The 288,358-nt window shown below is 40.5% G+C and overlaps 3 protein-coding genes, 3 long non-coding RNA genes and 1 pseudogene across 15 annotated transcripts; 3 read left to right on the plus strand and 4 right to left on the minus strand.

Moving 5' to 3' along the window:
- Positions 1–1,989: 1,989 nt before the first annotated feature.
- REL (REL proto-oncogene, NF-kB subunit) lies at positions 1,990–40,643 on the minus strand. 2 transcript variants are annotated; one of them, XM_013996137.3, is made up of 10 exons: positions 40,251–40,643; positions 30,242–30,384; positions 27,757–27,905; positions 21,467–21,558; positions 10,564–10,704; positions 9,184–9,288; positions 8,867–9,079; positions 7,590–7,658; positions 7,092–7,163; positions 1,990–5,691 (listed from the first exon to the last, which is right to left on the minus strand). In XM_013996137.3, exons 1-10 carry the CDS (start codon positions 40,258–40,260, stop codon positions 4,946–4,948), a joined length of 1,740 nt encoding a protein of 579 aa, XP_013851591.1. In that variant the 5' UTR covers positions 40,261–40,643; the 3' UTR covers positions 1,990–4,945. The 2 variants fall into 2 exon arrangements, with proteins under 2 accessions (XP_013851591.1, XP_005662584.1); XM_005662527.4 differs by having other exon boundaries at positions 1,990–5,718.
- LOC146404777 (uncharacterized) lies at positions 8,966–17,758 on the plus strand. The gene is made up of 2 exons (XR_014841887.1): positions 8,966–9,117; positions 14,697–17,758. It is a non-coding gene; the product is annotated as an uncharacterized LOC146404777 (long non-coding RNA).
- On the plus strand, positions 40,259–168,735 carry LOC146404778 (uncharacterized). The gene is made up of 4 exons (XM_085020123.1): positions 40,259–40,410; positions 40,702–40,873; positions 42,918–42,986; positions 165,443–168,735. The coding sequence occupies exons 1-4, from the start codon at positions 40,259–40,261 to the stop codon at positions 165,578–165,580; spliced, it is 531 nt and encodes a 176-aa protein (XP_084876249.1). The 3' UTR covers positions 165,581–168,735.
- Positions 115,008–153,906, minus strand: PAPOLG (poly(A) polymerase gamma). 8 transcript variants are annotated; one of them, XM_085019159.1, is made up of 24 exons: positions 153,655–153,906; positions 151,523–151,684; positions 150,353–150,402; positions 150,160–150,254; positions 150,014–150,065; positions 145,277–145,358; positions 144,363–144,472; positions 142,981–143,034; positions 141,076–141,187; positions 137,423–137,512; positions 133,905–134,043; positions 132,917–132,989; positions 132,010–132,130; positions 131,581–131,665; positions 131,245–131,298; positions 127,338–127,457; positions 126,801–126,910; positions 124,968–125,089; positions 124,551–124,726; positions 124,055–124,143; positions 123,754–123,974; positions 123,092–123,157; positions 122,305–122,361; positions 115,008–119,904 (listed from the first exon to the last, which is right to left on the minus strand). In XM_085019159.1, the coding sequence occupies exons 11-24, from the start codon at positions 134,021–134,023 to the stop codon at positions 119,806–119,808; spliced, it is 1,512 nt and encodes a 503-aa protein (XP_084875285.1). In that variant the 5' UTR covers positions 134,024–134,043; positions 137,423–137,512; positions 141,076–141,187; positions 142,981–143,034; positions 144,363–144,472; positions 145,277–145,358; positions 150,014–150,065; positions 150,160–150,254; positions 150,353–150,402; positions 151,523–151,684; positions 153,655–153,906; the 3' UTR covers positions 115,008–119,805. The 8 variants fall into 8 exon arrangements, 4 of the variants coding, with proteins under 4 accessions (XP_084875285.1, XP_084875284.1, XP_013851592.1 ...); XM_085019158.1 differs by having other exon boundaries at positions 149,999–150,065; XR_014841884.1 differs by lacking the exons at positions 150,160–150,254; positions 150,353–150,402 and having other exon boundaries at positions 115,008–116,899; positions 118,323–119,904; positions 149,999–150,065.
- Positions 168,736–202,326: 33,591 nt separating the features above from the next.
- On the minus strand, positions 202,327–253,055 carry LOC102167754 (uncharacterized). Of its 2 annotated transcripts, XR_014841893.1 has the most exons (6): positions 252,240–253,055; positions 247,521–247,794; positions 222,387–222,661; positions 220,452–221,526; positions 220,228–220,348; positions 202,327–202,797 (listed from the first exon to the last, which is right to left on the minus strand). It is a non-coding gene; the product is annotated as an uncharacterized LOC102167754 (long non-coding RNA). The 2 variants fall into 2 exon arrangements; XR_002342706.2 differs by lacking the exon at positions 222,387–222,661.
- Positions 233,674–249,542, plus strand: LOC110260007 (uncharacterized). Its single transcript, XR_002342705.2, has 3 exons — positions 233,674–233,757; positions 240,485–240,609; positions 247,225–249,542. It is a non-coding gene; the product is annotated as an uncharacterized LOC110260007 (long non-coding RNA).
- Positions 243,488–243,743, minus strand: LOC146404779 (translation machinery-associated protein 7 pseudogene; annotated as a pseudogene).
- Positions 253,056–288,358: the final 35,303 nt, after the last annotated feature.

Genomic DNA, 288,358 nt, shown 5'->3' on the forward strand with positions numbered 1-288,358 from the left:
ACGCCAAGTACAAAGGGTCCGAGGCAGGAGTGTATGTGGTCGTTCTAAAGAAGAGCACTGAGGCCAGAGTGCCCAGAGCTGAATGAGACAGGGACATGGTGGTGGATGAGGGTAGGAGAGGGAGTGTGGTCTGCTAATTTTAAGGACTTTGGTCTTTAAGTGAGATGGGGAGCCACTGGATGGTTTTGAGTAGATGAATATGAGTTGTTTTAAAAATAATCACTCTGGCTGCTTTAAGGAGAACAAACTACCTGAGCACAAGGATGTAAAGACTGTTTTTGGAGGCTATAGCTTCAATCAAGGCAAGAGATGATGGTGGCTTAGAACAGGATGTTAATAATAGAGGTCAAATGAGGTGGTCTGCTTTGGCTGTATTTTGAAGGGAGGGCTTACCAGATTTGCTGATAGACTGGATATGGTAGGTGAAAGAAAAAAAAATCAAAGATGGCTCCATTATTTTGGACCTGAGCAACTAGAAACATGCCATTGTCATTTATCAAGTTGAGGAAGGCTGAAGAATAAGCCAGTTTGGGAGGGAAGATCAGGAACTCAGCTATGGATGTGTTGAGTTTGAGCTTTAACTAGATTTCTATGTAGAGAGGTCAAATAATCTGTTTTACACACATGCATAAGCTCCAACTCTGGAGTTCAGGGGATGAGTCTAAGCTAAAGGTTAAAATTTGGGAGCTGACAGCATGAAACTGGATGAGGTACATACATCACAGTGAGTTTGGACACAAAAGAAAGAGGAAAGGTCCAAGGAAATCTCTTCCCCTTAAAAACATGGATGTAAAGCTAAAATCGTAGGCAATTTTAAAGGTAGGGATTTATATAGCCCAAAGTGTAGAGAACTCCCATACCTTGAGAGCTTACTTCCAATTTAGCATTTTATTTTCTAATGATTTTCATGTTTTCCATTATAGCTGCTTTACAGTGTTCTGTCAATTTTCTACTATACAGCAAAGTGACCCAGTCACACACATATATATATACATTCTTTTTTTCACATGATGCTCCATCATAAGTGACTAGACATAGTTCCCAGTGCTATACAGCAGGATCTCATCACTTACCCATTAAAAGGCAACAGTTTGTATCTATTAATCCCAGATTCCCAATCCACCCCACTCCCTCCCCCCTCCCCCTTGGCAACCATAAGTCTGTTCTCCAAGGCCATGAGTTTCATTTGGAAAGGTTCATTTGTGCCTTGTATTAGATTCTAGATATAAGTGATATCACCTGGTATTTGTCTTTCTGTTTCTTACTTACTTCACTTAGTATGAAAGTCTCTAGTTCCATCCATATTGCTGCAAATGGCATTATTTTGTTCTTTTTTATGGCTGAGTAGTATTCCAGTGTGTATATATACATCTTCTTAATCCATTCATCTATCGATGGATATTTAGGTTGTTTCCATGTCTTGGCTATTGTGAATAGTGCTGCAACGAACATGAGTGCATGTGCCTTTTTCAAGGAAAGTTTTGTCTGGATCTATGCCCAAGAGTGGGATTGCTGGGTCATGTGGTAGTTCTGTATGTAGTTTTCTGAGGTACCTCCATAATGTTTCCATAGTAGTTGTACCAATTTACATTTCCACCAACAGTGCAGGAGGGTTCCATTTTCTCCACACCCTTTCCAGCATATGTTATTTGTGGACTTATTAACGATAGCCATTCTGACTGGTGTGAGGTGGTACCTCATAGTAATTTTGATTTGCATTTCTCTAATAATCAGGGATGATGAAGATTTTTTAATGTGCTTATTGGCCATCTGTATATCTTCTTTGGAGAAATATCTATTCAGGTTTTTCCCATTTTTCAATTGGGGTGTTGGCTTTTTTTGCCATTGAGTTATATAAATTGTTTGTATATTTTAGAGATTAAGCCCTTGTCAGCTGCATTGTTTGAAAATATTTTCTCCCATTCCACAGGTTGCTTTTTTTTTTTTTAATGGTTTCCTTTGCTTGTCAGTTTTATTAGGTCCCACTGGTTTATTTTTGCTTTAATTTCTGTTGCCTTGGGAGACTGACCTGAGAAAACATTTGTAAGGTTGATGTTAGAGAATGTTTTGCCTATGTCCTCTTCTAGGCGTTTGATGATGTCTTAGTTCAAGTCTTTAAGCCATTCTGAGTTTATTTTTGTGCATGACGTGATCCAATTTCATTGATTTACATGTAGCTGTCCAGTTTTCCCAGCACCACTTGCTGAAAAGACAGTCTTTTTCCCATTTTACATTTTTGCCCCCTTTGTCAAAGATTAATTGACCATAGGTGTCTGGTTTTACTTCTAGGATCTCTATTCTGTTCCATTGGTCTGTCTGTTTTGGTGCCAGTACCACTGTCCTGATTACTGTGGCTTTGTAATATTGCCTGAAGTCTGGGAGAGTTATGTCTCTTGCTTGGTTTTTGTTCCTCAGGATTGCTTTGGCAATTCTGGGTCTTTTATGATTCCATATAAATTTTTGGATTGTTCTAGTTCTGCGAAAAATGTCGTGGGTAATTTGATAGGGATTGCATTGAATCTGTAGATTGTTTTGGGTAGTATGGCCATTTTAATGATATTAATTCTTACAATCCAGGAGCATGGAATATCGTTCCATTTCCTTGAATCCTCTTTAATTTCTTTGATTAATGTTCTATAGTTCTCAGCATGTAAGTCTTTGACCTCCTTGGTCAGGTTTATTCCCAGGTATTTAATTTTTGGGGGTGTGATTTTAAAAGCTATTGTATTTTTGTATTCCTTTTCTAATATTTCATTGTTAGTATACAGAAATGCCACTGATTTCTGAATATTAATCTTGTGCTACTTTGCTGAATTTGTTGATCAGTTCAAGCAGTTTTTGTGTGGAGTCCTTAGGGTTTTCTATATGTAGTATCACGTCATCTGCATACAGTGATAATTTTACTTCTCCTCTTCCAATTTGGATATCTTTTATTTCTTTTGTTTGTCTGGTTGTTGTGACCAGGACTTCCAATACTATGTTGAATAAAGTGGTGAGAGTGGGCATCCTTGTTTCAGATTTTAGTGGAAAAAGGCTTTCAGCTTTTCTCCATTGAGTATTTGCTGTGGATTTGTCATAAATGGCTTTTATTATATCAAGGTATGTTCCCTCTCAATTTGGCATTTTAAAGAAATTTTTATTTACATGTAAATCTAGGAAACTCCAAGAAGCCTCAGAAAACCCCTTAGGGGTCACCTTGGCCCATGGGCCTCAAAAATAATAAGGAATTAATTTTTCCAATGGCATAGCCATTACAGGTTTTACCTTCAATTTGCTTAAAAGCAAATATGAATTAATTCACTTAACTAAGAATATATTAATACATCATAAAAGAAGTATAAAAGAGTGCTCAGGGGAGTTCCCATAATGGCTCAGTGGTAACTAATCTGACTAGTATCCATGGGGACACAGGTTTGATCCCTCGCCTTGCTTAGTGGGTTAAGGATCCTGCATTGCTGTGCCTGTGGTATAGGCCAGCAGCTGCAGCTTTGATTCAACCCCTAGCATGGGAACTTCCATATGCCCTAAAAAGCAAAAAACAAACAAACAAACAAAAAAACCTCCCCAAAAATAAATAAAAATTAAAATTAAAAAACCAAAAAAGTGTACCTGGAAAAACATTATAGCCTTGCTATAATGTTCTCAGTCTGTCTTGCGAAAAAGTGACAGGACTCTCAAGACAATTCCCACCACACACAGAATGAGATCACATGTCTTCAAAAGGAAAAAAAAAAAAAATAATAAAAGAAGAAATAGTAAAGCCCTTTTAAATTTCTATTTTGGAAAATTTTCCTTTTGTGACTGTTTCCAACTTTGTATTCTGCATACCAAGAGTATATACAGGTTTAAAGGGGGGGTTTTTTGGCCATACTCATAGCACACGGAAGTTCCCAGGCCAGAGACGGAACCCGAGCCATAGCAGTGACAATGCTGAGTCCTTAACCACTAGGCCACCAGGAAATTCCCAGTTTAATTGTATGTAGGATTCCACAATGCATCACAGCCTAGGAGTTCGGTCTGTGTGGATTTATCTACTTTTGAAGCAAAAGTCTTCTGTAAATGCTGGACAAATTTTTCTAGCTCTTCCTGAAAGTGGGAAATGAGTTCATCTCCCTTTTTAAGCTGCAGCTTCAAGCACTGAGAATTCATCTTTCATTTTATCTCGACAAATTCTCTGCCAGCAAAACAAGAAGCTCCCAAGCCAAGACTGCCTGTTAGAGCAATCCATCCTCTACATACCTAAAGTTATAATTACAGTTGACCCTTGAACAACACAGGGGTTGGGGCACTGAGCCTCTGTACAGTGGAAAATCCATGTTTAACTTTAAAACTCTACAGATGGCCTCCTGTCTCTGCAATTCTGCATCCATGAATTCAGCCCGTCTCAAATCGTGTAGTACTGCAGTACTTGAACAGTAAAAAAAAAATCTGTGTACTGCACAATGGACCACACAGTTCAAACATGTGTTGTTCAAGATACTATTCCCTCTGATAAATATGTTTTTGAACTATCATCCCTAAAACATAACCAAAAAACTCCCTTGTGTCACAGTTGTAGTCAGAGAAATATAAAATTTTGCATCTACATAGATAAAATCAAAATGGTGACAACCTTTAAAGAGATTGAATTCTTTTTTTAGAAGTTTCCTTTATTTTGTTTTTTATTTTTAAAATTTTTATGGCCGCACCCACGGCATATGGAAGTTCCCAGGCTAGGGGTCGAACTGGCGCTCAAGCTGCCAGCCCATGCCCCAGCAAAGTGAGATCCAAACCACGTCTGCAACCTACATGGAAGCTTGTGGCAATACCAAATCCTTAACCCACTGAGCAAGGCCTGGGATTGAACCTGCATCATCATGGACACTGGTCAGGTTCATTTTCACTGAGCCACAATGGGAACTCCAAGAGATTTAATTAATTCACCATTTAAATCTTACAAGTTAACCTAAAAAAACTCAAATGCAAATGAGTCACTCAATTGTTCATTCTGCGTAGTGCCAATACCTGAATACTGACTATTTTGAACAAAACCATGACTGTTTGGATTAGTACTGTTTGATGGTCCTGACTCGTTTATCATACTGTTATCTGCACAATTAAAGTCAGATCCCTCAAATGCCTCTGACTGGGAAACAAAAGCAGTAGTACTGGAGCTGGTGACTGTTGACATACTGGAAGACGACATCTGATGGAGCTGTCTCAAGTCTCTTGGGTCTAACACTGAATTACAGGAAGGGTTTTCAAGATTCACGCTCACAAGTCTCGGATTATCAGTCTCCCTCATGCTGTCGTTACTGGGCGTTATCATGTTCACAGGACAATGAGGCAGCATGCTGGCATCAGAAATACCATATAAGTCAGCTGGTGACACAGACGATGCTTCCATTCTGCCTATGTCATTTGTATTATTATAAATGCAAGCATTAGAAGTATTCAGATCATTCATAACAGGCATTTCCAGGAATGGCGTGATAACATGTGAATTAGAGGAAAGGGTCCCTGGTGAGAAACCACTCAGTGAATTTGTATTGACTGAGCGTGAGGTGGGGCGGGCCACTGATGACCAGCTTGAAGAAGGCTGAGGTACCATTGTGGGTATGGTTGAAGCAGGATGTGACAATGCACTTGAGATGGATGAGGAATAGTAGGATTCTGCTTGACTTGAAACTGGCCTGGATGTTTCTGTCAAAACTGCACCATGAGAAAACAAGTTTGATTCTGTGGGAGATGAAATGTATTTTTACAAAACTGAAATGAACGAAATTATTAAAAGTATTATTTCTAAATTAAAATTACATAAACACACTAAAAATTTTTCAAGGAAATTAATGTAACATTTCAAATAAAAATGGTAACTATTACAGGAGTCCAGAATTGACTTCTCTAATGCTTATTGTTTCACAAATACCTATAAAATGATTTTGGTTATTTTGGCATAGAAAATTTCATTCCAGTTAATTGTGAAAATATAATTTCCAAGGTCCTATAAAGGTATTTTGGGAGTTCCTGTCGTGGCGCATTGGAAACGAATCTGACTAGGAACCGTGAGGTTGCAGGTTCGATCCCTGGCCTCTCTCAGTGGGTTAAGGATCTGGCGCTGTCATGAGCTGTGGTGTAGGTCACAGATGCGGCTCAGATCCTGTGTTGCTGCAGCTATGGTGTAGGCTGGCAGCTGTAGCTCCGATGAGACCCCTAGCCTGGAAACCTCCATATGCCACAAGTGTGGCCGTAAAAAGCAAAAAAAAAAAAAAAGGTATTTTTGAACTGTGAAAGATAAATATCAGAATTTCAGTTAATGGGTCTCCAAAGAGTAAAAGTCATTTCATATTCTCCAGTTTTAGGAGAACAACTGAGGGACGGAGGAAACATTCATTATCGTGATTGAAAAATCCACATAAATTTCTAAGCTATAGTAAGATATAACTCACTCTAAGGCACTACAAAATTCCCAGACAGAAAAAAAATGAATGAATTATCATTAACATTGTAAAACTATACTTTAATAAAACTTTAAATAAAAAATGGAGTCTGTATTTATTTACATGTTATATGACTGCTGTGCATATTAAACTAAGAAAAAGTACTGATTTAAGAATATAAAAAAGAAGAAAAGATTTCTAATTAACCCTAGCAGAATGATCTAAATCAGAAATTGGCAACCTGTTTTTGTGCAAAGGGCTGGATAGTAAATATTTTAGGCATGGTGGGCCATAGAGTCTCTGTGGAACTACTCAACTCTGCTGCTCTGGTATAAGAAAATCATCCATAGACGATATTCAATCAGATGGACTGTGTTATAGTAAAACCTTACAAATAAATAAAGATAGGCACCTGGCAAGATCTAAACCATTTCTTCCATGACACACTGTAATTAGTAAAATCCCAAACAATAAATCCCCCAAATTTAATTGTAGTTGCCAACAGGACACTTTCAGAAGCTGAGATCTATTCAATCAATATTCTGAGCATGAAAAAAAAAATACATGAGTAGATAGACTATATCAAAGAGGTGGTTTTCATTCTTCAGAATGAAATTCCAATATCCTGTGCAAAGCACTGATCTCAAGAAATTCTGTATAGGGAATAAATACCTTTTTTGATGAATCTTCCTTCTCCCATTGTTCCTAGGGGATTAGGTCTAGGTCTTTCAGGAAAATTAACTCCTGCAATAAAATTTTTCCATTATCATAAATGCAGTTTGGGAGTTCTCATCATGGCTCAGTGGTTAACGAACCCGATGAGTATCCATGAGGATGAGGGTTCGATCCTTGACCTTGCTTAGTGGGTTAAGGATCCCACATTGCTGGGAGCTATGGTGTGGGTCACAGCTGTGGCTCAGATGTGGCATTGCTGTGGCTGTGGTGTAGGATGGCGGCTACAGCTCCAATTAGACCCTTAGCCTGGGAACTTCCATATGCCGCTTGTGCAGCCCTAAAGAGCAAAAAAAATTACAAATGCAGTTTGAAAAATAACAGTTATCAGTTAAAATATGAAAAACTACATAAAGAAAAAGAAACCCCAAAAAACAAACAAACAAAAAAACCCTCCTCAAACTTATTTAAATACAAATCAATCCAAAATGTTCTTACCACAATCCTGCCACAGTTTCTGGAAAAGTAGAGTTGTTTTTTGTTTCTTTGCTTTATTGCCATATGTATCTGGTTAGAAAGAAACCAGGAAAGCATGTGAATCATCATGGGATTATGCTTCCTCTCTTTTAATAAATATATAGATGTTTTAGTTCTATATAGAAAGTACGTTAAATAAATGTTCATAAAATGGGTTTATAAGTGTCACAAAGTATGTCCCAAGTCAGTAATAAAGGATTTTTTCTCTTAGTAAAAAAACAGTCTAGGAGTTCCCATCATGGCTCAGTGGTAATGAACATGACTAGTATCTATGAGGACGAGGGTTCAGTCCCTGGGCCCTCTCAGTGGGTTAAGGATCTGGTGTTGCTGTGGGCTGTGGTCTAGGTCACAGATGTGGCTGATATCCTGTGTCGCTGCAGCTGTGGCGCAGGCCAGCGGATACAGCTCCTAGCCTGGGAACTTCCATATGCTGGGGGTGCAGCCCTAAAAAGACCAAAAAAAAAGTCTGTAATAGTCATTTAATTTTCTTGTAACACCTATGAGTCACCAGTGTCAATTAAGGCAGTAAGGGCAGATAAGGACCAAAATGGAGACCACTTTTTTTTGGCCACACCTGTGGCATGTGGAAGTTCCCAGGCCAGGGATCTAACCTGATAACACTGGATCCTTGACCCAATGTGCCACCAGGGAATTCCAGAGACCACTTTCTGAGTGACAAGTTTGCCATCTATCCAGAGGACACAGTAAGGACCAAAATAGAATCTCAAATATAAAATAAATTTTGATAAACAGTTTAGATACTTTGAAATTATTCCAGGTTCCTTTTCTAAGAAAGAGATTCACAGAGCAAAAAAGAACAGTCAAAAATCAACCAAAAACTTTCAGGAAAAGAACCATAAATTATGAATAAGCATAACTGTATTCAAATATATCTTACAAGAAAATGTTATTAGTAGGACTAACTTTAAGAAATACATAAAACAGGAATTCCTGTTGTGCTCAGCGGAAATGAATCTGACTATCATCCATGAGGATGAGGGTTCGATCCCTGGCCTCAGTCAGTGGGTTAAGGATCTGGCGCTGCTGTGAGCTGTGGTGTAGGTCGCAGATGTGGCTTGGATCTGGAGTTGCTGTGGCTGTAGTGTAGGCTGGCAGCTACAGCTTCAATTTGACCCCTAGCCTGGGAACCTCCATATGCCATGGGTGCCACCCTGAAAAGACAAAGACAAAAAAAAAAGAAAAGACATATATAAAACCTTAACATGAAAAAGCCATACCTTTTTCATCTGGCAGATATCTAAAATCCATAGATTCACTAACTTCCTGGTCAGAAGGTCTCCGTAACTGCATTTTTACTGTTACTGGTTCTATTATAGCTTTGCAATATGGTGGAGTCTTGAAAACGATGGCTACTTGGCGGTGTACATCGGCTTGTGAAAAGATACCTTTTGCCTCCCAATCATTCAACACAAACCGAACTTCTATGTCATCTAGGGAATACAAAAGCAAATAACAATGGGAAAACAAGGTAAGATCTATTAATCTAAAATATATTCCGAATTTAATGAAACAAAAAAGAAACAAAAAAAAATACCTTTCTGTACTTTGTCACAGAGTAGAAATATTTCATCTCCTCCTCTGACACTTCCACAGTTCTTATTTACACGACAAATCCTTAATTCCGCAGTATTTGGAGCACCTACATATAAAGGTTTTTTTTTTTTAAATGGGTTGCCATGTTAGTAGTATGTTTTATTCCTTTTTGATGGACAGTTTTAGGAAAAAAATTTATAGGATAGACAAATGCATTAGTGTATAAATAAAGGACACTAAATACCTTAATCATCCACATCTACTTCTTTCTTTTCCTAAGGGCATTGCCCAAACTGCTTTAGAGCCTTATGACTTCATTTCTAGGCAATGACATGTCCTCTAATTAAATCTCTGTGCTTCCGGGAGTTCTCTTATGGCCCAGTGTGTTAAGGGGCCAACGCTGTCACTGCTGTGGCATGGGTGTGATCCCTGACCCAGGAACTTCTGTATGCTATAGATGCGACCAAAAAAAAAAAAAAAAAAAAAAAAAAAATCTGCTTGCTTCTAAATCCTGATTCTTCCTATCCATCCTATACGCAGTCACCAGATTAATTTTTTAAAATTATGACCACAACCCTATGGAAATGCAACTCTCATGCTTCCCATAATCTGGTCAATATTTTTCCAAAAACTTCCTGGTATTCAAAGCTCTCCGTGATGAAGATACTCTGATCTACCTATACAGCCCTCTGTCCCAGACACTATCCTTCTAACATGCAAAACAGGTGAAGTTATACATCATTGGTGGGTGCATATATAAGAGATACACACAGACACAAAGATAAAACATTTGAGGGCAATTTCATAATCTTTTAAAACTTTAAATATCCATATCCTTTGATTTAGCCTTTGCCAGTATTTCTACTTCTGCAAATTGATGCTAGAGAGATTTGCACAAGATATGCACATATAGGATATTTATTGCAATACAATTTTTTAAAGCAAAAAGAAGAAAGTGAGAAGGAAACAACCCAAATGTCTTGTAGTAGGGTCATGATTTAGTAAAATTATGATACAGCCGTATAAGGAAATATGTAGCTACTGAAAAGAATAAGATACCTCAAAGGAAAAGAAGTTCAAGGTATGTTGCTAAGAGGAAAAAAAAAAAAAGTAAAAAAAACCAATGACGATTTTTCAAAAAGTTGCCAAAAACATACTGCTTGTATGATGATGATCACAAGGTATTTGCATATGCATGATGAAGAAAGTGGTAAAACATCTTGGAGGATGAGATTATAGGAGATTTACTCTCCTTGTTATCAACATCAGTAATGTTTGAACTTCTCCTATAATGAATACATTATTTTTCTAATTACCAAAATACTTTAAAAATCATTTTTAAAAAGCTAAGGCTGCATATACAAAAAAATAAATTACTTACGGTTATCATAAATTGGATTAGAGACAACAGGAGGTAGAGCACTTGTCAAATTACCATGTTCATCAGGGAGGAAAACTTGAAAACATAATCTCACCACATTGAGGTCACAGTCTTCAATATCAAGCAGCTGTTGTTCAGGAACTGAATAGTACATTAAAAAAAAAAATACAGAATAGTCACACAGAACTAAAATCCTGCTAAACCCCTCTCCCTGCCCAATATAGGCAATAACCCTCAGCAGCATCTGAATCTGTACTAATGAAAACAGAAAGGTACACAATTGCCTTTTATCTTTTTCATTATGTGGTCACTACTAAACATAGTTCATTAAGTTACAGCCATGGTCAGGAAGTAACTATCCCAGTCACCTGGAATTTAGTGCAGAATCTAAAATTGACATAAATCAAATTTTTACAAAATGGTTGCCAGTTACATACAACAGAGAGTAGGCATTCATTCATTAATTTAACAAATATGTATTTAGTCAACTCACATGTTAAGGACTCTGTAAATTATCTCCAAAATCTGCATAAAAATTACTCTATTTTCCAGATGAGGAACTGATTTTAAAGAAATTAAATTACTTGTCCAAAGTGTCATACCTAAGAAGTGCTATAGCAGGAATTCAAATTCAGGCCATTGAATTGAGAACCTTTGCTCTTAAAAGTTTATTAGAAAATTTTACATAAATTTTGCATAAAAATGACATATACAGGAAAATCTAAATAAAATTTAGATCAATATTTTAGGGATTAAATACTAACAGGGATACTAGGTGAGGTAAGGCAGATAGTTTCCTTAAGAAATTTTATGGGCAAACTAGGTTTACGTATTTAAAAAAACCAAAAACCTATAGTAGGGAAATTTTACAGTTTTGAAAACTTTTTTAAAAAACTTTTTCTTTTTTTTTTTAAATGTGTGGAAGTTGCCAGGCCAGGGATCTAACCCTTGCCACAGCAGTGACCCAGGCCACAGCAGTGATAACACTGGATCCTTAACCTGCTGAGCCACCAGAGAACTCCCTAAAAACATTCTTTATAACAGAATATAATATAACGACAGTTAGATAAATTGCTATTTAAAAGAAATCTAGGAGTGTCTGTCACGGCTCTGCAGAAACAAATCTGACTAGTATCCACGAGGACTCAGGTCCTATCCCTGGCCTTGCTCAGTGGGTTAAGGACCTGGCGTTGCCATGAGCTGTGGTCTAGGTCGCAGACGTGGCTCGGATCTGGCGCTGCTGTGGCGTAGACAGGGCGGCTATAACTCTGATTTGACCCCCAGCCTCGGAACTTCCATATGCCGCTGGTGCAGCCCTAAAAAGACAAAAAAAATAAAAAAGAAAGAAAGAAACTAGTTTCAAAGGAAAATATTACTGGCTTTTCAAAAAATATAATTCTTTCAATCAACCATAACTAACATAGCCATATTTTTAAAAACATGAAATACACACATTAAATTATATGAAAATTTTTATTTTTCAGAAAGTACTGAAATTTGAAATACTAAATTTAAAACATATAAAACTCAAATTCTTTAGTTTTATATTTAGCAATAAGTAATAAAAAATAACAATATAATTTTGATTATTTTTATTTAAACTACACTCAGTTGCTATCACAACATAAAAAATTATCCCATTATCATCATTCTTAAGCCTAGCATTTGAAAGAGCCTACAAAAACATATTTGTACAAAAGGTCAACTGTCATGAAACAAACACCTGTACCACAGCAGCATCCTCTACTGGCACAAGGAGGTAGGCAATGAGAGATCTACCTCTTCAAAATCATTTTTTTAAACAGCAATATAAATTATTATAAATTTATATAATTTATAAATTTATAATTTATAACTACATAAATTTTATATAAATGTATATAAATTTCAAGATGGTCATGTTTCTCAATTCCAAAGATGAGAGTAATCAATACGCACAAAAATAAATTAGTTAAGTGCTCTGACAAGTTTAAAAACAGACCTATGTGAATGGATAAACGAATTGTGACAGATATACAATAAAAAAGAACTATGGATATGAACACAAATGTGCATGTATATCAAAAATATTATGTGAGCAAAAGGAACCATACAGAAAATATATGCTTTATACTTTCATTTACATGAAATTCTAGAAAAGACTAATTGATGGCAACAGAAAGCAAACAGCTGCCTGAGGCCAGAGCAAGGAGAGGGAATTGACTGGAAAGTGGACCAAGGAAATTTTCTAAGTAGTAGTGGTGGTAGTGGAAATATTCCTTATCTGACTGCGGTCGTGTTACATTTATCTGGGTGGATCCTACTATATAATCAAGTCTTTAAGAAAAATTTATTTAAAGCCTTTTAAACAGCACATAAAAGAAGAATAAACTGGTTAATAAACCAAGAATGGGAATGGAGATATATTTTTTATAAATCACAGTATCACAGAAACCCAGAGAGGTTAAGTTCAGAATAAGCAGCTTCTTTTTTCCAGATAGAGCTTGTCAATTTTGTGAGAAGTGGCTAAGAGGACGAGGACATGAACTCTCAAAAGACAAGAGACAAAAAATAAAGCAGTTCAGGGTCTGCCAAGTATGGGGGATCTGATAAATGCTCAGTGCTGTGGTTGGAGCTGTACCCTAGAAGTAAGGGTGAACTAGATGGAAAGATGCCAGACCTCACAAGGATGAAAGCCAAGCTTTAAATACCCTAAATTATTTACTAATAAATGATCTGGGACTGCTAGTGTAACTAGCCACCTACTACAAGAAAGTCTTCCAAAGGGAGGTCACACCCTCTACCTAAACAACCTTTCATATAGCATGACTAGTACTCTATTTTAAATAAGCAGGTATAGAGTAGACAAAGTAACTTTTTTTAAAAAAAGAAAAACAACAGACTATGGAAACAGACCACAAAGGCTCCAAATAATTAAGTTCCCAGATACATGATTTAAAATAACTATACTTAAGGAGTTAAAAGATAATATTGAGAGTTTAGTGGAGTAATTAAAACTATTAGGAAAGGAACTAAACAAAATTCTAGAACTGATAATACAATAAACTGAAATTTAAAATACCAAATTTATCAACTGTTTTAGGAAAATACTTTGTGTCTTGTCTTTCTATAGCCAAAGACTAAAATCTATTTACCAATTTTTTTATGGCATGTGCAAGTTCCTGGGCCAGGGGTTGAACCCATGTCACAGTGGCAACCCAAGCCACTGCAGTGACAATGCCAGATCCTTAACCCACTGTACCACAGTGGGAACTCCCTATTTACCAATATTTTATACTGAAAGTTTTTGAAGTGTTGATTTATATTAAATCCATTTGAAATGTGATTTTTTTTAATATGGCAAGAGGTAGGGAATTCAACTTAAATAACCATTTTTCCCAGCTTCATTTCCTCTCTTTCTCTTGATCTGACATGCTACCACTGTCATATACTTAACTCTCATGCTGTCTTAGATCCATTTCTGGGCTCTCAATTTTACTCCATTGATCAGTCTATTTATTGTTACCCCAACACTACTTAATTAGTACTTCTTCATAATAAACCCTAATATCTTGTAGGTATCTCTTCACAGTAAATCTTAATATCGTATAAGGTCAGCTTTTCATCATTTTTCCTCTTCTATAAAGTATCCTTTTCCTGCTTAGCATCATCTATTATGTTTACTGAAAAATCTTGTGAGGAATTTGTATAGAATTTCACTGAATGTCAATTTAGGAAAACATGTTATCTTTATTTTTCAAATTATTTTTAATTCAAGTATGGTTGCTTTACAACGTTGTGTTAGTTTCAGGTATACAGCAAAGTGATTCAGTTATATATATATATCTACTCTTTTTCAAATTATTTTCCCATATAGGCTTTCACATAATATTGAGTTGAACTTTACTGAACACATATACCTATCTATTTAGGTATTCTCTATTATCTCATAACAAAATAATTTTATAGTTTCCCCAAAAGAAATCTTGATAATTTCTTAGATCTGTTGCTATGTATTTTATATTTTCTGACAATATTTCCTTTAATTATTTGCTATTGATGTACAGAAATACAATTGACTTTTGTGTGTCAATTTTTAAGTTTTCACTATAATAGCTTCCAATAATTAGTTTTATTTTCTCATTTTACATCAGGTCTCTGTGCACTGGCTACAGTCTCCACTACAATGCTGAATAGAAATGGCAAGAGTGCACATCTGTTTCTCATTCTTAATGCTAATGAGTGCTAAAGATGTATCCTCCACTTAGGGTAATGCTTGCTGTAGGCTACTTAATATATACATATCATTCTATATCACGAAATGCCATATTTTATTGTGCAATGTGAGAAAATGATAGGTGCAGAATCTAGCCAGAAAACATGTGAGACAAACCTAATTCTCTTAAATTTCTCTTAAACTAGTTTAAAATTTCCCTTTATACTTGATCAAAAGGATTCACACAAGGTAACAATTATTCTCCTTAATCTATCTTTAGAAATAAATGTCACTTCTTAGCCATAAGAACAATGTATATGCAGTAAAAATTTCATTTTTATCAAAAAGATATTGTCATGATTTATTTCTTTTGGAAGTAGAAATTAAAATTTTAAAATCAATTATAGCACCTACTAGCTCTGGGATGTGCGACTTTTCCAAAATTCTAATTACTGTCAAATATCACTGAAATTTAAAAAGTAATTAAGAGAGCAAAAATATACAGTATATGGGTTAACAATTTTAAGAGCTATGTCTCATTTAAGAAAAAAAGGTTTAGAAGTTCCCGTTGTGACGCAGCAGGACTGAATCTCACTAGGAACCAGGAGGTTGTGGGTTCGATCCCTGGTCTCACTCAGTGGGTTAAGGATCCGGCATTGCCGTGAGCTGTGGTGTAGTTTTCAGACGCGGCTCAGATCCCAAGTTGCTGTGGCTGTAGCATAGGCTGGCACCTGTAGCTCCGATTCGACCCCTAGCCTGGGAACCTCCATATACCACAGGTGCGGCCCTCAAAAAACAAAAAACAAAAGAAAAAAGTTTAGTTATATTTATGTTACTTAAAATGCAAAATTATAATAAAAGCTAACATTTAAGCACTTGTGTACCAGGCAAAAGGTAAATGGCCACAGAGGTCTATAATTAATTTACTTATTCTTTCGGCATTTTTATTGAGCTTCTAATATGCGCTACACATTAAAACAAATGCCAGACAGAGTTATGAAAAGACAGTGCTGGCTCTTAGTGAGATTAAAGTCTGGATGAGAAACAGATACATCAACTAAATTATATCATGTAACATGAAAAATGTTGTAATGGGAGTATGTTCAAAGAATACTGAAGGCACAAAAGAAGGGCCCCAAGTTCTGCATAGGGTAATAAAGAAGGCTTTCTAAAACGACTGCAATGAAGTCATGCTTTTTTAAGCTTTAAGTTGTGAGGGAAGGCTCTTATTTTCTTTTTCTTTTTTCTTCCTTTCTTTTTTTTCTTTTTAGGGCCGAATCCAAGGCCTATGGAAGTTCCCAGGCTAGGGATTGAATCAGAGCTACAGCTGCTGGCATACACTACAGCTATAGCAATGTGGGATCCAAGCTGCATCTGTGAACTACACCACAGCTCACGGCAATGCCAGATCCTTAACCCAGTAATCAAGACCAGGGATTGAACCCGCATCCTCATGGATCCTAGTCAGGTGTGTTAATCACTGAGCCACGAAGAGAACTCTGAAAGGCTCTTATTTTCTTGTATTAAATCAGACTTTAGAGAGAAGAACCTATTAGAGACTGCTTGTCTTTTTAAACTGTATTGCCTTTTAGACCACCAACATAAAATAATTCCCCCAAACTCAACTGCAAAACAGTCTTTATGCTCTCATAGCAACTCAATGCCCTCTGTACATGGAAAAATAGTAAAGTGACTAATAAAACAGAATTTCAAATTCCTTATAAAAATCTTATGAATTTTAATCACTGAATATTAGAATTCCTTATATATCACTAGACACATAGCTAGAAAATAATTTAAAAATTTCCCCTGCTTTTGAAGAGTCCCCGGTGAAGTCTGCCATTTTTTTTGGTGCCAGCTAAATGGACACTGTTAAAATTTGATATTGGAGTCCTTAATTAAATTCCTCAATTTAGACTGTAGCATATATTAGGTGATTTGAATATGTATTTTACATGAAGCCTCAAGTTTAATACTAGACTGCTGTATGTCCATGCTTGCAAGAGACAGTTCCTGTTTTAAAGAACTAATGGCAAGAAATATAAGGACTTACCTTATAACATACTAGATACGTGCAAAGTAAAATAATTTTTTCTTTTTTTTATGGCCACACCTGAGGCACATGGAAGTTTCCGGGCTAGGGGTCGAATTGGAGCTGCAGCTGTCAGCCTACACCACAGCAATGGCAACGCCAGATCTGAGCCACATCTGAGACCTACGCTGCAGCTTTCGGCAATGCCAGATCCTTAACCCACTGAGTGAGGCCAGCGATTGAACCTGCATCCTCACAGACAGCATCCTCACAGACACTATGTTAGGTTCTTAACCCACTGAGCCACAACAGGAACTCCTAAAAATAACTTTTAATAGTCTTTATATTTTCATACATTTGACTTTAGAGAACACTGTCGTAACAAGATAAACAGATTCTAAAGACTAGAATTTGTAGATCTTACTCTGCTAAACATTTCCAATTCCACTGTTTCTAATATAAGTATATAACATATACTATATAATACAAAAACAAATTGAGCTAGTCCCTTTTAATTCTTTACCAGTAGAATTCTCCTATGTTAAGTGATACATCTATTTAAAAAGTATTGGTTCAACTCTGACAAATATCTAAGTGGTAGAATTTATTAGTATTCTGAAAATAATATAAACAATGTAGAAAGAACAATTCTATAGCTGAGATCAGATTATTTTAATTAGTTTTTAGAGTTTAGAGGTTTGTTTTTTTTCCAGGGGAATTGATGTTGCATGTTTTGCTTAGTATTAGAAATGCACATTTTAGGTTTTATTTCAATATTCTAGGAAAACAATAAAACAATTATTCTACTATGAAAACCATATCAGAATAGAAAATGAGGCCTACTTTAACCATCCTATTTAAGTTTATAACCTGTCCCCTAACTACAGATTCCTGGCTCATTACTACATTGCTGTTTTTTTCCCTTGGCACTTTTCGTTGTCTAATAAATTATACACCAGTCTGGTTAACTGTTGGTCTCTTTCCACTAGAATACAAGCTCTTCAAAGGCAGGAATTTCTGTCTTTTCTCTCCACTGACTTATCCTGAGCACCTAGAACAACCTAGGACTATAGGTATAAAATAAGGTAAAAATCTGTTGAAGGAATGAATTCATACATATTTAAGATGGGTAAACTACTGTATACAGGGAGAAAACACATTACCTCAAGGTACTTAGTTGTGAAGATTGGTATCTAGTATAACAGTAATACGAATATACTCTTTAGGTGTCAAAGTGAAATATAAACAAGTTCCATCAGAGACCATGTCTACAATAAACATGAAATTCATCTCAGGAAACAACTGCTGAAGAATTAAATTACATAATAGTTGTCACACAGCTTTTAATGATCAATAGCTGAGTGAATGATATAATTAGGATACAACTTTGGGCTTGAGAGAACTGAAAAGGCTTTCAGGGCATTTGAGGTAGGAGAGGAACTTGAATATTTTCGGTAAACAAGTACAAACAAGGCATGATCATTCATTTGCTCATTTATTTTTTTCAACAAATTTTAATTAAGCCTCTTCAATGTATGTGACACTGGTCCAGGTGCCAGAGATGCACAGAAGACAGTCTCTACTTTTCAGTCTTGCAATTTAGTGAGAAAGAAACATGTAAATAAATTTATACCAAACCACATTAGAGTATGTACAGAACTTGGGGAAAACAGATTAAATACTTCACTCTGAGATGGTCACAGAAAGCTTGAAAGAAGTGCTCCTTAAACTTGAGGGATGAGCAAAAAGAATTCACCAGGCAGACTAAGGCATTCCATGCAAGGAGCTACGTATATAAAGGCATAGTAGCAAGAAAAAATATGGCTAATAATTCAGAATGGCAACAAGTTCAGATGGCATGTGTGTTTGAGGGAGGAAGAACAGGAATTTGAGGCAGCAGATGATAGCTAGATATGGCGCTGGAATGGAAAATAAGGATCAGATTAGGAAGGGCTTTAAAAATGCCATGCTTGAGAAACTGAATCTAGTAACTATATCAGAGTTTCTCAAAGTGTTGTCAATGGATCCGCTGCATTAGAAATATCTAGAGTAGACATTTTCAAATTGTAGTTTGGGACCCACTGTCATAAAATTAATTTGTGGGCTGCATAAAGCATTTTCTAAGAAAGAAAGAAAGAAAGAGAGGAAGGAAGAAAAAAGGAATAGAGTGGAGAGCGCATTGCACATACTAAGAGTTTACGACCCACTGTCATAAAATTAATTGACTGGGTTGGACATGCATCTTCTTTAAAAAAAAAAAAAAAAACCAGAAAGGAATGGAATAGAGAGTATGTTACATGTTAAAAAAACAAAACTAAACAAAACACAAATACTGCGAAAGGCCAACAGGAAGGATTGGTCTTTCCTCAGACCAGTATTCAACCAGGCAGCATAGCTAAGACCATGTGCCTGAGAGCCCCAGGCTACCTGTGTTCAAATCCTAGTGCCACCAAGTATTATTTCCTTAGGACAATTTCCAAAAGTGGAAAATTTCTGGATTAAGAGTACGGTCATTTAAAACTTTTGATTCATTACTAAAGTAAAAGGCCAACTTTTTTTTTTCGGGGGGGGGGGGCGGGCAGTACCTGCAGCATATGGGAGTTCCCAGGCTAGGGGTGAATCACAGCTACAGCTGCCAGCCTACACCACAACCACAGCAATGTGGGATCCAAGCCGAGTCTGCGACCTACGCCACAGCTGACGGCAATGCCAGATCCTTAACCCACTAAGCAAGGCCAGGGATCGAACCTGCAACCTCATGGATCCTAGTCGAGTTTGTTAACTGCTGAGCCATGAACGGAACTCCCAGAAGGCCAACTTTTAATTAGACCATCAAGTCTAGATGTAATATGAAACAGGGATAAAGTAGTATAAAACAAGACTGTAAATAATAGCTACCACTTATTAAGAATTTTTTGTATGTCAAGGAGTAAATATTGAGCACTTTATGTACACTATCTTATTTAATCATCCAACAACACTGCTTTACAGAAGAGATAAACCAAAGCTTTGGTAACATAACTTTGCCAGTCATGTAGCATATACAAATGGCAGAGCTGGAATTCAAATCTACATCTCCTAACTCTGGTGGGAAAGCATTAAAAAGGAGGAGGCAGGAGTAAGAAGGCAGATGGGCCATCTGTGGAAGTTCGGGGCTTTAGCGGTTTTCATTTTTACCAATCCAGAATGAGGCATGAGATTAATAACATACACTCATACAGCACTTTGAATAGTTCCTAGTACATAAGTGCTTTACATATTTTACTTCATTTAATTCTTATAACCTATGAAGTAGGTACTATTATTAGCTCTGTTTTATAAATAAGGAACTGAAGGCAGAGAAAATTTAAGGAAATTATCATATTAAGAGCTCAAAGTATCTACTCAATGGAGTTTCCCCCTCCCCATGGAGTTTTTTTAGTAAACTGAAAATAACTTAAATGTTTATTAATAGATGATTAGATAAACAAATTACAGTCTATCCAAACCATAGAGTACCATTAAAAAGTAAGCCAGATATATAAGAACTAACATGGAAAGATGTTTAAGATATATTCCTGAGTGAAAAGAAAGGAGTAGTAGATTAGGAAGTAAAACATGATTCCAATTGTATAAAGAAGCATGTACACATATGACACATGTATAAAGGAAATTCTAGAAAATTTTACATCAAATTTAAGAGTAGACTTTTATGGTAAGACTAAAGGAATAGAAAGGGACTTTTGCTTTTAGTATGATACTAAATATGAAAAATAAAGACCCAGTGAAAAGAGATGCAGATCTGATAATTCATAAAAACAGTACTTGTCTGCGAGCATATTAAACTATCACCATATCCCTTAAATTATCTTCATACATCCAGGAAAAACACAAACCAACAATGTAAGACTCTCTTACATATGACAAAGAAATCTATTCTTTGGAAATTGTATAACTGTTCAGTACTTGAATTATGCATATTTAAGAAGCTACAGATGACTTTACAATGGCGACTACTGTAGTACAGGATGTTAGCATATGGCTTGGGAGTCATTTTTCTATTCAAAAAATATAGCCCTCACCTATTCTGCAGCCACTGTGGCACAATTACCAAGTGCTACACCAGATAGTGCCTCCCCAACAAAATCCAATGAACAGTAGATATTTAGCTGTGTACACAAATACACCACGAAAATATATCATATAGCTTCTACTATATATTTCACACTGGAATTAATTTAGGTTACACTGTTGAATATGCCCTTGAGATAAATGTACTCCAATACCTTATAACCACAGTGCCTACTCAACATTCAGAGAGGGGAGTGTATATTGTCTGTGGAGTGGTGAAAAGATGGCCACATTCACAAAGAATCAGAATATTTTTGAGATGGTTTTCTTAGAAAAAAAATGACACTCTTTGCTGATAGTAGAAAGCTCTGTCTGAATGAGAATTCTTTTAAAACTGAAACATTTTAAATACACTTCATTCCTCTGACACAAGACACGTATGTAAGTGAACAGAGAACTTAAGACAGCTTTTAAAACACAGTTTCAATGGCACATTGTCAATCAACTATACTTTAATTTAAATATGTAATAAAAAAACCCCACAGGTTCAAGATACAAATAGAAATCACTTAATACAAATAAGTCAATACTCAAATAATAGAAACAATTGTATCAAACATACTTACCATTGAAAGGATTGATTCCTGCCCGTATTCTTGAAATAATAGCTTCTTTTACTTCTTTTTTTTTTACACATCGAATACCCAAATTTTGAAAACTAGAAAGAAAACACAACTTTCAAATTGCTGTACAGCTAGACACAAGGACACATAAATGAGGTTTTACTAAAGAATACTGCCTAAAACAAGCATAGATCCAACACTGAAGAGTCATTGTACTGTTAGATGGGGTATTAAAAGCATGAAATACATTTCCAATTGCTATGGTAAAGATGTGAGGATAAAAAATGGGGTTATATTTCTAAGGGAACTGTTAAAAGAAAATTAGCATATACTGTATCACTTTATTTATTTATTTATTTGTCTTTTTGCATTTTCTAGGGCTGCTTCCCGTGGCATACGGAGGTTCCTAGGCTAAGGGTCTAATCGGAGCTGTAGCCGCCAGCCTATGCCAGAGCCACAGCAACGTGCGATCCGAGCCGCGTCTACAACCTACACCACAGCTCACGGCAACACCGGATCCTTAACCCGCTGAGCAAAGGCAGGGACCAAACCTGCAACCTCATGGTTCCTAGTTGGATTCGTTAACCATTGCGCCACAATGGGAACTCCAGCCAATACTGTATCATTTTTACATATAGTGTTTTTACAGTTATATCTTACTAACATGCGTAATCTAACATAGCAAAGCAGACAAAGATTAATAGGAAATAATAGGAAAGTGACACCAAAAAGCTAAAATTCACCTCCCAAATTCAAAATCAAATCAATAAAATCTGTACATTTGGTAATGTAAAGCAAAAGTTGTGAAAAAAAAAAAAACTGCCCACAGGCTGACACCTAAAGGTATAGTTTTGCTGAACTCATAAAAGTATTGACTACACTTTTAAAAAATGTGCATAGACTACCAACATTTAAAAATCAGCTAACTGTATATAAACATCTGGACTTCCAGCTTCTCTTGGACATTTTAAAGGTCTGGCAACAATAAACTGGCACAGAAGCACCTGGCTGGAGCTGAGCACCTGCAGCCCTGTTTACACAGGGCTCTCCAGTTTACTAGTCGTTGCTAGTCCCCTTACACTTGAGTCTTTCCACTCCACGAACATCTAGCTTTTGACTTCACATGACTTCACTGCTAGTAGCACAGGCATATGTCTTAAGCCATACCACATGAAGTTATAATAATCATCATAAGAAAGCATCTAAATATATATTTTTTCATTAGAGAGATATTTAATACTAACAATAATATTTAACAACATTTTCAAAATGTCATTATGGAAAATTTCTCAACAGCTACAAATATTACTAATTTGCATCTATGCAGTATAGATGATGGTGGTGGGAACTCCCCTACCACCACCAGTCATACTTGTTCCCACATGGAAAAACCATGACATCATTAAAGTTGGGTGGGTGTGAATAAGGAAGCAAAACTTGATTATAATAACATTACTATTTGTTCAAACCTCACATGGCCCTTTGCAACAGGAGGCCGCTTGCCCTATGTGCCCCTTCCATGCTTTGGTGTCTTATGTTTATGCTCTTCATATTCACCACACTCCTGATTTTGTTAGCACCTAAAATACCTTCAATATTTCCTCCTCCTGCCTCTAATAATTAAAAAATAGGAGAGTTCCCATTGTGGTGCAGTGGTTAAGGAATCTGACTAGGAACCATGAGGTTGCAGGTTCGATCCCTGGCCTTGCTCAGTGGGTTAAGGATCTGATGTTGCTGTGGCTGTGGTATAGGCCGGCGGCTACAGCTCTGATTAGACCCCTAGCCTGGGAACCTCCATGTGTCATGGGTTCTGCCCTAAGAAGACAAAAGACAAAAAAAAAAAAAATTAGACAAAGATCTTCCCTCTGGCCAGATGCAGCCCTAGAAAAGATGAGAAAAAAAAAAAAATCTTGAACACATAATCCTTTTTTGAAATCCTGAAACCATAATCCTCTTTCTCAAAAGTATTCTACTCTTTTGAAAGATTTTTCAGGTGGTTCTCACTTTTTTTTTGACAAAAGATTTTACTTTAAAGAACTCTTCATTTTAATATATTTATACACTAATTGATTGCTTCACCTGAATAATCATATTTGACTGCAATTCATACAATGAAATTGTGACATGAGAAATCCAAGGATCACAGAGATTAGAGATTATGTGAATCAATTTTTCATTCATTCAGACTCATTCCACAAATTCTGGGGTTCCTACTATGCACGAACAGCTCTAGTAAGTAATGGGAATATACACTCCCTCTTCTTATGGAACTTAGAGTCTAGAGCAGTGGTTGGCAAACTATAGTCCACAGACTAAATCTTGACCACCACCTGTTTTGTAAATAAAGTTTTACTGGAACACAAACTCTTTTGTTTGCATGTTATCTATGGGTGCTTTCATGCCACAACGGCAGAGTTCACTAGTTGCAACAGAGACCACAGGGCCTACAAAGCCTAAAATATTTACTATCTGGACTTTTATAGAAAATGTTTATGTTGCTCTCTAATCAAGGGAAACAGTTGTTAAGTAATCACACACAAAAATGCTAAACCAAAGCCCTGACAGGTGTCATAAAGGAGATACACATGATGTCACAGAAGCCTAGGATGGGAGAGGTGATCAACTACGTGACAGTTACGAAAGTCACTGAGAGAGGTGAAGAGATTCAAGACCTATTTAGGAGGTACGTGTTAGTGAATTCTATGTGTGCATGTCTGTGAGGGGGTTGTTAAGGATGACACCTATGTTTGGGACATTTATAGCAACCAGTAAAATAAGGTACATTAGAAGACCAATTTTGAGATGAAAGAGGTTATGATCAGGGTAACATCATGGTTTGGGGGGATACTCTATTTGAGGTGCTTTTGAGATATTTAAGTGAGTATGCCAAAAAAGGGGAGTTGCAGAGTACCCCTTGTGACTCAGCAGAAATGAATGTGACTAGCATCCATGGGGACACAGGTTCAATCCGGGCCTTGCTCAGTGGGTTAGGGATCTGGCACTGCCATGAGCTGTGGTGTAGGTCACAGATGTGGCTCGGATCCAGTGTTGCTGTGGCTCTGGCTTAGGCCAGCAGATACAGCTCTGATTTGATCCCTAGCCTGGGAACCTCCATATGGCACTGGTGAGGGCTTAAAAAAGACCAAAAGGGGGGGGGGGGTTCCCTTGGTGGCTTAGTGAGTTAAGGATCTGGAGTTGTCACTGCTGTGGCTTGGGTTTGATCCCTGGCCTGGGAACTTCTGCATGCTGTGGGTGCAAGCTAAAAAAAAAAAAAAAAAAAAAAAAAAATCAAACTTATTACCATTTCTCACTGAAAGGAACCATCAGAGATCCTTAAAAAACAAACACAAACACACACACACACAAAAAACAACTGATGATTTCAAGGCTGGGGCAAGAAAAGTACACTTCAGTCTTAAACACTGCTGTGTCAGAAAGTAAAGAACTGCTCAAAGAAAGAGGGGAAATATCAAAAGGAGAGAGCAAACAGTTTAAAGGGGCTTGCATTGGTCAAATTTGGGTCAATTTGAAAATCTAAATAATAATGCTGATAATGCAGTAGGATTCAATCACAATAAATTGAATATAAGAATCCATGAGTCTAGAACAGTACTTTGAGGTAGGAGAAGATGGGAAAGTTTTTCCTTTACAACAAAATGCTAATTAATATCACCAATGGAAAAACACTGATAATCACATCTTCTGAAACATTATTTTGAGAATAACACGACAGTTCCAACAGGCATTGCTGGACATAATTACAGTAGTCCAAAAATTTAAAAGTTTGAGAAGGAAGAGCCAGACAAGTAAGAAGTAAAACAGGAGAGTTTGTTTTCATAAAATCAGAAATCAAAGAATAAAAATGTTTCAAGAGAGGAGTAATATACAATGTAAAATGCTATTGGGAGGTCAAATAATATAAACAGGAATTATTTCTTGCCAAGTTTGTGTAACTAAATATTTTATGTTTTGTGTTGTAAGTAAAAGAAGAATGTTTTTAAAGAATATTTTCTATGGAGTTCCTGTCATGGCTCAGCGATTAATGAACCCAACTAGAATCCATGAGGACGCAGGTTCGATCCCTGGCCTCACTAAGTGGGTTAAGGATCCTGTGTTGCCTTGAGCTATGGTGTAGATCATAGACGTGGCTCAAATCCCACATTGCTGTGGCTCTGGCATAGACCACTGGCTTCAGCTCCAATTGGACCCCTAGCTTGGGAACCTCCATATGCCACAGGAGTGGCCCTAAAAAACAAACAAACAAACAAAAAAGAATATTTTCTAAAGGTTACTAAAATATTTTCTAAATAGAATTTAAGGAGGCTACTAATTTTTTCCTGTTGAAATGTTTCATTTTTCCTCCAAGGCAATACAAGTTCATTATAAAAAATGAATTATAAAGTAAACACCAGTTAAGAGAACATAAAACCTCACAATTCTTCTACCCAGGGACCAACTACTATCGACATCTTAGTGTTTATACTACCATGAATATGTACACTTTTTTCCCAGGCTAGGGATCAAATCTGAGCTGCAGCTGCTGCCCACAGCCACAGCAACTCAGGATCCAAGCCACATCTGTGACCTACACCACAGTTCTCGGCAACACCGGATCCTTAACCCATTGAGCGAGGCCAGGGACCTAACCTGTGTCCTCATGTATACTGGTTGGGTTCGTTTCTGCTGCGCCACAACAGGAACTCTTGCAATATTATTTTTAAGGCTAAATAGGAATACACTGTATGGATGTGCCAGTTTTATTTAACCAATCCCTTTCTGTTTATTATTTGGCTTTCCTCTTTTTGCCATTACAAAGCCTCAATGAACATCATTATAGCTATATGTCTGAACATGCTTAATTAGAAATTATTTCCTCAGGGAGTTCCTGCTGTGGCTCAGCACAAACACACCGACTAGTATCCATGAGGATGTGGGTTCCATTCCTGACCTTGCTCGGCAGGTTAACGATCCAGCATTTTGCTGTGATCTGTGGTGTAGGTCTCAAATGTGGCTTGGATCTGGCATTGCTCTGGCTGTGGCATAGGCCAGCAGCTGCAGTTCTGATTCAACCCCTAGCTTGAGAACTTCCATTTGCCGCACCTGCGGCCCTATTAAAAAAGAAAGAAAGAAAGAAAAAAGAAGTAATTAGTTCCTCAGGAAAAATTCCTAGAAGCAGAATTGCTAGTTCAAGACACTTCATATTTTTCAGGCTTTTGCTGTGTAATTGTTAAAATGCCTACTAGAAAGATTTTATTAATTTACATTCTCACCAATAGGATGAACAGACCCATCCAGCAGTCTCGCCAACACAAAGTGTTATACAATTTTTAAAATCCTAGAACTGTTTTAATTTTATAAGTGCTCTTTTCAAATAATAATTACAGTTTTCCGGTTGATTTTCTCATATCTGGCAATTTTTTCCTCTTTTTTTTTTTTTTAGGGCCACACCTGCAGCAACCAGGCTAGGGGATGAATCGGAGCTGTAGCTGTCAGCCTATGCCACAGCCAGAGCAATGCTAGATCCAAGCTGTGTCTGCAACCTATACCACAGCTTGTACCAACATGAGATCCTTAACCCACTGAGCAAGGCCAGGGATCAAACCTGCCTCCTCATGGATACTAGCTGGATTCTTAACCCAATGGACCACAATGGGAACGCCGTATCTGGCAATTTTTAAGTTAACTATTACTGAAAAGACATAGCAAAAATTTATAAAAGAATGTCTTTCATGGAGTTCCTGTCATGGCTGAGCAAAACGAATCTGACTAGCATCCATGAGGATGCAGGTTCGATCCCTGGCCCTGTTCAGTGGGTTAAGGATCCGGCGTTGCCGTGAGCTGTGGTGTAGGTTGTAGATGTGGCTCAGACCCTTTGTTGCTGTGGCTGTGGTGTAAGGCCAGCGACTATAGCTCCAATTCGACCCCTAGTCTGGGAACCTCCATATGCTGCAGGTGCAGCCTTAAAAAGACTAAAATAAATAAATAAATAAAAAAGAGTATCTTTAATAAATTGCTCAGACTAAGAAAGAAAACTGCAGCATAAAATAAGTTTATGTTTGCTTTTAGTAACAATAAAGAAGTATACCTGCTACCATCATGGGCCACATCTACTAAAAAAGGAGGAAAGGGTAGTTCTTATAAATGATAAGAAAATTTAAATGTATACTATAGTAAATAGAAGGACAATGAGGAATCAGTTTATTCCGCTAGAAAATAACAGATGTACATGGGTAGGAAACAAGAGCATCCTATGTTTATCCTATTCCTGAAAATGTTTGTGACTGTGTACTTACCACAAAGGTCTGCGTTCTTGTCCAAATTCTGCTTCATAGTAGCCATCTCTGCAGTCTTTTCCTACTAAATCATGAGGATGTGGTTTATATGGGTCATTCTTTGTTACTAATGTAATTCTCACTTTTCCTTTTCCAAAATAGTTCTTAATCTGAAAAGGAGGGAAATCAGATATATGATCCATACATACATCTCATTAAGAACTGATCTACTAAATGAGGGTTCAATTTATATACATTAGTTAGCATTGGATAAATAAAAGTCCAAATGATTATCAAGTGCAGTTTGGAAGAAACTTTGCAGAGAATACCAGTAGAGAAGAATTTACCACTCAGTTTCTTGGCATATTATTCTGTGTCCTAATTTTAATCGGTCATATCACCTCATTCTGCTTATTTTCCTTCTTTTGGGGGAGGGGTCTTTTTTAGGCCTGCATCCATGGCACATGAAGTTCCCAGGCTAGGGGGTCACATCATAGCCATGGCCGCTGGCCTACACCATAGCCACAGCAATGCCAGTCTGAGTCGTGTCTGCGACCTACACCACAGCTCAGGGCAATGCCGGATCCTCAACCCACTGAGCGAGGCCAGGGATTGAACCCGCAACCTCATGGTTCCTAGTCAGATTCGTTTCTGCTGCGTCACAACAGGAACTCCACTAGTCAGGTTCTTTATCTGCTGAGCCGCAATAGGAACTCCCTTATTTTCCTTTTATTTTTTTAAATTAATTATTTATTTATTTATTTTGTCTTTTTGCTATTTTTCGGGCCACTCCCGCGGCATATGGAGGTTCCGAGGCTAGGGGTCTCATCGAAGCTGTAGCCGCCGGCCTATGCCAGAGCCACAGCAATGCGGGATCTGAGCTGTGTCTGCAACCTACACCACAGCTCACGGCAACGCCGGATCGTTAACCCACTGAGCAAGGGTAGGGATCGAACCCACAACCTCATGGTTCCTAGTCGGATTCATTAACCACTGCGCCACGACGGGAACTCCATTTTCCTTTTAAAACAAGTAAAATTATACCAAAATATTATCATGGAGCATGAGGAAATACTAAGATGTTGAGTCACTGAATGCAATGCTCTTATATTCACTGTCATACCATAAACATCCCTTGAATGTATATATTTAAGCCACAATGGAACACATTTAAGCCACCATTATGGTCAAGTATGGTTGTTACTTAATACATGACATTTCATTTCACAAAAATATCTTTTTTTTTTTTTAAATCAGAAAGTGTATCCCAAGTATTCACTGTACCATAGGCAACAAATTAGGCTGTTTTGCAAAATTAAGTTTTCACATAGTAAGTAGATCTATGACACTGAGAATGAAGAGTTAAACATGGGAGAGGAAGGAGGACTCTACACAATGTAGGGAGGAGTTTATCTTTATTCTGGAAGATGGAAAATTTGCAAGCACAAAGCAAGGAATATAAAAACCAGCAAACAAGGGAGCGAGGCAGCTGGGTAAGAATGGGTGGCTTCATAGATAAGTGGGCATTAAAATCTATAATTCTGAATTTAAACCTAATTTGAACAGTAATCAGAAAGTATTTATTGCCTTTCTGAATAAAAGACAAGGTAACGACTTAAAAGTGTAAGGTAGGCTCAAGTGGAACTCAAGCTGCAAAGTTGTTTAGAAACTACTGGAATGGTAAGGATAAAGATCTTAGAAATGGTTAAGAGAATGTACAGAATAAGCTGAATTATGGAGAAGAGTTAAAAATCACTCTTAAAGGAGTAGAAGATTAGCTTTTTTTTTTTTTTTTTCCTAGAGCCACACATGAGGCATATGGAAGTTTCCAGGCTAGGGGTCTAATGAAATGTAGTATATAAACATAAAATATAAATGTAGTATTTCTATAAATATAGTACATTAACAAAGTCATTTTGGATCAAAAACTACTTTCAAAATTTATGTTAATATGAAAAAACTATATTTAAAAAGTGACAATATTTCAAATCAGTCAATGCAATCCAAAGTATCAGGGATAGGCAATAAACGTAAAGAGGAAAAAAGGCAAAAATGCTCTTTTTTCCATAGCCCCTAGATTAGCCAAGTGATTGCAGGAAGAATTCCGAATTTCCAAATACAGGTTTTTAATCTCCAGAACAATCTTGCTCACCACTGGAAGGAAAGAATGCTTTTTCCTCATTAGCTTTTTGTTCCATTAAAGGTGTTGTCATCCAAAAGTTGCCGATGTACTCTAAGCACTGGGAATCACTCTACACAGATTAACACTCAATATATAACAATCTGCAGGGATGAAGACTCTATACTTTATTTAAGAAATGTGCCTAGAGATCTATGCAGTATGGATCAATTACAAAGAAAAAAAGGAGGAAAAGCTGGTGACGATCACTGTGATGAAGCTGGGTCTTTAATGTAACTGCTGTAGTGAAAACATGATGCAGCTGACACACACACACACACACACACACACACACACACACACACGCAGAGGAGAACGATCTGTTACCTGGATAGACGGGTATGTTCGGCTGCTGTCTGTGCTGTGCTCCCCTGGAATGCTGCCTGCTGATCGCCCTTCACATTTGTATCTAAAACGCATTCCCCTCTGTCTGGGTTGTTCCGTAATCTCTATATATGGGTTATACCCACCTAAAAATTTTAAAAGGGAGGAGGGTGAGATTATGATAGAATTAATAATGGATCTTTAACCATCTTGTTTTTTCCAAAAGAGTAGGCTAAAAATTTTCCCCTCTCAATATTAAATGACAAAGTTGAAATGTAATTATTCAAGACTGGGTGGATAATTTATTTGATTTTCTCTCTCATTCGAGTTCCCATACAGTGTAAACACAAGCCATTCAAATCATATTTACTGCTGAGCACTTTATCGTTTAATATCTCTAACTAATGCCAGTGTGAAGTTCTGCGATAACCACTTCAAATATCCACTTCTCACCTGAGACCAAGCAGAAGGGTTTTCCCCAGAATTTTCCCAGAAGGGTCAAGAAGACAGTCTTCAGAAGTGCAATATTATACTCCAAAAAAGACTTTGCCTGACTTTACATTAGATTTATCTTAACAGTGGACTAAAAGACTGTTCATTGAAAATGAAAATGTGGAGTTCCCATCGTGGCGCAGTGGAAACGAATCCGACTAGGAACCATGAGGGTGCGGGTTCGACCCCTGGCCTTGCTCAGTGGGTTAAGGATCTGGCGTTGCCGTGAGCTGTGGTGTAGGTCGCAGATGCAGCTCGGATCCCGAGTGGCTGTGGTTGTGGTGTAGGCGGGCAGCTACAGCCCTGATTAGACCCCTAGCCTGGGAACCTCCATATGCCGCAGGTGTGGCCCTAAAAAGCAAAACAAAACAAATGAACAAACAAACAAAAAAAAAAAAGAAAATGAAAATGTATTTACTTTCTTACAGAAGGAAATGTTATGTTTTTTATATCTCTATGTAAAGGACTTACACATAGTAAAACAAAACAAGTTCCAGAAGGAACTTTAGGCTCAAAAGAATTTTCAATCAGTCCCATCTAAAGAATAAGACACAACAGAGGAAAATAAAATAATTATTTACTTTCTATAACAAATACAATTCAAAATACGGCACCTTTAGAATGAACTAATGATACACACAACATGGATGAATCTCAAAATAAATATGCTAAATGAAAGAAGCCAGACCAAAAGAGCATATATTGGATGATTCCATTCACGTAAAACTCTAGAATATATAAACTAATCTGTAATGAAGAAAACAGATGACTGGTTGCCTAAGAATAGGGGTCTGGAGTGATGAGGAACTTTGGAGGATGGTGAACGTATTAGTTATCTTGATTGTGGTGATAAGTATGTCAAAAGTTATCAAATTGCATACTTTTTTTTTTTTTTTTCCTTTTTCGGCTACACCTGTGGCATATGGAAGTTCCCAGGCCAGGGATCGAATCTGAGCCACAGCTGTGACCTAAGTACACCATACCACAGCTGCAGCAATATTAGATCCTTAACCCACTGTGCTGGGATGGGGATTGATCCTGCACCATTACAGAGAAAATGCTGGATCTTTAACACGCTGCACCACAGCAGGAAATCCTCAAATTGCATACTTTAAACATATGCAATTTATTTTACATTACTTATATGTCAATAAAGCTGTCTAAAACATATGCACCTTTATCTCCCTTACTATCTAAATCATGGAAATTCCAGTTCAATAAAGACACTCAAGTGTGCTTACAAGTGGGGTACCTAGCAACGTGTCTTTATTTCAGGGCTGTAAAGATGTCTTCCACTAAAACCAAACAAAAAACCCTTCCTTGATCAATTTAGTGATTTCTAAATTCCCACAATTAGATATGCACTTCTTTGACAAAAGGTTTATCCTTTGTTAGGATGCAAGCAAATCTTCAGAAAGGGTAACACAGTGGGTCTTATCAGTGTAGTAAAAGGAATAGGCCTTTTGAGTCCTACCCAGCCACATCTTAACATTGAAGACCCAGGAAGTATTATAGCTCTTAAGATTCCCACACTGTAAAATGGGGATAATAATACAATAGCACCTACCACACAAGGTTGTTGCAAAGATTGAAGATAACAAGTATTAAGTTCTTACCAGCTGCCAGGAATACAATGACTAGTCAATAAATGGTCTACTATTATTTCAGATGCTTTCTTGAAAACAACGATTTATAGTAATGCTATGATTGTATAACAACAGTTATTTTCATGGATTTTATAGAACAATGAAGCAAATAACACAATTATTAGACTACATAGAAGGAATAAAATGTTGTTTATGCTAACAAAATTCTGCATAAAATCACAGGAAGAGCAAAACAGTTAGGAATGCCTACCTACGTCAAAAGGAAAAGAAAAAGTTACTGAAGCAAAAGGGTGGGGAGAAAGGAGGGAAAAAGGAGAAAAACAGACATTCTAGGGCAAGGGAAGAGTGCATCCAAAGGTGTCCTGGCACAGGAGAAGAGAGCTGAAGAATCACAACACAGCCCCGGGGGGCTGTAAGGAAAGTGTGCAGTATACTTCTACCTTTCAAAAGAAAGTCACAAGTCAGAGAGTCTATTTGGGGATTTGGAGTTCATTTCTATGGCTGACAGGGAATCAATGGTGGGTTTTATGCAGGCAAGTCACATGATCGGCTTGACAGCTTAGAGTAAGAATTCTGGTGGCAGTGGACAGATTAAAAATAAAAGAGAAAAAAGCAAGACGAACGGTTTAGAGGCTGTTACAGTAACAAGGATTAGGGTATGTCTGAAATTTGGTAATGATAACAGGAATGAAGGATTACTTAAAAGATAAAACTGACAGTCCTCGGTGACTGAATATTAGGGTTAAGCGAAAGTAAAGAATCATGGATAGTTCCATACTTTCTACTTTGGGTTAATAAGTATTATTGGTATCTTTAATTTTATTCTGTTTGGTTTAAACTCCTTGTGCTTGAATTTATTATCTATTTATCTGTGCATTCGAAAGACAAAAATGCAAGGGAAAAACTGACTTTACCCTAATCAAGTTCACAATGCTTATTTCAATTTTATTGAAAAATATAAGGCATGCAGATGAGTATCTCAATTTCACATCCTTATATATCCTTGTATATTTCAAATAATCAAATTCACTTTCAAATATTTCACATCCTTATATATCCTTGCAGGAATATTTAAAAGAAAGTACACAGGCCAGTGGATACAGCTCCAATTTGACCCCTAGCCTAGAACCTCTATATGCTGTGGGTACGGCCCTAAAGAGATTGAAAAAAGAAAAAAAGAAAGTACGTTTTTCCTCTCCATATGAAGTTCAAAATACTCAACAGTATTTTTTTAAGTAATATCTTAAATCACTTACGTGGTTGAACTAAAGGTCAAATGAATCCCTGCCCACTGCTTCTTTAAAGGTGTCTTAGTGGGAAGTTGATATAGAATGACATCACTAATGGTAAGTGGCTAACTTTGGGGGGGAGGAGTGTGAATAAAAAAATGCTAGGCTCATAGTGAGCATTCAAATACTCATTAATTATACAACACTTCCTTAAATTAGGAAGCGAGTTTATGAAAAAAGTGTGTAGACAGGAGCACAGAAAAGCAGCTGTTGAAAGACTAGATAAAACATTTTTAAAAGATTTTTAAATTCTAAAAATGACAAATATTATCATATAACATCAAGGCTTTTAAACACCCTTGAACTCTATTCATCCTATTGTAGAAGCTCTTTATTGGTAAAAAGTCTAATCACCAAGTAACAGGGGTTACTGTAATATTCTCCATTCCCCCAGCTGGAAATAATCTCTTCCTCCTCTAAACTACTGCAGTGTTTTGTTTATGGCAATTATTCTAAATAACTATAAGTTAGAGAAGACTCACTGTTTTATTTCTTAAAAAAAAAAAAAAAACCTGCTTGTTTTATTTCTTCAAACTACTGAAGGCAGGAATTGTGACTTAATCAACAGTGCCTTGCACAGATATTTAATCTGTGGAACGAATGACTGAAAATCTAAAGATCTTTTTCTTCATGTAAATATTAAACACTAAAGGACTAGATTAATAATTATTTGGATTTCTCCTAATTGGTTCTACTACGGAAAAAAACAGTGTTTTGAGGGCACTAAAATCGCTACACCTTCATACTTCTCATATCCAGTCATATTCTAATTTCTTTATCTGTATTTGTGATTTACAAAAACACTTCCTCACTATAAATCATTTATATCTTGCATCTGTAGAGTGTACCAGTCACTTCCTTCCTCAGTACTGTATTCTGAAGTGCCATCCTTCCTGAAGATCAAAGGTTGTGAAATGCTATCATCTATGGGGTGGAAGAAGGTGAAATACAAATCAGGGAACTGTAGAGAAAATGACTACTCTTAGCTAAGACGATTTCCAATCACTACAGTTTTGAAAAATCATAAAAATGTCTTCAAAATCGGTTCCAAACGAGTTGATTACTGTACTTTTCTTCAACCAGTATTATGCAAAGCCGGGATTGATCCCTAAAATTTTAACAGTACTATAAAATGCTAATAAGGATCACAGTAATATTTGAAGTACAGCCAAAATGCCTGCAAGATATGTTTATGATTTTATTTGCACTCAGGCAAGAAAGAGTGCTGAGTTTTTAAGATTTAGAAAAGTACACTGAAAAAATGAGTGCATTGAAGCAAAAGTTAAAAATGGATTATCAACTGTCATCCATAGACACATTATTAACTAAAACCTTACAGCTAGGACCTGGAAGCAGCATCAATTGCACAATGAAAAAATATTAATTATAGTAATTACAACACTGTTTTAAAGCACTTTAATAAACATTTCTCATTTGATCTAAACTTTAATCTTCATAAAAAGAGGACAAGAATTATTATCCCATTTTACAGTTGATAAAACGAAAGTTCAAAATTATATGGAGTTTTAAGAAAAAGAAATTATAAATGACATTAGCAAATACAACAGTTGGGATCCCATGGGGTCGGATTCAAAGAACAACAAGCATAAAAGCAGCTGGGGATAAAGTCATAACAACTGATACGGCAAATAAGCTAAAATAAATGCAACTTAGCTTAAGATAAGGCATCTTGGCAGAAGCAAGTGAGTATTTAGAGTCAATGAAATTCCTGGAACAAAGTTCATACTGAGGGTGTATATCAGAATCACCTAGGTGTTTTTTCAAAATCATACATGCCCTGATCCCACCTGAGATCTGAATAGAAATATAAATCCATCTAAAGCCCAGATGTGTTACTGAAAAACAAACAAAAAAACAAACCTTCCAAGCACTTCTAACACACCCCTGATTAAGAACTACTGCCTTAAAACATAAAGAAATGGAAATAACAGTGTTCATGTCTCAAGAATCAATCCAAAAATTAATGTACAAGGATGGGCCAGGTGATAGATAAACTAGGCAGAGGAATTCTGACTACTTGTAACTCTTTCCCACTCTAAAAAGCTTAGCTAAATGCAAGCAAGAGAGAAAAGCATTATTATTGAGATAGCCTTCAACCATGCTGATTTCTTCAAAATAAATCTTTTACAAAATCAGTATTTTAGCTACTGTCAGTAACATTTCTTAGAAGACAGCATGTCAATGTGTCAACTCAGTAACTACCTGGAGACCGCATCTGCTTCACTGTAGTATTAGATAACAGACTGCCTGAGACCCAAAGGAGCAAACGGGACTAACAATATATGCTTTTCAAATATCACCTCTCACTCACTTTGGACAAAAAGAATATAAGATCTATTCTTCTTTCCTCAAACCAAGGAATCCACATGAATTATGTTGATGACCTTCTTTTCCTTATGACACAGGTGAGTTTTTCCATTTCTTCTCAATAATGATAAAAATTCAGCTACCATTTCCCACATGAACGGAATTGAATCCAATTAACAAAGGGGTAAAGAAAACTCAAGACTGTTCCCATAAGGACAGAAAAAGACTAATACAGATGGTGTAAAAGAAATCAAATGAAGCATAAATTACATCAATCCAATTAGCAAAAGGACACATGGTTTATTACCAAGCAATTTTTATTTTACTTTTTTCTTCACAATGCTTACCATCATTTAAGTGGACGAAGGAGACTGCCTCCAAATATCACTGTGAAATTCTACTCCCCTAGTTTAAATATACACAAAACCATTTCAAATTGTTTAAAAGTTAACAGGTATTCTTATACCTTTTTGAAAGATCTATTTTCTATCTAGCATCTGGTCTTGTCTTTTTATAGGTTTTAAGGTTTCATAAAATTCTAGAATCATCAGGATACTTAAACAACATTAAGTGCCAAGGGTTTCTAATAGCTCCTGTTTCCTAGATGTCTGAGTTTCAAAACAGCTCCAGTAGAGAAGAAAATTAACATTAATGGGCATGCATTACCTCATTTGCTCCTAACAAGATTCTGAAGTAGTTATACCCATTTTTAAATCACAGAGTGATAGAACTGGAAAAACAAAAAAACAAAAACAACCCAATCCAGGTCCATCATGAACTAAAGTCCAGGTTTACTCCAATACATCAGGCTGACTCTCTCAACTGAGTCTTAAGAATCCAAGTAAGGGAATATGCAGATGAGTATTTAATTGATGTATGTACCATAAGATAAATAAAGGATGTAAGAAATTTCAACGAAGAGATTCTACTGCCTTTGGTGTATAGGGTAGGGGAATATAAATCTTGAATATGGGTGAAAAAAGCAGAGAAAACTGTGAAAAAAGTAGAGAAACTATAGTAAAAATAGATGGCAGATCCAAATCATCTGTTTTAATACTACCAGATTTAAAAATCAAATATACAGGATGCCCATTTAAATACAAATTAAATAATTTTTTTTGTGTAAGTATGTCCCATGAAATTATTTGGGTCATATGCCTACAAACACAATCATCTGTAGAAAACACAGATGAAAGAAAGATGGGACAAAAGGAAATTCTGAGTCCCTCAAATTATATTTGAGAAAGATACTACACAAACCTCAGATGTTCCCAATTATGACTCATCATCTGATTCCTCCCTAGTCATTTCACTCACTCATTCCCTTCACTGGCTATCATATATCACTTTAATTCTTTTATACCATGGTTATCTCTACATTTTCATGTGTTGCACTTCTGAAGGAGCCTTCATGTTTATTTTGTCTAGTTTTTTACTTAAAATAAAAATCATTTGCTTTACCTACCAATTCCTGCTTCCAATTCTATCATTAAAGATTAAGTTGAAACATATAGTGATTTTTCCCCCCTTACTCAAGAGAAAACATTCTCTTAAAATTTACACTGCAAAGTTGGTTAAGTGGTGGGTTTATAATTTCTTCATGTACTTCCTATTATGCGGCATCACAGAACCATACTAAAGAAAACTAAATCTAAAATAGATAAGCAACAAGAATGTACTGCATAGCACAGGGAATTACAACCAAAATCTTGTAATAACCTATAATGGAATATAATCTGCAAAAACCAGAATCACTATGCAATTCGTGTGAAACTAACACAATATGGTAAATCAGCTATACTTCAACAAAAAAATGTTTTTAATACTAAATAAAAGTAAATTCTCTCTACCTTAAAACATGTTTTACTAAAGATAGTACTATTTATTAGTAAACAGAGCTGTGCACACACAAGAACACTTGCACTTTCTACTGGAACAATGAGAAGGTTTAAATTCAGAGCAAATAATGGCTAATTTTATTTACATTCAAAAGAACAGAATCATAAATATACAAAAGTAATGACTGTCTATCCATACCTTGGATGTGACTGGGAACATTTTTCTTATAGCCTATCCTAAATTAATTGTGTCAGAAGACTGGAATAAGCAATAAAGACAGCTTAACAGAACCTGAACTATGAACTCCTAAATAATCTGATAATTTAGTTGAACAAAATTTAGAATGAAACATTCAAAGTCCCAGTTATTTATGGTACTTTTATAATTTTGCTTATGAGATTATGATCTGCTACTTTCACGTTAGAGATCACACATTCAACTACACACACCTATTTACATATGACATCCGGTGAGAAATGAAGAAATGGCCTTAAATGCTTGGTAATCAATAAAAATACTTTTTGAGGTTTTATACTACTTTAATACACACTCTCAACTAGACAAGGATGAACTAAGCAAAAGGTTTTCTTGGTCCTCTTTTAGTTAAATTACTGTTAAAAACAGGGATGGTTGTTTATAACCTTTTTCTGTAAGGTCTTTACAAGTCATTAAGGAAAGTACACTCAGACTCCTTTAAAAAATTTTTTGTTTTGCGGTTTTCAAATAATTGAATTACAATTTCAATAACTTCTTACGTTGTGAATAGTGCATTTTGATGCAAGCCCAGTAAAGAAAGAAAAAGATAATTACCCTACAGCTCTCCTTTTCTTTTAATTTCTTCCCCTTCGACTTAGAGAATCAGTACACACAACAGGACAAAACAGTGTCATGAAACAAGTTTAAACGGTATCACATTTTTGAATGATGTAGGTTTTACAATACTCTATGTGAGTGGCTAATTCTTTTCTTTCTTTTGAAATAATTATTACATTCATGCCATATATCATAAAGTTTGGTTAAACTGCCGGAAGCCTGGGGTGTTTTTTGTTTGTTTGTTTTATACCTATAACGCTGGCCATTCTTTAACTTTCATACAAAATCTTTCTGATGATAAATTAACCAAATATTTTCTGTCATCTTTGCACTTTAAATCTAACATGCTTTGAATTTATGAATTTACAAGATTATCTGGAAGTCTGGGGTCACTGAAGTAGATGAAGAGAAAGTTGAAATATTTTAAACTACATTTGTATTCTCACATGAAAACCACAGACAAACTGAAATCAAATGTCATGTGAACCACCCCAATTTCCTTTTCAGCCTACAGCAGCAGCTATGGGTTTGTTCTGCTCAACCCTTTAAAAAAAAGTCCTTTATGCTCTCTACTTCCTCTTCTCTTCTAGTCATCAGCCCTCCGAGGGTCACTGAACCAGGCAGTTGGGAGGATGTGGGTCAAGCATAAACAAGTCTCCCTCTTCAGCCTCCCGGCACCGTGTTAACGCACTTTTAGGCTTCTGAGACTTTGCTCTCGCTGCTCCCTCTGGCGGGAAAGCGCCCCCCGGCCCCCCACCCCGAACCTTGCCCAGACTCCAATAAAAGTCCCACTCGAATTCAGTCTACTTGATTTGCTTGCCTCAGGTTACAAGCCGACCTAAACCATGGCGGGATCTGAGGGGCCCTCCCTCATCCTTGAAGCAGTTTCTTGGTAAACTCGGTTCCCCAAAGAAAGAGATTCACATTAAGTATTAACTATAAATAAATATTTGCTAGTTTATAAGTGATAGAAAGTTCTTTTCATGCTTCATCATATTTTAAAGCACGGAGATGATAAAACAAAACAAAATAAAAAACCGTCTTTCCCCCTTCTTTCCAAAAAGGAAAACAAAACTCGACTTCTGTTTTACAAGTTAGTAGGCACTTCACAGTAAAAATGATCCACTTGGTTGAAGCAACTTTTCCACCTACTACCTATTAAAATACCACTGGTAATTTTTAAAGCCTCACCGCATTTTGCCCAGCTGTCAGCAACAACAGCAATCACCTCTCAGCAACTGATGAGATTAAACTAAAAAGAGCTCTCCTGAGGTCGGAAGGATCCTCCTTCCTGTTCTAAAACGTAAAACCTCCAATTCAATAATAAATCAATTTTTAAATATGAGGATTTCGTCTTCCTTCATTCAGATTCTTCTAACTTCCCTAATCCAAGACCCAAGTCTTTGGGAAGTTCTAAGGTTCCGACGACTACAACGGCATCAAATTACAGAGCTTGACTTTGATTTCACACACAAACCCCGAACTCTGTCACTTTTTCAAAAGCTTGACAGTTTGCCAGCGTCGAGTTTAAAGACACAAAGAGCCACAACCAAAACTGACCCCCCGAAACTCTGAGCAGCAAGACCCTCGGACCCGCTCCTGCCCTCCCGCTGTTAGAGGTAGCCCGCGCGGGAACACACTCACCCGAGGCCATGGCTCTGCTCACCGCGCCGCCCTGCTCCGAGCGTCCGAACCGGAGGCCGCCGCAGTCAGTCAGTCCGGCGGCCGAGGGACCTCTGCCAGCGGGATCCCCAATCCCCTTGACCACCCCCGGGACCTCCTCCTCCTTCCCGCCCTCCTCTGGGTTTGCGGCTCACACCTTCCCACCCGCTTAATTCTCGCGCTCGGGTCACCCGGCGTCGCCAGTCCAGGCTGCGGGAGCCAGGGGCAGGGGGCGGAGCGCAGCAGCAGCAGCAGCAGCGGCAGCCCAGCTCTGGCCGGCCCGAGAGGCAGGCTGCCCGGCGGGAGGGGAATTTCCCCTAGCTGACGTAGGCCCCCTACACCGCCGCCTTCCCCCGGGAGGGGGCGGGACGCCTTGAGACTCGCGCGCGTGCGTCGGCGCTGGGCTGCCCCGTGCCCCGCCCCCTCCCCGGAGCCCCCAAGGGCTTGGGATCCAGTTTGGGAAGCGGGAACGGGGGACCTTCGGGAGCGCAGGGAACGCTGGGACCCGGGAGGTGACTTCCCCCAGCGTGCGAAAGCTGTTGGCTCCTGAGAAATCCCCCTCCTCCAGGATGTTCTTGGGCGCTTGGCTTAAAGTTCAGGAGCAGGTGGGAGGGTGCGGTGACGTCAGGAGGGCCGACCGCCGGCAAGCACTTAGGGGTGGGCCGGGCGCGAAGTGGGGCCGGCCCTCCCGGGCTTGGGGGGGGTTTTCGATGGGTGGTTCCCCTTCTTGCACACGCAAATCTCCGCCCCCGCGCGGGCTGGCGGCACAGCGCCGATGTACCCGAGCGCCCTCGAAGGGAAGTGCGGAAGCCGCGGTAGCCGGTGCGCGGTCGTAATTCATATATTTGCATACGGAGACCCCCGATCTTCTTCCTTTGCCTGTCTAAATTGCGAGGGCTCTGTTAACGTACTTTACAAACTAAAACTTTTTAAGCTCTTAGGGTCCGCAATGTGAGTTCGTTGCCTGATGTTCATTGTGCTCAAGATTAATGTGGACACTGCCTTGGGACTGGACAGAAATAGCCCGAGGAAAGAGGGAATGTAACGTTTAGTATACTAAAGGAATCTAAGTTTACTTTGTTTCCTTACTGTGTAAAGGACCTAAGTGTCAGTTTAGTTGCCTCGTTTGTAATGTATTATTATCCTAATTTGATAGGTGAGGCAATCAGGGTTCAGAGACGTAACTTGTCCTTATTTTAGAATGCTAGTAAAAAGAAAAGCACAATTTAAATTCAGGGTTGTCTGACTCCAAAGCTCCAGGCTCTTTCCACTATCCTTTGCTGCCTAAAATAAATATGGAGGAGTAATGGAAAATAGTCTGCCATACAGGTGCCAAAACTGGGGGATCCGGTTGGGGAAATAATTAAAATCTCCTGCCACTCCCAAAATATCCTCTTCACGAAATAAAGTAGAAAAGAATGAAAGTTTTATTATTGAATAAACATTAAACCATACTGTGATGCGTTAAGACGATTGCAAAGACAAAAAAGAAATCTCACTTTATATAATCAGACAGGTACAATCAATTACAAACTTGTCTTTATCCCAAGGAAAAATAATAGGAAGTTACATCTTGGAGCTAAAAGCCAGGGTTTAAACTTCTACAGAAACAGGGAGATGGGGCAACATCCTCCTTGATGTTCACATTTCCAAGAGATAGCTCCAAGGCCCCAAGAAAGATCTTAAAGGGGCACAAAGCTATAAGAGGCTTGTTTAGCTTGCTTGCTTGCTTTTTTAGGGTCCCACTCACAGCATGTGGAAGTTTCCAGGCTAGGGGTCAAATTGGAGCTGCAGCTGCCAGCCTACTCCGCAGCTGCTCAAGGTACCAGATCCTTAACCCACTGAGGGAGGCCAGGGATCAAACCTGAGTCTCATGGATACTAGTCTGATTCATTATCGCTGAGCCACAAAGGGACAAAGGGAACTCCTTGTTTAGCTTTTCGAAAGTTGTACACACATCTTAGAGAGAAAGGCTGTAGCCAATTAAAAAAAGAGAAATCATTTACAGTTTCTGCTTTGCTAAATGAGAAAGTAGGGGTAATGTTCTCTGTTCTTTTTGGCACCAGGCACATTTTTTAGTTTATTTTTTTCAGGTTTTTTTTACCCATACAGTTTCAAATGTCAAAGCTATATGAATGAACTGAACACAAATGCTTAAAAATCCATTATGAGGATGAGAAACAAATAGGAATGGACAATATTTTGCATATATTTGTTTATATTTCACCTCCAGAAACTGATTTGGTTTAGGTGCTTCTTAACTTAATAGAAGATAATAAAATTTGCTTACAAAGAGTTCTGAGCCAAACAATCTGTTCTAGTTGAAGGACCCCACACTAGTCCTAAAACTACCCCAATCTATGAAGTCACAAGCTGGATCTTATGAGATTTAGTAACACTACAGAATTTTGAATTAGTTTGATTTTTTCAAAGTCTATCACTTATTTAAACCTCCTTACTAATAGGATGACATATTTGTATTTATCTCAAGGGCTATTTTTATTTGTCACACAAATAGGCTATGGATTTATATTATCTCACCTTTTTTAAAGCTTTTAAAAACTACCTTTACTATTTTTAAAACTAGCTGAACCCTTTTTTCAAAGATCTGGTCCACATCTGAAAAGTGAATATATTTTACTTGTGCAGGATAAACTTACTAGGAAAAAAGGAAGAATGCAAGACAAGATGATGGATGGACTAAAAACAACAACAAATGTGAGTAGTGGTTTTTATTTTTTTTAGGACTTATGCTGCAAAAAAAAGTTTATTATTGTAAAGATGACTGGCAGCTAGTTGTTAGGGATTATACTGAGTAGCACATGGTATTCTTCCTCAAGGGTTTGCAGTTCATTCAGTCCAACAAATAGCTACTCTGTTGCAGGTGCTCTTTAGATTGCAGCACAGACAGTAACAAGACAGTCAACTATTGCTCAAAAAACAAACAAACAAACAAAAATCTCTGCCTTAATGCAGATCTTTCTTACAGGAAAGACATCAAGGGTGTTAGCAAATAAGATCATTTACTCTTGTTGGCGTTCCCGTCATGGCTCAGAGGTTAACAACTAGCATCCCAACTAGCATCCATGAGATTCAAACCTTGGGCTTGCTCAATGGGTTAAGGATCTGGTGTTGCCATGAGGTGTGGTGTAGGTCGCAGAAGTGGATCAGATCCCGAGTTGTGGCTGTGGGTGGTGTAGGCTGGCAGCTACAGTTCCGATTCTGAGAACTTCCATATGCCAAGGGTGTGGCCCTAAAAAGACCAAAAAAAAAATCATTTACTCTTATTAAAATATTTTGTTTCTTTATTGCTGTAAAAAAAAAAAAGGATAATGAGATAGAATGGGGCTGAGGGAGAGGGGTGCTCTGAAGAGGAGTCCTGAGAGGTAAGAGACATCCAGAGAATGATTTGGGGAGAGAACATTCCACTTGGAGGAACACCAAGCACCATGTCCTTGAGATGGAAAGATCTTATTTGAGGGATGGAAAGGCCAGTAGGACTATATCAAACTGAATGAGGTTGAAGAGATAAGCAGAGGCCAGATCACGTAGAGCTTTGTCGTCATGGTGAGGGGGATGGATTTTATTCCAGTTGCACACTGGAAGCTATGGGAGAGTCTTAAGCATGTCTTAAGATTTATAATTACATTCCAGATTTTTTTTTTTTCTAACTGATGTGTTAAACTGTTAGGGGCACTCTCCACTAAGGAGGGGCAAGAGTGAGGGCAGAGCAGCGAGAGGCTGTGGCAGTCACCTAAGGGAGAAGCAAATGTGGCTTGAACCAGTGTTTTAACAGAGAAGATGGTGAGAAAAGGTCATGCTCTATAAAATTTGGGTGACAGAGCTAGCTGATGGATTGGAAGCAGGTGGGAGGGGGAAAAAAGGAATCTGGGATAACTCACAGTTTTGGTCCCAGCAACCAGGTGAAAAAGAAGGCTGGTGAGAGAAAGGTCTGAGACGGAAAACCAGGAGTTGTTTTTTATATATATTAAGTTACAGATGCCTGTTAGACATCTGAGTAGGTAGGGTAAATATACAGAACTAAGCTAAGGGGAGAGGTCAAAGGTAGAAATAAAGATGCGTCATACAGCATTTCATTAAAAAAAAAATACAGATAGAGAGAAAAAAAAAAAAAAAAAAGAGCCCTAGAAAGCTCGTAGAAAAGTATCTGTCAGTGAAACAGGAGGAAAACCAAGAGACTGTGGTGTACCAGAGAGTGTTTCAAAAAAGACTGGAAGTTGTCAGCTGTGTTAAGTGATGCTGAGAGACTGCAAAAGATGAGAAAGAAATGACCTTGCCTATGGCAAGATGAAGGTCATTAATGACCTTGATAAAAGCCTTGCCAGTGGAATAATGGGAACAAAAGCTGAACTGGAGGATGTTGAGAAGACAACGATAAAAACGAGTATGGACAATTCTTTGAAGACTTAAAGGAAACAGTTAATGGGTAAATAGCTGGAGTAGGATGTGGAGTTTTTTAGGCTAAGGGCTGTCCCTGCAACCTCATTCTCAACAGGTTAACTCAGTTAAAGTTTATTTATCACTTAAGTCACAGTCCAGTATGAGTTATCTTTCTTCCAAAAGTAATCCAGGGACCTAGAAGCCTTCTATCTTATAGCACCAACATGTGACCTTCAAAGTCACCTTGGAAAAGGAAAGAGAGTAGAAGATCATAAATGGGAGATTTTTATGCACCAGACTTGAAAGTAGAATACATTTCTTCTGCTTACAATCTATTTTTCATGTGGCCTCCACAAGGGGGCTGAGAAATATAATTTGAGAAATGTAGTTTAGTTACATGCCCTGGAAGTAGAGAAGAAATTGGGTATGAGTAAGCACTAGCAGTCTCTGGTACTGAAGTTTTGTTTTGTTTATAGAGGGTGAGATTAAGGTATGTTTTTCAAAGATGAGACTGACACCCTAATGAAGGAGAAATTGGTGATGATAGAGAGGAAGGGAGTAATGAGTAAAGGAGAAAGGATGAAATCTAGAGCAATGTTTATAGGGTTGGCCATAGATTGGAATGGGGACATTTCCTCTGTGGTAACAAGAAGGAAGGCAGAACCTGGTAGACCTGATAGTATAGAGATGAGGTAGTCAGTCAAATTGCCTTTTTTTTTTTTTTTAAGTGAAATATGACGTATGAGGTACTGTTCAGCTGAGAGTGGAAGGCAATGAGAAAGAGTAGCTGAAGATGTTGTCTGTGAAACTGGAACTTTAGAAGATGTGTCTGGCTATACTGAATGACCATTTGAAATTTGTGGTCATAAATATGTCAGGCCATATATGGTTTTTAGCCCATTGATATCCCCTAAACATAGTGGTTTTTAATCCAGGGGTTATCAGTAGTTTTATTTATGAAAAAGAAGACAAAGAATTAGGAAAAATTAGGTCTGAATGGGAATAAGAGGAAGGGATGCCAGATACCTTTCAGCTCACCCATGGGTGATAGCCCCCACTCGCATGATTTTACCTGTGGTCTCAGGACCATTTATCCAGCCCGGATCTATCCTTGGGCTTCAGACCTATATATCTAGTTGTTTGCTAGACACGTCTACTGGGAGACCCTTAGAGATCCCAAACTCAACCAACACACCATCTTCTCTTCCAAGTTTACTCTTACCTCATATTCCTTGTACCACCATCTACCCAGACACAAGTTGGGAGCTATCTTTGACTCTCTCTCTAACCATCCTGCACCTAACCCACACCATCCAGACATCAAGTCCTGCTGATTTTCCAACCCAATGTGAATCCATTTCTTTTCCATCTTAACTGCCATTGTCCTTGTTCGAATCTTCATCACATCTCACCTGAACTTCTGGAATGGACTTCTAACTATTACGCCTGTCTATACTTTTGTCCCCTTTGAAAGCCATTCAAACCTATTCAAACCCCATTGCTGCCTGAGTCCTTTTTTTTCCTTTTCTTTCTTTCTTTCTTTCTTTCTTTCTTTCTTTCTTTCTTTCTTTCTTTCTTTCTTTCTTTCTTTCTTTCTTTCTTTCTTTCGGGCTCCACTTGCAGCATATGAAGTTCCTAGGCTAGGGGGTCGAATTGGAGCTGCAGCTACTGGCCACAGCCACAGCCACAACAACATAGGATCCATGCCATGTCTGTGACTTACACCACAGCTCACGGCAATGCCAGATCCTTAACTCACTAAGTGGGGCCAGGGATCTAACCCACATCCTCATGGATACTGGTCAGATTCATTACTGCTGCACCACAACGGGAATTCCATTCACTTCTGTGATTTAAAGCCCTCCATTTGTCTTAGATACAAACTCTTAGACATGGCTGACAAATTCCTCCATAATCTGGCCTCTGACCCTTTCCTCATCCTTATCTTCTGTACTCCGTGCCTTGCACTTTACACTTCCTCAACCTGCTTTGTAGCTTCTCATATTCCATAATCCATGCTGTTTCTTGTCATCCTGCCCTTGTTCATGCTTTTCCCTTTGTCTGAAATGCTTCTGCCCACAGACATGCCATGTTCATGGATTGACTCAATGTTGTTTAAATGTCAGTTCTCCCCAAGTTAATCTGTAGATTTAATGGATTCTAATTGAAACCCCAGCATATTTTTTTGTGGGAATCGACAAGGTGATTTTTAAATGTATGTAGAAATACCAAAGTCCTAGAATAGCCAAGCCAACATTGAAGAATAAAGCTGGAGAATAGACATTACTATATATCTCAATTTATCATAAAACTACAGAAATTAAGAGTGTGATATTAGCACTTTTTTTTTTTTGGCTTTTTAGGGCCGCACATGCAGCATATGGAGGTTCCCAGGCTAGGGGTCAAATTGGAGCTACAGCTGCTGGCCTACACCACAGCCACAGCAATGAAAGATCCGAGCCATGTTTGTGACCTACACACAGCTCATGGCAACACCAGATCCTTAACCCACTGAGTGAGGCCAGAGATCAAACCCCCAACCTCATGGTTCCTAGTTGGATTTGCTTCTACTGTGCCACAACGGGAACTCCTGCTGTTAGCATAAATTTAGACAAATATAACAAAGCGCTGGATAAGAAAATACAGAAAGAGTCCCCTTTGTGGCTCAGTGGGTTAAGAACTCAACAGAGTATCAGTGAGGATGTAGGTTCCATCCCTGGCCTCTCTCGGGTTAAGTATCTGGCATTGCTGTGAACTGTGGCATAGGTCACAGATGCAATTTGGATCTGGCATTGCTATGGCTGTGTCATAGACCTCAACTGCAGTTCTGAAGCAGCCCCTAGCTTGGGAACTTCCATATGCTGTAGATGCAGCCCTTAAAAAAAAAAAAAAAAAAGCCAAATCCAGAAGCAGACCAATACATATACAGTCATGTGTTGCAACAGTCCTCACTGCAGTTTTGTTAACTGGTGCTGGTACAAATTTGTTGTCTATATGGAAAAAAATGAAATCTGACCTCAAACTTATACCATACCTAAAATATTATTTTAAATGGACCATAGACCTACATGTGAAAAGTAAAATAATAAAACTTCTAGAAGAAAGCATAAAGGAATACCTTTATAACCTTAGGATAGAGAAAGACTTGTTGAACATTACGCAAAAAGTACTAACTAGCAAAGAAAAGATAAATAAATCAGACTTAACTAAAAAAAAAAAAATGCCTCTAAGATAATGAAAAGGCAAGCCACATACTGAAAATGCTTGCAATACATGCATCTGATAAAGAGCTCTGTGGTGTCCATGAAGGTACTCAGTTCAGAGTTCCCTTCTAGAGAGGCTCCACCTCAGCTTTCCAGCCAAGGACACACATTTCATTGGAAGCTCCTGGCCAGTTAGAGGCACAGTGGTGGTACAAAGGCTTGCTGTCTCTGGCCAGCACAGGACTTCCCTATGGGCAGCCTTGCTGTCAGAGCTCCCCATGGGGCTTGCTGAGACTTTCTCAGAGATGTACCCCAATATAATTCTGTTCCCATCCACTTCTTCTTCCTTCCACCTTTCTTTTCAGTGTCATACTGCACCTGATCTCTCCCTATCTAGTCCTTCTTTCTCTCCTCTTTGTCTTTCATGGGTGTTACCACCTCTCCCTCGCCCGCCCCAGTAAATCTCTTGCATTGCTCTTTTCATGTTGGCATCTGCTTCCCAGAGCATATGCTCATATCCATTTTACAAATCAATTAGGAAAAAAAGAGCCCCATTTTTTCAAGTTGGGCAAAAAACTCAAACAGGCACTTTATGAAGGGGAATCGCCAGTTGACATATAAGTGTATAAAAAACATCACTAGTCATCAGGGAAATGTGTATAAAAAACACCATGAAATATTGCTATACTTCATCAGAATAACTAAAAAGGACAATATCAGGTGTGTGAGGATATGGAACAAATGGAATTCTCTTAAATTTTTTTGTGGGGATGTAAATTGGTACAACAATCTTGGAAAACTGCCAGTATTTACTAAACTTAAAATATAAATACCCAATGATCTAGCAGTACTATTCTTGGGTATATTCCAAACAGAAATAAGTGCTTGTATCTACTAAAAGACAGACAGGAATATTTAAGGCCCCTTTATTTGTATTACCCAACAATAGGAAAACAAATACTCATCATCAGAATGAGTAAATAAAAGGCAGCATATTCATAACATCGGTCTCTCCCTAATTATGAAAAAGAACATACTATTGCCATACAACAATATGAGTGAGTCTTACAAACACAACTGAAAAAAATCATAGAGTAGGTACAAATCCATCTATGTCATGTTCAAAAACAGATAACACTAATTATTGTGTTGGAAGGCAACACATTGGATACCTTTAAGGGTGGAAATTGAGAAGAAGTGGCCCTGAGGGACCCTTTTAGCTTGCTCGAAATGTTCCATATCTCGATCTGGGTGGTGAATGACAGGCTCTCTCCTTGACCAAACTCTCCTCGGGTTCCTCCGTGCCCTCTTCTCAACTCAGCCTCACCCTTGGCCTGTAACACTGAAGACTCTCGGCACAGGTGACTTTGCCAACCCTCTCCTGCTAACAGACTTGAATAAATGCAAGCCACGTTTCTAATAGCTTAAGGTCACATCCCTAGGATAACAGCCTTGGCCCCCTTAGGTCTTCCTTGAGAAAACTCAAGGTCACCAAAAGAATTACTCTTTATTCCAGCCAGCACCCAAAGACAGGGCCCCTGTCTCCCGGTCTCTGTGAGAGGGTAGGAGCCAGTTAACAAATCTGGATGGCCTAAGTACGCTGGCCAGCTCCCCTTCCCCCTTTTGTAAATGTCCTCTTTTCTGACACTGCTCATTCCCCTTCTTATCCCCTCCTTCTCCATTGAAAGTGCCCAGTTGCTGCTGCACAAATGAAAGGTGAGGTCAGTTTACCCTGGGCTATCTTCCTTATTTCATTAGTTACTGAGTAGAATCTGACTTTATCACTCCAGTTAGTATCTGGCTTTGTTTATTTTTGACATGGGTTACACAGATTGACAAGTTAATTGAGCTATGTAAGAATATAAAGATTTGTGGAGTTCCCATCGTGGCTCAGTGGAAACGAATCTGACTAGTATCCATGAGGACGCAGGTTCATATCCCTGCCCTCGCTCAGTGGGTTAGGGATCCAGCATTGTGGTGAGCTGTGGTGTAGGTCACAGATGTGGCTCAGATCTGGCATTGCTATGGCTGTGGCTGTGGCTGTGGCGTAGACCAGCAGCTCTGATTCGACCCCTAACCAGGGAATCTTCATATGCTGTGCATGCAGCCCTAAGAAGAAAAAAAAATAAAAAGTAAAAATAAAAAAATAAAGATTTGTCCAGGGCCTAGCAGGACAAGTGCTCTCTGATGGCCTATCGGGTTAAGTGCTCACATGCTCTGGTTGCTGCTGTGTGAGGCAGGTTTGGTTCCTGGTCCAGGAATTTCCACATACTGGCAAAAAAGAAAAAAAATACAAAAAGAAAGAAAGAAAAAAGGAAAAACAAACAAACAAACAAAAAAAAAACCCAAGAGAGAACCTGAAATACACATTGCAACTCTCATTAAAAAAAAAGAAAGAAAGAAAAATAATTTGTCCACTTTATGTATACCTCAATTTTTTTTCAGTATTTGAAAAGATTTTTGTATCTTTTCCCTAGTGGGGCCATAAAACCACCACAGCCCTACCTTAAGGCCTTGCTCACCCCCTCACGCCTCTCCACATCTTAACACACAGTTCTTCTCTTGGTTCATTCCTCCTCATCCTTTAAGACTTGGCTCACAGGAAGCCTTTACAGATTCCCCTGGCCAGATAAGCTGTTTCTTTTCTGTAGTGTAATAACTAGTATATTACCTATCAGTCTGTTTACTATACTGAATTACAATTATGTGCTTATGGGCCTGGCTCTCTTACTAAAATATAAAATCTTTGAAAGCAGAGACTCTTATTCCAGGTGGCTGGCCCATAAAGGATGGTTTTGTTGAATGAATCATCATGTCTAGAGATCAGTAACTTTGTTTCTCAGGCCTGGTTGGGTTTTGAATGTCCTGTCAGTGTCTGGTCTTCAGTGTGTGGTATATCATACACCTTGCATTTCAATAGCTCTTCTGAGTCCACAATTTATTTTGTTCTAAAACATTGTTGTAATTATAATTATTCAGTTTGATGACATGTATCTTCTTTATTCTTTCAACAAGATTTAAGATGTCGAGGCATGCTGTTTAGCATCAAGTGGAATGATTCTCTGCCTCACCAGATCAATGTCCACTTCTTTTTTTTTTTTCTTTTTTTTCTTTTTAGGGCTGTACTTGCGGCATATGGAGGTTCCCAGGCTAGGGGTCAAATTGTAGCTGTAGCTGCCAGCCTACGCCACAGCCACAGCAACTTGGGATCTGAGCTGCATCTGTGAACTATGACCTGTGACCTCCCACAGCTCATGGCAGTGCTGGATCCTTAACTCACTGAGCGAGGCCAAAGACCGAACCGACATCCTCACGGATCCTAGTCAGGTTCATTAACTGCTGAGCCATGACAGGAACTCCTGTCCAGTGTTTTATAACAGATATTTATAACATCCCCTTTACTATCCTGAGGTGAAAGTCATATATATAATCTACTTTTTAAAAAAATTTGGCCATGTCCATGACTTGTAGAAGTTCCCAGGCCAGAAACTGCTGCTGCTATGGTGTGGGTTTGACGGGGTCAAACTAATGCCACAGCAGCGACTTGAGTCACTGCAGTGACAACACCAGATCCTTAACCTACTGTGCTCCCTAATGTACCTTATATGTATGTTTTCAAACAAAAATAATGTCATAATAGAAATATCAAGAAGAAATAAAAAGAAAGCCATTTATAAAAATTGATATTGCCTTTGATATATAAATGCTTGGACATGACTACATTAGAAAACAAAATGTAGTGTTGGTTTTTTTTTTCTTTGTCTTTTTGCCTTTTCTTGGACCACTCCTGTGGCATATGGAGGTTCCCAGGCTAGGGGTCCAATTGGAGCTGTAGCCACCAGCTTACGCCAGAGCCACAGCAATGTGGGATCTGAGCCACGTCTGCGACCTACACCACAGCTCACGGCAACGCCGGATCCTTAACCCACTGAGTGAGGCCAGGGATTGAACCCGCAACGTCACGGTTCCTAGTCGGATTTGTTAACCACTGCGCCATGACGGGAACTCCAAGTTTTTTAATATTTTTACTTATGCATGGAATCACAGGCCACTTGATATTGATATGTGTTGTCTTGGTAAATTGTCATAGTTGTGATTTTTCAACTTTCAGTTTTCTGATAAAACAATCTTCTCCTGATTTATACAGTACAGTCAGCCCTCTGTATCTACAGATTCTGTCTCTATAGATTCAACCAACTGCACATTGAGAATATTTGGGGGAAAAAATTCCAGGAAGTTCCAAAAAGTAAAACTTGAATTTGTTGTGCACTGGCAACTATTTACATAGCATTTACAGTGTATTTTTAGCTATTTACATAGCATTTATGTTGGATTAGGTGTTATAAATAATCTAGAGATGATTTAAAGTGTACAGGGATGGATTTCCCTTGTGTTGCAGCAGGTTAAGAGTTTGGCATTGTTACTGAAGCGGCTCGGGTCTTCCACATGCCATGGGCATGACCAAAAGGAAAAAAAAAAAGCATACAGGGAGGATGTGCTGTAGGTTATCTATAAATACTATGCCATTTTATATGAGACTTGATCATCAGAGGATTTTCACTATCTGTGGGGGTCCTAGAATCGATCCCTTTTGGATACTGAGGGATGACTGTAGTCGCATTACTGGGACACTTGCTTTATGTTAAAACCATGCAAAATGAATTTTGTGTTTCTATGTAAAATGGAGTTGTGCTCTAGGCTTATATTATTCTAATAGACTTTTCATCTATGAAATGTGAATTTCTGGTGGTCATGAGGCTGGAGGACAATTCTTGACCATGCTGGACTGTCCTCTGTGGGGCATCTCGCATTCCTGACCACCCTGCAGTAAATGCCAGTGGTGCTTGGACATTATTGTGATAACCAACAATTTGGCCACAGATTTGCAAAACACCCCCAATGGTTTGGGACAGTGGTTCTTGGGTTTTGGTAGTCAGAAGAATCACTGGGGGAGCTTGTTGGGAATATAGATTCTTTGGCCCCAGTCTCAGAAATTCTGATGCAGTCGGGTAGGAGAAGGGCCCTGCAATCTACATTTTGTATTGACTGCCCCAAGAGTGAAACAGTCTTGAATCATATTTAATGGATGCTGTGAGAAAAGTCAGTTGAATTATTCCTGTCCTGCACATAACTTTGGAAACAACACAGACTTTGGGTTTGAATTGGAGATAATGGTGCACTTCTCTCTCAATACTTCAACATAAGCAGCTTTTTTTTCCCTGTCTTTTTTAGGGCCACACCTGCAGCATATGGAGGTTCCCAGGCTAGGGGTCCCAGCCATGCAGGATTCGAGCTGCATCCGCAACTTACACCATAGCTCATGGCAATGCCAGATCCTTAACCCACTGAGCAAGGCCAGGAATTGAACCCATATCTTCATGGATACTAGTCAGATTCGTTTCTGCTGAGCCATGACGGGAACTGCATAAGCAGCTATTTTTATACTTCTGTAATAACAAGAATGATTCTGTTCGTCAGATTCAATGTGTCTCTCCCTTAGAGAATTTTAGAAGGACATTAGCACGTTGTTTCTCTTGGATACCCCTTTTATCTATGTGGCCTTCCCTCTGTTACACAGTTTACAAAGATATCAATCAATTTAGGCCACAAGATTATTTTATAAGAAATTAAGCCTTATCGAGACCACATGCTAGTCCCAGTTTGACATGCTAATCCCAGTTCGAGCACTACCAGTCAGGACAAATAGTTGCGATAGCCAGATTCAGTAGGAGTGGCTACTCTCCTGTTTACTTAATTGGGTGGAGGTTGAGACCTCTGGAATCCACCTCTATGAATTTAAGATGTTGTAAAAGACAAAAGGAAGGGGAAAAACATCTTCGTAAAGAATGAGGATGTTCCAGGAAGTTCCCTGGTGGCTCAGCAAGTTAAGGATCCTGCATTCTCACTGCTCTGTTGTGGTTTGGGTCAGTCCTGTGGTGCAGGTTCGATGATCCCTGGCCCGGGAACTTCTGCATGTGGTAGGCGCGGCCAAAAAAACAGAAGGATAAGGATCTATAGATGAGTTCTGAGGAGTCCTAGAGCCATTTCCACTTTCTGCAGCATACTGAAGCATTCTTTGAACATGACTGCAGTACTGACAGGAGGCAGTAATACTTAAACAGAGTGGATGTCATTTGGGTAAGTGGAGAGAAGGGAAGGAGAGAAGGGAAGGAGAGAAGGAAAGGAAAGCGGCATGTTGGAAAGGCCGGGACAATTGGAGCAGAGAGTGTGTGGCAGACAGTGCTGGCTGATTTCTTTTTCTTGTTAATTGAATGGGCAGAGTTAAATGCCTGCCCATTCCCAGGCAGAGCCTTTCAGATGGCTGTCTCTCAGCCACGCTTGTTTCTTTTTTTTTGCCTTCCTTCATGCTAATGAGAAGATGTCCTGTCTTCCAGATTCAATTCTAATATCGAGGATGATGTTAGAGGTTAGGATGGAAAAACAAGATCAAAGAACCTATATGATTGGTTGCATGGAGCAGCCTGGAAGTCAGACATTGAGTTGGGAAATGAATTTCTCTTTTTTTGTCATCCGTTGCCTTTGGATGTCTTTGTCAGAGCAGCTAGCATTACGGTAACTAATATGAGTTGTCAGGAAACAGAAAGAAAGAAAGTTAAAATCTGGTAAAGGAGAGTTGGAATGTCAAGAGGAGTAGTTTAGTTTTTGTCTCATAGGCAAAGGAGAAATATTACAAGTTCTTAAACTAGAGGGTGCTGTGACGGGGGCAGTGTTTCAGGAAAATCAGACTGGTAGCATATAAAGCCTCCATTAAGAGGTTATTCCAGGAGTTCCCGTTGTGGCGCAGCAGAAATGAATCTGACTGGGAACCACGAGGTTTCGGGTTCGATCTCTGGCCTCACTGGGTTAAGGATCCAGCGTTGCTGTGAGCTGTGGTTTAGGTCACAGTTGTGGCTCGGATCTGGCATTGCTGTGGCTCCGGCGTAGGCCGGTGGCTACAGCTCCGATTAGGCCCTTAGCCTAGGAACCTCCATATGCCATGAGTACAGCTCTAAAAAGACACACACACACACACACACACACACACACACACACACACACACACACACACGTTATTCCAGTGAAACAAATATGAGCCTGAAACAGACCAGGATATTGAGTGTGGAAATGATGTATAAAAGAAGAGGAAGGAAAACAAGAGATACTACAAAGAGAAGTGTTAGGCCTTGGTGACCAACTGGATATAGGGAATTAAGGAGAACCAGGAATCAAAGCCCAGAGTTCTGACCTGGAAAACTGCTGGTATGGAGAAAATTGCTGTCAAGAAAGTGGAACTATATAGATAAACTTCAAAAATTCATAAATTGTTTGGATCCTGCCATCATCATTTTTGCCCCTTCTCCTCCTATCCAACAAGTAAGAACCTGTAGGTCAGAGGAAACCTATACCACTCACCTATTTTCATTTAAGGAACTGAAACATGACTTTTGTGAACACCCAGAGAAATGAAATCTTAGTACATGAAAGCAGTCATAAAACATTCATTTTCAAAATACTTCTCTTTAATCTTTGTCTTGTGCAGGCCCTATAGTACTATATATGTTACTTTGTATGTATTACACATCCAGCACTGCTTGGAAATATGACGCAGTGTCCAACTTGGTTTCTGTAATGGTAGTAATAATAGCCGATGTTTCACAGACCTGTGATCCAATAAGTGCTTGCACAGATTTAGAATTAGCATTTTTCAGACCTGGTAATAAAGTCATCGTTGCCTTAAAGTCATATGATATTTCTGATATGTCTCAACAGAGGGTAGTTAAATTTTAAGGTTGGGAGGAACCTTGTAGAACTCTTAGTCCGTGCTCTCATTTTACACATGAAAAAACCAAGACATATGAAATTTTAGTACTATGCCCACGTCATTCAGCTACTTAGTTGCTGAGTTGGAACTTGAAACTAAACCTCTGAACTCATGGTTTGGATCTTCTCCCCATATGTCACATTGCATCTCCAGATATGTTCTAAGACATAAAGCGATATGAAATATGTTAGCTAACTAGCAGCCATACTATTACTAATAAAAATGCTAACATGTGGAATGCTTAGCATTTATAGGCTCTCTGTCTTTCAAGAGTCTCATTATCTACTTTTGTACATCAATTGTACCTCAATTAAAAAAAAAAAAAAGACTCTCATGCTCTTTTCCCATAAGTCCTTAGTTCGACACTGTGGGAAAAGTAAAAATCAGTCCTTAAAGTTTTAAAATTAAAGGCATTGACTGTCACATTAATTGTTTATTCCCTACAGCAATCAGTACAGTGCCCTGATTATCATGATGCTCAGTAAATATCTAATGAAATATAAATTGTGATATGTTGCATCACTCCAGTATTGCTATGAGTAACAATATATCATCACTGGGCATTAGATACTATTAAAAAAGAGAGAGACACACACACACAAGGCTATACTCTCCCTTTCCCAAAGATGTAAGTAATCCTGCCTGCAGAGAGGCATAATTGTGATTATATTAAGACAAATACCAAAGTCGTTGATTAAATATCAGAGGCAGGTTGAGCCAACCAGTTAGCAGTTTCTTCAATAACATACAAAGTGCTTAAATTTTTGCTAAAATTTTTATTTAAAAATTACATAAAAAATATATATATAAAACATCAAATATTGGAGAAAAGAAGAAAAATAGCCTATAATTCTGCCTCCCTAATATGATATCACCTGTGTGCGTCTGTGTTTCCTTATAGAACTTTTTCATATGCAGGGTTTGATTTAAATTTGGTAGCCTTTTCTTTCACTTGGTATTTATAATACATTTTTTTCATGTTGCTACACAGTTTTTATTGAGTTCTTTAAGGAAGGAAGTTGACTAGAGAATGGATGTCCTAGCAAATTGGGAATAGTTCCAAGGTTTTTAGGTCTTACTGAGGTTAAAAAAAAGATTTGGTGACCATGGAGTGGGAAAGTTGGAAAAATAGGAAATTATGAGCAGAAGGTTGGACTTTCTAAATTTTGCCTAAGAAGGAAAAGCTTGTATTTTGTTATTCTAAACTGAGACTGAAGATGAGCGTAACTTTCATCCAGTAATAATCTAATGATTCAAAATATTTCATCTAATATTTACAGCAAGCTATCAAAAACTCTAATGAGGTTCAAACTATGTTAAACTGAATTTTGGATATTTCAGGTAGAATCTTTCCATTTTCATAGTAAACATATACACATTTTTATTTAGTACTTACTAAATGTGATAGATCAATATTAGAAATCATAAAATTATACTTCACATTCCTGGGGATATTTTGAATACATTTTTTGCCTTAGACTTTTTTTTAGTAGATGGAAACTGTTACATTTAGAATGAATAAGCACGAGGTCCTACTGTATAGGACAGGGAACTATATTCCATCTTTTGTGATAGAACGTGATGGAAGGTAATGTATATATAGGTATGATTGGGTCACTTTGCTGTACAGCAGAAATGGACACAGTGTTGTAAATCAACTATACTTTAAAAATAAATAAAAATTTTTGGAAGTTTTGTTGAAGTATAATTTATTTACCATGTTGTGGTAACTTCTGCTGTATTGCTTTAGACTTTTGATATGATCCTGGTATATCACTGAAATAGGAGGACAGAATACAATAGATCATGAAATATTCTTCTCTGCTTTGCTGAGCTCAGAATGCTTTCCCTTCGGTCCAATATTATATCATACTTTGTCACCTTGGCCTCATAAAGGATCGCTTGTATCTCAAGTCTCACAGAATCTGTGATAAATGCAGTATCTTTATCTTCTGGTTCTAACCCCTTCCCCTACCGTGACTCCAAGCAACAAATGATAGCAACAAATGCCTTCCCATCTCCTCAGTTGCTTTCCCAGCTGTCTCGTGAACACCCTTGTACCAGAACTTTTTCATACTTCTTTCAAACTTTTTCATACTTCTGCAGCTACAAAATATATTTCACCAACTCATGTTGGAGGAAGTGGATAGTGAAAGTGGCATCTAACTCCATTTTTAACACTTGAGCTTCAGTGAGAAGACCCTGATAATCCACAAGAGAAAGCTCATCCTCTCACCAATGTGGCTGAGGAAAGTGGAAGGATTGGGAAACGTGGAAGGCTAGAGGCAGGTGACCAGTAGGGAAAATAATTGTAACAGTGGAGTGGAGAGAAGATAAGTGCTTGGATTAAGGCAATGGCTTTGGAAACTAGATCATTGGGAGACATAGGTAAAGGGAACTGCTAGTTTTCTGCTTGGAGCAACTGTATCAATCGTGGTGATACTCACTGATCTAGGAATTCCATGGGAGGGGAATTTCTCCCTTTGTATTACATTAAATCCAAATACTTAAAAGATGCCTCATCTATCATTCTTTTTTGTCTTCTTCCTTTTTAGTACAACCTTGATTTTGTTTGGGTAATTTGCTGTGCTAAAATGCCAAGTGGATCTTTTTTTTTTCTTTTTTTTTTTTTTATTTTCCCACTGTACAGCAAGGGGGTCAGGTTATCCTTACATGTATACATTGCAGTTACAGTTTTTTCCCCCACCCTTTCTTCTGTTGCGACATGAGTATCTAGACATAGTTCTCAATGCTATTCAGCAGGATCTCCTTGTAAATCTATTCTAGGTTGTGTCTGATAAGCCCAAGCTCCCGATCCCTCCCACTCCCTCCCCCTCCCATCAGGCAGCCACAAGTCTCTTCTCCAAGTCCATGATTTTCTTTTCTGAGGAGATGTTCATTTGTGCTGGATATTAGATTCCAGTTATAAGTGATATCATATGGTATTTGTCTTTGTCTTTCTGGCTCATTTCACTCAGTATGAGATTCTCTAGTTCCATCCATGTTGCTGCAAATGGCATTATGTCATTCTTTTTTATGGCTGAGTAGTATTCCATTGTGTATATATACCACATCTTCTGAATCCAATCATCTGTCGATGGACATTTGGGTTGTTTCCATGTCCTGGCTATTGTGAATAGTGCTGCAATGAACATGCGGGTGCACGTGTCTCTTTTAAGTAGAGCTTTGTTCGGATAGATGCCCAAGAGTGGGATTGCAGGGTCATATGGAAGTTCTATGTATAGATTTCTAAGGTATCTCCAAACTGTTCTCCATAGTGGCTGTACCAGTTTACATTCCCACCAGCAGTGCAGGAGGGTTCCCTTTTCTCCACAGCCCCTCCAGCACTTGTTATTTGTCGATTTATTAATGATGGCCATTCTGACTGGTGTGAGGTGGTATCTCATGGTAGTTTTGATTTGCATTTCTCTTATAATCAGTGATGTTGAGCATTTTTTCATGTGTTTGTTGGCCATCTGTATATCTTCTTTGGAGAAATGTCTATTCAGGTCTTTTGCCCATTTTTCCATTGATTGATTGGTTTTTTTGCTGTTGAGTTGTATAAGTTGCTTATATATTCTAGAGATTAAGCCCTTGTCAGTTGCATCATTTGAAACGATTTTCTCCCATTCTGTAAGTTGTCTTTTTGTTTTCTTTTGGGTTTCCTTTGCTGTGCAAAAGCTTTTCAGTTTGATGAGGTCCCATGGGTTTATTTTTGCTCTAATTTCTATTGCTTTGGGAGACTGACCTGAGAAAATATTCATGATGTTGATGTCAGAGAGTGTTTTGCCTATGTTCTCTTCTAGGAGTTTGATGGTGTCCTGTCGTATATTTAAGTCTTTCAGCCATTTGGAGTTTATTTTTGTGCATGGTGTGAGGGTGTGTTCTCGTTTCATTGCTTTGCATGCAGCTGTCCAGGTTTCCCAGCAATGCTTGCTGAATAGACTTTCTTTTTCCCATTTGATGTTCTTGCCTCCCTTGTCAAAGATTAATTGACCATAGGTGTCAGGGTTTATTTGCGGATTCTCTATTCTGTTCCATTGGTCTGTCTGTCTGTTTTGATACCAGTACCACACTGTTTTGATGACTGTGGCTTTGTAGTATTTCTTGAAGTCTGGGAGAGTTATGCCTCCTGCTTGGTTTTTGTTTCTCAGGATTGCTTTGGCGATTCTGGGTCTTTTGTTGTTCCATATAAATGTTTGGATTGTTTGTTCTAGTTCTGTGAAAAATGTCATGGGTAATTTGATAGGGATTGCATTGAATCTGTAGATTGCTTTGGGTAGTATGGCCATTTTTACAATATTGATTTTCCCAATCCAGGAACATGGAATATCTTTCCACTTCTTTACATCTTCTTTGATTTCTTTGATTAAAGTTTTATAGTTCTCGGCATATAGGTCCTTTACCTCTTTGGTCAGGTGTATTCCGAGGTATTTGATTTTGTGAGGTACCAAGTGGATCTTTAACTCAATCCTGGTAATCCCATTCTTAAGCCAGAGAGTGGTTTAGGAATGGACAGATGATACATTTCTGGGCAATATAACAGGATGGGAAATCTGCTAGGGAGATTCTGGAATAATTTTTTTTATTCATAATAAAAAGAGACACCCAGGAATGCACTGGATTTTGCTGTGTCTGCGAGTGACAAGTGAACAATAGAAGCCATTTGAAGAACATGAGTTAAAAATAAAGCTGACGTGCTCAAGATGTTATGGCAGAAAGATTTAGAGGGGATCTGAGTTTTTGATGACATGATTAGCTGCTGAATTGGAACCATTCCACCTTAGACACCTTGTTATAATAAATATTCCCTTATTGGTTGATCCAGTTAAGTTGAGTTTCCTCTTGTTTGCAGCCCAAAACAATTTAAGAGCTGTAGAATTGTCCCTAAAAGAAAAAAATCTAGCTAGGCTTGTAATCACTTAGAAATGAGGTCTTTGGGGCTGAATCCTCAATGGTTAAATTAATGACTCAGAGCAGTTCACCCCAAAGAAGATGAACTGACTCTTTGAAGTCTGAGATCTTAGAAAAAGGTCTCCACTAAAAATGTATTTCCTTAAAGTGGGTATTTGATTCTATCAATATTAAGACATAGTATTTTAATTTTCACTTCCTGTATTATGCTTACAGTTAATGTATGCATACTCTTGCTCAAGACAACTGGCAGATTCAAAAATAGAACACAGTGCCTAGGCCAAAATGGAAGTTTACAATTTTGACAAAGCCCTTGACAGAGAGTGCAGGAAATAAAAGTCAACCAAACAGGAAGTAGGCAGAGTAGAACAGAACAGCCGGAAATATTTGGGCTTAGTGCAAGAACTAATCTATCTGCAGAACACAAAAATACCAAACAAAATATGTAGAGCTGAAATCTTTAATTTGTAGACATCATAAGGGGATCATGAAAGGAGGAAAAAAATATAAGGAAGTAAAAGGAAGAGAGAAATAATATCTTTCACTGGAGTAATTATTGCAAAAACCAAAAAATGGGGAGTTCCTACATGGCTCAGTGGAAAAGAATCTGACTAGCATTCATGAGGATGCAGGTTTGATCCCTGGCCTCTATCATTGAATTAAGGATCTGACATTGCTGTGAGCTGTGGTGTAGGTCACAGATGTGGCTCGGTTCTCATGTTGCTGTGGCTGTGGTATAGGCCGGCGTCTATAGCTCTGATTCAACCCCTAGCCTTGGAACCTCCATATGCCAAGGGTGTGGCCCTAAAAAGACCAAGAAAAAAAGAAGAAGAAGAAGAAAAAAAAAAGACCTTGTGTGGATAATGATAGTTTTAAAATCTTTCTGCAAATTCTTTGACCCTTTTCCCATAAAAAGATGAGTTCCGTGGCCTCTCTCTTTGAATCTGGGTCAAACCTTAGTGACAGGTTGACCAGTAAACTGTGGCAGAAGTGACAGTATGTGACCTAGGGCGGGTCGTAAAAGGTGGTGCAGAGTCTATTTACCTGATGTGCTGGGCCTGCATTCAAACTACAAACTACTGTGTAAGAAGCATTAACACCCTGAGACCAACCTGCTACGAGAAAGTGCACGCTAACCCATGCAGACAGACCACAGAGAGAGGCCTTCTGACATGGAGAGGGAAATGCCCAGCCATCCCAAGCTCTCTCCCAGTGTCCACTCTTCCAGCTCTTGCCACTGGATGACGTCACATGCATGAGAGATCCTAAGGCAGAAGAACCCAGTGGAGCTCTTCCTGAATTCTTGACAACACAGAAACCATGAGAGATAATAAAATGATTGTTGTCATTGTAAGCCAGTGAGCTTTCGGGTAGTTTGTTATGCAGCAATAGATAGGCAGAACAATAGATGAAATGATTTAAATGCTACAGCTCTTTAGTAAGTAAGGAAAGAACCTTAGGACCATTAGAAGTCATTATAGCTAATTACTGCCAACAAGCAAGGTGAAGTGGTGGTTTCTAGTCAGAGGATCTGTTTCCAATAATTAAAGCAAATAATTAATTGGTGGGGCCAAGTAGTATTTTTTTTTAAATTGACTCTGAAAGAACTTCATTTCAGTTAATATGAAATATTCAAACATTATGCCAAATTTCTCAAGGGGAACTTATGTAAGTAATTTCCTTTTTTATCACTTTTCCTTCCTATTTTAGAAATTCGTTATCACCAACAAACTATGACAGATATTTGGGGTGATTCCTGACATGTCACAATTTAGCAGCTCATGAAGGTACAAGTCGGGAGGTTTAGGATTTCTGGCACTGGGTTCCAGTTTCCTGACCTCAGGATGTTCTCGCTGTGTAATGTTTGCGTAAGGGAAAGTCCAGGCCATTTTCGGTCTACACAGGAGGTGTAGCTGGTGGGGCTGTATGTGTGAGCTCAGTATCGGTGTGGGAAAGATAGATGTCAGAGAAGTAAAAAGCTTCTTATGGCTCACATTTCTGGTCTTAATTGTTCTTATTCATGGTTTAAAGTATTGAAAGAAAGTGAGTATAAAATAAGATCAACCAAAGCTAATGTAGAAAGTAACATGGAAAATGTGTATGAAATGTCCAGAAGAGACAAATCCATAGAGACGGTATATTAATGGTTGTCTAGGGCTGGAGGGTGTGGGGCCAGAAGGACATGTGGACTAATTGTTAATGGGTACAATGAGTATGAAATTTCTATACAGGGTCCTGAATATATTCTAAAATTGTGGTGATTGCAAAACTGTGAATATACTGAAAGCCATTGAATTTAACACTTTAAGTGGGTGAATTGCATGGTGTGTGAATTATATCTCAAAGCTGTAATAAAAAGGGAAAAAGGTTTACGTAAATGAAAATAGTTAAAAAGCAAGCCTCTTTATAATAATTAAAATGTTTTCACCGATGCTTAGAAATTTCCTTGATTAAACGAGAAAATGACCCTGAGCCTCCTCGTGGGCAGAGTTTAGCAAACTTTTTCTGTAAAAGCCCCGATAGAAAATATTTTAGGTTTTGCAGGCCAAGAGGCACAATTATGAATATTCTATAGATAATAATAATAGAAAACAAATTTCTGCACATTTCAAAATGATGAAATTTAAAATATAGTAATAATTGAGTATTATTTTTTGTAATGCAGGTCTACTCATGAGAAAAATGGAATTCTTTTTTGAGAGACTGCACTTCACTTAATTGAGGTTCAGAGTTCATATTTCTTATCCTCAAATCAATTGCAAATATTCTTCTGAAAAAAAAAAAGTTCTTACCTCTTGAGCCAATGGACCAACTTCCTAAAGGCTAATTAATTATTAGTTTCCTAGGTCTTCTGTAACAAAGTACCACAAATCAGGTAGCTTAAAACAGTAGAACTTATTATCTCACAGTTCTTCAGGCCAGAAATCTGAAATCAACATGTGTAGGGCCATGCTCCCTGTGAGGGTTTTCGGGGAGGATACCTCCTTGCCCTTCTGATCACCCTCTGTACTCCTTGGCCTATGGCAGCATAACTCCAAACTCTCTCATTATCATTATATAGCTGTCTTCCCTTTGTATCTGGTTTTGGGTTTCCTGTCATAAGGACACCCATCCTACCCTAATTGAGTATGACCTCATCTTGGGGAAATACATTTGCGGTGACCTTATTTCAAGGTAAGATCACCTTCAATGGTTCTGTGGGTTAGGACTTGAACATATCTTTGGGGGGCGGGTACACAATTCAATGCACAGCAGCAATGGACTTGGGCAGAGAGCCCTGGAGGATCTTTGGATCAAAAGTATCCTCCTTATCATGTACCTCTTAGAACTGTGATGCTATTGATGAACACCAGATCTGGCTCAGGTCTCATTCTTGGGAACACTTACAAACATGGAGCAAATAGAGAGCACCACCCTTCAAGGTTCTCACAGCTCCAAACCCTTGGACATTTATTTCTTCCTTGTTTTAAGGCCCCTAGATATTAGTCACTTTCATTTAAAAATATGTCACTTACTATTAGAAAAGAGAGCTAGAATTCATTTGGTACTAGAATGAATGGTTCTTACCTATTTTGGACTTCCTGGAAGGTACAGGACACATCTGAAACTTCAGCAAATGGGCAAATTTTTGTCTCTTTAGTTTGTTTCCCCCTTAAAACTTTAAAAAATCTATACCATGGCCTAGATAAGAATTAATGGTGGCTTGTACCAAGGTTGTAGCAGTGATGACGGAGAGAGTTGGATGGATTCATGATCTATTCATAGACAGGCTTGGCAGTATTTAAAAATTCACGTATATAAGAGTGAAAGGAATGTGTCAGGAATGACATTCAGATTTCTAGCATTAGCAACTGGGTGGAGAGTGGTACAGTGGCGTGAAATAGGGAACATTGGGAAAAGCTTGTGGTAGAGAGAGGAAGAGCATGAATTTGGTGTGGCCATGATCGCTCTAAGCAGCTTATGAGATGGCAGGAGAACTGTCCGCTTGGGTCTGAAACGAGATGCACATTTGAGAGTGGTTGCTGTGATTTAAGGGGACCAATGAATACTGCTCTCTACCTTCTGAGTTCAGAAGCAACTGAGAAGTAGACCTCAGGGAACAAACCCCCCCCCCCTTTTTTTTTTTCCATTTCATGGCTGCACGCACGGCATACGGAAGTTCCCAGGCTAGGGGTTGAATTGGAGCTGCAGCTGAGGCCTACATCACAACCACACTGGATCTGAACTGCATCTGTGACCTACACCACAGCTTGAGGCAACACCAGATCCTTAACCTGCTGAGCGAGACCAAGGATAGAATCCACATCTTCATGAATGCTGTGTTGGGTTCTTAACCCACTGAGCCATGACGGGAATCCCAGGGAACGAAATCTTAACCTTTTTTTATGGATTAAACTGGATTGAAAGGTACAGCTTTGATCTGTAAATAAAACTGAGTTTTTGGGGAGTTCCCGTCGTGGCGCAGTGGTTAACGAATCCGACTAGGAACCATGAGGTTGTGGGTTCAGTCCCTGCCCTTGCACAGTGGGTTAACGATCTGGCGTTGCCGTGAGCTGTGGTGTAGGTTGCAGATGCGGCTCGCATCCTGCGTTGCTGTGGCTCTGGCGTAGGCCGGTGGCTATAGCTCCGATTCAACCCCTAGCCTGGGAACCTCCATATGCCGCGGGAGCGGCCCAAGAAATAGCAACAACAACAACAACAACAACAAAAAAGACAAAAAGACAAAAAAAACAAACAAACAAAACAAAACAAAAAAACTGAGTTTTTAATATCTTCCTTCTGAATTTAACCTGTTGTCTCCCACTGTTTATGTCCTTATTTCAGAAACAGAGCCTGTCTCAGTAAGATTGTATCATGTAGGAGAGAGGACTTGGGTACCTGCTGCAGAGGGCACAGGCATGCATCCAGAGAGAAAGAGAGGAGAGGAGAAAGAAGCCTCCCCAGCTGTCAGTGAGTCATCTCCCTGGGGGAAGGACTGAATGTTTCAGCAGGAAACAAATGGTGTACTTAAAGAGGTGATTGAAGGGAATATAGCAAAGGGAATTTTTACAGATATGTGGGTGAGGTTTAGGATACCAAGGGAATGTAGAAGCATCCAGGATCTACATACAAGGAGGTTCTATCTCTAGGGACAAAAGCCAGAAGCTCTTATGGGAATCAAGAAGGGCTGGAGCAGAGGCAGAGGTGCTGCGCAAGAGGAATGTGGCAGAGGAAAGGAGCCGGTGACAAAACTGTGCCCTTGACCACCCAGGGGGAGGAGCGGAGAGAAATATTCCTGCTGACCATCTAAACTCCCTCCCACTGATCAAACCCACAGGAAACCAGAGGTTTATAATGACTGAGGGATGTGGTCTATTAAGCAGTTCACCTGCCCAGGTACACCCTAGAACAGCAAAGGGTGGGAATGTGGACAATCAGAAAATAACTCTTGGGGTTCCTGTCGTGGCTTCAGTGGTTAATGAATCTGACTAGGAACCATGAGGTTTTGGGTTCAGTCCCTGGCCTCGCTCAGTGGGTTAAGGATCCAGCATTGCCGTGAGCTGTGGTGCAGGTCACAAACGCAGCTCGGATCCCACTTTGCTGTGGCTCTGGTGTAGGCCAACAGCTACAGCTCTGATTAGACTCCTAGCTTGGGAACCTCCATATGCCATGGGAGCGGCCCTAGAAATGGCAAAAAGACAAAAAGACAAAAAAAAAAAAAAAAAGGAAAAAAAGAAAATAACTCGTACATGCTTGTTCAGGCTAGAGAGAGGGCACGAAGTGTCACTGTGCTGTCCCGGCAGAGAACTTCACTCAGGTGAGGACTGGAAACCTGCTGTCCTGCTCCTACCTCCAGAATACTAACTTCCACACCTTGCCCCCTCCCATCCACTGCTCCTTGAAGTCCCTCCTTCAACCTTTAGTCTTTGCTCTAGAAAGACAGTTCTCCCATTTCAATAAAATTCTCAATGTCTACTGCACCCCAGGGTGAAAACTCATCACCATCCTCTTTCCTGTCTCACATTTGCTCAGCTATATTGTCCAGAAGGTTTACCAGAAGTTATGCAATGGGATCAAATGACAATATAAACACATGACAATATGATGTTTGACAATGATGCCACACCAATAAAATGGAAGTATCCCAAATAACCTCTTTCATTACAGCATCTCATTGTCTCTAGGATGTGAATTTTCCCCCATGTTTTAACTCTCTACAATTAGGGGTGATATTACAATCTCATCAGCCAGGCAGCTGTTACGACGGAGATGTCCTTGCCTGCCACGTGGATCCAAACTGGCAGAATGGGTGTTGGTAGCTTGGAAGAAAACCCAGCAGACAGAATAGAGTGTTGTTAGTAAATACTTCAACACTAGTGCTCTTGATGATACAGAGGGTGATACCATCTGAGATTAGACAGGGTTACTCCAGGTTAAAAAGTGGTTGGACCACAGAGAGAGAAGGTAGATTGGTGGTTACAGGGGCTACTGGAGAGTGGGAGAAGTGGATTGGGGAGAGACTGCTAATGGATACAGAGTTTCTTTTTGGGGTGATGGGAATCTTCTGGAATAGGAAGTGGTGATGGTTGCACAACTTTGTGAATATGCTAAAAACCATTGAGTTGTGTCCTTTTCAGGGGTTAATTTTATGGTATGTAAATGTTATTTATTTTTAAACATCTGTATTCTGAGTTTGTTTATAGACTCGTGTGAACTATCTCTTGGGGAAAAGGCTAAACTGATATTCAGTAAAATCTCTTTTCCAACTTTGAAACCAAACATGAATCAGGATATTTAGGTTTTGTGTGCATTGGTGGTATAGTGGTGAGCATAGCTGCCTTTGGGTTCTGAATATAAAAAAAAAACTTCTAAGAATACTTATTTTGCTCATATTTTCCTTTTTGATATATGCATGAGAACAACATATGATAAAGATCTATGTCTAAGTAAGTCTAAAAGAGCTTGCTAAGTACAAGATAAACATTTTAAGTGACAAGTATTGTGTCAAACTTTAGTTGGCATTTTCTCCCCCATCTTGGTAGTTTGTTAGACGTTATGAAATACAGCATTACATCCCCAAGGAGGAATAAAAGCTCCCCAATCCAGTCTCTTACTCTTGTAAGGTAAAGGCCCAGACATTCAGGTCCACAGTTATCTTCTACACAGACTCTCATCCTGTTTGACCTCAGCCCAGGGGCCTCATTCAGTGCCTGGAAAGAGTGATGTCCCCTCAGCATTGTGGGCAAAGTCTCTTACATGCTCCACTTTTAGAGTCCAAAAGATTAACAGAACATAGATTATCCTAGCACCAGCACCCCCGCCCAGAAACTTCAAAAACATGAGCAAATCTGCTGGCTCTGTGGCTTTTAGACTAGTTGTATCAGGCCTGATTCTAGGTTGTGAGCTGCAGAAACCAACTCAGCCTGATTTAAGCAAAGAAGGACTGTATTGGTAGTTCTTTGGGCAGTTGGGGGAAATCACATGGAAGCCTGGAAAACCTGGTGTGACCTATGAACTGATCCTGAGAAGACACTGGTGTCAGCGGCTGAACTGTGGACCCAGTCTTGGGGGATTCTCTGCTGGGTCTGCATCTATGTGTCACTGGCTCCTGATTCCAAGTTCAGGGTCGGTGGGTCTCACAGAATAAGCCTTGATCACGTGGCTGCAAGGAAGCTGGGAAAGTAAGTGGCATTTTTTGTTTCTGTAAAAGGAGGTAGAATCCTTGCTCCCCCCAAGACTCTTGAGGGAGAAGAAGTTCAGACGATGGGGCATCTAAAAATCAAGATGAATGTCTATTTCAGTCAAAATAAAGTTCTTGGCACCCCAGAACACACACATAGTAGTGGCACCAGCAAGAGCCCCAGGCAGAGGTCTAGAATATCTGAGAGAAGGAAGGAAGAATGAGATAACGTGATAGAAAAAAATCTTACTGATGTTAGCCTTGTCTGAATGCCTCTCAGTCATCTTTTCTGTAGTTCTTGACCTGTGAACTCTATATGGCATTGGGAGAAGTCGTTCACCAAGTGGCTAATTATGGCCTAGACTTATAATATCATATCTGGAAATTGAAAACTTCCCAGACTCTTGCAAAATTTAGAAATTTTTAATGATGCTCCAGGATTTATTGGAGGTGCCTTTCTTCCCCATTTAAAACCCCTTAATTTCGATTTCCCCTGTGTCCCTGTCAAGCCAAGAATGCTACCACATGTCCTCTTGTGAGCAGTCATTGCAGTGGTGTTCTGGTAAACTGGTTCTCTGGGGGTGGGGTGGGGAAAGAGCCCTGATTGATAGCACTTGTCAATTTCCTTGGTGTAATTACTCCCACTGTGGAAAGTTTACAGCTACCAAATTTGGGGCTTGCAAAATCCTTGAATATTTTACCCTCAGCTTTTATGAGCCCTTATAAGCCATGGCCTCTTGCCTGGAATTTCTCAGGCCTGTAACATCTGCCTCCTAAGGATTGTCCTGGAAGATCACTCATAGTGGATTCCTTGACCAAAGCTGCTATTGAATATCCATGAGGGTGGAGGTCTTTGTTTACTCCTGTACTCCCAGAGCCTAGAGCCATACCTGGCACACAGAAGGTTCTCAGTACACATTTGTTTGTGGTGGTGGTTCTGAGGCTCTTCTCTGGGGCTGCTGAGGACAACCACCTCTGCCAGGTGCTCGGCCACAGAGCACTGCCTTTCTCTTGGGTCAAAGGCAGCAGAGACTTCTGAGTCCTCTTTTTCTGAGGGGTGGCTTATGCCTCTGATCATCTGTTTTGCCTCTCGTTCCTCTTCTCTTTTCAGGAAGACTCAAGCCACATTTTTAATATTTTAGCTTACTTCTTGAATCAGTCATTTCCTTCTTCATCGCATCAACCAGCACCTTCTTTATCACATCAGCCAGCACCATTTGCTATACTGATTAGTGTTTTCCTCTTTATTTCTCTATGCTTTTGAGTTAAGACATTTGCTTTTCTGATACAGTACTTGGATCTATCTTGTGGGGTCCACTCCAGTGAGCCACCTGAAGTCAGGAAGTCTGAAGTCTGCCAGAAATGGCTGTTGACCCAGATCTTGTCCTCCTTGACCTGTCTTCCTGAGGGGTGGTCCTTCAGGAAGGGTGGTGTCCGACTGGACAATGTATAACCCAGATCTGAACTCTTGTCTACCACTGTCCTCTGTGGCTCACCTGCAGCTCATTTCACCTTCCTGTGCCTTCCCTGAGAGGAACTCCCCACCCCCTTCAAAAGTTTCCTGGGTACGTTCCCTCCAGGCACACACCGTGCCTGCATTCTCTTCTACAATGATTGAGCCACCTTGAAACTCACTGTTAATGCTAGTGGCATTCTATGCTCATCCTCCTAGACCTCCCCACTCAGATCTGGCCACAGTTGCATGACTACCTGGTGTAACTGTTGCAGTCTTTAAAGGGTGATTCCCCAGTTAAACTTATCATTGACTCCATATCTGACCTTTTAAGATTCAAGGACTTCCTGGAACTACAAGGTATGGGGTGGCAGGTACCATTTATTCCACTCTGTCCTCTGAAATCTCACCTCCCTCTGTTAGAGTTCTTTGGATCCCAGTAACCCTTTCTGGTCTAGTAATAACCAAAACAAACAAACAGAAGGGTGATTAAGCCTTCCCTGAGAGCATTTAAGTCCAGGCATATCTTCTTTAGCCGTATATATTGGACTAGCCTGGCCTTCACCATCAAAACCTATCTCTGAAGGAAATGCTTCTCTCTACATGGCTGTGGTGGTAAGACCCAGTGCTGGCCAGTTAGACTAGACACTGACTGCAAACAACTAAGGTGTGTCTCTGGCTGATCCAGCGTGGCTCCTTTATTTATCTTTCTTCAGCCAACTGTTTTCACTCTGATTTCAAGATCAAAGTTTTGTTAGAGAAAAAATGACTCATGACTCCTGTTAAAGAATACTCAGGTAGACTTTATTCAGGACCATTGTAGTAGGTGTAGGGACCAGTGGGGTTTTTTAGTAGGGGAGAGAGTGGGCTCAACTTCAGATACAACATGGAAAAGTGGGAATTCATGGCCAAGGAGCAGAGAAGAGGAGTCAGTGGATGGAAAATTACTGAAACATCAGGGGTAAGGGGAAATTTGGGCTAAACCACCCTAATAGGATTCTTGTTGAAGCCAGGTCAATGTAATCAGATACCACCTGGAGGATGAAAGAGGCTGAGGAACCTGATCAGATTAGCACAGGTGAGGGACTTCCTGCTGTGGCTCAATGTAATGAATCTGGCTAGTATACATGAGGTGTGGGTTCAATCCCTGGCCCCGCTTAGTGGGTTGGGGATCCAGTGTCACTGTGAGCTATGGTGCAGGTCACAGAAGTGGCTCTGATTCTACCCCTAGCCTGGGAACTTCCATATGCCATGGATTTGGCTCTAAAAATAAAAAAAGATATCACAGGTGATCAGATATTGAGGGTGGGGGCTAAGCTGATTTATTAGGGTTATTGCTAATGTTGGACAAAGCAGAGATGAACATGGGAGCTTAAAAGTCAGGGCCTACGTGAGAAGAGAGTTCAGAATAGTCTGATTGGAGTTTGGCCAAGGAGAGAATCTTTGTTAGTTTCTAAACCAGTTCTGTTCCTCCTTGATTCCTGGAGACAGTATGTTCCTGTCATTAGGCCTTCTACTATTTCTTCCTAGTCTTTGGTTTACTAATGTTTTCATCAATGTGCAAAACAATGGCCTGACACCTATAAAATAAGGGCCCCTTTTCCTCTATCTGTCCATTGATGAGAAGACACCACCCTCTGTGGCTGAACGTCTTAATCTGCGTCTTTGATCAAAGCTAGAGCCAGGCTTAAATAATAAACCTAAAGAGGACTTTGATCCATGTGATGGAGTTTGAGAGATTCCAGGAGTCTGTAGGTAAAGACATAAAGAATCAGAAGATTAATTCCACTGCAGTTTGCCCCTTGGCTCTAAAACTGGGTTCAGTTCAACGTCACATAAAGAGGAAGAGAATTTGAGGCAGATGACTTAATGAATCTAAAGCTAGAAACACACAACCACTAGCCCAGGCATCAGGTGGTCCTCAGACCAGCAGCATCACCTGGGAACTTGATAGAAAATGCAAATATATAGGGTTTACCCCAGACCTACTGAATCAGATGGTTGGAGCCCAGGAAGCTATTTTAATAAGTTCGCTAGATGATTCTTAGCGAATGTTAGTGTTGGAGAGCCACAGCTCTTGCCCACGTGGAGCTTAGCTCCCTTTACAGGAAGTTTCAGGTGAAACTTAGCTTCCTTTGGGCTGTTCTTGCCTGAGAGAGATAGTAGGAGCAGCAGGAAATTTCCCCAACCACTAACACCTAAAGAATTTGTTCACTGAAGCGCTACAAGTCTCCACTGACAGAGAGACTCATGTAATGCCCATGCTGGGCATATATGCTTAGATCTCTGAGTTGTCAAAGCCTGCACAGCCTGTGTCAGTTGCCAAGGCCTGGGTTTGCCGAGGTCCTGTGACACCAATCTTATTAAACTGCTGTATCTTCAAGGGTCGAGGACCCGGAAAACCTGTGCTTACTAAAGTCTTGACACCTCCTTTCCCTGCCATACCTGAAGCCTACCTCTCTCTGGAGATACCTTTTTTTTTTTTTTTTGGGTCTTTTAAGGCCATACCCACAGCATGTGGAGGTTCCCAGGCTAGGGGTCATTTTGGAGCTGTAACCGCTGGCCTACACCACAGCCATGCCAGATCTGAGCTGAGTCTGACCTACACCACAGCTCACGGCAACGCTGAATCCTTAACCCACTTAGGCAGGGATTGAACCCGCGTCCTCATGGATGCTAGTCAGGGTCATTAATCGCTGAGCCACGATGGAAACTCCATTTTGTTATGTCCCCCCCCCACCCCCCGCTGCCACCCGTGGAGATATCTTAAACCTCCAAATCCTGGTCCTTAAGCTTTTCCTGGTTTCCTTAAGCCACCGCAGTTTGGAAGTGGGGAGGCAACAAACTCTCCTTACCTGAGTTCAGAACCAGCTGAGAAGTAGAACAGGAGGCTGCTAGGGGTCAGTATATCAACTTTATTGCTGATAAAGTTGGATTGGAAAATGCAGCTGGGAGTCCATTGCCCCACTGGGGTTTTTTCACACCTCCCCTCTAAACTGACCCTCTCTACCCCTGCCACGAGCCTCATGGTCCACTGGGGAGATCACCAGACCCAACCGTGTGGTCACTAGAGCTGGTGCAGCTTTTCCCCAACCTTCCCTGTCAGCTCGTTTCCTCGTTCTTTGGAGAAGAGTGGAAAGTTGTGGAGAGACGGGCAGGAGAGGGGCTCCCGTACCATCCCTTCTCAGGGAGGATGTGAGGATGGAGGAACAGGTTTTCCTTGGCAGTGGGAAGAGTATTTGAGGTCATTGGCACCAATGAGAGCCTAGAATGGGAAGAGGAGAAGGTTAGGGCTGAGGCTCATATTTAAGTGTGGTTTCAAGGAGAAAACCCCAGCCAAAGAAACTGAGAGAGAGGCCAGAGAGGGTGAGAAAGAGGACTAGGAGCATGTGGGGCCACAGAGGCTGGGGAAAGAGCATTTTCAGGGAACAGTGATCAGCAGGGTCCAAGCTCTTGAGGAGTCTGGTAAAATGAGGAACAAAAACTGTCACTTAGATTTAGGTACTTGGAACCCATTGGAGACCTTACCAAAGGGTGGGAAAGGGAACTAGCTTCGTGATGGTCACTGGAGAGTGTCCAGGAGAAGATTTTCCTAAGGGGGACAAAGCTGGTTTGAAAATTGATGGAGAAGGACAGCCATCTGTGCTTGTGAGGTTGTGGCAAGGTAAGTAGCCTGTGTACTGCCTTCCCACCACTGCCAGGCCTGGGGTGCAGGGCTCTGTCTGTCTCTCTGGAGCAACTTTTCCTAATTTGAACAAAGATGGAGTGTGAGCCAACAGCAGTCCTGGATCAGAGGATGCTGGTACCCGAGATGGGGAATAAAGGAAAGTATGTCACTTAGTCACCTGTAAAGCTGGGCCCAGAAGCTGAAAGCTTCTGGCTCCAAGTTCAGAGATAGCTCCAGACACCCCTTAGGGCAGAAACAACAAAGGCTCTTCTTTCCTTCCAGAGTTTACCTTATTTTTGAACAGTCTGTAATTATTTTAGCATCAAGTATTTAAATCCTGATCTAGTGAGATGAGCTGGATTCAGTAGTCCTAACTGTCCCTTACCCTTTAGTTCCATACTTTAGAAAAATGGGAGGTCTGTAAAGGTAACAGACCAGCCTCTGATTCTCAGGATGTCAGGATGGGAGAGGGTCTTGCTAGACCAGTTGCAGTCTCTCTCCGCCATCTATGACTTGTCTCAGAGATCATGCTCTCTAAGAGCTGGTCTTTAGACACAGTTTTTACAACCATTATCTTAATGCTTACTTATAATACTTTTTTCAATTAAATTTCCAACTCTGATATCATAGAAATACTACCATCAGTGACTTAGTAATGATAAGCTTCCCCCACCAGTCTTCCACTTCCCTGAAGCATTTGTCGTATGCCCACATATCTGGAAAACCAAAAATAAGTACATTTGGAAGAGTATATTAGGCCATTTGGCTAAAGATCTCATAGATCTCTTAGTATTTGTTTTCTTTTTTTCTTTTTAATATATTTTTTCTGTAATATTAATCGTTTCATAAATAAAAACATATTGCTAAGATACCTTTAATATATATTAAGATTTAAATCTTCTATTGAAGAAAAATAGGATTGATGGTAAAATGTATTTTATATTTGCTCTAGATAATTTAGGTATATAAGTCACTTTTTCGGTTTTTATTGTTTTGTTTGCTTTTTTCTTTTTTTTTTTTTTTTTTGCCACACCACAGCATGCAGAAGTTCCTGGGCCAAGGATCAAACTCACGTTACTGCAGGAACCAGAGCCACTGCAATGACAATGCTGGACTCTTACCCCACTATACCACAAAGGAACTCCTGTAAGTTACAAGTTACTTTTTAAATACCCACCCCCCCCAGAGACACACACCCCAATTCTATCAAACAACCATATCTCAAAACCTAAACTTTGGATAGTATATTTAGGAGTTGGTCAACAATTTCAAGTTGATGACAGTCTACCCATGGTTTTGGCATTCAGAGTAAGTGAAATGACAATATAAAGACTTGTTAGGAGATGATCAGTTAGAGGAGGTAACTGGCCTATACAAGAGAAAGTATGATGAGCAAAAGTGTTATACATGTGGTCGCCAGAAACTTAGAACAGACTGTTTCCTGAGAATGAAGTAGTACAGAAACATTACTCTATCTACCGAATAACATTTATGCCAAACTCTTTGTTTAGCAGATAAAATATTATGCTAGGATATAATAGGCTTCAAAACCACATGGTAACAAGACAGTACAGCAGGGACTTATGAATATAACTTCTAATAAGATTTATGCCTTTGTATGGGGTCCAAGGTGGAGCAGTCTTTGCAAAAGTCAGTTCTAGGGTTAACAAGGTATTGTGGTTCTGCTCTTCTGAGATTTGGGAGGGAGCTGACTAAGTCCTATACTGGACCTGTAGGCCACAGGATCACTTCAAAGAGAAATAACAGGTCTGTGTAGAAGAAGGACACCCATGCCTCCCAGCCCCTGGTTCAGGCATGGCTGAGACATGGGGTTCTTGTACCCAGAGATGAAGAGAGAGGAACCAGGATGGTCTCCTCTGCACAAAATACTCTGTAATATATTAGAATGTTTGTCAGCGGGGATGGGGGAGGGTAGAGGGGAAATGGAATGAAAAGGAAATACATTAATAAAGTAAGAGTGGCCTTTTACCACGCAGTGATGTAATAATAATGACAATGTGCCGTGAACTGAGGACTATTATTAATAGTTCAATAAAAATACACAAGGAATTCCCATTGTGGCTCAGGGGGTTAAGAACCCAAATAGTGTCCATGAGGTTGCGGGTTGGATCCCTGGCCTTGCTCAGTGAGTTAAGGATCGGGCATGCTATAAGCTGTGGTGTAGGTCACAGATGTGGCTCGGATCCTGCATTGCTGTGGCTCGGATCCTGCATTGCTGTGGCATAGGCTGGCAGCTATAGCTCCGATTCAGCTCCTAGCCAGGGAACTTCCATATGCCACAGGTGTGGCCCTAAAAAGAAAAAGAAAAAGAAAAAAAAATATATCATACTTATATAAATAAAATATACCCAAGGATAGTTGTAAAGTAAGTTTCTCAGCTTGCTTCCTTCCTACGTTCGTTCGTTCGTTCCTTCCTTCCTTCCTTCCTTTTCCTCCACTCTTGAGCTGCCCCCTGGCTGTACAAGGAGTCCTCACTGTGAGCCTCTCCCCAGGCAGCATCTCATGCTGGCCACGTCTTCCTCCCTCTTCCTTCTCTCAGTATGACTGTCCTCTGCTTCACTTGCTAGAACTGGGAAGCCCAGCCTTTAGACTCAAACAGGAGGGACCCCCGTGTTGGGCCCTGTACTTGAGAGGGCTGCTCCTGGAGAGCCCTTCTCCATGGGGGTGAAGAGTCCTTAGAGCCAAGGGGAGAGGCTCTTTTGTCCCATCTCCGAGTCCACCTCTCCTTCTAGAGCACATTCTAGGAACCTGAAACCCCAAGGACTCCAGCCATCTGCCAGGCCCATAGATGGTGTTGGTTCTTTTGAGGGCAGACTGTGGCCCTGCTGTGTATCCTGCAAAGATCAAGGTGGCCAGTGGGCAGCTGTTCGTGGAGATCAACAGAGCCCCATAGAGTCTGGGGTGTCCACATGCATTTCCAGGAGGCCACTGTGGTGTGGAATGGAGCCCAGGTGGGAGGAGAAGGAGACTTGGGGCTAGGAGCTGATGCTTCATGGGCCACCACTCCTGGAAAGAATCTGAAGAAGTGGAGAATTCTAATTTTGAACGCAGCCTTCCAGGTCACTGTCAGGGGAGGAGGGTAGAACATACTCTGTCAGTTTATTGGCTTGATTTCTAGCTTTTAAATATTTAAGCACACATCTTGCAGGCCTCCAGGTACACTCTCACCCTGGCATGTGTAAGCCACCATCTTGGATTGGGCTCTGCCTTCTGCTGGACATGGGGCCTTTGATAGGCAAGCCCTAGAGACGCAGGGAAGAGCTGTCCTAATCAGAGCAGGGCAAACACTGCAGCAGGGGAGTGATGCAATGGTGAGGGGCTGCCTCACTGGCCTGTGCCAGCTAGTTCTGCTGGGGAACCACGGTTGTCCATTCTGTGGTCATTCAGGTGTGCAAATAAGGACAGCAAACTGTCCTCCTCTATCAAGCAGTGGGGCAGCAAGTGTCCCTCCTGCTTTCTCCCTGCTCTAAGAAGAGAATACACTGGCGTTTACACTGGCCATAAATAGCTCTTTATTCTTTCTTAACACACAGTGTTGTATGATGAAAATTTTAAATAGAGGAGGCTGTGATACAACCTAAAAGAAGCTCCATTAGTGATGCGACCAGCCAGAGGAGCCTTGGTGAGGGGGAGTGATGAACCTGGGACGGATCAGAGATGAAACAAGGGTAGGAAACCTGCTTCAGGGCCTTGTGGAGGCAGAAAAGATGTAGGGCCAGTCCTGTTCCTGGGGGCCCGGCGTCTGAAGGAGCCCTCTGCCCTTCGTTTGGCTTCTTCTCTCCTCCCCTGTGCTCACCCTCCTCCAGGCCCCTTATTCCTTTCTTTTCTGTGTGTCATGAAGGCATGTTAGGAAGGGACCACAGGTGCGGGCATGGCTAGTCTTTGTTAAATAGAACTTTCAGAAATAAAGGGGAAAACCAAAACTATTTCCCCCTTCAAATAAGTTGTATTTCACTCAGGCCAAAGAACTCTTGGGGATTTCCCCCAGGATCTCTTTTACCAAGGCTGTTTGTTTTGTTTTTCATTTGTGAGTAGGGACTGTTTCATTCATTAAATCAATATTTACTGAGCTTGTGTTAGAAGCAAGCATTGCTCCAGAGGCTGGAGAAATTGGAGTAAACTGAAATGACAAAAATCCTGTCCCCGTGCCTCGAGCATCCTTTAGAGAGAACACACAATAAACAAGACAAATAACAACAACAGTGATTGTGTGCGTGTGTGTGTGTGTGTTTGTGTGTGTGTGTATGTGTGTGTGCGCTGCTTGGCGGTGAGAAGTCCTGGGGAGAAAATAAAGAAGTGTACATACAGTATATGTAGGGTGGTCAGAGAAGGCCTCACCCAGGAGGTGGCATTTAAAGAAAGACCTGGAGGAGGCCAGGAAGAGGCACAAGGGTAGAAGCATTCTCAGCACAGATGAGAGCAAGTGCAAAGGTCAGGGGCAGGCACGCGCCCGGCAAGATGAGGGATCAACAGGGTGGGCCAGTGTGACTGACTCAAAAACAGGATGAGCACAGAAAAAAACTAGATGAGGTCATAAAGGTGTAGGTGTGTGGGTGGGGGATCACAGAGGGCCTTTCTAAGCATGCTGATGTGCTCTGCACAAGATGAGAAGCCAGTGTATGGTTTAAGCCTAGGAGTGACATGATCTGATTTGTATTTTAACAGGATGGCCTGCTGCTGTGTTGAGATTAAGTGTGAAGGGCAAGAGTGAAACCAGTCAGGAGGCTATTGAAATAATTGTAGGAAGAGAAGAAACCACCTTAGACCAAGGTAGAAATAGAGATGGTGAGGAGTGGTGAGATTCTGGATATATTTTGAAAATAGAGTCAAAAAGACTTCTAATGGCTTGGTTGTAGGGTGTGAGGAAGAGAAAGGAGTCAAAAAGAATGTCAAGGTTTTTGACTTAAGCCACTGGAAAAAGGGAGTGGCTATGAATTGAGAGGGAAGGTTTCCAGGGTGCAGGTCAGCGAGGAGATCAGAAATCCAGCTGAGGGGACTTACACTCTAGATCCCTGTTAGATACCCAAGCAGAAAGTCCAAGTAGTCAGGCAGATATATGAATTTGGAATTCGGGTCTGGGGTTGGGGCTGGAGATTAACTTTCAGGGGGTCATTGGTGAAGAGATGGTATTTCAAGCCAAGAGATGATGACGTTTCAAGGTAACAATAGTAGATGAAGTCCACGACCCGGGTGCTGGAATGGTATAGTGTTTACAACTGGGAAGAAGAAGCAAAATAAGCAAGCAAGACAGAAGGGTCAGCCAGTGAGCCAGGAGGAGAATGGGAGGGGTGTGGTGTCTGTCTGTCCTGGAAGCCAGGTGAATAAAGTCAATCAAGGAAGAGGTAGCATTGACCACTACTGACAGAGTAACAGGAGAACATGAGGACTGAACATCCTCCAGAGTCAGAGTCATTGGTGACCAAGTCCTGTCAGTGGAGTGGCAGGGCTGAAAGTCTTGTCGGAAAGGGTTGAGAACAAATGAAGGGAAGAATTGTGGCCAGTGAGTACAAACAATGCTTCAAAGACCATTAGTTGGAAGAAAGAAAGGGAGCTCAAGCCACAGGAGGATGTAGGGTTGAGAGTTTTTAAATATAGAAGAAATAACCACATCTGTACCTTGATGGAGAAGATCTGGTAGAGAGGGAAAAACGGAAGATTCAGGGCTATTGGGCTCTATCTGTTAATGCTAAGAACATCTACATGGTATTGAATGCTTATATATGTTCAGTTCTTATAGATGCTATTCCTTCCTTAAATCAGGAGATATATATTATGGTTCCCATTTTATTAGAGTGGAGATGGAGACTCAGAGGGATTGAGTTCCTCCTGCGGCATATGGAGGTTCCCAGGCTAGGGGACTAATCGGAGCTGTTGACACCAGCCTATGCCAGAGCCACAGCAACGTGGGATCCGAGCTGCGTCTGCGACCTACACCACAGCTCATGGCAACGCCAGAGCCTTGACCCACTGAGCAAGGGCAGGGATCGAACCCGCAACCTCATGGTTCCTAGTCGGATTCGTTAACCACTGCGCCACGACGGGAACTCCTGAGTTCCTTTTCCAGGGTCACCCAGCGAGGACAGAGATCTGAGTCGGAGCCCATTCTGTCTGAGGGAGGCTCAGGCCAGCTTTCTCCTGAGGGCACGGTCTATGCTTCTGGTTGTGGAGCTTCCTGGGCACAAAAGAATTTACTGCTTTACAAGCTTGCCTGAAAGAAGAGTCTGTGTGCTTCTCACTGCCATAATCAGACATTTCAGGCATGGGGAAAGTGAATCATTCTGCTTTCTCGTCTTTCCTAAACCTCGGGACAGGAGACAACAGAGAAGCTGCCTTGGCCTCTGCCAAACCTCTATACATTAGATATCTAGTGAATAATGTTATGTTGTATATTAGAACATACAAAGGGATGGAAATAAAGAATCCTGGTTTTAGTCATGACCGTCACTCTATGGCTGCGTCACTTCTGGCAAGTCAATGAACGTTGAGTCTTAGTGTCTTCGTTAGCAAAAGGGAAATAAAAATGTTTGTCTGCTTCTCCGATGGTTGTGAAAACATCACACTCGATCCCCTCGACCACCAGTACTCCTGCCATATGTGAGATTATAGGCCATTTCCAAAGTGTGTCACATACAATAGGACTGGTGGCTCTAACCTGAGGTGCAGCAGAGCCCTGGGGAGCTTTTGCAAATACTGCCCTCCTGCTGGGATGTGGGCAACTAGAATTCACAAGCATTGCTGACACAAATTTAAATTGGTACAACCACTTTGGCAGCATCTATTGAAGATGAACCAATACCTCCCCATGTTTCTATTCCCAGGCTTATTTATACCCGAGAGAAGTGTGTTCACGGATGCATCAAGAGACATGTATGAGGCTGCTTGCAGCAGTATTTATTATGTGATTGTTCAAATTGCAAACAACTCAAATGCCCATCAACAGTAGAATTAATAAACTGTGGTATATCATATGTAATGGAATACTGAACGTTATTGAAAGTTTGCAAAATATAGCTACACCTCATGGATGAATCTCACAAATATAATGTTCAGTGAAAGGAGCCTGACATGACAGATTTTCCTTGAAACATGAGATATCATAAAATTAGGAAAATCTTAAATCTCTGTGGTGTTATAAACCAGGACAGGAGTTATCTTTGGCGTGAGAGATTAAGTAGAATGAGTAGATATGGGGAGGAAACAAGAAGGGCTTCTGGGTTGCTGGCGATGTTTCTGTGTATGTGTTTTCCTCAGTGATGGTAATATTTAAAAAAAAAATTAATAGTGATTTTTATTTTTTCCATTTTTTTCTATTTTTATTTTTTTTTAGTGATGTAATATAAATAAAACATACATACGTGTTTTGGATAATTTGCTGAGCTGCACATTTATGATATGTGCACTTTTTTTGGTCTACATATTTTACTCCAATTAAGAAACAAAATTGTGGAGTTCCCTTCATGGCTCAGCAGTTAATGAACCCGACTAGGAACCAATGAGGATTCAAGTTTGATCCTTGGCCGTGCTCAGTGGGTTAAGGATCCGGTGTTGCCGTAAGCTGTGGTGTAGGTCGAAGACATGGCTTGGATCCCACGTTGCTGTGGCTCTGGTGTAGGCTGGCAGCTGTAGCGCCACTTGGACCCCTAGCCTGGGAACCTCCATATGCCACAGGTGCGACCCTAAAAAGCAAAAATAAAAAACAAACAAACAAATAACTGCAGCCCAGCTCCCCTCTCAGACCAATTAAGTCAGAATCCCTGGGAGTAAAAACTGTAATTGCAATGTATACATGTAAGGATAACCTGACCCCCTTGCTGTACAGTGGGAAAATAAAAGAAAATTAAAAAAAAAAGAATGAAAAAAATGCAAAAAAAAAAAAAAAGAATAGATTTACAAGGAGATCCTGCTGAATAGCATTGAGAACTTTGTCTAGATACTCATGTTGCAACAGAACAAAGGGTGGGGAAAAAATGTAATTGTAATGTATACATGTAAGGATAACTTGATCCCCTTGCTGTACAGTGGAAAATAAAAAAAATAGTGAATCTTAAAAAAAAAAAAAAAAAAAAAATCCCTGGGAGTGAAGCCCTGGCACGGGCATGTCCTTGAGTGCTTCCTGCCCTCCACCTTTGTTGGTGCCGTTCCCTCCAGGAGGGAAGTCTGTGTCTGGGTGCTGGCCGGTGTGCCTCGGGGCACTGGCAAGGACAGGGCTGTCTGGTGGAGCGAAGCCTGGAGGCCCTTGTGTGCTGATGACTGACAGCAAGAATTGCCTCTGAGGACACGCCTCTGAGGGTGAGAGGAAGCAACCAAGCTTCTGGAACCTGCAGAATCAGCCTCACCTGGGAATGTGTTAAAACTGGAGTTCTTATTGTGGCTCAGCAGGTTAAGAACTCGACTAGTATCCATAAGGATGCAGGTTCTGTCCCTGGCCTCGATCAATGGGTTAAAGGATCCAGCGTTGCCACAAACTGGGCATAGATGTGGCCCTAAAAAAAGACAAGACTAAGACATGCACCCTAGGCTGGCTGAATTAGAAACTCTGGGGAGGGCCTAGTAATCTGCTGTAACAACCCTCCAGGAGATTCTGATGCCTCCTGAAATTGGAGGACTACTGCTCTAAAGGGTAGTAAGAAACCACTTTGGCCAATTTGACAAGCCCTCTGGAGATCTATTCAGGGAATAGGTGTTTTGTTGGATAAGTTTGGTTTTTGCTCTTCCCCTCCCCCAGTCATCTTGCCCCTAATCAAACTTATACCAGTAGTTCTCAATCCTGACCGAAGATTTGAAAAATGTCTCTCCGCAGAGGGGTCCCAGGCATTCAGGTGCTTCTGATATGTGCCAGGGCTGATCAACTCTGTTCTATATTCAGGTACTTTTGTGGTTGAGACAGAGGATTGTTAACACCTGCCCCCAAATTCTTTTGGTTGTTTCCTGCAAGGCCTGTGAAGCAGAACTCAGGCCTTTGTCGACTGCTTGTCCAGATCTAAAGCTGTTTCCTGAGGGCCGACCTGGCCTTGCATGCAGGTAGCTCTGCAGACCACAACAACGCATAATTGAGACGCTACCCTGGCACGCACATGAGCCAGCTCCTCAGCTACACATCAAACGCAAATCCTGCTGCCCATGCTAGATACTGAGTGAGATAATGTAAGTTAAACCCCTTAGTTTGGTGCATGGAGAAAATGTCAACAAATGCTAGCTCTCCTTATCTTCATTATCTGAAGTGTATGGATTTGTTTTCATTTAAACTCACAAAAATCTGCTTGGTTGGCTCATCTTGAATTTTCTGTTCTCTCAACTTTCCTGCAAAGCCCAGCAGAAACCCTTCACATTTATGAGGAATGTTGTAAGCCAGTGATTCTTAAAATGTGGTGGTAGTGAGTGAGGGGTGAAGCGGGGGATACAGTCAGCCGATGAGTATCACCTGGGGAATTCAATAGACGTGCAGGGTCCTATCACCAAAAAAAAATATAAGAAGGAGGAAACTTTGGGAAGTGATGGATATGTTTATGGCATAAATTGTGTGATGGTTCCACAGATGTATATTTAGTTCCAAATTCAGCAAGTATGCATCACAGCTTTTTGTATGTTAGCTATTCTCCATAAAGTGGTTTTTTAAAAAAAGAATGCAGGCTATTGGGCCCCACCCCAGACCTTCTGTATCAGAAACCCAGAAACCCAGGAGGTGCGGCCTAGCCATCTGTGTGTGGTTCTGCCGTTCTCAGTTGAGCGCTGCTGTTCTAAGCCCTAGCCTCTCAAGACTGTTAGAAATGCAGAACCTCGCACCCCAACCCCAGGTCATTGGGATGCACATTAGAGTTTGAAAAGCACTGCTGGGAGCTCCCTCCCTGGATATGGTTAGAATTAGAACACCCAAAGGTGTATTCCTGGATTTCAGCTTCTCAGTTCCCTACAGAAATGCTGTCATAGGATGCTAATTGAATGAAGCATAAGAAACATACCTGGAAGATCTCTCTGTATCTGTGGAAAACAATTTCTACTGCCTTTTATCCCCCTCAGATAAAGATTCATCCTGTTGATTTTCTTAGAGGTTAGGGCAACCATGTACGTCTGCTCTTAAGAAGTTGAAACCCATTATAACTAAGTTGCCACGACTCTTAGATTTTACCCCAAATCTAAGTGATTGGCCCAGTTTAAGTTCTCCCATAGAGCTCTCCTTTCTCTTCCATCATGTGATCTTTGTGTTTTAATTCTTGTTTTGAAAAAATCTATGGTGGCTGTATTTTTTTAATGCTGAGTAGGCTCAGGTAGTGTATGAGATGATAAGAAATTAAGTATCTGTCAGTTGCTTTAGAGAACCTTTGCCTGTTTAAAACATAGGGGCTTCCAAGAATTCAGTTAAAATTCCTTCTGCTCCATGATGCATTCCTGGCCACTCTCTACCACAGCTGTAATTCATATGGCCTCAGATAACATATGTATCACATGTTGCCGGTCTTAGTGCATTAATGTTTTCCCAGTGCTTAAACAGCATGGGAACATAGTCGCTGCTCAAATTATAATGCTTACCACTAGCACTGTTATTGCATTGTTTGTATATACTGTGTGTCATTTCTACTAGACAAGGAGGCTTTTTGGGGTGAGCCTTGTTTATTGCTGGATTCCCAAGTAAGCCTGGTTTATGTTGAACTCCTGGGAAGTTCCATCACATAACATTAATCAGAGTGTATATGAGAAGTGCTTTGAAAAGTAAAATATGATTTATTGCCATTAGTGGAGCATTGGGTCTCAGCCAGTCCTATCCAAAGAAACGAGCAGCACATCCCTTAACTTTAGTCCCAGAAGGCATCAGAAGAAAAAAAAAAAAAAGGAAGTGAGGGATAAATGTCACCAAAGTTGTCAGTGAAACTCAGTTCAGAAGAAACTCTGACCAAAACCAAAGTGGAACCAACTGAAAATGTTAATGGTCATTTTTAGTAAGTCACAAGAATTTGAAGAAAGTCTATTTTAATAAGTAGAACAATTTCATTTTCCATATAGCCTAGGAAATTAAGATCTAGATAGTTTCTTTTACTTGATCTCAGGTCTACTTTGTATCTCTTTTGTAGAAAGCAGTATGGTTTCACCTTTCATAGCTTGTCAAAAAAAAAAAAGAAGCAAAAGGGATAGTTTCTTAGGTATTTGTTTATAAGAGAAAAATACATTAGATGTCATTTGTGGGATTATTAGACAAAGGATTCTAGGGGAAAAAGATTTCAGGCAAGAGAAGAAAATCGAGTAAAGAATCACGTTTGCATGGTGAGCAAAAGCGGGTTCACGGTGAAACTAATGAAGCTTGAGGTTCATGGCCCCTGGCTTAGCCCCAGCCTCTTCCAAAGCCCTGAGAGGGACCCTAGCAATTTTGTAATTTGGTACTAGGGGTCATAAAATAAGCTTCCCAAGTTGTATGGGTTTCTGGCTCTATAAGACTGGAACTGCTCTTGATGAAATGCCTGTTTCTGTAGCGCTTGCTTTTCAGATTCACTTTTTTACAGTCTTTTAGCTTTGACGGGCCAGGTAAGGTGATGCAACAGCTAGAGGATTTGGTAATGAGGAAGGAGATCCTCAGAGAGCTGCTTTGAGGGGAGGTATATCACCACCGCTGAGATCAACGTGAAGAAACATAGACACTAGAATGTTTTTCTTCAAGGGGTGTTGCCAAATATCCTACAATACTCTGTGCAGCCCCCCATAGCAAAGAATTGTCTGGCCCCCCAGGTCAGTAGTGCTGATGGTGAGAGATCTTGTCCTAAAGTGCTATTTCACTGCAGGTCACTGACAGCTTGGATTGTCAAAATGTAGTGATCATCACAGAGTGTAAGGTACCTTCTCAGAAGCAGTTTGCAGTTTCATCTTCCCCATAAACCATTGTTGGGCACATACCTGACTCTTCCTCCTTTAGTAAATTCCTCTCCCCCCACCCCCAACCCAGTGCCCAACACACAGGCAAAGGCTATTAGGACAGTGGTCCTCTCACTAAACAATGGTGAACACCTGGTTCCAGTACTGCTGTGTGAGAAACAAGGAGGCCCTCCTAGAGTGGCCAGTACAGGAGAATCACAGGCGCTTTTTTGTACAAATCCTGATCAAAAGACCAGCTTCCCTAAGATTAAAACAATCAGCTATTTCCCTCGACAGTGTGAATGTCAGGGCAATGCCATGGAAATGTCCACACCTAGAAAACCTTCATCTTGGGACCAAACCTACTAGTGAGCCCTACTAGTTCAGGTCCCAGCGTTGCCAGTGGACTGCCCCCAAATTTCTGACCTCAGCTAGTCCTGCCTTTTGGCCTGCCTTCTAGTCACCTAATTGTGTGTCTGTCTAATTCCCATGGCAGTTCACTTCCCCCAAGGCCCCAAACCATTCTCTCCCTGTTTCCCTTCTGCAGATACCCTTGCTTCATGCTTTCCTGAGGTGAGTAACAAAATAATCATAGCTGCTATCGTTTATGCAGCAGCCACAAGCGCTAGGCTGGTGCAATATGAACGTGTAACCTGCAAATGCATATCGATAACTCTGTTTTGTAGATGATGAAACCAGAGCTTAAAGAGGCCTCTAACTTCTTCCAAGTCACAGTGTAGACACTTCACCTCGGGACTGCCCATCTCCAGGATGAACTACTTATACCTCTGTCTTCTCTCTCCCCTGTAAATATGTCTCTGTCTTGATCCCTGGGTCTCAGAGGAAGAAACATTCTTTCAACCCAGAGTTTCCTTTTCTTTTTCTTTTTTTCATCTTTTGTCTTTTTAGGGCTGAACCCATGGCATATGGAGATTCCCAGGGTAGGGGGTCTAATCAGAGCCACAGCAACACCAGATCTGAGCCATGTCTGTGACCTACACCACAGCAATGGCAATGCCGGATCCTTAACCCACTGAGCGAGTCCAGGGATCGAACCCACAACCTCATGGTTCCTAGTCAGATTTGTTTCTGCTGTGCCACGATGGGAACTCTCCAGAGTTTTCTTTTCCATCTTGACCCTGATTTCCTCCTGTCTCTCACTGCACGTCACTCCTTTACTCTCCCCCTTCTCTTTCTGCAATAGCTCAGCCCCTCCTCCCTACAAATGCATTTGGTCCACCCTGCTTCACTGACACACACACCTGCCTCTTCTGCCCCCTTTGCTTTGCTGTTAATGTGTGACTTTGGCCACCTCTCCTGCTCCCTCATGTAGTCCTTGGCTTGTCCAGTCGCCAGTTTCATGAACAAAGCGTGGTTGCCTCACTCGGCTCTGTGTGTTCTTGGCTCCTTTTTTCTCCCCATGAATGGGCACCATGTCTACCTCCTACACTTTTTTTTTGATAGGCAAGAAATAGGTTTATTAAGATAGGATGCTTGTGAGAGATGAAAGAGGGCAGGCAGGGAAGCTCTGCCCAACTCCTACCTCTTTGTTTCTCAATGCTTGGAAGAGTGCCTTGAATAGCAAGGGTGATGGTGATGACCTCACCTTCAGAACAGGGCAAAAATCATACAAACACTTCCCACGGGCCAGGGAGATGGCTGAAGTAGGGCTCCCAGGGAAATTCCTTTGGGCTGGAGTTCTGTTCAGCAGAATGACGACACACTCTTGCCATTTTTAGAGCAGTGATTGCCAAGTGGAAATACCCTATTTCACCAGAGACTGAGACCCAAAGTCACTAGCTTCATATCTAAATGTCATTCATCTCTTCACTGTAACCGAGGCTCTGAGAAACAGAGACACATGACTGCATGCTAGGGGATTCAATTCCTGTTTTCCCTTCCTGTTTGTCCTCTGCTAAAACAAAAAAAAAAAAAAACAAAAAAAAAGAAATGCCTAAAAGAAACGTCTTGGCATTGTTATCCTGATAATCTTTTATGACTACATCTGTGGAGATAAATGTAATAATAATTGGTTTTTGTGCTGCTGGCATCAAACGCCATCAGTTTTTAAAAGACAGGTAACATCTAGGCACTAAATCTGTATTTGATGACAAAGATCCATTCTCTAGGTAATGCCATTCTCATACCCTCTCCGCTGAAATATCTATTGGAATTTCCATGTGTTGGTATTAGTAGGCTTTTGTCCAACATTTGTCCATCAATCTGTGGGTTCATTCCTTGATTCAACAAATATTTATTAAAGGTGTGCGCTCAGTCTTCAGACAAGATAGACACAACATCTTTCCTCAGGGAACATAGTCTAATATGGCACTTACAGTTCAGTGTGATAGGTGCTGGTTATGAGAAATACAGGGTATAGCTGGAATATTTTCACACTAACCCCAGAATTGAGGGTAGCTGCTCAGGGACAGTTTCCAAGAAAAAGTAATATCTAAGGTAAAACCTGAGTGTGTTGGGTAGAGTTGGAACAAGGGGTTGTCCCAAGAAGAGAGAATAGCCTTCTAGAAGGCTCATGTCAAGGGAGAGAGCATTTTTAGGGAACTGAAAAAGAAGTTGTTCTCAGTAGATCAGAGGAGAGCAGAAGAATGGAGAGAGATAATGATCATCATCACAGCTAATACTTCAGATACTTTATAAAGCGAGTGCCATGATTATCCCATTTTGCAGATGCAGAAACTGAGGTACTGGGAAGGTAAAGCTAGCAGGGTCACCCAGCTAACATGGACTCGATCCCAACACAGCCCGGTATCTGTGCTTTTAACTGCCGCAATACTGCCTCCCATCCTGCCTTGGAGATATTTTCCAAACTTCTTCCCAGCAATGATTTGGAGACCCCAGGAGAAAAGAGTAGATTGAGGCAGTGATTTCATATTTAGTGGGAAGTCTTAAGTGGAAATTTTAGCCAAAGAAATCCTGCCCTCCCCAGTTGACTCCCTTCTAAATCAGATTAAGGTGAAGGTACTGCTCTCCTAAGGGAAATTTTCATTTAAATGGAGGAGGGCCAACAGGTTTTGAGCACCCTAACAAGTAGGGTGAATAGAGGGAGACAATTTGGAGTAGAGGCCCAGCCTGTGGCCCCCCAAAGGAACAAGTAGATAGTACATAAAAACCTACCTACCTAAAAACCATATAATCAAAGGCATCTTTTTGGCCTAGAAGAGTTGGTATGAATCACTAAATTCTTAATTTTCTAGTAGGGAATGATTTAGGCATTTTAGAGCTGGTCATTAGAAGCTTTTCTCCCCCTTCAATTACTAATGACACAAGGGAAAATTACTCAAGTTGCTTCACAGAGTAAGTTGGCTTATTCAGAGGCTGAGTTTTCTTTAATTCAGTGATTGATCTAGAACAGACACCAGCTTCATATCCCTTGCGAGGGAAACCAAAAAGGGTTTAAGCAATAAACTTTGCAAGCAAAAACTGCAAAATGGTGAAGTATGTGGACAGTACACCCAAGCTTGGAGCACGGTGATGTGATTGCTCAAGACCAGGTAACCTCTTATGAACAATAACCCACCGGTTAAATTAAACTTTGAACCGATGAGAAATCTAGCATTTGTTCATGACAAATTTTTCCCAGATTAAAAACATTTCTGTTTGGAGTTCCATTTGGAAGATCTGGGATTGTCCCTGCAGTGGTTTGGGTGCTGCCATGGTGTGGGTTCAGTCCCTGGCCTGGAAACTTCCACATGATGTGGGCGTGGCCAAAAAGAAAAAAGAAAAAGAAAAAAATCCTGTAAATCATCCTTCCTGAATAAAATGCTCACTTTTCCTGTTTTGTCACAGTTGCCCGGTTCCTCCTCAAGAGGTGTAGACAGGGATGGGTAATATTTAAGCTGTTGAGTGTGGCTTAAGTTAAAAGGCCCATTTCCAGGACCTCCTATGGTGAAAAGGATGAGGAATGAGAGTTATTTGCCATGTGTATTTGCAATACTGGTGAAATTGATGGTTTGTGTGTGTATATAATTGGTTGGATTAGAAAAAGAGCTTCGAGGAGTTCCTGTAGTGGCTCAGCAGAAACGAATCTGACTAGCATCCATGAGGATGCTGGTTTGATCCCTGGCCTTGCTCAGTGGGTTAAGGATCAGCTTTGCCATGAGGTGTGGTGTAGGTCACAGACGTGGCTCGGATCTGGCATTGCTGTGGCTTAGGCTGGCAGCCGAAGCTCTGATTCCACGTCTAGCCTGGGAACCTCCATATGCTGCAGGTGTGGGCCCCTCCTCAAAAAAAAAAAAAAAAAAAAAAAAAAAGAGGAGTTTCGGGAGTTCCCTTGTGATGCAGTAGGTTAAGGATCCAGTGTTGTCACTGCAGTAGTTCAGGCCACTTCTGTGGCACAGCTTCGACCCCTGGCCTGGGAACTTCCACATGCCTCAGGTATGGCCAATTAAAAACAAACAGTAAAAAGGAACTTTGGAGAAGCTTATGGCAAGTGATGGCCAGTGTGAATATTGTATTGGTTTAGTTAGTTGCCCGAGTAGAGAGGATCTGTGTTTCACATCCTTGCTTATAGCAGCACCTAGGGAACGTGGAAATAGGATATGGTCTGTCAAATAGTCCTCTCTTCCCAAACCATTCCCCACCCCTTATCAGAAAATGGCCAATAGTTCTACTGGCCCTTTTCATACTGCTTGAAACCTCTTCTTCCACTGGGCCAGATCTGATTTTGCTATTTCTCTCCCCACATACATGGATAGAGAGCTTGGTTAAAAACTTGCTTATTGAATTACTATATAGATAATTTATTCATCTCCTTGAAAATAACACTTTTTTTTTTTTTTTTTTTTTTGCCATTGGAACATGCATCGGCTATCCCTTTCCTTTAGATACATGTTGTGGTCAGAAGCACAACCATCAGCAATGAGCCTTTATCTTTGTTTCTCTCTTGCCATTAGATCTGCTTATTACAGAAGCTAGAAAATATATGATTTGATGCCTCTGCTTTTGGGTCATTAAGAGAGTGATTGAATGGAGGCGGAGAAGAAGGGAGGTGAACAACTAAACAAACCCAACTTTGACTAAGCCTGTGGCTCCAAGAGTATTTGAACCATGAGCATGCCATGGTGGTTCATTCCACAAAACATTTATTCATTCAAACAAATGGAGCTTTAATAAGCCACCACACTTGGAAGACACAAGGCCTGACTCTGAGAGCTCAAATTTAGGACTCACCTCAACGTGGGCTCAGCAAAAGTGTTGAAAAGACCCAAGGCTCATCTACAATTAGCAGCTGCTTCCTCTTTTCACATGCTACAGTAGATGGAGTTATTTTCCTTAGGCTTCAACTGACCTGTATTAATAAACAATTAAGGGGCAGGCTCAACATGACTTTGGCAAGAGAGGATTTATTGAAAGGCTCATATGAAAGAAAGAAGCCTCAACAGCTCAGTCACAGGAGGGACAGATTATCAGTTATGATGGAACCAGGGAAATTATCCCTCCCACAAACCTTTTCTCTGCCAGGATGCCGCCTTCTCTCTCCCTGCACATACAGGTAGTCCCTGGCATGGTGGTGCCACAGCCTCACATTTCCCAGCTTCTATCCCTCTTTTTCTCTGTCTTCTTGACAGGCTCAGCCTCCTACCTGGCCATCAAATGCAGGAGTTCCTCAAAACTCTATCCCAGGTCCTCTTACTTCCTCGCTCAGGGATCTTATTCATGTCCATCCACTGTTTGAATCACCATCTCTACTTAGAGGGTTCCCATATTCTCCAACATAGACCTTGCTCCAGGCTCTAGGACTGTGTAACCAAATGCCTACCTGGCATCTACTCTTGAGTATCTCAAAGGCATCTGAAGTTTTCTCCTTTTTTCTTAGTAACAAAATCCCCATGTTGAAAAGGCTTGAAAAGGCTCGTTTTCCAGCTTCTCTTTGCAGTCAGACAAGAACAATGTGATGTATGAGAAGTAATTACGTTGTGCTTCTAGGGAAAGTCCTTTGCAAAAGGCTGACTCAGCTGGAAGTTTTGCCTTTTTTGCCCTAATGCCTTCCTCCTTCTTCTGTCTAGAATGTGGATGTGATAGCTAGTGCTAGAGCAATTATTTTGAAGATGGAAACGAGCGCTAAAAATGGCAAAGGAAATAGTGGAAGGAGCTGGGGATAGAGATGCCTACTTGCTATCTACAAACAGCTTTCAGGTGAGAAATGATAAATGTCTATCTTACTGAATCTGCTCCTATTAAGGTCTCTGTAATTAGAATCAAGTGCAATCCCTAACATATCATGACCTCTTCCCAGGCCTCTATCCTCATCTGGCACCAGGCCCTGCTCCACCCTTCTCCCTCTTCTCAAGTCATGCTGTCCCCTCTCCCTACACCCACCATGCTCTTTCTTGCCACCCAGTCTTCTCACATGTCACTCCCAAGGCCTAGAGCTCAGCTCAGTCATCACTTCCTCAGAGAAGCCAGCCTTGACCAACTTCACCAGATCAATTTCCCCATCACAGGTTCTCAAAGTACCACCAGCCTCTTCTTTGCAGCAACTGTCCCCATTGTAATTTTGTAGTCAGGTGGGAGGGATTCATATTGACCCTCCCACTAGAGGGGCTGTAAGCTCCATGGAGGCAGAGCTGTGTCCTTTTATTACCATTGTATTTTTTATTCTTAAATGCAGTTGTGTAATAAGTGCTCACGCCCCCAAAAATAAAATGAATTCACCAGAAAAGAGTTATTCAGGTCTATCTGGTTCATATATTTAAAATCCTAGGGTAGCTTTTTAAAAATTTATTTATTTATTTATTTATTTATTTATTTTGCTTTTTAGGGCCACACCTGCAGCATATGGAAGTTCCCAGGCTAGGGATCAAATTGGAGCTGCAGCTGCCAGCCTATGTCACAGCCACAGCAACATGGGATCTGAGCTATGTCTGCGACCTACACCACAGCTCACAGCTACACCGATCCTTAACCCTCTGAGCGAGGCCAGGCATCAAACCCACATCCTCTTGGATCCTAGTGGGGTTCATTAACTGCTGAGCCACAAAGGGACTCCCACTTAGGGTAATATTCTGCTGGTTTAGTTAGGGCCAAGAGCAGGGTCTTTAACAGCATGGCAGCCCCCACTCAAATCATATATGTGAATTAGAGAAAAAAACAATTCCAAAAGAAGGGAAAGGGGATAGGTACATGTAACAACAAATGTCCACCCCTTTGAGGTCATCTTTTGTGCTTACTGTAACCTGATTTTACCTGGAGGGGAAGGTGGAGAGAGGAGGGTTCATGATGTAATTTGGCTCAGGTCTTGCATGCCTGGGAGGGGACCTGGTGCCCAAACTCTTTTATATAATAAGGGGACCACCTTGGTACATTGCTTAGGTCTTGGGGGGTGGGGGCAGATGGTAAGGGCACCTAGGATTGCATCTCTCCTCTTTGTACCAGCAGTGGGTTCACAGCCTAGATCAAGACAATGAAAATGAACATTCTTGGTTTAGCCAGTTAAATGACTTCCATTCAATTCAACAAAAACATCAAATATAAGTGTTCACTTAACTCCAAGCCCTTCCCCTTCTGGCCACTGCTGCTCTCTCTGACTTCCTCCTGTTTCTCAATGCCTGAGCTCAGTCCTGCCTCTGGGACTTGGAACTGCTGCTCCTTCTGCCTGGAACTTTCTGCTCCTAGATCTTGGCTAGGTTGGCTTATGGGGAGGCCGAGCCTGCAGGGTTGCTGTAAATCCTTCTGCAGTTTGTATCCCACACAAAGGTGCTGGACTAGGGGCTGGAATTTAGTTGCAGTGCTGCCCACCAAGCTTTGTGAAGAAATAATTTTTTCCTCAGTGAAGAGCTTGCTGTAACAAATCCAAGAGTCCTTGGGGCTGCATCTGGCTGGAGGGGAGATCTTTGTCTAATTTTTTTTTTTTGTCTTTTGTCTTTTTAGGGCCATACCCATGGCATATGGAGGTTCCCAGGCTAGGGGTCTAATTGGAGCTACAGCTGTCAGTCTATGCTACAGCCACAGCATAGACTGACGGGATCCGAGCCACATCTGCAACCTACACCACAGCTCATGGCAACACTGGATCCTTAACCCACCGAGCGAGGCCAGGGATCGAACCTGCAACCTCATGGTTCCTAGTCAGATTCGTTAACCACTGAGCCATGACAGGAACTCCAAATCTTTTTCTAATTTGTACATGAGTCATGTAAGGCTGGTGATGGCTCATGGCTAAAGGGCCTCCTCATCAGGAAATTTTTTTCTTTACTGGATGGTGACCCTGTGGCTAAGTTGACATTGAAGCCAGAAGAAAACCCTGCACTGACTGAAGGTGAAGGAGAGAGGCTGATCCCGAAAGGGACCTCTGGCTCTGCCGTGTGGTGGTGCGCTTCTGATTTAGCTGCTTCTTCACATCATGTACTTATTGTCCCATAAATATATTCTGAGCTCCTATCTTGTGCTAGGGGAAGGGACAAAGGGTGATCAGGCTCTGCCCTTTGGGAATGGAGAGAGAGAGAGAGAGAGAGAGAGAGAGAGAGAGAGAGAGAGAGAGAGAGAGAGAGAGAGATACAAATCAAATAATCACACTGACAACATTTAGCATTAAACTAAAATGAGCCCTGGAAGGAGAGGTATGTGGGGCTTTGAGAGCTCGTGATAGGAGCACTTGACCTAGGTGGTGGCTGGAGCGTTGGGAAGACATCCAAGGATGCCACTCAGGCTGAGAATGGAGGGACGGATGGGTAGGAGGTGACTGGGCAGGAAAGGATGAGACCTGATCCAGAGAAGGACAGAGAGCCCTGGGCCCAGCTCCAAGAGCAGCTTACTCTAATGCCCAAAGGTATTTCAGACAATGCGTTTTAAGTTTTAGGAATATCCTTATTAAGAGTTCCCGTCATGGCTCAGTGGTTAACGAACCCGACTAGTTAACAACATGTGGACGTGGATTCAATCCCGGGACTCCCTTAGTGGGTTAAGTATCCAGCATTACCATGAGCTGTGGTGCAGGCTGGCAGCGGTAGCTCCAATTTGACCCCTAGCCTGAGAACCTCTGTATGTTGCAAGTGCAGCCCTAAAGAGACAAAAAGACAAAAAAGAAAAAAAAAGAATATCCTTGTTATTCATCACTGAGGTAATATTTGCAGGTCATTCTTGGCAGGTCATCTTTCCAGGGCTGCGGGGAGCAGGACTCAGTGGTGTCCTGGAGCAGACTCCTTTCGTTTGCCAGACACCTCTCTTCCCAATGCCATGCTCAGTGACCCATGTCACTGTGTCACTGGTAACTTGAAATTGGTCATGGTGGGAGTATTAAACCAGAGACACTGGTGAACAAATCAGTGCTTTTTTTTCTCGTGGAGCCAATATTAAACATTTAGTAGCATGCCATTAAGCACGAACCACTTCCCACAGCCCTTGAGAAGTTACCCAATTTCACAGAGCAGCATAAGTTTTCTTGAAAAGGGTGGGTTTATGGTAGAGTGACATGGTAGTCTCTGGACTCTGCCCGTGATGGCTGGAAAAAAAAAATATTGCCGACCCACCAGAGATAGAGTGTGATTTCTGCTACTCACGAATGTTTCCTGGCAATTGACTTTCAAAATGCAGAACCTCAGAGTGCTGGAACCTGAGGGTGATAGAAGTGGTTGGACTGGGCTGATCAGAGTCTGTTACCAGGTCCGGGGCGGTGGGGTGGGGCACAGACGGGCAGATAGTAAGGACACCCAAGACCGCATCCCTCCCCTTTGTACTAGCAGTGGGTTCCCAATCTAGATCAAATACCATTTATATGTCATTCAACCCCCACCCCACTTTCTACGGCTGTAGTGGTGTGGGGAGGGCTTGATTCGATGGTGAGTCTCCTGAGAGCGTGGACTGACTTAGTCGTCCTCATGGCCTCCAGCCCAGTGCTGGGCACACAGGCAAGATCTCCCTAAATGCTGGCTTTCAAACCAATGCACCCCATGAAAGAGAACCCAGACGATTTATACAGCTAGATCCTCTCCTCACCGCAGCCCTCTGTCCTGATGCTTGCCTTGCTGGTAACGTCCATCTGTCCTGCTAAAGTCCACTTGGGAGAGCTCTGGGTAAGCCTTCCCTCATTCTCGGAGACTTGGGGGAGGCCTGCACTGTGCAGGAGATCCCCAGTACCTGTCCTCCCAAGTCCTTCTACCCAGCCCATCTGCTGCGAGTGTCTACATCTCATCCATCCAGCCAGCCCTGGCCCCTGGCACAGTGTTAGGCACAATATATGTGCTCAGTAAAGGTCTAGTGTGTGAATGAGGGGCTGAAGCTGTGCAAACAACTTAAATCTCAGGAAAGATGGAGAAAGCCACCGTTCTGCTTGTCAGGCATGTGAATGGTAGTAGAGTGTGCCTCACCCAAATGTGCCACTTGGACAGAAGGATTATTTTGAACTGCAGGCAGTTGAAAAGAAGCAGATATGAGAAAAGCTCTCTGCCTTCTCCCTATTTGCCTAAAAGCAGGACAGAAGTTTGTGAAGGTGTCCCCTTCTCCCTGTCAGAAAGGACAGAAATTAGGGGAGTTCCCGTCGTGGCGCAGTGGTTAATGAATCCGACTAGGAACCATGAGGTTGCGGGTTCGGTCCCTACCCTTGCTCAGTGGGTTAACGATCCGGCGTTGCCGTGAGCTGTGGTGTAGGTTGCAGACGCGGCTCGGATCCTGCATTGCTGTGCCTCTGGCGTAGGCCGGTGGCTCCAGCTCCGATTCAACCCCTAGCCTGGGAACCTCCATATGCCGCGGGAGCGGCCCAAGAAATAGCAACAACAACAACAACAACAACAACAAAAGACAAAAAGACAAAAAAAAAAAAAAAAAAAGGACAGAAATTAATCACCGGAAATACTTCTATATCCTTAGCTCAGAGACGGCACCAGAGGAATCTATATAACAAACTTTACCAACAAGACTTTATCTTTCATTAGTTCTCCCATATACTTGCCTTCCTACATTTTGCTGTCCTGGAAATTCCAAATCCTTTTCCTTTTCTTGTCACTTCTCAAAGTATGTTGTTCTTTTGGTGAGATGCCACACAAGCCCAAGTTCTAATCACCCCTTGGAGTTACCCATCACTGGTTGCTCCCATGTGGATGTGGGATACAGCTATTAACAAACTTCTGTTTGCTTCTCTCTTGTTAATCTGTCTTTTGTCAGTCTTATTTACATGGCCCAGGGAGAACGCCTAAGAGGGTAGAGGGAAAAAGATTTTTTTCCTCTCCTACATATGGTGCATTATTCTTACATTCTCTCTTTTAATCCTTACAACAACCCCATGAAGTAAATGCTATCTATCATTTCTATTTTGTAAGAAGGAACTGAAGATCAGAGCTGTTGAGTAAATTACCCAAAGTCACACAGCTCAACAGAAGGAGCTCAGACTCAGGTACCAATATGACTCTCTGCCTTTTGCACACAGTGATTTAGGGTAGGATGCAGTTTGCAATCAGAGTACTTACCTGCAGCCACTAAAAACTGTTTGGTCTTGGGGTCCCTTCTTTTTGTTTTTTCTTTTTCTTTTTTGGTCTTTTTTATTTTTTAGGGCCTCACCTGAGGTACATGGAGTTTCCCAAGCTAGGGGTAGAATTGGAGCTGTAGCTGCCGGCCTATGGCATAACCACAGCAACACAGGATCCCAGCCACATCTGCAACCTACACCACAGCTCACGGCAACGCTGGATCCTTAACACTGAGCGAGGCCAAGGATTGAACCTGCACCCTCATGGATGCTAGTCAGATTCCCATTTCTGCTGAGCCACAACAGGAACTCCTCAGGGTCCCTTTTTTTCCTTGCCTCCAATATCACAGCCTTCACTCTTAGAGGCCAGTTTGCTTGCACATTGATTCAGTTTAAGCTTACAGGGCACAGAGGTTTATTTCTGTTGTGTTTTTCACAGTTCTTCAGGGAACATGTTGCCACATTTGTTCCATTCATTCTGAGTTCTTTAGGTTTAAGGAATGGGAACTTGTACCAAGGAGCTGCTGGAGTTGGTAAAAAACTTCTCCTGAAATTCCTGTGTCTTAAAGTGTAGACCCAGGACAACCTGCATCAGAATTACCTAGGGGGTCAGATAAGGTTCAGTTACTCGGCCCTTCCCCATAGAGTAGGTCTCTGAATGGGGACCTGGAACCTGCATATTAACCAGGCACCTCTGGTTAAATTTTTTTTTTTTTTTGGAGCTTTCGAGGACCTGTTTAAAATTTTAAGGTATAATTTACAAAGATAAGTACACATGTCTTAAGTGTATAGCTAGAATTTTTATGTATGAACACACATTTTAACCTGAGTACCTCTATGTAATAATCAGTCAGATCAAAGTAGAGGAGAAAATTTCTAAGTCTTCCCAGAGGTAACTTTTTTTTAAAAAAGAAAATTAATCTTAATAGTGTTTGAAAGGAGGCTAAAGCTGTGGGCTTTCAACTTTAACAAAAATAACAGATAATATTAAGGAAATCACTACTACATAACCCAGAGGTAACTTCTATTCTGAATATCACCCTGGACAACTTTTGCCTGTTCTTGAACCTCTTGATATGGAATCATACAGTATATGCTCTTTTGTGTCTTTCTTTCACTCACATTGTTTTTGCAATTTATCCATGTTATGTGTAGCAATGGTTTGTTCCTTTTTATTGCTGGTAATAGTCCATTGTATGACTGTGTCCTAACTTATCTGTCTATTCTCTTATTGAAGATAGCTTAGATTGTTTCCAGTTTTTGCTAATATTATTAAAGCTGCTATGAACTTTCTTATACTATGTGGTATACTTTCTCATATATATATACACACACACACATACACACTACATAACTTTCTTATACTATGCTCTCTGCTATATACTTTTACTATACTTTCATTTCTCTTGAGTCCTTTACCTAGTAGTGAAACTGCTTTAGGCTTAAGGTCCACTGGCCTACGCCACAGCCACAGCAATGCGGGATCCAAGCTGCGTCTGTGACTTACACCACAGCTCACAGCACTGACGGATCTTTTTTTTTTTTTTAATTATTTTTTATTTATTTACTTATTTATTTTATTACTCAAATGAATTTATCACATCTGTAGTTGTATAATGATCATCACAATCCAATATCACAGGATTTCCATCCCACAACCTAAGCACATCCCCCACCCCCCAAACTCTCTCCTCCAGAGACCACAAGTTTTTCAATGTCTGTGAGTCAGCATTTGTTCTGCAACGAAGTTCAGTCTGTCCTTTTTTCAGATTCTACATGTCAGTGAAAGCATTTGATGTTGGTGTCTCATTGTATGGCTGACTTCACTTAGCATGGTAATTTCTAGATCCATCCATGTTGCTAAAAATGCTGGTATTTTGTTCCTTTTAATGGCTGAGTAATATCCCATTGTGTATAGGTACCACATCTGCTTGATCCACTCCTCTGTTTAGGTTGTTTCCATGTCTTGGCTATTGCAAATAGTGCTGCAGTGAACGTCGGAGTACATGTGTCTTTGCGAGTCATTTTCTCTGGATAGATGCCCAGGAGTAGGATTGCTGGATCAAATGGTAGTTCTATGTTTAGTTTTCTGGGGAATCTCCATACTGTTTTCCACAGTGGTTTCACCATTTGACAATCCCATCAATAGTGTACTAGGGTTCCTTTTTCTCCACACCCTCTCTAGCACTTATTGTGTGTAGACTTTTGGATGATGGCCGTTCTGGCTGGTGTAAGGTGGTACCTCATCGTGGTTTTGATTTGCATTTCTCTAATAATGAGTGATGTTGAACATATTTTCATGTGTTTTATAGGTCATCTGTATGTCTTCTTTGGAGAACTGTCTGTTTAGTTCTTGGTACTGATGGATCCTTAATCCACAGAGCAAGGCCAGGTATCGAACCTGCAACCTCATGGTTCCTAGTCAGATTCGTTAACCACTGAGCCATGACAGGAACTCCTAGGCTTAAGTTTTGACTGCAGGAGGTAGATGGGAATTTATTTACAAACAGGAGCACAAAATGCAGTGCTAGTGCAGGATGTCAGCAATCACTACCTAAAAGGAAGAACGTGCCAGGGCTGAGAACTCAGTTGCTGATTCTAGCTCATGCAGTCTTAACAGGAGAGATTGCCCCCAAGGTGTCTCTTAGGTGGAGAGAAGCAGGAGGGGCAAAGATGTGGGGAAAAAAATCTTAGAAATTACAGTGGTTCATGACCCTGAGATATGCTGATATCCAGTAATGTCATGAGGAGAAGGACCATTAGGAAAAAAAAATATTTGACAAGTCTCCTTAGGGGGTGATAATGAAAACAGCTTGGGGAACACTGATTTAGCTAGACCTAGACATTCTCACATCTCCAAAATCTGAAACCTAGGAAGATCCTCACTCTTTGTGGTCCTGGAGGGTAACTTGGGAATAAACAACACTACCCAGAGGTACCCAAGGAAAATACAGCTAAGCTTCTCTGTGTATGTTGGGAAGGGATGGTGCTTGTAGGTTCAAGGAAAAGAATACTCTGAAAGGACAAGTAAATAATCACAATCTCTAAAGTTTTGTTTTTAGTTTTTTAGGGCCACAGGTCCAGCTAATGGATGTTTCCAGGCTAGGGGTCTAATTGGAGCTACAGCTGACGCCACAGCCACAGCAATGCCAGATCCAAGCCGTGTCTGCGACCTACACCACAGCTCCCAGCAATGCTGGATCCTTAACCCACTGAGCGAGGCCAGGGATAGAATCCACATCTTCCTGGATACTGGTTGGTTCATTTCTGCTGAGCCACAGCGGGAACTCTCACAATCCATTAAGATCTTGCTCTAATCAACACAGTGGCTAACCGGCCCATGAGAGGAAAAGTTTCTTTTATTAGCACCTTTTGTTGAGGAGGAAGTGATGAATGTCTCCCTCGGCCCTGCTGGGTGTCATGTAAGATCAGATCTTGCCTGGAGGAAGCTGTGGAACCACAATACAGCCACCACACTCAGGCTTCCTCGGCCCCTCAGCACCCATTGTTCTCCTTTAAGTCATGCGTGATGTTTCCGCCCCAGAAGGCCTTCCCTTGTGAGCAAATGGAAAGATAGTCAAAAATCTGGAAAGAATGAATGCATCAAAGAGAAAGCAGACACCATGAATCAAACCATGGGGAGATGCACACTGCCCTGACACCAGACAGGAAGAACGGGGCTTGGAGAGAAGCCCTGCAGTTCTCCTTAACCCCTGTTCTCTTCAACCTGGGTTTCTGGGGGGCCATTCACCCCTACTGGCCCCTGAGGCTTATGTGATTAGCTGTGAGAAGGGCCCTTGGGGCGATGTACCCCACCAAAGCCTGGCACTGACTCTGGCCCTGAATTACACACACTGGCAGTGTGATAGGTACACATCTGTAATCTGGGCAGCCTTAGTAGGCTCTTCTTAAGATTTCTGTGCCTCAGTTTCCTCCTCTGTAAAATGGGGGTGATGGTATTGGTCCCTACCTCATAGTGTTGTTATGAGGATGAAACTAGTGAATATATGGGACGTGCCCCAAACAGAGCTTTATAACTCATGGTCTTATGAATGGCCTATACTATTGCTTATGATAACTGATACCCGCCCTCAAGCTGCTCCCACACTAGAAAGGGGACTACTTTCTTACTTTTATTCACCTGAAGGCAAGTACATTTAAATAATTTTTGCCTCTTCTTCTCTGGACTTCAGGCAGGGATATTGCTGCCCCCTTGGGGTTGTCATTTCTTGACTGACCCGTTTTCCCCTCCCCTCTTCTCTCCCACTCAGCAGCCGAGCTCCAGAAGGGGAAGGTGGAGATAACCACTGTCCTTGGGTGGGGGCGGGGTATGCAGCGAAGAGGAAATTTTGATTGAGCCCAATGACTCATGAGTTACTGTACATTTGGCTCAGCAGGGTGAGGTCACAGCACAGACAGGGACCCAAGCTAAGCTCGGCGTGGCCAAGAAATGGAGCTGCTTTCACATGAGGCGTGCTCCAGAGCCATGGTGGTGGTCCTGGGTCATGCACACAACATTCTTTTCCTTTCCAGGTTATTTCGTTAAAAGGGATGTGATGAGCCTAGCTTGTGCAGACACATGTAGGGTCGCTTCTTCTGGTTTGGGGCGTAGCTTTCAAAGGCCCAGCTTATTTGTCCTGCGCCCCATTTCCTAAAGCTCCTTTGACCTTTCTGGAAGGTCACTGGATGATTTATTCTGAACACCACAGGTCGGGCTCCCCAGGAAGCAGGCTCTGCCACAGAGATTTGCCCATACAAAGCTTATAGGGGAATGATCTCAAGGTCAGTTCCTGTTGGGGGAGGAAGGGAAGCAGGATGGACAGAAGAAAAAGGAGAACGTCCATGCTGTCACAACAAAGCCTTCAGCCGATTCCCAAGGAGGTTGGGAGCCGGAATGGCCTTTGACGATTAGAGCCTGGGCAGGCTTTACAGTCCACATTGATCGTGGGATACAGGCTGCTCTGAAAAGGGGCAGAGCAGGTCCTGAGGATGTGGTTGTGAGCTGGGGTAATGAACACCCCGTGCTGAGGGCAGACCTGGGCAACCATGTACCTCAGCCTCCACCGCGCTGAGCGTGGACATTAGACCTTTCTGCCTTTTGCCACTGTTCACATACGCCCCATTTTCTAAGATCTGCAGAGTCCTGTGACTAACGGTACAGGTTTGGGAGTCCGACAGACTCACGTTCCAGTTCTATTTCTGCTGTTCATTTGGTAATATTTATAGAGTACATTTCAGGTGCTGTTCAAGGCACTGAAGGTACAAAAGTGATAACACCCTTCCCTCTGGAGCTTCTGTTCCATGGATGGCAGGAGGACACAGGCCATTATAAAAAGAAAAAAATGATACTAAGTGGACACACACACGTCCACTTAATATCATATATTCTGTATATGTATATACATATATGGAGTTTCCATCGTGGCGCAGTGGTTAACGAATCCGACTAGGAACCATGAGGTTGCGGGTTCGGTCCCTGCCCTTGCTCAGTGGGTTGACGATCCGGCGTTGCCGTGAGCTGTGGTGTAGGTTGCAGACGCGTCTCGGATCCCGCGTTGCTGTGGCTCTGGTGTAGGCTGGTGGCTACAGCTTCGATTCGACCCCTAGCCTGGGAACCTCCATATGCCGCGGGAGCGGCCCAAGAAATAGCAAAAAAAAGACAAAAAAAAAATATGTACATAATATATAAATTATAGATTAGATTTCTATATTGCATAAGTGGTATATAGAATAATTAGTGATGTGGAGCAAGGAAGTAGGGCGTACGGGTCAGGGAATGATGGGAATGGCATTTTCTGCGGAGGTCAGGGAGGCCTTCCTGGGCTGAGAAGGTGACATCCGAGCAGACAGCAGACATGGCGTGTGGCCATGCAGAGATCTGGGGAGTGTGGATCCAGGTGGAGGGGACCTGATAAGGGAGTGTTCTGGGAGCACCAGGAGGCCAGCGTGTGGGTAGGGGAGGAAGAGGGAGGAGGCATAGAGAAGGGGGGTTCAGGAGGAAGCGAGAACCTCAAAGAGGTTTGTTTCTAGGCAGTATCCACAACAGACTAATCCAGGGAAACAGAAGGCAGTTTTCTTAGGCTGGGAGACATGGGGAGGTTGGGGGAGGCAGGTGGCTAGGGGATACAGAGTTTCTTTTTGAAATGTTGGAAGTGTTCTCACATTCCCTGAGATGATGGCCCCACTGAGTCTGGGAATGTGCTGAAAGCCATATGGGTTGTACATTGTAGGCAGCAGGCAAGCCGTGTTGTTTGTAAGTTGCATCTGTAAAAGCGGTTTTTAAAATCAGAGTGGTGACTGACAGGAGACCCATCAGGCAAGGCCATCTGGGGCTTGCAGTAATCCAGGTGACAGGCGCTGGTCAAGGGTTCGGGAAACAGGGGAGTATGTGGTTGGATTTAGAGGCCCTTGGATGGTGGAGCTGACAGGAATGAAGTGTGGTAGGACCACTGGGGGAGGGTGTGAGAAAGAGAAGAGTTCTGACTAGTAGATTGGAATTGCCATTTACTAGGATGAAGAGAACTGTGGGAGCAGCACATCTGGGGGAGGAATCAGGAGTTTGTGATGATGTGACTGTGAGAGGCCTGTGAGAGATGCTGCAGGGCCATGGGAGTTGTGCGTAGACTTCACAGAGCGCTCTGGGCTGGAGAGGAATCCTGGGAATTATCAGCATGTTGATGGATTTTAGTCTCTAGACTGGATGAGACACTAGGAAGGAGTAAAGGCACAAGTCTTGGCCAAGTCTGGACCTCTGAGCCTTAGTTTGCCAAACCTGGACGATCTCCCTTGCCGTGGACAGTAGCTCTGAGATCCTCTGGCAGACTGACTGACTGCTCAGTGTCTTCAGCTGTGTTATTTAACTGCTTTATCCAATTGAGTATGGAGCACTGACTGCAAATCAGCCACTCTGCTGGGAACATCAGCTACCTAAAGATCTAAGGACGTGAAGTTCCTGACGTGGCTCAGTGGTTAATGAACCCGATTAGCATCCATGAGGACGTGGATTTGATCCCTGGCCTCGCTCAGTGGGTTAAGGATCCGGCCTTGCCATGAGCTGTGGTGTAGGTCACAGACTCGGCTCGGATCCTGCATTTCTGTGGCTGTGGTGCAGGCCAGCAGCAACAGCTCTGAGTGGACCTCTAGCCTGGGAACCTCCATATGTCATAGGTGTGGCCCTCAAAAAAAAAAAAAAGAAAGAAAAAAGGATCTAAGGATGTACCTTCCAGTGTTCCAATGGAGAAAACAGAGAACACCATCAGCCTAATGATAATGTGTGGCAACCTTCAAGGCCATGACAGGTGCAGCACTGGACTGGAGGTGGGAGGCATTAATTCAAACAGGAGGAGGCATTTGTGAGGACCTCCCTAAGGATGCAGAGCATGAGCTGGAGCTTGAGAGTTGGAAAGGAATGTGTGGGAAAAGATGAGGGTGGAAGGGAGGGCAACCAGGAAGACTCGACAAGAACAGAACCACAGGAGTTCTCTCTGGCTGAAGCTACGAGTTTGTGGTGATGAGATACAGGCAGCTCAGGCTGGCTTGAGTCAGACTGGAGGAGTTGGCAGAAGACACTCCGTTTAAAAAACCATCACCCATGGGCACATGCTGAGTCATCTGGTTACCGAGAATGGCTTCCCTCTGAACACAGGCCTTGGGGCCTTTTGGTTCCTCTCGCTCTTAAATCCATCAGTCAGCTTATCAGCTTCATTGAGGCTGCCTACCATTTTCCACACATCCAGTCATGACCTTCTAACCACCTCTTGTTCCTCGCTCTAGCTCCATTACCATAGCCCATTACTGGCTAGCATCTTCAACTGATCTGCTTCTTTGGCTTTATACGTCATCATCTTATAAACTCCTAATTCTGCTCATTTCAACAACCTCTTTTCTATTTCAGGGACAATTCCTTAACTGCATACTGGAGAGGCTTCAACTTTTTTTTTTTTTTAATTTTTATTACAAACTTCAGTTGGGCCTTTAATTGTACTAGTCTATTCTTTCATGCATCCTTAGCTAGCTAAGTTTATCATCTTCCACTGTGGCCATGCCAAACTTTTGTTCTTTTCAACTTGCTCTCAGCATAAAAAATGGAAGGGTTTCAGGCACATGCTCCTCAAATTTGCCTTCCCTGCATGAAAACATATCTACTTCTTGAGAGTTATTTATTGCTACATTCAAAGCCTAGTGGCCTAAAATAACAAACATTTATTATCTTACAGTTTGTGAACTCCAGCTGTGGTTTAGTTGGATGCCTCTCCTTCAGTGTCTCTCATAAGACCTTGCAATCAAGCTATTGGCTGGGGCCAAAGGATTCTCTTCTAGGGTCACTGATGTGGGCCTTGCATAGGGTTGCCTTACACAGGGAGCTGATTTCCCCTAAGGGGGTGGTGATATAAGAGCTCAAGATGGAAGCCACAGTCTTTTTATAACCTAATATCATCAGTGGCATATATCCCTTCTCCTGCATTCTTGGTTAGAAGTGAGTCAATAAGTCCAGCTCCCACTTCAGGGGAGGGGATTACACAGCGGCATGACTTCTGGGAGCGGAGACCTCTGGGGGGCATCTAAGAAGCTGCCTGCTACCACCTCTGCCCTCCTCTCCATATTCCTACTCCTGCCTGGGCTAGTTCCTCAGTGTGTGCACATGTTCCCGTCCTCTGCATCTCACTCTGTCCAGTACCACCATTGTTCCATTGGCTCCTTCTCCTCAAACTTAAGGCACCTTCAGAAACCTCCCAAGCTAGAAATAGACCTTCCCTCCACCTTGATCTATGACCCCTGATTCCTCTCTCCTTTCCCTGCTTGCTCTTCTTGAGAATGTGACCTTTATTCCTTGCATTCACTTCCACCTCAACAGCACTGCTCTGCTAAGGTCATCCTAAATGCCAGGTCACTTGGCTACATTTCAGTCCTTGTCTTGGTTGATTTGTGCAGTATTTAGTCCTATTAACTCTCCTCTTCAGCACCTCTTGCCTTATTGATTTCACCTTTTTCAGCCTCTTCTTTCTTTGCTTACCCCTAAATCTAGGCTATCCTGGCTTTGTCCACACTCCTTGAGTCCCTCTGAATCTCCACTTAAGACTCCCAGCACCTCTGTGTCCTGGTAACTGTTGTCAGAGGTGGGAATCTTAGTCTTCCAACTGAGGTGAAGGAAATTACACATTTTTTGACTTTGTTTCAATCAGCTCAGTCTGACAGTGTATCCATATCCTACAGTGCTGGTAGGAAATTGATCTCAGTAAATGTCCCCTCTTCCACCCAGGGCTGTGCCAAGGTCAGCACCTCCTGGAAGGCCCCTGTAGGCAAAGCCATTGGTCTTTGGTTCTGGCTGATAACTGCTGAGATGTTCCCTGGTCTGGCCCCATGATTCCTTCAGGGCCCCTTAATGGCCTTGCTGCTTGGAGCAAAGGAATCCTTGGTAAAGTGAGTGCTTCTGGGCTGGGGTCCAGCCTCTCCAGTTACACCCATCAACTGCCCTTACTGAAGACTTTTCACCTCCCCCGTGAAGTGACACAGAGTGGCATCCAGATCCCAGCCCTCAGGGACCTGCTGATCTTTCCCCTCTTCTCAGCCTCTCTTTGCTCTTGCAGCTCTCAAAGCCCCAGCCCCAGGAACACCATGCACACTGCCGATGTTTGCCTTCTCACCCTGCAAAAACATCTCAGGAAAGGAACCACTACAGGCCTGACCACCTGCTTGGAATGCAGAGGAGGAAAAAAGTACAGCAAATGAAACATACACTAACATACACTGGTAGTGTTGGGAGTTTGGCAGTGGTGTCAGTAAATAGCACCTTCTCCCTCATGAGTTTGTGGGAGACAGATGGAGATTACTACTCGCTTTACTACTGATAACACTGACTGGAGACCATGGCTTTGGGTCTGCTCCAAGTGGCTAACTCTCCAGACCACCTCACTGCAGTCCCAGGGGACCTGCTTTGTGCACTGAGGCGGGGGTGGGGTGGGGGTGGGGGTGGCACGGGTTAGATCTAGATGGAGTGAGGCCCAGGGGCCTGGTTGCGCATGCCTAGTCCCTTCCCCACACTGACCAATCAGATGGGCTGTCCTCTCTGTGTCTCTAGTAGGAGAATCCCTCTCATGAGGCTAGTTCCCCACTGTCAAGTGTCTGTAAAGCCAACCCTGCCAAGCTGTGAAATCTAACCGTCCAGCCAGACCTCTCTCCTGGGCTCCAGACCAGGCACACCTCAGAGATATTGTGGGTTCAGTCCCAGAACACCGCAATAAAGAGAGTTACTTTTTTTTTTAAATTTCCCAGTGCATATAGAAGTTATTTAATACTGTACTATAGTCTATTAAGTGTGCAATAGCATTATGTCTGAAAAACTATATAACTTGATTTAAAAATTTTATTGCTAAAAAATGCTAACCATTATCTGAGCTTCCAGTTCAGAGTTGTAATTTTTTTTGCTGGTGGATGGTTTGAAATATTGTGAGAATTAACAAAATGTGACACAGTGATAGGGAATGAGCAGATGCTGTTGGAAAAATGGAGCCTATCAACTCACTCAATGCAGGGTTGCCACAAAGCTTCACTTTGTAAAAAGTGCAATATCTAAAAGTGTGCCTAATGGGATGTGTCCCACTGTCTCCTGCACATCTCTGTGGGGATGAACTTGAGGCGGTTCAAATTTAACACCGCCAGATCTGAGTTCATGGCCCTCTCACCCCAATACTTCCCCTGTATTCTCAGAATTGATTGATGGTAGGACAATGTCCTCTGGCCCAAGGAAGTGGGAACTATCCTTTAATCTTTCCCCAATCCAGTTTGTAAGCAAATCCCATCCATTCTGCCTCAGCAACCTCATGAAACATGTCTCCTCTCTGCTGCCTTGGTTTCCTCTCTCCCCATGTCTTAGCTAGACCATAGCAGGAACCTCACTGTCTCCCTGCCTTTCTCTATCTCCCATCCACGAGTAGTGGGATTCTAGGCATTGGTGGTTCAGTGGTAGAATTCTCACCTCCTATAGAATTCTCTGTAGGTGGTGGGATTTTGCCTACCTTTCTAGCCTCTTTTTATTTTTAATTTTTTTATTTTTATTTTTTGTTTTGTTTTGGTCTTTTTGTCTTTTTAGGGCTGTACCCATGGCATATGGAGATTCCAAAGCTAGGGGTCCAGTTGAGCTGTAGCGTCCAGCCTACACCACAGCCACAGCAACTCAGATCTGAGCCATGTCTGTGATCTACACCACAGCTCATGGCCACGCTGGATCCTTAACCCACTGAGCAAGGCCAGGGATCGAACCTGCGTCCTCATGGATGCTAGTCGGGTTTGCTAACCACTGAGCCACAATGGGAACTCCTCTAGCCTCTTTTTATGCCTTTTCTCCCAAATGCATCTGATACTCCTTTCACTACAGCATCTTAACTTCCAGAACCTCCATCCTTTGCACATGTAGTTTCTTCTGCATTGCTCTTCACCCTTGCACCTCCCATAACTGTTTGTCTGCCTAGAAAACTAATTGTTCTACAACATTCATTCACTCCTGAGGTTCTTCTTCTCTAATACCAATCCCTGACCAAGGCAGAACCAAGATGTCAGACAACTACTGTCTAGATTGATGGTTCCTTCAGTGCAGATACAAGTTTCATTCTTGTTTGTGTCCTGGTCCCCTAACTCAATGTCTAGTGAATGTTGGGGGCTCCACAGGCATTTATAGAATGAATGGCTTCATGTTATTGTCTCCCACTGGCCCCAACTTAGCCTCTCAAACTGACCTCTCTTTTCTGCCCTCCTTCCCCATCCCCTTCACCTGGTGACCTTGGTGCAGCTAATAGGCTCCGAGCTCACAGGGAATTTAATGGTGCTTTCCCTCCGGTGTGCTCAGCTGGAGGCAGGAAAAGCAGGCATGTCTGCAGGCGGTGAGTGGGCCTTGCTGGAGGAGTGGCTGCTTTGTACATCCTCAGGGCCTCCTGCAAATCAGACTCAATCGCCTTCACTTCCTGTACTCAGGGAGATTAGATACTGCCTAATTGACGCTGTTTTTTTTTCTTCTTTTCTTAATATTTGAAACTACCCAGTACCTGTTGCCATCCTAGTGGGTGGCTTTCAAAAATCCCCTCTTTTCTGGTGTTTGACTTCTTGTGAGTTTCAAGAAACCAATCTATTTGGAAAGAACCTGCACTGAGAAGTTCTTTGAATTGCTGTGAAGCCCTGGCAGGAAGTGACCTGGGATCTAGGTTAGACAGTCTTTTTTCTCTCCCAGGAGAGGTGAGGGTAATGAGGTATAGGTACGCCGCTTATGGGTGTGGCTTTCGATCATTCCTGTAGATTTCTCTCCCCACGTGGCCAGTTTCAGGGTATATAGTCTCACCTGAAATCAGAAGATGCTTGTTTAAGCCGGAGAGCATCTACTGCACGTTGGTGGTACACCTGCCCTGCCTGGTGCTCTGTGAGTCCTGGCTGGCGGAGCTGGCCTGGATAGGCGTTCTCATCTCAGTCTAACCTGTCGTAACCTTTCAGCAGACTGAAGAACAAGCCAGTGAGACTCTGAGAATCACGTGAGTCTCGTATACTTTCTCCAAATAAAACTTCCAGGGAGTATATTCGGAGAGGGCCAGGGCAAGGATCACATCACTGCAGGGGAGGTAGAGCTCTCGTATTTCAGTCCGGCTGGGGAGACAGACACTGGCCTCTTCCCTGACTCTTCAGATGTGTGTTTAGGAGAAGTGGGTGCCCATTCAGGGTCAAGCGCCGGGCATAGTGCCTGATGCGCTGTTTTGCGTCACCCTCTAACACCTCAGAGTTCTTCCCTGAACTTTACTGTGTGCCAGAAGCTCTGGGTTGTCTCTTTTAATCCATTTAAGAACTCTTTGAGGTTATTATAACCACCGCTTTCAGAAGAGAAAACTGAAGCACAAGGGAAATTAAGTAGTTTCCCCGGCTTCTGTCAGTCGGTGCTGGAATCTGAGTTGAGGCAGTCGGCTGCAGAGCCTCTTAACGACTGCTCTCTGTTCTCCGGTGAAAATCGGTTTTGGTAGCCTCACTTTTCACGTTAGTAACCTGGAACCCAAGGTGCCGCATGTAGTAAGAGATGGAGCTGAGATCTCTCTGTTCCAAAGTCTGCAGCAGTCTCTGACCTCATACTGGTCAGATACTGGATACACTAATTTAGGAGTTCCCGTCGTGGCGCAGTGGTTAATGAATCCGACTAGGAACCATGAGGTTGCCGGTTCGGTCCCTGCCCTTGCTCGGTGGGTTAAGGATCCGGCGTTGCCGTGAGCTGTGGTGTAGGTTGCAGACGTGGCTCGGATCCCACGTTGCTGTGGCTCTGGCGTAGGCCAATGGCTACAGCTCCAATTAGACCCCTAGCCGGGGAACCTCCATATGCTGCGGGAGCGGCCCAAGGAAATAGCAAAAAAACAAAAAAACAAACACTAATTTAAAAGGCAAAAATCCTACAAGTCTCCAAAACAAACAAACAAAAGTCATCTCCTCTCTTCCTCAGTCCTGATTTCTGCTCCCTAGAGGCGTTTATTTTCAAGTCTTTAAAACTTTTCTATTGTTTATTTCTCCTTACTCTTTATTTTTCTCCTGTTATTTTAAAATAACACGCTTACACTATTCTAGACTTTGGTTTTAGGTATTTTCTTCTCATTACCACTGAAGGTGAGGATTCCACCTTCTTACACCCTATCCCTGCCTCTTCACCAACCCGTCTCAGGATAGTTACTATTTGGGGCTAGTTCAATATTCTCTGCTTACAATATCATAGCTATAAGAATATTTATAGTTGAGCCATACTGTAGATATATTTTTATATAGGTTTTTGATTTCCCTGAAATTAATAGGCCATTAAAAATTATTCGGTTGGAGTTCCCGCTGCGGTGCAATGTAATCCGTGGTGTCTTGGGACCAGTTGGATGTGGGTTAGGTCCCTGGCCCAGCACAGTGGGTTAAGGATCCGGCTGTAGGGTTACCATAGCTGCAGCTTACGTTGTGACCACAGTGCAGATCTGATCCCTGACTTGGGAACTCCATATGGCAAGGGGTGGCCAAAAAAAGAAAAAAAAATTGTTTGTTCTCAAACTCTGACAGGAGTGTTACTATCCTCTCACGGTCATTAAGCATTATCAAATGAAACTTCATTTCTCTTTTCTTGATGATATTTCTCCTGGATCTCTTTTCTTCCTGCTCTTGGATGGATGGCATGGTATGAATGCGATGCAGCTATTAACCTGGGAGATTAACACTCTGTCCACTCTATTTGTAGAAACTGCCTTTCTTTTGGAATATTTTCACAGCTTCCCTGTGAGGTTTGAAGGGCAAGTGTTTCAGGCTGGAGAAAACAAAGCACAGCATGAGGGGGGCGGCGGGGGGGGGTGGGGGTAGGAGGAGAGAGTATCTGTCAAAGGCACAGGGATGACAGGCAGAGCTGGGCTTTCCTAACTCTTAGCCGAGGGCTCCCTGCAGAAGGCCACAGTGCCCCCTGCAGCCTGGCACAAATGACCGTGCAGCTGCTGGCCTGGGTTACCTCAAAAGTTCCAGACTCCACAGCAGAATGCTGGGTGTCAGGAACCTGAGCCACACCACCACTTTCTTACATGGGAGATACGGTTGAGCACTAGACTTCCTGAGTTGGCCAATAAATAGTTACACAATTTGCAGCTGGTCACATCATCTCTTTAAGCCTCAATTTCCTCATTTGTAAAATAAGGACAACAGTGCTACCTCGTTGTTAAATCTACAGAGATGAAGTGCCATCATGTTTTAAAAGGCACATCCTAAATGCTTCGAAAACGTTAAACACTTATAATTATGGTCTAGAATTCCACAGGTAATAGTATATCTTTACAATTGGACTCCAATTCTCTGGTATTCTTGAGTTCCCAGACCATGTTGGAATAGGAGAGTTGTACACAACGGAATTTTCTAAAGGAGTCATTTATACATTTCACTTGAGCGACTCTTGGTTTGTAAGATATGCTGTCATTCCTCACTCTATCCCCAGTCCACCCTCCAGGGACTGCTGACAACACTTGGCCAGCTGAGGTCAAATGACCAACACTAAAATACCAACCAAATGTTCCAATTCTTGCCCTTTGCTGGTTTGATAAATTATCAACTGATGCAAAGATGTTAAACTTTTGGGTAAAGATTGCATCTGCTTCTCCACACGCTTCACCCTACTGTCTTTTCCAGTACTATCTGCCCTAACAGTCTGCATTCTAGAGCAGATAGACTGATGAAAGATGATCCAGGAGTTCCTGTCGTGGCGCAACGGAAACGAATCCGACTAGGAACCATGAGGTTGCGGGTTCAATTCCTGGCCTTGCTCAGTGGTTTAAGGATCTGGCATTGCTGTGGCTGTGGCGTAAGCTGGCAGCCACAGCTCTGATTAGACCCCTAGCCTGGGAACCTCCATATGCCGAGGGTGCAGCCCTAAAAAGACAAGAGACAAAAAAAAAAAGGAAAGATGATCCAAGTTTGAAATGAACTTTTGGGAAGAGAACTTCTAATGCAATGTAATTCAACTTGTTAGGTCACAGCTCAGGAGAGAGGCTGTGAAATCACCTTAATGAAATCATGGCTTGCACTTAAAATATCAATCTGCAGCACACACAGTAAGGAGAGCATTTTGTGAAACTTGTTTTAACTATATATGCGTGTATATACATATATAAATTATACACACATTCATGTATGTATGTATACACGTGCTGGCTCACAATATAAAATGTTTTAACTAAGCATAACAGTTGAGAAAATTTGAAAAACATATCTTAATGATCTTCACATTGAAAAAAAAAGAAAACGTTGAAAAACATGCCTTCATGATTTTCACTAAGTTTTGTTAGCTTCTGTGTCTGAGCTCCTTCATTAGGCCTCTCTTCTAATCATCTTTAAATTAAAAAGAAAACAAAAAAATCAAAACCAACCAAATAGGACTCATGCATTTTCCTCTTCAGTATTTTCTGGGTGCCCAGAAGAGGATAATATAAAGATACTTTTTCTTTCAGTGTTGAAAATGCTATTGTTTATAGTTAGTTCAATATAAGGTGAAAGGAATGCCAACTTTAAGTAACTGGTAGTCAGCACAAGAACGGTTTTAGACAGAGGGAGTACAGAAGATGCTGTTATCAGTTGCTTTGCAGTTATTTTGCATTTCCAAGATAGTTTATCATAATCTCTTTTTTTAAAAAAATTAAAGTATAGCTATTTACAATTTGTGCTAAGTGTGGTTCAATCCCTGGCTTGGGAACTTTCCATGCCATGGGTATGTCCAAAAAAAAAAAAAAAAAAAGAGAAAGAAAGAAAGAAAATATTGGCTAAAGTTTCCTACTCTCAATTTACAGTCTCACAGGGGAAAGCAAGCAGATAAACTGAATATTAGGCAATTTAGAATAATTGAAATGTTGAAAAGTACAAATAACATGTTAGGAAAGTAGGATGACTGTCTCTGGCCAGGTTATCATGGAATACTTTACCATTAGGCTCAAAATGTCAATAGTCAGAGATTGGCAAGGAAGGGTTTAGAAGTGCATCTTTTTAAAGGATTATTATGTTAAACTTTGGCTGGATCATATGGTTTGAAAGATAGTTTTTAGAACATGAGCTTTAAAAACAACAAATTCTATCTTGCTCTTAATATCTTAATGCATTCAGATCCACAAAGAACCTGTTATGATGTTAATTTACTCTTAGCACATCTCAGCATAGTGTGATAATTGTGTTAAAGTTATGTCCTAGGAGCAGGGAGTTGCCCTTATCAGAGATGTGCTCTCCAGGGATGGTCAGCTGGCACTCCAATCAGTGTACTTCACAAGTGACTACTAGAAGCCCTTGGGGCAGCCATAGCTCAGTCAACACAGCAGGCTTTACTAATTAGCTTAATCAATGTCAAGCACGTTTCCACTGGTGCCATGAGTGGCTTGCTAATAATCTTGATGTAGACACAAGTTCTTGTGAATTCAGTACTAAATTCAATATATGCGGATTGGCTAAAAACAAGTCACTGTTCATTAACAAGAATGTGACCATCTTTGTAGCTTGTACTTCTGTGGATAGTACCACTGATCTGACTGTTAAATGCACCTCTGTGCAGCCATGGGTAGAGAATTCTGGTCACCTGATGTTTCAAAAAATATTTTACTCTATTGGAGCATAGCTGATTTATAATGTGTTAGTATCAGGTGTACAGCAAAGTGATTCAGTTATGCATAGACATATATCCATTCTCTTTCAAATTCTTTGCCCATGTAGGTTATTACAGAATATTGAGTTCTCTGTGCTATACAGTAGGTCCTTATTGACCATCTATTTTACATACAGTATTGTATGTTAATCCCGAACTCCTAATTTATCATCCCCCCTGATGTTCCCCCTCTGGTGATAAGTTTGTTCTCTGTATTGAGTCTGTTTCTGCTTGTAGATATGTTCATTTGTGTCATATTTTAGATTCCACGTGGTATCTTATTTCTCCGTCTATCTCAGTACGATAATCTCTAGGTCATTCTATGTTGCTGCAAATGGCGTATTTCATTCTTTTTTATGGCTGAGTGATATTCCATTGTATATGTATATATACACCACGTCTTCTTTATACATTTCTCTGTTGGACATTTAGGTTGCTTCCAAGTCTTAGCGATTGTAAATAGTGCTGCTGTGAACATTGGGGCGGGGGGGGGCATGTACCTTCAATTACAGTTTTCTCTGGATATATGCCCAGGAGTGGGATTGCTGGATCATAGGGTAGTTCTACTTTTAGATTTTAAGGAACCCCCATGCTCTTCTCCATAGTGGCTGCACCAATTTACATTCCCAGCAGTGTAGGAGGGTCCCCTTTTCTCTGTACCCACTCTAGCATTTATTGTTTATAGAGTTTTTGATGGTGGCCATTCTGACTGGTGTGAGGTAATTCCTAATTGTAGTTTTGATATGCATTTCTCTAATAATCTAATAATTGAGCATCTTTTCCTGTAATTGCTATCTTTGTAGAAATGTGTTTATAGATTTGCTGCCCCCTTTCTGACTGGACTGTTTTACTGGTATAGAGCTTCATGAGCTGTTTGTATATTGTGGAGATTGATCCCTTGTCAGTTGCATGATTTGCAAGTATTTTCTCCCTGGTCACCTGATGTTGATCACATAAAGGTGATCAAATCTTATCCACTGAGGCAGATGCTACTGCTTGCTAATGTTTAATAAGATATTCTGTGTAAGGCAAACTGAGTACAAGCTTTGCTTTCGTATTAAGCAGGTAGTGGATACCATTATTTGCCAGAGTCTGAGTGGCAAATGACCAAAATGGCTGTTAGTTTGAAAAATAATTAAGACATCTGATACTTTTAAAGTTACTCCCAAATAATATCAACCATCAACAACTATTTATCAAAGCAAGTTTATTTGATTACTTATTCCAGACAGATAATGAGGCTTGTGTATACAACTAGGAAATAAGACAATCCAAATAAAAGGCGGGAGAAATTAATATGAACTATACATAACAGCTATCTAGAAAGGAAAAGTAGCTGCAATCATTTTACATTAATACTGTGAAGTGATGTAGCACCATTTACCTCAAAGATATCCTAAGTACTTTTTAAGGTAATTACATGGGTCTTTACTAAATATGTAGCAACAGATTAAAAATTATAGTAGGCTTGAAGATGATCTTTTAAGTTTAACTTTAAATATAAAATTATTTCAGAAAAAGTAGGAAATTTGGGAAAGATCTGACCTTATACATTAAAAAAAAAAAAATCCTAAGGATATAGTTACCGTTACTGAGACCAGTTTTTTTTCCATCACTTGCACTATCTTCATCACTAGCATCATGACCTAAATTCTAAGCTTTGGAAAATTTAATATTTATTTAAATAGGTAATTTATTAAAAAAAATTTTTTTAAACACTAAAGTTCTCTTTATTGGTCTGTTCCGGTCTGAACCACAAACATGGAGGAATACGAACTTTAATGCTACCCAAGTCAAAGGATTAGAATCTTTTAATGCTTAATTCCATTTTTTAAAATCATTTCTAATGATCATTTTAAGTTTTTCTACTCTGCTCATTCTAAGGTTGAAATTTGCTGAACTTACTGACCCTGCTAATGAATCTTAAGTTAACATGACTTTTTAAAAACCAATCATAAGCCTTTTTCTAAATACTGATGTTTTATCTGCGATATATAAAGAAACTTGGAGAGAAATTCAGTGTTCCATAGTCCTTCATCAGCCCACTTTACTAGTTACTAGACACAGTACATTTTTAGAATTACAGCACAGAAAAATCTTATAAAAAAATTCCAAGAGTTTGGAATTATTCAATCCTGTAAAGCCGTGGTTCCTAACTTTTTTTTTAGGGTCACGAACCACTTTGAGAAGGTGATGAAAACATGAACTTCCCTCCAGAAAAATGCGTATGAACAAAAACTTTCCTTACGGTCCATGACCCACAAGTTAGGAATTCCTATTTCAAAGCTGTGGGAACACAGTGGAAAATAAGTTTAGCCCATTTAAACATTGCCCATCTTCACTTCATTGTGACTACATAGTATACTAAGCATTTTAATGATGTTATTAAACTGCTACCTTAAGACAAAGACTCTTACTGTGAACACCAACCAAAGTATAGTCTTGTAAAATTTTCTTTCCCCAATTTTATCAGGTTTTAAGCCATGTTATCCTGTCTCTCAAATTAGTTAAATCCCTAAGGTTTAAACTAGCAGATAATTGTTTCTTTGAAACTGAAAAATGAGCAGATTAAAGTTTAATACCCTTGTGAAAATGAACATGTGTCTACATACTGAAGAACAGGTTATTTGAAATACATAATTTCTAGGTATGGTTTCCACACTTGAAATCAAACACATCAATTTAGTGCCTCTGAACCCAGCATACATTCTCAGACCATTCCTTCCTCTCTTCCTTACTTAGAACCAGTACAACGGAGGTCTCCTACTACAGTAACAAATGTACAGTGGACCCCTAAACAGTGCAGGAGTTTGGGGTGCTAACCATATGCACCTGCAGCCCCTTACAGTTGAAAACACTTGTACTGCTGGGAGTTACCACTGTGGCTCAGCAGTTAATGAACCTGGCTAGTATCCATGTGGATGATGGTTCGAGCCCCAGCCTCGCTCAGTGGGTTAATGATCCGGCGTTGCTATGAACTGTGGTGAGGTCGAAGATGTGGCAGACACGGCTTGGATTCTGCATTGCTGTGGCTGTGGCATAGGCCATCAGCTGCAGCTCCAATTCGACCCCTAGCCTGGGAACCTCCATATGCTGTGGGTATGGCCCTAAAAAGAACCTCCCCCCCCCAGAAAAAGAGAGAAAAAAAAACCCAAAAACACTTGTACTGCTATCTGTGCCTCAAAACAAAGGAACTGATACAGGACTCACCCAAGGGCAGGAAGCTGAAACAGTTTGGACAGAATCAGGACTCAAACTCTAGTTATTTTGAGTCTACTTACTGTGCTCTAATCAAACACAAACTCCCCCCACACTTAGCTAAAGAGCTCTGAAATGAGAAGACAAATACTATATTTATTGAAAAAAATCCACATATAAGAGGACTCGTGTAGTTCAAATCTGTGTTGTTCAAGGGTCAACTATACTGAATATTCTACCCACTGTTCAGGGTAGAAAACACTTCAGATCTAACCAAACCCACCATCTCAAAAGCACCTCATCAACTCCCCAGTTGCCAAACAGGTTGAAGAATGCTACCTTTGAGGAGTCAAATGTTGAATTACTGGCTATGTCTTAACCCGATGTCAAATGGACCCTTAAAACAAGAGAAATGATTATAGTATAAAGGTTAGGCCTGTTGCTTTCTTACTAAAGAGAAACTCCACTAGTTTACATATTAGGGTAAACATGGATATACATATGGGAAGTCTTAAAGATTTTAAAATCTGGCAATGGGAGATAACATTTAATATAATCAAATCCCTTACTAAAGGAGTTTTCAAAGTTTGAAGTCAGGTGAAAGTTATTCAGTCCTTTCATAATAATTCACTTTTGCTGAGATACTGTATTTAAGGAACAGATCTCAAAACATGTGAATAAAGGCAAAGGGTGAGCTAAGAGAACAGCTTTGCCAAGGAAGCTACAACTTGGTTACGGGATTTCACTGTTGTCTTTGGCTATATAAAAAGTGAATAATGGAACCACTGTTTTCTCCTTGTTTGTCTCTACTTCTAAGAAGTTTTTCTTTGTAAAAGTTAAACACTAGAATTTCCATTTCAGAGATGTAGGTGTCAGGAACAGGAGTGGGGTAAGCAGCACACTGTTCTCCGACTACTAGAATTCAGGTATTTCTACTCAATGGTAAAGGTCTTGAAAGAGGAAAAGGACTATCATTCCACTGGCTAAATGGCATTCTATGGGTCCTATGAACTATACAACCAAGGATTTTCCCTGCAGTATTCAAATGTACCATTCTGTGTTCTTTCTCCTACTGGACCTACTAAATGGTGAGTGAAAGCTGAAGAAGGGAGTTCCTGTCGTGGCTCAGTGGTTAACGAATCTGACTAGGAAGCATGAGGTTGTGGGTTCGATCCCTGGCCCCGCTCAGCGGGTTAAGGATCTGGCCTTGCCGTGAGCTGTGGTGTAGGTCGAAGATGTGGCTCGGATCCCGAGTTGCTGTGGTGTAGGTCGGCGGCTACAGCTCCAATTAGACCCCTAGCCTAGGAACCTCCATATGCTGCGGGTACGGCCCTACAAAAGACAAAAAGACAAAAAAAAAAAAGAAAAAAAGCGGAAGAAGGTAATATATACCAGCATTCCTGGTTGTGCAATCTATACATTTTCATTTTAAGAATAATTCAAGCATAATCCATATTTAAAAAATTAGACTAAAGAGAGACAGTAAAGGTTTTAAAGTTTTCTCTTTGAAAAGATGGTTATCTTACAGTACATACAAAAATACTCTGAAAATACATACGACTTCATTTACAAAACACTGAATCAACATATTACAAGAATTACATGGTTATGGAATTTAATAAGTGGAACATGCGTTCATGAAACTTAAAAAATATTAAGAAATGCATTGAAAAAAGCAGTGTAAAAAAGATAACTCATATATTTAAATAAAAATTACAAAGGTCCTGAGCCAATTAATGGTTGGTAACAGTGTCATTCAAAAATGCCTTTAGGTTTCAATAGAATCCACTGCTTATTTCTGCATGCCTAGTCCATGAAGAAACAGAAGTTGTGGGTAGTGATGGTCAGGAATTATCATGCCAAGTTAATCAAACACCTCAAAAATACACGTTTGCCAGACTTAAAGGTATCCTATTGTTGATGCTGGAATGAGTTGCTTCTTGGTAAAAAATACCAGTCAACTAACAAGAATGGCATGAGATAGGATATGTGACAATTTCACCATTCATATACTGACTTTCAGTATCGTGGTTATATTTTGATTCTTAATAAAGATGCATTTCAAAGGCCTCCATAGGAGGCAAAATATAGAGAATTTATGGTGCCCAACTCTTATGTAATCACTGGACTAATCCTTCCTGGTAACTATGCAACATTTGGACAGAAAGGCACAAAAAAATAAAAATTTAAATATTCCATGTGCCAATCTGGGGAAAATAATTTAAATGAACAGAACAGACAGTAAGTACATCTACACAAATGAGGAAAGCAGAAATGATACCTCACATTCATTTATCTCAGGTTTCACAAAGTGGCTTCAATGCTAAAGTAAATGTGTTAACATTTGGAAAATTACAAGACTTTTTTTTGTTTGTTTTCAACTTTTTCAGTTCTATACAATGATTACAACATAAGACTTAAAAAAAAAAAAAAAAAAAAAAAAAGAGTTTAGGACTTGTTTTATCAGTGTTCAAAGAGCCAAGAACTGGTTCCCATAACAGAGAAACAAGCATTGAAAGTTAAGGCAGTAAAACCTCCAAAGCAAAGCCGTAATACTGCAGATGACAATTTAACAGCAGGGGATCCTCACAGAAGTGTATGTAGCAATCAATGAGAAAATGCTACAGCATCTGCAGGTCAAAGTATGAGAGTTCAAAAAACCACTTCAAGGTCATTAGGTCGATGACTGTAACTTTTACCTTATGTATTACAGCCACTTCTATCTTGAAAAGAGTGACTGCATCTACGTCACTAAATGATTGCATATTCACTTAAGTAAGGAGGCACTGCTTTTACCGATTTAGGGTCAGTCGAATGGAATTTTTGATGACACGGATGTTATTTGCTGGAACTGGAGATGATGAATCTGGTAGTTCTTTACTGGGCAGTCTCTGTTAGAAAGAAATAAAAAAGAAGGAAAAACATATATTATAAAGGTCCAATGAGTGAATACGTCACAAAACTTTGAGATTTTCTCCAAACCCCTTAATCTCCTGAACACTCATGTATGTGAATATTTTCTCCCAATGTTTGTACTTCTTGTTTTGAGGATTTTTTTTTTTTTTTTTTTTTAAACAGAGGTAAAAAGCAGAAGGATAGGGAATGGTGGAAGTGGGAGGACTATCTGCATAGGAAGCAGACTTTGTTAAATCAATTGCCACTTTTAGATTGAGATTATGCATAAAGAACAATCTTCCCCGAAGTCAGGTAATGGTAAAGAGAAACAGGAAGAGCATGGTCATGCAATAAGTGACTCTTGGGGCACAAGGTGAAAAATGAATGTGTGATACAAAAGAAAAACTGATATCCAGTTACACCCCTCAATTAGTGACTAATACATTCATGGAGAATAACTCAACTTGTGAGATAATTAAATTTTCAGAAATACTGACTCTTTAGTCAGGGTAGGTAACCTCAGTGATGGTAAAATTCAGGGATATCTATATGAGGGCTTTTGAAGACACTAAAGATATAAAGAAGACAAAGTCTAAGAAATTGAGAAAGACAGAAAACCCAAAATGCAGATTTTAGGAGTTGTGTGATAGCTTCTTGTCAAGACTCAATAATTAATTCTCCTCTCATGTTAACTTGGCTAAACAAATTATATCATATCCACATCCATTAAAAAAAAAACATGAAAGATTTCAGAATACATTAAAGTGGAGAATAGGAAGGACAATGAAGACTTAATGCTCTCAGGTCAATCTCCCAAGGCAACAGAAATAAAGGCAAAAATAAACCAATGGGGCCCAATCAAGGACCCAAACAAGCTTTTAACCGACTTGTGGTTGCCAAGGGGGGCGGGCGTAGGATGGCCTGGGAATTTGGGGTTAATAGATGTAAACTATTGCCTTTGGAATGGATAAGCAGTGAGATCCTGCTGTATAGCACTGGGAACTATGTCTAGTCACTTATTATGGAACATGATAATGTGAGAAAAAAGAATGTATACATGTCTATGTGTGTGACTGGGTCACCTTGCTGTAGAGTAGAAAATTGACACAACACTGTAAACCAGCTATAGTGGGGGGGGGAAATCATTATTAAAAAAAAAAAAAAAAAAAAAGAATGCCACAACCAAGACTCAGACATAATTAAGATTTTGCCATATTTGTTTGGTATATGCCCCTTACCCTTTATACTTCAAATTTTTCTTTTTTCTTTTTTTTTTGCATTTTGTCTTTTTAGGGCCACACCCACACCACAGCATATGGAGCTTCCCAGGCTAGGGGTCTAATCGGAGCTGTTGCTGCAGAGCCACAGCAACATCAGATCTGAGCCGCGTCTGTGACCTACACCACAGCTCATGGCAATGCCGGAACCTTAACCCACTGAGCAAGGTAAGGGGTTGAACCCTTGGCCTCGTGGTTCCTAGTCGGATTCATTTCCACTGCGCCACAATGGTTCTCCTATAGTTCAAAATTTTAAAAGCAAAACCCAGACATGTTATTTTATACTTTCAAACTTTAGTATCCATCTCAAAATTTTTTCTTCCATTATCATACATAATTTTATACCCCTACTTTTTATAACTCTTGTGTTAAAAGAATTCTACAACTAATAGAAAGTAGGAGAACATTTTCTATTTTGTTTTATGATGGCCAACACATCCTGGGAAAGCTGCCAGGGTGACAGTTGACTGTGATGAGAAACACTTTATTCTTTATGGGGGGCAGGTGCGAAAATAAGCCACTTTCTTCACTGTATAACCTCTCGGGGAAGGGCTCTTTCCGATTTACTCAAGGCTGATTTTTTTTGAGCATCTGCAATATTACTAGTTTAAATTATAATCCTTTGAAAATAGATTTTAAAATTGAGATGCAGGGGCTCTTTCACTCATGTTTTAAAGGTACTTACCCTATATACCAGTACATTTGGTTCCTCCAAAATATTAGTAAATATAGTCCCCCAACTATCAAACCTAAATTTTGTCAGTAATCAGTGGCATACAACAAAATATAGACTATCAAGTGTTGGTAAGAAATTACTGTGCTGAGCACTAAACTAATTCTTTAAAAATAAATAAAAACAAAGGTTGAACATAACTTGAATAAATTGTGAAGTCTTAAACAACTCTCTTTTCTAGACTTTTGAGTTACATAAATTTAGGATCATACACTTTGGTTCCATTTCCAACTTTCAACTGTACTGCTGGGTCTTTGAGGACAGGGACGAAATCTTATTACTCTTTTCCTTTACTCAGTACTAGACTCTTCTTAATAAGCTTTTTGTACCCACAGATTACCTATAAATTTTACCTACGTATTTTTACTTACAAATAAGACTGTTACCTTTTTGCGTGATGTATCAATAGTTGGAATGGGCATACATTCTCCTCCAATAGCATCCTAAAAACAGAATTACATAAAGTGAAAACTTTCTTTCCCATATGCAAATACTTATTTCTACATGAAATAAAACATAGCCAAAAGCCGACAGATATAATCTGATCTACTTTTTTTTTTGCTTTTTTAAGACTGCACTCACGGCATATGGAAATTCCCAGACTAGGGGTCAAATTGCAGCCACAGATGCTGGCCTACGCCACAGCCACAGCAATGCAAGATCTGTGCTGTTGTCTATGACCACAGCTCACAGCAACACAGGATCCTTAACCCACTAAGCAAGGGCAGAGACCGAACCCACATCCTCATGGATACTAGTCGGATTCGTTCCCGCTGTGCCACAACGGGAACTCCTGATCTACTTTTGAATATAGTACTTTTCCTGATACACGGCTCTTCAAAAGTAAATGTTTTGAAGCACACTATTAATATACTTACCACTGGAGTTCCCGTCGTGGCGCAGTGGTTAATGAATCCGACTAGGAACCATGAGGTTGCCGGTTCGATCCCTGGCCTTGCTCAGTGGGTTAAGGATCTGGCGTTGCTGTGAGCTGTGGTGTAGGTTGCAGACACGGCTTGGATCCTGCGTTGCTGTGGCTCTGGCGTAGGCTGGCAGCTATAGCTCCGATTGGACCCCTAGCCTGGGAACCTCCATATGCTGCGGGAGCGGCCCAAGAAATGGCAAAAAGACAAAATAAATAAATTAAAAAAATATATATATATATATACTTACCACTGATTTTCTTTTTCTCTCTTCAGCAGCACGTGATTCCTTAAATGTTGATTCAAGTCGAATAAACTAAAATATAAACATTAAAATGAGTTGTTATTATTAGTTGCTATTATGAGTTGGTTATTATTTATAAAAACATAAACCTATATAAACTGAGAAACTAATTAGTGACTAGGCTAACATCAAAACTATTACAAACATGGTTTGTTGAGGGAAGAGAATTTAGATTGAATCCAACTGCCACTCTTAATTTCTACAGTTTGACCTTTTTGTTTAATCAATCCAGATGATAACAAATAAGTTTTCCCACCACCTACTGGAGGTAGAAATCAACATTATAAAACACAATAAATGTAGTTAGTTAGTTACCAATAATGACTTTTATGTAAGTCAAGGAGAAAGAGACCAATTGTTTAAATTTTCAGACACAACACATCAGTAATTTGAAGTTAGGGTGAACATCAGTATGATTCCCATTAGGGTTTGAGTAAATATTCATTTTTTAAAATTTTTTTATTTTTTTGGGGAGCAAATATTCTTTTTAAAGAACCAAATCCTAAACACTAAGATACCTATGAAGAACTATGAGTTTCTTTAGCTCTATTTTAAATTTAGTTTGAAAAAAATAAACTACCGAATCACCACTAAAGTTGTAATTTTACCTTTTCTATGTCTTTCAACCTCTTAGAAGACCCATCTAAGGATGGGGAATGGGATCTCTTGGGTGTAACATTCTTAGTCATATTTGACATTCCATTTAGATGTGGCTGCCCCTGGGCAGGGCTGTGGGGTGTTGTGATTCTAGGAATGACATTCCGTCCTACTACAGTAGGAATGGTACACACAGCTGGGGGTGATACAGCTTTCACTGCAGAGTCAACTTCTGAAAAGGAAAAAAGAAAGATTTTAGTGATTAAATACATATATATTAGAATCATTACCAAGAAAAGTGTACACACTTACTTGCACCAATGACAGGAATAGACAGGCCTTGAGCTGGTGGGACACTCAGTGGCTTTTCCACAATTACAGCAGTGGGCTCAGTATTATTCCTGTTAAAAGTGTTAAATTATCATCATTAAATTATTTAAACAGTATTTAAAACACTTATTTTAACATCTATGATTACTTTCTTCAAGTATTACTGTCATTTCATTGTTGGAAGAGAAAAGCGTTGGGGGTTGGGAGGGAGAGAAGAGGACCCAATGAAAATTAAATAAAGAGAAAGCCTGTTTGTTTCTGTTTACTTATCTACTCCACATAGTCATTAACCTATATATACCACATCCCACAGGATTACCACAAATTGTCAAGTAATTCTAAATACAAAACTAGTAACTGACAAAATAAAATCTTTCTATTTATAAAAGGTATTTGGCAAAGGCATGCAACATTTATAAATTTCTGAAGACTGAAGGAAATAAACTGAAGACTGAAAAGGAAAATTTGAAATACAGACCTTTCTGTCTCTCCTAAAGGAGGAATATCAGGCTTGGAAGGTTTGTTTGCAGACACTGGGGAGTTAAAAGGTGTTCCATTATCAGTGTCTCTGGAGCTATCCAAACAATTGCTATCCAGAGATGATCTTTTAGACTGAGGTCCACTTGAACTTCGAGTGACATCAGAAAGACTTTGCTGAAAGAGGGGAAAGCTTTTAAGATTTCAAAAGAAAATAAGAAAAATAACTGGTTTCAATTCTTAGTACATATAAAGCAAATTATCTTTTATAAGTAATGAAGGTAAGACTTTAGTCCTAGATTCAATAGTCTATGTTTCCTTCTTTCTTCTCAATAGGTTTGGGTATTGCAAAAATGCTGATCTAGGATCATTTGTCTGGGGTCCCACTCCGATTGGACAGTTAAGAGTACAAACTCACCTTTTTCTTCTTTTGAAGAATCTCTGCAGGAAGGTAGTGATGGAGCTGTTTTTTTTTAACATGAGTTGCTTCAATTTTCATTCCCTCCTTTAGCATGTTTATATTGTTTGCTTGTCTGTACACTATAACGAAGCCAGTATGTTAAATGGTGTCTTCTTTCTGAACCAAGGGCTCTGTTTTCTTTTTCTGAAATACATACCTTCACTATCTCCCCATCACTCCACAAACACACATTCCTCTTACTGAACAAATACTCCCCAAACATTTCCACAATGTCACAATCCTATTCAAGTACCTAATAGTTTTCTCATGTCAACACTCAAGTCTTTCCCATAATCAAATTTTACTACCAAAATAAATGTATGGAAAAGTAAAAAAGTTTTTCTAAATTGTGTTTTCTGCTTTTTCCCAAAGGCAATCTCTTGTCATAATTACTTGCCCAAGTCTGAGCTAACCCTTAGACCAAACCTCTTGAAGATGTAATTCAAGCTCTTCTCCTCCACAAAACTTCTTTTACTACACTAAATGTAAAATTTACTATAATAAGTGTAAAATGTCAGCCATGAGAAGCCATCTAGAAGTACACCCTTATACAGGGGGGGAAATGAGGCTCAACAGTCCTGAATGCCTTGCTAAAACTGGAATATACACAGCCCGAGATTCCCATTCTAGTGCTTTTCACTTCTTATAAGAAAATCAGTTTTATTAACTACCACATAAATTTAATGTATTAACGGTGAATACCCAATTAGACTATAAGCTTACTGAAGACAGGGATAGATTTCAGTTACACAGTAACTACTGTGAAATCTAAACTACTTAATCTCTTGGGGCCTCAGTATCACTACCTGGAGAAGAACATTTTATCAATCTATAATAAATAGAGCTTCCCAATCCCCTCCTTTTGGAAAAATGAATCCAAATTAGAATGGAAAAATATCTATGTTTTCATTCCAGACTGCTTATAAAAGAATCACCAGGAGTGCTTGTTCAATGTGCGGCCTCCTGGCTCCACTCCCAGAACGTGTGATTCAGTAGTTCTAAAGAGATGCACAGGACCCTGCATTTTCATGATAAATGTAAGTGCTAGTTCAAGAAAAATTTAGAAACTCAGATGAGCTAACCAATAATATTAATAGTACAAAGGCAACTCCAAATTTATAACAAACATACTAAGATATTCCAGAGAGGTGTTCTTAAGGAGCTAGATGTGACTTTTCCCTGATTCTGAAACATATTCAGCAAGTATGAACTGACTGATATTTCATGTAAAAATATAAAAAGCAAGTTATCTTTATGACTGTGATTACAAACCCTGGATGTGCACACTAAGAATCGCCTGTGGAGTTTCTTTAGTCTTCTTTTTGTTTTGAAACAGTTAATACATTCACATGGTACAAAACTCAAAGGGTTCAAGAATGTATAGTGAACTCTCATTTGTGTCCACTAGACACACCTGGTTCCTTGACCTAAAAGCAACCAGTTGTGCCAGTTTTTTCAAAAAAACTGTATATCCTTCCAGAGAGATAGTCTCTGTATTTTTAAGCAAACATACATGATTCTTCCTTTCCTTACTTATATAAATGGTGGCACACTATGCACACTACACACTGGCCTGCAATCCCCCCACCTTGCCTCCAGCCTTAATGTGTCTTGGAAATTGTTTCACTTGCCTTTTTTAAAATATAGCAGCATAAATTTTCATAATATAAATGTACCATATTCATTTAACCAACTGAGAAACCAGAAAAAATATAGCTGTCCACATCCTAGGCAGATGATACTGCATTACAGTCAAGGTTCAGAACCACAGCTCCATGAAAACAGTCTTACCTGTATCAGTAAATGACTGTATATCATATGTCAGGTCTATATTAACACTTTCTGCATTTTCTACTCTCCGAAAAATTATTCCAAGGAACCACATTGATACATAATTGTTGCTGTAAAATAAAAATTTAAGAATTTCTATTAATTTTTATAATATTAGATGCTTTTTGGTAATTAAAACTTGGTCTCTATGGAAGCATAAATACAAATTTCAATGGTTTGGCCAAATTCGTAAAAAAACTAACACTAGGAACACTGTTAAGTTGTCCTATGTTATTATAAAAAGAGGATTAAATGCTTTGAAAATGATTTACTAAATATATATTTAAAGATGCTCCAAATACTATGATGGAGTTTTTGCTGGGGTCTGTGGGCTACCAACATAGCATGTACTTATTTCTCATGTATGACCATTCATGCTCAAATATACAATGTACCATCCTCCGGGAGGGCCTGGTAAATAGCGTCTCACAACTCATTTTTAATAATGCCTATGTCAGATAACATTATTTAAGAAATACAGTATTAAAAAGTAATTACTCTTTATGATGTTCCTTATTTCCTGGGAATGACTGGGGATTTACATGGGCAAGGGTAATAAATTCATTCCGTTCCAAATTTCCAACAAGTACACGAATTTTAGATTCTACTAATCCAACCCTAAAATAAAACAACAGACAAAATTTTTTCATATTAAATTTGGAAGTTACATCCAAGAAAACAAAACGGCGCATTATATGATGCTTTATATGTTCATTAAAAAAAAACCAATTCAGTATATTAGGGACCCTGTTCAAAATACCATTCAAATAAACGAGAAGTTACTTAGTGAATCTCTATTTCTTCCCTTTTCTTTTTTAAGAACTGACTTATTTAAATGCATTTCTGATCCCTGCCTATTAAGACCATAAAATAGTCATGACTGGAGCAGGAACAAAAACTGCTGGTTAATCTGGTTTTAAATCTTTTTCTACTTTCAAATCTCATGTCTAAACCTTAAGGCTAACATATTACTTAAGTAATGTTAACCAAAAAAAGCTAACTTTTTTTTGTCTTTTGTCTTTTTAGGGCCTCACTCGCCAGCACATGGAGGTTCCCAGGCTAGGGGTTGAGAATCAGAGCTATAGCTGCTGGCTGAGGCCACAGCAACGCCAGATCTGAGTTGCGCCTGCAGCCTACACCACGGCTCATGGCAATGCCAGATCCTTAACCCACTGAGCAAGGCCAAGGATCAAACTGGCGTCCTTATGGATACTAGTCGGGTTTGTTAACCACTGAGCCACAACGGGAACTCCAAAAAGGCTAACTTTTTAAACTGGCACTTGATGCATGAAATAAACATGCTCTCTCTAACCTTCACAAAACTGATACTAGATATTACATTTTAAAAAGAACTCACTAAAATCAGATCAGATACTACTAAAATACAGAAAATTTCATCAACTTTATTTTCTACCTCACTTAAGAATCATGACCTTATGATTTTATGAATTAAAAAGAAAAACTATAACACATTTTCACACACAATTATAATTGTGTATGCAGATATACAAAACACTGAGTTATTTCTCCAAGATATTTTAAATGAGATTTTGGCAAACCTTTTCTTTTTTTTGTCTTTTTAGGGCTGGACTCACAGCATATGGAGGTTCCCAGGCTAGGGGTTGAATCAGAGCTGTGGCCATTGGCCTACACCACAGCCACAGCAACATAGGATCTGAGCTGCATCTGTGACCTACACCACAGCTCACGGCAACATCAGATCTTTAACCTGCTGAGCAAGGCCAGGGATCAAACCTGCGTCCTCAGGGATACCGGTCAGATTCATTTCTGCTGAGCCATGGAGGGAACTCTGGCAAACCTTTTCTACAAAGGGCCAGAGTGAATATTTTAGACTTTGTGGACCAAACATTTTGGTGTTTTTTTTTTTTTTTTTTGGCATTGCCTGCGGCATGCAGGAGTTCCTGGGCCAGGGATCAAACCTGTGCCACAGCAGTGTCCCAAGCGATAGCAGTGACAATGCTGGATCCTTAAGAGGTAGCTCATGTGGGCCATACATTTCTTTCTTTTTTTTTGCTTTTTGCTTTTTAGGGCCACACCTGTGGCACAGGAAAGTTCTCAGGCTAGGAGTTGAATTGGTAGCTATAGCTGCTGGCTGACACCACATCCACGCTAGATCTGAGCTGTGTCTTTGACCTACACCACAGCTCTTGGCAACACCAGATCCTTAACCTACTGAGTGAGACCAGGGATTGAACCTGCATCCTCGTGGATAATCATTGGGTTCGCTACCGCTGAGCCACAACAGGAGCTCCTGGGCCATACATTTGTCACAATTATTCAACTGTGCCATATAGCAGGAAAGCAGCCATAGATAATTTATAAGTGAATTAATGTTGCTGTTTTCTAATAAAACTTGATTTATAAAAACAAGTAGAGGACTGTATTTGGTCCAGACCATAGTTTTATAACTCCTGATCTAGACGAAAGAAATACTGTTTTAGTGAAAAGATTCTTTTCAGGATCTCTTTAATTATTAGCGAAATAAATGTTAAACCCCTGAAGCAAAAATAGGACAGTACGGAGTTCCCACTGTGGCACAGGGGGTTATGGATCCAGTGCTGTCACTGCAGCAGCTTGAGTTGCTGCTCTGGCGCAGGTTCACTCACTGGCTTGGGAATGCCACAGGCCCGGCGCTCCCAACTCTCCCAACTCTGCCAAAAAAAGGACAATGATGTGTCTTCCTTTTCCAGAAACCACAAACATCTCTGTTGGCCTAAAAGTTTGTCTGATGGAGCTAGGGATGACAATACACTGAAGCCAGAGAGAATGAATTCAGATGCACTGGAAAGAACACACTGCTCCTTAACCAAAAATATCTTCTATCTGTTGGCAGAAGCTTAAAATTCTGCAACATTTCATGCCACTATCTCCTAAACTAAAGGAATATATGTAAGCGTAGTTCCCATGGTGGCTCAGTGCTAACGAACTCCACTAGTATTCATGAGGATGTGGGTTTGATGCCTGGTCTTGCTCAGTGGGTTAAGGATCTGTCATTGCCGTGAGCTGTGGTGTAGGTTGCAGACATGGCTCGGATCTGGTGCTGCTGCAGCTGCAGTGTAGGCTGGGAGCTGCAGCTCTAATTTGACCCCTGGCCTGGGAACTTCCGTATGCCACAGGTGTGCGGGCCTAAAAAGACAAGAAAGAAAAAAAAATATATATATATATGCTCATACAACTATTATAAAAAAACAAACCCAATCAAAAGATGGGCAGACCCGAATAAACATTTTTCAAAAGAAGACATACACGTTGCTAACAGGCATATGAAAAGATGCCAAGGTCATTAAACATCAGGGAAATGCAAACCAAAACAACAAGATGTCACCTCATACCTATTAGAATGGCTATTAAAAAAAAGGTATATAAATAACAAATTGTGGAGAAAAGGGAACCATCCTACACCATTGGTGGGAATATAATTGGCACAGCCACTATGGAAAACAGTATGGAGATTCCTCAAAAAACTAAAAATAGAACTACCACATGATCCAGCAATTCCACTCCTGGGTATACCAGTAAGAGTAAAAACACTAGTTCAAAGACACATGACTCCCATGTTCACAGCAGCACTGTTTACAGCAGCTAGGGTATGGAAACAATCCAAATGTCCATCAACAGGCAAATGAATAAAGATGTGGTCTGTGTACAAAATGAAATACTACTTAGCCACAAAAAAAATTTCTGCTATTTGCAGCAATGTGGATGGACCTAGAGAATGTTATGCTTAGTGAAATAAGTCAAAGAAAGACAAACACTGTATAACATCACTTATATGTGAATCTAAAAAATAATACAAATGAATGTATATGCAAAACAGACTCACAGTATAGAAAACCAGTGGTTACTAAAGGGGAGAGGGAAAAGAGGAGAGACAAATTAGGACTATGGGATTAACAGACTTAACTACTATGTATAAAATAGATAGGCAAAATGGACATGCTGTATAGCACAGTGAATTATTGCCATTATCTTGTAGAAACTTTTAATGGAGTATAATCTACAAGAGTACTATGCTGTGCACCTGAAATTGATATTGTAAACCAACAACATACTTAAAAAATACACATATACACAATGTCTTTCTAGTTTTGATGGCAAAAACATAATGGAAAGAATGGACAACTCAGATTAGGCATCAGAATCAAACTGCCTTATAATTTTGTTTAAATCTGACTCTGAGAAGTGACAAAAGGCAAAGATCTGTACACATATCTTTATCTCATGTCACTTCTGAAACATTAATTTGATGGCATTTCTTAAAATACTGGTCAGGTACAACAGTCACCAATAAGATTTAATATTTTGAAAATAAAATGTTTTATAAATGATAAAGCACCATGTAACTATGTTATCACAGAGTAGTAAAGAACTTGAAATGTCTTACCATTCTAGATGATTTTCTTCTGTTGATGCACTGGCAGTCAATACTATATAATGTCTATGAAGAATTTTCAGCAACAGCAACAACAAAAAAAAGCCCAAAAACACTGTTAAGGTCTGATTTTTCCATCATTACTTTTTTTTTTCCCTCCTAATGAACAAAAGAGCTAATAATGGCACACTTTTATGAAAACTGAAACATGCTCTAATTTTCACAAAATTAATTCTAGACCCTGCAATTAATGTAAGTGACAACTGTCACCTATCGTGTGATTAATTTTCTAAGTTGTTTAACTTTCTTCCTTAAACACAAACACACACAATGCAAAAGTTTAAATACCTGTATTTTTGAAAAAAATTTGGTGGCTCAAGTAGTTTGGACCAATCTGATTTCCCCTGAAGAATTTCATCTGTGACTGCGAGACCTAAAGAGAGAGAGAGACAGATACTGATTTTGAAAACTGACATTTGTATTATCAGCTCCTTTATCACCCTTCCCTCTAAACCTCTAACCCCACCATGTCCCAGAGGAAAAAAAAAGGGTAAATTATATTCTCCCTTAGGATACAAAAGTCAATTTCAACCAGATTGGGGTGGTTCCATTTTTGGACTTAATATTATCATATATCTTGGAAAACCAATTACTGAAAACCATACACATTTGAAAGAAACTTCAGAAATAATAGGCATAACTGCAATAAAGAATAAAGTTATTGTCAAGCAAAAACTCGTGGGAATATGTAAAGGGCAATAGGGCTAACAGGTTTACCTTGTTTAAATTCTTCTACCATTACTGTTCGAGTTGATGTGGACACATTATACGTAGAATTCTGTTGTGGGTAGGCAGGGGTGATTATGGGCATGAGATGATACCTATCTGATGGATTTACCTGTGAAATTAGAAGCAGAATAATTGATCTATTCTCCTATTTCAGTTGTCCTCACTTCACTTCCCCAAAAGTCTGAAGAATATGAAATATAAATTTAATACTACATTTCCTCAATTCTAAGAAGTACATTTCCCCTCCCCAAGTACATTTATGTCTGAAGTCAGATGTGTCTGATAGTTAAAGTTAACGGAAACTCTGCAGAAGTCTATTTTTCCCCTGAAAAGCTGTTAAATTGATGGTGCAGCTTATAAACCATTGTCTTTTAGAACCAAGGAAATATAGTATCATAACTGCAAAAAAGAATTATCTGGTCCAGTGGGTCTCAATCCTCCTTCTGCACCTACTCAACAGATCACTTCCCCTTGGTTACTTAGAGGAATAAGCACTCACTCTAAAAGCAAATAAAACTGCAAGGTGAGTGAGAGTTATGCTATCCTGGAACCATGAATCTGCTTTAAACTGCACTGCAAAATAAATCTTTTTTATACTTACGTACTATAACTATTATTAGTAACTGGTAAGACAGTTTTTAACAATGGATTATGACATCCTGGTTGATACACCCACTCATCAAGTCTTAGATGGGCGATTTTTAATGACATAACATTTAGATTGGTATTGGAGATACAAACCATCTGCACCAAAATATACAGTAGAGAGAAAGGACTATAGATACACAGAAGGAAGATGAGCAAGGACAAGAGGAATTATTCTTAACCAGACTGTATCTTATAGAATCATCCTTTTCCTGAAAGTTTTAATGAAAGGTCATAAGAAGTCACATACCCGAGGATCCCAAACTGGCAAATTCAAATTGCTTTCTTCTGGTTGTTTCAGCAGCACAGGATTTGGCCATTCCCTAACGTGAAAGAGGCAAATTAACTCACATAAGACCTTATTTCAGGAACTATATAAAATGTTACAATCATTAAAAGTCAGCTCTGCTCCAACTTTCACATAGCAAATGTTTTTGGCATTTGGTATTGGGAAAAAAAAAAAAAGCAGATGAAGGAAATATATAGAAGAAAAAGCTGCTTATGTTAAAGTAGTATTCTCTAAAAGGACCAATACTACTGTGCCCATTAGCTATAACTAATTTAAGCCTGAATTTTTCCCCTCCATTTGCTTTCATGGATTTAACCCTGATAATTTAATAACACCAACAGCTAACGTTTACTGAAAATATTCCTAATAAGTCCATACAGTAGCTATGATTATCATCTCTATTTTATATATGAGATTGCCATCTACCTTACACATACCTAGTAAATGGCAAAGACCATTTCGCACAAGCTAAAGGCCCACATTGTACTCCCCAGAAGAAAGCATCATCTGATGTCCCATCATTGCCTCCAATTTGATGTTTGAAAATTTAACTTAAAAAGAAATGTAGGAGTTCCTGTCTTGGCTCAGTGGAAAGGAATCTTACTAGTATCCATGAGGACTTGGTTTCAATCCTTGTCCTTGCTCAGTGGGTTGAGGATCCGACATTGCTGTGAGCTGTGGTGTAGGTCGCAGACACAGCTCAGATCTGGCGTTGTTGTGGCTGTGGCATAGGCCAGCAGCTACAGCTCTGATTCTCAACCCCCAGCCTGGGAAGCTCCATATGCTGCTAGTGCGGCCCTAAAAAGAACACCTCCCCCACAAAAAAAAGGAAAGAAAAAAAGAAATGTAAGCCAACAGAAGAAGCCTATGCATAGCTCTTAAATTTCCAAACAAATTTACATATAGGCTGAGGTTAGTAAACAGTGAAAATATGCATATGAACACTTACCACTTAGAAAAAACTAAAAAGAACTTATGAACTAAAGTAGAAGCTGCTGCATTTGGATACAGTTGGCAAGTTCTTGCAACCAGCATTGCCCAGGAGACACCACCAAGGAATCCCAGCATGTTGGAATAAATACCACGTCCTAGAAAATTAAGTTATTAATTATGGTTAGGACCTACTACCCATGATATTCAAGTATAAGGAAGAGTATAACTTCCCTCCAAAGATTTGCTTAGAACTTTTTTTCCTTATAGAAACATTAAAACCAAGATTAGTAAACCCTAAGCTGCTCATCTTACCCCCTACTTTGCCCTCCAAAACAGACATCTCAGTTTCTTGCCTCAGTTCTGACTGCTTAACTGGGCTCTATGGATATGACACTGGATTTCCCACTTTTCACTATCTATGGTTGAGAGAGAAATCAAAGGGAGGAGGAAAGATACGTGGAAGGTCTACAAGCAGGCAAGAAACAAAATTTCAAGGGCATACTAGTCCCACCTTATCTTCTAGGGGTATATATATATGTCCCAAGACCTCCAGTGGATGCCCAAAACACAGTACCATGTTTATATACTGATATACTTATACAAAGTTTAATTTACAAATTTAAAAATTAGGCACAGTAAGAAATTAACAATAATAACAAAATTAGAACAATTATGATACACTAAAATAAATGTTATGTGGATATGGTTTCTCTGTCTCAAAATATCTTATTATACAAATTTAATTCCCCTTTCATCCTAACTGAGTACTTATCACTAGCTGTCGCCATAACTTCTACAGTGTGAGGTGGGACAGCAAAACAAGCATGAATTTCTTTTTCCTTCTTCACAATTTCATGATAGAAAATTTGTTTTTATAGGGATCCTAGCAGCCTCAGCATTTAAATTTTTTCCTTTCCTCACTGAGAACTTTGATCTTTTCAGTTATAGGAAACACTTCACAGGCTTCTCTTTGGCAAATCTGAATTGCTAGCATCACTATTCTTGCTTGCACTTTGGGCCCATAAATAAATAAGAATTATGTGAACACAAATACTACAATACCATTACTGTCCTCGACAGAATGATGAGAGATTTCATCACACTACTCAGAAGAGCACACAATTTAAAGCTGATGAATTGTTTGTTTCTGGAATTTTCTACATGATATTTTCACACTGTAGATGATTGCATGTATTTACAACTGTGGAAACCATAATGGCAGGTAAGACAGGACTACCGTAATCATATTTTTGGGCATTTTAAAATCAAGTGTACAGTTGGGGACTAACTTCATTATTATGCAAAAATTTGTATACCTCTCCGTAAAATACAATATTAATGTTACTCATTTTTCTCTTTTCTCTTTTATTCCTTCAGGAGTGGCATACAGAAATTCCCAGGCCAGAGACTGAACTTGTGCCACAAGAGTGACAATGTCAGATCCTTAACCTACTAAGCCACCAGGGAACTCCTGGTATTACTCATTTCTTTTCTTTCTTTTTTTTTTTTTTTTTTTTGCTTTTTAGGGCTGCATCCATGGCATATGGAAGTTCCCAGACTAGGGGTCAAATTGGAGCTATAGCTGCCAGCCTATGCCACAGCCAAGCAATGTAGGATCCAAGCTGTTGTCTGCGACCTACACCACAGCTCATGGCAATGCCAGATCCTTAACCCACTGAGCAAGGCCAGGGATTGAACCCGCATCCTCATGGATCCTACTCGGGATCCATGGGCCGCAAAGGGAACTCCAGCCATTTCTTATATGACTGTTTCTTAGAACAATCCATAAAAAAGCATTACCATATTTCATCAAAACTAAGATGCCCTCAGTTATTACACAAATTATTTTGTGTCCCACAAAGCAAGAGAAAAAAATACAAAATATCATTTCAGATATGTTAAATACGAAAAACATGCATCTAAGAATTGATAAGACATGGTATTTAATTTAATCTGTAAGGAAAACCAAATTGTTCATGACATCCCTTTACTGCAAATTACTTTATCCTGATTATACAATGGAGCGCAAGGACAAATTCTACTTGCTTAAGGTCTTATTATTATTTTTTCAGTCTTTTTTTTTTTTTAGGGCCACAGCTGTGGCATATGGAAATCCCCAGGCTAGGGGTTGAATTGGAGCTATACCACAGCTCAGGGCAACACAGGATCCTTAACCCACCAATCAAGGTCAAGGGTCGAACCCTCATCCTCATGGATATTAGTTGGATTCTTTACTGCTGAGCCACAATGGGAACTCCCACTTAAGGTCTTCTTGGATGTGACCTGTCCTATATGGTAGCCACAAGTCACATGTGGCTATATATTTTTTTGCTAACAGCTTTATTGAGCTAACATTCACATACCATAAAATTCAGCTATTTAAAATATAAAATTCAATGAGTTTTAGTCTATTCAGTGTTGTACAATCATTACTGAAATCAACTCTGAGCATTTTCATCACCCCAAAAAGAAAACTTAAACCATCACATAATTACAATCTTCCACCAGTCCTTCTTGACCTAGGCAATCACTAATCTACTTTCTATCTCTACAGATTTGCCTATTCTGAACATTTCAAATAAATGGAATTATACAATATGCAGACTGGCTTCTTTTACTTCACACAATAGTTCCAACACTCACATATGCTATCAACACATATTGATACTTCATTCCTTTCACTTCCAAATAATATTCCATGTTATGAATACGCCATATTTTGTGGCTGTTTCTACTCTTTGACCATTATTAATAATGCTATAAACAACTGTGTACAAGTTTTTGGGAGGACCTATGTTTTCACTTCTTAGATATTATTTAATTATAAATTTAAAGTAATTAAAATTAAAAAATTCCGCTCCTCAGGTACACATTTTAAGTGCTCAATAGCCACATGGTTGCTGTGTTGGACAGCACAGATATGAAATACTTCCATCACTACAGAAAGTTTTATTGGAAAGCACTCTTTTAGACTATGTAAAACCTAGTACCAAAAGTGCAACACTTCAATGTGTTACAAATAATACAAAATGTGCTGTGCCAGCTCAGGACTGGGTCTTTTATGAACCACATCCTATAAACTAGTACAGTTCAAGGCTTTATTAGAAGAGTGTTATAAGATGAAAAACAAAAAGGTTAAAACCATCACTTTAGGTTCTTCATTCAGTAAATTTCTTGAACATTCAGACTCTTTGCTGGTGATGGGGAGACAAAGGTAAGACAATCCTGCTATAGAGATCTCGAAGAGGAGCAAGGGTTTTACTCTTCAAGTTCTAACTCATTCTGACTCTCTGGCTAAAACCTAAGATGCTCAGCCAGGGGCTTTTAGTTTTCATCCATGAGAAAAGAAGGGAGAGTCACACAGCAGAGCACCATAAGCACTGCCCCTGAAAAAGAAACAGCTTCTCTAAAACTTAATGGACCTCGATCCCCCACAGTATCAACAGGTCCAGGAGTTTCCATAAGTGCTCTCTTAGCAACCGAAGATTATAGTTTTATAATGCAAATGCAAAATGAAAGACTTGGGATACTTACGTTTTGCCCACAGTTTGACTGCTCTTAGGGTGAGTCTGAAAGTTTCTTTATTTGGCACTAAATGCAAAATTTCATCAGTAACTCTACACCCTGAAAAACAAAGCATTCATATTCATCATGCAAAAAAATCCTTCTAACATCAACTCTTAAATGCTAAAAAGACCAAAGACATTAAAATGTGAGGTTTAATTTCTCTATGTACTTTAAATTTAGCACTTGCATATGAGAAATTACTTTGCTTATAAAGAATAAACAGCACATGCATGGGTAATACAGCCAATATTAAAATAAGAGATGAGTCTGAATATCTTTTTAGCTTTTTTCCACTTTTAGCTTTACTGTTAAATCAAATGCTTCCAAGTTATAAAACTGTTATTGCTTTAGTGCCAACCTTATCCACAAACACTGTGATTTACCGTTGTACTCTGCAAGTATGGCAAAACACAATTAAGGTAAATAAAACACTATAAACCAGTGGTTCTCAAAGTGCTATCAGTGGACCTTGGGAATCTATTTAGTTAAAAATAGTTTAACTGAATCTATTAGTTAAAATTTCTATAAATCGATTACAGAAATCTACTTCTAAAACAATAGTAATTCTATAATAATAGTAATGCAAAAAAAAAAAAAAAAGTAATGCTTTGCCTGTTTCGCTGTGTTAACCTTGGCACTCATGATGCCAAACCAGTAGTGGGTAAAACCGTGGTAGCTTAGCAGTGAATCAAAGCCTGGCAACAAACTGTATTAGTAAGCAATATTATCTTTACCACAAGTTTGCAGTTAGAAAACAGCAAAGGAACATTTGTGATGTTTCAATGTGTTCAAGGTAAGCTCAACTATCTGCTTTTTCCAAGGTACACCAGTTTTACTTGAAAGAAGGATTGACAGGCAACTCTAATTATTCATACTTGGGTATTTAGCAGACATTTCCTAAAAAATGAACAAAGTGAGCCCCTCACTTCTAGGGAAAAAAAATGACCAAATTTGTTACCAATGATAAAATTTGAGCTTTCAAGTAAAAATCAGAATTTTGGACAACTAGCATCTGCTACTGTAAACTTGTTGGCTTCCCAAGACTTAAAGACTCTTCTTTTTTCTTTCATTTTATTTTTTATTATAGTTGATTTACAATGTTGTGCCAATTTCTGCTGTACAGAAAAGTGGCTCAGTCATACATATAAACACATTCTTTTGTAATAGCATTTTCTTCTTCTTTTTTTGCCTTTTTGCCTTTTCTAGGGCCACTCCCGAGGCATATGGAGGTTCCCAGGCTATGGGTCGAATCGGAGCTGTAGCCACCAGCCTATGCCAGAGCCACAGCAACGCGGGATCCGAGCCGAGTCCGCAACCTACACCACAGCTCACGGCAACGCCGGATCCTGAACCCACTGAGTAAGGCCAGGGATTGAACCCGCAACCTAATGGTTCCTAGTTGGATTCATTTCCGCTGTGCCACGACAGGAACTCCAGGACCTTGTTTATTAAGACTTTTCTTTTTAAAAATTTGGTTGGCTTGGACTTCCTGTCATGGTTCAGAGGAAACAAATCTGACTAGTAACCATGCAGATGATGCAGGTTCGATGCCTGGCCTCCCTCAGTGGGTTAAGGATCCACTATTGCTGTGAGCTGTGGTGTAGTTTGTAGCAACACAGCTACAATCTGGCTTTGCTGTGGCTGTGGTGTAGGCTGGCAGCTACAGCTCTAATTTGACCCCTAGCCTGGGAACTTCCATATGCCACAGATGTGGCCCTAAAAAGACCAAAAAATAAAAAAATTTAAAAAATAAAAATAAAAAACTGATTGGCTTATTTATTCATCTATCTATTCTTTCTTCATCTATCCATCCAACTATTTATTTTTGGCTGCACCTGTGGCAAATGGAAGTTCCTAGGCTAGGGACTGAACCTGAGACGCAGTTGTGACCTGTGCCACAGGTGTGGCAGTGCTGGATCCTTAATCTGCTGCACCACAAAGGTACTTCTTATCAAGACTTTTCTGATGAGATTGGTGGTGATATTAATGAATGTGATTTTAAAAAGTTATTTTATAATGAAATGTGTTAATATTGAAAAGATCTAAATAACTTTGTGAGTAAGTATTTTCCAAATGACTAAAGCATGATAGTATAAAGTCAGGCCTGGAGTTCCCACAATGGCACAGTGGAAACGATCCGACTAGGAACCAAGAGGTTGCGGGTTTGATCTCTGGCCTCGCTCAGTGGGTTAAGGATCTGGCGTTGCCGAGAGCTGTGGTATAGGTTGTAGACATGGCTCAGATCTGGCATTGCTGTGGCTATGGTGTAGTCCAGCAGCTACAGCTCCGAATAGACCCCCCTAGCCTGGGAACCTCCATATGCCATGGGTGCGGCCTTAAAAGGACAAAAGACAAAAAAAAAAAAAAAAAGACAGATCAACAGATTTTTAATGTAACAGAGTACAAAAAAGTTAAATATGATTTTAGATTTGATAACCTAGTTAATACTTTAAAAGATCACTTTTATTTAACCAAAAGGGAAAAAACTACAGATATATGCTACAAACATGGATAAACCTCAAAAATAATATGCTAAATGAAAGAAGCCAGGCTCAAAAGCCCACTATGATGCCATTTATATACAATGCCCAGAGAAAGCAAATCTATAGAGATAGAAAGTAGATTAGTGGTAGCCTGGGATTGGGGGTTGGAAAACGAAAGACTGCAAATGGGTATGAAGGATCTTTTGAGAATGATGAAAATGTTCTAAAACTGGACTGTGGCGCACAACTCTTTGAATCTACTAAGACTACTGAACTGTACACCTTAAAAGGATGGATTTTACATTGTAAATCAATCCCACTTCAATAAAACTTTAAAAAATGAGAAAAACAAAAATAATAAAAAGGATGGATCTTATATAATTATACCTCAGTAAAGTTGTTTTGAAAAGAAAAAAATGTCACTGGTCATGTTTTGGTGGAGTATCAATGAATATCCACAATTATCTGAAGGAGCTATTAAAATATGCCTCCCTTTTCCAATTACATATCTTTAAGAGGCCAGATTTTCTTCCTATGCTTCAAAACAAAATTTAACAAGAGATTGACTATAAAAGCAGATTAACAATCTAGCTGTGTTCTATTAAGTCAAATATTAGTTACAAAAATGCAAAAGCCATTCTTACATAAAAATGTATTTACAGTCACTTACATCTCTCTGCTGTGTTAAGTCAAATATTAGTTAAAAAAGTACAAAAAAGCCATAAAAATGTACTTACATTCTTATAGAAAAATGTATTTACATTCACTTATAATGGGCTTATTATTATTTTAAAATGAACTAATAAATGCTTAAATCCCTCAATTTATATTTCTATTATGATAAACATAGATAAATATAACATAAACAGATAATCCTGGAGCTTCTCAAAAAATGTCTAGCATGTAAAGGCGTTCTGAGACCACTAAGTTTGAGAAACACTACTATAAACATAAACATTTTAAATAAATTTGTGGTTTTTTGAGATGCTTAAATGTGATCAGATTATTTGTATAAAGAAAAGTATGCCATTTTTAACTGAGTCTAATCCTTAAAAAATATACTCATAGTTATGCAAAAAGATCTCTATTTGTTTTTGTTTTCAAGCAGATATCTGAGATTTCTTTTAAGAAGCTTACCATTTAGGCTGCGAATACACCTTATATCAAGGCTTCTCAGTCGAGAGTCATCTCTTAGATCTAAATTATCTGATATGGTTTGTATTGCCAGTCTTGCAAAAACTAGATCAATCTTTGGAAAGAAGAAAAAAAAGAGAAAAATATTACTGTTTCTCCTTCTAGTCCATTCTCCCCTCTTCCCACCTCAAAAATGTACATAAAGGTCTAATTATTAGTCTGGGAAGTTCTATAAAACTTCCAAGGCCTATGCAGGCAATGTCACACTGGAAAATCACTGCAAAGTTTGAGGAGAGTAATTTTTAAATTAAGGGAAAGCATTTTAATTTTAGCAAAACCCTTGTGTGTGAATTTCTAGATAAAGATGGCAGATCCAACACGTTTACATTCATTCCCTCTTGAAACCCCACTGAAACATCAGCAAAATTTAATTTTGTTTTTTTAATTTTGTTTTTAAAGGCATAACCTACTAAGTCAGAGAATAAAAGGAGACAGCAAAAATTATGAAGGCTGGAAAGCAAATGGGCAAATGGTAACAGACTCAGCAGATCTAAGTAAGGACAGGTTGTAAATAAATTCATAAGTAAAAAGGAACACTATGAGAATAAAAAGTATTCTGAGAAATTAAAAGTACGACAGCAGAAACAGAAAACAAGATAAAGTTTAGAAGATGATAAGAAAACCCCCAAAAGGAGAACAATGTATGAAAATGTGGTTATAAGTGAGAGGGAAGAGGTTAAAAAAAGAGAGGCAGTGATGGGGTTCCAACATACAAATGTTGGAAGTTCCAGAAAGCAGTGAGAAAACAAAGGTAGGAAACACAATAGAATTTAATACAATTTCCAAGAACTGAAGGATAGGAGTTTCCAAGTTGAAAGAACTACTGAGTGTCTTGGTGTATTTGGTTGAAAAGACACATATCACAACAAAGTATACTACCATGAATTTTACAACTATGAAGATTTGCCAGGGTGGGGGGGGACAGGGGGGAAATCACACAAGTGGCCAAAGACAAGGTCACATACAAAAGATGATGAATCAAACTGGCATCACACTCCTCAATAGAGTACAGAGGCTAGAAGGCAATGAAACAAGGCTTTCAAAATTCTGAGAAACATAATTTCTCATCTAGAACTCCATACTCACCCAAACTATCAATTTGGTGTGAGAACAGAATAAAGGTGTTTTTAAACATTCAAGATCTCAAGAGTATGTGCTCTTTTTCAAGAAGCTGGTAGATGAGCATCACTAAAATGAGAATAAACCAAGAAAGAAGAAAACTCTAGAGAAGCAGAAGGAAATCCCAGGATGAGTGAAGAAAACTATCAGAATGACAGCTGTCTACTAGTCATGGAGAATAATCAATGTGGATTAGAACAGATGAGAAGAATCAGTGAGACAGTATTTCAAGAGGATAATGACAGAATACCCGAGAAATCTAAGTCTATTTAATGGAGATTGAGACAACTAGGAGAGACTGAGTTTGAATTAAGTCATAAGCACAAAAATCAAACAAATAAAACACAAAACATTTAACTCCCAAGAAAACAAAAGCCACACAGCAAAGACTAGTAACCCAGCACATACCGTGCTCAATTCTGAACATTATTTGTGAGATCACAATAACATAAACCCTGAATACTGCTCCAACTGAAACTGTAATATGATTATTTTAGGATATCACGGGAATGAGAAGGATGTATATAAAAATGTTGGGGGTATGGATGGAGGCTAGTTCATTTTCCATGGTGAGGAAGGACTCACCATGACTAGAGTATTTGATTCCTTAAAATACACGCCTATGTAAGCCTAATTTTTAAAAAACACAAAAACGAACCAAAAAAATACAAAAAATCCATATGGGTTAAATACTTCAATTGAAAAGTCAGAAAAATATTTAAGACTTACTTCAATTCCATCAAATTCAAATTTTATAACAGGCACAAAGGCATCTTCTACAGCCTACAAAAGAAGAAAACACTTATAATAAATAGGGTGTAATCCTTTCTCTATACTTCCCAAATGTGAATAGTTTTTCCTCCCAATCTGTATTTTAACCCAATAGAAAACGTGAAAATTTCTTGGTTTCTCATTCTAGGAAAGTGAGTACTTCTATTTTGCGACTGTGTTATTTAAGATACACAAAATGTCCATGACAGTAGCTATCTAACTTATTATCGTCCTAAAAATATTCAGGTAGAACTGCTATCATCTGGGAACTTGCTATTTGTTAAGCTTAAACTGAAAGCTGATTATTTTCTTTCGTATTTTTTTCCTTTTTACAGCCACACCTCTGGCATATGCAAGTTCCCAGGCTGCGGGTCGAATTGGAGCTGCCGCTACCTGCCTATGCCACAGCCATGGCAACACCCGATTGAGGAGCATCTGTGACCTACACCTACACCACAGCTTGTGGCAAAGCTGGATTCTTAACCCAATGAAAGAGGTCAGGAATCAAACCTAAATCCTCACATAAATTATGGTTGGGTTCGTAACCTGCTGAGCCACAACAGCAACTCCTGAAAACTGATTATTTTCAGAGAGGCCTAGTGTTAGAAATTAAAATATCAGATCTCATGAGTAAGCAAAAACAAAACAAAACAAAAAAACCCCACAAAATAAAACAAACAAGAAAACCCCAATACAGTCTGGATTTAGTAATGTTTCTCCAAGCCTTCCTTAATTCCTCAACCTAACAAATTCTTAACCTCCTTCTCCATTTCTAGATACCCAAATAATTCATATCCTCTGAACTTCACCTTATACAAGCACATGAGATTGCATTAAAACTACCTGTTTGTTTAGTATACCCAATCCCTTCCTCCCATAAACTATATCTTACTCACTACTTATTTATGAGACCAAGGCTAGTATCTCATCAATCACTGATGCTGAAATTTTATTTGCTAAATGAATGGCTAGATATACACATATAAAGAATTACTAATTGAACTTTATACATAATAGCAGCCACCATTTGATAGGCATCGACCATTTACCAGATATTATAGTAAATGATGTATATCAACTATCTCATCAATCCTCCAAAAAACCTTATGAGAAAGTTATCACTACCTCTCCATTTGATAGCTAAAGAAATAGACTCAGAGACTGAAATCCTGAGTTAATATGTGGTAGATGCTAGATTCAACCCAGGTCTGCATAATTAAAAAGCTCATGTTTTTAATCATTATCTGTTATTTTAATAAGATACAGGAACTTAAGAACTATGCCAACCATAAGTCCTAGCTTTTACAGTTATTAATGAATTAGATACAGAGGATACTTACTCTTAAGTTTCTAATGCCATCTTGATGTTTCAATTTTTCAAAAAAAGACTGAAAAAAATCAGATCTCTCCACATGTCTCGGAGCTACACAAAGTGCATCTATGTCAGCCCCTGCAAATCCAAGTATTTCTTATCAAGAAGAGCTTATTAGGTATATACTATATTTTTTGTATACACAAACATATGTATAGAAGAAAGGATGTTGAGTATAGAAAAATGTTAATACTGAATAGCTCTGAGTAATGAGATAATAGGAATTTTTTCTTCTCTATTTTCTTTCTTTCTTTTTTTTTTTTTTTTTTTTTTTTTGCTTTTTAGGGCCATATCCAGGGCATATGGAAGCTCTCCCAGGCAGGGGGTCAAACCAGAGCTACAGCTGCTGGCCTAGGCCACAGCCACCTCAGATCCAAGCCACATCTGCAACGTACACCACACCACAACTAATGGCAACGCCAGATCCTTAACCCACTGAGTAAGGCCAGGGATTGAACCCACGTCCTCATGGATACTAGTCGGGTTCATTAACCACTGAGCCATTTTTTCTTCTCTATTTTCTTTTCTTTCTTTTTTTGCCTTTTAGGGCTGCATCCATGGCATATGGAGCTTCCCAGGCTAGAGGCTGAACTGGAGCTGCAGCTGCCGGCCTACGCCATAGCCACTGGCCTATGCCACAGCCACGGCCACGCAGGATCTGAGATGTGTCTGCAACCTACACCACAGTATAGGTCACAGCAACGCTGGATCCTTAATTCACTGAGTGAGGCCAGGGATCAAACCTGTATCCTTGTGGATACTAGTTGGGTTCACTACCACTGACCCACAACAGTAACTCCTCTTCTGTATTTCCTAATTATGAACAGCAAATAAGTTTGTTACTGAAAGTTCTTCTCAGGTAAAACATAGAAAATAAGTTACCTTTGGTGTGTACTCCAAGCCTATAGGAGCCAAAAGTGAAAATTTTTCCACCAACAGTAGCCACAACAGAAGGTGGGAGATTCTAAAATAAAATAAACCAATTTAAAAAGGCATTTAACTGTTCAAATTATTTAGCATTAAAATTGCCTAAATGCTGTAACAAATGTTGGCGAGGATGTGGAGAAAAGGGAATCTTTGTCCACTATTGGTGGGCATGTATATATTGGTACAACTACTGTAGAAAACGGTGTGAAGATTGCTAAAAAAAACTAAAAGTATAACTATCATATGATCCAGCAATTCCACTTCCAGGGACATATCTGAGGAAAAAAACATGAATTTGAAGATATATGCACCTAATGTTCACAGCAGCATATTTACAATAGCCACGATATGGAAGCACCTAAGTGTCCATCAACAGATAAATGGATAAAGACGTGGTGTGTATACACACACACACCTTTTATTTTATATATATATAAAATAAAAAGAATGAAATTTTACCATTTGCAACAACATGGATGGACTTCAAGGGTAATAGGCTTAGCGAAATAAGATGGACAAAGACAAATACTGTATGGTATCACTTGTATGTGGAATCTAAAAAGTAAAACTGGTGAATATAGCAAAAAAGAAACAGAATCATAGAACAAACTAACGGGGAGATGGAAGAGGGGAGGGGTACAAAAGGGGTAGAGGATTACGAGATATAAACTACTATGTATAAATAAGCTACAAGGATATACTGTACAGCATAAGAAATATAGCCAATATTTTATAACTATAAGTAGAATATAACCTTTAAAAATTATGAACTACTAAAAAAAATTATGAACTACTATGTTATACACTTGAAACTTAATAGTCTTGTAAATAAACTATACCTCAATAAAAAAAAATTGCCTAAATGCTACTGATATATATTGCATTTGTCAACTCTGATGAGCAGAGATTTGTAAAAGTACTTCAGAACTTTTCTGATTGCAGCTTGAATGAAGGTATTCCCAAAGGAAAAACAAATTTGTGTCCAGTATACATGCATTCATCTCTATCTTAACAAAACATTTATCACTTGACCCTACCTGTCCCCTCCAACTGCCTGTCTTTGGCACCATCACTCTTAACAGTCACCAAGGAACTCTTAACTACCAAAATTTCTGTTTGTCTGTTTTGGAGTATAGTTGATTTACAGTGTCATATTAGTTTCAGATGTACAGCTCGGTATATTCAGATTCTTTCTCCTTATAGATTATTACAGAATATTGAGTATAGTTCCCTGTGCTATACAGTAGGTCCTCGTTGGTCAACTATTTTATATATAGTAGTGTGTTTATTTATTAAGTTAATGTATTTTCAGCTCTCTACAGTTATCATACCCTTGACTAATACCATCTCTCCTTCAGTTTTTGTGACAGATATGCTTATCTCAATTCTAGCTCTATAATATTTTTACAAGAAAGTGGGGTCATTCTTGACGTGATCTTATCTTTTTAATTTACCAGAATTACAAAGCTACTTCTAACCTCTCTCTAGAGCCAATTCTAACTGTACATCAGGTATTTTCACTCAGACTTTCTAATCCACATCAATATCCGTCCCTGAAACCTAGCAAAAAAATCCTTCCTGTGATAAACCAGTTATCCCTCCGTATATCTCTATTTCTGTTCTTCATTTTCCTTACTGCCCATATCTGTAAGTCATTATTTTCTCTGGCTTACCAATTCTTAGTTTATATCCCTCACATTGTCACTTCCTCCCACCCACCACCATTCTGGGCTATTAAATAGTTTCATAAGCTACCCCCTTGCCCTCAGTCTTTATTTTCTTATTCTATTTTGTACAAATTCACTCGCTGATATTCCGTTTTTTCCTCTTTTATTTTTTAAAATTATTATCACTCACTGATATTCTTAAATTACTCTATTGCCTAACTCTTCTGCTCCAAACTTGCCAGTGCATTCTTCTCTGACTACTGAGCCTTAGATCCTAAGGATTCTCATAGTATGTTCTTTTGGATCTTTCTTGCCTGTCTCCTGATCTTTCCTTCTGAAGCTCCAACTGCCAATATGTGACATAACGTGACATAACAGTATCCTCTCCATTGCATTTGCCATTTTCCCCGCCTCAAATGCTTGCCATCCTCTCTGGGTATCTCAATACCATCTATTTTTCAAAGTTCACTTCAAGTTCTACTCCCTCATGAAGCCTTCTTTGATCATCCAGCCCCCTTAAAACAAACTTTTTATCCTTCTTTGCTCCTCTACTGTTATCTCTAACCTCTCTTATGCTACATTTATTGACTTTTTTCTTCCCTATTGTTAGTCCCATAATATCTGCTAATTAATTTAAATAAATTAATTTGAATAAAAATATCTGCATAACAGGATATTCTGTTACTTCCTGTTTAACAAATATGAATGTTTCAAGAATACCACAAATAATTTTAAAACTAGAAAAGTTAGTAAAATTGTTGATGACTAACATGAATCAAAAGAATAGAGAAACTCCTTTTTGTTTACCTTCCTACTTTGAAAAGCATGATTCCTCCATGATTTATGAGAAAGTGATAAATCGAAACATAGAGTAAAATATTTTCACCACAAACTATAGCATTTAACTAAAATGATTTGGAGTTCTAGACTAAAGTTTAAATGTTCCATGGTATACCCTGGCGGTCAGTGGTTAATAATTTGGTGTTGTCAGTGCTGTGGTTCGGGTTCAAACCCTTGTCCCAGGAACTTCTGCATGCCCCAGGTATAAGCAAAAAAAAAAAAAGTTTAAATCTTCCAACTGCATGTAGAATATTAAAATGAATGATCTCTGATCTAACTCAAATCCTTCAGACATTTTTCAAACTAAAATACGCATAAATGAAAGGAAATTATAATGATATAGAAAATGGCCAGTCACTTTCTATGCAAAGGAAGGAAGTTGTTAAAACCAATTTAAAAATTATTTTATTTCCTTTGCTTAAAATAAAAAAAGCCAAACAGTGGTAAAGTCTCCAATTTTTAACAGTGGTTTTATGCCTAGAAATTAAATGGAAACCAATTTCTTGTTTCTGCAGATTAAAGCACTAATGTGAATAAAATAAGAAAAAAGCAATCTAAATAATTAAAATAAACAAAAAACCCCCCAAACTCCAAAAACCACACCTCCCAAAAAAACACCCCTTTAACACAGATTCTACTGGATTGTTCTTTTAGTTGCAAAAAAAACCCAACAAAGTAAATCAGGCGCATCTCTCAATAAAGTAATCTAGTCTCTTTTGTGAACAGTAAACCTTGACTTCTCTTGACGCATCCTAGAATAGGGATACAAGCAAAAACCTCACAAAGAAAGGTGGTGAGAAGTCTTAGAGCCTGTTACTCTGATTTTAGAATAATTCTAGCCAAGTTGTGTATCTGGTTTCCATACTCAAAGCAACTACCAGCTGATTATAGAAAGGGACAACAGGTTCCCCAACATTTATTTAATGCCTGAGCTCTGTCCTACAGTTGTACAGGTGAATAAGACAGGGCTTTTTCTTAAGGAGTTAAACATCTGGTAGCAAAGAAACAAGCACAAACTTTTTTTTTTTTAATTATGCATGACTAGCATCTCACCTGCTCAGAATTCAACCTAACTGAAAACCTCCACTATTGAAACCCTGCTATGAGCTCAGAAATGATCCAGACAGCCGCTTGGCAGCCTGAGTAAATCCTATAAAGACCATTTATTTAAACTCAATGACTACAGACTTAGCACTGTCCCTCATAACCTTATTTAGAGCCCAATGTTTAAAAGAACCAACTGTATACATGTATCATAGGTACAGAAGAACTAATAAAAGCTGTAAAAGAAAGAATTCTAACAGGTGTTTATCTAATTTCTAAACTGATGCATATTACTGGGAAGAAAACGATTTTCTTTTCTTTCAGCTGATTGCTGTTAAGGAAGAGATGTCAAACTATTAAAAAAAAATTTTAAACACCACAGTTTGAACCACTTACCGAAGGGGCAAATAGTATTACTCAGTTGACCATGTCCTAAAAGACATTTTATTACAGCTAACAAAATAATATTCATAGTGATGATTCCCAGACAAATGAAAATTAAATTATATTCAAAGTATAAGAAAAATGAAGTCGATTTTAGAAGAAAAATAGGTAAGCTACCACAGGAGGGAAAAGCTGAATAATTACAAATTAGGGCATGCAAACTCGTATGTCTCAGGGGCTACGCAGGTATGCAAGTGAGGAAAGTATACACGTAAGAAACACAAGACACTGATTGATAAATGATAGCTGCTGTGTCAAAGAGAGCAAGGAATGATGGGGACCATGAGGCCCTAAAGGGGAGGAGCCCAATTCCATTCAAGCCTCTTCCTGCCTTGCACAAAGACAAGGCCCAGTGCTGCCAGACCAGGTATTTCACAAGAAGTCTGCAATCTTGCTTTTTAAGTAAAATCTCAGGTATTTAAATTCTGGTCCACTACCAAGCAAGACATTTGTGAGTCAAGCAAGACATTTATGTGGACATGTAGTCAGACACTGGCTATTCGTGGAGTAAATCTTCACTTATTTAGGCCTCAACTATCTAGATCATTTCATTTCCAAGTATATTAAAGAATCATGTTTTAATGTATTCTGATTAGTCTCGACTCCTTCATCCTGTATCTTATTACCAGGACTAATGACCAAGACATAATGAAACTATGAATTCAATTTAGTTTAGCCTTACCTTACTCTCACTGACCTCAGAAATCCATTCTTTTACTAAATTGTTCAGTTTACCAAGAACAACCAGCCTATAATAAAAAATAACATGCTTTAGACTAAAACAAACAAAGAACACCAAAAACAAACAGTATTTTAAAAAGTAATTAAACATATAGGCAGTACCTTTGTGTTGGTGCTAGAGTAAAAGCATATTACACACGTGCTAATGCTATCACATCTGTTGATACATGGCACATCTCTTTGGCATTCTTAGGTTCCTAAGAGTTCCAAAGAGACGATAAACGTGATGATAGTATTTTGTTCTTTGAGCTATTTTCAAAATTCAAAAAGCCTAATAAAAAAAAATCAAAATTACCTTCAACAAGGCTGCAGAGGCCAACTGAACTGTCAACTTTCTTGGCCTTACTATGGAATAAAATCAATTCAGTGTGGTAATAATAGAGGTTAGCATTCTTTCATCGACAGTTGTGTTTGGATAATAAAAATGAGTACATTATATATTGACTAGTGTTTATAAAATTTACTTAATAAAAGCAATTTGATATTAAAACAAACTTGCAACTAACAGCATAACCAAATCCAGTTTACAAAAAAAAAAAAATGTTTAGGTATCTTAAAGATAATACATGAAAAACTGAATTCCTGATTTGTCCAAACTTGCTTCTCCCTCAGCCTTCCCCAGGTAATGGAATTTCACCCTTCTAGATGCTAAGACCAAAAATCTTGGCATCATCCTTGACCTGTTCCACTCCCCCCTTCACATTCCACAATCATTAAACAACCCTACCATTAAAATGTCCAGAATTCTACTACTTCTTATTACCTTCACTGCCAATCTCCCTAGTTCTGGCCACCACCATTTCTTCCTTGGGTTATTATAATAGCCTCCTAACTGGTTTCCCTGCTTCTGCTTTGACCTCTCTTCATACTATTCTCAACAATACAGCCAGAATGACTGTGTTAAACATGAGTCAATCATGCCAATCTTCTGTTCAAAACACTAACTGCTTCCCATCTCAGTAAAAGCTAAAACCTTTATAATGGCTTTCAAGGTCCTAAGTGACCTTTCCCTCCAAGTTCCTTCCTACCTCATTTTCTTTAAGCCCACATTTCTCTTCTTATTCACTCTGCTTCACTCACCCAGGCTACTTTGCTATGTATTTCTTAACTGTATCAGCTACACTCCCACTTCAAGCATTCTGCCTAGAATACTCTTTCCTCAAACTCATAGAGCTCTTTCCTCACCTTCAAAATTTTCTTCAAATGCCAAAGAAGCCTTCCCTGACAACCTCGACTCCCAGCTTCATTTTTCCCAGCAGCACTTGTTATGTGTAGCATTTATTTTATTTGGCTAATTGTTAGTCTCCTCTAACCTCCAACTAAAATATAAGTTCCAGAAGTGGCCACCTTTTTTTCTCTCATTTTGTCATTTTTGTATCCCTTTGTATTGGTACTTGATATATGTTTATAGAATTAACAATTAAATAATTTAATGTAAAATATTTCACATTTTTAAATGACATACCTGTGGTTCAACTCTTCCTCATCTTCAAACACTCCAAATGGTTTCATGGCATCAATTAATTTCTGTGTGTAAATATGATCAATTTCTTTAGGACATGCCAAGCTGATTGGAGAGGTGATCCCATAATGCTTTTGTTGACGCTGGCTGTCCAGCACGGTGTTTCTGTTGAAGAAAAATGAAACAGCAGAAAAAAATTAAAGCATCATAATATATATTGATACATCAAATTTCTCAATCCACTAATTTAACTACCTTAAAAGTTTACTTAACATAAACAGTTGTGCTTCCCCCCCCTTAGGAAAAAAGAGTATTTTGTGTTTATGTTGATGAAGGGCTATTCATACTGCCTCAAGCTCTCATGGTTAGGATGTCTTTCAAGCCAAAAGCAGCCTGTGTTGGCATCAGGACAACTGTGCCAATACCACTCAGCTCAAATGCAAAGAGCCTGAATGGGAGCTGGGCCAGGGCCACCTTCACTACACCCTGCAGACTTAAGCACCATCTACATTCAATCTCTGAAAAGCAGTCAGCCACTTGAAAGAAAACTCTAAGTAAAAACATTTGTTTTTCCCCCTCTCAGGAAAGAAACAAAAGCATCCCATTTAGTAGGTCCTTGTGAAATATTCTAGCTTTTAAAAAGAAATCACAACTATGTTTGTTCCTGAGAAGCCTACATTAACATCCTTTGCTTGAATCAGCCGCCACAGTCTATGACTCTAGTTAATTGTTTTCATTTAGATGGATACAACTATGAATCTTGGGTCCCACTTTCTTATCTCTATGCTGAGAAAGTTGATCATCAAGGGGCCTACTAGCACTAAAATTCCAATTCCATGGTTCTGAACATCCCTCACCTAGTCAGGAAAACAAAAGCAAGCAACAGAAGCCTACATTTCCCTCAACTCATCATTTTAACTTATAGGTAAACACCTTGGAGAAATTCTAGTTCAAGTGTACCAAAAGGCATGTACAAGAATGTTCACTACCACAGTTAACATTAAAAACTTAGAAATAAGACAATCACCAACAGGAAAAGGACTAAATTAGGGTGTTATCCCTACAATGGAATACAATACAGTAGTTAATATGAATTAATTAGAGCTGAAAACATTATCATGGACAAATCTCAAAGATACTATGTTTCACTATGGAAACTGCAGAATGACAAGTGTGATACTAGTTATATGAAGCTTAAAAACAAGTAAAACAATGCCAATTTGGAACATACATGTATAGCAATAGCAAAAAAAAAAAAAAATGCAGCAATGAGCATAAAATTCAGAACTGTGGGGAACTCTGGGGGAGGGGGTGAATGGGACCAAAGGAGGAGGGGGTAGGAGAATCCTTCAGATATACTCATTATGCTTGGTTTCTTTTAAATAAAGATGTGTATAAACACACACACACACACACACACACACACACACAGCACGTTATGTTTGGGGAGAGATGGATGGTGGCTACACAAATGCTGCTTATGCTATTCCTTGCATTTTTCTGTATGTTCAAATTATTTCCTAATAAACCAAAATGTCAAAAGCTTAAAATCCTGCCAGGAGGACACCGTTTCTGACTTACCCAAGTATGAGCAGGAGGAAGAGACCCGCAGATGCACGGTGGATAGGTGGGGAGGCCAGGGGAGGGTGAAAACAGCACAACCTTTATTAAAGAGAAACCCATGGGCTGGGGTAGGTCATTCACTCTTGAAGACCTGGAGACCGCAGGTCATGAAGACGGAGGAGGAGGAGGTAGGGGGATGGTATTTGCGCCAATGCAGACTGGAGCAGAAACCGGCTCAGACAGTGCTGGGGGCAGGACTGTGACCGACAATTTCTCCCTACGGACACACGAGCCTCTCTCCCGCCGCAACCTCATTTGGGGGCGTCCTCAGAGGTGGGGCAGCCAGGCGCAGATGGGGGTCTCCTGGAGTCCCCGAGTCTGTGCAAGGGTGCCAGGTGAGCGCCCAGTGTGTAGGGAGGTGCCCTTGTCGACCGGCCGGGTGCAGGGAAGGAGACCACCCTGCAGTGCTCCGGCCAGAACGCGGGGGCAGGAAACGAAAGCGGGATCCCGGGCCGACCATCCCTGCCCACTCCGTTCTGCCTCTCCCCCAACCGCCGCCCCCCAACACTTACGCAGACATCTCTTTCATCGCTTCCTGCGTCCCCCTCACCGGCGAGTGCCTTTCGCTCTGGAGTCCTGTTCTTGCTCTTCCCTTCTCCTCCTGTCCACTTTCCTCCGCTCGTTTGCAGCTCGCTTCCTCGCTCTCTTACTCTCTCACTTACTACGGCCGAGGCATCCAACCGAGTAGTGAAAACACCACAAAACCGGCTCTATTTATGACAATACAGCGCGGCCGACGCCAATATGGCGCCGCTTCCCAGCCTGCCTCTCGCCCGCCGTGGCCCCGCCCCTTGAGACCTGGACCCGCCCCCTCCCCACCCCGCCCCCTCCCCCTGGGTCCCGGAGGCTCCGGGTGCCCCGCCCATAGGAGGGGAACCGGCTCGGGCTGCAAACATAGGTCTCAAGGAGTGTTTGGTTCCTTCCTTTGTTCAGTGGGACTGTCAATCCAGGCTAACTGCTAGGAAGGTAATTTGGGACGTGTTTTCCTGTTTCTCTTATGAGAGCCTATATCATATATTTTAAAAAAGATCACAACCTTGCATAGAAAATACTATTTTAACTCTTTCATTATGCCACACCTTTAATTTAATAGGTCATAGTCATAGTCTAATCAATTCAGCCCTTGAGGAGATTATGTCCTGAGAAGGTCACACCCAGGAACGTGTGACTTTGCAATAACCCCAGAGAAGAGCAAGCTTGTCAATTGGAGGCTAACTGTTCCCTTCACCTCTAAGTACCTCCCCCTGATTAATGACGTTCTAGTAAAGTGGAAGAGGTTGATAGGAATGCTCGCAGTTTGTGATAGGATAAATAGAACACAATGAAAATCTCACACTTTTGAATATTGGAAATCGTGTTTCATGTGAGGATGAAAATGGTAAAGTGATGACAAATTTTAAAATGTCAAAGGGTAGAAATAATTTAAAACAGTAAGTCATTATAAGGAAAAGAATGTGAAGAAGCTTTTTCTTGGAATGTGACTCAGAGTCATAGTAGATAGAGAGTACATATAGAATCATTCATTCAAAAATATTTATTGAAAACCTAATTTGTGTCAAGCACTGTGGTAGGCTTCAGTGATTTAGTTGTGCACAAAACCAGAGGTATTCTCTTTTTTGGTAGGCCTGAGGCATGCAGAAGTTCCCATGCTAGGGATGAACCCATGCCATAGCTGTAACCAGAGCCACAGGGGTGACAATGCCAGATCCTTAACCTGCTGAGTCAAAAGGTAACTCCCAGATGTATTGTTTAGTGAGGAGACAATTGAATATAAGTGATATTCTTCTGTTGTAGAAACAAATCACCTACTATGTGTCAGGCACTAGAGATACTTAATTCCTGCTCTCAAAAGTTCAGTCTAGTGAAGGAGAATAAGCACATAGAGAGATCACTAAAATACAGTACAGTCTGTGATGGGATGCGGTTAGGAGATTTTGGGAGGCCCAAAGAGGGCCAATTAAACCTGGGGACAGGGGATGCTCAATAGTGGCTTTCTGGAATAGGGCATGTGCTTAAATTAGCAAGATTTGGGAATAGGGATTGGGTACAGGTGGTAGGGAGATGGCAAAACCTATCCCAGGCAGGATATAGTAATTGCTATCAAGGGCTTCAATGCCAGGGAGACCCAAATTCGAATTCTAGTTTTGGTACTTTCTAGTTTTGTGACCTTAGGGAAATTAACCTTAAAAAGCCCTTTCCTGTCTTTAAAATGAAGTTAATAGGATTGTAAAAGAATTAGAAGGGTATGTAGAGCCAAAATGAAAATTCAGACAGGCAAGAAATATCACTTTATTTTCTAAAACTTAATTTTTGACCTCAAGCTCCTCATTCTGAGCTGGCAGACACAGACCGTCTTGGTCATCCAGGGTCTCTCCCTTCCCACTTCTTGAGATCAAGGAATCAGGGGGAGTTAGGACAAATTGTACACAGCTGGGCCCTGGTAAATGCACCTTCTGCTGCATCCTGGTCTTGTTTAGAGCTCCTTATCAGGGCTTGTGGTCTTGCCCAGAAGCACCAAAGAGCTCATTCTTGCCACCTCTCCCCATCTCCCCAACAGCTTAGGGAGTCTTGCCAGACTAGGAGACTGAAAGTCTCCTTTCCTTGAGGTTTCCTTTTTTTTTTTTTTTCCTTTTGTCCCTTTAGGGCTGCACCTATGGCATATGGAGTTTCCCAGGCTAGGGGTCTAATCAGAGCTGTAGCTGCTAGCATACGCCAGAGCCACAGCAATGCCAGGTCTGAGCTGCGTCTGTGACCTACACCACAGCTCATGGCAAAGCTGGATCCCCAACCTACTGAGCGAGGCCAGGGATCAAACCCGCAACCTCATGGTTCCCAGTCAGATTTGTTTCTGTTGCGCCACAATGGGAACTCCCCTCCTTGAGGTTTCTAACCAAGATCTTTGTTGCTAGCTGCACAGGGTTCTCTCAGGGCTCAGCCTTGTTTCAAACATAAACACCAGAAAGATTTGCAGGCTGATTCTGTGATCTGCACAACGTAGAGCCCTTTGCTCAGTACCAGGCACATAGGACTCAATAAATTTAACTCTTCTTTATGTAGATGACCGTAATTCTTATCTCTTAATTTTCTCTTTATTTATGTATTTAATTTTGAAATATTTATTTTCCTTCTTTCTTTTCTTTTCTTTTCTTTTCACCACATAGTTTTTGCTCTTACTTGCTGCAAATTTGGATGAAAGGTGAACTCTGCTTTTGATTCTACTAGTTTAATGAAATCCTCAAGTGTTGCAAAGACAGCTTTAATCCTGTATTTACATAATTATCAAAGTCAATATCAGAACAATACTTTTTCATTCTCTTTTATGTTATTCGTAGTTTGCCTCAGTTTTAGTTGTTTTTCTTCTCATTTTCGTGTCTTTGTTAATCTACCTGAGATTAAATACCAGCCCCTAACCCCCATTTCAATAGGGACACTTTATTTCAATGAAGAATATATTTTCCTTTGGAGGGAGGGGGGTCTATACTGTAGTTATATTATTATTACTATTTTTTGGCCTCACCCTGCAGCTTGTGGAATTCCCAGGCCAGGGATAAACCTAGGGCCACAGCAGTGACCCAAGACACTACAGTGACAATGCTGAGTTCTTAACCCATTGTGCCACAAGAGAACTCCTGTAGCTGTATTTTTTAAGCTAAAAATTTCCAATTACAAATGTAACCCATATTTGTTAAAAAATTTTTTAAAAAGAGTGGAAATCTGTCCCTTCTATTCCTAACTCTAGTTTTATTCCCAGGGAACCATTATTAACAGCTGGGTATCTATCCTTCCAGAATGTTTTCAATACACCCCAAACTGCATATAAACATGTATTAGAGGTTTTGTTTTTATTGTTTTTTAACTTTGAAAAAAAAGGGAGATTATACTGAATGTGTCTGCTCCTTGATTTTTTTTCCCAACCTAAACAATTATAAACACAGGGTAAATAGATTTAAAAAACAAAACAAAACATGAGCATCTTTCTATGTCAGTAAATGTTATGGACTGAGTTGTATCCTCAAAATTTCATTATGTTGAAGTTCTAGTTTCCAGCACCTAAGAATATGACCAGATTTGGATAGGGTTTTAAAGAGATAATTAAGTTTAAAAAAATCCATGACAGTGGCTCCTACTCCAGTGTGCCTGGTATCCTTGAAAGAAGAGGGAATGTGGATACAGATGGTGCAGAGGGATGATCATGGTACAGGAGAAGACGGCCATTTACAAGCCAAGGAGAGGGCCCTTAGAGGAAACCAACCCTGCTGACACCTTGTTTCAGATTTCTAGACTCCAGAACTGTGAGAAAATAGGTCTCTGTTGTTTAAGCCTCCCATCCAATCTGTGTTACTTTCTTATGGCAGCTTCAGCAAACCAATACAGTAAATATGCACCCACACTGTTCCTTTTAACAATAATATGGTATTCTTTGACATAAATAATATGTAATATTTGTCAAAATATATTTAACCATTTCCCTATTATCTCAAAATTATATCATAAATAATGCTATAATCATCCTTACAATATCTCCTTTACACTTGTGTTATCAGTCATTAATAGATTCTTAACAATAGAATTACTGTCAAAGGGTGTGTATATTTAAAAATAAAATTTATATGGTCTAAATTGTCTGCTAAGAAGGTTATACCAATTTATACTCCAACTGAAAATATGTATGGGATGGTCTGTTTCTTCAAACCCTCACAAGTGCTAGATACTAAAAATACTTTTAATACTTAATATGAAAATCATAAATGTGCAGAATAGAGAGAATAGTGTAATAAATGCCATATACCTATTACCTAGATTTAATAATTATTTTAGTATTTTGTCATATGTTTCACTTTTTTGGTTGTTGTTGTTGCACCCATGGCAGACAGAAATTCCTGGGCCAGGGATCAAACCCAAGGAGCCACAGCCATCATCTGAGCCACAGCAGTGACAATGCCAAGTCCTTAACTGCTAGGCCAACATGTTTCACTGTTTTAAACTGAAGTCTTTTAATAGATATCCTGGCATTTCTTTTTTTTTTTTTGGTCTTTTTGCCATTTCTTGGGCTGCTCCCGTGGCATATGGAGGTTCCCAATCTAGGGGTCTAATTGGAGCTGTAGCCACCAGCCTATGCCAGAGCCACAGCAACGAGGGATCTGAGCCGCGTCTGCAAACTACACCACAGCTCATGGCAACGCCAGATCATTAACCCACTGAGCAAGGCCGACAACCTCATGGTTCCTAGTCGGATTCACTAACCACTGAGCCACGACAGGAACTCCCTGGCATTTCACTTTTAAATATTTTTTCCTCTGTTTTGTTGAGATATAATTGGCAAATAGCACTGTATAAGTTTAAGGTGTACAGTATAATGATTTGATTTATACACATCATGAAGTGATTATCACATTAAGCTTAGTGAACCTCTACACTTCTATAAGCTCATATAGAGACTTAAAGAAATAGAAAAGGGAGTTCCCTGGTGGCTCAGCAGGTTAAGGATCTGGCAGTTGTTACTGCTGTGGCATGGGTTTGATCCCTGGCCTGGGGACTCCAGCATGCCACCATGCCATGGGAACAGACTAAATAAATAATAAGTAAAATAAAAGAAAGAATTAGAAAAAAGGTTTTTTTTCCTGTGATGAGAACTCTTAGGATATACTCTCTTAACTTTCATATATAACATACAGCAGTTTTAATTATATTTCTCATGTTGAATATTACATCCCTAATATTTATTTATCTTACATAACTGTTTGTACTTTTTGACCGCCTTCATCCAATTCTCTCTCCCCCCACTGCATTCCTAAATATTTTGATATGCATGTACATATAAGTACACTTCCCCAAAGAACCACAATAATATCAACACACCAAAGTTTCCCCCACTTGTCCCCAAAATGTTTTTTTGCAGCAATTGTTCAGATTAGAATCCAATCGAGAACCATGATTGCATTTGTTTGTTGGGTCTCTGAAGTATATTTTAGTCTAGAATGGACACTCTTTTTCTTGTTTCTCCTTATTTCTTCACACCCTCAAGCTTTTTATTTTTCATATAACACTGACTTGCAAAGGCCAGGGTAGATTCTAGTTCAGAAATATCCCAATTTCTGGATTTTTCTCATTGTTATTAAACAATAACCTCCATATTTTCTACTATTGAAAGTTGGATATAAAGGTTTAATTAGATTCAGGCTAAACACTGCTACATAATGATGTAACCAGGAGTCTCAGTAATGAAAATCTGGTTATTCCATTATTGGTGGTTGACCACTAGGTTTATGTGGTGACAGTCATCTTGGAACTAGCTAGGAATCTGTAAGGGGATAACTTTGACACCAGATGAACATCCAGATCTCTATCAACAATTATGTCCTTAACAGTTGCAGGAGTTAACTGTTAACGAATCCGACTAGGAACCATGAGGTTGCGGGTTCGATCCCTGCCCTTGCTCAGTGGGTTGACGATCCAGCGTTGCCGTGAGCTGTGATGGAGGTTGCAGACGCGGCTCGGATCTGGTGTTGCTGTGGCTCTGGCCTAGGCCGGTGGCTATGGCTCCAATTAGACCCCTAGCCTGGGAATCTCCATATGTCGAGGAAGCGGCCCTAGAAAAGGCAAAAAGACAAAAAAAAAAAAAAAAAAAAAAAAAAACCGTTGCAAATTGTGGTTTTCCAATTCTGTCAACATTCATAGCTGGGCATTTTTCTGGAAAGAAGATAAGAAGATCTCTTCCCCATTAACTAGGACTATTAAGTTACTCTGTGATGCAATTCCTATTGCAAATGAAGAATATCCTATGTGGGAAAAAAGAATGGATATATGTATAAGTCATTGACTTCACTGTATATCTGAAACTAATATAACATTGTAAGTCAATTATACTGCAATAGATTTTTTTTAAAATGTAAGGAAATCCAAAGGAAAAAAAAAAAGAAAAATATTCCTGTCCCTTTCAGAGTAAGAATTTCATCTAACAGTCACCTGCAAAGAAGTTTTTATTTACTTGCTTGATTGTTGTATTTGTCTTACTTTCTTTGAGTATCATATGGACTGGTGGGTTTTTTAAAAATGTATAATCAGTGTTTTTCGGTCAATTACAGTCATTGTTCTTTTGTTGCTAAAATTGTCCCAACTTTGGCTAGTAGTTTCCTCTGTCAAGCCGGTTCCTCTGTTAGTACTCCAAAACAAAAACACACATTCTTTTAAATCAACATAATAGGTTGGGAAGTGGTATTTCTTTGCAGTTTTAACTTGCATATCTCTCTGGTCAGTGGTAAAAGTGTCTTTCTTATTTTACCAGCCACCTGTATTTCTTTCTCTTCAGCTTGCTTATCTATATTTTTGTCCAGTTTTCTTTTGATATAAATGTATTGATATCAACTGTTAAGTCTCATCCCTATCAATGAAATGTTTTCAGTGCTTATTGCTAGTCTCTCCCAGCTACAACTTCCCTATGCTTGAATTTTTTCTTTTGATCATCTCTTGCTCTAGAATGTGTCTTGAAATAGCTTATTCATACAGGGGGCACATTTCTTCTGACATATTTGAAAATGCCCTTCTATTAAATCATAGCATTCCCTTGAAAGCTTGGTAGATGTTGTTTTGTTGTTACCTGATGAGTCTTGGACACTTGAAAGATTCCTATTTTTCAAGCTCAAAAATTCTTCCCAGATAGAATGATTTTTTATGATAGTGTTTTCCTAAAATATGTCTGGAACAAAATAAACATTCAAATTTTTTTCTGAGTCTTTTTTAAAGATTAGGTAAAATTTCTTTCCACTTTAAAATTTATTATTGCTTCTGTATATCAATCAGCTCTGTTTTGGTTGGGTTTTTTTGTTTTGTTTATTTTTGTTTTTTTTGCTTTTTAGGATCACACCTGCAGCACATGGAAGTTCCCAGGCTAGAGGTCAAATCAGAGCTGCAGCTCCTGGTCTATGCCACAGCCACAGCAACTTGGGATCTGAACCATGTCTTTGACCTGCTCAAGGCAAGGCCGGATCCTTGACCCACTAAGCAAGGCCAGGGATCAAACCAGAGTCCTCACGGATACTAGTTAGTTTCCGCTGTGCCACAACAGGAACTTCAGCTCTTTTTTTTTTTGTTGTTGTTCCCAGTTCATTCAAGTAAACAGAATTTCACCTTGGGAGACTTTCAAAATGTTAGTTTAAGTAACTCGGGGGAAAACCTTTAAAGATTAATGTATTAGGCTTTTAAGATCTACTGGGCTCTTTACTTGTCTATAGGACAAGTAGGGACCATATCTGTCTTGCTCACCAGCTCGTCCTCAGTACTTAGCACAGGTGGTCAATAAATATTTGTGGAATTAATTTATTTCAAATATTATTCTCTCCTTTTTTTTTTTGGTCTTTTTGCCTTTTCTAGGGCCGCTCCCGTGGCATATGGAGGTTCCCAGGCTAGGGATCTAATCGGAGCTGTAGCTGCTGGCCTACGCCAGAGCCACAGCAACGTGGGATCCAAGACACATCTACAGCCTACACCACAGCTCACGGTAATGCCAGATCCTTAGCCCACTGAGCAAGGCCAGGGATCGAACCTGCAACCTCATGGTTCCCAGTCAGATCCATTAACCACTGAGCCATGACGGGAACTCCATTTTTTTTTTTTTTTTGGTCTTCTCATATTTTTCTTCATCTCATCATGTCTTTATCTTTTTGTCCCAATTGACAGGCTGTCTCCATTTTTAATATTCTGATATGTCTGAATGTAATACAAGTACTTCATTGAAACTTTTCCACCTTTGAACAAACTTCCATTAACTCTAAGCATTTTCTTTAGCCTATGAGATTGTTGTAGCATGGTATTGTTCATGCCGGCCACTAGTGGGTTATGATTACCACTCTTTAAATAATGAATAGAAGAGTATGGTGCCTCAGGTAAGATCATCCAAAAATGACCTTGGAAGTTAGTGCTGGTGTTGCCCACATATCATGCCAGGAGGGACCAGCTTTTACCCCTAGAAAAAGCTGCAACCTCCTAGGAGGCCTTGAGATCCCCAGGTGTTGGGCAGTTGGCACTTCACCTCAGTCATCCTGGCTCTAGTCTCTGTGTCCAGATTCTGACAAGGCTGACTTCTCACAATGTTACTCTAAGAAAGCTTCATCTCAGGGGACACGTGCCTCTCCTGGAATACACATAGCACCTAGCTATAGCATCCTCTTTCTTGGATAATGGGAAGATCTGAGACCATGCCATCTTCTCTTCCTGACCCTTGGCTTGTAAGTTTCCCCATTAAAGAGTGTTCCTTAAGCTAAATGATCATGTGGAATTCATTCCAAGCCCTGTTGCATGTTAGGTGGCAACCATGCAGGGACTCCCTCCCCATTCTGAACAGCAAAAATAAAGTAAAATAGGAGTTCCCATTGTGGCTGAGTGGGGTAAGGACCTGATGTTGTGTCTTTGAGGATGCAGGTTCAATTTCTGCACTCAGTGGGTTAAGGATCTGGCATTGCTGCAAGCTATAGAGTAGGGTGCATCTGGATAGGTGGCAGATGCAGCTCGGATCTGGCATTGCTGTGCCAGTGGCATAAGCTTGCAGCTGCAGCTCCGATTCAATCCCTAGCCCAGGAACTTCCAAATGCCACAGTTGCAGCTATGAAAAAATAAAATATATGGTTTAATTTGTTCTTAACAGATTCATGTTGTCTTGGTCAGTGAATAAATAGGATTGGGATGCTGCCAGAAATTAATATGGGTTCTGATTGTTTGTGCCCCTCCCTCCCTAATTCACACTGTTAGAACTCTAATCTCCATTGCATGGTATCTGGAGATGGGGCCTTCAGGAAGTAACTAGAACATACTGACCTGGACTCCTCACAATGGGATTAGTACCTTTAGAGGAAGAAACAGGAAAAAGCTTCCTTCTCTCTTTGCTCTCTTTGTTACCTGAGGGTGCAATGAGAAGATTGCCACCTGCAAACTATTAAAAGGACTCTCACCAGACACCACATCTTACTGGCACACTAATCGTGGACTTCCTAGATTCCAGGACTGTGAAAAATAAACTTCTGTGGCTTAAGACACCCAGTCTATGGTATCTTGTTTTAGCAGCCTGCATTGGCTAAGACAGGCCCCCAACAAAATTCTTCATAGCAGGACATCAGATCTAGATGAAATAAAGATTAAAAAAAAAAAGCTGGCAGCAATGACATTTCAGAAATGTAGTAATATTTTGAGATTGAATTGTGGGGAGGACAGGGTGAAATGGGGGAGGTAGTCACAGTGAAACCACGTTTCTATGATTGTGTGTCTCCAGGAAAAAGACCTCAATCTTTAAGGTTTTATGTCTGGATGGCTAGTTTGTGCCTCATCTAATCACTGGGGCCTTGGCCTCTCACCAAGGGTATCGAAGAGGAGGGGCACCCAAGTATTTCACTTCCTAACCAGCCTCTCCACCCGCTTCTTTTCAGTTCTCTGTGACAGAGTGGTCTCTACCATTCCACGTTAGGGGTGTCTGAGGGCACCCTCTAGCATCTTCTGCTTACATCCATAATTTGTCTCCTCAAAGACTATCTTCTAGCTTTGATTTTATTTTGCTACCCAGTTCATCCAGCATTGAATTTTAGTGCAAATCTTCAGTATTTCTACTGTGACATTTCTATGTCTCATGCAGATCTTTTTTGTCCAATTTAATGCCCCCCCCTTTTTTAGTATGAATTTTGGAGTTCCTGCCATGGTGCAGTGGGTTAAGAATCCGACTGCAGTGGCTTGGGTTGCCCTGGAAGTGCAGGTTTGATTCCAGGCTGGCTGGACAGCTGCAGCTTGGATTCAATCTCTGGCCCTGGGAACTTCCATGTGCCATGGGTGCAGTCATAAAAAAGAAAAAATAATAATTTAAAAAGTATGAATTTGGTGCAAAAGAGGGGCAAGGCAGGTGCCTATTCACTTAAAAAAAAATCTTTATATAAAGTCCTGGACATGCTTTCAGCAATTATGAGCGCATTGATTAGATGAATCCACCTGAGAGCAACTCTAATTCCAAGTATCTGAATTTCATGGTTTTATGTTTGTGGGGTAAGGCCCCCTGTGTCTCCAAGTGTTTTCTTGCATTAAAATCCTGCTAGCTTCATTGGAAGAGCCTTTGCTCTGCACGCCTAGATGCGTCAAACCAAGCAAGGTAGCAATCAACAGCTTTCCTGGGAGGCACCTTAACTGCCTGAAGTTAGGGATCGCAGCAACCCTTCCCAATTGTTTCTTCTTTCCGTATTCGGAAGGGCAGAAAAAGTCTTTACACCAATTTAAAAACTTTCCCCCGAGCTTGTGGGATTAACATATAAAACTCAATGGACAAGGCAGGTGGGTCCCCTGCTTCCCTCCAAATTGAAGCCAAGATTAATTACGGTATTCACCTGTTCCTGAAGCAGGCTAGGTAATGGATCCTGGCTGTGCGCTCCCTGAAGCAGCACTAATCCTGCGGTTCTCCGTGGACTCACTGGCTTTGATCAACTCATTCCCTCTCAGCAGGCCAACACGGTAGCCACAGGACACAAGTGCTTAGTTTACAATCATGTTAATTTTGCTTTTTGTTTGTCTTTAGCAGTTGGAGATTAATGAGTAGAAGGGTGTTTAAATTTTCAACCAGCCTTCCGTCTAATCACTGGGTGGCATTGTGGCTGGCAGTTTTATTACTTTGATTTCCTGAATCAATCAGGTATCCAGTTTCCTTGTCCGATACTGGTTGTGGTGCAGGAAAAGACAGTCCTATCACGAATTACTGCTGCCACTTGCTCTGGATTCCATGCAAGGCGAGTGTGAAAACAGCACCCTTGTAATGACTTTTCAAAGGATTTTGTTGCTGAACGCATCCCTGGCATTTTTAGCAAACCCAGGTATTTTACAAAGGATGTTGTTATGCCCATTTTTTTTCATAGCTACAGAATCAAATTAGCCTTTATCGTTAGGAGGGTGAAAATTAATTCAGAACTTAGAGCAAATTCTTTAGAAGAGGAGGTTGTTGCTACTCCAGCCCCTAATTCTGTCTTCTGAACTGAGGGAAACAAACTCTATTGCAAACACAGGTTTTCTTCAATGTGTGCTTCCTGGCATATGTGTAAACAAGCAGCGTCTTGATGCTCTCTCAAAGAGGCTTTATATCAAAGAAATCTCCCTCGGGTCTAATACATTGTAATGGAGGTGGTGTATACACGGCACCACTGAGTAGGCACTGCTCTTGGCAGCAAGGAACAAGGCTAGCTTTGCTTTAACATAGTGGTGATTTTTTTTCTAAAGTTAACAATTGACCTTGATACTTCTTGGCCTAACATTGTTTAACATCCCCTATGTCCTCTGAATCAGGCTCTGACAAGTTTCCAGACCCATCTTCCTGCGGCAAGTTCCCTCTTCCTACATCATTGTGTATCAGCTGGGAAGAAGCCATCACAGAGGAGATGCTTGGCATGGAGGAAAGAATTTCATCTTGGCACACTGAAATGAAGATGCATTCTGGGGTCCGTCCAGTGGTCCTGATCTTGGAGAGGCAGCAGTGTGTAATGGCTTGAAGCAAGATTTTAATTCTCTGCTTAGGAATTGAACCTGGGCAATCTGGATGAAAACCAGGAATCCCAGCCATCAGGCCAGCTAGAGGCTAGAAGCAAAATTGCCCTGATTCTTGCCCCTGTTGAAAGCAAGAATGTTTCAAGGAGGCAAAGACTGTAAAAACAGGTACAAAGTTTCTTGTTAGAAGCATAGTACAGCATGTGGGAAAGCACACAGGGAATTAGTCTATTTATCTAAGGCAGAAGCAAAGCAGTAATTCACACCCAAAGAAGTGCAGGTGTGGGTGTTCCCCTGAATGAGGAGCGAGCCAGAGGGGTGATTTAAACCACTTATTTTGGCAGTTCTTTCGGTCTTTGTCTTCCTTTGGCCAATTATCTTGTTTTATCTTTCACACCTGACCAGACCCGGGCCCTCCCCATCTGCATGCACTTCTTTTCTTCAAGATGGATTCCAAAGCAAGGCATTGTGGGAAGGTTATTTAGACTTATTGTGGTCTGGCACCCCCTCCCTTTCTGACCCCAAGGATGGAAAGTGTGTGACCTCTTTGGTCTTTGCCCAAGAAAGCTTAGCCCCTCTTCTGATCCTGTCATTACCATTATTTAACAGTTCACAGAGACAAGTACCAGTTATTTGCCTTGTGCCTGTTGTTATTTCTATCGTGAAGTATAGATAGGTGGCTGGTTGTAAATGTTTATCCCAGAGCCCACCTGTCTCCTGCCTCAAGAAGTGTAAACAAGAGGCTAGTTGTAAAGGTCTATCCTGGAGCCCATCTATCTCCTGCCTCAGTCCCAAGGTCGTAATGGCATTTCTCAGGATCTCTAGCCTGGGTGATGTGTGATACCCATTTCTCAAGGCCATTGGGCCTCTTCCTCACCCTCCAAAGCTCTAGAAGAGATTCTGAGGGATGGGCCTTCAGAGCGAACTTGTGGGACTCCGCCATGCATCTGTGCATGGAGGATGATGAAGTGAAGATAGAAACTATGCTACTGGGGCAGGGATTAGAAAGGAGGTGTGGGACCTAATGGAGACAGACTGAAGCAGGTGTAATGGTGGAAATGGCTATGGGACTTGTGGGATGCTGCTCTGGCAGGTGGCATTTTCTAAAGATGGCCTCACCAGTTTATACCAGGTGTTCTCCTTACAATGTGATTTGACGCTCCTTCATTGAGAGGTGGGACCTATGTTCTCAACCCTTGAAGCTGAGTGGGCTTTTGTCACCAGTAGTATGGTCAAATGTTGCTAGTGACTTCTAAGGCTGGGTCATAAAAGGCAGCTCTGCTTCTCTGCCTCTCTGGGGACAGATGCCTTTGGAATACAGCTGCTACACAAGAAGTCCTACCATGCTGAGCTGCTCTGCTGAGAAACCACCCAGAGTTAGAGGGGAATGTTTGAGGAGCTCCAAGAATTCCAGGAGCTAGCTGTTGGACCCCTAGTCTAGGCACCAGGGATTTGAGTGAAGAAGCTTTTGAGATAATTCCAACCCCAACCAATCAGACTTAAACCTTGTGAGAGATCTTGAGTTGAACTGAGCCCACGGAGCTGCTCTGGAATTATCGATGCAGACACCACGAGAGAGAAAAATGGTTATTACTGATCTAAGCCATAAAGTTTTGGTGATTTGTTACACAACTGTAGTGTCTGGAAAAGGGAGCCTGAAATATTTACCAAAATTGACCATGACCGGAGCATAAATCAAACCAAATTATATTTGGGGATTTTAAAAAACTATTTGAAGGTAACTGCAATTTAGTCTTAAAAGTTAGAACCTAGAAAAGACTATGACAGCTCTATATGACTAGGTTGGGTTTATTCCAGAAATATAAGGTTGGTTTAACATTAAAATGTCATTCAATGTAATGAACTCCATTTATGGAATAAAAGCAAAATATTATCAATCTAATAGAGAAAGAAAAGGCATTTGGTAAAATTCTACGTATCTTCACAAGTGGAAAAAAAGTTGTGCAGACAGGTAGAAAGGATCTTTTCTAATCTGATAAGTGGTTTCTTTCTATAAGAAACATATAGCAAATACCATAAATATCATAATTGTAAAATATCAAAACCTTTCCTCCTGATGTTGGGAATAAGACAAAGATATCCATGATTACCATTTCTATTTAATATAGTCCTAGCCAGTACAAAGACAAAAAACACAATAAAATGTCTGAGACTTAGAACAGAAGGAAAAAAGAAACCTATTTGCAACTGACATATTTGTACATGTAGCAAATTCATACATAGTGTAATGATAAATTATTAAGATGAAAAGAATTTTAGAAGAGTTAAAACATTACAAATTACAGAGAAGTTAGAACCTAGTAAGGTTAATCTACTGTCATCAATGGAGCTTGTATATATCAACAACAATCAGAAAATGACAGTTTAAAAACAGCATTAAAATAGCATCAAACCCCCCCAAACACATCAAATATGGAAAATATGTCCATAAGCCTGGCAGGTACTATTTAACCAAGCAGACAGAATTAACATTACCAGCAAAGGGCAAAACTGACATCATGTACCTTCTGATGTGGTGCACCAAGAAAGACCCAATGTCACTTTTGTAGTTTTCCCTACCCCAAATGCACAGCCTACATCTAATCATGAGGAAATATCAGATTAAACCCAAATCAAGGATATTCTACAAAAAAACTGGCCTGTATTCTTAAACATTTCAAAACAAAGAAAAACTCAGGAACTGTTTCAGATAAAAGAAGACTAAAGAGACACAATAACTAAATGTAATACGTGATTCTGGATTGGATCTTGGACCAGAAAAAGAGAAAACAAAACAAAACAGAGGACATTAGTGAAGGAATTGATGAAGTTTAAATAATGCGTGCAGATTAGAAAATAGTGTCATATCAATATTTATTCCCTGATTTTGATATGCATATTGTGGCTATATAAGGAGATATCATTGCTTTTACAAAATACAGATTGAAATATTTACAGGTAAAATGAAATCATGTCTGCAATTTACTCTCAAATGTGTAAGTGGAGGGAAACACCATGTTCATGGACTAGAATATAATTCTCCTTAAATTGATCTAAATATTCATGTGACTCAATAAAAATCTTAGCTAGCTGTGTTCTTGTTTTGGTGGGTTTTGACAAGCTGATTTTAAATTTTATATGGAAATGCAAAGAGACAAAAATAGTTAAGACAATTTTTTAAAAGAAGAGCAAAGTAGGGCTTGCTACTGAGAAGAACATTATAAATCTACAGTTATTAAGACAGCATAGTATCATGCAAGTATAGATAAGTAGACCAATTGGACAGAATAGTATGACCAGTAGAAGATACACACATATGGACATTTGATTTATGATGAAAATGACACTTCAAAGCAATGGGAAAAGATTATTTTTTCAATAACCAGTACTGGTATAACTGGATATCCATATGAGAAAAAAAAAAAAAGAAAATTGACCTCTATACCATATCATATAGAAAATTAAATTCCAGGAAATTGCAGATTTAAATATATAAAGCTTCTAAAAGCAATACAGGAAATTATCTTCATAATCATGATGAAAATAATTTCTTAAACAGAATACAAAAGTGCACTAACCATGAAGGGAAGGATTGATAAATTGGACAACTAACATTAATAACACCTGTTCACCAAAAGACACCATTAACAAAGCAAAAAGGCAAGCCATAAGGTTTATATCCAGAATATATAAAGAACTCTTTCAAATCAGCAAGGCAAATACAGACAAGTTATTTAAAAAATGGGCAAAAGATTTGAATAGATTTCACAAAATACTAATATATGAAAAATATTGAAAATCAGTGAAATTAAAATGAAAACAACAATAAAATGTACTGTACACTCCTACCAGGATGACTAAGATTATAAAGACTCATAGCAATTACTGGTGAGGATGTGGAGCTAGTGGGAACTCTCATACATTGATGGTAGGAAGGTAAATTGTACAACCATGTTGGAAAACTGTTTGGCAGTGTTTCCAATTGAATATACGCACACTCTAAGATCCAGCAATTTCACTTCTAAATATATGCACTGAAGAAATGTGTACACACATACACTAAAAGACATGTATAGAAATATTATTTATATTATCCTCAAATTGGATACAATTGAAAAGTAAAATGGATAAGTTAACTGTGGCGTACTCATACAATTCCACACTGCTGGCAATGAAAATGAACGATCTGCAACATACTTTACCACATGGATGAATTTCCTAAACATAATGTTGAGCAAGAACACATGCGATATGCTTCCATTTACATGCAGTTCAAAAACAGGCAAAATCAATCCTTTAAAAATTTTTACTTTTTATTGAATTACAACTTAGAGAAAATGCACGATCTGAAATGTACAGGATAATTTTTACACATGTAACCATTACCCAGATCAAGATACAGAACATTTTCAATAGCCCAGTAGGCGTGTCCCCCCTCCTAGATGATAGCGCTCAACATTAAACCACTATTCTATTCTGACCTCTTATTTGCCTTGAGTTAGTTTTTTCATAGATTACTATTTCTTGACCTTGATTGTTGGTTATATAGATGTGGTCATTTTTTATTATTTGTTGATTTGTACACTTAGGATTTGTGCATGTTTCTGTATGTATACTTCAATGGTTTTAAAAGTAATGGGGACTGTAGAATTTTATTCAGGCATGTTCTAAGCCTTTGCTTCTTCCATTTCTGCTACTACACGTATATTTCATGAATTTATGACTATTATCATTTTATGAGTCTATTTAAACTAAAGACTCACATTAAAATAAGGGGAAATAACATTTAAAAAATTACTGTGCTATAAAAATCATTGATTCTCTGTGAGGAGAGATGATGAATACATGAACTATTTTTTTTCTCCCTCAGCTTTCCGGGTCTTCTTCTAAAGAACAACCTGAAAGACACTCTGAAGAGGTGGGGAAGGGGGTTTAACAATGAGTAAACAAAAGCTTCGCACCGGAGCCCAGGATCTATCTGAACACACTATCTCCCTGTCAGTCCCAATGATCCTATACATTTCAGATCGTGCGTTTTCTTAGGTTAAGGTATGGACAAGTCTGATCTTCAATGTCAAAGTCTGACACTAATACTCCAAGGTAGAATGTCTTCTTTGTCTACTGGTTTCTTTGTATCGAATGCATTAGTTTCATCTGGGACTATACATAATTTTGTCTGCTGCTTTCTGAAAAAACTTACAGGAGGAACGGATACTAACAATTCTGGAAACTGTAGAGTTCTATGTAGAAATTGACTTTTTGTGGTTTTTCTCTTTTCCCACCTTCCTCAGGTTGTACCACCTTTCTATTAAGTTAATGTCAAGCTGTTGTTATAGGATATTATTTTGATATGAATTAGTTCCCATTTTAAAATGAGTTGATGGCTTAAAAAATAATCACTTTTAGGAGACTATTTGGGACATTGTGTTTCTACTCTTCGGTGAACGTCAAGTAGAATTTTATGTTTGAAAAATTAGAAGCAGTTAATTGCATTCAAATTATGACTCTCTCCTGAGGAAAGTGCTTTGCAGACTAGAATTATTAGTCCCACTTTGTAAATGAAACAGCAAGCATTGAAGAAATTAAATGCTCTGTGTAAATTTAGCAGGCATGAGCCTCAGGATTTCTTGTTCTTATAGCAAATCATCTGCCCACAGCAACTTTTAGAATGTAGCTAAAAATGCAAGCATTTGTCAAAATAACCTTGATAAATTAATATGCAATATCAAAAGGGAATATCTACCTTATATTCTCAGTCTCAGCTAGCTGGTAACTCAGTCACCTCAGCTAGAAACCTGGGCATCATTCTTTTTTTTTTCCGGTCTTTTTAGGGCTACGCCCACGCATATGGAGGTTCCCAGGCTAGAGGTCAAATCAGAGCTATAGCTGCCAGCTTACACCACAGCCACAGCAATGCCAGATCCGAGGTGTGTCTGTGACCTATAGGTCACACCACAGCTCATGGCAACACTGGCTCCTTAACCCACTGAATGAGGCCACAGATTGAACACTCGTCCTTGTGGATACTAGTTGGATTTGTTTCCACTGAGCCACAAGGGAAACTCCTGGGAGTCATTCTTAACTCCTGTCCCTCTCATGCTCATTAAACTTTTCTTTTTTGGGGCTGTCCCCACAGCATATGGAAGTTTCTGGGCCCTGGATCGAATCTCATCAAGAGTTGCAACCTACGCCACAGCTGCAGCTTAACCCACTGTGCCAGGCTGGGGTTTGAACCAGCACCTCCACAGAGACAAACTGGATCATTAACCCACTGTGCTACCCCTGGAACTCCATGTCCATTAAACTTTAAGCTCTGACAGTTACTCTATTTTCCTTTTTAAATAATTTCAAGTTTGCAAGAATAGTTTTTCCTTGAACTACTTGAGTATAAATTGCTGATATGGTGCTGTAATACCTCACAAAAATCCCCAGAGATGCATCTGAGCTGTGTGTGTGTCAATAGTTCATTCCTTCTTATTTCTGAGCAGGATTCTGTGGCACCAGTTTGTTGGTAACCTGTTGAAAGACATCCAGCTTGTTTCTAAGTTTTGGTTATCACAAATAAAGCTGCTGTAACATTTGCGTACAGGTTTTTATGTGAACATTAATTTTCATTTTTCTGGAATAAAAGCCCAGAAGGGCAGTTGCTGGGTCGAATAGTAGTTGTATGCTTAATTTTACAAGAAATTGCTGAATGGTTTTCCAGAGTGGCTATGTCATTTGCTATACCCGCCAGCAATTATGAGTGCTCATTTCTTCACATCTTCACCAGCATTTGGTGCTGTCACTGTATTTTATTTTAGCTATTCCTGATAGGTGTGTAGTGATAGGTAGTTTCAATTTGTACTTATTTAATGGCCAGTGATGGTGAACATCTATTCATGTGCTTATTTGCCTTTTGAATATTTTCTTCATTGAAATTTCTGTTCTGATCTATGCAATCTTCTTTTGCATTAAATATATGAAATCACACTTAATGTATACTTGACCGAAGATATGGAACCTTATATTCTCAATCTCAGCTAAACTAGAAACTTGAGTCATTCTTGACTCCTGCTTCTCTCGTCTCATTCCTCTGTCTCAAGTTCTAACTGGATTGTTTATATTTTTACTGTTGAGTTTGTATTGTTCTTTATATAGTCTGTATACTAATCCTTTGTCGGATTAAAGGCTTGCAAATGTTTTCTCCCAGGCTGTAGTTTGTCTTTTTATCCACCTAATGGAGTCTTTTGTAGAACAAAAAAAAATTTTTGAAGAAGTCCAATTTATCAAATTTTCCTTCATGATCTCAAGTCTAGCCTGAGATCTCAAAGACCTTCTTGCTCTCTCTCTCTCTCTCTCTCTCTCTTTTTTTTTTTTTTTTTTTTTTTTTTTTCCGGCCATGCCCATGGCATAAGGAAGTTCCTGAGCCAGGGATTGAACCCATGCCGCATTCATGACAACACCAGATCCTTAACCCCTAGACCACCAGTGAATTCCTCCCCCATGTTTTTTTCCCTAAGTTTCATAGTTTTGCATTTACATTTAAGGCCAAAATTCATTCTGTGTTAAATTTTGTAGAAGGTGTGAGATTTAGAGTTAGGTTAAATTTTTTTTTGCTTATGAATGTAGAGTTGCTCCAGCATTATTTGTTGAAAAAGCTATCCTTCTTCCACTGAATTATTTTCACAGGTTTTTTTGTTTGTTTGCTTTTTAGGGCCAAACTTGCGGCATACAGAGGTTCCCAGGCTAGGGGTCGAATCAGAGCTACAGCTGCCAGCCTATGCTACAATCACAGCAACACAGGATCCAAGTCATGTCTGCAACCTACACCACAGCTCATGGCAATGCTGGATCCTTGACCCACTGAGTGAGGCCAGGGATCGAACCCGAAACCTCATGGTTCCTAGTCAGATTTGTTTCTGCTGCGCCACAACAGGAACTGCTATTTTCACAGTTTTATCAAAATCTTTTAGTGACATTTGTGTGAGTCTAATTCTGGGTTGTCTGTCCCTCTACCAATTTCATGGTGTTGGTCACTAGCTAAATAGTAAGCCTTAATACTGGGTAGAATGATTCGTCCTAGGTTATTCTTATTTTTTAAGATTGTTTGAGCTAGTCTGTGACTTATGTAAATTTTGGAATAAGCTTGTGTATGTCTACAAGAAACTTTGCTAGGATCTTCAAAGAAATGTATGAGGAATTCTCTTGTGGTGCAACAGGTTAAGGATCTGGCATTGTCACTGCAGTGGCTCAGGTCACCACTATGGTGTGGCTTTGATCCCTGGCCAGGTAACTTACAAATGCCGAGGGCATGGCCAGAACAAAAAAGATAAAAAAAGTAAGGAAGGGAGAGAAAGAAATGAAGGAAGGAGGGAAGACAGAAAGAAAGAGATTGTATGAAAACTATGGATAAATCTTGACATATTTGCTATGTTGAGTCTTCCAATGCATGAACATGGTATATTTCTCCATTTATTTAGATCTTTGCCCCTTCATCAGTATTTTGTATTTTCAGCATACAACTCCTGTATATGTTTTATGTATCTAAGTATTTAATACTCTTTGGAGTGATTGTAAATAGCACTATGTTTTTTAAGAAGTTATTGAAATATAGTTGATTTATTTTTTAATTTTTTATATTTAATTAAAAATTTTTTTTGTCTTTTTGTATTTTCTAGAGCCACACTTGCGGCATACGGAGGTTCCCAGGCTAGGGGTCCAATTGGAGCTGTAGCCGCTGGCCTACGCCAGAGCCACAGCAACACGGGATCCGAGCTGCATCTGCGACCTACACCACAGCTCACAGCAACGCTGGATCCTTAACCCACTGAGCAAGGCCAGGGATCAGACCTGTAACCTCATGGTTCCTAATTGGATTTGTTAACCACTAAGCCACAACGGGAACTCCGAAATATAGTTGATTTTAAATGTGTTAATTTCTGCTGTACAGCAAAGTGATTCAGTTATATATATATTCTTCTTCATAAACTTTTCCATTATGGTTTATTATAGGATATTGAATATAGACCCCTGACTAGCACCGTGTTTTAAATTCCAGCTTTCACATGTTCACTGTTAAGAGTATAGATATGTATTTGATCTTTGTGTGTCGATTTAGTATCCTGTGACCTTGCTGAACTTAGTAGTTCTAGCAGTTTTGCTCTTTGACTTTTTGATGGATTCCTTGGAATTCTGTGCTTAGACAATCATGTCATCTGCAAACTGAGACAATTTTATTTTACTTTCCAATCAGTATGTGTTTTGTTCCTCTTTCTTCCTCCCTTCCTCTCTCTCTTCCTTCCTTCCTCTTCCCTCCCTTTCTCTCTCTCTCCCACCCCTCCTTACCCACTTCCCCTTTCTCTTTCTTTCTGCCTTGATGCACTGGCTAGAACTTTCAATACTACATTGAATGAAAATAGTAAGAGCACCTCCTGATCTTAGAGGGAAAACATTCAGTAAAAACCATTCAGTATGATGTTACCTGTAGATTTTCTGGTAAATGCTCTTTCTCATTTGGGGGAAGTTCCTTCTATTCCTAGTCGGCTGAGAGTTTTTATTTGAATGAGTGCTAGATGATGTTAAATGTATTTTCTCCATCAGTTGATATGATTATGTGATTTTCCTTCTTTGGCTTGTGCATATGTAGATGACATTGTTTTTAAGACATGTTGTACTGTACTTGAATACCTGGAATAAGTCCCACTTGGCTAAGACACATAATTCTTTTTATGCATTGCTGGATTAGGTTTGTTAATATTTTGTTGGGGATTTTTTTGTGTCTAAATGAGATATTACAAAATATTTGTGGTTTTCTTTTTTGTACTATCTTTGGTTTTGATACCAGGGTAATACTAGACTCAAAAAAATAGGTTGGGACATGCTCCCTTCTCTTTTTTTTCTGGAAGAGATTGTGTAAAATAGGTATTAAATCTTTAAAAGTTTGAAACCAATAAAAAAAAAAAATGGGCAGGAGACCTATACAGATATTTCTCCGAAGAAGACATACGGATTGCCAACAGGCACATGAAAAAATACACAAAAATGCTAATTGTTAGAGAAATGCAAATCAAAACTACAATAAGCTACAACGTCACACTGGTCAAAATGGCCATCATTGAAAAACTACAAATATCAAATACTGGAGAGGATGTGGAGAAAAGGGATCCCTCCTACACTGCTGGTGGGAATATATATGTAAACTGGTGCAGCCACTGTAGAGAGCAGTACGGAGGTTCCCCAAAAAACTAAAAATAGAGTTGCCATATGATCCAGCAATCCCACTCCTGGGCATATATCCAGACAAAACTGTAATTTAAAAGGATACATGTACCCCTATGTTCATAGCAGCATTATTCAAAATAGCCAAGACATGGAAACAATATAAATGTCTATCAACAGATAAATGGATAAAGAAGATGGTGTGTGTATGTGTGTGTGTGTGTAATGGAACATTGTGTAGCCAGAAAAATAATGAAAAAATGCCATTTTCAGCAACATGGATGGTCCTAGAGATTATCATACTAGGTGAAGTCAGCCAGAAAGAGAAAGAAAAATACCATATGATATAGCTTGTATGTTGAATCTAAAATATGACATAAATGAACATATCTATGAAACAGAAACAGACTCACAGACATAGAGAACAGACTTGTGGTTGCCAAGGGAGAGGGAATGGAGGAGGGATGGATTGGGAGTTTGGGATTAGCAGATGCAAACTATTATATATAGGATGGATAAACAAGGTCCTACTATATAATACAGAGAACTATATTCAATACATCAACATCCAGTGATAAACCATAATGGAAAAGAATATGAAAAGGAATGTGTGTGTGTGTGTGTATAATTTTGCTGTACAGGAGAAATTAACACAACATTGTAAATCAATCATATATATTTTATTTTATTTTTTTCAGCCACACTTGTGGCATATGGAAGTTCTCGGGCCAGGGGTCAAATTAGAGCTGCAGCTGGACAAATTCTTAGGTGTACATCACAGCCACTGCAAGGGCAACATCAGATCTGAGCCACATCTGTGACCTCCGCTGCAGCTTGGGGGCAATACCAGATCCATAACCCATGGATTGGGGCCAGGGATCAAACCTACATCCTCACAGAGATGTCGGGTCCTTAACCTGTTGAGGCACAAAAGGAACCCCAACACTTGATTCTTTAACCCACTGCGCTGGGCCAGGGATTGAACCAGTGCCTCTGCAGTGACCTGAGCTGCTGTGGTTTGATTCTTAACCCACTGCACCATAGTGGGAACTCCTCAATCTCTTTCAATTGTTGTGATTAGACCATGTACAATTAAGGTAGTTATTGACATGCTTTAGCTTTTTATGGGTTGTTTTCTCCATTTCTCTTTTATTTGATATTTAAAAGGGTTTCATTGTTGATTTATTCATAGTATTCTTAGGTGTACTGGTTTATATAGTTTTCTTAGTGGTTGCTCTAGGTATTCTAATATATACGCCTAAACTTAGCAAAGTCTACTGGTATTGATGTTATTAATTTCTTTTTTTTTCCTTCATTTCTAATATCAGCTGACTACCATGAATCCAGATCTTATCTTTCTACTCCTGGATTAAATATTTGAGTGCCTGAAATGATGCAGTTTTCCTGGAAGCAACCTCATAATCTGAAGTTTTGTGCCAATCTTAAAGAGGATGCTTTCTGAATATTTTCAGAAACAGACTCAAGATCCTTGCCCTACCTTATATTTTTTGCTTCTAATATTTTAGTGTTCTTTTTTTTTTTTTTCCACACAATCACTTGGAAAAACATTTCTTAAACCTTGGATCCAGGAATGGGGGAAGGGAAGAATGTAATTGGCTTTTGTAATAACCAAATAGTATTTGAATTTCCATTTGTGCCTTAGGTGTCATTGCATGTATGCCAATTTCAGCATCTTACCTGGAATGGAATGAGAGGAGAATCCCTGCAGGAAGTATCATGCAGGAAAGTCTGTACTTGAACTCACCAGGCACATCAATTTAGTTATTTCTTCATCAGGTTCTAGCAAATGAAGCACTTTCTCTGTAAGCCATTATTGAACTTCTACTAAGCCCTGCTACACTGGCATTGTTTTCTGTGGAGTACATTATTAAGGCTTTTTTTCTTTTTTTTTTCAAGTGCCTTTAAAACATGTAATAGTCATTATTTTGTCTTACTTGAGCATCTTTTATCATAAGTCAAAGATAAGAGAGCTCCTAAATCTCTTTCATGTTCAATAGCTTGCTTTTAGCTGAAGAATGATGAGAGGGGCCCACCATGGTTGAACCCAGTAATCCTGTTACATTACGCTGTACTACAGTCACCTTATTGAACATGTAAGGAAAGGATGTGAACAAAACATTGAATGTTTGCGATTCCTAAATCACTCTTAACCTTTACCTTGTTTATTCCATACAGTGACAGCTGCATGACCTAAATGATTTTCCATTCTATCACTGTTTCGTCAATCAGATTCTCTATGTTATTAGTTATAGGGAAATCTAAAAACCTCTCAGTCACCCAGAAAAGCAAAAGGAGAGTTGATTTAATTGTTATTCTACAGAGCTGCCAAATTTACAGATGTCAGATTTTTCTTCACATGCCGAAAGGTCTATGTATACAATATGAAAAAACACCAAAGCAACAATTCAGTAAAAGCACTACACTTTTTGTGCACAGCAAATCGAATTCTGGAAAAAATTTGCCTGTACTTTGTGTTCTTGAAGGAACTTTGTACCTAGGATTCATAGCTTGGGATATCCCACAAAGAGTTTTTTTTTTTACTTCGCCTATGGAAAATGGTAGTTTATTTTTTTCCTGTTATTTGATATTTTATTCTTTTTCTAAGCTCTCAAATTTTCTCAACGCATTCATTTAAGCCTTTAAAAACATCTAAAAATATTTATAGATATAAAATTCTGAGAAATGCTTTATCTCCATCCCACACATGTATATGTTTTTTTATGTTTAATTTTATGATTTTAATTTTTCCATTATAGTTGATTTACAGTGTTCTGTCAATTTCTACTGTACAGCAAAGTGACCCAGTCATGTATATATTCATATATCATATGTATATTCATATAGTCATATACATATATTCTTTTTCTCACAGTATCCTCCACCATCTTCCATCACAAGTGACTAGATATAATTACCTGTGCCATACAGCAGGATCTCATTGCTTATCCAGTCCAAATGCAATAGTTTGCAGCTATTAACCCCAGATCCCCAGTCCACCCCCCCCTCCCTCCCCCTTGGCAAACACAAGTCTGTTCTCCAAGTCCATGAATTTCTATTCTGTGGAAAGGTTCATTTGTGCTGTATATTAGGTTCCAGATATAAGCCATATCATATGGCATTTGTCTTTCTCTTTCTGACTTACTTCATTTAGTATGAGAGTCTCTAGTTCCATCCATGTTGCTGCAAATGGCATTATTTTGTTCTTTTTATGGCTGAGTAATATTCCATTGGGTATATTTACACACCACATCTTCTTAATCCAATCATCTGTCCATGGACATTTAGGTTGTTGCCATGTCTTGGCTATTGTGAATAGTGCTGCAGTGAACATATGGGTGAATGTATCTTTTTGAAGGAAAGATTTGTCCAGATATGTGTGCCCAAAAGTGGGATTGCTGGGTCATATGGTAGTTCTATATTTAGTTTTCTGAGGTACCTCCATACTGTTTTCCATAGTGGTTGTACCAATTTACATTCCCACCAATAGTGTTGGAGGGTTCCCTTTTCTCCATACCCTCTCCAGCATTTGTTATTTGTTGACTTGTTGATGAGGAAAATGGTAGAAATTTAAATCAAAATATGTTTGGGGTACTTCATTTTTCTCTAAAATTTTCCTCCTTTAAAATGCTATTTGTATTCTCTCTCTCTCTTTTGGCTGCACTCATGGCATGTGGAAGCTCCTAAGCCAGGAATCAAACCTGCACCATAGCAATGACCCAAGCCACAGTAGTGACAATGCTGGGTTAACCCATGAGGCCACCAGGGAACTCCTAAAATGCTGTTTATATTCTTCATGATGCCTGAATTAATGATAAGGTATTAGGGATGTTGTGGTACTTGACACCGGAGTAAAATTTTGAAGTGGCAAAGTTTACATTGTGCTTTCACTTAATGTAAAGGACATGCAATACGTATTATTTTCTTGAAAATTTCACGGCCAAAATGGAATTAAATAATTAATACTTGAATACAGTTCTTATAGGTTATTTTGTATTATGAATGCAGGCTGATATACTAAGTGCTTCCATAAATATTAGAATTATAACATAATAGAATCCCTTTTATTCTGCATTCTATTATTCTTTAAAGTTTTATAAACATATTGCATAGCCAAGACATGGAAGCAACCTAAATGTCTATCAGCAACAGAGGAATGGATAAAAAATATGTGGTGCATATATACAATGAACTATTACTTGGCCATAAAAAAGAATGAAGTAATGCCATTTGCAGCAACATGAATAGACCTAGAGATTATTATACTAAGTAAGTCAGACAGAGAAAGAGAAAGATCATATGATATCACTAATATGTGGACTCTAATAAACAATGATACAAAAGAACTTATTCACAGGAGTTCCTGCTGTGGTGCAGCAGGTTAAGAATTTGACTGCAGTGGCTCAGATTGCTACTGAGGTGTGGGTTCAATCCCCAGCCTGGTGCAGTGAGTTAAAGGATCTGATGATGCTGCAGCTGCAGCATAAGTCACAGCTGCTGCTTGGATTCAATCCCTGGCCAGGGGAATCTCCATATGCCATGGGTGTGGCCATTAAAAAAAAAGAATTTATTCATCAAACAGAAATACACTAAAAGAATTTGAAACCAAACTTATGGTTACCAAAGGGGAAACACTAGAGGGAGGGACAGATTAGGAGATTGGGATTAACGTCTGCACACTACTAGATATAAAATAGACAAGTAACAAGGACCGACCGTATAGCACAGGGAAATGTATCCAATAATCTGTAATAACCTATATGGGAAGAGAATGAATATACGTATATGTATAACTGATTCACTTTGCTGTACATCAAAAAATAACACAATATTGTAGGTCAACTCCACTCCAATAAAATAAAATAATAACACATTGGCTCAAGAAAAATATAAGGCCCTTCATAAAGTTATTCAGCTACTTCACTCTTTCTAAATCTTCATGTTAAGTGTTAACCTATTTATTTAACAACTGTAAAGTTTTTAATTGATTTCCTATGTAAAATTGCTAGCTTCATGGTCTTCACTAATAATGGCAGCATTTTACTCTGGCAATAATGAATATACATTTATATGTATTTCATCAACAAGTAGAATTTCCACTTATAAAACACATAAGGAAATTTTACTCAAAATTATACTTAGAAAGTTAAATCATTTTGGAAGACAAATATTCTAATACTAACAGTGAAACCAAATCAAATGCCTTGTTCCATTGTTGCTGTTACATGGATTAGACAGTGTGGTGATCTGTGCTTTTACAGGATCACTGATTACACAGAGGCTCAGGGCCATCAGAAATGACATTCGAGGGGGCTCTTGGTCAAAGCCAAAGTCAGTTCAGATTTTGGTTGAATCCTGAGGTTGAACACAAACTTCACTGTGTGACTAATATTTATTATTATATCACATGTCCTATGCTGCTAATATATTATGTACATTATAAAACATACACAAAAATTTTTAAAAATTAAAGCATAAGATAAAACCCTAATGTTTTCTACCTGCATTCCAGTGAATGTTCTTGAGTACACTCTAGGGTGTATGCACCCCCGCCTTAGGGACCACTGATCTAAAAGATCAAGTGTAAGCTTTTTAACCTGATGTACAGAGCCCTTCAAGATCTCATGACTGTTTTGTCACCTCTCCTTATCTTGAACCTTACACTCCAAAAGCATTCAATTACTAGTGGTCTCATCTGCATCCTGCCCTATCTGCCTCTGTGCCTTTGCTCAGGCTATGCCTGCACCCAGGATGCTGCTTTCTTTCTATGCATCCCTTTGTCTCAGCTCAGACCCCCACACTCTCCAGGAAGTTCCCGGGCACTCCTTTGTCCCTCCTTTGATGCTGGTCCCTCCTCTTGGCTCCCAAGTTCCTAATGGATAGTTCTATTCTTACACTGATTAATTGTATTTAACTGTCAGGGGAGAGCCTGAACTGATTTAGCTTAAGTTTCAACAACCCTGGAGGATTGGGGCTGAAATAGAAATTAAGTTGGGTAATAGAAAAGTAGAAAACATTGTATTTTCTGCACACTTGAGAGTTTTCAGACTGAGGTTTGAACCTACCATCCTTGCTCACCCTGTCCTTTGGTCTAAGGAATCATGCTTTACTGAAGGATTAGGTTCAAAGATGAAGAAGATGAAGATAGATAAACATGCACTATATATTCAGATACAGTGCTAGGTAATAGAACTGTAAAGGAAGATATTTGAAGAGAATTTAGTAAGAGAATATCTAGGAAAAACTCACTGTGTTTTTTCCTATTCTCACACACATTTCTGACCCTGGGTTGTGGGTTCTTGCTGCAACAATCAATTCTGACACCAGCTGGATGCCCTGCTATTCAGTTCCATTCTGAGACTAACTGGTAACCAGGTTATCCACAATGTCTGTCTGACTTGGTGACAGATTGGAGGGTCCCACGACCCTCTCTTTGGATTCAATAACTCACTAGAGTAGCTCTCAAAACCCAGGAAAAAGTTACTTATCATTGCTGATTTATTACAGAGGATATTTTATTGCTTTTTTTTTTAGGGCCGCACCTGTGGCATATCAAAGTTTCCAGGCTAGGGGTTGAATTGGAGCTACAGCTGCCAGCATACCTGCAGCCACAGCAAAACCAGATCTGAGCCGAATCTGCCACCTACACCAGAGCTCACGGAACAGGATCCTTAACTCACCGAGTGTGGCCAGGAATCAAACCCGCATCCTCATGGATACCAGTTAGGTTGGTAACCTGCTGAACCACAACAGGAACTCCCACAAAGGATATTTTAAGGGGTAAAATGAAGAGGCATATGAGGAGATAGAGAGGGCAAGTTCTTGGCAAGGTCTGGAAGGATTGTGAATGCAAGAGTTTCTGCTCCTGTGGGGTTGGGCTGTGTCACTCTCCCAAAACATGGAAGTGATCACCAACCCACAAGTCCTCTGAATCCTGTATTTTGGAGGTTTTCATGGAGGCTTCATTTCATGGCCAAGATTGATTATTAACTCTACTTCTAGCTCTTCTCCCCTCTCCAGAGAATTGGGGAAGGGGTGGCTGAAATTTCCAAGCTTCTAATCATGCCTTGGGTTTTCTGGTGACCAACCTCTCCATCCAGGAGCCCACTCAGAGTTGCCTCATTAGAACAAAAGACATTCCTATCACATAGGAAATTATAAAGGTCTTAGAAGTTCTGGGTCAGAACCCTAGGATCAAAGACCATATTAGAACAAAAGATTTTCCTATATTTTTACCGCTATATATTTACCCAGGAGTTTCGGGTCAGGAACCAGGAGCAAAGACTAAATATATATATCTCGTAATATTTCACAGGCTCTACTTACCAAGGTGTCGGCTGCTGTGTAGGAGGTACCCAGCACGTGTATCAATAGTCTCTGTTTCCATGCCAAGAGCTGCTGGGACCCTGGGAGGGAGCAGTTACAGGAACCCAGAGGCAGACTGAGCTGTTTGGGTGTGGTCACCTGACAGGAGCAGAGACCTTTGAAGTGACTCTCCTGAGAAATAAACACCCTGCCCTTGCTCTCTTGCCCACTGCACGCCAACCCTCCCCCTCTTTGGCTGAACCCAACTGGAAGCCAGAGGGCACAGCAGCCTAGTGCTGCAGCCTGGGCACAGAGCATGGTGGAGAAAGTGGAGAGAGGATCAGGGGAGCAAACACATCCAGGTGGAAGACATCCACAGAGCAGATAACCCAAAGTGTCTTTGAAGATCCCTGAAGTTCCCCCCTCGGCCCCTCCCCCACGTGTCTTAAACTTTGAGTGACTTAGCATAAAGTGATGGCAAATGCATAAAATCTTTCCTTTATTCCCTTACCTCTGAGAGGACTGCTATCTTTCAGCCATTCAACCATGGTTGTTTGGCTGAAGCGGTGGAGAATTCTATAATGTAGAAGATCAGCAAAATATCAGACTTCACACACGCAAATGCCTGGGGGCCAGGCAGGTGAAGCAAATCAGGCCAAATAAGGCATCAGTGGATGCAGCTGCAGGCAGCCTGAGAGTGATCTTGGCCTCTCTTTCCTAATGATAGCTCCATTCATCAGCTTTTAGTTAATGGTGATGAGCAACCACAGTGCTGACTAGTCACTTCCGGATGTAGGCTCTCCTATTGTAGGGGTGTAGAAAAGGGACTAGGGAGCTTGACAAGAGTGAAGCTATTTTGCTGCCACTGTCCATCTTGGTGAACTTAAGGTGACTCATACGAGGGCTTGGAGAAAAACAAAGTCATTAGGACTTGAGAAACTCCGGGCCCTGATTGTTCTAAAGATATTCAAAAATAGCTAGATTGTACTTATTGTTCTAAAGATATTCAAAAATAGCTAGATTGTGCTTGAGGTTAATCATTAAAGTAACAATATAAGAAATTCTGTATGGCTATACATCTTTCTGTGTCCTGCATGTAACTAAAGATTAATGCAGCATGTTAGACATGTAAGCAAGCACTATAAAAGTATCTTCCCCTTTCTGTTTAGGGTCCATGATTAGGAAGTGATTCCCTGTGTACCTGCTGGCGTAATAAAGCTGTTCTCCATCTTCCTCGAGTGTCCCCTGAGGTGATTGCTGGGAATTCTACACCACTGTGCCCTTCGAAAAGACCCATCCCCCAGTAACTATGGGCAGGAGGCTACCTGCATGTCTGGAGTCCTACCAGTGCAGTGCTATTCTAAGTGCTTCACCTGAATTAGCTTCTTTAATCCCTCCCACGTCCCTACAAAGAAGAATAATTATGAGCACTAAGTTACAGGTGAAGAAACTGAGGCACAGAAATGTTAAAAGTCCAGGTAACCTGCTACATCTCTTCAGCAGCGCATTCTGGGAAGGACTGTCTTGCAGGCAATGGCCAAGGGGATTACATATTAACTTTTGAATCTTATTGGAATCTAACTTGGTTTAAAAAAATGATTTGTGGTGTTTTTGAGTTCCCTTGTGGCTCAGCAGGTTAAGGATCCAGCGTTATCACTGCAGCAGCTTGGGTCACTGCCGTGGTGCAGGTTCAGTCCCTGGCCCAGGAAGTTTTCACATGTTGTAGGTGCAGCCAAAATAAATAAATAAATAAATAAATTGTGGAGTCTAGAATATTTCACTTTTGAAATGTATTCCAAAGTATATTATTAAGGAAATAGTAAATCTGGAAAATAATAAATTGTACCTTTAGAGGAGCTGGATGTTTGCGTGGCCGTTAATCTCCTGGGGTTGGAAGTCATAGCAGCCTCTATTTGTTTGGACATCTCTCCATTCTGCTATTTGTTTTATTGGTTTATATCTTTCAAGAAGTTTTTTTCTTAAATTGCATTTTTTCCCTTTTTTTTAATTGAAATATAGTTGATGAACAATTTATGTTACTTTCAGGTGGATTACATAGTGACTTGACATTTCCATACCTTTTGAAATAACTACCACGATAAGTCTAGTAACCATCTGTCCCCATACAAATTTATTACAATATTATTGACCACATTCCCAATGCTGAATACTACATCCTCATGGTTTACTTATAACTGGAGGTTTGTACCTCTTAATCTCCTTCACCTATTTCCTCACCCCCATACCCTCTCCTCTGGCAACCACTCTTACGTTCTTTGTATCTGAGTCTGTTTTCATTTGTTTTGTGCTTTTGCTATTTAGATTCCACATATAATTAATATCATACAGTATTTTTATCTCTGTCTGACTTATTTCACTTAACACTCTCTAGATCTATCCATGTTGTTCCAAATGGTAAGGTTTCATTTTTATGTCTGAGTAATATTCTATTGTATATATATTATATATTGTTATATATAACATCTTCATCCATTCATCTATTGAAAGACATTTAGATTGCTTCTACAGCTTGGCTATTGTAAATAATGCTGCCATGAACATAGGAAAGCATGTTTATTTTCTAATTAGTGATTTTGTTTTCTTTAGGTAAATACCCAGAAATGAAATTGCTGGATCATATGGTAGTTACACTTAATTTTTTGAGGAATCTCCAAACTGTTTTCCACAGTGGCTGACCCAATTTACAATCCCATCAAGAATGCATAAGAGGAGTTCCCGTCGTGGCGCAGTGGTTAACGAATCCAACTAGGAACCATGAGCTTGCGTGTTCGGTCCCTGCCCTTGCTCAGTGGGTTAACGATCTGGCGTTGCCGTGAGCTGTGGTGTAGGTTGGAGACGCGGCTCGGATCCCGCATTGCTGTGGCTCTGGCGTAGGCCGGTGGCTACAGCTCCGGTTCAACCCCTAGCCTGGGAACCTCCATGTGCCGCGGGAGCGGCCCAAGAAATAGCAACAACAACAACAACAAAAAGACAAAAAAAGACAAAAGACAAAAAAAAAAAAAAAAAAAAAAAAAAAAAGAATGCCCTCGATGGGAGTTCCTATGTGGTTAAGCAGTAAAGAAACTGACTAGTATCCATAAGGATGTGGCTTAGATTTGACGTAGCTGTGGCTGTGGCATAGGCTGGTGGCTTTGGCATAGGCCTGCAGGCGCAGCTCCGATTCGACCCCTAGCTTGGGAACTTCTATATGCCCACATGTAGCCCTAAAAGAGCAAAAAAAGAATGCTGTTGATTAAGCATTAAAATGTAAAAGTTTTAATAAGTCTTGATCCTTGAAGACACATCTTTTTTATTATATTCTGTTTGACAAAATGGAAACTACACATAAAATACTTTTGCTCTATTCCAAAGTATGATGGTTTTTCCCATGGAAAAGCACTTGTATGAGTAAGCTGAAAGGAGAGTCAGCTTTTTTTTTTTCTTCTAAATGAAATACTTTTTTTTTTTTTAACTGGAGAGAACAACTGACAAACCTTGGTTTTTCAGGTTTGGGTATTTGGCAATTATTTTCTTGACAATGGTTGTAGTAAGCCTGCCACTTTGAGGAAAAACTAATGATAATAATTATTGTCAGAGATAACATTTGAGGTTCCAAGTGAAAATTTTGAATTTACGAAATATTGTATCCACTGTCAGCTTGACAGCTTCCTAATAAAAGGACTTTTTGGATGAGATTGGTGGTGATACCAAGTCTAATTTTAAAAACTACACATTGTGGAGTTCCTGTCATGGCTCGGTGGAAATGAATCTGACTAGCATCCATGAGGATGCAGGTTCGACCCCTGGCCTCACTCAGTGGGTTAAGGATCTGGCATTACCGTGAGCTGTGGTTTCACAGACACAGCTCCAATCTGGCTTGCTGTGGCTGTGGCGTAGGCTGGAAGCTACAGCTCCAATTTGATCCCTAGCCTGGGAACCTCCATATGCCACAGGTGCAGCCATAAAAGAAAAAAAAAAAAAGTGCCAATCCAGAAACCATTCAAAGTTTTAAGTTTTGCTTTATTTAGAAGAGAATAAAGAGCTTTATTCTGGATTGGATGAGGTCAGGAAGTGGGGGAAATTCTATGATTGGGTTTCTTAACAAATCTTATCTGTATGTCCACATCCCTACCCCAGAACCAATGAATGTTAGCTTATTTGTAAGAAAAATAAAAAAAAGTTATTGCAGACAGTTGTAATTAAGTTAAACATCTTCAGATGAGATTATTCTGGATTATCCAGGTGGGTCTTAACTCCATGCCAAGTACCCTTACAGAGAAAGACAGAGGGAGGCTTCAGAGAGACAGACACTGGAGTGAGGTGACCAGGGACCAAGGGACTCTTGGAGCCTCCGGAAGCTGGAAGCGATACGGAAGGAGCCTCTGCTCAAGGATTTAGAGGGGGTGCAGCCCTGCTGACACCTTGCCTTCTCATGTCTGGCTCCAGCACTGGGGGAGAATAAAGTTCTTTGTCTCAAGTCCCTAAGCTTGTGGTAATTTATTTCAGTAGCCACAGAAAACTAACACAGAAGAAGCAACGGTCATTCAGGCAGACTAGGGAGATGTTTGGTAACTCGTGTGGCTTAGACAATTTCATGGTCTTGTCTTCGTCTTGGTCCATCCTGGTCCTAGAGTGGCTCTGTCTGATGGGGATGTCCTTAACCACCATGGCCAGCTGGGAGTGCCAGGCCAGCTCCTGGCAACACTAAGTCCTGCTTTTCTCCTACTCATGGGTGAGGCTGGACTTTCTTCATGGACTTCAACAAAAACAACAAATGGAAAGAAGCTGTGGGGAGAACCCAGCTGTTTTCTATTAAGCCAAGTGTTACAGAAATTTGTCAAAATGTGAAACAATGCCATCTTGCCTGCTGTTTTTAAAAAGTTTTTATAAAAATGTCATTTATATTAACATACAATGGTATTATTGTTGTTAATTTAAATAAAATCTTTGTATTTATTAACTTAATAAACACACAAATCATCCGTCCAGGTTTTTGGAGGGTTCGTGTGTGTGTGTGTGTGTGTGTGTGTGTTTAGGACTGCACCTATGGCATACAGAAGTTACCAGACTAGGGGTTGAATCTGAGCTACAGCTGCTGGCCTATGCCACAACCACAGCAACACCAGATCCGAGCTGTGTCTGTGACTACACCACAGCTCACAGCATTGCCAGATCCTTAACTCACTGATCGAGGCCAGGCCTCGAACCTGAATCCTCACGGATACTAGTTGGGTTCGTTACCACTAAGCCACAATGGGAACTCCTGTGTTTTTGTTTTTTTTTTTTTTTGGCTGCACCCATGGCATGTGGAAGTTCCCAGGCCAGTGACTGAAACTTTGCCACAGCACTGACCTGAGCTGCTACAGTGACAACACTGGATCTTTAACCTGCTGTGCCACAAGGGAACTCCATTTTTCAGTTTTAATTTCTAATATAGTACCTATCAATCAATACAACTTCCATAAACAAAAGTTTTTTGGAGTCTTCAGTAATTTTTAAGAGTATAAAGGGGTCCTGAGACCAAAAGTGTTAAGAATCACTGGCCTAGTTCATTAGCAATTTTTGTAAATATACAATATGTACTGGCTAATTGTTGAGAACAGGTTTTCATATATGTCCACTAAATCAAACTTGCTAAGTGTTCTCCGCATGTTTATTTTTACTCAGTTTTGGAACGCCTAACTTATCAATAATTTGGAGAGGTAAATTGAGATTCCCCAATTGGATGATTAATTTATCAATTTCTCTCTGCAGTTCTGCCAACTTTTACTTTATATCTTTTAAAGACATCTGATTAAGGCAGGCTGTCTGGCTTACTAGCTGTGTGATCTAGGGCAATTATTTCCTCCAGGCTTTATTTTTCACATTTGTAACACGTGGATAAGAACAGGACTGCCTCATACAGGTGCAGTCGGTAAGTATGTGCTACTGATATCTTCACCAGCAGTGATTAGGAAGAAAAAAGGAGAACGGTTGGATGTATTCAGTTGTGATTTTGGCTGGGGGAAAGGCTGGGGAAGAAATATAGGTGGATAAGGGTAGTAAGGTGGAAGATAATAGTGGAAGTATAGGCTGGATAGGAAGAGAATGACGTCTGACATAGGGAGAAAATGCAGTGGACACCTTCATGAGAGGAAGGACATGTATGGTGAGAGGGGGTAACTGAGTGAGCTGCAGACAATTGCTAGGGTGAACTGGAGGTCCAGTGGAAGGTCCCAGGTTTGGGTGGAATGAAGGGGCCTGGGTGATGGACTGGCTGTCTACGCAGTTGCTGAAGCCACACAAAATGGGTGGTGCTGAATGGAAACGAGACCCCAAAGTCGTCTTTACTGGTTTGACCAGTGGATGAGCAGGTGACAGTAGAGCAGCAGGATGGCACAAATCTGAAAGCAGAAGTGATGCTTTGAGAGTGGCACTCACCACCCTGCTCATCGTCCTGGGGACTTGGGAAAACTAGCACCTGCACTGGGGGCAGGTACAGAGTAACCAGTCCTGCAGGAGAACGAGCTTTCATGGCAAGAGGATGGAGGAGGAGCTTTCTGGGATGGGGGTGGGGAGCTGACAATGCTTCGGAGTGCATTTACCGTGGAGCAGGGTATAGTGTTAGGCTTGAGGGAAGGAACAGTGGGCCCTGGGGTTGAAGGAGAGAAAACACAAGAACTTTCCATCTTGAGCCATGGCCAAGGATGAGAAGTGTGTGAGGCACACTGGGATTGGCCAGTTGCAAGGTTGCAAATAGTATTCCAGACAATGAGGCCCAGGATAGGGCCCAAGATTATGTCAGTTTTTTAATGATCTAGACAAGGATGAGGGCAAGGAGGGGTAGTTACGGACAGATCAATGAGAAAGAGGATTTTCTAAATGAGTTGGTGCCCACCTGCAGTGCAGTCTGGTGCAGTCTGTTCCACTTGGTAGTGAATTCCTCATCATTACTTTTTTGGGGTTGTTTTAAAAGAAGTTAGATGAGTGGACATCTTCCATGGATGCAGAGAGGAGGGCTGGGTGGCAGGACTTCCAAAATTTTAAGGGAAAAAAAAAGCAAAAAACAAAAAACAAAGAAAAAAACACCCTTAGAATTTGACGGTAGTATTGACTATGTCTCCCTCTAGTGGCCATTCTGCAGAATTAACAAAAATGAATTAAAAAATCTCTAACCAAAAGGCTAGTAGTGTTTGTGGCTTTTTCTATGTCAATTCTGCATGAAATTCAGTCACCTGTGCATTTTTTGTTTGAATCACCATGGTGATTTTTTCTGAATCAAGAAGATATCTATGCCAGGCACATAAGGTCTAAGGATGGAGCATAAGACAAATTAGATCCCTGCCTTCATGGGGCTGACATTCTAGTGTCAGGAAGGAGGCAATCAATAACCATTACCTAAGAAAGTTGCAGCTTCTGATTAGTGCTGTGCTAGAAATCAACAGAGTGCATTTACTTTGGGTAGGGTGGTCAGGGAAGATGTCTTTGATAGTTAAGATGAGAAGAGGCAGAGCATATTCTAGGCAGGTTTAAAAAAATGCAAAATCCCAGTGATGGGAAAGAGTTTGGCCTATTCTAATTGCTAACAGAAGATTGGCACAATTAGAACAAAGTTGGCAAGTGACGGAAGGCATGGGTTGTGGCTGGGTGAGATGGCTGAGACCACATCATGCTACCCTTGCAGAGCTGGTGCCAGAAACCTCAAAAGCCATGGGAAGCTCACTAAGGACAATTTTCATTCTATTTAACAGGCTGCACTTACTCTAAAAATTAATTTGTTGAAGTTATCTGTACCCATACTTAGCTTCTAAACCAATGAGAACTATTTTATTTTTTATTAAATTTTTTTTTTTGTCTTTTCAGGGCCACACCCATGGCATATGGAGGCTCCAAGGCTAGGGGTCAAATCGGAGCTGTAGCTGCTGGCCTACACCACAGTCACAGCAATGCCAGATCCAAGCCGAGTCTACAACCTACACCACAGCGCACCCAACACCAGATCCTTAACCCACTGAATGATACCAGGGATCGAACCCGCATCCTCATGGGTACTAGTCAGATTCACTTCCAATGAGCCACAACGGGAACTCCCCGATGAGAACTATTTTAAAATGTGAATTTGATTTCATATTAACTCATTTGCTCTGTTGGCTCCTGAGGCCATAGATTTCCTGGGTACTAAACATTCTTTCCGCCTGGGCATTTGGTAGTGAACTAAAACTGGCCGTTGAATTGGAAACAGCAGGTTCTTTGCTGAAAAACATTGCCACTTGCTTTGGCCATTGTTCTCTTGAAGGATGTGAGACATGAACAGCACATTCAAGACACTTAGCTTTTCCCAAGGAGAAAATGGAGGGAGCTTTCTCTGTTCATGAAGTTGACTTCTGTTTTTGAATTACTTCATCCAAACAGAAGACTTACTGGAATTAGCTCATCCCCAATGTATGATTGTTCTTCTGCAATGTGAAAATTTGAAAAACTCAACATCACTTATTCTTTGTGAAGGAATTTCAGGTAAGAGTTAAAAATGTAGAGCTCCATGGACAGTAGTCAGTCTTTTTTTTTTTTTTTTCTTTTTTGGCTGCCCCTGTGGCAGGTGGTAGTTCCCAGGCCAGGGACTGAATCTATGGAATAGCAGTGACCTGTGCCACAGCAGTGGCAATGCTGGATCCTTAAGTGTTAGTCCACTAGGGACTATAATCTAAATATTTTATAATCTAAATATTTTATAATCTAAATATTTCTTACTTTAGAAGCGTGTGAGAAATGAAGCACGTGAATGCTAGAAAAGGCAGCACGGTGAAGTTTTTAAGAGGAAAACATTCAGTGCGACCCCACGGTGGGCAGATGGTGGGCTCACAAGCAGTGCATCCACTGTGCTGTGCTATGTGTAGACGCTTGTGTGTTTGTGCTGAGGAGTCTGTCTTAACTACTATGCGTCAGCACCCCCAGCTAGAGAGGTGACAATCTAACAAGATGACAATGGTAAAGCTCACTGCATCAGACCATGTGAGAGATGTGAGTATGTTAGCTTTCCAGTCAAAAGTGTAACATTAGACTCTGGTTCCAAACAGGCAGCTATGAGAATGGTACTTGGGCAGAAGGAGGCAGGGAAGAGGGAGAGAAGAGGCATATGATTGTATCATTAAAGGTGACATGACACAAGCGAGATTACATCAGGGCTGTCTATTTCCACCACCACCCACCCAAAATATCACCTGAAATACAGGGAGTGGGAGCAACAGTTTTACAACTGAGACATTCATATTCAAAAAAGATTGAATTTTTATTGTTGTTGCAAATTAAATCATATTCTAAAAATATTGGTATAAGCATAGTTTGAAATATTTGAATTAGAGATATATCATCTTTGAAAGTGAGTATTGCCACATGATTTTAATGCCCAAGTTTGCAACTTTTATATATAATCAAGACAATGCTAAGTGATATTTACTTGTTTTGTTTATATTTATAGGGTTATTTTATTGTTTTCCATAAAGCACATGATTAACTTAAAATTGCAGTTTATTACTTATTCCAGCTAAAGTCATGTGATCTGCTGCTCAGTAAACTCTTGGCCACGTTTATTCTTGAGAGCAATATGGCTCTGGAAGTGAAGCTGCTGTATGTCAGAGAATGCACACCTACTCAATGAGGCCAAGTTAGCCACCAGAAGTTCTGTGCATCATATTGTTTATACCCAGAGCTTAGGTAATAAGTACATGGATCCAGCACCAAAAGCCTCCAGATTTAGTCAACATGCTAAATAATTATCAGTTATACCTATATGATAAGTCAAGTTAAAGATAAGTGTTGGTTAAAGAGCAGACAGAGTTCTGGAGGGAAAAATCAGGTCCCAAAGCTATTTTTCTCTTCCTAGAATGCTCTACACTAGGCACTTCATGTGGTTTCTAAGTTCTCAACTTAAATGGATACATCAAGGAATAACGTCCATAAAAGAAACAAAAACAAGCATAAATAAAAATAGGTCTTGAAAGAGAGGTCAATACCTGGGACAAACTCTAGATTGGAAAAAAACTAGGAGTGAGTAAATTGAAAAAATGTCTTGAGAATAACAAAGGCTGGAATGGGTGTGGAGGAAACGGAACCCTCCTACACTGTTGGTATGAATGTAAATCGGCACAGTCACTGTGGAAAACACTATGCAGGTTCCTCAAAAAACTAAAAATAGAGTTGCCATATGATCCAGCAATCCCTTTCCTGCATACATATAGCTCCATACAAAACTATAATTTCAAAAGATACATGTACTCCCACGTTCATAGCAGCACTATTCACAATAGTAAAGATGTGGAAACAACCTAATTGTTTGTCCATCCATTGACAGATGAATAGATAAAGAAGCTGTGATACATATGCAAATAGAATACTACTAAGCCATATGGATGGACTTAGAGATTATCACAAAGTGAAGTCAAAAAGAGAAAGACAAATACCATATGCCATCACTTATATGTGGAATCTAAAATACAACATAAATGAACATGTCTATGATCAGAAAGAGACTCACAGATATAGAGAACAGACTTGTGGTTTTCAAGTGGGGGTATGGGGGATGGAGGGATTGGGTGTTTGGGATTAGTAGATGCAAACTATTATATATGGAATGGATAGACAACAAAGTCCTACTGTAGAGCACAGGGAACTGTATTCAATGTCCTGTGACAAGCTGTAATGGAAAATAATATGAAAAAAGAATACATGTATTCTTATATATTCTTATATATACGTAACTGAATAAAAGACTATATATATTCTTATATATTATTTTATATTATTAAAATAAAATAAAAATATATATTCTTATATATTCTTTTATATTAAAATGAAATAAAATTCTTTTATTTTATATAATATAAAAGAATATATGGATTCGTATATATATATATATATAACTCAGGCATTTTGCTGTTCAGCAGAAATTAACAGAACATTGTAAATCAACTATAGTTCAATAAAAATGTTTAAAAAGTATGCTACAGAATTAACCCAACATCCAATATAAAACATATATATATACATACATACACATACACACACACACACATATATATATACACACATATATGGAGTTCCCATGTCGTGGCTCAGCAGAAATGGATCTGACTAGTATCCATGAGGACACAGGTTTGATCCCTGGCCTCACTCAGTGGGTTAAGGATCCAGTGTTGTTGTGAGCTGTGGTGTAGGTTGCAGACATGGCTCAGATCTGGAGCTGTTGTGGCTGTGGTGTAGGCTGATGGCCATAGCTCTGATTCGACCCTAGCTTGGGAACTTCCATATGCTGCAGGCATGGCCCTTAAAAGACTATATGTATACGCACACACACACACAGTTAAAGATGTGAAGAATACATTTTGGAGGCTTCCAACATAACTAATAGGAGTTCTAGAAGAAAAAAGGGAAGTAATTATGGAGAAGTAACATATGATGAGATAATTTAAAATTTTCTATAATTGAAGAAAGATGTATATTTTCAAATGGAAGTTCATTCCAAATATCAAGAAGTATATATAGAAATAAATTCCACAGAGAAGGCACATTGTAGTGAAACTGCCTCATAAAGAGGAAATTTTTAAAGGAGCCAGAGAAAAAAGACCTATTATCCACAAAGGAAAGATAATTAAATGGACAACTATTTTCTAATCAATATGATAGATGTCAGAAGACAAAGGAGAAACATTATGAAAGTGTTGAGGAAAAATAACCATCAACCAAGAATTTTATACCTAGTTAAACTTTCAAAAAGGGAGGGTAAAGCTTGTCACAGACTCTCACTGAAGAAGCTATTAAGGATCTTTTCCATTGAGAAGAAAACTGAACCCAGTCAAAAAGCATGGCATGTAAAAACAACCAAACGACCAAAAAGAGGTGAGTATAGAAATAGATAAAATATATCTGGAAATGTGTTTATATGACTGAAAAATCCCTCATAAAACAAATGTTTCCATGTTTTTACAAAGAAAGATGAAAATTCTCAATAATATTATGTGCATGCACTAAATGAGTAGTAATTATGCAAAGTTATTTAAAACAGCTTACCCCTCACCTAGGTTTAGCAACAATCAATATTTTGCCAATTTTGTTTTGTCATATTTTGCTAAAGTCCTTAACAGCATATGAATATAGAATTATTTTTATTTTATTTTATTTTTTGGCTGTATCTGTGGCATATGGACGTTCCTGGGTCAGGGATCGAACCAGTGCCACATTTGTAAACTGAGCTACAGCTGTGGCAGCAATGCCAGATCCTTAACCCACTGCACCACAAGGGAACTTCCAGAATAATTTTAGAATGTATTAAAATTTATGGTTAAGAATATATCATAGATATTTAAGATAACCTAAACAAATAGATAAATATACAATCTATAGATTCTAAAATTGCAGTGAGTCTCTGAAAATTTATTATTCCAAGAAGACAAGAAAAGAAGGGACAAAAGCTAATAAAAAATATTGCAAGTAGTAAATAAAAATAAAATGGTAGAAATAAGTCTAAATACATCACTGATAAAAACAAATATAAACAAATGCACATATTGAAAGGCAAGAAGCTATCAGACTTGATTATACTTCTTATTAGAGATACGCCTACAACAGAATGACAAAGAAAGATTTAAATTAAAGGAGGGCAATACATTCAAGAAAGAATAATCAAAAAGGAAAGGGTAAACAAAATTAATTATATAAAGAACTTGTTCTCATCAAGTGTCAGCATAAAAGGAATAAAAAGAGAAGCCACAGTGAAGGGGATTAAGAGGAACAAACTTCCAGGTATAAAATAAATAAGCCACAAGGATGTAATACACAGAATAAGGAATATGGTCAATAATATTGTAATAACTTTGTATGAGGAGAGTTGGTTATTAGACTTACCGTGGTGATCATTTCATAATGTATGCAAATATCAAGTCACTATGTCAGACACTTGAAACTAACATAATAGTATAGTTCAATTTTATATAGTATATATAGTATAGTTCAACTTTATTTCAATTTTAAGAGAGAGAGAGAAGCCACAAACTGGGAGATCATACTTGCCACATGTGTCCAGACCATATAAAGAAAACCCAAGAATAAATAGGAGAAATAATCCAATGTAAAGAGGAGCAGGAGGCGTGTATGGACATTTTAGGGAAGAGGAACCCAAAATAGTAAATAGACACATAAAAAGATGTTCAACCTCATTAGTTATCAGGGAAATGCAAAATAAAAAGCAGATTCTTTTTCACAATTACCATACTGGCAAAAATTTTAAAGTCTTATCATTTCAATAAGAACATGTATATTCGGATGATAGAACAAACATTGGCACAACCTCTATGGTAAATAATTTGGCATAACCTAGAAAAGATTTCTCACCTGAAAAAAATGGGATTAATAATGATACTCATCTCAAAGAGTTGTTTTGAGGATCAAATGATTGAACACCTTTTGAGGAAGATATTATTCTTCTCATTTTTTCTTATAAGAAAATTGAGCCACTCAAAGGTGTAAGTAATCCTGCCTGTGGACTGAGAAAATCTATCTGCAATGCATTTGAGGGACAAAGCATGAATATTCAGAATGTGTAAATATATCTTGTTGATAAGAAAAAGCATATTCACATAAGAAACTTAAATGGCCAATAAACATATGAAAAGATACTTAACCTTTTAACAGGAAAAGACAAAAAAACAATACAATGTCAATGAAAGATCAAAATGACACTGAGGTATTGTATCAAACCTACTGCTGTGGGACTATAAACTGATTCAACTGCTTTAGAAGCAGTTTGTCAATATCTAGTAAAGTAGAAAATGTGCAGAGCTTGGGACTCAGTAATTCCTCTCAGTGTATGCACCAGAGCAGGGGTCTTCACACTGGGTTATGCATGTCCTTGTGGTTGTTATATGAAGATTTTGCCAGGGTACTGGGATACCGATAGAGAAACTTCCTTGTATACTACCCACCCCTCATACCACCTGGCAACTCCCAGGCAACTTGCCCATCCTTTCTTTTGTAATTGCTTTTCTTCCACTCTTCAAAAGAAAAAAAGGCATACTCCTTCTTCACATCACAATGACCAGGATTAGTGTCATCAACCTAAACTGCTTTGGTTTTCTTTTCTACTAAATACACAGAGTTGTCTAATAATGCATATGGAATTACTCTGAATTTTATACACAATTTAAAAAATATTTCCAAAAGTCAAGCACTACAGTACATATACATGCACATATTTATTGAAAGAAAATCATGTCTTTTACATTATTCTTGCTTTCAGAACCCATTATTTTAGGTACATCTTGCATTACCTTATTATAAATTAAGCATGAGAAACAGCATATAGATTTACTTATGTTTAAATCATTTATTACAGGAGTTCCTGTTGTGGCTCAGTGGAAACAAACCTGACTAGTATCCATGAGGATGCAGGTTTGATCCCTGGCCTTGCTCAGTGGGTTAAAGCTGCAGTGTTGCTGTGAGCTGTGGTATAGGCCAGCAACTGCAGCTCCAATTAGACCTGCAGCCCAAGAACCTCCATATGCCACAGGTGTGGCCCTAAAGAACAAAAAAAACTACAAAAGAAAAAAAAATAGATTAATATTAGAATACATAATTTTGATCTTGATTTGATGACTGTCATTATGTTCGATAATTTTATTTGATGAGATAGTTTATTTTCTGATAGTCCTTGAAATAGGTAGTAACATTTACTTTAATTAAAACACTTAAATTCCTTTTAGCTCCTTTTCCTGACTGTTTTTGTTGTCATCATATATTTTATTTATTTATTTATTTATTGCTTTTTAGGGCCACACCTGTGGCATATGGATGTTCCCAGGCTAGGGGTCGAATAAGAGCTACAGCTGTAGCTGCCAGCCTGTACCACAGCACAGCAATTTGGGATCCAAGCCACGTCTGCAACCTACACCACAGCTCATGGCAACACCAGATCCCCGACCCACTGAGTGAGGTCAGGAATCAAACCTGTACCCTCTTGTTTCTGCTGTGCCACAATGGGAACTCTCTGTCATCATGTATTTTAACTCTCTACATATTTCAAGCCACATAAAATATTGTTTGATGCAGATAATATTCATATACTTACCCTTTCTAGTGCACTTCATTTTTTCCTGCATCTTTCTGCACCCATTAGGGATTACTTTTCATTTTTAAGTGCAGGTATGCTGGTGAAAAATCTCTCCATTTTTGTTTTCCTGGAAAATGGCGGAACTTTGCTTTCATTTTTGAAGAATATTTTTCCTGGGTATAGATTTCTAGGTTGGCAAGTATTTTCTTTCAGCACTTACAAAGACATCTTTCTCTTGTTTGGTTTTCATCATTTCTGTTGATAAGACAAATCTCAGTACTGTTGCAGGTTTTTTTTTCTCTCTGCCTGTGGCTTGTGGAAGTTCCCGAATTAGGGATTCAACCTGCATCACAGCAGCAATCCGAGCCAATACAGCGACAACACCACAGAGGAACTCCTGTTGTTGTAGCTTTGAAGGCGATGTTTCTTTTCTCTGTGGTTGCTTTGAGTTAGGAAGGATTCTGTCTTTCTATTTAGTTGTTGGCAATTTTACTCTGATGTGTCTAAGTGTATACTCTAATATTCGCTTTATTTATATTTATTCTATTTGGATTTTATAATAGTTCTTGAACCTACAAGTTGATGCTTTCATTGGTTTTGGAAAATTCTGGGAGGTGGATGACCCATGTGTTTAGTATGTTATTCTATGTGCTTTATAATTTGTTACAAATATTTCAAAAAAATGTTTTAAAAGTAAAATGGCAGGTTTTGCCTCAGGTACTCACCTAGGACCCTACTCCTACTTATGTGCATAGATGTTACTCTTCACTCTTGAATTCCTGCTTGCCTTTTTGATTCCCTAGTGTTTTTTTTGTTTTTGTTTTTTTTTTTTTTTTTTTTTTTTTTTTTTTTTGCCAAGCCTGTGGCGTGTGGAAATTCCCAGACCAGAGATCAAACCCCCACCACAGCAGCAACCTGAGCCACTGCAGTGACACTGCTGGATCCTTAACCTGATGCATCACAAGGGAACTTCTCTAGTTTACTTCTTTAACAAGATTTCAAGTGGGTTTTTTTTTGTTTGTTTGCTTTCCTTTTTAGGGCTGCACTCATGGTATATGGATATGCCCAGGCTAGGGGTCAAGTCAGAGCTGAAGCTGCTGGCCTACACCATGGCTCATGGCAACGCCAGATCCTTAACCCACTGATTGAGGCCAGGGATTGAACCTGCCCCCTCATGGATCCTAGTTGGGTTCATTAACCACTGAGCCACAAAGGGAACTCACAAGGGTTCTGCTCATGAATATGTATGATCAGACTATCCAAGATTGCTATTCTCTTGCTCTTTGTACATCCCTTGCTTGGCCAGTCCCTGCCTCAACTACACTTTACTCGCCTAATTGACCTTCCCTCTTAATCCTAGAGCCTAATCAGTAACTGCCTATGTGCTTGTTTTCCAGCCCGAGCTAGTGATTGTTCTAATCCTTAGGCCAGAAGAGCTCCACCTTCTGGTTTATCAAAAGGAAATATCTGCCTTATGACAGTCTAACCTGAGGGGCAGTGAGGGGTCTGCCCCTCAGCTGGTTTCCATGGTAATGGATGAGTCAACCTGATGTCAGTTCCTCCTATAATTTGTAACCTCATTCCCCCACCCTCACCCCCAAGCTAAGACTGCTGCAGTGTCCTGCCTGCTGTCTGTCATACACAGTGGGTTGTTGCTTTAGGACCTTGCCTTCGACATATTAAGATCTCCTGTCCAATAAACCATTGATATCTCCAGCACCGTCTCCAGGCTTAAGTCTTCAGCCTTAGTCTTAAGGCTGGGCAATTCCAAGGGTTACAAACCCAACAGATCTGAGAATTACTGCCGAAAATTCAGCAGCTTGAAATAAATCTTGAAAACTAATATGAATGCTGAAGCTGCATGAAGAGGGACACTTGAAAGAAATCAAGCCTTGCCAAAGATGCTAAGATCTGAAGGTAGGGAGAAGAAGACACTGCTATAAGGATTAAGTCTATAGAAGCAGATGTAGGGGCAGAAATATGTCACTATAATCAGACTCAAGGAAAATGCAGAGGTCTGAGAACTTCAGTGCTGACATTAAGGCCCAATGAGATGCCCAAGAAACAAATAACACATGTGGAGGGGAGGCAGGGAGGAGAGGAGTTCCTATCATGGCTCAGCAGAAACAAATCTGACTAGAAAGCAAGAGGATGAAGGTTCAATCCCTGACCTTGCTCAGTGGGTTAAGGATCTAGCATTGCTGAGAGCCTGGGTGTAGGTTGCAGATGTGGCTCGGATCTGGTGTTGCTGTGGCTATGGCATAAGCCAGTGGCTACAGCTGTGATTCGACCCCCTAGCGTGGGAACCTCCATATGCCCCAGGTGCGGCCCTAAAAAGATAGGAAAAAAAAAAAGAAGAATAAGAAGGGGTAAGGGAATACAGTGGGGAGGAGGTGGAAAGGGAAGAGGGGAGGGCGGAAGAAGAGAAGAAGAAAAAGTGTTATCCAGAATCATAAGGGCTGAGACTATGCTTCCAGTTATTCACAGTCAGAAGAATTTGCTAATTCTCTGTGAGGAATACATGGCCAAACAAAAATATATTCATTAACGTAGATCATAATCAGCTGGGGTTAAGCAAACCAGAGTGTGACATATGGAGACAAACATTCTTATTTTTTTAATTTTTTTTTGTCTTTTTAGGGCTGCACTCACAGCATATGGAGGTTCCCTGGCTAGGGGTTGAATCAGAGCTGTAGCTGCTGGCCTACACCACAGCCATAGCAATGCGGGATCCCAGCCACGTCTGTGACCTACACCACAGCTTGTGGCAAGGCCAGATACTTAACCCTCTGAGCAAGGCCAGAGATCGAATCCACATCCTCATGGATATTAGTTGGGTCCATTAACGGCTGAGCCATGATGAGGGCTCCCATTCTTATTTTGATTTCCACTTTGTCCTATCTATGTGGTCTTGGCGAATAAGATGTCCTCTGTGTCCTTAGTTTTCTTGAAATAGAGATGATGATGATGATGATGGTGGTGGTGGTGGTGGAAATGATAACCTTACCTTCTTCCTTCACTGGGCTATGGTGAGAAACAGTACTGTCAACTAGTGAAGAGCATGGGCCCTGGGGTCAGGTGGAGTCAGTTCAAATCTTAATTGTGATACTTATCTCGGTGTAATGGGTAAATCTCAAAGTCTTTCAGCCTTAATGTGCTCATTTGTAAAATGGAATTAATGATGGTACCCTCAGGATCCACCAGAGTACGCTGAGATTTTTGCACAATGCAAGATGTACAGTAATTAATATTCGCTCTTATTATATAATTGAGAAATGAGTAGAAATATATTGAAAATTATAAAGAGTTATGTAGTTATTAACAATTATTACATTCATCATGTCTTATTTTGGTTCTTTAAACTGATTCTTTCTATTGTTTCCAGAGTCCCAAGTCAAAGAACAGTCCAGGAACTGTCACTATATGCAGTGTGGTTGATGTGAGGTGGACTGAACAAACCATTCGGACAGGAGCTTCCTGGGGGAGGGTGTACTTGATGCTGGTTCTAGAAGGGATTATCCATGCTGATTCCACACAGGTCTTAAGAGGATCTAGTTCTCCAAGGGCACTGTAAGTGCTTTGTCGTCCTCTCAGTCTTAGGCACCCCGCACGCAAATGGGGTCCTTTGGGGGAGGATGTTAGAAAGAGCAAGACTCAAAAGGCATATGAGAACTAAAATAGCTCTCTTTTGCGTAGGGATGATTCTAGAGTGAGAAACCATTTAAGTTCCCCTTTCCCCTAATGTTAAGTCCCCTGTGACATGCAAAATTTTATAAATATAGAAAGCAAAACTGAACCTATTTAAAGAAATAGAAAGGAAGGTAAATATTTCTATATCCCCCAAGTGCAAATATGAGACAGATAATTAAAGAAGTTTTAAACATTTCAAATGCCTATTTTTTAAATATGTCGTAGAGTCACATGGTACACCCCTTAAAAGCACAAATGGTACACATTTCTTCCCCTTTTCTAGGCACTCTACTTCTATTCTTCTCTAGATTTAACTACCACACCCAATGTCCCACATCCCCTATATTATATTTGTGTATGTATATATGTGCATATATGTACACACACACACACAGCCTGGTTAAAGGGATTTAATTTATGCAGTCACAGAAGTTGGCTAAAAAATCCTTGCAAGGCTATTGTCACTGTGTTTGATGCTAGAGCTTGAAATCTGCAGGATAGGCAGTTGAGGAGATAAAAGAGAAGAAAGCAAGCTGCGACCCGTGAGCATGGGCTGGAATCCATGAGGATGGACTGGAACCTCTAACAATTCTCACTGCCTCTACTTGGTGTGGGTGTGCTGCAAAAGAAGCTAGTACCCTTCAAGAGCTAAACACGCACCTGGATCCAAGTTTGGAGAAGCTGAAGGAGAAGCCAGGGGAAGGTGGAGCAGTTGCAGGCCAACGAGGTGAGCCAACAGATAAACAATGATATGTGTGAACCACATCCGTGCCTGCTTCTACTTCGTAAGCATCAAAATCAAAATGGCTGTGGCTTTACTTCTGCCTTGCAAATCTCATGCAGAAACGCCTCTTCAGGCCCACCATAACTGGATGCAGACAGAGAAAGGAATTCGGGGAGATACAGTTAAGGCTAGCCAACACATTACAAAGGTATATAAGTAGCATTTTAAAAGTCTTACACAAATACTACTGTACTATGTAGCTCCTTTGCACCTTGCTTAGAGGATGACCTTATCATTATTTATAGATTTGTGTCATTCTTCTTAATGGTGGCACAATGTTGCACTGTGTTTAGGTTGTTCCAGTTCTTTGCTATTTCAAATGATACTGCACTGAATAACCTTATGCATATATCATTTGGCATATGTGCAGGTGTATATGTATGATAAATTCACTTTCTGGGCCAAAGGGTTTCTACACTTAAAATTCTGATATATTGCCTAATTGCTCTGTACAGAGGTTGCATCAATTTGTTCTCCTGTTAAACAAAATATGATAGTTTCTGTTTTTACATATTCTTGTAACACAGTGTCTTTTCAAATCTGTTTATCTTTGCAAACACAGGTAAAAAGCATATTTCAGCATGGCAGTGTGATTATAATTTGCACTATTATTACGACGAATGTGTTTGATCCCTTGGGGATATTTCTGAAAAAGGAAAGGAAAAAGTTTAGAAATTTCAATCTGGATTGAATTCAATATCCATTTAAAAAGTTACCTTTAAATACTGGCCACTCAAAAAAAAAAAAAAAAAAAATACTGGCCCCACTTCTTCCAAAACACCTTAGATGTTAAAGAACCTCTCACTGGTAACAAATGATAATATTGTAAAGCTTCATCATTTTAACAGAAAGCAAGAGAGTAATGTGCAAGCTGGGAGTTGGTAAATCTGGAAACATACATAGGTTTAATTGAGAACAATGTCTTATAAATATGATTTAATACAATTATACATCTTTAGAACAATCTTGAATTGTATTAGTATGAAAAAAAAGGCAGAGATACTAGAAATAAACTTCTAAACTACCCCTGAGTGGTCATTAATACCAGATTTTAAATATATCTACAACCTGGGTGTTCTGTGCAGATCAAAGTTATCAAACACAAGTTTGAGTCAGTATCATAAACCTGTCACTTTTGGAGATGGTGAGATTCTACCATGTTTCCTTTTCCCTTAGTTTTTTTTCATTCTTAGGAAAGGATTGACACTTTACTTGGGAAGTAATTATTTTGAAAAAAATGTCAGGGTGTTCTTAGGTATGTCTGGCATAGTATTAAGGTCCATTTTATAACTCAGATATCTCTGCATGGTTTTAGGTCTTTTAATATTTCTTAGTTGATGGTTATTCAATTTAGTAGGACTTTTTTTAATAGCTCGGCTTTCATTCTCTGAAGTGTTTTCCCGAAGGAACTCTGATCTCTTCCATGGGGAACAGGACTAGCTCCCTCCTGGGAAAGTTCCTTTCGAAAATAAGTGGGTAAGACATAGAAAGCAAACTTATGGTTACCATAGGGGGAAGCGAGGGAGGGATAAATTTGGAATTTGGGATTAACAGAGAAACACTACTGTCCATAAAACAGATAAACAAGAACCGATTGTATAGCACAGGGAACTAAATTACAATATCTTATAATAACCTATAGTGGAAATGAATCCCTGTAATTTATCCACCCTTCAACAACAACAACAATGAAGTACGTAGCCAGTTCACATGGCTGGTGTTTATGGTGGTATTACTCTTTTTTTTTTTTTTAATTTAATTTTTTTTTTTTTTTTTTGGTCTTTTTGTCTTTTCTAGGGCTGCACTCATGGCATACAGAGGTTCCCAGGCTAATTGGAGCTATAGCTGCCGGCCTAAGCCAGACCCACAGCAACGCGGGATCTGAGCCACATCTGTGACCTACACCACAGCTCACGGCAATGCCGGATCCTTAACCCACAACCTCATGATTCCTAGTCGGATTCGCTAACCACTGAGCCACGATGGGAACTCCAACTATCCTATACTCTGGTTTCTCTTCAGATCATATAAATCTTTCACCTTTTACGTTTGCTAAAAATACTCCGGGAACACTACCGATGTGTCTGTGTGAAGTTGATATTAATTACGTCTTCTGGTAAGTGTAGAGGATGTTTTATTATGGCAACTCATCAGTGATAAGTATGTATGAGTGGAAGGAACACATTAATACTTAGCCGTCATACATACCTATTTGTTTTGCCTGTGAAATAAAAATTTCCTTTTGACTGTGGTCAAGGAGAGTCCTCATTCTAACAGTGGGCTAACTCTTATTAGGAGAGCCAAGAATTGTGAAGGGTTTATGATTTTTAACCTGCTTTCGAGCTAACGGGTTAGTCTGTCTGTTTCCTAGATGTTAGAAGAAGACAAACTTCCTGGGTCAAAAACGAAGGACTTCATTACTCATGGCACAGTAAGCTGCAAAATGTTCATGATCTCATTCACTCCCCTCGCCCCCAAGTCCACAGGGGCAGTGCAGAGGCAGGCCCAAGGGAATGATATGTACACAGTGGGTTTGTGTTATAGCTGCAGACTGTGAGCTTAGGAACCACTAATCTTTTAAGGGGGTTGCTTGCTAACCTGCCCAAACGTTGCCCTGGACAGAAGCATCTTTATTATCTTGCACAGCAAACATATCTTCCCTCTGTCCTGCAGGGAGACACTATCTTTATCTTCTAAGGCTGTTCATTCGAACAGATATTCCAGAATAAAAGCTGCCACAAGATGAACAGAAACACAAAGAACTCATGGAGAACTGTTTGCCAACAAGAAGTAGGGATATTTCCCCAGCCGATTATTAGGTCTGAGTTCCTATTTTTCTTCTGCATTATGTTTTCTGGCCTAAGCATATCCAAGACATCATTCTCTGGCTGAAGTATCACGTTCTGCTAGCAGGTATCTTTTATATGTGTACAGGATTGGTTGGGAAAGATTCTGGATTAGGAACATAGGATATGGAGAACTATAACAATTCTCTACCTAAGTCCTGGTCAAATTATCAGAATCAAATGAGGCTGAGAGCACTGAATGTCTTACTTGGCTTCCTGGGGAAGCTTCAAATGCCCTTAAGTCTTCTTAGATGTTAAGTTACATCCAAGTAGTGAGGAAAGGACTCCCTGGCACCAAATATGGCCGTGAAGACAGATGTTTTAATGAACTTGAGAAATTGTGGATTTGGATACAAGTGGCACTTTTTGCTACTCTGTGATGAGCTTAAGAGTCTCAAAGACATCCAGGCCGTTGAAAAGACTGTGCAGAAAAAAAGTGATTTTCAGGGACAGAAGTATCTTGCCCATAAGAAAACACATCACATACACCAACTGCCTGAAATGGCTAACCTTTGTCTAAGGATGCAAAACAGACTTTCTTGGAGTTCTCAGTAAATCCCTGAGGTGATAGGGAACACTGAACACAGTGAATATTTAAAGAAAGGGTCTCTTCGGCACTTCTGCCAATAAAATATTCTCTAAGTCAAAGAGTACCTTCACCTCTCAGCTTCTTAATAATGAAAGTGCTGGTCAGGGCAGCAGGCTTCAGGCATCCTCAGTGTTAGTTAAAGACTGACCAGTGCATGTATAGCTTCTAGGAGAGTATTCTTTTCTCACTCTTTAAAAAATTAATTTCCATCTTTATTAGGTAGAGAATTGTTACAGTTCTCCATATCCTAGGCTCAGAAAAAAAAAAAAATTCCTAAACTTGAGAACCTCTCACTTTTCCAAACCAGAGAGAAATGGTAACTGTTTCTCCCTGGAGAATGGAAGGCTTTTATAGTTATATTATGGACAGGGAAGAATTCTTCTTTTTCTTCATTTTTGACAAATAATTCAAAAATTATTGATAGTATGATGTAAAAATATTAGAGGAAATTTTGAAAAGGGGAAATAAGTCCCTTATAATCATATTGCCTGAACATAGCACTTTTCTCATTTTTGAATGTTGCCTGTTGGCCTTTATTTAAATACATGCATATTTTTGGCAATGTTGCAAGAGATGTTTATAGCAAGTACCAATTCAATTTATGGAAATATCATGCTAAGTTCTTAAGAAATGGGCATTTTCTTTAAACATCATCAGCTGTTGTTAGTGTGTTTTAAAAGCTATGCCTTAACTTACAGCTTACCTATTATCTTATTTTACTAGAGGGAATAAATACATTTTCTTCGGACTATAGCCACTCAGAGCAGTTGCTTTCAGTGATAATCTCAGTTTTTATAGAGAAACTCCGTTACCATCCCCCTTGTTATCTGGTCTGACATGTAAACATGCATTCAGTTAACCTAAAAGTTGTACCAGACTGTTAAAGAATAAATTGAACAGGAGTTCCTGTTGTGGCTCAGGGGTTAATGAACCTGACTAGTATCCATGAGGATGCAGGTTGGATCCTTGGCCTTGCTCAGTGGGTTAAGGATCTGGCGTTGCCGTGGGCTGTGGTGTAAGTTGCAGACATGGCTCGGATCTGGCGTTGCTGTGGCTGTGGTGTAGGCCGGCAGCTACAGCTCCAATTTGACCCCTAGCCTGGGAAACTCCATATGCCACAGGTGTGGCCCTAAAAAGAAAAAAAAAAAAAAAAAAGAAAGAAAAGAAAAAGAATAAATTGAACAGAAATTTCAAATTGCTGCTTGAGATTGTGATCTGATCTGTCAGAAGATAATGTTTGCCCAAAATATTATTAAAATACAAGCTTCACAACAGTTTTTTTTTTTTTTTCTTTTTGCCTTTTCTAGGGCTGCTCCCATGGCATATGGAGGTTCCCAGGCAGGGGTCGAATTGGGGCTGCAGCCGATGGTCTACGCTGGAGCCACAGCAACGCGGGATCCGAGCCGCGTCTACAACCTACACCTCAGCTCACGGCAACACAGGATCCTTAACCCACTGAGCAAGGCCAGGGATCGAACCTGTCTCTATAAATTTGCCTATTCTAGGCATCTCGTACAAGTGGAATCATAGAGTATTGATCCTTTTGTGTCTGGCTTATTTTGCTTAGCATATTGTTTCTAAAATTCATCCTATTAGAGCATGTATCAGAATTTCCTTCTTTTTTATGGTTAAATAATATTGCACTGTGTGTATAGACACCACATTTTGTCAATCTGCTCATCTGTTAATAGATACTTGGACTGTTTCTACCTCCTCGCTATTGTGAAGAATGCTGCTATGAACATGAGTGTACAAGTATCTGTCTGAGTCCCTGGTTTCCCTCTGTTGGACATATACCTAAAACTGGAAATACTGGTAATTTGCACTTTTCTTCTTTGGTCTTTTTAGGGCCATACCCATGGCATACGGAAGTTCCCAGGCTGGGGTTAAATTAGAGCTGTAGCCACTGGCCCATACCACAGCCCCAGCAACGCCAGATCTGAGCTGTTTTCGACCTACACCACAGCTCACAGCAATGCAGGATCCCTAACCCAGTGAGCAAGGCCAGAGATCGAAGCTGCGTCCTTATGGATACTAGTCAGTTTCGTTTCTGCTGAGCCATGGTGGGAACTCCCACTGGTAATTTGTAGTTTTAAATAGGATATTTCTACATGTATTTCATTAACGGAATTGTGTCGCATGATGTGCAGGCAGTGAGATGGGGCTGAGGAGGAGAGATAGGAGAGAAGGAGCCAAGGACCCTTGATGAGAGGGCCACTGCAGGCAGAAGAGATGGGGCAAAGAAGATAAGATTTTAATTTCTTCCCCCAGCCTCCATAGTAGAGGAAAGAAAGAAAATGTGGACTGGAAAAAAAGTAGTGAGTGAATCCACTTATAGTATCTGTTACAATATACATCGAAGAAGATGAACTGAGATTGTGTACTCCCACAGCAGGCACCATGGGTAAGAACTGACTTCCTACCCTACCCGACCCTATCCTACCCTAACCCTAACCCTACGGTAACTATAATGTTGGTATTCTGTAAATTCAAACTCAGTCTTGTCCTTTTTTCCCGAATCTAATTTTGAATGATTTTATGACTTAAAGGAACTGCCTCATCTAGTTTCAGTGGGACTTTAGATAAATCTGCTTTTGATAGGTAATTGCCCATGGTTTGGTTTATATAAAATAGGCTTTTCAACAGAAGGGGGGCACTCAACTGTAGATAAAAGATAATTAAATGATAATTAAATTTGGGTGGTTTAGCAATAGCAATACAAACAGGGAAGGGCCAAGATGGCATTTTGGAAAGGAAATCATTTCTATTAGAATACTCAATGAGAAAACACAACTAGTTTTGTTTAAAGATTACTATTCAAAGATTACCATTCAATTACTCCAACATTTGCTGTTTGACTTACCTAAGGACATTCATTTGTCACCAGAAGTTTGGGAATAGGATCTAGCCACCGCATTTGTAGACATTAGACATTCAGGAAGAAGGTTTATGCTTATCTTAGATATAAAATTTAAATTTCCATTATTCAGGGGAAAATCATCAAGGTAACAATCTTATCAATGATGGATGCAAGAATGGAATGAAGGATGGAAAGATCAAAGCATGAGTTAAGCGTTTTGTACTAGTCCGACACATATACAGCTAAAGAAAGAGGAGGGTAAGGGTGTTAGGATACAGCTCGTTAGGATACAGCTCAGATGCATGTAGTAGAGCCCCAAATAACAGTGGGTTGGAGAGAGGTCTGTTTCTCTCTTGGGAAGATGGTCCAGAGCAGGATGGTGGCTCTGATTCATAAAGTCATCGAGGGTCCTTGGCTCCTTCTCTCCTGTTTCTTTGCCATCCCAAGCAGCAGGATGGAAATAGAAGAAAGGGTGAAGGATGACACATCCCTTACCCTCTAGAATGTGACAAGAAGTCAATCTCCACTGTGCCCAGGATTTAGACACATGGCCACACCTTGCTGCAAGGGCATCTGGGAAATAAGGTTTTTATTCTGATGGCCATTTACCCAGCTAAAAATTAGGGGCACTATTATTTTAAAAGGAGAAAATGGATTTTGAGATACAATGAATAGTCTTTGCTACCACAAAAGTGTTGCTTTATAGGAAGTTCCCCTTGTGGCACCGTGGAAATGAATGGGACTAGTATCCTTGAGGATGCAGGTTTGATCCCTGGCCTCACCCAGTGGGCTGGGGATCCGGCGTTGCTGTGATTTATGGTGTAGGTCATAGACCTGGCTTGGATCCCACGTTGCTGTGGCTGTGGCCAGCAGCTGTAGCTCCAATTCGACCCATGGCCTGGGAAACTTCCATATGCTGTGGATGTGGACCAAAAAAGAAAAAAAAAGGAGTTCCCGTCGTGGCGCAGTGGTTAACGAATCCGACTAGGAACCATGAGGTTGCGGGTTCGGTCCCTGCCCTTGCTCAGTGAGTTAACGATCCGGCGTTGCCATGAGCTGTGGTGTAGGTTGCAGACACGGCTCGGATCCTGCATTGCTGTGGCTCTGGTGTAGGCCAGTGGCTACAGCTCCGATTAGACCCCTAGCCTGGGAACCTCCATATGCCGTGGGAGCGGCCCAAGAAATAGCAAAAAGACGAAAAAAAAAAAAAAGAAAAAGAAAAAGAAAAAATAATTGTTCTGTAGAAAATAGAACAATTATTTTGAAGCAAACTTGAAAAATTTGGAGTTGGAGGAGATCTTGGGTTTGTACAGTGAATCCCTCCCATTGTCTTGAGAGATTAGTAATCCATTTCTCCTTATGAGCTTTGGGACTTTAAAGTACATGGACAGAGCCAGCTATAGCACTGCGTTAGTCATTCTCCTGGGCAAGGCAGGCTCCCAAATAATTATACTATCATGAGAAACACAGAATAAGCCCTCCCTCTGACTGTACGTGCTACTGCAGACTAGATTAGTTCTCTACAACGGCCAGTTGTTTTCTGTGAAGAGGATGGCAGCCACATCCTCCCCCTGTAAATTTTTTGTGTACCTGTTCACCTTTCTAATGCGATACACAGAATAGTGAAAACTAGGACACAACTGTGGTGCAGGAGGAGTCATAGAGAAAGGAACCAGTGGGTCAGCCGGAGAGGAAAAGTTTCTGCGGAGCCTTGGGATGGACCATGGAGAGAGAGGGCCTCTCTCATCAAATTGTCAGTATCACTTCCATCCTCATTCTTAGCTGTTGCCCTGGATCCTGGCTGTAAGGCAGGAAGGTAACCAGGAAGGGGGAAGACAGCTGATTATGAGCAAAAGGAAATGTTTCCCTCTCCCTAGTGAAAGTGAACCAGGTCTGGGGACCCGTGGCTCTCACACATCAGAGGAAACTGAGGCAGGCATGCCTCTGAAGGGGCAGACATGAGGAACTTAACTTCAAGGTGACCTCACAGAAAAGTAGGAGGTGGAGCGATGTGGGGAATGACAGCAAGAACAGGAGTAATGGATGTGCCACAGCACGGAGGAAATCTAATCGAAAACCCCCACACAGTCAGTCTTTATAAGGTCCAGCCTCCTTCAACCCCGCTGAGACCTTCTGTCCACCAGCCTTGGCTTGCTTCCCCACTTCTGCGAAGTCTGCCCCGTGTCCTTACTCTTCACCTCACTCAGATTGGATTCTGTGGTTCATCTCTCCAAACACACCCTTACATGATATTCAGTCTATCTGCCCTTCTCTCCATATTTCCCTGGCAAAACTTCAACCTGATTAAACCTCATAGTCCTGCCCACCCCCTGCCTGCTTCCAAGTGGCCGGCTGTGGCTGGGGGGAGCCCACAGGGGAGCCCACAGCTGCCTGCCCTGCACATCAGTGAGTCTGTCTTTCCGAACTGACGATCTTATACCCATTCCTCTCTCATCAAATTGTCAGTATCACTTCTGTTCTCACTCAGAGCTGTTGCCCTGCCTCCTTTTTTCATTGAATGAAAAAACAATCAGCAGAGAATGACCTCAGAATCTTCAAACATACCTGCACTGATGGCCACACATGCTCTGCTTCCTGATGGTTGCAACGAACCAGCTCCCACCGCAGGCACTGATGATGCTCTGGGCTCTCCCTTCTTGCCCCCTCAAGGTCTTGCTCCTACACCGATCCCCTTTCTCTGTTTCATTACTGTCTCCTCTCTACTGGGTCTGACCCACTAGCATACTAGTATGTGGTAATATTTCCCAGTTAAGAAAGTGTCTCCTTGAGCCCATGGCCTCCTCCATCACTGGCTCCATTCCTCTGCTCCCCTGGACTGCAATGCTCCAGAAAAGGGGTGTCTTTGAAGTACCGTATTGACTGGGACTTTTCCTGTGGTCCTGGAATTGATGATTAGGGCCAAAGATGGGGACAAAGGAGAATGAATTAAGGGGTGGTTTAACGTGTCTCTTTTGTTCCAACTATCACTTCACTTTCCCTAACAATTGTTAGCCTTAAAAAAAAAAAAAAAAAAGAATCACATGGGTCGAGTTGTCAGCCTAGTGGGGAGGTCTGTAATTTTTTCTCCTCTACCTTTAAAGCAAGTGGGGGTGGGGGGAATTAAAGAGATTCATTTGTGACCTCAAGTTGGGGAGAACAGCATCCCATTCTCCAGCTGGGCATCTGTCTCCCTCTGCCCATCTGAGAGGGGGAGAGGGGACTGGAGAGAGGTCAGGGCAGAGACAAGGCTGCACTGGGATATCCTGTTTTCCCCTGTGGGAAGTGTCAGAATTTTGTGGGTCAAGGTAACCCAGGGGAAGGTTTTGAACCTCCTCCCCCACCGCCAGGACGGTAGGGATTGGAAGAGATCTGAGCAGAAGTAGTACCTCCCACTTCAGGAAACTGGCAATTGGGAGGTCTCTTTGGGATCCCCCGAGGAACTCATGCATGTGTCCCAGAGAGAGCTACCACCACACAGATGACATCTGTGGCCAGGAGGAGGCGGCTAGAGAGGCAGAGACAACCAACAGGGGAGGAAGCTACAGTCTCTTCTTCCCTGTCTGTCTCTCACTTCTGACCCTGGGAACAGGGAGGAGGAGGCCAGAAAAAGCACCCTGGACTCCACCAGCCCACCTCCAATCCTAGGTGAGAAAGGTTGGGGAAAGAACAGACCCCTCCCAGTCCGTACTCCAACCCCTGGAGCCTGATAGCCATGTGGGGGTCGGCAGGAATGAGATTTAAATCATTGATGAGCTTGGTGTTTTAAATTGGATAGAGTTAGTAACTGGAAGTAACCAGAAAGTTATGACATCTGCTCAGTATTTCATTAAGTAATGGGAAAATGAAATTCAACTGGAAAATGATTGAAAGCAATGGTTAAAGAAAATTAAAACTGCTGTTTGTATCTAACTGAGTCTAGATTTCTCAATAAACCAGTTGTGTCTATACTTGTTTCTTCTTTCTCATATCTTGTTCTTTCTCTTCATTTTTTTTTTAAAAATTAAATGTATTTTTATCAAACTAATATGTATAAGTATAGTTTTAAAGAGCCATATACCTAGTTCTAAACATTCAAAAAATTTTGAACAATCAATACTTTTACAAGGCTTATAATAAGGAAATTACCCATCCAATTTCTTTATATCAAAGGGACTATTTTATTTACATATATATATAAAATGACGGTAAAGAAAGCCTAGAAAGCAAGCAAGCAAGCCAGTCAGCAAGCAAGCAAGCCACTGCCTCTGATGGGAGGAAATTGGATAATTTATTTGTTTGAAGCCTTGTGACCTATTTGATTTTTAAAGACACACACATATTTCTTGATTTTTCCATTTTATATATTATCTATTGAGTTCTCCCTGTAAAAATAAAGAATTAGGCAGTTCCCATTGTGGCTCAGCAGTAACAAATCCGACTAGTATCCATGAGGAAGCAGGTTTGATCCCTGGGCTCACTCAGTGGGTTAAGTATCTGGCATTGCTGTGAGCTGTGGTGTAGATTGCAGACTCAGCTCAGATCCCATGTTGCTGTGGCTCTGGCGTAGGCCAACGGCTACAGCTCTGATTTGACCCCTAGACTGAGAAATTCCATGTGCCATGGGTGTCTTTTTAGAAGGCCCTAAAAAGACAAAAAAAAAAAATTAGCTTTTTAACCCTATTTCTTTTCCTACCATCCTCTCAATATGTATCTATTACAATTTTGGTTAAATCAGTATTCATTACTGGGGATCAAGATGGCAGAGGAGTAAGACATGGACCTTCCCCCACAAACACATCCAAAAAAAAAAATCTATATGTAGAATGATTCTCATAGAACATCTACTGAACACTGGCAGAAGTCCTCAGATTTCTTAAAACAGCAAGAAAACCTCCGCATAACTGGGTAGAATAAAAGAGAGAAAGAAGAGAAAAAGAGGAATCAGAATGGGACTAGCACTCCTGAGAGGGATCTGTGAAAGAGGAAAGGAATCTGCACCCTGGGAAGATGAGCCACGACAGAGGTGGAGCCTCAAAGCCTCGGAGAAAAGAGCAGCAGCCAGTTTGAGGAGGGAAAAGCAGAGAGAGAGCATATAGAAGCTCCCAGGCTAGGGGCTGAATTGGAGCTGCAGCTGCTGGCCTATGCCACAGCCACAGCCACAGCAATGCAGGATTCAAGCTGTTTCTTCAACTTACAGCACAGCTCATGGCAATGCTGGATCCCTAACCCACCTAGTGAAGCCAGGAATCAAACCTGGATCCTCATGGATCCTAGTCAAGCTTGTACTGATGAGCCATGACAGGAACTCCAAGAAGGACACTATTTAATGATAAAAGGATCAATTCAAGAAGAGGCTATTACACTTATAAACATATATGCCCCTAATATAGAAGCATCCAAATACACAGAACAAATACTAACAGACTTAAAAGGAGAAATTGATAGGAATATAATAATAGTAGGAGACTTTAACACTCCACTCACATCAATGGACAGATCTTCTAGACAGAAAATCATAGGGCAACAGATATCCTAAATGACACAATAGAACAGTTATACTTAATTGATATTTTCAGGACATTACATTAAAAAAACAACAACCCAGAATATACTTTTTTTTTTCAAGTGCACATGGAACATTCTCTAGGATTGACCACATGTTGGGGCACAAAACTAACCTCAGCAAATTTAAGAGGATAGAAATTATTTTAAGCATCTTCTCTGACCACAATGGCATGAAACTAGAAGTCAACCACAAGAAAAGAACTACCATATGATACAGCAATCCCACTCCTAGGCATATATCCAGACAAAACTATAATTCAAAAAGATACACACACCCCTTTGTTCACAGAAGCACTATTCACAATAGCCAAGACATGGAAACAACCTAAATGTCCATTGACAGACATTCAGATTAAGAAAATGTGGTACATATTATATACAATGGAATACTACTCAGCCATCAAAAAGAATGAAATAATGCCATTTGTAGCAACGTGGATATGACTAGAGATTATCATACAAAGTAAGGAAGAGAAAGACAAATACCATATGCTATCAATTATATATGGGATCTAAAATATGGCTCAAGTGGACCTATATACAAAACAAAAACAGACTCAGAGACATAGACAATGAACTTGTGGTTGCTGGGGAGATGGGGGTGGGAATGTAATGGACTGGGAATTTGGGGTTAGTAGATGCAAACTATTACATTTAGAATGGATAGACGACAAGGTCCTACTGTATAGCACAAGGAACTATATCCAATCTCCTGGAAAATAATATTTTAAAAATACATATATATGCTTGAATGAGTCACTTTGCTCTACAGCAGAAATTGGTACAACTTTGTAAATAAACTATACTTTAATGAAAAATTTTAAAAATTCATTGTTACCGTGACTAGTAAAAAGTCATAATTATAATTGAGACTTTCAATGTACTATGATTGTGTTCTCTTTCTTATAAAATCATTTCCTCCTTTTCTCCTTTGCTTGATTTTCTCTGCATTATTAACAATTTATCCCCAAGCTCTTGGCTAGAAGTGTAAGGAAGCTAATACATGTTTCTTTTCATTTCTTTTTCTCAGAAACATCCTTCCTGGAGTTCTCTGCCCTCATACTCTAATCTGAGCTTATTGCTTTCTAGGCCAGCTGCATGGATGTTATCCTGAAAGTCCCTTGCTGTTCTCCTGGCAATTCTCTCTAGGCTTCCTCTGTTAAGTTCCTTGACTCTTGGGTCCCTTTTTCTTGGTTTACCTTCTTGTTTTGATGGGATACATCCTCTAGTACCTTTCTAAGAAGGTATGCATAGGTAGTAAATCAAGACTGTACAATGGAAATCTTTATTTGGCTCTCATGTGGTTGATGTGGTTCTCCCAGTCCAGAGTTCCTATGGCTCATCTTCTCTAGGTTAATAGTCTTTTGATTGGATGGTGGATGGTCACTCACCCAGATGTTTGGGGGCAGAGGAGGGTATCTAGGAAACTTTTTATTCTTATATTCTTGCTTTTAGCTCCTTCTACCACCTCCACCTTCATAAGTAACTGGTATCTTCAATTCCTGAGCCTTTCTGAACCCTCCTCATTTGGTGTGAATGAGATCTTCTCTTGTTCCCCCAGACTATTGGTACTTTGCTTTCAATTTTCTCTGGGTTGCTAGATTAGTTATCACCCATCCATCTGCTTTCCAGATTCTAAAATTTTATTGACATCTCTTATATGCTCTCATCACCTCTCCTATTCTCTCCATTCCATAGTTTTATGTAATTAAAACACTTTATTGTCATTTAAGTGGGAATTTAAGAGGAAACAGAAGTAAATGCAGCCATTCAGTTCTCCATTCAGCCTAGAATTCTCCATCCTCTTAGCCCTCTCCAACCTTTCATCCCCATCATTTTGCTGAAACTGTTCTTATCAAGGTCAAAATCTTGCCTAATCCAATAGTCGATTTTCAATCTTGATCTTACTTGAATTCTCCGTAGGATTTGGTACAATTAATCACCTCTACTGTTTGCATCACCCTTCTGTCTTTCTTGCTCTCAGTCTCCTTTCTTGATTCCCCTCTCTTACCTTTAAATTCTGCAGTGCCATAGGCTCTGTCCTCTACCTCCCCTGCTTCTTCTCTCTTTATCTTTTCCTGGATGACATGCAGTCCTATGGGATTAAACACCACCTACATGCCAGTATCTTCCAAAATATATCTTCAGTTTCAATCTCTGCAACACCCTGGGGCTCCATACTTAACCTTATTCCATCTTTCTAGCCAACATTTCCAATTGAGAGTTCAAAGTCATCTTTGGTTGGACTTCTTCAATATAGAACTTGAGTTTATCCTTCAAACCTGCCTCCTACCTCCATCTTCTCCACTTTAGTGTATTACCTAGATTTTGCTCAGGCTGAACACCCAGGAATCATTGCTGCTTAATCTATTTCCTTTATACCTACATCAGTCTAGCCACAATTTATGGCAATTCCACCTTCAAAATATATCCTGGTCAGACAACCTCTCATCACTTCCCCTTGCTGACCCAAGTCACTCCCATCTCTCATTTGGACACCTAAAACAGCCTCCTGTCTCCTGGCCTTTCTCCTATACCTGCAGTCTATTTTCTGCACAGCAGCAAGACTGCTCTATATAAAGAGCAAGTCAGCAGTGTCACCCCTACTCATAACCATCACACTTTGAATGAAGCCATCTCCTCACCAAGGTTGACACAAGGTTGGCATGAACTGGCTTCCACCTCCCTCTTCATGTCACTCTCACTCTGTTGCAGCCAAACCAGCCTTCTCTGGATGTTCCATATAAGATTAACCCTCTCCCCCCCTCATCAGTCTCCATCCCCTTAGAAAGCCTGCTTCCCAAGATCCCCATGCCCCTGGAGACAGTTCTCAGTGGTGACTACTGGTGAGCTTGCTGTGGGGAGGGAGTGGTCATAATATCTGGCCCTGAATATACCATAAACAGGAGGGAGAGTGGCTAGAAAATGTAATATGGTCAATATCGATAGTTAGAAGCCACATAAACAAAAGATTTTTGGGTCCTCAGTAATTTTTAAGAGTGTAAAGGAGTCCTGAGACCAAATTGTTTGTGATTCTCTGTATTAGAGCCTGGGGTGGTGAGGAATTTATATACTATGGGATCCATGCAAAAATAATCAGTGCCATGGGTGCAAGCTGGCTTTCTGGGAAGCATCAAGACATAACTCCAGGGAGGCACAAGTCCGAGCCTGAGAAGACCCTCAGGGACTTTGGGAATCTGGCCTCTGGGCATCCTCCTTGAAACAGGGCCACGAGGTGATGCCAAGGCTCTTGGGGGGCAGTGTTGGCCTGTACCAATCATTGGTAGCAGGCTTCTTTTTATTCTTTGAACCCCAGGGAGACCCTTTTGGAGGTTCTACTGCGTACTCCCACTCTTACAAACATAATATCCTGTTAGGAGCCTGGGAAATTAGAATTGGGACTATGTGTGATAGCAGCTACGAGAAGCAGAAAAATTCAAAGCCTCAGTGTCCATCCCTGGTCTCCTCATGCCCTGTGTCTAGGGCACTGAGATGTTACAACTTGGCTTACTCTAGCAGAATCATGGCAGACGTGGGGCAAGGAGCCGAGGAAGCTGGATTTCTCCCCAGGTGAGTTGCCTAGGCTCCGTGTGACATGATGACGTCTGCCAGGCCACTCAGCAAATTGTTCCCCAGGTGTAGCTGCCTCAGCTCGACAGTCTGTCAGCTGCATTTATTGGGAACCCGCTAGCAATGTGAATCAGTAGGCGATGCAGGCATTGAAGTAGCAGTTCCCAGGAGGTGAGGGCTAAGTTATCTATCAAATCCTGTCTCTCTGCTGACATCTGGAAAAACTAGGTGACACCCACACACCTGAGGCCTTGGCAGCAGCCCAATTAAAGGTTGCAGTTTTTCTTTAGTTACTTTCTGACCTTGGAGTTTCAGAGTGTGCGTATTAGGCTTTCCTTCTGATCAAGCCACAGGAATGTTCCAAAGTCTAAGCATCTGGAAGCGAACGTGGGTGAAGGTGCATCCACGTGTGCATTACACATTTTGTTGGGTCACTTTCAGTACCACCTAAGACTGATCTCTGGACAACAACCAAACACTGAGCGCTCACTTAATTCCACTGGCAGAAGCAACCTGTCCAGAAAAAACCCCGAACACGTCACTGGATAAAAGTTTAAATGGGCTTTCTGCCAGTGAATTGCATTTGATAGTTGCGTGGGTGCAGCCCATGGCAGGAATCCACACAGCTCACAGGAGATCTGTGGGGCCCTGGGGTGTTGCAGTGTCACTCTGTCTGGGTAAGTGACAGCCAGGATGTGGGATTTGGTGATTATTTTTGGTTTGGTTTGTTTCTAGCTCAGAAAAAAGACTATATATAACTTTGAGAGCAGCATAACTTCTAGACTGTCAAGGTTGGTGCTAATAGTGAATGATATACTAATATATGTTACATGGAACCACAAGCTTGCAAGAGCAATACTCACGCACTAGATGAAAGGATAAATCTTCTGTTGTGTAATGGGAAAAGAAAGCTGGCAATGTAAATGCAGTCTTAATATTTTTTTTTCCAGCATTGCATGTGTAATTAGGCATTCAGTGACTTCCTCATCTAAGGAAATTTGACTTTAATGGGAGCTATGTGGCTAACTATGGATGGAGTCTTTTGAAAATGCAGGGGTGAGGACGGGAAGGTATTAACTGTTGAGATAGATTATTTCCTTGGCCTTGAAACAAGCAAAACAAATCACTCACCCCCCTCCCCCCAATATCACTTACACACACATACACCCCCCCCCCCCAATGTGCCAGTATATCAGCTACGTCAATAGAAGCTAGACCCATTTTCCAAGCCTTGGAAATTAGGCCAGAAATAGAATGGTCAGATGGCTGCCCCAAGTCATATGGAGATCTGAGCTGCAGTTATGACCTAAGCTGGCAGCTGTGGCAATGCCGAATTCCTAACCCTTAACCACTGTGCTGGGAATCAAATCAAATCAACACTCCTGAAACACTGTCGATCCTGTTGTGCCACACTGAAAACTCCAGTCAGCTATTTGTGTGTGTGTGGGTTTCTTTTTAGGGCCACACCCACAGCATATGGAAGCTCCTAGGCTAGGGGTCAAATCAGAGCTGCAGCTGTTGGCCTACACCACAGCCACAGTAACAGCCAGATCCGAGCCCCGTCTCGAATACACCACAGCTCATGACAACTGGGGATCCTTAACCCATTGAGTGGGGCCAGGGATACAACCTGCATCCTCATGGAGACTAGTCTGGTTTGTAACCTGCTGCACCACAATGAGAACTCCTGGTCAGCTAATTTTTATCTTCTAATGTGTTGATCATATAAGTCCCCCTCCAAAAGGGCTTCTGCTTAAGAAATGCAGTTTCACTGGTTTCTGGAGATTGCACAGTTTATGATACAGTCTCAGGATATCTTGGGAGATGAAGGCATAACCTTGGGTAAATCCAAAGTTCATCATTAGGAAGAGAAAATTTCCAGCACATAGTTTAACAGAAGCACTCCCTATCGACTTCTCCTCCCCTGAAATTCCAGGAGTCACTGGGGATAGTGAGCATCCGTTTCAGCCTGACCAGGGTGGGTGCCAGATGTGACAGCACTAAAAATGTTTGCAGGGGGCCATGGTGGAAAGGGTTAAGAATAAAGGCAGAAACCGAGTTTAAAGGGTAGGGAACATAGACAGTCCTTTAGGGCAACCACTCACCTCCCATGTCACATTGCCTCTGTGTGGCTCATCTTGAGGGGGCGACCTTTTGGAGGGTAGAGCCTTCAAGAGCAACACTGAGTCACCCCCATCATATCTTCAGCTTAAATGGCCAGGACCCCTACATGGATTCAAAACATAGGGCTTAACAGTCTTTCAGGGAAAGGAATTCTTTCCAACAATAGTAATTATTAAAAAAAAGTTTTGGACTAAAATATACTTACTGTTTTTCTCCTGGCATTTTACAGAAAATATGTTGAACTGTCAAAAGGGGGCATCCTTGCTTTTCCAGACGAAAGAACAGCTCGAGCTTGTGTTTAGAGAAGCCTGGATAGGAGCGAGTGGTACACAGCAGCAGAGTGCATATTGATTCTTAATATAACAGGTGTGCTACCAAAGACACACCTGGGGGGTTGGACTCTGGTATCTACATGCCAAGCGGGCTGTTCCAAGCGTGTCCATGGGCCAGCAGCATCAGCATCACCAGGGAGCCTGTTGCAAATGTGGGATCTCACTGCAGTCCAGACCTACTGGGTCAAAATCTGCATGTGACTGGTCCTGGGTGGTCAGTGAGCGTCTTCTAGTTTGAGAAGCTCTGCTCCGCAGCCATATTTCTTAAACCTGCCCAGGAACAAGAATCACCTGGCAGAGTGGGGGCAGGAGGGAGGCTTGTTACAGAGTCCTGGGCTTCCAACTTTCACCTCCTAATCCAGAATTTCCAGCACAGAGGTCTGGTAATCTGCATGTTTAATAAGCATCCCAGGAGATACTGGTCCTGAGTGATGTGTGAGGAACAACACAAGATACTTTTTTATTTTGAAGGAAATACACAGCGATCTCAAAAAGAAACTGCTTTCTCCAGAACACATCGTTCTTTTGAAAAAGTGCAGTCCCCCTTTTCCTTCCAACTCCTGCTCTTGAAAACAGTAAGGTGCTAAGGATGAGGAAGTGGGAAGCCGAGGGGTGATGTCAGAACGGGGTGTGTGCAGCAGGAGAGGCCGGCCCGAGAGAGAGGCTCGGGCACCCCGTGACGCTGCGGGCACCGAGATTGCCAGCAGAGGGCAGCAAAGCACGCGGGGACCAGCGGCGTGTGCGGTGTAGACCTGAGCCAGAAAGACTTGCTTCTGGGACTTTCTGAAGCTGTTGGTGGACCCCAGGTCTGGCTGGACTGACACTAGGTTGGTCAAGTCAAGGGGTCTCAGTAGATGAGTCTGAATAGGAGCCAGGTAAGGTCTGAGGCAGCGCTGTCCAGTAGGAATAACATGTGATGCACACTGATGATTCTAACTTTTCTAGAAGCTGCATTAAAAATAAAACAAAACCCAGTGACATTAATTTTAATAACATATTTTATTTAACCCAGTATATCTAAAATATGATCAACACGTAATCAATATTAAATGGTTGATGAAACAGTTTACATTTTTTTCTGTACTCTTTGAAATCCAGTGTATATTTTATACCCGTAGGATATTTGCGGCGACCAGCCATATTTCAAGTGCTCCATGGTCACATGTGGCTAGTGGCTATGGCATTGGACAGCGCATGTCTGAGCTGTTAAAGAGCTGAGGGAAAATGATAAGGCTGGGGGCTGGGGTAGTGAGGGGGAGATTAGGACCAGAAAGGGGGAAGGATAAAAATCTGGCCTGGGGACAGATTCTTATGTTTTCATGCATGATTAAATATTCACCAAGGGGCTACATTTCAGTTCATTATTGAGGACCAGGAGTTGGGCTAGAGGCTGGAGATGCATAAGCCCTTGATCACCATCTCTGATGCTGAGGACCAGGATCCAGACTAGTGGGGAGGTGGCTTGTTTCCAGAATCCTTCAGATCCGCATGGAAACGCTGCAGCAAGGTTCTGAGCAGGCACAGGGTGGACCCTGAGGCAAATCATTTGACCATCCCAGGGAGAGGCTCTGAATGACAAATGAGTCATAATTGATTTTGTTTTTTTCCTTCTCATAATCATTTCCCGGTTTCCTCAGAAATTGAAACATACATTTGTTTGGTCTGGAGAAAGAACTGGCTGAGGTGAAAATCCCTGAGCTGGCTCTAGGCTCCCTCAAAGGAAAAGCCAGTCAGTGCATCATCAGCTAATGCCACACAGGAATCCCTCCCAGGGCATCCCCTGACCTTTCACCAGAGGTGGCACCCACCACATTCAAGGTTTCTAATTCCCCCAGCAGCACTGTTCTAGGTTAATGCTATTTTGGGAATGCAGTTCTTCATTTCAGTGTGAATTTCCTCATCTTTCTGCACAAATTGAGTGAAATCCTTAGTGCATTTTTTTTTCTTAGATGGATGGAAGCTAAAAGAGAATGGAAGGCCTCCAGCTGTTTGAGGCTCTGTCCTCAATGACAATCAAAATTCTCCATCTTTTCTTGTTCTTGGCACTTTCTGATTGAAATAAGATTCCAGCATTTATCTGCACCTGCAATTTTGACAAGAAAGGAAAATTTAAAAGACAAGTGAAAGAATTCTCTGAGGGAAGTCAATGAGTCGACAGTAGTCAGACGCCTGCAAATCTCTTTTTGCATTCCTCCGTCAATTAAGCTACAGTCACATATTGGAGAGCAGAACTTAAGTCTGTGAGTGGAAATGCAAAAATGTGCGTTGATCAGTAGCAGGAACCTTCCTTTGGAGCGAATATTACTTGGAGAGCAGCTGATGATCCATTTGGCATTGAAATGGAGAGGATTTTGAGTCAAAGAGGCCACTTTAAATTATAGATTTGAGTTTGGTTGAAGGTCAAACTTACCTTGCATGAATAAAATCTTCAGAGATTTTGGAACATACTCAGAAAATGCAAGCTATCTTGAGCACATAAGCATTTCCTTCAGGGGATAAAAGCGGTTTAATATTATTGCCCTCTGCATAATTATTGACCATATTAGCATAGGAGATACTGAAAAGGAAGGCTGAATAACAATCTGATGACTGCTTTAATTCTCAGCAGCTGCAAACACAAACTAGCAGAAAGTTGTCTGGAGACCCGAGAAGATTGGTAAGAGAATTTGGTTGGGGTCAGTAATTTCACTGTGACCCAAGAGATGGCAAAAATGACCCACTGAGAGGTGAAAGGTTATTTGCCCAATCCCATGAGACAAAGGGAATTCGGGGACCATCTGTAGCATTATGTTGACGATTTTGTTATCTGGATTGCTCTGAAACCTGACTCAAAGCTTCCTGGCAGCCAAGATGAAGAGGGAAATGTAGTGAATTACAGATTCATCATTTGGGAGGAAGAAATGTACTAAGCTCTCAAAGGAAACTCAAAAGGGGCATTCATAAAGAAATACTCTGAACATTAAAACTATTTGATTCATGGTGGTAATATTCTTTCCAAAAGCTACTGGCTCACCTTGCAGATTTATGATTAGGATTTAGGAAAATGTAAATGCACTTCAAAGGTTTGCAAACCTGTTAATATGAATTAACTTCTTTTCTCCACTCCTCCCCCAACGCTAATCTAAAGCCTACATGTTTTTTTCCCTCATGGCTCGCTGTGTTAATTGGATTACAGAGATAATCCCCCTCCCATAAAAAGTAATCTCTGCAGGTTTTGGAATCTACATTCTGCTGCATTTTGTAGGATTATCTCTCAAAGGCAACAGATTAGAAGCACTGGTTGGTGCAAATAAACTGAAGTTTGGACTTCCCGTGTGGCTCACAACAAATAAACTAAAGTTTGTGCTGTAATCCCTTCCAGTGAAGATGGGGCCTGGGGAGGCGCCAAGGTTACAAAGGAATGAAAGAATGCTAGATTAGCAGTCAGAACACCTGAGTCCTAATCTCTACACGGCCACCAAATAGTAGCGTTAAGTTATGGCCAGTCACTTTACTTCTCTGAGACTCAGTTTTCTGTGCAAAATGAGAAGGTACTGGATCAACATTTCTCAAAATCCAGTCCAAGGAAAACTGATGCTTCAAGATGTTAATAGCTATCCCATGAATGAGAATGGGAGGTCAGGTAAATTTGGAGAAATCTGAATGCCATCACCCCCCTCTAGGGCACTGTGATTTCACTAGTGTATAACATGATTCTTAAGTCGTGCAGTAAAGAAACGCTCTTATAGAGTTAGGTATGTGTATGAGTGTGTGTGAACATACATATATATATATAATGTATTTTACATATATCATATACACATGTGTTTTTTAACACAAGAGTTTTCAACCTATTTTGGCCATAGACAACCCCCCCCCTTTTTTAAAGAAAACTTATTAACTTCTAGAATATGGGTGGTAAATACTGAACTAGATCAGAGGCTTAAATTTTTTGTTCTCAGGACTCTTAAAAACCTCTGAGGACTCCAAGGAGCTTCTATTTATGTGAGTTATTCTATCGTTACTGTATTATACATTAAAAAGATACATGAAAATATTTACTTAAGTCGGTAAATATAAAAGTAATAAACACATTGCATGTTATTATTTTTGCATTTTTGAAAAAGTAACTATATTTTCAAAGCCAAAAAATATTGAGAAGTGTAGCATTATTATACATGTTTGCAAATATCTTTAACGTCTAGCTTAATAGGAAGATTTGAATTCTTATATGTGCTTCTGCGTTCAATTTGTCATGATATGTTGTTTTGCTGAATTATGTGAAGAAAATCCAGCTTTATAGGATTGCAAAAGGAAGAATGCTAATAAATGTGGAATATAAAATGATGTCAATGGAATTTAGACCTTATCCACCAAAATCCATCGGTCTATCTAATACTTTGAATCAGTTGTTAACTATCACATGTGATTTTATACCATCGCGTGTTCATCATTTGAAAGACATTGGTTCACTGATTTAGGCAGATCTTCCAGTTGATGAGACATCCCCTTACACAACATCAAATCCACAACATCAAAAAAATCACATTTGCTAATATCACCCGAAAGCTATCGGAAAGGTCTTTAAGTATGGGAAGCTGTCAAGCTTACTGGGGCAGGTACATTTTTCCAAACTTCAAAATTTTAGTTGAAAGCTCAAATTTTATCATTGGCAACAAATACTGTCAATTGTTTTCCTTGAAGTAACAGGCTCAGTTATTTTTGAGATGTCTGCCACACACCCATGTCTGAAAAGCCAGTTTGCAGCTGTAAACAATGACGTTGTACGATGACGTCAAATTGGCTGGTTCGGCTTACAAGTCAACAATCGCTCAAGTGCTTTTGCTCAGAATCATTGTGCTAGGAATGCACCTGGTATGCTTTAGTCCCCTAGCATGTTAACTCAAGGGTCAAAATTTAATAAAATTAATACTTTTCACTAATTCATTAAGGCCATTCTTAAGGGACACTGGCTCTTCTCTTTTTAACTGCTACTGTGTGGTGGTAAAGAATACAGTGGCCACTAGGGCAGCTGGGTGCCACTACTTTGATTCTTGCTAAGGTGCCAGCAGTTTTATCCACTGAGGCTTGTGTACCATTAATTTGCAAATTCATTACAGTGGGTAAGACAAATAGGGTCTTTGTACTATCATGAAAGAAGCTTTGACCTCTCAGATGCCCTGAAAAGGTCCTGGGACACCCCAGGGTCTATGGGCTTCACTTTGAGAGCCACTGGCCTCGATCCTCTCGAAGGTCCTGCTTAGCTTTAAGAAGCTAAGATGAGGACAAGCTCACATTCATTCCATTTCCCACCTAGTTCTTCTTTGTGTGCATTTTTACACAGTTGTCTAAACTTGGGGTTCAGGTTGTGAGCCTGGAATAAATTAAAACAAAGCCCAGAGGTTAAGAGCGTAGACTCTGGAGCCAAACTATTTGAGTTAGAATCCTGGCTCCATCACTTCCTAGCTAGGTGACCTTGGGCAGAGTTGCTTAACTTCTCAATGATCTGGTATTCTCATCTCTAAAGTGGGCATAAGAAAAGCCTCTACTTCATAGATTGTTGTGAGGATTCAAGGAGCTAATTACCCATAAAGGGATTAGAACAGTGCCTGACACTAGCCAGCCCTCAATAAACATGGCCAATATATTATTATGATTACTGCTCATGGGAGGCCTTACATCCTTGGTTTCATAAGAGCACAAGACAGACTGGTCACCCCTGCTCTGAGCACCACTGAGGCCTCATGAGAGCTGGCGGCTGGTTGTTTCAGTAGAATCCCTGTATGGTTACTGCCATCCCACTGTTTTGTATCCAAGCCAGGTTGGGAGATTCTTACCTTACCAAGATGAGAGCCCATCTTGGTGTTATACAAATGGCCCTTTACTGTGGCTTGGCAGATCTGCCAGGTGAGTTTACAAGAAAACCCCTCTATCTTCTTCTAGTGCAGAAGAGGTTGTGGAAACAAAGCCTAGAGCCTCTAACTTCTTGTTAACACCTGGGGTTTGATTTCTGGTCAATTAGGACTACAGAAGCCCCTGACCTTTCTGGTGAACACTTGGTAGTTGGGTACCTATTTAGTGGCTTCCTTGTGCCTGCCAAAGAAAAGCATTTAAATTTTTTCTATGTTAAGAACTATTTATGAAAATATTTCCTACACCACACTTCTCACATTCCCTCATCAATGATTGCCTCTTCTAGTTTGTTTGTTTTTTTTTTGTCTGTGCCAAGGCACATGGGATCAAACCCACACCACAGCAGTGACAATGCCGAATCCTTAACCTCCAGGCCAACAGGGAACTCCTGCTTCTTCTAGTTTTTCATTCTTTCCACCAGTACTTCCCCTTCCGTCTACAAAATTATAACTACCTAGGGATGATCTTAAGCTGCCTTTTAATGGATCATCATCGACTGTAAGATTCACCATTGCTTTAATGCTAGCTTTTGGCTGTGGAGAGGAAAGAATGACATATATACATACAGTGTTACAAAATTATTTCAATGACAGAAATATTAAAGAAGGAAAAAATCTTGAGTTTTTGAACTATGGAAATACTACAAAGAGACTGACTGCTTTAATATTTTAATACCATTCCCACATGTAAAAAAAAGAATGTATAGTGGATAAATGGATTTGTATATAGGATATATAAGGAACTCTCACAACTCAATAATAAAAAGACAACCCAATTAAAAATGATGTGAATAGACAACCCCATTCAAAGAAGATATACAAATGGCTAGTAAGTACATGAAAAGATGTTCAAAATTAGGGAAATGCAAATCAAAATCATGGGCTATCACTCAGTAGGATGGCTATAATAACAAAATCTGACAATAGCAAGTGTTGGCAAGGATAAGAAGAAATTGGAACTCTCATGCACTGCTGGGGGAATGGGTGCAGCTACTTTGGAAAACAGATCGGCAGTTCCTTGAGAAGTGAAACATAAAGTAACCATTTGACCCAGCTCTGCTTCTATTTTACCAAGTAACCTCCAGATTATTAGTCCAGCATGATATAGGGAAAGGGTGGAAATTGGCTTGGGGGACTGGAACTTTCTGGCTTCTAGAAAGAGATAAACCATGGAAAAAGAAGAATACTGGTATTCTGATTTATAGTTCAGTCTCTTGTGAGTTTAGTTAGCTGCAGTTTACCACTGAAAGTCTGATCATCTCTGGATTTGTTAAGTTCATTTTCAAATACTTAAGAGGCTGAGAGTCTTGGGCTGGTATTTATAAAGACCATCTAAGCCATGAGGTCTCTTGAAGGCTCAGGGGCTGACCTTCCCTGGATGACACTCATGACCTTTCTGTTTACACATCTTTCTAACTATAACCAATGAGGCATCATGATACATGTACTAAAGTTGATCTTCAGCAGCCTGAGCAAGAATCCTGCCAGTTCTGTGGACCAACTGGCCAGTTTTTAAGTGAGACCCTTAATAGCTATTGACTGATCTGACATCAGAGTGTGGACCTTGGTCATTTGTTTGGTTGCTTTGACTTGAGAGGGTGAAAAATGTGCTCAGAAATGGAATAGTGTTTGACCCTGCTGAGAGATTCAATGGCCTAGAACTTGTTATTAAGGCAATTTTATGTCTTTTCTGCTCTTTGGCCTGCTTTTCTGACTGGTGAGAACATGGAGCTGTAGGCAAAGGAAGGCACATTCTCCAAGCTAGTGGTGGAGAGGGAGAGGGGTGGACCATGCAGGAAGTGGGATGACTGGTAAAGTGAGTAAGAACCATGAAAGACACATTTTGAGGCTGTACTCTACCATCGGGGGTCCTCATTTATATAACACTTACTTAGTTCCAGCACTAGACAGAAAAAGAAGACAAACTAGTCACTTTCCCCAAGGAGTTTATATTCTGAAATGTAAGGTGACTGTATAAACTAATCTGTTAATAGGGACACTTACTTGGTTGTATTTTTGGACATGTGGTCATTGATTCTAAGTATTTAAGCCAGGGTGCTGCCAGAGGTTCAGAAGGTATGGGCTAGGGGAGGGTGGAAAGGACCCAGATAATGATAAAATTCATGAGCTTCAACACTGAGGATGAAAGTTCAGGCAGCAGAATCTGGGGGTGAGATTTGCATATTGACCTACGTATGCCATCAAAGTACATACACACTGGATTATACCTTTCTGCTTCCTCAGCACCCATCTCAAGTTTCCCCCAAGGGCCACGTATCTTGGGAACACTGTGTTAATCACTTGACTTGCCAGAGTGCATAGTGGGTGCCACACTGAAAAGAAGACAAAGCTTGATTTTGGAGGAAAGACAGGATCTGGGGATGGCAACTTAGGACTTGTCAGAGGAAAGAGTCAGAGGGAAAGTAAATTAACAGAAAATTTGGGGATAGATGGTGAGAAGGAAAGGAGGAGCCCCAAAAGAAGAGAAGTTGGTCAGAGGTTGGGCACCAAAGGGCAGAAGGGGCCGGGCGGGGGCTTTGCCAGCAGAGGGCCCTGCTACATGGCGGATGGGGTCTATACAGCCTTCTCCTACTTCCATTTCACCAGACTCTGTTGTTGTTTACACTTTAAAATATTATGAGGTACAGCAGAGAGAGAGGAATGGTATGAAATGCAGCAGAAGTTTGACAGTAACAAATATAACTAGGTGGCAAATGAAAACAAGAAGATAAGAATAGATTAGGATATGAAGAAAAACAAGGTATTTAAAAAAAAAAAGAGGAAGAGAAACTAAAATCAAAAGAGGAATTTAAAGAAGATGACTTTTACTAAAGGGCTGGGAATGGGAGGTGGCACAAAAAAACAATTACCATTCACAGGGGGAAGATCTAGGTTTTGGGGGTCAGAAGCTTAAATAGTTTGGGGAGGGGGCTTCCTCAGAAAACGATTACAAAATGATGCATACAAAATTAAAAACGGGCCTTGGAAGAGGCCGCTGCCAAGGGTGGGCCCTGAAGCTTAAATCAACAGCTTCACAGTAGATGGTCTTGCCAGTTCGTGGTGGAGGCTCACTGACCGCCCCCAGAACGGCTTTGCCCCTCCCATTCCCTTTCCAGAAGGCCTCCAGCACCATGTGTGGGCGGGCCCTGCTCACCATCCTCCCCTTGCCCTTTGGTGCACATCACCAACTCCACATTACTCCAGCACCAAATACTCATCCTATTGCCTCTGCTTGGAATGCCCCCTCATTCGCACTCTCCACCTCCTCTTTCTACTCACGCCCCCAACTCCCCACACCTGGCTGGCTCCTGGCTCTCTGCACACTGCCGTCACAGGCCTTTCCTATGGTAGGGGGTAAGGCTTCTGCTGACCAACTGCCATTGGCTGCCTGCCCCCACCGCCCGCACACTGTATACTCCAGTAATTAGGAGCATGGGCTCTGGAGCAGACAGCTTGGTTCTAAATTCTGCTTGTGCAACCTGGAGCAAATAGCTTAACCTTTCTGATCCTTCTTCACGTCTAAGAGGGAAATAACCACAGTGCTTATCTCATCGAGTTGTTGTGAGGGGTAAAGGCAGTGATGCACAACAAGTCTTAGCCTGGGATGTGGACAGTGAGTGTCAGTGGCGCCAAGCTCTGACAAGCACTGAATCCATTCTTGGACCTCCTGTGCCTGGCATGGTGCCAGGTGTTTAGGCAGCTTCAATGAATTGAACCAAAACACATGCTTTGGATTAACCTGGGGAAGGGCAGTGTAAATGACTAAGAAATGAATATTATAAAATGCTTTTTCTCCCCGTCAAAATTAAAATAGCTATCTTCTTGATGATAAAAAGAAAGGCATGCTAAAATGCAAAAGTATAAGAATAAAGTAAAATTACCAATTGCTTGGCTAACCATACCATTTATCATATAAATAGAAACTTTTGAGAGTGAATGGGCATGCTCTTATAATAGACTGTCCCAAGCAGACCAGGAAATATAGTCATCCCACCTAGAACCTTCACTCCCCAAAGATGACCATGGTGAGCATATTTGTTATATAATCTTCTGGCCTTTTTCCCCTAACACTTATGTTGTAAATACTGTTTTCTAACCTGCTTTTCTTTTACTTAACAATATGTTGTGAAATCCTTTGATCGTAAGTAATAGATCTTTTCTACTATTTTTAATGACTGCATATTATTCCATTTGGATATACCATAGTTTATTTAACTCATCCTCTGTTGATGGATATTTAGATTGTTTCCAAATTTGGAGAATTACAAAATATTTATAAAGAAATTTCAAGTTGCTTGCTATCACTTTAGATTGGAATTTTGTGGGGACAATATTTGGGTGGCCAATTATTTTCTCTAAGGTGCTTTGCTCACCACAGTGGATGTGTCTGTCACCTCCAGAGTCTTTGTTATACCTTGAGGGCTAGCTAGCTGTTCTCCCTAAGGGTATATGCAGAGAGAAGTTAGCATATCTTCCCCCCTCAGTTAAGTGGGATTACACACAGACACTTTTTTTAAAAAATTAAAACAACTAAGCAAAAACAGTAACTAATATTACTGACAATTTGAATGGGTGACACACAATTTGCTCAAGAGGTAAAGAACCATGAATGCGAGTCTTTAATTAGGTACCTTCCTTACTGGCCCTTAATTCTATGGCTGCTTGAGTAAAATGTTTTGTTCATTCATTCATAAACTACTAATCACACTCTTGTGCCAGTCATAGAGAAGCTTTCTGCAATCTAAAGCAAGTAGTGTAAAACCTCATTTGTGTGGATGCCTCTGAATCAGTAGAGGACTTTTACTGTGCTCATGTTTGGTGTCATTCACTCAAATACTTTGCTGTAATTAAGAATACCAGTTACTATTTCTGCCAAGTGTATCTTGTGTAGAACTCGAAGACACATGAGCCCCTGGATATCTTCAAAGGATATAGCCAAGAGAACTTTGCAATCTCTAATTGTGGGGACTCCATAGTAGTGCTTCTTGAGGAGTTTTGTGGAAACAAATAGGTAGAGAAAAACAAAGCTGTGCCAAGATGCAGGTGCTGATGCTGGGCCTCACACAGGGCACCTAGCAGGTCACAGTGGCCTAGAATGCTGACGATTTCTCGATGGACTGGGTATTTAACAATAGTTTCAAAGTAGTATAATGAGCCAAGACTTGAGAGGGCCTATTGGTAAAGAGATAAAGAGAGTTCTAAGTCAAAAATGAAGAGATGCAGAGAAGTATTTCAGGGCGGAGAGAAGGTTAAAGATGGTCAAGCTAAACAGAGCCAGGCTTACATTATGCCCCACCTTAAAACGGATGTGATATGGAGAAGCCTCAGGTGAGTGTATTAGGTTTTTGCTATGCAGCAAATTACTCCCCACTCCGTGGCATAAAACTATACCCATTTCTTATCTCACAGTTTCTGTGGGGGAGAAGTCAGGGTACAGAATAGCCGGGTTCTCTGCTCAGGGTCTCTTGCAAAGATGAAATCAAGGTCCTGGCAGGGCTGTGTTCTCATCTGGGGCCCAGGGTTCTCTTCCACATTCGTTCAGGTTATTGACAGAATGCAGCTCCTTATCACTGTAGGACTGAGCCCGGTGTTCTTGCTGGCTATGGCAGGGGTGGCTCTTTGTTCCTAAGGCTGCCCTCAGGTCCAATCTACATGGCTCCCTCCATAGGCAATTCACAGCATGGCTGTTCGTTTTCTACCAGACCAGCAGAAGAATGTCTGTGGCTGCTTCTTGTTTCTTTTCATTTCTCAGCTGATTAGGTCAGGTCTATCCAAGATAATCTCCCTTTTGATTAACTCAAAGTTAACTGATTAGAAACCTTAGTTATACCTGCAAAATCCTTTGTGCCCATATAAGGCAACCTTCACAGGAATAGAGGCCATCATATTCACAGGTCCTGCCTGCACCCAAGGGTGTACACCAGGGAGCAGAATTTTTGGGGGACATCTTAGAATTCAGCCTGCCACAACAAGATAAATCAAAACAAGAAAAAGTATTTTATTGTGGGACTTAGGGTCACTTGGTTTTTTAAACAGGAATGCAGGAAACTCAGTGCATGCTGTTGTAAATATTCTGGTGATAACAATTATGAACTTTGAACAGCAGAATGAAAATCTCCAGGAAGCATATCACTGGGCCATCCCCTTGGTTAAAGTCTTAGGTTAGGGAGCAGTAGAGGAAGGGGAGTGTGGCAGGGTTTGAGTGAGGATAGCATTCCAATCTTTCTGCTGGGGCCTGGTGAGCTCATTATCTAAGACTACCAGTCAAGTCTTCAGATTAAAGATGACTGGCAATGCCCAGGAGAAAGTCTTGAGGGAGTGGGCTCTTAGCAGACAATAGTCAGGATGGTGTGTGGTTTCTGGAGCCTTGCAGAAGAGGAGTGCATGCAGAGTGAGGGGGTAGGGTGATGGGAAGATGTGGGAAAATGTTAGTTTAACCTTTGGTACCCAAGACAGGGTGCCCACCTTTAACCTCCACACTCTCTCTTAAAGGACAGACACTCAAGATGTTGTATTTGAAAAGGCAACTGATAGAGGAGTCAGCTTCATCCCAGACCTGCTCCCCTCTTGCCTGCCAGAGAGTCTGATGGGTAGACAAATGAAGTACCCTTGAGGAAGCTCCAGGAGTGCCAATAACCATCTTACACAGGACTACCATTTATCTAACAAATCTCAGGCTGCTAAGTGCCCCATCGTCACAAACTTCGACATTCCTTCAGGGGTCAAAATCAAGGGAGAGGGGAAGCAGGGCATTCGTAAGGCCCTTCCTATTCTGAAAAGATGCCCTCCTCAGCCAGACTCCAGAGGGGGAGGGGAGCAGGAATCCTCGTAATCATGAGGACCGATCAGATAAATCCAGATGGAGAGGCTCCCTTAAGCACATGAGGCCCAGCCTCTGAAACTCCTGGTGGTCACTGTCCTGTGTTGTGGGTTTAGCCCCTTAAACACATGTTCGAAAAGCTGATGGACAGACTTCCATTTGCAACTACTATATGCCATCGGCATCAGGCTAAGGTCTCGGTGGAACCAAAAAGAAACAAGATTCTGAAACCCCGGAGTCTGCAGGAACTTAAACCACCCACACCTGGGAAACTACAAAGCAGTGGGGCAGTGGCGATCCTGCTGGGTTGTGTGGCTGCGCTAATGATCGGCAGGTGGCTAGGCTTGCTCGTTAGTGATAAGGAGCCCCCTCCTTGTAGGGCTCAAGACTTAAAAAATGCTTCAGTAGAGGGGCAGCTTGCACAGCTCATGACCTTCGGAGTTACTTAGGAAGAGTGCTACGTAACAGGTAAGCCTTGAGGGTCAGCGGTTTTCTCTGCATGGAGGCCTGGGCTGAAAAATTAGAAGGAAGCGGGGCCCAGCTCTACGACTGTCTCGAAGTTCTCCATCTGCTAGGAACCATTTGAAGAGACATATGCAGGCATGGTTATCTCTTTTCTATAGGTAGGGAAGCTAAGGAAGACTTAGAGAAGTCAATTGTTGGAGGCCACATGAACAGTAAGCAGCAGAACTGGGATTTGAACCAAGTCAGCATAGGGTCAGCATCCTCACGCCAGGGGCCAGGCTCTTCTGGCCTCCTGCCATGCTGTGCTGCCTTATACAACCTGACAGAGCACTTGCAGAATCTGGCACTGTTTTTCAAGGCAGGTAATCCTCACAAGTTGGGTAAAAACATCTAGTGCATAGAGGGCAGTAAAGGGGATTGTGGGCTGTGTGGGTGTCAGTGAGGGCCCTAAGGGGGTGTCCTTTTCTCTCCGTTGCACACTGCCTGCAAGATGACTGACTGAGGTATTGCAGAAATGCCACTCTCCTCTTCAGGGCTATTGGTACTTGCAGTGCCAGATGGCTGTCCTCAGGGTTCACTGCAGCTGAACATAAATATAAACCCCACCATTTCTAAGGGGGGGGCCTATGATGCCCAGGTGTGTGGTTCTGAAGCAATTTTGCCTCAAGTAAATCAGTAGGTCCATATTAGAAGACACGCGTTAATTTATTGCAGTGAGATTTTATGTCTTAGTCAGTCATTAGCAGAATTTCGTACCAGAAATTCTTTCCTCTTTAATCTTGGCGGGATTGGTATTACACATAACTCGACTATTAAGACAAGAATATCTTGCAGATAGGGAGGTCGTTAATCTAAAGGGTTTTTGCAGTGTGAAATGCAAATGCTCGGTGACAGGTATGCCCAGATCCCCCAAAGCCTGCTTAATCTGCCATAAAGGGATCTAAGGAAAGGTTTGATTGTTTTGTTAACACAAATAAGAAGCCCTTCTGCAGCTCTGCTCTCTTTGCAGCTCCAATTCTTTCACCATTTGTTCAGATAGACTTTCCAGCCCCTGGAGGGCCAGTTCATCAACTCCTTCTTGTTTCCCTCTGTGTTCCCAATGACAGACCTGGGATTTGGGGTCTGCATTCACAGAAGGTGAGGGTAAAGCAAAGATGCTCTGTCGGCTGTCTGCTCTGCGGGCCCCTGTGACCATCTCTTCTTCGTGTTCTGCTCCCTCTGGGGCAGCATGCCTGGATGTTTCCACACCCAGCTTCTGGGTTGACGGGCCTACTGGTCAGGTTTAGGAGACAGTGATATTGACGCGTGAGTCATCCTTGAAAGAAGCTGGGAGTTAGGTGGCTCTGATTCTGACCCAGCTCTGCCACAGAGTAGTTGTGTGACCTTGGCCAAGTCATCCCTATTTGCCTCAGTTTCCCAGAATTGGAGTAATGATTGTTAAAGACCTTTCAGCTTTAAGTAGGATCCTGTAAGCTCTGCTCCATCCTCTGCAGAGGCCCTCAGTAAAGAATCTCAAAATTAGCTCACTTTATTTAGTATGACATGCCTCCTAATGTTTGTTACAATGGCCCAGGGCGCTGGTGTTGGACAGCTTAGTTCAAATCCTGGCTCTGAGTGACCTTGGGCAAATATTGTAACCTGTCCCTGCTTTAGTTCTCTCATCTAATAATAGTACCAATCTCTTAGAAAAATGATGAGATTCAAATCGGCCAATGTGTATAAACTACTCAACACAATTCTTAGCATATATGAAATACTAAATGTTAGCTGTTTTATTAATTTTATTATTCTATAGAACTTGGAAGAACTGTGGGCTTAAATTTCTACTACAACTAGCAAACCACCAAAAAAAAAAAAAAATTAGTCCTTATTTGGAGACTGATATAGAAAGGGGTTGAACCTCTCTTTCCCCTTGAACACCACGTTCTTATGAGAGGGTTGCCTTCATTTGGGAGGATGAAGAGGGGGCAGAAACTTCTCTGGGCTCTGCCCCAAGCCTTCCTACGCTGGGCCCAGCATTTGCTCCTGTCCTGCCTTCCTGGAGCCCACAGATGCCCCTCTCCCTTGAGTGCTCAGCTGTGCAGTGCAGCTTTCTGGCTTGCCTACTCTCAGAACCCATGGAGCACTGGTAGAACCTTCAATGGTCTCATGGTAGCAAGGGATCTCTGTCTTTCTCCTGCCACCACCCCTCATCATTTTCTCTCCTTCCTCCCTGGCCCCACCCTCTCCTACTTTCCTCCCTGGGGAGCCCCTTCTGGTCCCTCTCTCCATCTTCTTCTCATCCCCGAAGAATCCTCCAAGGACTCATCCACAATGGTCTCAGCTTAGTGCCTGGCAAAAAAAATTCTCTCCCTCTGCACCTTTCAGGAAAACGATCAGCCCAAAAAGTTTAGGAAAAAATTCATTATCTTTAATGGGATTTCGTTACCCGGCCCAGCCAGGAGGGACACAAGTTTCCAGGAAATCCAAATTAATAAATGCCCTACCAAAGGGTGGTGGTGGGGGTGGGGAGCTATAAACTGACATGATTTCTTTTTGAGCTTTGCAGTGACGGGTGAGAGCCTTCCACAGAAAACCTAAAATTCTGTCTAGCTAGGAAAAAGGATGTAAAGCACCCCCAAGAACCCTAGGACTGTTTGGAATCCATTTTGAGCAAAGTGGAAATATTTGGATGAGTGAAACGGCTGCTCTCTTTTAATTGGCATCTGGTTGATCAGGGACTGCTATCAACGACCATGAGAGGGTTGTCAGGAAAACCAGCGTATAGAACATTTCACTAACAAATTCCTAATTTCATCTGTGCCAGCCACAAAACTTATTGTACTCATTTTGGCTCTCGAATGAAAGAGCAACTGGCGGGTGCCTTTGGGGTCTCAGAAGAAGATTTAGAGAGGTTTGTTAGTCTATTAGAAAGCAGAGGGAGCGGTTCTTCCCTTCAGCTGTAAACTCCAGAGAAGTCTATTAGAAACTCTCCATGTAGAGCTTGAATCGCCTTCCCCTTTGATTCAATCACCCCGAGTCATTAGGCTGGTTGAACACCACTTTAGACTGTGCACTATAAATAATTAAAGCACAGAAACATGTGCGGTCACCTGATTCAGCCCCAAGAGGAAGTGGTAATGCAGAGGATGTCTGACTTTGTGCCGAGCTTCTTGCCAATGGCCAGGATTTTCAGACTGCATCTCCAGTCCCAGTCTAGTCCTCTAAGCAACAGTCCCACATTTCAAACCAACAGCATCCTGGATTTGCTGCTCCCGACAAACTCCATGGAGCAAATCACGAAACTAGAACCTACCCCTCTTGGGTGCTCTTCCTCCTGATGTTGTTTCAAGACTAGACTCCAATCTTCAAGTCACCAAGTGTGGCAGATGGCATTTGCCAAGAAGGCCACATAATCCATTTTCTAGGGCTGCCATTCACAAACTTGGTGCCTCCAAGCTATAGAAATGTATTCTCTCACTGTTTTGGAGGTCAGAAGTCCCATCAAGCTGTCACCAGGGCTGATCTTCCCTCAAAGGCTCTAGGGAGGAGCTTTCCTTCTTGTAGTTTCAGGTGGCCCTGGCATTCCTTGGCTTGTGGCCCCATGACTCCAATCTCTGCCTCTGCCTTCAATATGGCCGGTTTTTCTGTGTCTGTCTCCTTGGTGTCTGTATATCATTTCCCTTGTAAAGACATCAATCATTGGATTTAGGGCCCTCATTTTCATTACCTCTACAAAGACCTTATTTCCAAATGGGGTCACATTCCAAAGCATGTGTAGACATAAATGTTGGAAGGACACCATTCAACTCATTACAGGCTACAACAGTTCCTATCCCGTGTGCATTTCCAGGACTTTGCACTCTCCCCTTACAGGGTGAAGTCTACGCTCCCTCTTGAATGGGGGGGCCTTTGTGTCGGCTTCAGTTAACAGAGAATAGCAGAAGGGATGATGTGTGACTTCTGAGGTTGGGTCATAAGAGACATACAGCTTCTGCCTATTTCTCTGTGTTGCTCACTCCTGGAGTCAACCACCGTGCTGTGGAGAAGCCCAGGCATAATATGTGGACCATATGGAAAGAAACTGAGGATTCCCACCCCTGAGCCCTAGCTGAGCTCCCAGAGACTGCCAGCACCAAAGGGCTAGTCTGGGAAGAGAGTCCCCTGGCCCTCAGTAAGCTGCCCTGGGGCTGCATGGAGCATAGATGAGCGAGCCTTCCCCACTGACTGAGCCCTGCCCAAATTACATATGTCTAAGCACAATATAAATGAGTGCTGGGAGTTCCCGTAGTGGCGCAGTGGTTAACGAATTAAACTAGGAACCATGAGGTTTCGGGTTCGGTCCCTGCCCTTGCTCAGTGGGTTAATGATCTGGCGTTGCTGTGAGCTGTGGTGTAGGTTGCAGACACGGCTCAGATCCTGTGTTGCCGTGGCTCTGGCATAGGCCAGCTGCTACAGCTCCAATTGGACCCCTAGCCTGGGAACCTCCATATGCCCTGGGAGCAGCCCAAAGAAATATCAAAAAGACAAAAAAAAAAAAATAAATAAATGAGTGCTGTTTTCAGCCGTTAAGTTTCGGGGTGGGAGGTTGTGCAACATTAGATATCTGGAACACAGAGTCTACCTACAACATTTGGAGCACTGTTTCTTCTCTTCCTCCTGCCCCCACCTAGCCAGGCACCTAATTATTTCATTCTGGATCACATCCCTAGCATCTAAATTGGCCTCTGGACTTTGGCCCCCCTTCCCTTCATCCCACCAGATGATCTCTAGTGCATTTTGATCTTGCCATTACCTTGCTCAAAATTCACTGATGGATTTCCATTGCTTAGTGTCTTTCCTCACATCTCTTAACCAAGAGATAAACCTTTTTAAATCTGGCCTCAATCTACCTTTCCTGCTTTATCTCCTATGTCTTCTCTATAAGGATTCTATGCTTCCAACAAATCAGACTATTCACCTTTCCAAACATACTTTGAGCTTGCTCTTCCGCCTGGGTACCTCGATTTACTTCTTCAACATTTAATAATGCCTTTTGAGCACCTATTCATGCCAGGCAATGTGCAGGAAAGCTATGGAATACTGGAACATTGCCCTCCCCCATCTCCTTACTTCATCTAACTCAAATTCTCCTTTTCCAAGGCTCTGTTCCAAACCTCACCTCCTCCATGAGGCCTCCCCAGATCCGTTAGCTAAAAATGATCTTTGCTCTGAACTCTTCTTATTTCTCCAATTAAGCCAAGCCTGTGACTGCACCAAGCTTTCCCAAGCCTCTTGGGCCTTGCATGTGCTGAATGTTATTCCTTCACCCTTTTCCAACTGGCTATCACTCACTCACCTTCATACCTCAACTCAGGTATCATTTTCCTTTGAGAAATTTTCTGTGATCCACTTGCTTTTACATTTCCCACTGGATGATTACCCTAGGTGCAGAATAGATCCCATGCCTAACCTCTGTAGCTCTGGGAGGGCATGGGCTAGGGCTTTTACTCCTCTATCCCAGGTACCCAACCCATAGAGAAGGCTCCATACATGTCTGTTGAATGACTGAATGTTGAATACATGAAAAACTCACTAGAAGAATCCAAGGTCTTTTGATATGGCTGGACATAGGAAAATTACTTGGAGATGAGGCTTTGCTTAGCCTTAATGATTCACGGCTGTATTTCATGTTCTTGAGTTGATTTTTTGAGCTAGGCTTCAGGTAAAGGAACTCTATCCCTACCTTTTTGTTGGCTCCCAAGCATATTTTAGTAATGAAGAAACATTTTAGCCAGAAGACAATCATTTTAACATTTTGCTGATTGTTCTTTGTCCTCTACATAAAAGTCTTATCTCTTCAACAAAATTATACAATTTTCAAGCATGGGGACTACATAGTCTATGTCTTTTGATTTTCTCATATGCCCTATTTTTTTTGTCTTTTTGTCTTTTGAGGGCTGCACCCGCGGCATATGGAGGTTCCCAGGCTAGGGGTTTAATCAGAGCTGTTCCTGCCCGCCTACATACACCACAGCTCACGGCAGCACCGGATCCTTAACCCACTGAGCGAAGCCAGGGATTGAACCCGCAACCTCATGGTTCCTAGTCGGATTTGTTTCTGCTGTGCCACGATGGGAACTCCCTCATACACCCTATTTTGGGTTGGGAACATATAAGCCCCTCAATATTTATTCAGCAGATTTTTGTGGGGAGGTATGACTAACCCCCAAATTTGTCAGTTTCCTTTGAAAAAAAAAACCCACTTTTGTATGTATCAATCTAAAAAATTGCTTCCTGCCATTAAAAGGAACGAAATACCAGCATTTTTAGCAACATGGATGGACCTAGAAATTATGCTAAGTGAAGTCAGCCAGACAATGAGACACCATCAAATGCTTTCACTGACATGTGGAATCTGGAAAAAGGACAGACTGAACTTCTTTGCAGAACAGATGCTGACTCATAGACATTGAAAAACTTACAGTCTCTGGAGGAGAGTTTGGGGGGTGGGGGGATGTGCTTGGGTTGTGGGATGGAAATCCTGTGAAATTGGATTGTGATGATCATTATACAACTACAGATGTGATAAATTCATTTGAGTAATAAAAAAATAGGTAAAATAAATAAATAACTGCTTCCTTCCCTTGAATGGGTGGGTAATGAATGAAGCTCTTAGACTTGGACTATTGGGGGACGTGAACTCCAAAGAGAACTGCATTCTGGGAGGAATTCCCCATCTCACACTCTTTGTCTTTCCTTTTGGGGATAGGGTTGTGAACCCTGAGTTTCCTGGGATGTCATTATACATCTAGGAGTTTAATCCAGGACTTACCCCCTCAACCTCAACCTCAGATGTGTCCCCAGGGACCATGAAGACATTGCTATGGGAGAAAGGTAAGCTCTTTTAAAAAATCCAAGTTTCAAGCGAGAGTTAGATGACCTCTCTTAGGCTCTAATATTAAATTTGAGACTCTTGAGAGCATTTTCTGAGGGAATCCATCACCCTTTTATTTTGTATTTCCTGGGTCTTACTCAATATTATGACTCTAGGGGAAAAAAATACCATGACTAGTACTTGAAATGTTGGCACCTATAGTATCTTGAGTTAATGTTACTTGCCGCTTTATCCAGGAACAATTCTGCTGTGAAATACTCAGCTCTAAAAGAAATGAGACTACTGAGAAGGATTCTTTTGAGTGTCTCTGGCATGCAGAGAGGCGATGGGATCTGTGTGTGTACGTGTGGGAAAGTGAGGGGGGTGATAAATGTGTGCTACCTTTCCTTTAAGAGCACGTCCTTTTATTCCTGACACTTAAAAAGACACTGTCAAAAAGATGTTTTACTGATTTGACTTTCTGTGCAGGAGAACGTGCAACAGTTACCTAGTAAGTGGTTTTATAGGGAGTTTCACCCACACGTTATAATAAACTGAGCCCGAAGATAACATATCTTTTGTGCTTTTACAGTGCTTGGATGATAACTGTGAAAAATTATCTAGTGGAGGTTAGCAAACTGTACCTGTGGTCTTTTTCTCATGACCTCTGTATGATAAAGTTTACTATCTTGGAGCATGATGCATTGTCAAATAATAGGTTTGCTTGTCTGGCCAACAAGAAGTAATTGAGGAGTGTTATAGTTTTACAATCCGTGTTTCAATGACTCTGCTGCTTTTGAGTTGTTAGACCTGAACAAAATGGGTCAATGTTGAAAGAATAAAGTTTTTTTTCTCCCTCCCCTTCCTCCCTCCCCGCTTCTTTACGGAGGTGTTTTGACCGGGAGGGATGGGATGTGGGCCTCGACTGTGATGACTGGCATCCTAGTGTTCAGCAGGGGCTTAAGGTGGGAGAACTTGGTCCTAGTTCAGTGACTGAGAGAGAATTTGGATTTGACTTACCAACAAATATTGACTGAGCACCCTTGTCTTTCTCCTGTCCTTGGAAAGAAAGTAGACTAACAACCTTATTTTGGTGTTAAGATACTTTGGATCTCAGAACTACGTCTTTAAGGAACGATTTTCCCTGCACACTCTTATGACTTTTGTTGGGAGCAATTGAGTGACCTGGGTGATCTAGGACAGGCAGCATGTTAAAGAGTTTTTGAATTTGCTTCATTCTGTTTTGGGAGGGGGGATTAGGTCTCACCCAGCATTTTATAATGTATGTTCTGTGCAACACTATTTCCATGGGATGGTTTCCGGTGAAGTGATTTTGGGAAACATAGCTCACGCACCCAATCCAAACCTTTATTTTAGGTTTGATTCATCGGGAACATGAGCATATTAAAGGCCTGAAGAAGTCCAACAGCAGAGAAGTGCCTTAGCTTTGGCATTTTCCAAAGGTGATCACAGAGTCCCACCCTACCCCCAAAATCCTGCAGGGCTAGTATGCTGCACAATGTATTTGTGGGAATTCTGAAAAACCAAGATTTTGGTGATTTATAAATATAGTCATCATACTTTCCAGAAAAAACAAAAAACAAAAAAACCAATCACTGCTTCTTCCTACTGACACATACACATGTGCACTTAGTTTTTTTCCCAAGAGCCTGTTAAGATTAAAAATTGAGCTTCCCCACGCATAGAAAAAATTAGTTTACTGCTCTGGGGAACAAGGAGATTTTAGGAAAAGATAAATGACTAGGATTCATATTTATGGAGGAATGTTTAATGGACTTAATTGGGTTTGCTGATGCTGGTGGTTACTAAAAATGCCAGGAGAGTATATAAAGGACTAGTATCCAAAATATACAAAGAACTCTACAACTCAACAATATGCAAACAAACAACTCAAAAAATGTTAAGGCCAGAGAACTTAACAGACACCTCATGACAAGATGTAAGGACAGCAAATAAGCATATGAAAAAATGCTCCATATCATATGTCATTAGGAAAATGACAGTGAAAACAACAAGATACTACTACACAACCTATTAGAATTTGGAACACTGACAACACCAAATGCTGGCAGGGATGTGAAGGAACAGGAACTCTCATTCATTCCTGGTGAGAATGCAAGATAGTTCAGCCACTGTGGAAGACAGTTTGGCAGCTTCTTACAAATGAAACATACTCTTAACAGTAATCGTGTTCCTTTCCTTGCTGTTTACCCAAAGGAGCTGGACCTTATGTTCACATAAAAACCTGCATATAGATGTTTACAGCAGCTTTTTTCATAACTCCCCAAACCTGGAAGCAATCATGATGGCCTTCAGTAGGTGAATGGATAAATGGTGGTATATCCAGAAAATGGAATATTATTCGGCACTAAAATGAAATGAGTTTTCAAGCTACAAAAAGACATGGAGGAATCTTAACTGCATTACAAAGTAAAATAAGACAGTCCAAAAAGGCTACATACTATATGAATCCAACTACATGACATTCTGGAAAAAGTGAAACTATGGAGACAGTAAAATGATCAGTGGTTGCCAGAGGTTGCAGGGGGAGGAATGAATACATGTACAGAGGAATTTTAGGGGAGTGGAAATACTCTGTATGATGCCATAATGATGGATACATGTCATTATACATTTATCCAAACCCACAGAATGTACAATACCAAGAGTGAACCCTGCTATAAACTATGAACTTTGAGTGATTATGATGTGTCAGTGTAGGTACATCAGCTGTAACAAATACACTGCTTTGGTGAGAATTTTTTTTTTTACAAAAGTTTATTTTTAAATGTACAATAGGCTCCAAGACAACACTTCATTCTAGCTATAGGTGGCAAAAGATGTTATAGCAGGGAATCCAGATGTTTAAACAGGAGTGGAATCATCATTGTCTCAGGCACAACAAACAGTTAACTTTTTGCCAGATTTCTTAATTCTGCCTGTGGTCAAGGGGCCTTTCCCCACCATGACCTTTGCTTTTAGCTCCTCGAATTTCTTCTGCTCCTGTTTCTGCTTGAATGCCTTATCTTCCTTGTCCATTTCCTTGGCCTGTTTCTTGGGCTGCTTCAGAGGCTTCTTCTTGCCACCTTCGTGGCCCAACATGGTGCCTACCGCCCCTTCCCCAGACCCTGCCATCAGATGCTGAGAATTGTTGATAATAGGGGGACTGTACATGTGTGGGGCAGCAGGTACTTGGGAAATCTCTACCTTCCTCTCAATTTTGCTCTGAACCTAAAACTGCTCTAAAAAAATGAAGTCTTAGAAAGAAATGCAAGAAAGGCCCTGCTGGGTCTAGGAGAGAATCTACATTGAAAAACAAAGTGTTAGGCAGGATTAGCCAAGTTCAGCAATAGGGCTCCAGGGGTCAAAAGCAAGTGGTGGTCTTTCTTTGATGGGCAGGCTGCAGCCAGCAGGTATCACCCTAGTGGCAGCATCCTCCCTGAGAAGCAAAGCTGTGCGCATCAAGTTTGAGGAGCCCTAACACTGCTTTGAGACACCTAAAAGACACTAACAGTGTGTGACTCAGTAGCCAAGAAGTGGACAGTGATGGCAGCTGGGCAGTGATCTGGGGAAGCATGAAGATGGGCCTTGGTGGAGTTCCCACTGTGGCACAGTGGGTTAAGAATCTGACTGCAACAGCTTGGGTCACTGCGGATTTGACCCCTGGCCTGGTGCAATGGGTTAAAGGATCAAGCATTGCCACAGCTGAGCTGGAGGTCACAGCTGTGGCTCACTTTCAATCCTTGGCTGAGGAACTTCCATATACCATGGGTGCAGTCATAAAAATAAAAAAATAAAAAAATAAATGGGCCTTGGAGATGAGCAGTGGCAGCTGTATGGTATGTGGGAAGCAGATAGGATTAAACCAGCAGTTCTGGGGACACTCCTTACCTTCCTAGGGGGGCTGAGAATCCTGAAAGCAGGCCTTGGGGCAAGTAGAAGCTAGCTCCACTATATTAATAAGACTTAATTTTACCCACAGGGTAAAGCCCATGGACATCCTTCCCATTACTGAGGTACTTACTCTCCTGGCCAATCCATCCTCAATGTTTCAGACAGAAGAGACAAGTACCTTGGGGAGTGCAGTTGGGACATCATAAAAGAACTTTTAAGAGGTTGTATTAGTTACCTATTGCTGCATAACTAATTACCCCAAACCTTAATGGCCTAAATCAACAATAAACATTTATCTCATATAGTAGATCAGAAATTTGGGACCACCTTAGCTGAGTGATTCTGTCTCAGAGACTTGCATGTGGTCCAAGTCAAGATGGACCACTCACAAGGCCGGGGGCAAAATCCTCAGTTCCTCACCATGTGGACCTCTCATAGATCTGCCTGAATATCTTCATTATGTGGCAGCTAGTTTTCCCCAGAGTGAATAATCCAAGAAAAAACAGAAGAGGCCACAGGGTCTTTTGTAACCCAGCCTTGGAAGTCACATGCTGTCATTTTGCTATACTTTGTCAGAAGCATGTCACCAAGTCCAGCCCACACACAGTGTGAGGGTTATTAGGCTCCACCTTTTGAAGAGAGACATGTCGAAGAAACTGTGGACATATTTACTAACCACCACAATGGTGGGTCACATGCATTTAATCCCTTCAAGAGGTTAAAGGGTTAACAAGTATGTCAGGAAGCATATGAGAGAATGACTTTATTTGGAGAAAGGTGTGGATAAATTTGCTGGCCCGCCCAGAGGTAAAATCTATTGTGAGTCACAGAAATTCTTTCTATTTATTTTGAAATCAGAAGAAGGGCTCCAGACTTGACTGCTTGTGAAACTGGATGAAATTAAAAATAGCTTAAACGTTTGGGAAGAGGGGGAGATGATTAGTTCTCAGGATATATTAAATGTCCTCACATAAGAAGGGAGTCAGCTATTGGGAAGGGCTGCTTTGGAAAACATATGCTGTGTCAAACTCCACCAGCAGATGCAGAATCTGCTGCTAAAGTTAGCTCCCTGAGAACAGAGCTGGATGGGCTGCCATCACAGATGTCTCTGGAACCAGCACTCGAGACAAATATAATTCTTACCACTGGAAAGCAAGGCCCCACACAAGAGCCTTCTCACCCTGCTGGAGGGGTTGAAGGGAGGTGCGAAGGCAGATTTATGACCCCGAATGCTGACTCTTCTGTGATTCTGGAGGATAACAGATGATTTTAAAGCCACGAGGTGTCCTGGTATTTTGCATTTCTAAATTTGAGAATCCCTCATAAGGTGAATTCTTGTTACTTTAAGCGGAACCAATGCTATGTAAAATCCAAGGCCGGATGGGAAAGGTTTCGAAACATGTATTTTGAGATTTATAGCCTGAAATGTTGGAAGCAGTGGAGATGTGTTCCAAATGCCTAAGACACTAAAAGAGGAGTTAGAAAATGACAATAATGAGAAATGATTTAAAATATTTCATTGGCACAGGAACCAAATGCTTTTCCCAAACAACAAGGGGACCCTGTTTGTTTTTTAATAATGATTTTTATTTTTTCCATTATAGCTGGTTTACAGTGTTCTGTCAATTTTCTACTGTATAACAAGGTGACCCAGTTACACATACATGTATACATTCTTTTTTCTCACATTATCATGCTCCATCATAAGTGACTAAATATAGTTCCCAGTGCTATATAGCAGCAGTCTCATTGCTTATCCATTCCAAAGGCAATAGTTTGCATCTATTAACCACAAATTTCAATCCATCCCACTCCCTCCCCCTGCCCCTTGGCAACCACAAGTCTGTTCTCCATGTCCATGATTTTCTTTTCTGTGGGAAGGTTCATTTGTAATGTATATCAGACTCCAGATATAAGTGACATCATATGGTATTTGTCTTTCTCTTTCTGACTTACTTCACTTAGTATGGGAGTCTCTAGTTCCATCCATGTTGCTACAAATAGAACTACCATATGACCCAGAAATCCCACTCTTGGGCATATATCCAGACAAAACTTTTCTTGAAAAAGACACATGCACCCACGTGTTCATTGCAACACTATTCACAATAGCCACGACATGGAAACAACCTAAATGTCCATTGACAGATGATTGGATTAGGAAGATGTGGTATATACACACAATGGAATACTACTCAGCCATAAAAAAAGAACAAAAATAATGCCATTTGCAGCAACATGGATGGAACTAGAGATGTTATTTTGTTTCATGGCAGATGACAAATGATGTCATGCCCTAAGCTTCTGATACGTTTCAGAGGAGGATCTCTCCAAAGTGGGTTTCACAGAATTTGGTCCACAAGGATGCTTCACAAAAGAATTCTCTGATAAATAAAGCTGGGGAATGATGCAAACACAGATCCTTTCTTAGAGAGTCATGGGCATATCAGCATCTTAATGGCTCTGGGAAGCCCTAAACTGAAGAAATCTGTTTAATTTTGTTTAGCTCTTCTCAAACATATCCATGGAATTTTCCCCTGCTAAGTTCTATTAATTTCTAGCTCTTATTTCTATCTCTTCACAAGGGCAAACCTTTGTTTTAGTCATGATGCTAGCCCCAGAATTGTGCCTGGAACTGTTCACAAAAGCCCTGTGGAGTAATGGAACTTAAGCTTCAGGATGGCTCTTCTGAGTTCCCATATCTGATTTTGTGTTCACAGGTCTCTGTTCTTTCAAGAGGACCTCCATAATTGTTATAAGCTTTAGGCCTCACAAAACCTGGATCTACTGCTGAGAACACACAAGGTGCTCAACAAATACGTACTGAATAAATGAATGAACAAACCAGTGTGAACTAGGAAACCAGTGAACTAGAAAACCAGTGTTCTTTGGAATATGCATTGGAAGACACTGCCCCAGAGATAGGAGACTCCAGACAGGAGACTCCAGTCAGGAGGGCCCAATGGTTATTCTTCACATTAGATTAAGGAGGCAGAAGAAAGGAATAAAATCTCACCTGGGAAAGACAATAACTGCAAAATATTGGAGTTGGAAATAAAGTCCAGTTGGTTTATGGTTGATGATGCAGGTTCACCAGTGCCTTGTTCTCACCAGTTAGGATTTACCTGATGTCACATTGGAAATTTTCATCATGAGGGTTCAGAGGGCAAGCGAAAATCACAGTGCAATGTTCAGTCACCTCACTTAGCCATGGAGCTTCCTGAGGAGGGTCCTGGTGCTCCTGGACTGAGACCCTCAGCAGCTCCTGGGCTGGCCATTGCTCTGCTAACCTGGAATGGACAAACTGAGTTCTGGCAGTGTTGGATCATTTACAGAGTTCCATAAAACCCAGGGCTACCCCAGTCTAACCCTTCCCACCAGTTTTCCCCCTTTCAATTCTAAATTCAGGTTTGACCCTTAAGTAATGAGGCAGAATTTTTAATAGTCCCATCGGACGTCACATGTCCAGATGAACATTGCCTTTTAAAGACGGTACTTTGGGGAGCAGCACACCGGCTCCAATACAGCTGTTACTAATAAAAATGTTTGTGGCCCTCTTTTGGAATTGCTTTTTGTGTCAATTATGAGGCGCACGAGACAAATCCATCCCCTTGGCCATATGTTGTTTTTGACCAAAAATGGTCTTACCCTGCTAATCATGAAAAATGGCCCAGCAGTGTCAGCTGGCTTGATTTTAGAAATCACTTTAGGATTTTTATTCAAACTCACTCAAATCCACTGTCAAAAGACAAAAATTTGCCTGTACTGAGATTATTCCAAAACATATGCCATGTGATCTGAAAGCAACGCCTCAAGAGAAGACCAAAACCATTTTGAGCCTGGACAGCATCTCCACAGAATGTGGAGGGTTCTGGGAGGGCTGCCTTCAAGGGGATAATCTTTGCTGTCATTTGTCATTCATCAAGTTCTAATAGAGTTTTCATTCTTCTAAATCCTGGCTGTACATCAGGATCACCTGGGGAGCTCTGCAAACCCTCCATGTGAAGACCCTCTTTCCAGAGGTTCAGATTCAACTGGCCTGGGGTGGGGCCCAGGCATTGTGATTTTGTATTGTGCATGCATGTGCATGTGTATGTGATGTGAGTGTTCAGCCAGGATTAACCTTCATGTTAAGGAATCAATCTTATTAACTTCGTTCACAGTTGTTCCTGTTTAATTTTTCTGTTGAGATAAAAATCTGTTGTGACTAGGCCAAGAGGCGCCACTGAAAGTTAATCAAACACAGATGGGGGGAAAGTTTTGTGGACTAAACTGTACTGTGTGCCATGACCGCCAGGGGGCAGACTCTAAGATAGTAATAAGTGTGCAAAGAAAGTAGCTTTCAAGAAAAAAAACAATCCCAGGAAATAAAAGGGAAAGTGGTTGGAGGTTTTGTGACCAGATCACCTGCCTAAGGTGCCTCTTTTCAGTTTCCCAAACGCAGTAATTTCTTCAAAGGTACTAGCCATGGAACTGCCAGTGTTAACAACAGAAGAGGGAGTGGTAGAAAAAGAAAAGTTGCTGATGTATTTTGAGCACTGTGGTGGGTCAGGAACTGTGTTGAGTGCATTGCCTCCATTATCTCATTTAATCCTTTATAACCCTATGAAACAGCATGATCACTTCCTTTTTATAGATGAGGAAATTTTGTATACATGAGGAGCTGCAGAGGGGTGAAGCAACTTACATAGTATTACACAACCAATAGATACTAAGAGTAGATCAGTATTTAAAATTCATGTCTTTCTCACAACAAAGAGACTTGTGGTTTCCAAAGGGGAGGGGGGAGTGAGTGGGATGGACTGGGAGTTTCGGGTTAGTAGATGCAAACTATTACATTTAGAATGTATAAGCAATGAGGTCCTACTATATAGCAGAGGGAACTATATCCAATCTTCTGGGGTAGAACATGATGTAAGATAATATGAGAAAAAGAATGTGTATATATGTATGACTGGGTCACTTTGCTGTACAGCAGAAATTGGCCCAACATTGTAAATCAACTATAATAATAATAATAAAATCAGTTCTGATTCCTAAGTCCATACTTTCTTTATGCATACAATCTTTCTGGGGAAGGATGGTGTTTTAGGGAGTGAGTTTTTGCATTTGTCATCACAGATCAGATGGGTGAGAGTAGTTTGGTGCTATTCTTGTCATTCTTGTCAGGATGACTGTAAGTGATGTGTATCCAAACTGTAGATCTTCCATAGATAAGGATAGTCAGATTCTTTGTCCAAGTACCAGCTGTGAAGTTTAAGGGAAAGAGCTCTCAGTTATAAGCCTATGCAAAATGCCTATGTCCCCCGAGGGAATAAAAACTCTGTGAGGACAGAGCTCTGTCTATCTCACTTATCTTGTACTTGGCACGTGATAGTTATACAAAAATATTTGTCAAATACCTCAGCTGAAGAATAAATGCATGCATGACTAAATTATATTCTTGGCTATACTATAAAGCTACAGTCATCAAAACAATATGATACTGGCTCAAAAAATAACATATAGATCACTGGAATAGGATAGAAAGCCCAGAAAAAAAAAACTTATGGTCAATTAATCTACAACAAAGGGGGTAAGAATATACAATGAAGAAAAGAGTCCCTTCAACAGTGGTGCTGGGAAAACTGGACAGCTCCATGTCAAAGAATAAAATTAGAATATTCTCTAATGCCACATACAAAAATAAACTCAAAATATATTAAAAGCTTAAATGTAAGATGGTATACTATAAAATTCCTAGAGGAAAACAAATGCAGAATACTCTTTGGCAAAAATCACAACAGGATCTTTTTGGATCCATCTCCTAGAGTAATGGAAATAAAAACAAAAATAAATGGGACCTAATTAAACTTAAAAGCTTTTGCACAGCAAAAGAAACCATAAACGAAACTGAAAGACAACCTATAAAATGGGAGAAAATATTTGCAAATGATGTGACCAACAAGGAATTAATTTCCAAAATATACAAATAGCTCATACATCTTAATAAAAAAAATAATTCAATCAAAAAAGGGCAGAAGATCTAAACAGACATTTCTCCAAAGAAGACATAAAGATGGCCAATAGGTACATGGAAAGATGCTCTACATAACTAATAATTAGAAACCCAAATCAAAACTGCAACGAGGTATTACATCACACCACCTAGAAGGGCCAACTACAAACAATAAATGCTGTAGAGGGTGTGGAGAAAAAAGAACCACCCTATCCTGTTGGTGGGAATATACACTGGTGTAGTCACTGTGGAGAAAAGTATGTATATTCCTTAAAAAACTAAAAATAGAGTTACCATATATGATTTGGTGATCCCACTCCTGGGCATCTATCCAGAGAAAACCATGATGCAGAAAGATACATGTGCCCCAATGTTCATAGCAGCACTATTCACAATAGTCAACATGGAAGCAACCTAAATGTCTATTGACAGATGAATGAGTAAAGAAGACGTGGTGTATATGCACAATGGACTATTACTCAGCCATAAAAAAGAATGAAATACTGCCATTTGCAGCAATTTGGATGGACCTAGAGATTATCATACTGAGTGAAGTCAGAAAAAGACATATCATATGATATCCCTCATATGTGGAATCTAGAAAAAAATGATACAGATAAAGTTATCTACAAAACAGAAATAAACTCACAGACATAGAAAACAAATTTATCAAAGTGGAAAGGGGAAGGAGGGATAAATTAGGAGTTTGGGATAAAAATATACACAATAGGTCCTTGTTGGTATACAAAAATGATACCCAACAAGGACCTATTGTATCACACAAGGAACTATACTCAATATCTCGTAATAACTATTAATGGAGAAGAATCTGAAAAAGAATGGATACATATATATATACACATATAACTGAGTCAGTTTGTAGTACACTTGAAACACATTGTAAATTACCTATATTTCAATTAAAAACAATTTTATACCAAAAAATTACATTCTTGGATGTGAAATATTAGCTATATAATCTTGTGGAAGTCCTGTTTCTTCTTTTGACCACAGCTTCCTTATCAGTAAGGTGAAGTGATGGTTCTAGATGATACATAAAATCCCTTTCAGATCCAACACTTATGGGGCTCAGCTTTTTACCCCGTCATTGGATAGGTGAAAGTGAGAAGGGATTCTGGGGTTCAGCTCTGGCATCAGAAATCTACAGGCAGAGGGAAATGGGGGGAGAGATTCTCAGAACCTGACGTGGTCATTAAAGAGCCCGAGGAGGAGAAAGAAACATTGTCGCTGATGGCGAGGAGGCTTGAATGTGAGAACAGGAATTTTTTCTTTTCTTTTTTTTTCTTTTTAGGGCTGCACCCACTGCATATGGAGATTTCCAGGCTAGGGGCCGAATCCAAGCTGTAGCCGCCGGCCTACACCACAGCCATGTGGATCCCAGCTGCCTCTACGACCTACACCGCAGCGCACAGAAACGCCAGATCTTTAACCTGCTGAGCGAGGCCAGGGATCAACCGGCGTCCTCATGGAGGCTAGTCAGATCCCTTTCTGCTGAGCCACAACAGGAACAGGAAATATTAAGAGAGGAATTTGGGAAACATACAACTTTAAAAATGAATCTTTGTTGCGTTATCTTTTAAAGCTAAAAGGAGATGGTATCATACTAAGTGAAGTAAGTCAAAGACATATCATATGATATCACTTATATGTAGAATCTTTAAAAATGATACAAATGAACGTGTTTACAAAACAGAAACACACTTAAAGCAGACTCACCAGCAGGAGTTCAGAAGGCCGGAGGAGGGCGCTTTGATTCTGGTTGGGGTTGTCTCTCCTCTGTGACGTCAGTTCCGGCTGGGGGGCCCCTTCTCACCTCCAGCTGATGGGGGGCAGGTGAAACTCCAACTCTCATTGACTTCAATGATGCTATTCCTTACTATCCCTCAAGCTGAGGGGTGGTAACTGCTACCCTCTCTTGCTGCTTCAAGGACCTCTATACCCCTCAGGAGTCATTTAATCCTGACTACTCCCTCTGTAATGAGCTCTTCGTTACACTCCTCAAACCCTTCTGAGTGGGTTCTGATTCCTGCGGGGCTTGCCTGATATCTGGTCCTTGCCCCTTCTACCCCAGCTGCTTCTTGAAGTCTAAAGCCCCATCAGCTGAAGCTGCTCCCAACTACTGGTCCACTCCGGGCAACTCCCACACTCATCTTCTGGGACCTCTCTCCTCTGTCCTGCTGCACACTTCGATCTGTCTCGTTTCCCAACTCTCTCTGTTCCACGCCATCGCCCCTTTTACTGGGCTTCTGCTCTGAAGTTTCTGTCCTGGTACCTCTGTTATAACTCCTTACGATGCTTCAAAGATGCCTAGTAGGGTCCTGCTAGGTGCCTGGGATTATACTAAATGAATTCAGTCATGTTATCTCAGTTAATCCTCATAATTATCTGATGAGGTTAGCTTTATACTAAGACATGAAAAAATGACCTTCTGTGGCTTCTGCCTGACCAGCATAATCCCGTCATTTTCTGCTAATAGTACCCGGAGCTTCTTTCCGGGCGCCACTCTTCTGCCACTTGCAAGCCCTGTGCGTCAAGCGAAGCCAGTTCCTCCCAGCTCTGCAGCCAGTTAGAGACATCATGATTGGCTCAGAGATATGCAAATCACTTACGTTGGGCCAATGAGACCTAACTTTGATGGGCGAGTCAGAAAAGGGGCTGTCTTTCTTCTGGAGTTGTTAGCAAGGAGGCTATAAAACTGCTGCTGGCCTTGCTGTTGCCAGATGAGAGAATTGCTGGGGAGTGTCGTGAACCTTGCAAGGGAGCAAGGTTAAATTAAAGACTGAGACACGGACACGTGATTGCAGGCATTCATTCTTGAAGTTGGTGGATACCTTAAACATTTGGTTGAGGTAGGGAGAGCAAATTCCCTTTGTAATTTAAGCTAATTTGAATTGGGTTTACATGGCTTGCAGCCAGAAGAGTGCTGAATAATACAGAGATTAAGTAACCTACTTAATGTCACATATCTGGTAACTAGTGGAGTTGGGCTTGGAACTCAGGTTTGTGAAGGAGCCTGAGCTAGGTCCCTCAAGGCCCCTGAGAATACTAATGGCTGTGAGAGCTGCATGTGCTCAGCATTCCTCCCTGGTGTTTTTCATTAGAGCTTGAAGTAAGGTGCATCAAACCAACTGTTTCTTGCCTGGGTGTGATCTCTCTTCCAAGTTACAGTGTATTCGTTATCATGCTCGTTTTTAGTCACTCACTGGCATCTTCACAGTCTTCCTTAAAGGAACTTGTGTTCCGTGGCTAGTTTTTCCTTGATGTGCATCCTCCCTTTTCCCTTAGTAATGGAATACTTCACGTTTAACTGTTTACATAGTTATCCAGAGTAAAGACCATATTAATTGGTGAAGCCATATGTCTTGATGTGACTAAACTAAATTCTAACCAATGGGATGCAAGCATAAGAGGTATGTGAAACTCCCAGGCAATGTTCTTAAAGAAAAAAGTATGTGTATCCTCCAGCAATTTCTCCTTTATGTTTGCTGCAGTACAGATGATTGCTGGACTTGAGCAGCTATCTTGGACCATGAGGTAGAAACCATGTGTTAAGGATAGTGGAGCAGCAAGATAGAAGGAGCTGGGGTCCCTGATGATCATTTGGTTTCCATATAAAGCCCAAATTGTCTACATTGTGTCGAGAGAAATATCTCTTTCATTTATGCCTCATTTTGGTGTTGCTATTAGTGTTGTCATCACAAGCAGCAGAACCTAATCCTAACTCATACAGGTCCTTTCTATAAATCAGGTCCTGGGGAAGGACAGGAGACTTTCACAGCTTTGCAGGCAGAGCAGCAGATGGGTCCTGAATAAAGTCTGAGGGCTTATGAATATCAGAGTGACTGAGGTAGATTTATGTGCTGATAAAGATTTATGGAGACCTGTCCCAGGGTCCGAGGGGATTTTGTGTTTGTAATTTGTATTCTTCAGTATTACAAACTTCGGACTCCACAAAAGCTGAATCCAGAGATGGCATAGACTGCTGTTTTTGTCTTGACTTGCATGTAAGGGCATGATTCAGGGACACCTCAAGACTTGTCAAGACATCTTTTAAAGACATCCTTTTCCTTCTTACTCCCACCCATTCTGTAGGATCTCCCCCAAACCTTGTCTCCTTCAGGAACCAGTTTGTGTCTTTTTCTTCCACATATTGGTCCTCAGGATTCACCTCATTTTCTTGCCTGTCTCATCTGGGTGTTTTTAAAGGTACACTGGCCTTGGAATCAGAAGACCTGGACTTGAGGCCTGACTCAACTTCTAATGAGACATAACACTTTGACCAAGGAACTTAGGCTATCTGGGCTTCAGGTTTTTTATCTGACATAAGAGGATGATAGCATTTGCTTTAACTAGTTTGTCTGAGGATTAAATCAGATAAAATGTGTAATTGCTTGATTGATGATGAAGTGTGATAAAGTTAAGTACATTGCAATATTACTAGTATCTCAGCTCTAATCCCAAGGGTTGAGCTTCTCTTAGCTTTAATGCCATCTGTTGGGCCCTACAGATACTCCATTACTTGCTATTGTATATTGTTCTCTAATGGTTTTGTATGTCAAATTTTATTTTATTTTTTTAAGTAGATTGGCAGGTCCTAGAAGGCAAGGACCATGTTTTAGAACCTCTGTGCACCTAGAGCAGGGCTGGATATACAGAAAGCATTTTAGGTACAAAAGGAGGCATAAAGGGAGTCAGAGTTACTATTCAACAAAAGTAGTTAGTTGGTAAATGTACTGTTGTCGAGGGTCTAGATCTTTGCTATATTAATTTCAGCAGTTGATTGGACTTGAGGCAAACTCACATCAAATAAGATCACAGGAAGCTGATATATAGCAGCTTATTAGTTTAGAGTGGGAAAGTGCTTTCTTTTTCTTTCTTTCTTTTTTTTTTTTTTTTTTTTTTTTGTCTTTTTGCCTTTTCTAGGGCCACTCCCATGGCACATGGAGATTCCCAGGCTAGGGGTCTAATCGGCCTATGCCAGAGCCACAGAACACGGGATCCGAACCCGTCTGCAACCTACACCACAGCCCACGCAATGCCGGATCCCTAATCCACCGAGCAAGGCCTCATGGTTCCCTGTCAGATTTGTTAACCACTGCGCCATGATGGGAACTCCAGGAAGTGCTTTCTGATCACTGAAATGCTCATACTTCTTGCCTAGCACCTTCCTGGTACCTGCATGCCAGGAGGTTAGATTTGTATTAAGAAGGTTGCCTGGTAAACCTAAGATCACAGTGTGGAGAAGTCGATTGTTTTGAGGACCATTCAGTCTTGCTCACTCTGTAGTTTTATGAGTCACCTCTGACTCACAGCAGAGTGCACTTTTCCTGGGAACAGAAAATTCATATCTCCTGGACTTAGTGCCTCTTCTATTTGAATACCAATGAATAAATAGGGGCAACTTTCCACTCCACAGACTTCCCTTTCTATGTTCCAGGATTTCTCTTTACAGGGCACAATAGAATTGATTTTGTGTCTTCTTATTAAATTATAATCATACTCAGTGGTGCTTCCCCAGTGGCTTAGCTCAGGCTGCTACAACAAAACATTGTAGATGGGTATTTATCCAAAGAACATGACAACAGTAATTTGAAAACATATATGCACCACTATATTCATTGCATCATTATTTACAATACACAAGATGTGAAACAATTTAAGTGTATTAATGGATGAGTGGAGAAAGATGTGGTATGTATACTCATTGGAATACTACTCAGCTGTAAAAAAAAAAAGATAAAATTCTGCCATTTGTGATGACATGGATGGACCTGAAAGATGACACTCTAAGTGAAATAGACAAATACTGTATGAATTCACATATGTGGAATCTAAAAAATGAAAACATTCTCATAGCTACAGAGATCAGATTAGTGGTTACCGGGGGGTGAAAGGGGTAGAAGGGGGTCAGCTCTATGGTGATGGATGGTAACTAGACTTCTTGTGGTGATCACTTTGTAGTATATACAGATGTCACATTGTAGTGCTGAAACTTGAACACCTGAAACTTATATAAAAATTTTTAAATGCCATAGACAGGGTGACTTAACTGAACTTTATTCTCATAGTACTAGAGACTAGGGAGTCCAAGATGAAGGTGACAATTTGGTTCCTAATGAGACCACCACTCCACCCCACCCCCTCCCCTAGACCTGCAGACAGTCTTGCTGTATCTCCACGTAGTGGAGAAAATGAGAGAAAGAGGAGTTCCCGTTGTGGCGCAGCGGAAACGAATCCCACTAGGAACCAAGAGGTTGCGGGTTCAACCCCTGGCCCCCTTCAAGGATTAAGGATCTGGCGTTGCCCTGATCTGTGGTGTAGATCGCAGACTCAGGTCGGATCTGGCATTGCTGTGGCTGTGGTGTAGGCCGGCAGCAATAGCTCCGATTAGACCCCAAGCCTGGGAACCTCCATATGCTGCGAGTGAGACCCTAAGAGAAAATGAGAGAAAGAGAGAAAATGAGAGAAAGAAAGGGGTCTCTTCTCGTAAGGACACTAATAGCATCATGGTGGCTCCACCTTTAGGACCTCCTCGCAACCTAATGACCTCCCAAGGGTCCTAAACCATCCCACCCACCTCCTAATACCATCAAATTGGGGACTGGGGGGCTTTAATATATGAATTTGACAGGGACGCAAACATTCAGTCCATACAGCTAGGATTATGTTCTACTTCATTATCTCAGTTGGTACTTATCTGTCTGACTATCTATCTAGAGGTAATTTGAAATGCCTAGTATTCTTGATCTCCTAGTTCAGCTGAAACCAGGGCTTACATGGACTTTATTTGCCTTTTCTGTGGATCACTGTGGCTTTGGGGCCCGGGGTGGGGGGAGAATGCAAGGGAAGATCCTGATTAAGGGGCTGCCATTATCAGTTGGGGTGTGAGACTCCCAAACTTCTATCTCTTGGCTTTCTGCTACAGACGAGTACCAACATCCAATGTGTGCAACTTAACTTTTTTAACTGGCTTAGCTCTTGCAGGAAAACTCAATTTAAGGACTCCTCACTGCTATCCCTTCCATAGGCAGGGATTCTGGGACTATCTGTACATCGAATAATGTTTGTGGTGTTGATCCCTGGACCCTGTCCTATTTTTTCCAGCCTTACCAGCAGGGACTGACTTGTTGATTTTTATTGCCACCTGTTTTCAACACACCTGAAATGGATTGTCTGAAAATTCACCCAGCCCTGAGCCATAATCCAGTGCAGTTAAAAGGCACTTTCCCTCCTGCTGAGAAATTAACACCTTCTCCTTTGTCCCAACTTTCTGGGATCATTTCCAAGATGTCCTGGCTGGGAGTTAATTAAATCTGTGTTGACACATACTCAATTTCAAGTGGCTTTGCACATACAGGAAACCTGTTGAGATTTTTCCTTTTGGGCCCCAAACCACTGATCCCATCCCTTTATCCCAGTTTTCAGGGTAAGTTTTCCTCTTGCCAGGAAAGGATGGAATTTATGGGATTTCCCACCCTAAGAGAAATCACAGTCTCCCACTTTCCTATAAAGCGTTCTAAATTTCAGGACCTACCTTCTGCGTAAAACTTCGTATTTTATATTAAAACAACTACATTTATGATTACAGGAAGCTGTTAGAGGCAAGGCAGAAGTAAACAAGTTAGACTCCTTAACTCCACAGTACCACAGCAGCTGTTTCAAGAACACAGTACTCATAGCCAGAGTCAGAAGATCTAAATGTAGGTCAAGTAATTTAAAATTCTGATTGGATATCACATATGCACAGCCAGGAGCTTTTGCTTTTTTTTTTTTTTTTTTTCTCCCATCAAGACTTAGAGATTTGGGTGGGTTACAGGAAAAGTTATTAGCAGCAACATCTAGAATGTTTGGTTCACCCCAAGAGACGCATGTCAGCCTTATCTGATGTTATGAGCTTATTTTATTATCTAGAACACCATTGGTGAATGGGGTGAGCCCACCTCCATACTGAGCTATGGCTGAGGTGCTAAAATTCTCACATATGTTGGTCCTTACATAGCTTGGTCTGTCCATGCTGCCGTGTTACCCTGGGACTGAAGTTGATGGTTGCAAAGTGGCAGCTGTGGGCTATATTTGATTTGCAGGTGTGTCTTATTTAGGCTGCCCAATATTCTCTCTCTTTTTTTTAAATGAGCCAGCTTAAAAAATTAGAACAGGAGTTCCCTGGTGACCTAGTGGTTAAGGATTTGGCATTGTCACTACTGTGGCCTGGGTTACTGCTGATGCTTGGGTTTGATTCTTGACCCAGGAACTTCTGCATGCCACAGGCACGGCCAAATGAAAAAATTAGAATAGGATTTTGTGTTTTTCTTGAAAACTCTGGTACTTTAGCAACACCGGCATCCTTGCCCGGTAATGATGAGCTGTGGCTCAGTGGTGTTGCTCCATAGGATGGGATGGGTATGTCCAGTCTACCAGTTCTCACATAACTTACTTCATTTCCTGCTATATGTAAGAACTTGCCACTTGGCCATTGAGCAAATGTCCTATGCAAATGGCCTGATACTCTTCAATAGCATGAGCTAGATACTCATAGCCTCTGTTGGAGGGGAAGAGACATAAGTTATTCCATTATTTACATCTAAGTCCAGAAGGAGTGGGTCAGGACAGTTGGCCTTGAGAGACTGAGTCATGAGCTAGGGGGTGGATTTTTTGGTGAGGTGATGGGGAAGGAAGATCAAAGTCTGGAGGAAGCGTGGGAAAGAGAAGGGGTGACTCTGAGACAAGGATGGTGATACCAGAAGGAGGCCGATGCTTTTGCAAAGTAGACTCTGAAAAAGTATTGGGTTGGCTGGGATTATGCCAAGGAAGAGGTGGTGGGCACGTGGTGTTGTGCATGCTTATTTGAACCAGTCCTTTCTCCCCAGGAGACTCTGTGCTCCCTCAAGGACAGAGCCGTGGGCAGGGGCCCCATTTCATTCTTTCTCTGTGTTATGGTGTCCATTCTAGGGGCTCAGTCAGTGGTCTGGAAATGTGACTGAAACGTGTGTCCACATGTGTGCATGCATGTGCATGTTGTGTCTGTTTGTGCACGTGTGCACACCTGAGGGCAGGAGTGGGGAGTGGATGAAAGGTGGATGTTAACAGACAGAAAAGGAAAGACGTCTTGGGGGTAAATAATATGCACCAAGAAATACAGGGCAATGGGTGACAACGGTTCATTTAGAACTATTTCCCTCCCTTCTCAAGGACAAGGAGTGGGGATGGTTAGTGGATGGTGTTCTTGCCCCTAAGGCCCAGGAATCTTCAGTGACAGCTCTGAGTAATGAGGGCTGGGGTGAGTGGCCTCATTTATGAATCGCTGGCTACTCACCCACCCTCCTCTGATATCCATTTGCTTCACGTCTGTCTCTGCTTCTAACTTAGAATCTTCTCAGCACATCATGTGGGGAGGATGGGGACGGGAGAGGCGGCCAGGACACACATCATGTGGCGAGGACAGGGACCAGAAAGGTGGTAAAAAACTCTGGACTGAAGTCAAACAGACCTGGGTTCAAGTCTGCACCATACTGCCCTCCCACCACTTAGCTAGGTGACCAGAGTCAAGCTGCTTAGTCTCTCTGAGCTTTGGTTTCTCTGCTAAAAGTGCAGATAATCATTGTCCCTACCCCTTAGAGTTTATGTGAGTAAACAGTGCCTGGCATTTGGCAAGTGTTCCATAAATGTTCCCTGTTATCATTATCCCCAAGTTCAAAGCTAAACACATTTCTCAATTTGTAACTTTCCTCTAAGATGGTTTTAACACTGTTCTAAGCTATCAGAAGGCCACGGGCTTAGATGTTTCAGATGAAGTGCAGTTCTCCAGTACTGCAATTATTTTCCATATTTTGGGGTGCAGCCATGCAGTGGTGGCCCTTGGGATGATTACAGAACAGACTTCTATTTGTGTGCTGTGATCCTCTTTATTTTGCAGTGAGGCGCTGGCTCTGGTCTCTGCTGTGTCACACCAACTCTCAGATCACTTACCCTTGTTAAAAACTGCCATCTGCCTCAGTCCTCTTTGCAGAAAGCCCCCCATCTCCCATCAGGGTGTCCCAGGGAGCTTCCTGACCACACTGTTCAAACCCAACCACACTGGTTGCCCACACCACAGCAGGAGGGGCTGGCTCAAAACCTCACACCAATTTTCCCCTCCTCCTCCCTCAGAAACCCGGAACTTCTCCCCAGTGTAGACAGAGACCCACTTTGGACCTGAACTAGAGAAAATTCCTCACAGCCCAACATATGGAATTGAAGACGCTTTCTGCTTCTCCCATCACTTCCCCTCTCCCTCCCCTTTCCAATCTTAGAAAGGGAAGATGAAATGCAGCAGTAGCCCTTGTTCCTACAGCCCAGCTCCTTGGATGAGCATGTCAGCCTGGATACTGTAGCTAAACATAAATGAACGGTTATTAATGATGGTCATAATGTTTTCTAGCAGTTAGCTGGCTGTGATTCTAGGATTTTTTTTCCACTGTGTTTTGAAGGGTTAGGTTATTTAAACTTACCATCAAATAGAATCAAATCAAAGTGAGCTAATTTTTCTTAAACACTAATCATTTTAAGGCTATTGAACTAAATATAGAGGCAGTTCATTAAATCATTAAAACAGCCTGCAATAATGCTCACAAAGTCATTATGGAGCTATTCCCTAGCCAGAGAGGTAGTGTTGCCTTAAGCACAGTTTAATCAAATTAGATGGTGGGCTATGTCATGGGGTTTCTCCTATTGATATTCATTAAAAATACATGATTTATCACTAATCTCTGTGAGGTAGATCCTACTCTTCCAAATGAATTTTGTAAATGTCAAGGGGAAGAAAACAGAATGGCGTATTGTTATAATAATTTAAGAGTGGTGTGATCACATTTACATCTTATATACTATGCAATTTAGGAACAGATAATAGCTTTAACAAGGCTAAACTTTTTTCCTTAGTTAAAGTTAGAACAGAAAGGCTGAACCCTGAGGATTAGCCATTATATTTTATCGCAGAATGGGTCCCAACATTTGAATTATTGTTTAGGAGAATGGGAGCTTGGCCCATTGTTCAGAGAAAGCCTCTCTCAGATTCCTTGGTGAGAGATTTCTACATAAATTTATGCAGCCCGGTTCAGTTGGAATAAAATTCCTATTTTCAGATCCGGTTGTGATTCCACACTTGGGAGAGGCAGGTTGTTTTCTGGCCCTGGGAACCCTTCTTCTGTGCTCATACTTCATCCTTCATTGCCCTTTGGCCTCGAGATCTCCCCTTCTCAACCCTAGTGAAATTTGTCTAGCTTCATCCTTCTCAGTGGACTGTAAAGGACTGATAACAGTTTAAAAGGGTTACCCCACTCAGAGATATTTGCATTTTAACTGGGATCAAAGCTGAAACTAAAGGGATTAAGTCCTAATAGTAGAATTTTAAGCATCAACCAGTGGGTGAAAGAGGATTTTTCTGCTGTCAGAGGGACCTTCCCTAGAGCCTTGATGGCGAGGAGGAGGTCCATGGGGGCAAGGTCAGACCAGAGGTGGGTCGAGGGAAATTTGGTAGCAAGTAGACCAATACTGCTTTTCCCTTTTCCACCTTATGCATTTTTGTTTTTGGTTTTAAACTGCAAAATGAGCTTTCTCTGTTTCAACAACTTCTTTCCTAAACAGGCATCTTTCTAGGGGATACACTTTGAAACACTGATATTCTGGCTGGTCCTCTAAACAACCCTCCCCATACCCCTCCCCCACGAACTGAGGACTAACACTTGAAACTCAAATTTCCAGCTTGGTTTAAAACTCTCAACTTCGTTTTTAAAATACCCCTGAAGGAAGAAAGATACTTAAAGAGGGAGCAATACCCCCTCTTTTTCAGTATGAAAATGTGCCTGTTCTTAGCAAGACACATGAGATGTCTCCCTACACTTAAGACGCTTATCAAAAGCTTTTCAGAATATGACTTGCAGCCAGAATGGTCAGAACCAGCAGACAGAGGCACGCGATTTGTACAAGATAGGAGGCTTTTAGCATCTTGGCCATTTAACCTAATCTAAAAGAGAAACACAGCTTAAATGAAATCCTACTTATTTTAATCTGCTATATTGCAGAATAATGGAAAGCCCACCCTTTTCTGCATGGGAGATCTCTAACTTGACTCTTGGCTCAGTGGGAAGCTCTCAGAACCATTTCTAATGCCAAACTCAAGATACAATAGGGTCTGGCCATTAGCCATGGAATGTCCTGCCTGTGAAATAATGGAGACATGAACAGGATGGTACTGAATTATTAGCAGGAACTGACTTCTGGAAATAATAAACGAGGGTCCTAGCAAAGCTTCTTGTTAAGTAGCTAAATGCCTAATTCACCTGGGATATTGTTTCAAAATTCGTTTCATCTTTGGTAATTTGATGAAAGGAAGCACTGTACTGGTGGTTTCTTTCATGCAAGACGGCATGCACTTAAGGGCAGGGTGAATTTATTTTGATGATTTATACCTGCAAGTTTTGTGGCTTAATAGGAAAATGCTAGATATATTTGAGATGATACGGCCCTGACCCTCTTCTTCATTCATCAGGTAAACACCTTGATAACTTGCCCTCCAAGTTTGTGCTCAGTAGAACTTATGTTAGCCACTGACATTCTGGAAACATTATTCTTGCGTATTTGTGGTGGGAGAAGCCCGGCAGTCACACAGTGACTTGTTTCAGGTGGGTGGTGTTGGGTGTGCATCGTTTAACTCATAGTTCTTATTAAAGATGGATAATGGGAGGCTGGGAGAGCAAACAGAATGAAATGTAATTGTTTCCTTTCTGCTCCCATGGTACCCCTAAAATCTCACCAAGAATCACAGGGACAGCTTTGTGGCAATTCACTCAACTGATATGGCACTACTTTTCATAGTTTTATTAAATCTTTGTTAGAAATGAGAGGACTGAAATTAGAGGTTATGGAATGGAGAAGGTTGAACAGGACTAGGGTAGACACAAATCCTGGTTTTCTAGTGTCTGTCCCAGCTTTGGCACCGAAAGTCCTGCCTCCTGGGAAACCTCTCAGTCCTGGGCAAACCCGCCTGGACGGTGACCCTAAGAACTCTCCCACCTCTGTCCTCTTTAAACCACAGTTAAATGACCTGGGTGAGCTATGAGTCACTTGTATTTTATTTTATTTTAAATTTTCTTGATTTTTTTGCTTTTTAGGGCCACACCTACAGCATATGGATGTTTCCAGGCTAGTTCACTTGTATTTTAAACAAATATATATCTCTCTGGAATGAAAACTTCTCCTTTTAAAGCATTCCACTCTTACTCTTAGTGACTTGAAACATTTAAATACATATCTAACTATTAATAAAAATTATTTTTAATATCTGTAATCCTCTTAATAAAGGAAAAAAATTCACAGTTATTATTCCATGCAATCCTCAAGATTAGAGCAATAACCCCATTTTAGAGAAAATAAAACAAAGGCCAAAAACAATAGCATCCTGGTTCCACTTTCATCCTGCCCTCGGGGTGAGGGAGAGTAGCCTTGACTACTTTTTCCAGCTTTGAAGTCTTCATTTACAAGTCTTCACAGAGCACACACTCTATACCCAGGACATGGTGAGGAGGATACACTTTGCAGATCTGCCCTGTTGACCTCCTGTGCCAAGCCTTCCATGGGTCTGATTCAGAAACTATTACATTGCCTTAAAATCCCATCCTAAGAGAATCCTATACTCTCTCCATGCTAAGCTTCAGCATTTTGGTATCTTCAAATGGGTTTCACCCAACCACCAAAAAAATAAGTTCTCCTGATTTTGACTGGTGCCATGGTCCTCTGAGAACCCAAACACAGGGAAGCGAGTCTCCTTGGCAAAGTGTTTGGGGTGCGCATGGGTATGTGAACATGTGCACATCTACTAATAACAACCCTTGTTTTCACTGCCCTGTCTCAGTGCACCGGAGGAACGGTTATGGTCAATTATGCCATTGTTAAGGAGTTCCCGTTGTGGCTCAGTGGTAATGAACCTGACTGGTATCCATGAGGATGCGGGTTCAATCCCTGGCCTTGCTCAATGGGTTAAAGGAGCTGGCGTTGCCATGAGCTGTAGTGTAGGTCACAGATGTGGCTTGGATCCAGTGTTGCTGTGGTTATGCCATAGGTTGGCAGCTATAGCTCAGATTAGACCCCTAGCATGGGAGCTTCCATATGTCATGGGCGTGGCCCTAAAAAGACAAAGAAGAAGAAAAAGAAGAAGAAGTCTATCTCTTTATTGATACAATATAGACTCTTTCGATGTGTAATAGTGCCATTAACCTTCATGCGGTCACCAGGCAGCCCCTCCCCACAATGTCTCTTGGAGTGTGAGCTCCCAGGAATGTAATTAACCTTAGACCCATATCTGCCTCTTTTTTCATGCACTTGAAGTTTCATCCAAGGCCTTGACCCCACACTCACCATGCGCCTCAGAGCTGCAGTTTCTGTTAAATTTGGTGTGTGCCAAGGTCCTACAGGGAGAAGGGACACACACATGTTATTAGCAAGAGCATCTAGCACAGGGCTATGTCCAGGTGGCAGCTTAATAAGTACTCTTGGGTGACAGAATTGAGTTGTCAGCTCCTCTGTTCTCCTGGCTATTAACCCTTTTCTGTCATGGTTTAAAAGACAGGATGAGATAGCCAGAAAAAAAAAAAAAAAAAAAAAAAAAAAAAAAAAAGCTCTTTAAGAGCCTTGCCTTCAACTGACCAGAATAGAAGAGAGTGTTTCAAAAAGATGAGTGATGTTAGAGCTATTTGCATGGATTAGATGCCCACTGGACCCCCAAACTCTCTGGGCATGGCCTCCAAAGGCTAGTTTTTAAAAGAAGTGAGGAGTTTCTTTTCCAAAATTTACCTCCTCTTCTTTTTTTCTTACATGTAATAACCATCTTTCATGGTCAAAAGTACATATCTCTCTAGGATAGCACTGTCTTTTCAGTGCTTATTCCCAGAGCTAAACATAGTGCCTTGTATATAGTAGATGCTCAATATATATTTATTGAATAGATGAATATCATAAGCTCTGGTAAAAAGGGAGCAAAGTTAGTATTTATTGCTTAATTAGAGACTACTATATATATCATGGTAATAAAAGCTGCATGAGTATAAAGCATGCTTAATAAAATCTTGACTGTTGGATGGTCATTATTAACCACTGTTCATACTTTTTAATCTGTTCTAATTAAGCCTTGAAATTTCTTCCTCTATTGAACAATACTAAAATAAAGCCTATGGAGTGGCACATGGGTCATGTTTAGCATTTGAACAATAATACAAATACCTACCAGTGGAAACTGCATGGTACATGTTCCTAGAATGTTGAGGAATACAGGTCGGTGAGTAATCCTAGGAGCAAGCTGGATAAGGCAAGCAAGAAATACTTGGTCAGGGGAGCTCCAGCTTTCTGGAATGAGGCACGAATCCAAGCTTTCCATGTATGTCTTATCAAAAATAAGGACTGTTTTGTTTAATTTGGGCCGTCTATGTAACCTCTTGTGCTGCTTTGACTTCTAGACCAGGAGTCAATGTATTGCAGAAGGATCCCTAGCCAGAGGTGTCTGTTCTTGTTCCATTGTAAGGAGCATAGGAGAGTCCCCAGGAACAATGGCTTTCCAACATCAGGTATTAAGTGATGTCTTGTTTCTAATATCTTGGCTCGAGTCCTCTCAGAACACAACCTCTCAAGGTTCCTGTTTTCCTTAGATGGAGGCATAAAACACAATGAAGAGGAGATACAATGTTGAATATTCGAGAGAAATATTAGTTGTAAAAAGAAGTTGGAAGGAGACATTAAGTTTAGCTTAAGTAATAGAGGGAAAGAGAACCCAACCCAGAGGGGTTTTCAACGTCTGTAATACTAAAGACACAGAAAATACAGTTGACCCAAAACAGACAAGGCCAACTTGGAGCTGTCTTCAGTTCCAGTGTGTGTGAATGATGTTCTGAATTGCATCCTTTCTTATCACCAACATCTCCACGTTGGTTACAAAGGCTACCGCCAGGTTTGGAACTGGGCAAAATCTGCCTGCAAAGAGTGTTGCTTTTGTCTTCCAGTGAATGAGAGAGAAAAGTCAGGCATGTGAAGATGAATTCCTTTACCCAAAGGCACAGAAGGAAGAGAGAATCACTGCACCCCTAAAAGGGCCCTGGGTTGCAGCTGCTTTCAGTCGCCCTTCTCCAAAAAGAAGCCAAGGTTCGGTGGCAGACCCAAACTCAAACTCTTCCTAGAAAGTCTCAAAAGTTTCTCTCTTATTCTTTCCAAAATAAATGCAAGAGACAGAGAGCTGTTGTGCTCCCTGGTTAGTTCTCTCTCAAGGATGGACACTTTTTCTTCGTCCATCATAAGGGATAAGCAGATGAGCCAATGAATTTTCATGTCAGTTTGGAGAAAAGTTTTATACCAGGCATGCTTCTTGCCATTCCTAAAGTGAAGAATTTTAGCCATCATGTGAAAATCTGAGCCACATATTTTTACTCAGCGAAAGCTCATGCCCTGACAAGAACAAATTTCTTTATATCCTTAATCCAAAAGGTTGGAAAACAATTTATCAGTGTAATGGAACTCTTTTATGGCATGTGGAAAAGACCAGTCTTTTTTTTTTTTTTTTTTTGGTCTTTTGCTAGGGCCACACCCGTGGCATATGGAGGTTAACAGGTTAGGGGTCCAATTGGAGCTGTAGCCGCCGGCCTATGCCACAGCCACAGCAATGCAGAATCTGAGCTGTGTCTGAGACCTACACCACAGCTCACAGCAATGCCAGATCCTTAACACACTGAGCAAGGCCAGGGATGGAACCTGCAACCTAATGGTTCCTAGTCAGATTTGTTAACCACTGAGCCACAATGGGAACTCCTGAAAAGACCAGTCTTAAGAAGCAAACAGATGCAGTTTTTGCAATCATTAAACATCTTCCTAGTTCATTTGTCCTCCTGACTCCCTCAAACTGAATGAGAATAAATGCAATAAGATTTCCAAGATTTAGAGTTCCTGAATCTTGGAACTCTGACATTAAAAACAAATGCATACACTATATAGCCTTTCCATATTAAGTGTCCTTTCTTTTTTTCTAAGGAGGTGGGAGCAAAATGTGTCATCCATTGGAATAGAGTTTGGTTTGCTTCGTAAAATTGTTCATTGAAAGTAATTAAAATACATTAAAAAGTCAGCACATAAGAATTATTTTTTCTGAAATATAAATGTTGTCTTTCTACAATACAGGTGTCAGAACAATTAGAGTAGTATGATCCCACTTTTGTGAACTGAAACAATTACATGTGCATTGAGAATGAGAGGAATGGTCCACACCATTAAGGTGTTGATAGTGGTTGTCTGGGCACAACATACCATGGCCTGCGAATGCTTTCCGATTGCTCTTTTTTTCTTCTCTTTTGCTAATGTACTCAAATTGTTCTTGTAATAAAAACAAAATAAGGGATTTAAAAAATGAAAGTAATACCAAAATAAATACAATTCAAAATAATATTCATAAAAATATGTCATAGATTTAATGTGTATTATTCTCTTATCTTACCTCCTGAAGTTCTTTGAACATTACCAGCCATTCCCTCTGCCTCATTTTCTGGTTGCAGCTGACTCTGGGACCCAAAGGCTTTTTGGCAGATGAGGAGGAAGTTTCCCCACAGATGGGAAGCAGAAGCTGGTCTGTGACATGGGACAGCAGTTTCCTGGTGCCTTACTTTTGGTGGTATTGATGCAAAAATAAAAGAACTAAACTCTGTCTCCCTTTCAAAATTTACACCAGCTCCCTTTTTCTTTCCTTCTTCTCTTTCTCCCTCCTTCCCTCCTTTCCTTTATTTTTCTCCTACAAAATTTGAAGATTCTTTAGAAGAGGAGCCTTCTCTTAGCTTGCTATCATGGTGTTAGCTTGCTACCATGGTGTTAGCTTGCTATCCTGGTGTTAGTCCATGACAGCTGTTGAATAAGTGATTATTGGAGTTCCTGAATCCTTAACTCCCTGGGTGAGGCCAGGGCTCTCCTCTGTGTCCTCATGGATACTAGTCAGGTCTGCTATCGCTGAGCCACGATGGGAACTCCCGAATAACTACTTTTAACTTTTGTTTTCAACTTCTCATAGTTAAGAAGGTTTATTATAGCTTTGTAAAAAGTGCATGCACGAGCAGCATTGTATTTTTGCGGAGACCATTTGTGATAAATTTCCCCAACAAAGGGAAAAAATAAATCCATCTACACTGAAATCACAAAGAACCAGTTTCCTTTAAAAGTCCCAGAGAGACAAAGCACCAAGTGTGGAAGTGACAAGAGAACAGATGAAAAATTTCTCCCCACTGAACTGCCTACCCCATGAGGCAGCCAGTGCCACCTCCAGACCCAGGAGGTGAGAAAGAAAATCATTTTGCTGGGTAAAAGTATTCTGAGTAACTGCCTTTTTTGGAAGTGGAAGAATTTCATTTTTCCACCTGACAGAGAACCTGTTTTCAGTGAAGGCACTGGAGTTAATCGTCTCAGAATAATGGCTACCTTTGACCAAAGACACAGCCCCAGGAGTTGTGGCTTCATTCCCTTCAAGTGTTGATCAAGTCTCAATCTTCAGGATGGTTGTGACATATTCTATTTCTGTAACTCCCTTTGAGAAAAGCATCCTATAATTTTGATCCACTTCTTGGAGTTGCTGCTGATGGTGATTCGTATCTCCACTAGAACCATGCTGGGTGGAATTGACCCTTTGCAAGCATCCCTTCATGACATGATGAATAGGAAAATAGAGGGGTGGAAAAAGGAGAGTGCAGGCAAAGGGAGGGGGGTGGTAAGAGCACAGGGATGATAGAGCCATGAGGAATCAGGACCCCTCAACAATATGACCCTCACATGCCTTTGCACCCACATCTATTTTGTTTTATTAAAGACAGTTGTTTTGAAAACCTCTAAGAGTCTGGGTTAGAGACATGAAAGCACCCAAAGCATGCTAGTAATTTGACTTCATATATATATATATATACACACACACGCATATATATGTTTAATTGCTTATCTTAAATTTAATAGGATAAAGAAAACACTGATTTTCTGGAAATAAAAATTATAGTCACAGGCCAGCTTCCTTACTAAGTCATTTCTACTGGCTGAAATAGGATCAACGTTCTGAAAGAAATCCAGCATAAAGCATCCTACCTTTCTGTTCTTGTCCTCTTTTCCATTTCCTTTTGTAGTGATTTTCTGAAGCTGACCACTTCCTGGAGGAGAGTTAGAGTGTTTAAAATTTAGATAAAATACATCACTTGTTCCTGAGAGCAGAACGATGCTCCTATGTGCTATTATGCAGTCTCAGAATTTCACTGGCTGACCTTGGGTGGGGGTCTCTGTCAGTGTGCAGGTTGCAGGAGAATCATACAAAAATACTCGATTTCAAGAGAGCAGCATTGGTAGCCATGGAAAAGAATGTCATTTTTAATTATTTTTTTCAAAACTTTTCATTTTAAAATGTAGACTCACAGGAATTTACAAAAACAGCAAAAGAGTCTTCTGTTCACTTCACCCAGTTTCTCCCAAAGGTGGTAGCTTACCTCCCCAAAGTAGCTGTAATATAACCAGGAAATTGACATTTTTAAAAAAATGTATTTTTTTATTAACTAGACGACAGACCTTATTTAGTTTTTACCGTTTTTTAAAAATTGCACTTATTTGACTGTATGTATGTGTGTATAATTCCAGGCAGTTTTTAATTGTAGTATACTTGAACATAATAGTGTGTTAACTTCAGGTGTATAGCATAGTGATTCAGTATTTTTGCAGATTATCTTTTATTATTGGTTGTTGCAAGATGGGTATAATTCTCTGTGCTGTACAGTATATCCTTGTTGCTTATCTATTTTATATACAGTAGTTTGTATCTGTTAATCCCATACCCCTAATTTTGTCTCCCACAACTTTCCTCTTTCCTGTGATAACCATGGGTTTGTTTTCTATATCTGTGTGTTTATCTTATATATACATTCATGTATATTATTTTTTAGATTTTACACATAAGTAATAGAGTATTTGTCTTTCTGACTTACTTCACTAAGCTAAATAGTCTCTGCGTCCATCCATGTTACTTAAAATGGTATTATTTCCTTCTTTTTCATGGCTGAGTAATATTACACACACACACACACACACACACACACACACACACACACACACACACACACACACACACACACACACCCCTTCTTTGTCCATTCCTCTGTTGATGGACACTTAAGTTGCTCTTGGTATTGTAAATAGGGCTGCTCTGGACATTAGAATACATATATCCTTTTGAATTAGAGTTTTCATCTTTTCCAGATATATGCCCAGGAATGGGGTTGCTGGATCATATGGTAACTCTATTTTTAGTTTTTAAAGGAAACTCCATACTGTTTTCCACAGTGGCTGCACTAATTTACATTCCCACCAACCTTATACAAAAGTTACCTTTTCTTCACATTCTTTCCAACATTTGTTATTTATTGACTTTTTGATGATAACCATTCTGACAGGTGTGAGGTGATATCTCATTGTGGTTTTGATTTGCATTTGTCTAATAATTAGTGATGTCGAACATCTTTTCATGTGCCTGTTAGCCATCTGTATGTCTTCCTTGGGAAAATGTCTATTCAGGTCTTCTACCCATTTTTTATTGGATTTTTTTATATTAGGTAGTATGAGCTGTTTCTATATTTTGAATGTTAACTCCTTGTTGGTTGCATCATTTCCAAGTATTCTCACCCATTCCATGGGTTATCTTTTTGTTTTGTTTATGGTTTCCTTTGCTGGGCAAAGGTTTTATGTTTGATTAGGTCCCATTTGTTGACTTTTGCTTTTCTTTCTTTTGCCTTAGACTGGTCCAAGAGATATTGCTGCAACTTATGTCAAAGCGTGTTCTGCCTATGTTCTATTCTAGTTTTATGGTTTCAGGTCTTACATTTAGGTCTTTAAACCATTTTGAGTTTATTTTTGTATATGATGTGAAGAAATGTTCTAATCTCAGTGTTTTTCATGGGGCTGTCCTGTTTTCCCAGCACAACTTATTGAAGAGACTGTATTTTTTCCATTGTATCTTCTTACCTCCTTTGTCATAGATTAAGTGACCATAGGAGTGTAGGTTAGTTCTATGCAGTTTTACTTCACATGTAGATTTGTGTAAACACCACCACAACCAAGGTAAAGAACTGTTCCACCCCACAAAACAACTCCCATGCTACCAGGAATGGCTTTTTATGGTCTATTTTTGGGGGAGTAGGGCTGTATTAGTTTGCTAGGGCTTCCTTAACAGAGCATCACAAACTGTGTGGCTCAAAGTGTAGGAATTTTATCGTTTCACAATCTGGAGACCGGAGCTCCAGGATCAAGGTATTGGCAGGGCTGGTTCCATCTGTAAGGGAGAATCTGCTCCAGGGCCCTCTCTCAGTTCCTGGTAGTTTGCTGGCAAGAAACTTTGGTGTTTCTTGGCTTGGAGACATGTCACCCCAATTTCCACTTTCATTTTCACATGGCATTCTCCCTTTGTGCATACTTGTGTTCCAATATCCCCTTGTAATAAGAATACCAGTCATGTTGTATTAGGCCTTATCCTGATGACCTCATTTTAATAAGATTATCTCTTTAAAGAGACTCCATCTCCAAATAAGTTAGGACTTCGTATAAGTTTGGGAGTGGACACAATTCAGTCTATAACAAGAACTAATTTTTATTTCCTCAAGCTATAGTGAATCCTGAGTGAAATCTGAGTTAAACCAACATCATATTTCCAGATTATTCTATGGTGTTGAAATACCCTGTACAGATCAGTATCCTAGGCCTGAAAGGGCCTGGTCCAAGTATCTCAGTTAAGGAATTCTCTGGGATCTAAGAAAATTCCAACACTGAATAAACGAGAAGAATACAGAAAGAATGATGTATTTATTTTGGGACCTCAATTGTAAATGGAATACTGAACACTGGTTCTCACCAAGTATGAAGTAACCAAAGGTCATTTCTATATTATATGTTTCATAGACACTTTTTTAAAAAATGCCATTTCAACAACAACAACAAACAATTCAAAAATGTACAAAGGACTCGAGAAGACATTTCTCCGAAGAAGATATACAAATGACCAATAAGCAAGTGAGAAGATATTCAACATCACTATCATTAGAGAAAAACAAATCAAAACCACAGTGAGATACGATTTTTCATTTCTTGAATGGCTATAAAAAAACCCTCACAAATGTTAGTGAGGATGTGGAAAAATTGGAACCTTTCAGCCTTGCAGATGAGAATGTAAAATGGCACAGCCTCTGGAAAACAGGTTGGCAGATCCTTGGAAAGTTAAATGTAGACCTACCATCTGACCCAGCAATTCCACTCCTAGATATGTATCCAAAAAATTGAAAGCTGGGACTCGGAGAGACACTTGCACACCAATGTTAATAGCACCCTCATAACAGCCAAAAAGTGGAAAATATTGACAGATGAATGGATATACAAAATGTGGCATATACACACAATGGAATATTCTTCAGCCATAAAAAGAAATGAAATTTTGACATATGCTACAACAAATATTGTCCTTGAAAACATTATGCTTAGTGAAATAAACTAGACATAGAAGGAAAAATATTGTGTGATTCCACTTACATGAGGTACTTAGAACAAGCAAGCTCATAGAGACATAAAGTAGAAGTTACTGGAGCTGGAGGGAGAGGGGAAAGGGAAGTTATTCAGTGGGTGCAGGGCCTGGGGATGGGTTTGATGGAAACGGTTTGGGTAAGATAGTGATGATGGGTACACGGCATAGTGAATATATTTAATAGCAGTGAATTGTACAACAACAAATGGTAAGAATGACATTTTTATGTTCTTTATATTTTGCTACTGAAATGTAGCATATTCATTTAAAAAGGTTGGGGTTCCTGCTGTGGTGCAGTGGGATACGAATCTGACTGCAGTGACTCTGGTCACCGTGGAGGTGTGGGTTTGATCCCAGCCCAGTGCAGTGGGTTAAAGGATCCAGGGTTGCCACAGCTGCAATGTAGGTTGCAGCTGCAGCTCAGATTCAATTCCTGGCCAGGGAATGTCCATATGTCTCAGGTGTGGCCATTAAAACACACACACACACACACTATTTGGGGGGGGAATAGCGCTCATAAGCTCATCAGTTATGGCCATATTGTTAAAGAGCAGTCTTCTTGAAGTCCTATTAGGCATGGCTTCCCTTCCTAAGTGCAAAGCCATCAGTGTATTGTAATCCAATATAACAAATCCTCGTTGAGCACCTTCTCTATACAAGGCACTGTTTCTGCTCCTAATTCATTAAAAGACTTGGGGGAGGGGGAATAAGAGGAATATTAGCAAAAAATACGGAAAGGAGAGGCTATATCCAGTTCTGGGATAGAACTGGTTCAGAGAATCATATAAGTTTTGACAAGAGATGAGTCTTGAAATGTAGATAAAATTTCACCAGGCAGAGGTGAGTGAGTGGGGAGAGTGTGCCAGTCTAGAGAGGGCTAACGACATGAGCGGAGATCCCAAGGCAGGAAAACGCAAGCATTTCTGGGGAAGAGGAAATAGTGTGACTTGGGTTGGTGCGCGCGCGGGGGGCGGGGGGGGTGGGGCGGCGGTAATGGGGGAACGCGGAGAACAAGGCTGTAAAGTAGCCTGTTGTGGACATCTTGGGAGATTGGGCTGGGGGTATCATACATCATTTGAAAGCCAGCTGTGAAGAGAGACGACTGCCCTTCTGCCGGATTTGTCTGCGGAGATGGCTGGGTTGAGCGTGGTAGTTCGGGAAAGGGTCTCAAAGAGGATGATGGCAGCAGACGGTCCAGCCGAGAGTGGGACGAGGGAGGTTCCTCAGAGGAGGAGCTCCCTGAGTGGGGGTGGAGAAAAGGAAAGAGGAAAGTGTGGAGAAGAAAGCATTTGAGGAGAGAGAGTGAAGAGCACGATTTCCCACAGCTGAGTGGTGAAGGGCCTCCCGTAGGAAGCACCGCAGGTTCATATTCATTAATTCCAACCAGAACCACTTGGTGTCTCTCATTCTCTGCAGGAGATATTTCATGCCTCCTCCTCAGTTTTCCTCCTGTCCCGCCAGCTTCCTCCTCATGCTCGGCCCCGACTTTGTCAAGAATCATGGAACTCATTACATTAGAATTCCTTCAGCATCTTGCCATCCTGGCAGCAACCCATATGGCCCCTGAATCTGCTCTCTCTTCCTTCCCCACCAGCTCCTTGCACTGAACTCTCCCCACCTCCTTCGCATCATGGAATATCAATGATCCCCTCTCCCGTAGTGCCAGCCTTTGCCTCTCCATTGGATCTTTCCCATAGATACTTTTAAATGCTCACATCTCTCTCTTCTTGAAAAGCAGCCTTTCATTGGCCACTTGTCCCTCCAGACACTGCTGCTTCTTGCTTCCCCACTCCTGCCAATCTTGTTGAAAGAATGGTTGGCGCTGGCTGGCTGTGTACACTCAACCCTCCTTCCTCACCCCCTGCTCATGCCTAACTCCATCACCTGGCTTCCTTCTCCATCCCTCCACTCAAACTGCTGCTATCACTAACAACCTCTTGGTAACTGTCTTACAAACGTTGACCAGTTCTATTCTTACTTGACTACTCTTCAGGGTTTTTTTTTTTTAAAGATTTATTGAGAGATAATTCACACACCATAGAATGTACATTTAGAAAAAAATTAAGTATACAACTAGTATATTCACATTTTAGTGTATTCACAGAGTTGTGTAACTATCACCATAGTCACTTTTTCAGTTATCGCCTATGTATTTTTTAATTGTGGTAAAATGGACAAAACATAAAATTTACCATCTTAGCTTTTTTTTTTTTTTTTTTTAATGGCCACATCCATGGCATTTGGAAATTTCTGGGCCGGTGATTGTATCCTGGCTGCAGCTGTGACCTGAGCTGCAGCTGTGGCAACACAGGATCCTTTAACCCACTGCCCCAGGCCAGGGATGGAACCCAAGCCTCTGAGGAGACTTGAGCTGCTGCAGTTAGATTTTTAAACTGTTGCAGCACAGTGGGAACTCCCATCTTAGCTGTTTTTAAGTATACAGTGTTGTATGTTAAGTACATTCACACTCTTGTGCCACTACTACCACCCTGTATCTTCAGAACTCTTCATCTTGCAAAAACTCTTTTCCCATTTATGCATAGCTCTCCACTTACTCTTAGCCTCTAGCAACTACCATTCTATTTTCTGTTCCTATGAATTTGACTACTCTAGCAACTCCTGTAAGTGGAATCATACAGTATTTGTCCTTTTGTGGTTGGTTTCTTTCTCACCATAAGGTCCTCAAGCTTCATATTTGCAGCATGTGTCAGAATTTCCTTTTTTTTTTGGTCTTTTGTCTTTTTAGGTCTGCACCTGAGGCAAATGGAGGTTTCCAGGTTAGGGGTCTAATCTGAGGTACAGCTGTTGGCCTACACCACAGCCACAGCAATGCTGGATCCCGAACCCACAGAGCAAGGCAAGGGATCAAACCTGCAACCTCATGGTTCCTAGTCGGATTTGTTTCCGCTGCGCCATGACGGGAACTCCTCCTTCCTTTTTAAAAGCTGAATGATATTCCATTGCATATGTATCACATTTTGTTCAATCATCCATCTATGGACTCGGGTTGTTTGTACCTTTTGGCTAGTGTGACTGATTGCTTTTGTTAACATTGGTGTACCGGTATCTCTTTGAGTCCTGGCTTTCAATTCTTTTGGGTAAACATGGAGAAGTGGAATTACTGGATCATATGGTAATTATATTTTTAATATTTTGAGGACTTGCCATATTGTTTCCATAGCAGCTGCACCATTTTCTATTCTATCCAAAAGTGCACCAGAGTTCAATTTCTCCATATCCTCACCAACACCACTTTTTTAAAATAAATTGTAGTCATCCTAATAGGTGGGAGATGGTATCTCATTGCAGTTTTTAGTTGCATTTCCCTAATGATGAATGAAGTACCTTTTCATGTGCTTTGGAGAAATGTCTCCAAGTTCTTTGAATTGTGTTATTTGAGTGTTGCTGTTGTTGTTGAGTTCTTTATATATCCTGGATATTAATCACCATAATCAATGTTAGAACACTTTCATCACTTTGAAAGGAAAACTCACACTCCTTAGTTGTCACCTTAAACCCTCAATTCCCTACTCTTGTTTTTTTATTGTTGTTGTTTGTCTGTTTTTTTACTCTTGGGTTTTTGATAAAAATATTACTCCTTTCTTGTAGAACTCTCTTGCCTTGGCTTCTAGAAAATTACTCTCTTCTGTTTTCACCCTAGTTCTCCTTTTGTATCTTTGCTCCATTTCCTTTGCCATCTGTTAAATTTTGACATTCCTCGGAATTTCATCCTTATCCCTTTCTCTTCTCACTCTACACTCTCCCTGGGTAGTCTGATTTATTTCTTTGATTTCTACGGCGATTCTCAAATTTCTGCTTCCAGTCCTGACTGCTTAAGACCACATCCAATTTGTCTCCACTTCCTGCTGCCTCTAACTCACAACTCTCAATCCATTGGCTTCTCACCATCTCCATTGCCACTCAAGCACCACCATCCATCATCTCTTGCCTGGATTATCTCAAATCCTCTTAACTGGTCTCTCTACCTCCAGTCTTGCCTCCCTCAAATACACATGGTTTCCAGAGAGATTTTCTGCAGTGTGAATCTGATTTTGGTGTCCTAACTGGTTTTCCAGTTGCTTTGACGTGCCTTCTCTTGCCTCGGGGTCACCATGCATGTTGCTCCTTCTGTTTGAAGACTCCTCTAAACCCTTTCCACACATCTGGTTGACTTGCCCCTCCTATGTCAGCTTCAAATTCACTACTGCTAGAGGGCTTTGCCCTGCTTCCCAAGGCAGTGGGGGTAGCCCATGTAGCTATTCCCAAGTGCCTGGTGGCTCTGCTCACACCCTAATTACCCATTCATCTTTCTGTATCTCCTACCAGAACACAAGCTCCCTGTGTGTTTGCTTGGTACACAGTAGGCCCTCAATGTATATTTGCTGTGTAAATTTGTGATAACTTGTTTTCTAGTAGAGAATTGGGACTATCACTCTAGAACTTGATGGAGAAGACTAGGTTGGAGATTGAAATGGAAATTTGAGAATTAATGGCCTGCAGGAGACAGTAGAAGCATTGAACTATACTTGATGTTTGTTGAACTTAAATATATATTTTATTAAGAGAAAGTATATTTATTCTTATATTAGTATATATTATTATACAAAGCATATACTATAAATAAATATGTATGTATTAAAATAAGTATATGTATACTTATCACAAATCTGAATATATACTCTATTCATATTTTAAGGGCAATTTCAAAGAACTCTCATCTGTCTTCAAAATTTTCATATTTGTGTTTTACGCTCAGTCTGTAGCTGCTATTTAGGCAGTTCCACCTAAGGCCATTTTTGAGTTGAACCACACAGACTTGTTCAGTGCTGGAATTTAAGGAGTCCTTCCCAGTCTGCTATAAGCTCTGCTAGATCACCTCTACCTGTTGTCCTATCTTTCTTCCCTAAGGAACCTCTGGCTTTTGGAGGGAAGGGAGCATTTTCCAAGTTGAATACTAGTTGGGTTCTTTGGGTCACATGATCTGGCAACAGCTGAAGTTTTGATTTCCAATTATTTCAGATTTACTCAAGGGTGGCCCTTTAAACACAATCAGGGATCTGAGGAATAGACTTGGGACATAGTAATAACTGAGTATAATTTCCATAAAAGAACTTCTCCTTAAGCATCTGGCCCAAGAAGCATGATGATGGTGTTCAGTACTCATTATGTATATTTAGCCTCCGTGACTCATGTAGCCTCACAGCAATTCAAAGAGGTAGATCTCATGATGTCCATTTTACAGATGCAACTACCGCCAGAGAGGTTGTGGTTGCCCAAAGTTACTCAGCTTATATAGTGAAGCCAGAATTCAAACCCAGGCTAGCCAAACTCAATGGCCAGGCTCACATGACTTGTATTCAGATTTGTTCCTGAAGCAGAGCCAGGCACTGGTGTCTGAAGGTGACACGGATAAAACCATACAATGGCAAACACGTGGCAAATATACCATGATCCTAATTCACCATAGCCTTCTACTTCCATCACTGCTTTTTATCTTTCTAAGAACCCCAGTTGTATGAGGACAGGGTCATTATCCCCATTTTAGAGATGAAGGGACTAAGACAGTTAGGTTAAGCGACTTGCTTACTGTCTCACAGCAAGGCAATGGCAGCTGATATTAAAACCCAGGTCTCCTCGCTTTTAGTTAAAAAGCTTTTTTCCATTACAGCACAACCTTGTGGCCTTCAGCTTTCAGACTCCGCTAGAACAGCAACATATGAATTAACTGAAGTTACTATATTATCTCCTAAAACAACAGCTTCCCACTTAAAACAAACAAACAAAAAAAGAATGGCAAAAATTCACCAATGAAACATGTGCAAAATACATTTTCCAAGGTCATTCTTATCCAGGGATGTCTTAGAAAATTATTATTCTCTATTTGGGCCTTTGGTCCATGATCCGAGGGCATGGGCGGTTAAATGATAATTTAAAACTTTAAACAAACAGTGTTTCAGAATTGATTTCTGGTGAATAAGGCCTGATTTGGGAAGTTGATAGATTTGGAAGGTGTATGTTAAAAGGAACTGAGAAATCGGTTGACCAGCACAGTTAGGGAATTTAAAGATGTTGATTTGGATAAGAACAGACCAGTTGGGTTTGCTGGACCCACAGGACCCACGTGTATCATTCACGGTAGAGGCAGGCATGATGGATTGCGATGGGGTTAACAACAGCATTTGGTTATAAAGTACTACATATGCACACCTAGCACACTCGTTGGAATTTGTGTTGGCTTCACCGGTAAAATATTTTTATTTGTGGAAAGTTTTGTTTTTAAAACACCTACAGATATATGTATTAGATTGTAATTCAACCAATACTGATTGGGGCCCTACCCTGGAATGAGGTGACAGATCCTGAATCAGGATTTTTGATGTTACATGAGTCTGTGAATTTCAAGGATGCAGGAGTGGCCCCATGGCCACCTGCCCCCCACCTCCTGCCCTCTGCTCTTTGGGGGAGCCCAGACCCTCACTTCATCCATTAAGGTGCTTGGGGGATTGCAGTTTCTGAGCTCCCAGAAATCCAAGAAGCAGATGTTGGAGGGGGAAGCCCCGCCTACCTTTCAGCTTTGTTCCCTGGCCAAATAAAACCAGTAAAGTCTTTCTATTTTTGAAAAAAGCAATTTATTCTGGACTCATGTTTTCTCCCACACTTGGGCAGGTGAGATAATCTTAATGCAGTTTTATCAGCCTTAACTCTTAAATTCTTGGCTGCTAAACTTAAAAAAAAAAACAAAAAAAAAAACTCAAGCATAAACCTTCCATTTCCATACCAAAGAGCACTAGGCTCTTCTTGGAAACCTTTATCTCTTTAGCAGTGGTGCTTGTCTCATATTCTGTCACAGGATGGTGAGAAAATCAGCTATAAGAAGAGAAAATACTGCGACGGCAGAAACTTAAAACTAACTCACAGATAACAATGAAGCAATAAGCATATGTTCTTTTTGCCCCTTCTCTTTCTTAAGCAAATATGTTGAGAAGAAAAATTGTCTTACATAAAACAGTCTTTCACATCTCCACACTTGAAGACTCAATAAGGCACAGCCTTGACTTGACGAGGTATAGATTCAGAGCTGCTTTTGTTTTCAAGTTTTTGCCGAAGTTCTTAAGAAATGCCTCTTGAGATGGATTAAAATACACAACAAGAAAAATTAAAGGTGCCTCTGAGAAATTAGGACACAAACAAGGTTCACCTCCAACCAGAACTACATGAGTTTTTGTGGGCGGTGGAAGTTTTATGAATGCCTCAAAGGTCATACAGATGTTCGGGAAAGGTCTTCAGTTAGAGTTTCACGTCTGCGCTTATGTGCTCTATGATAAATCACATTTATCTCTCCAAACATTTCAGCCACTTGTTATCGTTTTTCAATTATTTTTACTCTGTTCCGGGGGCTTTCTCAGGGATAATTTGTCTCTTAAATCTCTTGTTTTTTATTTGCCCCCAGTGAGAGAAGCAGGAAGTACACAGCAGATCTTGGAAAGGAAGAAGTTGGCTGTTCCCCCAGGAAACTCTGAGTCGCTCTTGACCCCGCTCCCCCCAGCCCCAAGAGATTTTTTTTTTAAACTGATGAAAGAATGGCCCCAAATTGAATGAATCAAAGGATGGGGATATAAGTTCAAAAACCAGGGAAATTTCCTGAAGAAAAAAATAGTTTATACTTTGGGAGGAATCAGATATACTCTCTTATCCCCAAAATACAATAAAACAAAAACATGGAAGAGCTTAAGCGTATATTTATGATTTTCTATAGATTCCCAAGATTTACTTTCTATTTTAAAATGTTTAAACAAAACTCTTTTCTTTCCCTCTGATTTGTGACTGTCAATATTGTCCCACTTAATATATATCAGATTAGCCAACTCTTTTGAAAGTGGTAAATTAAAGATAAAAATGGGACCTCCAGAGGGCTGTCATGAGGATTAAAATATGTAAAATGTTCAAAATAGGGAGGCACAGAAAAATTGTTTAATATTTATTATTATCATTATGATTATTACTTATATATCCCTTCACATTTGTTTTCCTCACGATTGGGATCAAATTATATGTACTCTCTCGTCACCTACAATTTTTTAAACATAATTGCTTTCAGGTACCTTTCGACATCAATAACTGTAAATTTATATTTTTTTAAAAAGAAAGACCAAAAATGAAAGAGGATTATAGTGATATTTGTTGGACTCAATCAGTCTTGAAAATGAATGCCGCAAATTCATCAGGTCATTCTCCCATAGATTCCAGTCACACAACTCAGTAGTGTCCAAGAGAGCAAAATAAATAGCATCCAGGTTCTCTGTGCTGACTTGGCAACAGACTCCAAGCAAGCAGAGGGCAGCTGGTCTGCAGGAGCATCTAAGGGGCTCTTATGCACTAGTGGAGGCTCAAATGCCCCCTGAAAGTCTAGTGACATCCTAGGGTGACAGAATGGTGGGATTACTTCTTAAGCAGAATCAAAGTTTTATTATTGTTTGGGGACTTGAATGCCCAACTCAGGTCATCCCCAGTTATAAGCTCGTTCTGAGTTGCGGAACCAACATAATTTGGAAGCCAGATGGCCTTGCTGCCTGTCCGGTCCTTGATACTGGTTTTGATCTGAAAGGGCTTCTGGAGGGAGCTCATGGTGAGCAAAAAGGGCCCTGATTCATGCTTGATGGTGGCCACTTTCTGCCCTGGGTTGAATAGTGTCCCCCAGATTTAGTTCATGTCTACCTGGAACCCGTGAATGTGACCTTACTTGGAAATAGAGTCTTTGGAGATGTAATCAAGTTAAAATGAGGTCATACTAGATTTGCTTGGGCCCTAAACCCAGAAGAGGGGAACTTGGACACATGGAGAATGCCTATGACCAATAGGGACAGAGATTGGAGTTAATGTTGCCACAAACCAAGGTATGCCAGGGATTGCTGGCAACCAGTGGAAGCCAGGAGAGAGGCATTGAACCAATTCTCCCTCTGAGCCCCCAAGAGGGAACCAACTCTGCTACATCTTGATTTAAGATGTCTGGCCTTCAGAACGGCAAGAGAATAAAATTTTACTATTTTAAGACAGCAAATTTATGGTAATTTGTTATGGCAGCTCTCTGAAACTAATATACCTTCTTATGAATATATGCATATCAGAATGGAACTATGAGAAATATATGCTATATACCTGGTATAGATAGACAGATAAGAAAGGAAGAGGAGTTCCCGTTGTGGCTCAGCGATAGCGAACCTGACTAATATCCATGTCAACGCAGGTTTTTTTTTTTTTTTTTTTTTGGTCTTTTTTGCTATTTCTTTGGGCCGCTCCCGCGGCATATGGAGGTTCCCAGGCTAGGGGTTGAATCGGAGCTGTAGTCACTGGCCTACGCCAGAGCCACAGCAACGCGGGATCCGAGCTGCATCTGCGACCTACACCACAGCTCACAGCAACGCCGGATCCTTAACCCACTGAGCAAGGGCAGGGACCAAACCCGCAACCTCATGGTTCCTAGTCGGATTCGTTAACCACTGCGCCACGACGGGAACTCCATCAACGCAGGTTTGATCCCTGGCCTTGCTCAGTGGGTTAAGGATCTGGCATTGCTGTGAGCTGTGGTGTAGGTCGCAGATGCAGCTCAGATCTGGCATTGTTGTGGCTGTGGTGTAGGCCAGCAGCTGCAGCTCTGATTCAACCCCTACCTAGCCTGGTAACCTCCATATGCTGCAGGTGCGGCCCTGAAAAAAAGGAAAAGAAAAAAGAAAAAAAGGAAAGGAAAAAGAAAGTGAAATAAAGAACAAATGTCTAATTAGCCAATCAATACTGTTCGGTGAGAGAATGTCAGATATTGCTTTGTTAAGATGTTAAGTCTCACTAGCTTACCTAGGAATCTGGCCCTGAATCCACAACTGATGGAAGAGACACATGGATGGAGACACTAGGCAGTGACAATCAACAGGTCTCAGTAGTAAGGGATCTATCTGTAAGCAGTGTGCTACTTAGATGCCATATGTATGCCCCCATACATTATTCATCCATAGTCCCCTCTCTTGAATACCCAGGCCCATGTCTGATGGGCAGGAGGAGGATTTGAGTGTTCTTCAAGGTGTTGACTCTAAAATTACATGGACCTGGGAGTTCCTGTTGTGGCTCAGTGGGTTACGAACCTGACTAGTATACATGAGGATGTGGGTTTGATCTGGAGTTGCTGTGGCTGTGGCATCGTAGGCTGTCAGCTGCAGCTGATTTGACCCTTGGTCTGGGAACTTCCATATGCCACAGGTGCAGCTCTAAAAATAAATAAATAAATAAATAAGAATTAAAATCACCCAAAGCTATTCTCTTTTATGCCGATGCAGGTGCCTTAGCTGCAAGTGGACTGGGGGAGCTCAGCTGCCTTGGCTCTGGGCCCTGCTGCTCGGGCCTAGAACCTGGGCAGTGTTACTCATCCTTGCATAAGAATACTCTAACCCCTGTGTTTTATGCCCTGCAGTCCTACAATTTAAATGCATTTGAATGAACCCCAGCCAGAGTCAAATGATCACATTAAAAGAGAATGCAAGAGTTTTTGCTAAATGAATAGCAGAGTGCCTTTGCCATACAATGAGGTCACTGACAGTGTTATCTTGCTAGGGCTCCTGTGACAAAAGTACCACACTCTGGGAGGCATCAACAACAGAAAAGTATTGTCTCACGGTTCTGGAAGCCAGTGGTCTGAAATCAAGAAGTTGGCAGGGTTGGTTCCTTCTGAGATTCTGTGAGGAAGGATCTGTTCCAGGCCTCTCTCCTTGGCTTGCTGATGGCCATCTTCTCCTTGTGTCTCTTCATATCCTCCTCCCTCCATATCTGTCCTCTGTGTCCAAATTTCCCTTTTTATAAGGATACCCATCAGGCCCACCCTAATGACCTCACTTGAACCTGGTTACCTGTGTAAAGATCCTATCTTCAGATAAGGACACATTTTGAGGTACTGAAATTAGGGGTCTCCAACATATCATTTTGGGGTGGGGGGACAGTTGAACCCATAGCACTAACCAAGCTGAGCTAAGAGCCTCGATTCTGAGCCTCACTGCCCAAGTTCCCATTCCTGACTCTACTCTTTACTTTGCACCTTGAGACAAGTCATTTAAGTGGACTGAGCCTCAGTTTCCTTGTAAATGGGAGTGGTAGTAACAGAACCTGCCTTTTGGGGTGGTTGTGAAGAGTACATGTGATTGAGCTTGTTACACACTTAGCACAATGCTGGTAGCTAGTAAACACTCAAGAAAAAAGATATCATTAGAGGAGTTCCATCATGGCTCAGCGGGTTAAGAACTCAGCTAGTATCCATGAGGACGAAGTTTCGATCCCTGGCCTCACTCAGTGGGTTAAGGATCTGGCATTGCCGTGAGCTGTGGTGTAGTTTGCAGATGTGGCTCGGATCTGGTGTTGCTGTCGCTATGGCATAGGCCAGCAGCTACAGCTCCGATTTGACCCCAGCCTGGGAACATCCATAAGCCTCAAGTGCAGCCCTAAAATTTAAAAAAGACCAAAAAAAAAAAAAAATTAAGGTATGTACATTGTGGTCTTTTTTAAAAGACACAATGCTATCTTACACTTAATAGAGTACAGTGTAGTATAAACATAGTTTTTATCTGCACTGGGAATTCAAAACATTCGTGGGACTTGCTTTATTGTGATATTTGCTTTATTGCAGTGGTCTGGAACCACACCTGCAATATCTCTGAGACATGACTATATTATTAGAAGCCAGGTAACAGACTGGACTGAGGAACAAGACATCAATATGATAGGACTGGACCAGCCTGATGCAAGCCAACCTAATGTGTGACTGGCTCCTTCCTAAGAGGGGGCACCTGCAGGGTCATCCTGAGGTTCATATGGCCCTAAACCCCTCTATTCAGTCTGTGCTGCTGGAAGAATCCAGCAAATTTTCACACTTCCCTGAAAGTGATTCACCTGAATGCTAGTTTTAGTAAACCAAGCCCACGTTTAGCCTTTGGGCTGTCACTGACTGTCTTGAAGAACTAAAATCCTCATCAAAACTGACTGATTCTTTAGAAAAATGGTTATGTGTGTGTATGTTCCTCTTTCTTCTCTGGAAAATGGCAGGTGCCCTACATGGAAGCCAGAAGAGTCTTTTCTACATTCCAGCCCCACAAGGCACTCCCTCCACATGCCCCTCCTCTGTTTCTTTAAAATATATATAAACAGACAACACTTTAGATGCCAGGAAATGATGTGACCTAGAAAGTGAGATGACAGATAAAATGAGGGAAGGATCTCCAGGAACACAGTCTTGTCGAGCTGGATCTTATCAGCGCGAATTTCTGTGACCAAAATAAAGAGCTTTTAACACGAGCTGGATTGCTTCATTTCTGAAGAGTAGAGGCTTGAGAGATTCTTAAAAAGGAAAAATAAATACTCCTCTAATTGGAGCCAGAGGTGAGGCAGGGTGGGACAATAAGCGAGCAAAGACTATTTATGTTGAAGCACTAGAAGTAACTTAGCTGAGAAATTCAGGAAGATGAAGGACTCAGTCAAAACCGAAGCAGACCCTCTTGTTTGAGAAGGACAGAATCCAGGAATGAAGAGAAAGATTCAAATTTCAGGGCAGTGAATCTAAGCTAAATGAAAAGGGAAACCACTGTTTCCTGCAGGTATTAAATTCAGGGTGAGGACAGGTATGTTGGTTGGATCTCAAAAGATGTGGGAAAATTTCATGCTAATGAAAAATATTCATGGTGAAGATTGGATAATAGTTACTTGAACAGAGACTAAGAGATATTTATAAAGATCATTACAGACTGGAAATTTCTAGAAAGGTGATCCAGTGTCCTGCCCTTTTCTTTATTTCCTTTTGTATTTCCCTATTAGCCATTGGTCATGACTGCAGATCGTTTACATATGTTTTATACTTTACATATTTATTTATTTTTAAACATTTGCATTTATTTATATATACGTATTTATACTTTACATATGAAAATGTTACCCATGACCCCTCTTTACGTTCATTCGGGGACACCAAGACTCACAGAATGAAAATGAGTTACTTAAGGTCATTGGAAGTCAGAACTGAGATTCAAACCCCGCTCTGCCAGAACCCAATTTCTCGGTAAGTTTCATTGGATTCAGAGAACTTGAGACGTGAAGTAGAAACTAAAACCATACAGTCTGACCACCTTTCCTCTTAGATTTTCAAATGAAGACATATAAGTCCAAAGCAAAGAAGGGATTCGTCCAAGGTCCCTTAGGAAACGGTAGAGCAGAGAGTCATTTCCTAAATAAATAAATTCATGAATCTGTGGAATTTCTGAGGATTAGAAGAAAGATTGGCACACCTCACAATTCCAAGTTCCTTCAAAATATATAGGGTTTTTTTTACACACTACTGTATATAAAATAGATAAACAACAAGGCTCTATGTATAGCACAGGGAACCATATTCAACATCTTGTAATAACCTATAGTGGAAAAGAATCTGAAAAAATAATATGTATGTGTGTGTGTTTCAGGTGTACAGCAAAGTGATTCAGTTTGCTGTACACCTGAAACATTGTAAATCAACTATACTTCAATTTTAAAATACCTGATATTTTTATACTTCCCATATTTTAAATAATTCATATCTGGGCAAATAAAGTATACTCTCCTGTTTTTAACAAATCTCAAATAATATATACCATTGAAGGAAGTAAAATTCTTCTTGATCTTTCTACCTCTGCGAGTCTCAATTTTTCAGGACTCAGTTTATATCAAGATTCCTTTTGGGAGTAGAACCAGATTCATAACGGCATGTTTGAATCAAACGAAAGTGTGAATGATAGAAATTTTGAAAATGTTCAACAGTTGGATTCTCATCCAACCAATACCTAGTTACCAATGACTCCACATGTCCTGCCAGGTATTGAGGACAATGAGTGGAATGGAGGAAGATTTCTGTCTTCAAAGGTCTCATGACTTAGCGAAGAGACAGACATACACAGAGACAAGTCATCACATGGTGTGAAAAGTTCTATAAAAGAAGTGGAGAATATATACAAATAAGAATTTAACCTAGCACAGGTTCTTTGGGAATCTGCCAAATGAATAATAAATATAATTCATAATTAGTAAATCTGTGTTTATAAACCAGTGCTCCAGAAGTTCTTCAAACATACTTCAAATTTTTCTTCTCTTTTTCCTTGTGAATGCCAACCTATCTTGCTCATTGTATTGGCGGACTATCGCTCTGTAGCAAATTACCACAAAACCTAGTGGCTTAAAGCCACACCATTTATTAGCTCACAATCTCTGTGGGCCGGGAATTGGGGTGTGGCTTGCGTCTTCTGGCCCTGGTCTCTCACAAGATGGCAAGGTATTGGTTGGGACTATGGTCACCCACGGCTTAGTGGGGGTGGGTCCACTTGCAAGTCGACTTAAATGGTTGTTGGCAGGATTTAGCTGCTCTCTTGGTCCCTGGCTACGTGGGCTCTTCATTGGGCAGTGTACAGCATAGCAGCTGACTTTCCTCAGAATGAGAGGGCAAGGGGAAAACAGTGAGGGAGTTCCTGCTGTGGCACAGTGGGTTAAGAACCTGACTGCAGTGGCTGGGTTTGCTTCAGAGATGCAGGTTCGATCCTTGGCTCAGCACAGCTGCCCCATAGGTCAGAGCTGTGGCTGGAACTTTCATATATTGTGGGTGTGGCCATAATAATTTAAAAAAAGAGAGAGGGAAAGAGGAACAGTGAGGGATGATAGGATAAGAGTCAGAGTCTTTTATAGCAATCCTGGGAGCGACATCCTGTAACTTTTGCCATATTCTGTTCATTAGAAACAAGTCACTGAATCTAGCCCACACTCCTCAGAGTGCTCCACCATATTAATGAATTTTTGACAAATATTATCCTCAAAGTATAAAAAGTTAAGATTAAAGCAGAATAGAGTGGGAAAACCTCTTCCCTTGGAAAGTCACCTTCCCCTCATTCTTTCTGCCTTCCTCCTCACCTCTACGCTAATCCTTCCACCTTGGGCTCTGGACCCCATCCCCTGCTCCCTTCTTAGGAACTCACTGCTTGGATGTTACCCTGCATCTTCAACTCCACCTCTCTACTGGCTTCTTCTGATGCTTACATCCCTTTCATCTTCAGCCAAAATACCCCTGCCTCCACCCTGTATCTCTCGGCAGATCTCTGTGTGTTCCCCTTGCCCTCCCCGCAGCCAGTGTTTTCTAAGAGTTGTCTGCTCCAGGGTCTTCTGCCTCCCCCATCTCACTCACTGAAGACTGCAGGTTCCCCCTGCT

This window comes from Sus scrofa, chromosome 3 (genome assembly GCF_054392235.1).
Source record: "Sus scrofa isolate SSC_HxYL_T2T_F1_AM1 chromosome 3, Sscrofa_HxYL_maternal_Yorkshire_Landrace_v2.0, whole genome shotgun sequence".
Lineage (NCBI taxonomy): Eukaryota > Metazoa > Chordata > Mammalia > Artiodactyla > Suidae > Sus > Sus scrofa.

Bases quoted from the DNA above. Each gene is read 5' to 3' on its own strand.
- LOC146404778 (XM_085020123.1), top strand. From the start codon at position 40,259: ATGGCTCTGCTCACCGCGCCGCCCTGCTCCGAGCGTCCGAACCGGAGG. The intron at 40,874-42,917 runs GTGGGAGGGTGC...TTACTTGTGCAG, and splicing joins GGCTTAAAGTTCAGGAGCAG to GATAAACTTACTAGGAAAAA. The intron at 42,987-165,442 runs GTGAGTAGTGGT...CCTCTGAATCAG, and splicing joins GACTAAAAACAACAACAAAT to GCTCTGACAAGTTTCCAGAC.
- REL (XM_005662527.4), bottom strand. The intron at 27,906-30,241 runs GTAACAGATCGT...CCTCCTTTTCAG, and splicing joins GAACATACCCGTCTATCCAG to ATTAAGAACTATTTTGGAAA. The intron at 10,705-21,466 runs GTAAGTATGTTT...TGTACTATTCAG, and splicing joins AGGAATCAATCCTTTCAATG to TTCCTGAACAACAGCTGCTT.
- PAPOLG (XM_003125108.6), bottom strand. The intron at 137,513-141,075 runs GTAAGCTTCTTA...TTTGTTTTTCAG, and splicing joins GTGTATTCGCAGCCTAAATG to GGTGTAGAGTTACTGATGAA. The intron at 131,299-131,580 runs GTATTTAAACTT...AATTCTTCATAG, and splicing joins AATTTTTTTCAAAAATACAG to ACATTATATAGTATTGACTG.